This window comes from Copadichromis virginalis, linkage group LG6 (assembly GCF_057382275.1).
Source record: "Copadichromis virginalis isolate Kocher_CV1m ecotype Utaka linkage group LG6, C_Virginalis_male_GT1.1, whole genome shotgun sequence".
NCBI lineage: Eukaryota > Metazoa > Chordata > Actinopteri > Cichliformes > Cichlidae > Copadichromis > Copadichromis virginalis.
In genome coordinates, this window is record NC_140623.1 from 23,690,270 (window position 1) to 23,978,627 (window position 288,358).

The 288,358-nt window shown below is 41.9% G+C and overlaps 10 protein-coding genes across 32 annotated transcripts; 4 read left to right on the plus strand and 6 right to left on the minus strand.

Annotated features, from left to right (window-relative positions):
* Nucleotides 1-17,027: 17,027 nt before the first annotated feature.
* On the minus strand, nucleotides 17,028-22,885 carry LOC146707806 (uncharacterized). Its single transcript, XM_085459325.1, has 3 exons — nucleotides 22,330-22,885; nucleotides 19,574-19,882; nucleotides 17,028-19,491 (listed from the first exon to the last, which is right to left on the minus strand). The coding sequence occupies exons 1-3, from the start codon at nucleotides 22,447-22,449 to the stop codon at nucleotides 19,318-19,320; spliced, it is 603 nt and encodes a 200-aa protein (XP_085315451.1). The 5' UTR covers nucleotides 22,450-22,885; the 3' UTR covers nucleotides 17,028-19,317.
* A 19-nt stretch (nucleotides 22,886-22,904) lies between these two features.
* Nucleotides 22,905-25,922, plus strand: LOC146707807 (uncharacterized). 2 transcript variants are annotated; one of them, XM_085459324.1, is made up of 3 exons: nucleotides 22,905-23,050; nucleotides 24,405-24,542; nucleotides 24,635-25,922. In XM_085459324.1, the coding sequence occupies exons 2-3, from the start codon at nucleotides 24,460-24,462 to the stop codon at nucleotides 25,272-25,274; spliced, it is 723 nt and encodes a 240-aa protein (XP_085315450.1). In that variant the 5' UTR covers nucleotides 22,905-23,050; nucleotides 24,405-24,459; the 3' UTR covers nucleotides 25,275-25,922. The 2 variants fall into 2 exon arrangements, with proteins under 2 accessions (XP_085315450.1, XP_085315449.1); XM_085459323.1 differs by lacking the exon at nucleotides 22,905-23,050 and adding an exon at nucleotides 23,085-24,235.
* On the minus strand, nucleotides 25,502-34,665 carry zfp91 (ZFP91 zinc finger protein, atypical E3 ubiquitin ligase). 3 transcript variants are annotated; one of them, XM_085459321.1, is made up of 13 exons: nucleotides 34,422-34,665; nucleotides 33,741-34,201; nucleotides 33,381-33,418; nucleotides 33,071-33,187; nucleotides 32,677-32,716; nucleotides 31,704-31,814; nucleotides 31,522-31,614; nucleotides 31,248-31,433; nucleotides 29,952-30,002; nucleotides 29,767-29,845; nucleotides 29,578-29,692; nucleotides 27,513-27,612; nucleotides 25,502-27,423 (listed from the first exon to the last, which is right to left on the minus strand). In XM_085459321.1, the coding sequence occupies exons 2-13, from the start codon at nucleotides 34,136-34,138 to the stop codon at nucleotides 26,427-26,429; spliced, it is 2,325 nt and encodes a 774-aa protein (XP_085315447.1). In that variant the 5' UTR covers nucleotides 34,139-34,201; nucleotides 34,422-34,665; the 3' UTR covers nucleotides 25,502-26,426. The 3 variants fall into 3 exon arrangements, with proteins under 3 accessions (XP_085315447.1, XP_085315448.1, XP_085315446.1); XM_085459322.1 differs by having other exon boundaries at nucleotides 31,522-31,611; nucleotides 33,741-34,665; XM_085459320.1 differs by having other exon boundaries at nucleotides 33,741-34,665.
* Nucleotides 34,666-40,380: 5,715 nt separating this feature from the next.
* Nucleotides 40,381-96,668, minus strand: rbm47 (RNA binding motif protein 47). Of its 11 annotated transcripts, XM_085459328.1 has the most exons (9): nucleotides 96,548-96,668; nucleotides 84,476-84,637; nucleotides 82,787-82,941; nucleotides 55,520-56,374; nucleotides 55,107-55,437; nucleotides 53,992-54,015; nucleotides 53,349-53,558; nucleotides 50,667-50,875; nucleotides 40,381-43,324 (listed from the first exon to the last, which is right to left on the minus strand). In XM_085459328.1, the coding sequence occupies exons 4-9, from the start codon at nucleotides 56,342-56,344 to the stop codon at nucleotides 43,073-43,075; spliced, it is 1,851 nt and encodes a 616-aa protein (XP_085315454.1). In that variant the 5' UTR covers nucleotides 56,345-56,374; nucleotides 82,787-82,941; nucleotides 84,476-84,637; nucleotides 96,548-96,668; the 3' UTR covers nucleotides 40,381-43,072. The 11 variants fall into 11 exon arrangements, with proteins under 11 accessions (XP_085315454.1, XP_085315459.1, XP_085315455.1 ...); XM_085459333.1 differs by lacking the exons at nucleotides 84,476-84,637; nucleotides 96,548-96,668 and adding an exon at nucleotides 83,499-83,695 and having other exon boundaries at nucleotides 53,349-53,555; XM_085459329.1 differs by lacking the exons at nucleotides 84,476-84,637; nucleotides 96,548-96,668 and adding an exon at nucleotides 83,499-83,694 and having other exon boundaries at nucleotides 82,787-82,937.
* A 3,800-nt stretch (nucleotides 96,669-100,468) lies between these two features.
* On the plus strand, nucleotides 100,469-119,445 carry LOC146707810 (protein NSUN7-like). Its single transcript, XM_085460779.1, has 12 exons — nucleotides 100,469-100,493; nucleotides 100,809-100,994; nucleotides 105,068-105,126; nucleotides 106,280-106,416; nucleotides 106,532-106,684; nucleotides 106,883-107,066; nucleotides 108,837-109,050; nucleotides 109,231-109,374; nucleotides 109,521-109,622; nucleotides 109,734-109,851; nucleotides 113,182-113,305; nucleotides 117,358-119,445. Exons 1-12 carry the CDS (start codon nucleotides 100,469-100,471, stop codon nucleotides 118,231-118,233), a joined length of 2,322 nt encoding a protein of 773 aa, XP_085316905.1. The 3' UTR covers nucleotides 118,234-119,445.
* On the minus strand, nucleotides 118,899-176,159 carry apbb2b (amyloid beta (A4) precursor protein-binding, family B, member 2b). 4 transcript variants are annotated; one of them, XM_085459338.1, is made up of 18 exons: nucleotides 176,015-176,159; nucleotides 157,023-157,141; nucleotides 155,992-156,049; nucleotides 151,054-152,094; nucleotides 142,956-143,200; nucleotides 141,834-141,965; nucleotides 141,247-141,315; nucleotides 140,377-140,427; nucleotides 139,299-139,384; nucleotides 138,937-138,997; nucleotides 135,030-135,176; nucleotides 134,467-134,594; nucleotides 130,739-130,853; nucleotides 127,329-127,416; nucleotides 125,885-125,968; nucleotides 125,672-125,787; nucleotides 124,541-124,720; nucleotides 118,899-122,960 (listed from the first exon to the last, which is right to left on the minus strand). In XM_085459338.1, the coding sequence occupies exons 3-18, from the start codon at nucleotides 156,005-156,007 to the stop codon at nucleotides 122,790-122,792; spliced, it is 2,730 nt and encodes a 909-aa protein (XP_085315464.1). In that variant the 5' UTR covers nucleotides 156,008-156,049; nucleotides 157,023-157,141; nucleotides 176,015-176,159; the 3' UTR covers nucleotides 118,899-122,789. The 4 variants fall into 4 exon arrangements, with proteins under 4 accessions (XP_085315464.1, XP_085315466.1, XP_085315465.1 ...); XM_085459340.1 differs by having other exon boundaries at nucleotides 125,885-125,965; nucleotides 176,015-176,158; XM_085459339.1 differs by lacking the exon at nucleotides 176,015-176,159 and adding an exon at nucleotides 175,492-175,818.
* A 3,106-nt stretch (nucleotides 176,160-179,265) lies between these two features.
* Nucleotides 179,266-190,465, plus strand: haspin (histone H3 associated protein kinase). The gene is made up of 16 exons (XM_085459342.1): nucleotides 179,266-179,756; nucleotides 180,179-180,337; nucleotides 180,501-180,656; nucleotides 181,313-181,450; nucleotides 181,546-183,247; nucleotides 184,593-184,737; nucleotides 184,843-184,994; nucleotides 185,132-185,317; nucleotides 185,730-185,815; nucleotides 185,995-186,057; nucleotides 186,146-186,237; nucleotides 187,413-187,492; nucleotides 188,317-188,405; nucleotides 188,583-188,725; nucleotides 188,830-188,932; nucleotides 190,068-190,465. Exons 1-16 carry the CDS (start codon nucleotides 179,599-179,601, stop codon nucleotides 190,267-190,269), a joined length of 3,654 nt encoding a protein of 1,217 aa, XP_085315468.1. The 5' UTR covers nucleotides 179,266-179,598; the 3' UTR covers nucleotides 190,270-190,465.
* A 1,560-nt stretch (nucleotides 190,466-192,025) lies between these two features.
* fam184b (family with sequence similarity 184 member B) lies at nucleotides 192,026-225,053 on the minus strand. Of its 4 annotated transcripts, none has more exons than XM_085459344.1 (18): nucleotides 224,416-225,052; nucleotides 218,483-218,671; nucleotides 215,611-216,285; nucleotides 214,868-215,003; nucleotides 214,368-214,519; nucleotides 213,727-214,272; nucleotides 212,539-212,646; nucleotides 212,148-212,446; nucleotides 211,259-211,409; nucleotides 208,817-208,936; nucleotides 208,458-208,590; nucleotides 207,956-208,086; nucleotides 207,684-207,799; nucleotides 203,701-204,057; nucleotides 203,447-203,561; nucleotides 198,495-198,602; nucleotides 195,393-195,793; nucleotides 192,026-192,682 (listed from the first exon to the last, which is right to left on the minus strand). In XM_085459344.1, the coding sequence occupies exons 1-18, from the start codon at nucleotides 224,680-224,682 to the stop codon at nucleotides 192,610-192,612; spliced, it is 4,077 nt and encodes a 1,358-aa protein (XP_085315470.1). In that variant the 5' UTR covers nucleotides 224,683-225,052; the 3' UTR covers nucleotides 192,026-192,609. The 4 variants fall into 4 exon arrangements, with proteins under 4 accessions (XP_085315470.1, XP_085315469.1, XP_085315471.1 ...); XM_085459343.1 differs by having other exon boundaries at nucleotides 218,471-218,671; XM_085459345.1 differs by lacking the exon at nucleotides 198,495-198,602 and having other exon boundaries at nucleotides 218,471-218,671.
* Nucleotides 225,054-228,597: 3,544 nt separating this feature from the next.
* Nucleotides 228,598-245,684, plus strand: ncapg (non-SMC condensin I complex, subunit G). Of its 3 annotated transcripts, none has more exons than XM_085459347.1 (22): nucleotides 228,598-228,660; nucleotides 228,951-229,080; nucleotides 229,555-229,800; nucleotides 230,237-230,465; nucleotides 230,669-230,814; nucleotides 230,906-230,990; nucleotides 231,729-231,921; nucleotides 232,003-232,152; nucleotides 233,856-233,996; nucleotides 234,819-234,942; nucleotides 235,237-235,326; nucleotides 236,170-236,358; nucleotides 237,428-237,538; nucleotides 241,293-241,412; nucleotides 242,152-242,394; nucleotides 242,483-242,664; nucleotides 242,764-242,929; nucleotides 243,235-243,402; nucleotides 244,770-244,893; nucleotides 245,171-245,218; nucleotides 245,356-245,425; nucleotides 245,531-245,684. In XM_085459347.1, exons 2-22 carry the CDS (start codon nucleotides 228,973-228,975, stop codon nucleotides 245,655-245,657), a joined length of 3,060 nt encoding a protein of 1,019 aa, XP_085315473.1. In that variant the 5' UTR covers nucleotides 228,598-228,660; nucleotides 228,951-228,972; the 3' UTR covers nucleotides 245,658-245,684. The 3 variants fall into 3 exon arrangements, with proteins under 3 accessions (XP_085315473.1, XP_085315474.1, XP_085315476.1); XM_085459348.1 differs by having other exon boundaries at nucleotides 228,603-228,660; nucleotides 228,956-229,080; XM_085459350.1 differs by lacking the exon at nucleotides 228,598-228,660 and adding an exon at nucleotides 228,667-228,817 and having other exon boundaries at nucleotides 228,956-229,080.
* A 2,637-nt stretch (nucleotides 245,685-248,321) lies between these two features.
* lcorl (ligand dependent nuclear receptor corepressor-like) lies at nucleotides 248,322-271,219 on the minus strand. 2 transcript variants are annotated; one of them, XM_085459351.1, is made up of 8 exons: nucleotides 271,032-271,219; nucleotides 269,671-269,733; nucleotides 263,500-263,588; nucleotides 263,234-263,360; nucleotides 262,537-262,758; nucleotides 262,337-262,415; nucleotides 251,281-255,980; nucleotides 248,322-251,182 (listed from the first exon to the last, which is right to left on the minus strand). In XM_085459351.1, exons 1-8 carry the CDS (start codon nucleotides 271,120-271,122, stop codon nucleotides 251,175-251,177), a joined length of 5,379 nt encoding a protein of 1,792 aa, XP_085315477.1. In that variant the 5' UTR covers nucleotides 271,123-271,219; the 3' UTR covers nucleotides 248,322-251,174. The 2 variants fall into 2 exon arrangements, with proteins under 2 accessions (XP_085315477.1, XP_085315478.1); XM_085459352.1 differs by lacking the exons at nucleotides 248,322-251,182; nucleotides 251,281-255,980 and adding an exon at nucleotides 260,131-261,456.
* Nucleotides 271,220-288,358: the final 17,139 nt, after the last annotated feature.

The following is a 288,358-nucleotide window of genomic DNA, read 5'->3' on the forward strand; positions in this document are numbered from 1 at the left end:
ACCATGTATACGTCCTGTGTAAAATAATTAATAATTATATATTTAGTATATTTGGGGGAAAGTAATATAAATCTAATATATATAGATAGATGTTTGGATACTTCCTTTACTCTGATTTCTGTTGGACGGCCTTCACATCATAATAAAACAATACATTGTCCACAAAGTTCATAAATAATGGAAACACAATGCTGCGAGTCAGTCATAATTAGGTAAATAATTGAAGAAGGAGTCATCCATTTTAATTTAACATGATTTCTTTCAAAATAACAACCAAATAGCATATATTTGAACTGAGTTATTACAACACTGATAATTACGTGGACATTGCATAGCTATTGCAACACAGAGACACATTACTGTGTGAGACTCATAGCTTGATTAGCAGATAGCACTTTAAGTACTGCTAAAATGTGTGTTGTTATATTAACATAATCTGTATTCCACTGTAAATGAACCATCTGAAAACTAAATAAACAACATTTTTATTGGTTCTCAGTTTTCTTGAGCTTCTTTTATTAATATTTTATATTAATATTTTGGACAAATTTGATCAAAGATGCAATTTTTGTCCTGTGTGACATTCATTTAAAGTATTAGTGCTGTCTCAATAACAGATGAAGAGACAAGATGTAGACAAAGACAGCTTTCATTTCTGTGCAAACTAAATAAAAACATAATGCAGCACATTTTAAATCACTTTTAAAAATGTCAAACCTTTACAGGATTCAAGACCTCTCCGAGATGTGTCCTGCTTTACTCCCTATGATATCTGAGAGAATCCCTCCTTTCTCCGTGCCCAATGGTTAAACATTAACAAAAATGTATGGATGGATCCATGATGCTAGAAACTCATTTTTAAAAGTTTGAACAGTGGCATGTTGTGTTGCATCAACTCTTTTAGCAACAAATTCCAAGCGTTTGATTTATATTTATCTTAGTTGTTTAATAGCTGTGGGACTAACTTCTCTTTTCCATGTTATAACATTCCAGATGTTTTCACTGGGTGACCCATCTGGACTGCAGACCATTTTACCAAACTTTTAATAGATGACAGCATATGTTGCTCAAAAAATTGTATGCACTATTTATAATTAATGGTACACCACACCCTCACTGTGTCCACTGATGCAAACTTTCATAGTCTCAGTATCAACACCTTATTTAATGTTTTTCCATTTAAAAACAGCTTTTGGTTGATTTGTTTATTATTTACATTTTACAAAATGTCTTCTTTTTTTCAGAAACAGAGCTGTAGCTATTGAAACAATTTATTAATGTGCCAAATAGTAAGTAAGTAAAATGGAAGAAAAAGGTTTTATAACATTCATACATGTTGCTCAATAAGATCAATAATATGGATTATGTTATTATCTTAAGTCTTTATGAGGATCGTTGTATTCTGATGCCAGATCACCCGTTACTTCCTTTCAAGCATACATGGGGGAGGGATTGCCTGATAGATGGAAACGGCATGGTGATAGTAAACTCAGAGGTCCATTCAACTGAGCCCAATCAAACAAAATAAGTGTAAAACTATTCCTCATTATTTTTGTCTTTGTAACATACTGTGCATATGATGCTCGTTGACAACAAGGTAGCTTTTCTTTGCTTTCTTGTCGACTTTTTAAAAATTATGATTATTTGCTTGTTTTACCATTTATGAGCTTATTGTGTTGTCAGTATTTTACAGGCTAATCTCTGTGCTTCAGTGTCCCACAGCAGTCTTTACTGGTTGACCCACCCTTAATCATACAGATAATAACAAATTAAATATTAAAACCTCTGATTTCATATTATTATAGAGAATAATTCAATATTCTAGCTCATTTTAATAGTTAATTAATTGGCATTTAGACCCATGTGGTGGACCAAAGTATTAATGTGGATTATTTTTGCCTGCCATAAGCACTAGCAAAGTTCACAGGGTGAGCAGCAATCATTATTTTGGAGCTGTGAAGATATTTTCCAAAACTGCACAACGAACTGTCAGTGTGATTTGCATCAGTTGTGGGTATGCAAAAATATCAGCACATCTGGTAGATGAAATAAAAAGGGACAAAGAGAAAGCTTGTAAGTTTTAAAAAGAGTTTTGTGACCTGATTTTTGACTAATACGATGCTGTTTTTCTATTCTCAATGATTTAAAGCAATATAAATAGGTTTTTGTACAACATTTCCTAACATAGGCCTATCTCAGTCCATTGAGGTTAGCTGTTAAGCCTTTTTTAATTTATTGCTCTTCATCATATGTCTCATCAATTCAATCAAGACAGACATAAAAACACAATTTTTCCCTTCTAACTACCACAATGAGCTATCATCACCTACTGAAACCACTCACTGGGTACATGAAATGAAACGTGTGCCACCTCATGTCTTGTTCCAAGTAAATTTGTGAGCGATAACAGTTAGAGAGGAATTTGGAGAACATTTGGAGAATATTTTTCTCAGAAAATAAAGCCAAAGCAAAAGCAAATGCTTTTTGTCCTGTGATTGAAAACTCAGCATGAAAATGGAGGAGGGAACTGTGAAAAATCTGTGGGAAAACCTACCTGGCACTGCCACACCCCAGGAGGAAAAGAGGATGTGCTCAAATTATTTCACGTAAGCCATTCTTCGTATTCGCATTTGTTCATCTTCTTCCGCAGCAGATCGCAAAAAGGCATCTTGCGTGACATGACGTTACTATTAACCTTTGTTATGGACAGGTTTGTCTTTAAGCAGCTCCTGACACCTAACCTCACCTGGAGGACACAGAGCTGAGAGGCAAAGAGCTGCTTGTGATGAAGGCTTTGAACACGAAGCCGGTGTTGATTCAGTCTAACTGCTTCAATGGCAGATTAGATGGTTGTGCTTTCGCTCTGCAACTCTGAGTTTGTGTGTCTGTGTATGTGTCATCGCTCCAAACTGTGGTCCTGGGATTACATACTCTAGCAGAGACTGCCACAAAGGCTGTTTTGAGTACTTTGGCGGGTGTTTAGATTTTTGTCTGTCTGTAGACAGATTTTATTATGATTGCGTCACAGTTGTGCAAGATGCAGTCATGAGCCTTGGCAAGTGCATAACTGAGACTGACGTGTGTCTGTAAAACAAACTACAGCAATGTTTATTTATCCAAGAATTTCTATGTTAAGAAAACTGAAGATATTAAATAAACAACTCTTCAATGGGAATGTACCTTTAAAACTAGCAGCTTCTCCTACTTTGAAGCTCTCTCTGCGATATATAGCAGTAATCAATTAGCAAACCGATACAGTTTATCTCATGTGCTTGGCCATTTAATAGGTCCAATTAGACCAGAGTACTTAAACGAGATGTGATGAGTGTATGAATTCACAAATAATTATTTTTATTCTCTAATATAGAAGAAAGATCTGCATGCATCATCTGGACTCTACAATAAGGCAGGTATTTTAACCAACCTCTTCACCACCACCAACACATAATGGTCAATGTTAAAAAAGTTCAAAAGCTATGCTATTTAGCACCTATTTGAGCGTTTCTCTGAGGAAATTAAATAGAACTATAAAAGGCAGCCGCAATTATGCAATAAAAATTAGAGTTCTACTACTAATTACCCACTCAGAAAACTAAAGTGAGACAAACCACTGTAAAATAACAACACCCTCAGGTTTATGGGTATCCCTTAAAGACAACAGGTCAGACTGTTTGTAATGCAACACACCCAAAAAGCCATCACTAAATTTGGGAGAGAAAACATACAACATACAAAAGAAAAGCTGGATATCTAACATATAACACAATAAATGCTGTCACAAAAACAGACTCCAGACCCACCAGATGGCATTACAGCTCTACCACAGAGATGTGCACATCATAACAAAATCGAAAAACAATATACACAGGAACAACACAACCCACTGACCTTAATCACAAACAACAGTCAAAACTATATCCAGGATAACCTCAGGATTTAAAACAATCCAGACTTCCTTAAAAATAGTTAGGATAGGTGTAGATGAAGCCTATCAGTCACCTCAGTCAGGCTGAGATCTGAATTTTGACTGCATCACTTGCCTCAATGCTTTGCTGCTATGTTTGGGATCATTGTCCTGTGTCATGATCCAGTTTGGACCAAGCTTTAGCTGTGGGACAGATGGCCTCTCATCTGACTCTAGAATGTTTTAGTATACAGAGGAATTTATGGTTGACTCAGTGACCGCAAGGTGCCTAAAACAAGCCCAAATTATCATCCTTCCACCACTTTACGGTTGATATGAGATGTATATGGTGATATGACGTTTTTAGTTTTCTCCAAACGTGGTGCTGTGCATTCTGACCAAACATCTCCACCTTGGTCTGGTCTGTCCAAAGCACATTGTTCCAGAAGTCTTGACGTTATTTGTTCAGATGCATCTTTGCAAGCCCAAGCTGTACTGACACAGCCTTTTTCTAATGTACTGCCATTAACTTTAACATGCTAACTATAGAATCTGAGCATACAGGGAGTGCAGAATTATTAGGCAAATGAGTATTTTGTCCACATCATCCTCTTCATGCATGTTGTCTTACTCCAAGCTGTATAGGCTCGAAAGCCTACTACCAATTAAGCATATTAGGTGATGTGCATCTCTGTAATGAGAAGGGGTGTGGTCTAATGACATCAACACCCTATATCAGGTATGCATAATTATTAGGCAACGTCCTTTCCTTTGGCAAAATGGGTCAAAAGAAGGACTTGACAGGCTCAGAAAAGTCAAAAATAGTGAGATATCTTGCAGAGGGATGCAGCAGTCTCAAAATTGCAAAGCTTCTGAAGCGTGATCATCGAACAATCAAGCGTTTCATTCAAAATAGTCAACAGGGTCGCAAGAAGCGTGTGGAAAAACCAAGGCGCAAAATAACTGCCCATGAACTGAGAAAAGTCAAGCGTGCAGCTGCCAAGATGCCACTTGCCACCAGTTTGGCCATATTTCAGAGCTGCAACATCACTGGAGTGCCCAAAAGCACAAGGTGTGCAATACTCAGAGACATGGCCAAGGTAAGAAAGGCTGAAAAACGACCACCACTGAACAAGACACACAAGCTGAAACGTCAAGACTGGGCCAAGAAATATCTCAAGACTGGTTTTTCTAAGGTTTTATGGACTGATGAAATGAGAGTGAGTCTTGATGGGCCAGATGGATGGGCCCGTGGCTGGATTGGTAAAGAGCAGAGAGCTCCAGTCCGACTCAGACGCCAGCAAGGTGGAGGTGGAGTACTGGTTTGGGCTGGTATCATCAAAGATGAACTTGTGGGGCCTTTTCGGCTTGAGGATGGAGTCAAGCTCAACTCCCAGTCCTACTGCCAGTTTCTGGAAGACACCTTCTTCAAGCAGTGGTACAGGAAGAAGTCTGCATCCTTCAAGAAAAACATGATTTTCATGCAGGACAATGCTCCATCACACGCGTCCAAGTACTCCACAGCGTGGCTGGCAAGAAAGGGTATAAAAGAAGAAAAACTAATGACATGGCCACCTTGTTCACCTGATCTGAACCCCATTGAGAACCTGTGGTCCATCATCAAATGTGAGATTTACAAGGAGGGAAAACAGTACACCTCTCTGAACAGTGTCTGGGAGGCTGTGGTTGCTGCTGCACGCAATGTTGATGGTGAACAGATCAAAACACTGACAGAATCCATGGATGGCAGGCTTTTGAGTGTCCTTGCAAAGAAAGGTGGCTATATTGGTCGCTGATTTGTTTTTGTTTTGTTTTTGAATGTCAGAAATGTATATTTGTGAATGTGGAGATGTTATATTGGTGTCACTGGTAAAAATAAATAATTGAAATGGGTATATATTTGTTTTTTGTTAAGTTGCCTAATAATTATGCACAGTAATAGTCACCTGCACACACAGATATCCCCCTAAAATAGCTAAAACTAAAAACTACTTCCAAAAACATTCAGCTTTGATATTAATGAGTTTTTTGGGTTCATTGAGAACATGGTTGTTGTTCAATAATAAAATTATTCCTCAAAAATACAACTTGCCTAATAATTCTGCACTCCCTGTAGAGTCTGAGAGGTTTTTTGTTTGGGTTTTTTTTGCAGTTTTTGCAGTTTCTCTGAACATTGTACACTTTGTACTTGGGGTGAATTTATTGGGATATTCGTTCCTGGGAAGACTGGCAACTGTCTTAAGTGTTTTTTCAACTTTTAGATAATCATTCCTACTGCAAAATGTTGAACTTTAAATTGTTTACAAATGGATTTATAACCCTTTGTATACTAATGGACATCAACACTTAATTCTCTATGATCATAAGATCATGCTATGCGCACACTCTTAATTCTTGTAAAAGCAGTAATCATGTACTTAGTTTTTCACGCATTTCTTCTGCATTTTGGATTTTTGTTAACATGTCATATTTATTGTTGTATTTACCTAAAAAGATCTGCTAAGGAATGTATGTCAATTTCTTTGGATACGAGAATGTGTAAAGTAAAATTTTAAGTCTTGTAATTGTCTTTTTAACTCAGCAATAGAAAAACATTGAGGAAGACTTTGTGGATGATCCTCCATTTTTGCCAAACACCAGCTTAAACATGTAAAAAGGAAGTAGATCAGACCTAGCTCTTAAATTATGTTTTCATTAAATATATGAAAATTTAATGGAATATTAATGATGCTGATTTATGCATTTGAGCCAAGTCTAGTCGGGCTTCCTGCACTGCTCACTACGGAAGTCTTTTCCCTTGTGACACACAAGACACACAGGTGAAATGTACACATCCTGGTGGGAGCAGGACACTGCAAATAACTGCTCCGTCTGTATTTAAAAGTGGCAGTATACTAAAGTAACATCGCTTTAAAATGTGGCTCTGAAACAAGGATGTTTCATATTTTGACATGTCTGCTACCAGAAATCCTCATGGTTCTTCTTGTAGTATTGTAGGTGGGAGGGATGGTGACACAAGGAGGGGAGCTGAGGAAAGGGTTCAAGCTTCTGGCTTAGTTCAACAAAAAGAGGTCAGCTAGATGTAAAGAGATAACTGCAAATCTCAGAAGCACAAATCAAGCAAATGCAGTTTTAGTGAAAAGAATAATGTGCAGATGCTTGGCAGTAAAAGTGTAAATGGGGACACTTGGAGGTAGAGACAAGCCAAATGAGAAAGCTGTATATATAAAGCTTTGTTATTTGATATTTTATTTCATATGGTTCATGAAAGCTGTAGAGTCATGCATATGTGGTGTAAACTTATATGAGTGAAAGATCCATCCATCCATCCATTCGCTTCCGCTTATCCTTTTCAGGGTCGCGGGGGGCGCTGGAGCCTATCCCAGCTGTCATAGGGCGAGAGGCGGGGTACACCCTGGACAGGTCGCCAGTCTGTCGCAGGGCCAACACACAGGGACAGACAACCATTCACACTCACATTCATTCGCACATTCACACAGATGTCTTATAATTTTAATTCAATTAAAAAAACATATTTTGCATACCTTTTAGGTGCTGTCTGGGTTTATCTTGATTTGTATCTGTTAAACTGGTGTTTGATTTAACCTCCAGGACCTCATTTAGATCAAAATACTCAATTTTGCTCTACAAGGGCCTGATTTCCACTTATGAGGACATTATGCTGCTACTGTTCTATCAAAATTTTAAATGAATATTCTCATATGTGGCTCTTATTTTTCTTAAAAACAAAAATAAGGTTAAAAAAAATCTGGTAATTCTTTGTTTTTACATTCATCCGGCCCCAATACGCCCAAATATCAAAGAGAAATTAAAAATGCATGCCGTGGAAGAGTTCGGGTCTTAGGAGGTTAAAGAAAACGTAGATCACTGAATCAACAGAGAAGACACTTGAAGAATTCATGATAGTGTTTAACAAGGTACTGGAAACATTCCTCATAGATTTTTTCGTGTGAATTGTAGCCTCAGTTTCCTGTTCTTAATTCAGTTCAATTTAGCTCCCCTTAAGGTGCTTTATATTGTAAGATAAAGGCCCTACAGTAAAACAGAAATGTTGACAAGAGTTGCACCTGGTGTGATCTTCTGCTGCTGTAGAACATCATCTTCAAAGTTTGATATGAAGTGCATTCTCTGATATTCTTCAGGATATTTTGGTTGTCATGAGAGGTTAGTTGAATTACTGTTGCCATGCTATCAACTTGAAGCAGTCTGGCCATTCTCTTCTGACCACTGACAAAAAATAAATAAAAATAAAATCACCCAGAGGACTGCCACTCACTGGATATTTTCTCTTTTTCAGACCATTCTCTGTAAACCCAAGAGATGGTTGTGTGGGAAAATCCCAGGGGATCAGCAGTTTCTGAGATACTCAGACCAGCCCGTCTGGCACCACTTAAATGACCTCTCCGCCTCATTCTGATGCTCAGTCCAGCAGGTCGTCTTGACCATCTCTACATGACTAAATGCATTAAGCTGCTGCCATGTGCACACACACAAACACTTAGATTTTTGCGTTAAGGTGCAGGTGAAGAGGTGTACCTAATAAAGTGGTCAGTCATCTCTGAATCTGTTTCAGCCACATGGTCGATTGTGTAACAGGTTTTTTGTTTTTAATTTGTGAGTTTATTAAACTGATGTTACGTTACAGTGCAGCAGTTGCTACTGGAGACGGTGCGGTTATGGCCTTCTATCCATCATCATGCTAAGTAACCATGACTTACTTCAACACCTGTGAAGACAAACTGAAAGTTCCAAAGTAAACTACCCCCTAACTCAGAGTGCTAAACTAGTCGTTAGCCGTATGCATGGTGATTTGCATAGTGCCTGATGAGGAAGATTGCCTGTTTTAAGCTGAGACAGTTAACAGTTCATTTCTATAAACCCCGCTGAGCTTTGGTGGTTTGTGTTAGATGGGATTTGCATTCAGCTGTTATTTTTATAATTTAATATTATATTTGCATCTAAAAGATAATCAATACTGATTAAACTCCGTACCGACATGGGCTTTCATGCTGATGATACAAATATAATATCCTCTATGAGTGCACCTGTGCCATGGGATGCATTGTTTTTAATCACTTAATTTATCCGCTTAATAAGCCCCCTTCAATATATTACATGTGTGAACGGGAGCTTGTCTGCTTCTTTGCCTTGTTGTTGGTGTTTTGGGTCTCTTGCCAATCATAGAGCTGACTGTATGTGGTCTGCGTCGGCACTATTACTGCCATATCGCCCCTTTCTTGTGGAAAACATATCATGTTAGCCTAGCTAAATAGGAGGGGAAAAGTTAGTCCTGCATACAAATTCCCCAGTGGTCTGAGCCAAGTAGCTTAATTTTTGAATACTTAAAATGCCCGTTTGTAAGTTGTACAAGCACACTGGCAATTTATTACCCCCATGCTGTGTGAAGATCCTTGGTTGCTTGTAAAATGAAAACTCGTCTCTGCTAGAGACTGAAAACTCTGTTGTTTTGATGTCCAGTGCTTTGATTGTTTTGTTTTTGAGGTTTCATGTGACTGAAATTCAAAAGCCCACCACTTTGTTTAAGTTCAAGGTTCAAACACATTGTGGCAGGGAATAAGCAAAAATCATGCCAAAAATTCAGGCACAAAAAAAGATCAAATTAGAGTACAGACATTATCAACTCAGAACTGGGGACATAACCTCCAGTAGGAAATCACTGGGAAAAAAACAAGGAATGGCTGGATGTTTGCACTGTCTATAAACACAAAAGGAAGCTGATTCCTGTTTTATAGAGCACGATTTGGGAATATCCATGTAACTTCACTCTTAACTTGGGGTTAAAGCTAAAGGCTGTTCACTTCTTACATATGCCAAACATCACCATGGTAACTTACCCTGTAGACCTAACCTACTCTGGAGCAGATTGCTTGAGATTAGAGATCAAAAGGTATGACATCACCTCCTAAACAAGCAATTTTCCAGAAAATAGCATCATCATTTCTGGAGGGCCCCTCGGATTCATTGAGCAGGCAGCAGGGGGTTCCACCTTTTTATTGTTCTATAAGCATTAATATATGATCCTAAATCCATGTTTATATCAAGTTTTCATGTAGAATAAGCCTCTTTTCTCTCACTCTGCCAAGACTGCAGCTCAGAGAACAAAACCTGAAACATCTACAGCACATCTAAACATTTGACTTAATGGAATAATTCTCCTGAGCACTGATATTCTGTTAACTTGCACAGTTAGCGTTTTCAACAACTCTCTTTGTTAGCTTCAGATTTTTTGCAATTTATTAATAAAGCGGCTCTTTTGCAGTCTTACTGAGCAAAGCACTTAAAGCACTCACACATTCATATAGCACTCTTAATACTATACTACTGCACAGTGCTTTTCCTGTTACAGGCATTCATACCATTGGTTTGTTTGTTTGCAGCAGCTGTGTTGCTTTCAATCTGTATTATGTGTGTAACCTCATCATGTTTTTCTAAGAAAATGGCGGATGGATTTAAAATCAGATGTGTTGCTCCCAGTGACTGGCCACATACTGCCAAAACCACCCGTTATTGAACATGCTCGAAGCTAGGTGGATGAACCCTGGGTTGCTTTATCAAGGTCAAAACCACCTTCATGTGACCGCTTAGCCTGGTGCTAACATTAGCGAATTCAGTTGATTGAGAACATGTGAACCTGACGAGGGACAAGGAAGGAAAAGCATTAAATATGGGAAGTAAAAATGTAAGGAATGTACAGGAATTGATGATTTCAAAATGAATTTTCCCTTTGCATAGTTTATTGAAAAGCATGATTTAATCTGAAATAGTTGGTACTGTCATCAGCTACAGCTGTTTAACAAGAAGCCTAATCCAAGGGTGTCAAACACAAAGCCCGTGGCCCTGAACCAGCCCATCAACCGGTCCAATCTGGCCCAGTTGATGTCTTTAGAAAATGTGAAAATTTCAAAGACTAATTTCTGATCTTTACCTCTTTTTTTCTCACTTTTACTCTCTTATTTTTCACAAAGACCTAATCCATGACCTGTCATATGACAAAGTAAGAAGGTAAGAGCAAAATCTTTTTTTATTGTTAGTATTAGTTTCCTTTTCCCCCCAATATTTAAAATAGAATTTAACTTTTTTACACAGTAAAGAACAGAGACACTGTCTGTGAATTCACAGATATTTTTTTTTTTTTGTAATTACAGGATAAAATACTTCATGTCCTTGAATAGATAAGCCCAATGAAACATGCTGCGCCGTTTCTTCGATTTACTTTCTTTACAGTGTGTGAAAATTAAGAGGTATTTTAAAATGTATGGTTTCTGGGGTCATACTGGATGTGATACAACCACCGGTTGCTAGGGAAGCATGTATTCCCTGGCTGGTTGGAGTGGTTGATGGAGGTGGGGGGAAATTGTTTGAAAGGTGCTGCATTAGAAACCACCTAGTGTTGGCATTGGTTGCTACCAGATTTCAACTGCCTTTTTTATGTTTGTCTGCGAGTACTAGCTAACTTTTAGCCGACTGGTAGTAAACTTTGAAATGAATGCAACGTCAATTGGAAATGGAAAGGACTATGTCCAAGTGCTGCAGCTAATGTGTTTGAAAAAGTGCAACTTTTACTTTAAAGGCAAACGGTTTCCATTCCCAGCTTGTGTCACACTTTTCACAGTTTCACTACAGCTCAGAGAGTAGCTGGTGAGGGGCTGTAGACAACACCATCACTTTCATTTAAACTGCAACATGCTGACAACCAAAGCAATCACAAGGAGCATTTTGCCAAACAGTTGGAGGACACACGTTTTTTCTAGCAACAGGTGGTTGCAAGAGGGTTGCTGACCAGTCTGCAGGCCTGTGTGACTGACTGAGGCCCAAAATGAGTTAATGTCATGTTTTTAATGGTCACATGTCTGCAAAAGCTCAGCAACTGTGCTCGCCGCCTTTATCGGCGACATGCGGTTGCATCTCTAGGGAAGTTCAGGTGTAGGGTTTCAGGAGGGTTCACAGTGTCAACATACCCACAGTGTAGATTTAACACAGAAGTAAAAATCCAGTGTTACCAGTCAGTCTACATTCCCACTCTCACCTATCCTCATGAGCTCATGGATACAAGCAACAGAAATGAGGTTCCTCCAAAGGGTGGCTGGGCTCCCACTCCACATCAAAAGGAGGCAGTTAAGGTAGTCTGAGTTTGATCAAGATATGTCATATGCACCTCCTAGTTAAGGTGTTTTCACTTGGATAAGCAGCAGAAGATGAATGGATGGATGGATGGATGGATGAGTGGACATGTCAGGAATTGGGTGTGTAGTTAAACGTCTTTTCGCAAAAAAAATAAAATGTTATTAGCCAATAGCTTTAGTTGAGATGAAATTAGGCTGTATGTGCTCCACGAGTTGGCACTGTGGGCTAATCAGCTGATAATACATGATCCCTTATCCACAATTGCCGTACAGAACCAAAGCTGACATCACAAACAAATTTAACAAATATGAGAAGTTAACACAAACAAGCCAGCTGCGCCTCTGCACCTGTTAACCTGCACGAGCACCTCCGGTGAACACTGATGAAAACATTTTTTTAAAGCAGACTTACTATAAAAGTTTGTTCTAGAAAAAATGAAAAGTGCCACTTCACAGTATTTACAGACAGTGATGAAGATCCCGCACAGTTAGAGTATAATTCCTGAGACACACGGGAGGATTTAACAGTCATCAAGAGGCTAGAAGATGATGCAGAGCTGAGATAAGATAAGAAGAAGAAGAAGGATGTGAGAGGAAATGTATGGAGATCTGGGAGCTGCTGAATGAGTTGGGTTTAATTGTAATTCTGCTCTGTTTGCGTGTGCACACTATCATGAACACTTCATCACCCGCACCAATACCTCCAATAAGTGTGCGTGTGTTCACGTACACACAAACATGCGAGCACACACATATGTACTCACGCTGACACACACAGCTACACAATCCTTACTAAAGACAAACATTCACAACCACGTGCAAGCTGTGCACATGTACAGCAACACACAGTTATACAGCCCTTATAAACTACACACACACACACACACACACACACACACACACACACACACACACACACACACAGAGCTCCAATAAAGGACACACACCCTCTTCCACAGCACACACACTGCATTCATTTCCCTTTCATTCAGCACAGGCACATATTGTGCTGCTGTAACACACACACACACACACACACACACTCACATGCAGACACACACAGACACACAAACACCATTTGCAGAGCTTGCTCCTAGCTCTCCCCGCACACACCCCTCCCCCTCCGTCTCTGTCAGACACACACACATACACATGCACACACACATCACACACAAGCATGCACACACACAATCACACAAACACACACAAGTGCACGCACATTCCCTCCTACGCAGCCGTACTCTCACACACACACACACACACATTCCCTCTTTCCTTTCACACAAACACACACATGTACACGTCTCCCTTATACACCCCTCCCCCATTCTTTCTGTCACACACACACACACACACACACACACACACACACACACATGCACGCACACGTACATATCCACACTCACTCACTCGCTCACTCACTCACTCAGTCACTCACTCACTCTCTCACATAAACACACACACATTCCCTCTCTTGCTCTGCTTCTCTCACTCACACATAGCCACACACACATACACAACTGCACACACAGGCATACACACACTACTGCACACACATTCACAAGCACACACCCATACACACATTCTGTCTCTCCCCTCCCTCTCTGTCTCTCTGTCTGTCTCCCTGTCTGTGTCTCTTGCTCTCTCTCTCTCTCACACACACACACACACACACACACTTGCTCTCTCTCTCTCTCTCCTGCCCTCTCCTCTTCTCTTTTTTCATCACACTGTCTCTCTCAGACACACATACACCCAAATGCACACGGATGTGCAAGTACACACAGACATGCGCACAAGTACAGACACACACACACACACACACACACACACACATTTTCCTATCTCAGACTCATTCTATCTCTCCCTGTAACACACACACACTCTAACACACACTCTAACACACACAGACACGCACACACACTAACACACACACACATACTCTAACACTGGCACATACTTTCTCCCTTGCTTTCTGCACACACACACATATGCATATGCACACACGCACACGCACGCACACACACGCACACACCCCTTCCACAGGCATCCTGGCTGCCACTCCTTCCCTAACAACCACACACACACAAACGAGCAGATGAACACATACACACACATGCACATATGCATAAACACATATAAACAAAAACACACCCTTTTGCTCAAACGCACGTCCTGTTTTTTCTCACAGTCAAACATCGACACACACACGCACCGAAAATCTCGCTAATAATGTTCACATTCAAAATGCAAAATAGCAGACATTTTCTTCGTTGTCTTCTTGCACACACACACACACACACACACACACACACACACACACACACACTGCTCATCACCAACATTTGTGCACCAATCTGTTGTTAAGTAGCACGAATAAAAGAAATAACTGAAATTTTAGCCAAGATCAATTTACTGCAGCCCACACACACACCCTCACAAATCCGATCAGTAACTTAAAAAAAAAATGTAGTTTTTACACCAAACTATAAACAAAATGATGCAACTGCTGTAAAGCAGTCATGGCGGCCCTAACTGGGAGCTAAACAGTACTGAGTTTGTCAAATTAGAGTTCCTGTTGTCCGACTGGTACTGTAAATTTTCATTCAAACTCCCACTGTGAGGAGGTCTGGTTTCTATTAAGCTGTTTAAAGCCCCTTTTAGACATAAAATTGTGTAAATGATGTGAGTTTACTGTAGCTCAAATTGAAATAAATGGTATGGAAAATGTATTTTATGCATCATTTCATTCTATGTAAACTCAGTGTAAAAAGAAAAAAAGACATCCATCCATCCACACTCCTGACCACCTATCCAGTTAGGGTTGTGGGAGGGCGTTGCTGGAGCCCACAGCATGTGACACCATCTTGGAAAGGCTGCCAGTCCAATACAGGGCTAACACACTGAGAAGCAACTGTTCATGCTTACGCACGACCAATTTAGAATCACTAATTAACCGAGCACTGGCAAACTCCAGATTATAGTGTTCTTACACATAATCCTGGGTTGTTATGTTTGACATACTCAGGCACAAGGCTCGGCAGAGACTTCTGGAGGCTGCTTTTGGCAAACTTGTAAGACATTGGTGCAAACCTGAAAGAGATCATGGTAACAAACCTGGTGAGGCAAACTTTGACTCATCTGTCAGATGGTTCCTCCCCTGGGATTTCACTTCGGGCTTATTGAGACTTACTGTTTAGATGATGTACAGTCAGCATCCATTTCATCAAACCCTGCTAGTACCAGGCGGGATGCCCTTTTTGCCTTCAGAACCACCCTAACTCGTCACAGTATAGATTAAACAAGATGCTGGACATTCAGAGTCCTCAGAGTTTTTGGTCCATGTTAACATGATAGCATCACTCAATTTCTGCAGATTTTTCAGCTGCGTATCAATAACGAGAACCTTCTGTTCCACCAAAGCTGCTATTTGATTGAGATCTGATCTGACAGTGGGGGCCTTTTGAATACAGTGAACTCACTGTCATGTTCAGGAAACCAGTCCGAGATGATCTGAGCTTTCTGACAGGGTGTGTTATCCTGTAGAAATAGCAATGAGAAGATGAGTACACGCTGTCCATAAAAGGACAGACGTGGTCAGCAATAATAGACCACCAGCCTGGACCATTGATATGAGGCAGGATGGATGCATGCTTTCATGTTGTTGTTTACTCCAAATTCTGACCAGACCATCCAAGAGAAACTGAGAGTCAAAGAATAATCTCTATAATCTCTGATGCACTTTTGGTGCGCCTGTGTGAAGTTTCCTGTTAGTACCTGATAGAAGTGGCACCAAATTCATACTCATCTTCTTCTTCTTCCTGCTCCTTTTAGGGGTCGCCACAGCGGATCATCTGCTTCTATCTCACCATATCCCCAACATCCTCTCCCGTCACGCCAACCCTCTGCGACTCCTTGTTCACTAAATATTTTTCAAGGTCATCCTCGTTTTCTCCTACCTGGTAACTCCATCTTCAACATCCTTTGTCAATGTCCAAACATCCCTGGATTATTTCTTTAACTTATCCCTCGACCTAAACTGACCCTGCGATGTACTCACTTCTAATCCAGTCGATTCTGTTCAATCCCCAGGAAAATCTTAGCATCTGGAAATCTGGTCTTTTTTTTTTTTTTTTTTTTCAAGAAATTTTTTTTTTTTAAATGTTCTAAATAGTTGAAAAAGTAGGCCTGTGAATATATGCAGCACTCTAAGATAGAGCACTGGATTTTGGAATAAAAGAATCATTAATAAAAGATGAAGAAAGTATCCCTTAACTACAGCCCTCCCTATCATCCTTTAATATGTCACTTTCTGTTTACAGTGTGTTCAAACTAACTTGTTTCCCAGCTGCTGTTGGCTGACCAGAAATGTAAATGTCAATAACATTAAAGAAAGTGATGAGTACGGTACATCAATTCATTTCATAGACCATCAGAGATAAAGGAAGTTGCTCATGCATTGTTTAAATGCATGCGCATTAATCCAGCTAATGAAATCCCAGGAAGTTTTTCAGTGTGAAAAAACGTTTCATCACTCATCCAGGTGACTTCTTCCAACCACATAAACAGTACAGCTGCATTAATGATTAAAAGCTGTCCCACTACATGACACATACACAGACTCTCATGACCACTGATCAGCGTCCATGTGAACCCTTCACAAAGAGTCGGGGAATGGCTCCCTGCAGGATGGTTTTATAGAAACGGCCTCCTTGACTCCCCACTCAAACAGCGGTGCTTGTTTTGACCATTATGCAACTGAACAGAGTCAACTTTCTGGAATTAATCATACATTCTTTATTACTACAATCTTTACAGCATGCACTATAGCTACAGTGTGTTTGCTGTGTATGAAGCCGTGATGGTAACCCGATCCTCCCTTTGTGTTTTAACCCATTTGTCTGTAGCTCAGTTGGTCTCCCCCAGAGGTTAAAAAAAAAAAGAAGAAAGACAGCGCCTTGTGGTGTGACAAACTGTATTTGTAAAGATCAAACACTGATAAAAGTGTAAAACCGAAAATCAGTCAATCTTAAGAATACACAAAAACAAAATAATTGGTGTGCAAGGAATGTAACCACGGTGCTTTCCATGAAAATGTTAGCAAAGGAAAGACTAAATGTAGTGGTACGTCAGTCCATATCAGACAGATTATTAGGAACGGCACAGACAGAATAAAAGTTTTAAATATGAAGCCATTGAATCTTGAAGTCAGTGTAATACTTTCTAAAATGTGCTGCCTAAACTGACTATTTCCCTTTCAGATATCAAGGCACAGGGCACACAGTCATTGCCACCAACCTTAACTAGAGCCTTCTTTCACTGTGAAAAGCCAGCAGTCAGCTTTTGCAATTACTCAGTTTCTTATACTGGATTATAAAGAATTATTCGCAAGGACTGCGTTATTTAAACTGGACTCTAACTTTTAAATTACATCCCGTTCTTTAGTTTTTGGCCAAATTTGATATACCTCTTCTAACCTCTAATAGCTCTTGGTCTACTTCAAACCAAACCTCTAAAATTTAAAGAACTGAGAACGGAAGACAAGAGAATAAATGAAAAGAAAAGTCAGCCTTGTGAGCTCCAGCAGCAGTAATGACAGAGTAATGAGCAAGAGGAAACATAAACTACATCTCCAACCCATACAGTGTACACAGCAGCCATATTTCATTAACAGTGAATCACATAAAAACACTGCTGAAACTCCAAAGCAGATAATCAGAATGATTTTGTGCTGTGTGGTGTGCGGGTAACAGATGAAGCCAATAGGTTGAGTAAGTCTCATTTTCTCAGGGCCAACATTTCATCTCCGAAATTAATCAGATTTCAAATGACCAAATGCATTTAGGTCTCCTTCCGGTGCAAAAATGTAGTTGGAAAAAAAGCCCGTGAACAGTCGAGGTGCCCCGAACATCACACGGTCTTGTTTACTCCCAGTGCACCTGCCGTCAGTTAACCAGCCCACAGATGCTAAACACAGCAAGCACAGAGCCAAGCGAAGAAAACCTTTATAAAAAGTTGAAATATAAATGGTGCCCTTGTCGTTAGAATAAAAAGAGTGCTTTTGTAAAATACCTGCTAAAACTCTTCCATCAGCCTTTCTGTCTAATTTATCCTCCACATCATTATGGATAAGTGCCTATCTAGGCAAGACTTCCCTATAAAGGATCCCATTTACTTTATCTTCTCTGTTTCTTACCCCGAGCCTTCATACATCTTTAAAGACAATCTGAGTCTTCGGCTAATTTAATTAGCAGCCTCATCCAGGTTAGGCAGACAGGTAAGGTAGGATTTGGGCATCGCTTCTGACTCTGATACTATCTGATACGTGATCAATTTAACCAGTTACTGTGTATGTGACTGCAGACGCAGTCATAAAGAGCCATGTGCCTGTTGTAAAGTACAACTGATGCATGTAGATCATGTAAAACAGCTACTTTTGCATTAAAACAAATAAAAGTTGCACCTCAAATGATCTGTATTAAGGTTTTAAGGCCTTGTTTCTTTTTATAGCACGAGTTTGCAAACTTTTGGCTTTTAGGAGTATAGAACATTTATGCTATACTCCTGCTTTAGAGCCCGAGTCATTGATGACGTTAGACTGATTTATTTCATTGCTAATAAAGTGCTAAAAAAAAAAAAAAAACACAAACGTAATATTAAATTAAGATACTTAACATCAGAGGAAATTAAGAAAGAAAAGGAGGACTCCAAGCAGTTGCACTATGTAAACACTAGAGGGTGCTGCTAACATATTTTTTCTTTCATGCACTCAACATCTCCAAGAAATGATCTGCATGTTATGATAGCCCCAGTGTTTACAGCTAATATAAATTAAATGTGCCCATTGCTGATCACATGTTTCGTGTGCTGCAGGGCATCCAAAGGAAATCGTTTCAGTTGTATCAAAGGAGACATGTAAGCAAGAAAGAAAGAAAGAAAGAAAGAAAGAAAGAAAGAAAGAATAGAGATGTGCTACACTCTGCCATAAATGTCACAGCATGGTGTTTTCCTCTCTCTCATTCATATACATATATGAATGAACAGTAACCCAGTTTTCTCATCTCCCTGTCAGTAGTAATCGGTCTCTTGCAGCTGGCTGTTTCTATTTCTGTTCCCCGTCTTTTACTTTGTTCCTGACGTTGACTGGACCCCTTGCTCTGCAACTACCTTCTCAATACCTTCACCAATCTCCGCCATTTATCTCCCTAATCTTTTTCCTTCCTCATCGACCCTTCCCACATCTCCATCTCATCTCCGAGTGCTTCTCCTGTTCCTGGCCTGCGTGGTCCTTGCTCCTTCCTTGACGATGACCGAGGGCAGTTCTTTCAAGGTGTTGGCAGCCGTCTTGCTCCAGTAGTTGACCTCTTTGTAGACCCGGTACACCCAAAGCTTCAGGTCAAGCAGACCGGTTGGGACATTTACCTGCCAATGACAAGAGGAGACAACCGTAAACCATGCTTTAGTTTCAGTCCAACACTTTCACCTTTACCACCTCAGGACCTACCTCCAAGCCCTCCACACTAGGAGTCAGGGAAGTCGTGCCTTCAGCAGCTTTGAGGAGTTCTCCAGTGCTAAGTATGAGCAGCGGCAACCTTTCTTTCACCAGCTTCCTCTTGTTCTCATACTTGCCCTTCTTCCCACCACCCAGCTCCTCCTCCTCTTTGGCAACAGCTTTCTCTAGCAACTTTTGGCATTGTAGCAACGCCGAGTGGATGCGCCAGAGTTTGTCTCTGGTATCCAGCTGGGAAGAAGGAGGAGGGACAGACACCAGACGACGGTCAGTCACATCCTCGGTGAAGTTCTCCTTCTTTCTCTTGGGGAAGAAAAAGAGAAACGCAAGACAAACGTGTCAGACTTTGTAACAAAAGTGAGGTTTTTTTTGAAAGAATATCAATCAGAGAGAGAGAGATAGAAATAGAAGAAGGGGAAACTGGATAGTATAAGTGGAGGTCTGTTTTCAGCAAGTCATTACATTACTTTCAACTGCAATTTGGCCTTTACAGAGGACCACTGACAATGAGGCAACAGGGACTTCCTCCTAATGCAAAAGGAATTTGCTTGGGATCATTTACTAAAGGCTGTCACATTATAGTGGAATTTTCACTTAGTAAGTCTTTACTGGAACTGGACTAAGTAAACAAGTAAAAGGTTCAAATAACAGACGCACCATAGAAGCAATGGCAAGGTCTTGAATAATCAGGCCCCATATTATCTCACTGACATGGTATCACCCCATTAAAGCACTTCACTCTCAGACTGCAGGCTTCTTTGTGGTTCCTGTTACTTTTCTTCATTCATAATTCTATTGACTTTGACAACATCTCCGACACCACTGGTTGATATGCGGCCCCGAACCATAACAGAGCCTCTACCATGATTTGCAGATGGCTGTAGACACTTGGCCATCTGTAAAACACACAAATGGCCGAGTTGTGCCCCTTTCCCCAATTACCTTTAATACAATACTGACAGTTTTACCAAAAATTTCAAATTCAGATTCATCACTTCATGAGACCTGTTGTCACTAATTTTAAGTCAAGTTCTTGCATAATTTTCCATTGAGAACATTTCAGAGGAGGCTTTGACAAATGGCACGTGGATCAGCTGAAGAGCTAGGTGCATCTCTCAGGTCCTGCGCCAGGTCTTTGCTGAGCTGTTTTGTATTTCATAAGGACATGACTTTCAGTTACTGTTCATCTACTGTAGACAGTCTTTTAGGCCTGATACCTCTTCTTTTCTCCCCCACTTGTCCAGTCAAATTGTGAGGATACACTGCACGCTGTGCAAAAATGTACCGAGTGTTCAGCCAATAGCTCTTTGGGAATCACCTTTTGTGACAGGCTAGTAGTAACAAAATGCCTAGACATGCAATGCAAGTTATCTGCTTAAGACTGCCTTTAAAATAAAAAAAAATAAAAAAATTACAAGAAGGTTTGGCTCCTTGAAAAGAAAATTGGAAAAATCTTTCTGCCATTCTGCTGAGGCATTAATGTGTAACCCTGCAAGTCAGAACTAGCCTGACACAGCGGCCTGAATGTGGCCTGTGTGCTTCGAAAGTCAGCAAAGGAAATTTATATTTACTCCTGGCGTGAGTCAGGCAGTTATGGATACACCAAGAATTGTTTTCAAAGCCAGAAACAGTGCACTTATGGAGTATTAGGAGTTCTGATAAGCTCTGGAAATGGCTTAAGTGGTTTTCAAGAGGAAATTGATGTTGCAAACCTGGGTTTTCCCACCCAGTATGCAAAAGAGTGGGGCAGCGTGCCTGGAGACAATAACACGATAAAAAATAATCTTCAATAGTGTGCATTTGATTCACTGACACTTGCGTGCCAAAGATTTGGAAGAAGATCTGTTTCAGTGTCAGTGCTTTCCAGGTGTGGTATAAAACAAAAATGCAGATGAATACACACAAATTTCTGTGTGACAAGCTAAGACAAGTCCAACTCGTACATAACATGTTCACTGGAAGGTAACCTGCAAACCGTGAGGGGGGGGAGAAAAAAGGAGAAAAGGGGGTAAATTTGGATATTGGTGATAAAGGGAGTCACATGGATGGAAGTGAAGCAGTGTGCCCGGCCACTCCCTTGCTCCTAGCAAGGCCACATGAAAGGAAGGATGGATAAGGCAAACTGGCAGGAAACCAAGAAGTTGTAATAAACAGTCGCTCTCACACCTTTTGGCAAAGTGAGGCAAGCTGGTGGAAAAGAGATGAAGGCTTTGTGCCCAAGCATTGATGACTGTGTGCCAAAAACACCCACCTATGTCATTCCAAACACTTCACCCCCTCTCTGCTCTGCATTCCTACCCCCTGCTGTCCTAGACATAATTTCCTTCTATTTCAAACACACACACACACACACACACACACACACACACACACACTCTCTCTCTCTCTCTCTCTCCCTTCTTATCTTGCACTTGCACACATCCCTTTCATCATCCTTTTGTACTCTCTCTTACATACATACATACACACACTTTGACAGTGTAGCTCCTTGGAAACACACACACACACACACACACACACACACACACACACACACACACACACACACACACAGACAGAATATCTATTAATTTTCCTTTTAACCTTGGCCCATTTCTCTCTGTCACGCACACACTCTTCCTCAGACTTTCTCTCTCTCGCTCACTCTAAAAGCAAACTGTGACCTGCTGGCAGGCTGCAGCCAGTGTGTGTGTGTGTGTGTGTGGGGGGGGGGGGGGGGGGGGGGGGGGGGGATAAGTTCTTATACTCACAAAGAGTTCCAGTAAGGTGGAGCACTCATAGTGCAGCAGATCGGCTAGAGCAGCGGCCCTTGCCGGCGCGGTTCTGCTCCCATTCGAGCCGTTTATGCCTCTGGTCGACCTCCCTGCCATTGAACCTCAACTTGAAGACGCGCTCACTTGTGGTAGCAGCAGAGCAGACCAGCCCCTAATATACTCCCGGTTACGCCTGCTTCATCCCGATATCATCGGATTCCCGGCTCGTTTCAGCCTGCCCATCAGCTCCCACTCAGCGCTGCGTTAATTAGAGCCACAGAGTCAGTCTTGTCTGAGGTTTCCGTAAAACCACTTCGGTTTGTCCGACCTCCTCTGCTTACAGTTCGGTACTTGTATTACAGAGTTTAAGGCCAAATCTCCGCCCTTTCCCCGGGGAACTTGATGCCTGACTGGAGGAATTTAACTGGACAAGCGGGGGCGGAGGAGAGGAGTGAGGAGGAGCTCATCAACTTATTCATGAGCAGCTTATCCGATTTACTGGTAGTGACCGAGCCGAGATAGTCTAAATTTAAGTAGTGTGTGTGTGTGTGTGTGTTCCCCAATGATAACAAATAAGAGACCAAAAAAAAAAAAAAAAAAATCAACAGCTGAAACTAGAAGTTGCCATCATCGCTATGGAGACTGACCTCCTAACCACAGCGCTCGAGGACAGGAGCTCACTCCAAATTAGGCCACTTCCGGCTCGTCACATCATCAGGTGGAACTTTAATGATGTAATCACTTGTGTCTAACAGGAGGATTACCTAATTACGCAAGAAATATAGCGTCGTCTTTGTTAGCGCAGTCATAGAAAGCAAATCATATTTTTAAAGGAAAAACAAATCAGAGAAAATATTTTTTCCACAACCTAAATATTAAATTCTAAGAGCAAAAATAAGTGGAATAGTTTTCAGGAGAACTTCCACAGAAAGGGCAGGTCACAGCTAAAGATTTAAATGTGATCTGCCCTGGGATCTAACTTTCTATATAGAATGGACACTTTATCAGGTATGCCTTACTAATGCCGGATTGACACCGAAAATCATACCACGTTAAAAGTTTAAATCACCTTTTTCCCCCTCCATTCTAATGCTCTTCAGCAGGTTTTCTTGACCGTGCTAAAATGCCTAAATGGACTGGGTTGCTACCTTGTGATTGGCTGATTAGATAGTGGTGTTGAAACCTAGTTAAACAAGTGTACCTAACAAAGTGTGCATAGGCCTAACATTGACATTTTCTCAAACTGGTGCCTTGTTTTGCGAGGAATGTAACTACAGTTATTATTCTCCACAAGAAAATGAAATGAAAATGGACAGTCAAGTGGATTTTTAACTACTAAAAAGAAAATGATAACCAAATTATTTATACAGCACATTTAATGCAAGTAGTCAACAATGAACACTGAATGATAAACAATAAAAAGCGTATATACACTTTAAAAACGGAACTAAGAGAGAATTACAAAATAAGATAACCACTCTAACGTGATTAAAAAAAGGATACATTTTAGAATGATTTTAGGTGATTTGTGACAGTGCAAGGGAAGGTTTACAAGATGGTAGTGATACTTGCTATGATGTATGATTTCGAGACGGAGGCACTGACAAAAAGACAGGAGGCAGAGGTGAAGAGAGACAGCAGTTAGAAGATAAAGTTATAGAGCAAAGTCTGAAGTTGTTTGGACATGTGCAGAGGAGGGATAGTACATTGGACAAATGGTGCTGAAGATGGACCTAGCAGGCAAAGGAAAAGAAGATAATCCACAAAGGGCTGGTGTAATAGAGGAGCATGCCAGAAACAGAGTGACATGAAAGCAGATGATCCGCTGTGACGACCCCCAAAGAGAGCAGCTGGAAGAAGAAAAAGAAGCAGCTTATCTGTGTTGGTCAACTGTCATTTGTGGGTTAGTGGCGTCACAGTTGCAGTACCACTCCTGTCCTGCAGGTGGCAGTGCAGTCTAAACGGGAACGCTGAGCGACGGCTAATGACAGCAGCTAACCTTACAGCAATTTCCCTTGTTTTGTTTATTAAAGAAGGAAAATGGACAACTCTCTTGCCTCTTATATTCACAGGTACACCGTTATCGCTTTTTAATCGGGAGGCAGAGCTCTAGCTCCGGTTACAGGTATGAACTCTCTGGTTGGATACGGAGTGTCCTCCGACTCCGACAGCGATGGCGCTGCAGAGGATGTAAACAGTGGCAAAGCTGGGTGAGTAAAAATAAAAATGTATCGCAAACACCACTCGGCTAGCCTGGAATAATAATAACATCTCTTCGTTCTGTTATTGTGTCGTTTTGAAGCTGTGGGAAAACTTGTGAAGAGGAAGCGCCTTTTAAAAAGACCCGCAACTTTTTGCTGGAGTCTGGTTCCGCTTCCAGTGAATCGGAGGCAGAGGACGAGGATCCAGAGCCCTCACCACCACCTACGTCGGCAGCCCGCCCTTCCAAACTGCCTACTCCTTCACTGGACTCCATCACCTCTAAAAAACTGCCCTCTCCAGCGCTAAATGCGTCATCTGACAGCAGCGTGTTTGCCAACCCATTTAAGGCTCAAGCAGACCAGAAGCTCAGCGCCCTGCAGAAGCACGTCCCCCTCACCATGCAGGCCAAACCCTCCCAGATAGGAGGTAAAAGGATATGCATGTCCTACAGGAAAGATGGAAGGTGCAGGTTTGGGATCAAATGTAAATTTGCTCATGACAGTGACCTCCAGAAGCCAGTCATCTCCACTGACTGTCATCCACCTGAGAGTGAAGAGACACCAGAAACTGGAGGCGGTTCATCTGGCGGAAGGTCCCAGAGGGAAACAAAGGAGGAAGAGCCAGAAGGGCAGCATGTGAAGAAGAAGAGGGTCGGACTGAGTGACAGCTTGATTCCTCCTAAAAGAGCTATGAAGCAATATACGATGCAAAGGAACAGAGAGCGAGCCAATATGTCCTGACTCACTTCTAGTTACATTATGTCTTCCAGACACTTTGATTCAATACTACTTATATCCCACATACAGAGTAGGAGCCTGCCTAATAAAATTTAAACACTCTGATGCAAAGAGTTGGGGTTTGAACCACCAACCACACTGCTAATGGCTCTAACAACTGGACTGCTGCTCCTGTTGAAAAGAGGAAACTGGAGGGCTTTCAGAGCACATTCAATAAAAAACACTTTGGATAAATGTTAAGATGTTTATTTACAACTTTTAAGTGGACTGTTTGCTCTAACACAAATCTAATGTGAGAGATCAGAGAGATGCCGCTGACACATAAAGTTTCTACATAGCTTTGCTTATCAAATTACATTAAACAAATCTTATTGACAAATCAGTGCTTGCTGTTATTTGATAGGCTTACATTTGAGTCGCAGTGTTCAAGGGTACATTTCAGCTCCTAAAAGTCTTGTAGAGTTAAACTATAGGGGTTATCATTTCCTTCAAAGCTGCACTAATGTCATTAAAAAAAGAGACAAAATCTGGAATATGCACAATCTGTAAATTTTGGTGTCTTTTCCAAGTTTTGAAATGTCTTTTTTTGTAGATTTAGCTGATTTCTAACCTTGTTAAATAAAAAGTGTCACAGGAAAGCTGGACAATAAATGAGTGTTTCCACACACACACACACACACACACACACACACACACACACACACACACACACACACACACACACTGAGGGAGTTTATAACTTTCTCATGTGTTTCATGATATAAATTAAACCGATTTATTCCAGTAGGAACTTTGATGCTGCACATTACACATTAGATGTGCTGTATATTACTAAGAGGTATGCTATGTTATTGCATAATAGCAACAGCTGTGCAACAAGACCTCATCAATATATACACACACACACACACACACACACACACACTCATAAGTGGCTAGTTACAGGACTGTTAGGTACAAAGGCAACAACATACACATACAAACGCATATCTTTCCCTGATACGAAGTCTAAAAATCTACCAAATGTGACGATGAGTGAGCATTACATAATATACCAGTGAGCCTACATTTACCTCAAACGTGGTGAAACAGTATGTCAGGTCACTGGTAACATAAACTGCCTCTAGATTACGTTCTGTTGGCATCCTTTTTGTTTTACATGAGGGTCTGCTGCATGTGTCTCCCAGTGCCATCAGCTAGGACCTCCCCCTGCCCGGCCTGCTCCCAGATTACACCATCCTCCCCCACCACTTCTGTCTGCTGAAGAGAGGTGGCTGAGGGAGAGGAGGAAGAGAGCACTGGATTGTCCAACATAAAGCTGTCCCCGCTGGTGGAGACGGGAACCTGGCTCTGGGTTTGCGAAGTGGACATTAGAGGAGGGCTCGGGGATGCTGTCTGCAGAGGCTGGAGCTGCTGAGAGGCTGCTAGAATGGGGATCTGCTGGATGTGGGTCTGGGACTGGCTGACAGGCTGGAAGGTCATCTGCAGGATTTGTGTCTGGCCCTGGCTCTGCTGCTGGGAAGTGTATGACTGAAGAGGCTGGAGCTGCGGTTGATGCTGGGTCACCACTGAGTTGGAATGGAGGGTCAGCTGTTGGATTTGGGGCTGCTGGGGCTGCTGGGCAGTCTGCACAAACTGGACGGGCATCTGAAGCTGGAGCTGGGTCTGCTGCTGGTTCTCGGCCGGTGATGGGGGGTCGATAGGGGACAGAGCAATTGTCACAGGCACCTGCATGGTGTGGAGGCTCTGATCTTGTCCCAGCAAAACCACCTGGTGACTCACCTGCTGGGTCACATGACCCATCTGGGAGACCTGAGGCACATGCTGCCCATCCTGGCCCAGCTGGTCCACCTGGCCATCTTGCCCAACTTGGTTCGCATCCAAGCCAGTGACCTCTGCTTGCGCAGGATTTCCCGGGAGCTCCAAGAGAGAGGCAGGGGTTGTGATGAGAGCGCCGGCATTTGCTGCCAGCGCCTCAGCAATTAGCACCTCCGGGTGGCTCTTGGCCTTGTGTGCCACCACGCAGTCCTTCTTCTCAAACTTCTTTCCACAAATAGAGCAGGAGAACTGATAGGTAGCATCAGCATCGTGCTTCTTCATGTGCCAGTTGAGAGATGCCTTCTGGCGACAAGTGAAGCCACAGATCTCACACCTATTCACACCAGGAAGCAAGAAATTTAATGAACCACTGAGCTGAAAATAAACTGAGAAAACAAAACGTGTGAACAGAGAAGTACTGACTGTAGGGGCTTTTCTCCAGTGTGTATCATGCGGTGCACGGCCAGATTGTGGGAACTCTTGAAGGCGCGAGCACAAAACTCACAGATGTAGTCCCTCTGGTCTAGTTCCCAAAAAAAGACTCAATTACAGATGGATTATCCATGTAATTTCATTGATTAGAACTAAAAATAAGCACAGAAACTAATGCATTGTTTTATACCATCATGAGCAGACGTTTACATGCACTCATCATGGACATGAATATTCTGGTAATTTGAGCTTTTTAATGATTTTTCCTTGAACTGTTCTTTTTCCAGGGTGGAATGATTGTACAGCACACATCTTTAATTACTTTAAAAAAACAAGACTTGGGTGCACAAGTTTGAATTTATTTTGGATTTTCTCAAATTCACACAGGGTCAAATATATACATACACCCTGACTAACATTTTGTTAAATGTCCCTTAACAAGTTAAACACATTTGGTAGCCACCAACAAGCCTAATAGCTGGTTATTTGATATATTTCTTAGAAGAATTAGCAGAGGTCATTTAAATAGCTGGTTTCCTGGTACAGACCCAGTTTAGTCCACAAATATTTGGGTTAAAGTTGGGGCTTAGAGAAGACCATTCCAGAAGCTTAATGTTAGCCTGCTTTATCGATCCCAAAACCAGTTTTGATGTGGGTTTCACATCATTGTCCTGTTGGAACACCCAACTGTGTCCAAGTTTCATCTGTTTAGCTGATGACTTAAAGTGGAAGAATGTGGCAGTAGTCCTCCTTCATTATTACATCCATTTTGTGCAACGTACCAGTACCACTGACAGCAAAACAGCCACAGAGCATGCTGCTACCACCACCATGCTTGACAGTTGGTACAGTATTCTCAGGTTTCAAAGCCTCAACTTCACTCCTCCAAATGTCTAACTATAAAACATTTCTCCTGAAGCCATTTGGCTTGCCCATGTAGGCAGCTGCAAATTTCAGCCACATTTCAAGGTGTCAAATTTGGAGCAGGGGCTGCTTCTTTTCTTGGTCAGCGGCACCCTCTTGCCAGCATAAAAAGTATATCTGTTGTACTCAATTAGAATAACCAATGAAACGATAATAGGCCTTGGACTTGTCAAGTTGAAATACACTGTAGAACCTTCAGCAACACTTATTAAAAGATTTGAGTGTTGTGATGGCATCAGCCACACAGGGGTACATTAGTCCATTTTTCACTCGATTAGTTTTCTTTGCAGTTTTCTTCATTAATATAATTCATTAATCATTTGGTTAAACCTAACACTGGTATTATGAGGCGCGCACATAGTAACATTGTGTGGTTTTTCTAAAATGTTTTGTTATATTAATTATGTTTCTCTTTCTTTGAGTTACCTGGGTTTGGGCGGTGGCTGTTTCCTGTCTGGGCAAAAGGCGTGGCTGAGGACTCTGGGGACAAAATGCCTGCTCAGCAGGACCAACCATGGGCTTACCAGGAGCAGGGGTGTTTTAGGTTTAGTTAGGTTATTCTGTGCTTAGTTAATATTAGTGTGTGTTTTTGTTTCCCCCCCCTATTGTGTTCAAATGGTTTGGCCAAATCATTATAAAAGCTACCCTCATGTGTCTTTGTAATTAGGTCAGTTTGTGAGTCAAGTTGTGTCTCACTTTGTTTTGTTTAAGTTTCTGGAAATTACTTTTTGTAGAGTTATATTTAGTTGACCTGTTTTATGGGCCTGCTAAGTATGGTTTTGAATTTTGTTAATTTTGGACTTTTTGAGGGTTAAAATAAAGAAAACCCTTTTTGAAGATTTTTTTTGCCTGTGTCCTCTTTGCTTTGGCTGCTTGGTCCCTCACAGTGTATGCTTATATTTGAGCCTGTTTTTTTAACCTGTGTGGATCAAAGAAAATCCAAAATAAAGTCAAACTTTCGCAGTCAGTTTTTGTTTTTTTAAAGTCATTAAAGTTGTATGCTGTACAATCACTCCACCCTGGAAAAAAATAGAAAAAAGTTCAAAGAAATCATCAAAAGCCCAAAATTATAATGACACCCGTGCCCATGATAAGTGGATGTAAACCTCTGAAAACAAATGTACATGCGTACCTGTGTGGTGCTTTGCATGACGCAGCAGCTGCTTCTGTAGGCGGAAAAGCCTCCCACAAGAAGGATGAGGACAAACATACTTCTTCTTGAGTAAGTGCTGGTACTTTATATGGTGCTGGAGTTTAAAGCAAAGAACAGATTAGTTACTGCTGCTTTGTGTTTGTGTGTGTGCGTGTGTGTGCGGCAAACCTGTAAGTAGCGAGGATGAGCCAGCACTGTCCCACATCCTTCCATTTCGCAGCGCACATACTGAACTGGGGGCTTCTTCCTGTGTGAGCGAAGCCAGTTACTATCTTATACTTAACCATCTATGTCTATACAAAGTTCATGACTGATTTCAGATAACGAAGCACCAACACAGACATCAACTTCACCTTCTCTTTGGCAGCCGTGGGGTTTTGTCGTCTTTTTTCCGCCGACCTCTCCTAACACAGCCAAGACAAAAAAAAATGTAAGAAATGACATAATTGTGTATACCGGGAAATCAAAGCCATGCTCTGCTATATGTGAACACAAAGCCATTGTGAAGTGAGGTACGTTTAAATAAGCACATGTTAAATTTAGAAGGAGGAGCAGCTGGTTAGTATTTTAAAACAGGCAGACTGAATGACTCCGTGTCTTATTGATGACATTTCCAATCACATATGTTTTCGTTCTATATTGAGTACACAATGCAGCTGCACTTACAAAGCATGTATTGTTTGCTGATGCAGTATGCATACAAATGGACCACACTACTTGAAAATCACTGCACTTTGTATTTTGACCCTTGTCATCACTCAGGCTGTAGTGCAACAAAGCAAACAAAAAAACAAAGTCTGAAATTTTTAAATGGTAGCATCAGTACTGAAAGCATTTGACTATGCTTTCTTGTGCACTGCGCCAAGCACTGTGGGTCAAAAGGGCTTGAGAAGCATGTTTACCCTTCTTTCAGAATGTAAACAGATGCTCTCCCTGTGTGCTAAGTCATTACTTTTTGCCTACTCTCTGCCATAGTTTGTTTTGATCCTGTCTCTCTATACTCCCCCTCCTCAGTAGCAGCAGATGGCTGCCTCTGCCTGAGCCTGGTTCTGCTGGAAGTTTCCTTCTGTTAAAAGGGAGTTTTTTCTTCCCAGTGTTGCCAAGTGCTTGCTCATAGGAATTTGCCTGATCTGATTGTTGGGGGTTTCTCTCCAATATTGTCACTGGTATTGTTGGCATACCATATTTCTACACTATGTACCTAATCCTTTTTCTGGGATACTAAATGCTGCAGCTTGCCTTAGTCCAGACCTTTGAATCCATCCACTTGAATGAGTTTACAGATTCATCTAGCATCAGATCAATGAACACTGCAGGAGGACTTAAAAAAAAATAAAAAAATAGCGACTACTGCTAATGTCAAGCGGTGCTCCATGATGGCGATATTCTATGAGGCGAGCGCTCCTTTGTTTTTTGCACCCAAAATCCAAAACTCCTCCAATGACAAACAGATGAGCATGTCTGGCAAAACCAGTATGTTGCCATGGCTACACATTAGCATTAACTTAAAACAGTGTTGGGTTTAATTGGATAAATTGGACTTCAGTGATTGGTTAACAAAAGCTGATTAGGAATGGAGGATGTGTAGATGCGTTTGCAGTTCTGTCTGGTTTCAGCTCATGGCACTCACAGTCTGGTACTGCACTTACTTCCTGGGTCCATCCGGATCTTCCACTACTTCCTCTTCAAGCTTTACTTCCTCCTGCATGCTCTCTACATTGTCTGAACCTTCCACTTTTATCTCAGCAACCTCCTTCTCTTTCTTCAGTGGTTTCTCCTTTTCTTTCTTCTCCTTGGGTCTAGGAGGAACTCTGCGCTTTGGTTTAGGAGCATCCCTAAAAAATAAAACAGGAGAAAAAATTCCAATCAAAAAACAGTAATTACATATGAACAACCCAATCCCTCTCATACAAAACCACAAACCTTTCAACCTTCGGGTCGTAGCTTTGATCATTTAAGTCGTCTCTAAAGGGAACATCTTCCTCGCTGCTAAGGACCTCTTCTTCTTCTACACTGCTGAAAGCGAAACAATAAATTGCAAACTGTTTTTTTTTTTCTAAAAACGTTCTGCACTGGGTCAAATGATGCATTTGACATAAGCGCACCTCTGACTCTGTGGCTGGTAGTTGAGATTGTCTGGGTCATCCTGAAAAGAAGGATCTTCATCATCCAAGCCTGGTTCAGCAGCGCCGGTGTTTTCCTCCTCTTTCTTTTCACTGTAATTAAAAACACAGACCAAACTCTCCTTAGTTACACATTTGACTCTTTTTTTTTTTTATATACATTTTAAACTGAGGGAACAAACCCAGAGTCAAGCTGAGTAAATACGGCGTGTCAGGCTGATTTCTTCTGTTGCTGCTTTTATACTTAGCCTCAGACTGCAAATGTACCAGTAGCAAAACAACATAATCATTAGAAAAACATATTTTCCTACATAAAGAACCTGAGATCATGTGCACAACGAGATACGAGCAATAAATGTGACTTTTTAAAAACTCAAATACAAACGCTATTCTACACAGTAATTCATGACCCATGGAAAGCTAATTCGCCCTTTCAACCTGTTCTCCGTGGAAGTCCCTTTCTGATGACTTGCACACCTGCACTGAGAGCTGGACCCATTCAACCTCAGTTTAATTCTGGAGGAAGAGGACAAAGTAACAGGGAGCAAGATGTGGTGTGGTCACAGTTTGGCTTCTTTATTCTCTCTCTGACAGGACAAGGAGTTACAGTGCAACTATAATTTGACAATATGACCCCAGGTGGTCACTTCAAAGTGCACAGCCTCCCAAATGTTCAAAGGTTGCCCCTTCACTGCAGGCTCTTCCTCTGAAGACTGTCATTTGGTTTGGAGCCAGACACTCCGCTTTTATCATTAGTGATTTTCCTTGATATGAAAGACAGTTCAGCTTGTCACTGAATTTCACAGTTTACTCTCTGCTCAAGTTTTAAGCCCACAATTAAGTGGTCAGAACAGGACTTCCAGGGAGCAAGAAGGCAGTATTAAGAGGAAGTGGCCAAAATTAAGCCATTAAAGCCTGCAAGAATCACATCGTGGGTCACCAAAAGTATACTTACATTTCATACTTGTCTTTATCATCTACAGCTCCTTCCACAGCTGCATGACAGAGAGAGACACCAAAAGCGCTTTCAGCCACTAGCAACGTCATACAAACAACATTTATAAAACAGTAATTTAACTGCAAAAAAAAAAAAAAAAAAAAAAATTGCATTCTAGATCAATTATTTGGAAGCATTATAATGAGCCAGAAACGACAGAATCCAGATGTTTCCCCCCACAAGGAATCAATAACCAGAGATACATGTTCCCAGATGTTTTTGCAAGTTCTATACAAAACAAACAGCGATTGCCCAGATGTTTTTGGTTCTTGTGTGTCTGCATGATTTGGTCTCCGAGTTAAAAAGGCCCCCACGCTAAAGCAGAGCAGCTCACTGTCAACAGGTTGCTCACCAGCTGGATTCTCCATTCCAGGTTCAGTCTTACACATGGGCTTGGCAGAGCTGTGGACAGCCCTGCCAGATGGGGTCGTGGCATGAGTCTGGGCTGAGGGGCGTCTGGAGGGAAGGGCTGGAGTGAGAGAGAGCAGTAGCATGCAGTGAGAGTGTAGAAAAGTGTCATAAAGTGTGACACGGGCCTGACATTAGTGAACACATCAGCGCTATCTGAATCAAAGACATAACTACAGGTAAATAGCATGTGCTTATACTTAAATGTAAAGTGAACAAGGAGGATATAAAGCGGCTTTTATGCAGTTGATTACCTTGGGCATCTGTGGCAGGTTTCTTGGCGTCCTCTTGTCTGCAGAAAGAAGGAAAAACATTGACTTGACGCATTTTCCTGCACAGCACCACAACATCAACATGTTTAACAAGATAATGCATTTCTGTGTTGTAGCACTTTGTAAAATATAGCCCCCTTTAAAATCAGGTAAGTTTTACTCCACCCTTCCCATACAGACAGCAGAAAGGGGACGAGCCACGATGAAGGCGTGCTTTTGACAGGAACCGACTTCACCGACACAATGTGCAAGTAAGGCGGGCTCCTTATAATCAAATGTGGTGGCCAAGTTGAAATAGGGATACTCGTTAAAGAAACAAACAAAGAAAAAACAAAAACGTACTCTGTGCCTTGAAGGCTGTATCCCTCAGCCGAACCTGCAGTATCTGAATTTTTCTTCCGCCTGGAGTTGGAAACTTTCCTCCGCTTGGTCGCACCGGCGTCCGAGCTAGGTTCGTCCTCGTCGTCGTCGCTGCTTTTGGTGTCTTTCAGCCAGGCTGGTACTGCCCTCGTTGACCTATCTCTTAAAACCCGTCCCGAAGTCTGCGGGCTCGACGTACCGCCGTTAACGTCCGCTACAGAAGCGGTGACGCCAGACCTAGGGCGGCCCGCTCCCCGGTCCCTCAGCGCCCTCCGTGGCGTACCAGCTGTACTGGTGCCCGGGGTCTCTTCTGCGGCCTTGTCCTCCGTCGGATCTTCACCTTTATTTACATTCCCGGTTCGGTCACCGGCTGGTTCCATCACCGTGAGGACACTTAGGACCACCTCAGATTCCACTTAAAGTCAGGCAGGTTTACTTGCAAACTGAGGAAAAACGGACCACATCTGCTTTAAAGCCGTTTTGATTGCAGGCGGCCTTTATCCAACAGTAGTGCATTTTCAGTTGGTTTCGTCGCAAATTAAATACATATATATATTGATTAGAAACTACAAAGTTTTCTTAATTATCTATTCAGCAATAAACCAATATAATTTTAAAGAAGCAGACACTATTTTCTTCTTCTTAAAGCTATAGTAAACCTACTTATTCGCCCGGGCCTTGAGCACAACCATTTTGTGCGCTTTGTTGCGTCTCCTTTAAGCCAAATATAAACCGAGGCTACGTTCAAGAGCGGCAGCGCTTTTCAGCAGCTGCCACAACCATCTGGATGGGCTTAACCGCCCGTTACAGATCAACTGAGCGTAACTGCTGTGTTTACAAATCTGCGAAAGCAGCCGCAGCAGCCGCGCGACAGCAGCGTGAGGACGTAGGCTGCCACTGCATCCTGGGAACTGTAGTAAAAAGAAAATAAACGCAGTTTGGATGCTATTTAAGTGTGCTCCTTTTTTTTTTTGACGCGATTTTTATCGGTTTTGGCTTAAATATTGACATAAGTATAAGACATAATTAATTTGAAACGACACATACTATAAAATTAATAGAAAATTGGCATAATATTTATTCCCGTCCTTCCACCTAAAATGACAATACAATTTGAAATAGGCCTAGCCTGGGGTATTTTGTGTAACATTCTCAATTAAGTAATAAATTGCCTGTTTGAGCTAAATTATTACAATTTATTTATATTTGTGTATAATGTTTCTTTGTTTTCTTCATTGCTAATGTCCACAATAATCTGCGTTAATAATAACTAAAGCTAACATGGCTGCCACTGAAAACCTGCACTGACTGGTCTGAACAGAAAATGATGGAGAGCAGTTACCACCAGATGGCAACATCATAACACACAAGCTTGACTTTCTTTTGCCTTTATCTACAACGATAAAGCAGGTGACGCTGTCATGTGCTTGCTAAAGTGGTGTGCTGGAGATATTATTATTGGGAAATAATAAGTCACTTAAACTTTTATTGATACACTAGCCTTGAATGCAAGCTACAGTGTGGGGCTGGAGCTGGTGGGAAAACTGTATTTCTTTTCAGTACCAAATCAATAATTTGGTACACTAAAAGTGTCATTATTTATTAAACTGGTGCAGGAAGCTGCTACTGCATGTATTATTAATGCCAGTGTAAAGTCATGATAAAGACTGCAAAGGTTTGTAAATGGCAGTCATAGTAATTAAAATAAGATTGTCTTAAATTTAGGTAATGTAACTTTAGACAAACTATAAAACATAGCATATTACACTGCGAGTGAACAGTGCACCCTTAGCGCTTACAGAGAAATTAAAAGGATAAGTAGCAGCCAAGTGCTACTAATCAAATTCACTGTACTGACTGATCATCAGCAAGTGTGAGCACCATCATTAAAGCAGAGGTTTTGGCAGTTTGCTGGTCTGGAGCATTAAGGTGTGTGTCATCATAATGCCACAACCCTCACAAGAGTTAAGTGCCTCGGTTAGCATGTTAAATGTTAAAGTTCATGATGTTACAATTACAAAAAGACTAAACAAGTAGCCCTTTTTTTAAGTGCCGCCAGAAGAAAGCCTCTTCACTCTAAAAAGTACATGGCAGCAAAGCTTATGTTTGCAAAGTTGCATCTGAACAAACATCTAATACCAGCTGTCAAGCACGGCGGTGGAGGGGTGATGATTTGGGTTTCTTACAGCCACAGGACCTGGGACCTGCACTCCGAAGTGACATGAAGAGTGTGGTGCTGGCAGCAAAGCAGCTAATTTTACAAAGAAATTACACTATTGAAAAATATAAAGAGGTTAAACATAATACAGACAGCAATGAATACAGCAGTGTGTGAGCAAACACTGCAGCATGATGTAGTTTTAAAAATGTGCTCCTTAAGTGATTTGGTCATTAAGAGTGTTAATAAAGTTCAGCCTTTATGAAGTCTGGAATTAAAGCTGGTGAAAAGTTAACATACATTAATATCACAACTGATTGACAACAATCAAGTATTTTATTGAGTTAATGTTTAAAATACAGTTAAATTTTGTATTCTTTCAGCTGCAGCCTCAGGCGTTTTTAAGAGTGGGAATAAATATAAAATTATAATTCAATCAAAGGCTTTGTCTACATGCAAGTTTGATACAGTGTTAGCAAGTACAACTAGGCGTCCGGCTTAAGGATCATATATTAATGCTTCCAGAACAATAAAACTGTTGTAAAACTGTTTGCAGCCTACAGAAAAAAAGAATAAAGTTGTGTCTAAGAATCTCCATATTATATTACTGAAGTTTGTAAGGGAAAGGCAAAGACATTAGACACTATTAAAAAAGTTTAAATGATGACACAGTGTAAGATATCGTGTTTTTGTTTGAGGTTGTAATCATCTAATTTTAAGACTTGCTAAAAACCAAATGATTAATTTCTATGTCCTGATAGTAAACCTTATATTGTTTTTCAGATGATATGCTGTGTGTCACTGGAAAGAAAGAAATAAGTGAATTAGGTTCACATTGATCTATACTTATCGGAATTATTTTTAAGGAAGTGTGGGTTATTTTAAAATGCTGGGTTTGAGATAGTATTTTGGATAGAGTTCAATGAGTTTTGACTGCTGTTTGGGATTAAGGTGAGCGGTTTGTGTTGTTTATGTGTAAATTGTTTATTTGAGTTGTGCAGATCTCTGTGGTAGAGCTGTAATACCATCTGGTGGGTCTGGAGCCTGTTTTTGTGACAGCTTACATTTTAGAAGTCAAACTTCCTTTTTAGGATGTAAAAGTGTTTCCTCTCCAAGACTCAGTGATAGATATATATAGTTTTCTGTTTTGTTAATTTAGTGGTAGATCATTAAAAAGCTCTTATTTTTATCACATCTTTAAAATGGCCTCTAATTGTGGTTAGTTAATAAATGATTCAAGTTAATATCCTTGGAGTAAAATAAATACAAAATAGTGCAACTTCAACTTGTTGGGCATTGATCGTTATGGTGTTGATGTAATGGTGTTGAAGACGTTAGTCAAAAGTGAAAATGATCCAAATTAGGGCTGCCACGATTAGTCGACTAGTCACGATTACGTCGACTATCAAAATCGTCGACGACTGATTTAATAGTCGACGGCTCGTTTGAAGCTTAGATCACAAAAGACGCAGGAATAAGTAGTAGAATTTAAGATTGTTATAACGGACTGAAACAGAAGATGGCAGCACTGCATGTACAAGAATGCCAGCTGCCGTTAAACCCCAAAGAAGAAGTAGCTCTGTCCAGTGTTGCCAACTTAGCGTCTTTGTAACTCTCAACAAGCAGCGGGTGCTGTAACGCAGTCAGTTCTTCTTTTACTCTTTTACTCTTATGCTGTTTTGTGGATCACAAGGTTTAAAACTACTTATAAACACACACACACAAAGTAACTCCACCAGAGTGCCTATTTCGGGTCACTTTTGCCGGTCCAAGCCCGGGTAAAGGAGCAGGGTTGGAATTGTGACATTAAAAAAAACAATAATTGCTAAAAGAAATTTATTTTGTAGTTCTAAATAAACTCTAAATGCATTTAGGACGTTTTTTACTCACTTTATGTCTCTTCCATGATGTTATTTCTCTCTCCAACAACATAGGTTACAATTACATTAGCATGACCAATTATGCTAATTGGTGATGACGTCATTTAGCGACTTCTAGCGACTTTTAGGACAACCAATAGCGATTTTCCTTACTGAGGAGTTGGCAACACTGGCTCTGTCCCAGAATTCATAGCGCAGCCCAGCTCAGTTTCCAACAATGGCGGCAGCTAGTTAGTTTTAATATTACTCTTATTATTCTTTCTGGGTCATAAAACAAACGTTTAACATATTTTCAGGCGAGAATGTAGCTGTGTAAACCTCAAATATTTGCTCAGTTTATCAAGACCACATATTTTCAAAAGCGCTCCGACGTTTTCGGAGACATCTGTTACCCACCAGCTCGATAACTAGTCGGGGGCAAGGCTCACTAGAGCCGTGAGAACACCGGACTCCCGGCAAATCGTTTTCAAACCCACCGCCGTCTTTCGCTACTCAGGTTAAACATATATAAGTCACTTAGATAACTTAAAAATGTTAATGTTTGGCTTTTTTTTAGTATTTTATTTGTTCCTGAGTAAATCGGTTTGGCTGAGATTAAAGTTATAGTTTTTACACAGCTGAATAAACGTCAAGCAGACAGCTGATTATCAGAAGTGTGAGATGCTCGAGAATATACTCCGGTGTCCTGTTATATTTTAGATAGCAAGGAGTTTATTAAACTTCACCGAAACAATCTGCAAATTTCATTAAAATTTAATAAACTAGCATCTTGTCCTTATTTTTAGTTAGCACAGACCTTAAACACTTAAAGCTTAAACACTAATGATAGTTATATAAGAGCAGATGCAGGCTGGTGCAATAAGCTGTACTTTTACGTCCAAATGGATGCACGATCTGATAATCGGTGACTAGTCGACTATCAAAATAATCGTTTGTGGCAGCCCTAATCCAAATACAACTGAAACGCTGCAGTGGGACCTTAAGAGAGCTGTGAATGTGAATGCCCTCAAACCTCAGTGAACTGAAGCAACACTTGTCATGCAAATCAGTTCAGTTTTGTTTATACAGCGCCAAATCTAAACAGCAGGTGCTTCAAGGCGCTTTATAATGTAAGGTAAAGATCCTACAATAATAGAGATAAAACTCAAATATAATCAAATAACCCCCTTTAAGCAATCACTAGGAGACTGTGGGAGGGAAAAACTCCCCTTTAACAGGAAGAAACCTCCAGCAGAACCAGGCTCAGGGAGGTGCAGCCATCTGCTGCGCCCGGTTGGGGGAAGACGGGGCAGAAAACACACTCCTTTAACTTATTGCTGCTAAACGTGGTTCTGAATTGCTCAGGATTTTCTACGAGTCTGTTGTGGCCAGTGCGATCCTCTATGCTGTTGCATGCTGGGGGAGCAGGCTGAGGGTCGCAGATGCCAACAGACTTAATAAACTGATCCGTAAGGCCAGCAATGTTGTGGGGATGGAACTGGACTCCCTCAAGGTGATGTCGGACAGGCGGATGTTGTCCAAGATAAAGACAATGTTGGATAACACCTCCCACCCACTCCATGACATGCTGGTCAGTCACAGGAGCACGTTCAGTGAAAGACAGAGTACCGAAAAGCACCACTGAACGACACAGGAAATCATTCCTGCCTGTGGCCATCTCCCTGTACAACTCATCCACTTAACACACTGTTTACTGCAACAGCTACACCCTTTTTGCACATGTTCTTTTTCAGCTATTTATTAATAAGTGACTTTTATGTATATATATATATGCCTGTATCAATAAAGTATTCTGATTCTGAATCATGGGGTCTACTTCTGCTTCTGCATTTTAGCTCAGTTTGTTGTCAAATAAACAATGACACACTGTAATATGTCAAGTGCTGTTTGTATTTACTTAATTTTAAGATCTGATGAAAAAAATCTGACAAAGGCTTCATTCACTGTTTTTACTGTGTCTCCATGATCTGCCTGACATTAAGCATTTCTTCACTCTGCTTTTTCTTGGTTACTTTAACAGATATGAGCTAAAATAAACCCTCTTTAGCAGTGTTAAATAAATGTGTAAATCCTCTCCAGTGAGAAGTTGTGCTTGTGTGCGTAACAGCAGCTGGTGAGAGTTCACAGGCCATGTTCATGTGTCCAGGGCGTGATCTTGCTTGAAATGGATTCACTGCTGGCGTTGCTGCCGTCCGACACAGGCCCGATACTCAGGCGTTTTTACGCTTTATTCAATTTTAGTAGTTAAACATGTGACCATTTGGCTGAAATCTGAGCCTGCTGAAAAAAAACTTACCTTTTCCTGAGCATACTGTACCACACCACGTGATCTAAATCCTCCTGCTGGGGTACAGCGTGTTTCTAGATTAAAGTTGAGGTGCCACAGAGGAGTTTATGAAACACTGTGCTCCTCCTGTGACATTGCTTAATAATAGTTGATGTATGAGGTCAGACATGGGTTTCCATTCACAGAAGTCGGCGCTGAAGTCCCCTTTTCAGCACTTGCAACCTTTGCCAACTTTAATCCAAGGCTAATGTTTAACAAAGAAAACCAAGTAGACAAAACGATGGACGGCAAGAGTGCATCCTTTCAAAAATGCTTTATTTATCTACTATATCACTATAAATATACCAATGCTGAACAAGGAAACGGGGCCTTCTGATAGAAAAGAGTCTGCATAGGTCTACAAAGGGCACATGTTGGCAATAAAGGCACACACTACGAAGAGTTAAAGATGCTAAACCCGAACATCTAAGTTAAACCAGGCACGCGCAGCTCCATACTGACACAGGAAGATCGTCCTGCTGCCGCTGCTGCATTGTGGGTGAAATGCAGGTGATGGAAAGTAAAGCAGGTGCTGTGAGTGGAAGGGAGAATGCAGTTTTCTGTTGTTAAAACCACGTGAAATTTTGGTGAAGGTTAAATCATTGCCCCATCCACCCATCATTAGATCTTTTAATTATTTAGCCAAAAAAAGTTGCAACACATTGAGCCGGAGGCGCCAATGGGTCGTAACGCCTCGGCGGGCCAGGTTTAACCTTTGATATCGATAACGGGGAGAACTTGGTGTTCCCACTCTAAACACCGCGTCCAGTTCCAAATAGCAAACACAACGTTACACCTAACAAAAGCACAATAACCTCCAATGTTTAACAAACTATTGGACACTTTGGGGGAAAAAAAGAATCTACTTTTGTTAGTCTGACTTTTATACCTAAACAAGGTGTAAATAAAGAAAACAAATAGGTTTTACAATATATTATGCCTTTTCTTCTCACTTCATAAACAACACACGTAATGCATATATTAAATATATCCCGACTTATTGTCATCGTACAAGATCATAATAAGAGCCGTTAACAGCAGTTTGTTTTCTACATTAAATCCAGTTTCAAAGGAGAGAGAGAAGCAGTAAAATGCAGAATACAGAGTGAGATTACACAACTATGGACTAGTTAAGCAGTCTTTTCACTCACACTCTTGGGCCTAAACTTAAAAGCCAGGGAGCCCTCATATTAGCAAATAAAATACCATCGAATGCGGTGAAGGAGAATAATAATAATACAAAAGAAAAAAGAGCTGGTTTACAAATAAAAGGACACTCAAATGTTTGGCATTTTTCATAAAGGATGGCTCTTGTGGAGTGTGACTTCATGATCAGCAGCTGTTTGAATTCGAGTGTTACAATACTTGCATATTCCAGTGGGATGTATTGCTCCCAGTTATTCCCAGTCCACAAGTACACTTGTGTAGATGCACTGCAGAGTTTTCAAAGCGCCCGCTGAGCATTGAGGAGCTGCAGGCTTTATATGAGAAGAAGCACAAACTTTGCTCCAGTTCACACGTTTGATATCTCTTCATCTGAAAGTGGCAACTTCTCGCCTTTTATAAATACATTTACGTGCACCTCGGAAGAGGATGGAGGCAACCTTGGCACATCTGGCTACAAAAGCTGAAACCTCAATACAGTAATACCACAAATCTGCATCATGGGATATACAAATTCTTCTTTGTGCCAAAACACGCGGGCTTGGTTTTCTTACAAAAAGGCACAGTGAAAAGCAGGCAGTTGCATAAACAGCGTGTAGGTGTAAGGCACTGTAGTCAGGAGTCTTTCTAAAGTCCTCAGACTGAAGTGGATGTTAAGGTTTTTGGTCAGCACTGGCAAAAAGTACGAGCTGTTCAAGTGATAGAGTGCTCCAGTCCAGATAGAAAAATGTCTCTCATTTCTGTCCGTAGTTGTTCACAATTAAAAACATCAGAAAAAAACATACATAACTGAGTAAGAACAAAAAACAGCTAACATCTATTCAGTCTTAATCCCCTATTACCGCCGTTTCTTTAAATGTGGAACATTTTCCATGTCAGCTGAACATCATTCAAAAAGCTTTCCAGTTTTCTTTCTTAATTATTTGTTCCCAACAGGAATCTGTCAAAATAACAAATATTTAGCAGGCAACATTTCTTCAAAGAAAACCAACAAATGTGTTTCAATGTATCAAAGAGGAGACAGAGAAACAACCTTGCAAAGCAAAAAAAAGAGCAAAAATGAGCTAATTATAGGTAAATAAATGCAACCTAGAAAACCTAGAACCTTCATGTAAAACAACCAAAAACACAATAAAAACTACAATAACCAAAAAGTACCAAACAGGCGTGTTCAAAGCATTCAACCAGCATGGACGGACAGCATCACCTACAGCATGTAAAATTGGCTAAAATACTATATAATGATGGGGGGAAAAAAAGGCATTAGTATATCTGAAGACAGCAGTCTTCAGCGGTATTTATCAGTAGTTCCTGTTGTAGTTTTTCTTCCTTACGATTAACTCGTCTCTCTTTTTTATTGTTACTCTGAAAATAGTTTCAAATCTAGAACAAATACCACGGCAACATGGAAAGAGAGAGCGACAAAGAATAGACACCTTAAATATATATCTTCTCTTCATAAATACTTGAACGTACCTTCGGTGTTCCCGTGGTGGGATTCGGAGAGAAACAAAAAAGGCAGAGGGGTGTTATTGGGAGTTGTCGTTTGTTACATTTGTTACATTATTCAGTAGAAAACAGTGATGCTGCCTAATTAGAAACACTATGTTCACCTTGGGTTGAGGACATACCGAGGCCGATAGGAGGCGTCAGGCTGTTTGTCACTGTGTGTGCTTTTAATATTTGCTACAAATTCCTTTCGAGCTCAAGTTTGAGATGTTTCTACGTGATGGGACAGACAATGGTGAGATGTAGTTCAGTCACAGGCAGGATCTGAGCCTCTTAATCAGTATGTCTGGTAGACATCATGGATGGGCAGCTGGAAGGCTGTGGCGGGGAAGGCCTGGGGCACCGCGTAGCCGGCGTAACCTCCGTATGCTGCAGCCGCCACGGCTGCGTTTTTCTGCAGAGCTGCCAGAGCTGCTGTGTTGGCAGTGTAGTTTGTGATGGGGACATACCCAGGTCCATACAGACCACCAGCTGCTGGGATGCGCTGTACGTTGTGGGCCATGGCATAGACTGGAGTGATTGGACGGCCCTGCGTAGGGAAAGAAAGTGAATTAGAAAAAGGAGATTTTTAAAGCGTGCCCACAATGCCTGTATTTAATTTACATAAGAAGGGTGGCCATAGCTTCCTTTTACATAGAATTTAAGCCAGTGTGACTTAAACCTGAATTCCTTCTATTGACCAGAAGGGGGAAGCAACTCTGCACAAAGAAATGCAAAAGTTTATGGAAACATGACCCCAATACTCACTTGATCCATGACCTCAGTAAACACTTTGCTGATAGGTTTATGGTCTTAATGACTACTTTCAAGTCTTACTGAATGCAGCATGATGTTTATTTTGTTAAGTATGGTCCCCATTAGAGCCGTAAAGAATAATAAAGCACAGTTTTGTTTTGTTTTTTTGGGGGGGGGGGGGGCTTATGTAGCAATGGGGCAGGCTGCTACTGTCATGGTCTCCGTGCCTGCCCGGTCGGCCCCACAAGGCTACAATTGCTGTTGCTGTTTTCTCCCTCTCTGCCTGGGCGGAGCTCACTGTGGGCTCCCGCCCTTGGCCCACACACACACCTGACAACACTCACCCATCATCACCGGGAGCACTATTTGAGGCTGGAACACAGATCCTCTCGTCGCTGGATGATTGTACCCCTAACGTTAGTTTTCTCACAGCTCTTGTGCTTCATATCCGTGATTTGTGATTAGTTGGTGACCTGCCTTCTCGTCTGCTTCAGATTCCCCCCCGGACCTGCGACCTCCCTGCTGCGGGAAAGTGTGTGAGTGTGAGAGAAGAAGACGTGAGCGAGTTACCCTGTGATTTCCCCCCCCCGGAGTTTTGGATCCCTTCACTGTACATATATTGCACTGCACTGTAAATAAACCACACCTTGGAGATACCTTACCGCTCTGCGCTTGAATCCCTGTACCAGATCGTGACAGAATCATCCAGCCACGGAAATGGATTCAGCAGACCCAGCGGTCTCGACTCCCACCCTCGCCACTTTGGCCGCGATGCTGGCACGCCACGAGCAGATGTTCATTCACCTTCGAGCAGAGCTCGCGAACCTCACACAGGCCGTGGCTCGGCTAACACCGCTACCGGCCGCTCCTCTGGTCACCGCTCCTCCGTTGGAGGCGCCAGTTCCAGCTGTAAGTGTCGCGCCACCTGTTCACGTTGACAGATTCCTCCCTACTCCCAGGGCTTTCACGGGAGAGATTGATAAATGTGCTGGTTTTCTCACTCAGTGTGCCCTTCAGTTTCGCCAGCAACCGCAAACCTTTTCTACCGATGGTGCGAAAATCGCTTATATCGTCCAGTTACTCCAGGACCGTGCTCTAACCTGGGCTCAAGCTGCGCTTCAGGCGGAGCCGGACATCACCTTTTCTGACTTTCTTACTAAGTTTAAAGGTGTGTTTGACAGGAAAGCCACAACTGCCACCGCCGGCCAGCGCTTGCTTGCGCTTAAACAAGGTAAACGCAGCATGGCTGATTTTTCTATTGACTTTTCTACCTTGGCTGAACAGGCGAAATGGGGGGAAGAGGCCCTTAAAAGTGCATTGCTCACTAATATTAATGAGGAAATAAAGAATGAACTAATGCTCCGTGAACTGCCTTCCTCCCTGGATGCGCTTCTGGTTTTGTGTATGCGGGTGGACGATCAGGTGCGCGCACATCGGAGCGCACGCGCGCGTTCGGGGCATGCCCCGCTGGACTTTTGTGGGACCCCTACTGCAGCCCATGGGTCGTGTGACGCCGACACCGGGGATGGGGAAGAGCCCATGCAGCTTGGGCGCTCACGGCTGTCGCCCGCGGAGCGCCAGCGCCGTCTTGCCTCCGGTGAGTGCGTTTATTGCAGCCGTAAAGGCCACTCTGTCTCCTCCTGCCCAACGCTGGCAAAAGGGCGCGCTCACCAGTGATCGTGAGGGTGCTGGTGGGCGATCTGTCGAGTGAAAGCCCTCTCCCCAGGCTTCTTTTGCCGGCTACTCTGCGTGTTCGGACTGTTTCTCATTCTCTCTCCGTTCTCATTGACTCTGGGGCTGAGCAGAACTTTATTGACACCTCACTCGCCGCCAAACTGAACATCGCCTTGGAGCCTCTGTCACGCCCCCTCCGCGTTCACGCACTGTCGGGCCAGCGCCTGCCTGACATCACTCATGTTTCTGAATTCCTTTCATTATCTCTCTCTGGCAATCACGCAGAAAGGATTTGTTTTTTTTCGTTTAAGGCTCCTCTCACTCCGCTGGTTCTGGGTCACCCCTGGCTTGTCCTCCACAACCCGCATATCGACTGGGAGAAGGGTGCCGTACTAGGTTGGAGTGTGGCCTGCCATATGAACTGCCTCCGGGCTGCGGCTTCCCCCGTTTCGCTCCCACCCACGGCCTCGCCGTCGGATGCCCCGGACCTCTCGATGGTTCCGCGGGTTTATCATGATCTGCGGGATGTTTTTTGTAAGGATCGGGCGCGGTCCCTTCCCCCGCACCGCCCGTACGATTGTGCCGTCGATCTTCTTCCTGGAGCTCCGCTGCCGTCTAGCCGCCTGTACAGCCTCTCCCGGCCTGAGAGGGATGCTATGGAGCGCTACATCTCGGAGTCGCTGGCGGCAGGGTTGATTCGCCCCTCCTCTTCCCCTGTCGCGGCTGGGTTTTTTTTCGTGGATAAGAAGGATGGTTCGCTGCGGCCGTGTATTGACTTTCGGGGCCTTAATCAAATCACTGTTAAGAACAAATACCCTTTGCCGTTGCTTTCCTCCGCCTTTGAACTGCTTCAAGGCATGACCGTCTTTACCAAGCTGGATCTGCGCAACGCTTACCACCTGGTGCGCATCAGGGAGGGGGATGAGTGGAAGACCGCGTTCAATACGCATCGGGGCCACTTTGAGTATCTTGTGATGCCGTTTGGGCTGACTAACGCCCCCGCAGTGTTTCAGGCGATGGTTAATGATGTCCTTCGTGATTTTGTTAACCGTTGTGTATTTGTGTACTTGGATGACATCTTGATCTTTTCTAAGACTCTCGAGGAGCACAAGGTCCATGTCCGGCAGGTCCTGCTACGCCTTCTGGAGAACCGGCTCTTTGTGAAGGGGGAGAAGTGCGATTTCCACGTGGCGTCAGTGAGTTTTCTGGGCCACATTATCGAGAAGGGGGACTTGCGGACTGATCCGGAGAAAGTGCGGGCTGTGGTGGAATGGCCTACTCCTCCTGATCGCCGCCAAGTGCAACGTTTTTTGGGATTCGCCAACTTTTACAGACGGTTCATTCGTGATTTCAGCAGAATCGCTCTCCCTCTCACTAAACTCACCTCTCCCAAGGTTCCCTTCCAGTGGGATTCTGCCGCTCAGCGAGCCTTCGCCCTGCTCAAGGACAGGTTCACCACCGCTCCCATACTCCGGCAACCGGACCTTACACGGCAGTTCGTTGTGGAAGTGGACGCGTCGGACTCCGGGGTTGGGGCAGTTCTGTCTCAACAGATGGACGGTAAGCTGCACCCGTGTGCCTTTTATTCTCGCCGTCTCTCCCCAGCAGAGTGTAACTATGACATCGGGGACCGGGAGCTTCTGGCCGTCAAGCTGGCCCTGGAGGAGTGGAGACATTGGTTGGAGGGAGCAGCACAACCATTCATCGTCTGGACGGATCACAAGAATCTGGAGTACCTGCGCTCGGCTAGACGTCTCAATTCCCGGCAAGCCAGGTGGGCACTGTTTTTCGCTCGTTTTGACTTCACTATCACCTACAGGCCAGGAACACGGAACGTGAAGCCAGACGCCCTGTCCAGGCAATTCTCCATCACTGGGGAGGACTCGGACCCTGAGCCTGTCCTCCCGGCCGCCTGCGTAATTGGAGCCATCTCCTGGGAGATCGAGGGGCTCATCCAAGAGGCGCAGGAGACCGAACCGGATCCTGGCACTGGTCCACCTGGTCGCCTCTTCGTTCCTTCAGCCGTCCGCTCTCAGGTTCTCCAGTGGGCTCACACCGCCCGCTTTTCATGCCATCCTGGGGTCCTCCGCACCTGCTCGTTCCTCCGACGTTACTTCTGGTGGCCTGCTATGGCTAGGGATGCCAAGGAGTATGTAGCCGCCTGTTCGACCTGCGCCCGGAATAAGCTTTCGAACCGCCCTCCACCGGGTCTTCTGCAGCCTCTCCCTACACCAGCTCGACCATGGTCCCATGTTTCTTTGGACTTTGTCACGGGCCTGCCGCCCTCCGCTGGTAACACCGCCATACTTACCATTATCGATCGTTTCTCCAAAGCTGCACACTTCGTCGCCCTCCCGAAGCTCCCCTCGGCCTTGGAGACGGCCCGGCTCCTCACCTCCCATGTGTTCCGTCTTCACGGGATCCCCGAGGACATCGTCTCGGATAGGGGGCCGCAATTCACGTCCCGTGTTTGGAGGGAGTTCTGCTCCGCACTGGGGGCCAAGGTCAGTCTGTCTTCCGGTTTCCATCCACAGAGTAACGGGCAATCGGAGCGGGCCAACCAGGAGCTGGAAGCTGCCCTCCGCTGTGTCACTTCGCACAACCAATCGACCTGGAGTGAACAGCTTCCATGGATCGAATACGCCCACAACAGCCACACATCCTCCGCCACGGGCAAGTCTCCCTTCGAAGCGTCCCTGGGCTATCAACCACCTTTGCTCCCGGCCATCGAAGGTGAGCACTCCGTTCCTTCTGTACAGGCTCACCTCCGCGGGTGCCGTCGTGCCTGGCGGGCGACTCAGGCTGCCCTGCTCCGTACTAAGGAGCGGAACAAGACCCTCGCTGACCGTCACCGGACACCGGCCCCCGTGTACACCATCGGTCAACGAGTATGGCTGGCTACCCGTTTTGTGCCGCTACGGACTGAGTCGAAGAAGCTGTCTCCTCAGTTTATTGGCCCTTTTCCTGTTGAGGCCATTGTGAACCCTGTGTCTGTCCGCCTCAAGCTGCCGCGCAACATGCGCATTCACAATGTCTTTCATGTGTCTCAGGTCAAGCCGGTGCTCTCCAGCCCGTTGTGCCCTCCCTCCAGGGCCCCGCCGCCCCCCCGGCTCGTGGATGGTCAGCTGGTCTACGATATCACCCGCATCATGGACTCCCGGCGCCGGGGTCGGGGTTTTCAGTACCTGGTTGACTGGGAGGGCTACGGGATAGAGGAACGCTCCTGGGTGCCTCGAGCTGCTGTCCTGGATGGTGCCATGCTCCGGGACTTCCACCGCAGGCATCCAGGTAAGCCTGGTGGGTCACCGGGAGGCTCCCGTTGAGGGGGGGGTACTGTCATGGTCTCCGTGCCTGCCCGGTCGGCCCCACAAGGCTACAATTGCTGTTGCTGTTTTCTCCCTCTCTGCCTGGGCGGAGCTCACTGTGGGCTCCCGCCCTTGGCCCACACACACACCTGACAACACTCACCCATCATCACCGGGAGCACTATTTGAGGCTGGAACACAGATCCTCTCGTCGCTGGATGATTGTACCCCTAACGTTAGTTTTCTCACAGCTCTTGTGCTTCATATCCGTGATTTGTGATTAGTTGGTGACCTGCCTTCTCGTCTGCTTCAGATTCCCCCCCGGACCTGCGACCTCCCTGCTGCGGGAAAGTGTGTGAGTGTGAGAGAAGAAGACGTGAGCGAGTTACCCTGTGATTTCCCCCCCCCGGAGTTTTGGATCCCTTCACTGTACATATATTGCACTGCACTGTAAATAAACCACACCTTGGAGATACCTTACCGCTCTGCGCTTGAATCCCTGTACCAGATCGTGACAGCTACAGAATGAGTGCGGACCATCTCTTTCTCAGTCAGACCAGCCCATCCCTAATCACAACTGGTTTCAAAACAGCCAGATAGAGCCGTAAAAATCTCAAGTCACGGCTTCACAGTCGCTAAGTTAATCTTTTCTTTAAGGTCTGAATCACACATGGGCTAAGTATGGGCCCTGGGCTTCAACCTGGGCCCCAGCGTCCTTAAAGGGAAACTAAAGACTCCCCAGCCTCCTGTCAATAAATGAAATAAAAGCATTGCTATTGGTGCTTAACGTGAATGATTATAATAAGTCTCTACTGCACCTTCCCTCTACAGCTCCACAGGATAATAGCTCACACATCTGGATGCCCAGTGAAAGATCTCCAGTTCGATTCCAGGGAGAGACATAAATCCTTTTGGGGTTGCAATAGAGGGCATCCGTTATAACAATCTGTCTAACACAGTGTGTTTTGGCAGGTGAGGGAACCTTGAGACGTGGTTATAGAGGTGCAGCGTGGGGAAAAGAACTCCTTAAGAAATAATCCACATAATAACTTGCTTTGCAAGGCTGCGATCAGCTGACCTGTGCTGTTACTCTATTGTTCACTGCTCTTTGTGGATTTGGCCAGCCAAATTCAGCAAGATATAATGAGATGTTTCATGAGCTGTATGGTTCATTTTCAAACCCCCAGACACCATAAAATGAGTAAAAAGAGAGTGAATCTAGTCAGCATCATCACGTTAAGTATCAGTTGATGTGTGATGTAACTTAACGTCACAAAACTGCAAACTCACCAGTTTAGCCTGAACTAACGTCTACCAACCAGCTCAGTAGACCTAAAGTATTTTCATGCAAAGTTTGAATAAGGGAATTTGTATACTTCAAGTATGAGTTCAGATCATGCATCGATCTCAAAAATGATTGAAAAACTTTGGAAAATAATCTCTCATCGTCTTTCTTACATCTTTCTCCGTTTCCCAGTCCTGCACATTAACGTTTGCTTCTCTTCCTCTCTCTCTCTTAGCTCACACACACATTTAGGAACAAACTGTGCAGAAACAGCTGTTCTGTTCTGAGATATTTGTCAAGCTGCTTGAAAAGTTGACCATGAAGTTACCCTCCTATTTAAAAAAACATCACTCAGTTTATGCTTGCGCTTCTTTTGTAGTGGTATGCAGGTGCTGAATTACAGCCACTGCAACTTTACATGGTAAATGGCCTGTATTTGTATATAGCACTTTACTAGTCCCTAAGGACCCCAAAGCGCTTTACACATCCAGTCATCCACCCATTCACACACTGGTGATGGCAAGCTACATTGTAGCCACAGCCAGCCGGGGCTCGAACCGGCAACCTTCCGATTACAAGGCGACCTCTCAACTCTTGAGCCACGATCGCCCCTGCCATCTGCACCATGAACGCATCACAGGGATGAGAAGAAAAAAAAGGATATGATGAGGGTGTAAGTGGGCTGTTGGATGTCATAGCTTTCTTATTACTGAGAAAGTATATCCGTAGTGTTACCAGGAGCAACGGCAGCCACACAAATCTAAAAAATTGAATTAATATAACCGTAATATGCACTGACCTGCCAATCCCACTAAATTGCTCATTATCTGAATGTCATTCCGACTCCCTTTGACCCCGTGAATAATACCCACCTGGAAGGGTGGAGGGGTAGAGACCGCAGGTAGGACGGTGGCAGCAGCAGCAGCAGTAGCAGCAGCAGCAGCGGGGGAGTGTTCGGGGTGCTGCATGGCCAGAGGGTTGATAAGATGCTCCACTGTGTGCACCTTCCCCTCCTCCATCAGCTTGGCTGCAGGAGTGGCGCTGAACACTGGGTACTGCCCACCCAGAGTCTGTAATGCCACTGCACATAGAGAGACACACAAATGAGAGCTTGGATAACAGACTGGAGACAACAGAGCATCATCCAAATATTAACACTACTCAGGAAATAACAGATAAGCGCACACATGCATCCAATCATTTATAGAGATAAAACACTACAGAGGCGAAGAGAGAACAGCACAAACAGGGTGAAGGGTTCAATTTCAGCAAGAAGTGGAAATAAATAAGTTACACAAATTGGCGTTGTGGTGTGATTCAGCTTATGATGGTGCTCAGCTGGGGATTAACCCTAGCACTTCAACACACACACACACAGAGCAAACACAACATCAGTCATTGTTTCAGATCCACAAAAGTCTTTTCAATCCTGTGATTCCACACAGACCGGCACCGACACTGAGCTGCAGATTGAGGTCAAATCCTTAAACAAGGAAACATCAGTAACGTCGACTCTACTGAACGGATCTCTGATCACCAAACACACGACACTGACACACACATGCAGTAAATGGTTAGTAAGGTTTAATCAATATGTTGATAAAACAATTAGGCTTAGTAGCTTTAGTCGAAGAATTTGAAGGCTGAAGAATAATTCCAGTGTTTTAAATTTTCCATATCAACATCTTTAAAAAAAAAAAAATCACTTCAGTTTCTATCTTTCATTCTTGAAAAAAGAAACGTACAGGATTTAGATGATCCACCAACATTAAAATAAACTCAGTTTCATTCCCCCCTGCCTGCTTTCAGGAAATAAGGCAGAATGAAAGAAATTGAATTTTTCCACCAGGAAAATGATCCTTTGAAAACAAGACACTTACAACGTTTCTCTCTTAGCTGGGAGAGCAGTTGCTGTAGATGTAGATGTGCTACAACTCTTCATAACACTGGAATCATCCTTCAAGTGATCAGAATAGAGTGGACACAACAGTCTTTAGTTTGTGCTTTTACATTTGCATTTCAGCTCCGATTATGGCTTAAACTGTCATAACGCTCACAAAGCTACAGATAAGACTCAGTGTGACTAGAGAAAAAGCTACCTTCGTTATGTTCGAGCACTTATTAAAATAGAAAGACAAAAAAAGATCATCCATCTGTCAAGTCAAAGTTGGAGACGACTGCATATAAACTGCCTCGAAAAAACTACAACCGTATAAAAAGCTATGTATGATATGGCTGCTGACTAAACCTCTGCACTCCAGAGATTTGGTAACACTTTATTATTCTTATTGATGATTATTATAAAGAAGTGTAGCTATGGTTAATTGATTTTTAGTTAGCTAATAGTTACTGCTAAAGAAATACATAGCAATGTTAAACAGTGGTTCTACAGTGTAGGGTTTATATTTTGACCTAACAAGTGACTGATCCCTGCTTCGATTCTGGGATGTGATGCAAATCTCTAGAATTGCATCAAGACGGGCATCTGGCTTAAAAATGTACAGAATCTAAACCTGGGGAGCTACCCGCTGTGGTGACACCCTACCAAAAAGAAAGCACCCAAAAGCAGGATTGACAGGTTTACAATAACCCTGCAGATAATGTTCACAGATTATGGATAGGTAGGTATTTTTACTGTATATAGTACCATTTGTACATAACACAAAATACTCTTTTTGTAGGGATTTATTAATTCTGCTTTTTTTAGTGCTTTTGAGTTTTTGTTTACTTTCTAATATTTCTCCACTTCACGTTTTCTTTTTCACTCTTGTGCTGCTGTAACAAGTGAATTTCCCCAGTGTGTGTTTAATAAAGTCGATCTCTATCTGAAGGAGGGGCGGTGGCGTAATTCACGAGCTCGTGAAATCTTGTCCGGTTTCTCTCACTGCCTAGTTTGTCTTTAATTTGTAGTTTTTTAAATTGTTTCTATTATAAAAACTGCATAAATTGTAATTTTAGGCCTATTAATATTTTGGAAACATTAATGCTTCTTATTTTATTGCTTGTTAGCAGGGGGTTGCATGTTTTCTCATGTTTCTCATGTTCATGGAGACACACCATTGGTGTGAACCATTTCTCGTAAATATCAGCTTAAATGGGCTCCAACTGTCAGCATAAAGTGTTACCTGAAGAAGCTCGTAACGGTGTTTTAAAATCACCCTGTGGTGTGTCTGAAACAACCCTTACAGTCATGGCTTTTGTGTTTTAGGTTTCAGTTCACCGCTCATTTAAACAAGCACTGATCAGCACAGTTTGAACCTGAATAACCAGAAAGACAAATTTCTGTTGTGTAAGGAAAAGGAAAGAATGAGGAATGAAGTATAGCCGTTACCTTCTGGTCATGTTGGAAAGGACTGACTACAATGTTGTTATTCTTTACTGTAAATGAAAGAAAGGCCGTCCTTTTGCGCATGACCGTCCAGAAATGACTAGAAAGCTGATTCACAAAAAATGCTCCTCAAATCACACAGGAGAAAAAACTGCGGGCTGGAAGATTTAGTAAAAGCCTTTTTGAGATGGGCAAGAATAGGTCGGGGTTTGTCTATCTCACTGACTTGTGCCATGTTTGATGCCAACTGGGTTGACGGAAGCAGCGAGCTCCAGACTGGGCATCAGCTCATAGGACTTTTCAGGCTGCTTGGTCTTGCCCTCGTGGTAGCGGCTGTAGATGCCACGACCGGCAGAGTAACCTCCGAGGTACGACCCCCGTGGCCCAGGGGTACGATTACCTGCAGTAGCACGACCACGACCTCTCACAGTACCTGCTTAAAATACAATTAAGGGGATATGATGACAGGGGTTGTGGTTTAGGGCAGCAGGGGCAATTTTGGCAAGATGAGTTTTGAAAGTTTCTCAAGACATCAGAACTTGCACACGACTAATTTAACTCATATTTTAGCTAATATTCTGCACATAGAGAAATATTGCTACTGAATTTTTGCTCCGACTTGGAGGTGTTTGGGTTTAGTGTGGCCTCTGTCTCTTATATTAGGTCTATTATGTAACTCCATAATGTTGTCGACTTGTATTCCAAGAGTTTTGCCACTTGGTGGTGAGCTCTCTAATAACCCAGCATGAAATGGGAGGTGACAGCACAGCAGGAAAAAGATGGTGTTAGAAAATGTATAGTTTGTCACATGGCAAGAAGGCTCATTGTTCATCAGAGTAACAAGTAGGAATAAGGATGTGAGAGATTACCATTGTTCTGTATCATTGGGGATCCTTTGGAGAGAAAACCAAAACACAATGATTGCTCAAAGTTAGATTTTCCTGTTATCACCCAAGACCATATTTAAAATCAATCATTAAAGGTGATGGGATTAGCATTCATTGATCCATCAGCTGGTTTTGTATTTCCCTTTTACAACACCAGTTCCAAAAGAAAGTTGGGACGCTGTGTGAAATGTAAATTAAAACAGAAGGCAAAGATATGCAAATCTCACAAACACATGTTTTATTCAAAGCTTAGAACAAAGAAAATGTACGAAAACTTCAAACTAAGGAAATGTATTTAAAGAAAGAATCTGATCACGTTGAATTTAATGGCAGCATCGCTTCTCAAAAAGTTGTGACAGGCCCATGTTCACCACTGTAGTATCCATTACGCTCTGAACAACACTCCGTAAACTTCTGGGAACTGAAAAAGACCTGAGAATTTCGATTCCCCTAACCACAGAACAGTTTTCTGTTCTGTCTCAATCCATTTTTAAATGAGTCTTAATCCAACAACAATTCACATAAGGCTTTAACCTGAATTTGTAGATGGTGCATTGAACTGTGTTCACAGACTGTGATTTCTGGAAGTCTTCCTGAGCACATGCAGTGATTTCCATGACAGAATAACGCCTGTAGCGCCGCCGGAGGGCCCAAAGATCACGCCTTCATTCAAAATGAGCTAATTTTTGTCTTTAAAGAAAAAGGTCTTAGTTAAACATTTGATATGCTTCTTCCGATGTCTTCCATTGTGACTAAAATATGGGTTTGTCAGATTTGTAAATCATTGCGTTCTTTTTTTTTTTATTCACATTTTACACAGTGTCCCAACTTGTTTGGAATTATGGTTGTAACATAAAAGTGATTTTAAGCCACAAACCCTCATCAAGTTAAAGATTTCTTTAAAATTTCTCATCAAATGAATCTTTAAATGATCATATTGTCCTTTTGAACGTCTGAAAATTTCTTACAGTAAATACTGTTTTCATATCACGAGATCCTAAAATGTTTTGGAGCTTTGGCTCCAACCAAGAGGGTTTTTCATGAAACACTGAATTTTGCAACAGATTATTACTGATTGAAAAAAAAATCATTCTAACCTTTGACGAAGTACTCTCTGTTGGGTCCAATGAGGGTGTTGTAAGGATAACCATAGTATGCCAATGTGTAGGGATCACACTGATAAACGTAGTTCTGCTGAGTAGCCTCTGAAGTGGCAGGAGCTCCCCCCTTTGAAGCCTTCTGGCGTGAGTACTGCTCTTTATCGACAGGTTTGGCGAGTGTCACCTCGATGCAGGACCCTTCTACCTCTGTGCCATTGAGGTTGTCCATAGCCAACACAGCATCATCCCGGGAGGTAAAGTGGACAAAGGCGTAGTCACGGATTTTCTTTACACGCTCTACACATCCAGGGTTAAACTGGCTGAAAATCTAAAGACAAAGGATGGGAGAAATTAAAATCGTGTCAGAAATGTTTTGCATGCTCGAACCCAAATAGCCAGTCGGTCCTCACCTGTCTGATCGTCTCTTCGCTGGTTTCCATCATTAGATTCCTGACATACAAGATCTTCACTGTTTCCATCACGTCTTCGTCTACATCAATCTCTGGCTCTGCCCAGTCCACTGCAATCTGGTGGCCCCACAGCTGAATGCGTCCAGGCATCAGCTTCCTACGAGCCATGGCTGCTGCACGATGTGACTCATACTCTACGAAGGCAAAGCCACGGTTCTTCATCTTGTCTGCAGCGCTGGCATAAACTATCACATCTAATACGCCTTCTGTCACCTTGGAGACCTCTTCCAGGATCTCCTCACGTTTCTTGGTCTTGGGAATGCCACCAATGAAAAGACGGCAGTTGTCCACTGAGGAGCAGACACCCAGCAGCCGCCCAGGCCGCACTTCATAGTTATTCAGCTCCCGCACGGCTCTCTTGGCCTCGTGTTTCTCTGTGTACATTACAAAAGCGTACCCTCGATTTTTCCCATCAAAGTCCATCATCAGGCGCATCTCATAGATGCGTCCTACGGACTCAAACACTGGGACCAACTCATCTTCATAAACATCCCGCGGAATCTTTCCGACAAAGATCTCACAGCCTCGAGGAGGAGATGCACCATTCCAACCGGGAGGGGGACCGTACTTTCGCTGACCATTTTCCTGGACCATACTGTAGCCAGTACGCTCCATCAGGGCCACCAGTGAGGCCTCATTAGGTGCACCAGCAACACCCTCAGGGATGTTGAGCTGTCCATGGTGAGAGTGATGGGCACCAGAGGATTTGGAGGGGGCAACGTTGTTACTCATGGTCGAAGAAGAAGCAGGATCTTCAGCTGTCATTCTGACAAAACCATCCAATCAGATCAGGGCCTGAAGGAGGATAAGAGAGAGATCTGTCAAATTATACTGAATTAAATGGCTGCTGTAAAGACAGAGAAAAAAAATACAGCGGGAAGAAAATAGGCTGATGATCAGAAGACATCATTTAAACAACAGTGACTGATTGCTGACTTTGAGCACAATTTGCATGCATGCAAGATTACCTGACTAAAACAAACCAGCACACATTACGAGGCCTGAACACCACAGTGGAAATACAGCATCCATAAATCCTCAGGGCGCCTTCCCCTATCAGTGGTTTTACAACCTTGTTTTGTTGAGTAACTCAGATCGCTTGCTGACCTCTGACCCCTATCAGACAGATTGAAGGGCTGTAAACCCTGAAACCTCCAGCTCAAGGTTCACCAAGTATGACTAGGTCACATGCTCAGTGCATGTGTGTTTGTGGTGCGCTTGTGTGTAAAAAGTCAGCGAGGACTTAAGCTATATAAGGAATTTTGTGTAACATAAACCCTGTTATGTGACAAAAGGCTGCACACATTCATCTTTGCTACACACAAGCCTCCTGTGTGCACGCTCACCACGTGGCGGTGTTGGATTTTCCATCTCCTTATCAATATGAATGCCATACAGAGTGTGGGTGCAGCTATTAGTGTGTGCACATGTGTGTTTCAGTGTGTCCTCATTAAGTAGTGCAGCCCTAAAAAAGGAACAGAGAACAATCAGAAATCGGCTTCCCGAACATAAACCTCTTACTCTGTTATTTTCCAACACAGCCGGCATTCAGAATGGAAAAATCCACAGGTTTTTAAATCCCCCAAATCATGCTGCATAAAATAGTAAGCAACCAATCAGAACAGACTATAACACTAATTTGATGTGACTCGGTATCACGTAAAAACATATAGGCCAAAAAAACAAATACTCGCTACTTAGGCTTTGCTTGGGTTTCTTTGTGCAGCACAAGATTGTCTGGACTAGGATGGAGATAGGTGAGGCAGTCAACAAAGGCAAAACACTAAAAAGCCAAGCAACCATGGTAACCTGCACACTGATCTGACCTGACCCAACATCCCACTCTCCTACAAACAAACCTGTTCACATGTCACTTTGTCCAAGGCTGAATGAGGGGCTTAGAATGACTAGTTCAAACATGGATGATAGTACAAAAAAGGAAGGAAGCTTTAAATGTCTTTTTTAAACAAAGCACAAACTCCCAAACGGTTAGGAAAAGGAAAAGGAAATCACCAAGTGTGGGGAAAAAAAAAAAAAATTTCCTCCTTTATCTTTTGCCAGTAGTTCACCACTGGTTGCTGAATCCCGACGAAGGTCAAGATGACATTCATTTATATCTGCTTTTCCAAAATAGTTTTCCAAGAATGGGTCATGGACCTGTTCTTGGGTAAAACTAAGGACAATGTGTGTATTCTAGCTCAGGAAGCAAAACCTTTGAGCATTTAACTGGCCTGCCTATCAGCACACGGGTCTTACTAAGAAATCATGCCGAAGCCTTCCGGGTTGTATCCACAGGTTCAAATTTTTCTGCGGTGCGTGGATTGTCTGAGGTTAATGTTAGAATTCGTATGTCGTGCAAATTCAATGGAAGGTTTCTAGGAGCTGTTGTTGTTGGGAGGTGCTTTTTAAACTAGGCTGCCAAACAGACACTGTCACCTTCAAACTAACTCATACTTGGAAGTATGTCTCTGCTTCCAGTTTGAGACACACTTTTTCAAGTTTTCCTACCACTCAGCTAGCAGCTCTTTGGGGTTGGGGTCCTCTATGCAAAAACTACAAGTAGCTGCAATCTGCTAAAGACCAAAGCAATCACAACTAGGTTTTTTGGTGCAGCACCATGTTTTTGACCAGTATGACTTACTGACAGCTAACAGCCACTCACCGTGTGGGGAATACACATTTTTCCAAGTTTGACCAAGTTGTAACACATCAAATGTGGCGAACAACTGTCCAGCAATGTATGTGTGACCTCAGTAAGACCCCTCTATAGGCTAATGTTAGTCTATAGAAGACAACTTTTTTGTTTAAATATATTTTTTCCTGTGAAGATCAACAGGAAAGCAGAGGGAAAAAGGGCCACGGGTCAGACCCGAACTCCAGCCAGCCGCTTTCAGTATTGTGGCATATGGTTGCCTGCTCATCCAACTGAGCTAAACTGGCACCCGTATCAAAAGCAACCCTAACCCTTCACCTTAAGAAATAAAGTCTTCTGCCAGTTGTAGACAAATTATTTTTTTAAGAAAAAAGGGGGATATAAAAATTAATCAGAAAGATGCCTTGTGGGTACATTACACCTGTGTTAATGTACGAAAAATAAAAGTGTCCTAAAATAGTTGCACATATCAGTACATATTTTATGAGGTGGTGAAAACTTGTGATAGTGTATTTTATATGCTTGGACACACTAACCACTACCTTACAGCTTCCTTTGCATGTAGTCTTGTGTTTTTAATCAGTGCAAAGTAATTATAAGGAGACGACAGACGTAAAATCACCCTCGGTAAATATGATTATTGATGGAATGTTCCTTTATGACAAAAAACCCCTAAATGTCTTACATGGTTTGTTGCACTTTATCAGTATTTTTTGTCACTTCACGTCCCTTTTTAGGGCTGCCACTGAAAACATTTATGAAAGTAGTTTGTTTTGGCATGCAAACAAACTATGCAGCGTATTCGTCATCTCTGCAGCTCATGACATTTTAATCTCTTCTATTTTTTTGCTTCAGTGTGGTTTTCTTTGTCTGCCCTCCCTCTGTTCCTTCTACCGTGTGAAGTGCTAACATGACTCGACCTCATATCAGCCTTATCTTACCAGGCTGATGACAAAAGGAGGACAATATTCACACTGGGAGTTCTGCTGGATGATAAAATGAAGCTTTGTAACACAGTGAGCTTGACACTTTGTGCACTGAAGCAGTTAGTATTAAAAAAACAACAAATTTAAATCATTCTTCCTGCTTTTCACCACTTCCTAGACATTCCTAACTTCCTCAGTGCTGACCGTGTCAGGAGTGAAGTGAAACTCTGTTGTAAAAATATGAGAATAATTTGCATGAATTTGAGATCCTTTGTGTAGCACATGTACAACACAGCATATTAAATGACAAAAAGCAGCTTGGGGAACATCTTCAGCATTCAATCCTGCATGTGTATAAGTGACAGAGAAAGGCAGAGTGGGGAGGAGGAGGAAACCTGAGGCTGAAACAGGTAGATAATTAACCAAGGTGAACACAAATCACAGCCTTTATTCACAGAGAGCATAAAGATTTACAGATGGTGTCTCATCCAGTAAAGACAAGGAGTTTGAAAAGTTATGACCACTTAGGTGTGGCTCACGTCTTCAGATTTGAGCCTCTTTGTTGGGGCATAACAGGAACAGCTAGTTAAAAATAATCTACCTTGACATTAAGAGCTCAGAGTTCGCCTGGTCAAAGGTTACGAACTCAGAGCGGCGCAAGATAGAACGACTGGCAAGCGAACAAGCGAAGGAAGTTCAAGAGCGGGAATTTGTTTAGTTAACAGAGCCGAGCTATTCCCGTGAGATTGCTTGCTACGTTACGTTTATGATTGATAGAAGCACCTGATTCTCTGCATATTAACAGCGTGTTACTGGGGACTGAGTTGTTTTATGAGCGGACAGAGAGGCTTTTACAGAGTTCTTCAGGTCGTCATAAACACAGATTGACTTGCAAAATCCATCTTTTCTCTCAAAAGAGCAAGTGAGCATATAACATTATGAATCTGTAGTCAGCTATGAAAAGGAAGGATATTGTATTATTTATGACTTTAGGATTTCTCTTATCAGAGGAATATGCATGTACAGAGGTCTGTACAGCGATCCAGAGCACTGATGAAATAGGCCTAAGAAGGCTGCCATCTTTAGCCACACACTCATGTAGACACGTGGAGGAAATTGATTCACAGTCCCCCCAGCAGCCCCCTAACAACAGCGTCGCAAGGCAGCAGAACAGGATCGTGGAAGCACCAACGTTTAAATAAGCCTGAGTCCTGCTGCTTTATACATGCAACACAAACACCAGCCAGATAACAACAGATGTGGTCTGTTAAGGTAAGTTTGAGGTAAGTCCTAAATAACTCAAATACTATTTAAACCATCCTTCAAAGACAGGTCCGTAGAGATAACTGCAACAACAATAATCAACGCATAGTCTCAAGTCACAAAAAGTTGTCATTCAAGGACAGCGAGCGCCTATCCAATCAAAGGGAGCTAGAGATACGGGGAAGTGAGAGTAAAACAGAGTAGAAATCTTGAGAAAGATCGTAGCAGAGGGATGGTGGTGGAAAAGAGAAGAGGAAGTAGAAGCAGAGAGTGGTCAGAGAGGAGGATATCTACCCCTGTTGCTTCACAGCGCTCCGCTGCTTGGCCGCCTGCTCTGGGAGTGTTAGTCCACCTCCATGAGAGACAGGTACAGCAGGGCACTGAGCACAGAGTCCAGCCTCCTCTACACTAACACACACACACACACACACACACACACACACACACACACACACACACACACTGACCCAAAGCTGCAAGCATGAGAGCTGATGAGGGTGGAGCTAAAACAGGTACTTGAGTTTGTGTGTATCTGTGTGTACATGTGGATGAATCTCATCTTTACTTTTACTGTTATTTCATACACACACAAGCACGTTAACAAAATTTACTCATACATAGAGCAGTATTTATATTTCACACACATATACTGACACTGTGGAAAATATAATTGATGCTGTAATCTCCTTTTCAGACTTTCCGTGTACAAATGACATGATTGAACCAGTAATTTTAATTTATCTGCTTACTTAAAGACAAATAAACTGTCAGTGTTCACCAGCCAAGAGAAGCATGCCACTAAGTGACATTACAACCAAGGCCTCGGTCACCCAGACCTAGAGACCTGTTTGCAACCACCTGGCAACCATTGGTCACTAGGGAAAAATATATTGCCAAACCGGTTGGCAAGTGGTTGCTGCCAATCGTCAGGTGAAAGTGGTCACAAAGAGGTGCACAGTCCTGCTCCAAAGCCTCTTTGTGATTGCTCTGGTTACTAGCAGATGGCATGAAAAATGCCAACTTCTCTGCAAACAGTCGCTGACTGTGGCAAAACTGAAAGGTGCTGATGGTTTCACTACCACTCACTGAGTACTTGGCTGGTGTTTACTTGGAAGGCGCCGGCTTGTTTGAAAAATCTGCTAGTGATCACCAAAGCAATCACAAGGAGCTTTTAGGTGGAGCTCCCTCTGCACGATCAAGCTTTCCAGCATCCATTCACCCAGCTGTCCGGGAATATGCAACCCATTTTCTAGCACTTCCTTTAGTGAAAGATAGTGGTTTAGTTCAACAGAAAGAAAAACATTCTTACATATATCCAAGCAGACCTAACAGAGTACTTCTGCACTACTTTTACCTTTATAGTACTTTTACTGCATTTAGGAATACAGCTATATGTTTTCACTGATCCAACGCAGCTGTAGAAAAAAAAACACAAGTCAACAAGTCTTTGTTCCCTGACAAGTGAAAGCAGGTAATGCAGAGAGGAGTATGATGGGAAATTGAGTTTTAATGGGTTTTGAGGGTTTTCTGCTTAGATTTGCAGAAAAGGGAAAAATGTTCAGGAAACGTTCAAACTGGGGTTTGAATACTTCCTCATGTTTGTGCTGCAGTGAAGGGACATCTGAAAATTCTGACTGGAAGCTACCGCTGGAGTGATTTCTGTCATATCAGCACAAAACTGTGACTGTATACAAGTGTGTGCGTGTGCATTCAGGCATTCACGTGTGTTTTTTTTTGTACATAACAACGGTGAACGTGTTCCTAGCACAGCTTAACCTAAGCAAACAGCACACACCTACCTGGGCAGTCAAAAGAGCAGATCAAGATATGAGAGAGAGGACGGAGAAAAAAAGTCACACGCTTTCAGATTTTGTTCAAAACAAAGAAAAAAAACGTTCCCTGTGTCTTCTGAAAGGAGCGAGAAAAGAGAGTGTTTGGGGAGACATGAGAGTTACAGTCTGGTGAAAAGCACACTAAGTTTTAGTTGCTAGTGAAACCGACCTCACTCTTTAACGACTGAGTAAACAGGCAAGAAGACAGGGTGTGAAGTATAAAGGCCAAAGAATAATGGACGGACAAAGACTAAAGATTAAATGATAGTGAGATACAAACGGGCTTTTCTGTCTATGAATTTACTTTACAATCACATCAGAAAGAGCTCGCTCAGTACAAATGACACCAAAACAGTGTCTGTAAAGATACCCAGGTCAAAGTATGAATGTAAAGGTGTGTGTGTACATAAAGAAAAGAAGAAGTAGAAGGTGCGGGGGGCTGAGTGTAAAGTAAAACCGGGGTTTCTTCTAAGCCGAGGGGGGTCGGTCTAAATTAAATCATTAACTGTGACTCATTAGTGGGAGCCAATCAGAGCTCAGGCACGCCTCAGAGATTTCAGGTGTTCTGGTGACTGCACAGTTAATCGTTTAGGAGGTCAAGTCAACAGTTTATCGTTTAACTCCACGGGAAGAACTGAGAGACGGCCGAAAAACGCTGACTGTCTCCTCAATGATTGGACACGCTCACTAAATCATTATTCAGGCACCGTTCACACCACGCAGTCATTCGTGTGAGACGACATGTTTTGGAGCGCAGAAAACAATGATTTACAAAGAATTATGAAATAAAGCTGCGATCCTGCATATTTTATGATAGTCAACGATTCCCGCGAAAAGCCAAATGACAGAATCATCCATCACATTTGTTTAGCTGCAGCTGATTTGGGAAAACAAATCTTTTGAAATTTGGATATTGCGACTTTGACTAAGAGAAAATTAAGTGAAAATAAATTCTTATGAGCGAAGAACGATCATTGCTGGACTTTCATGTTCATCTGCTGAGAGGACGTATGATCAGTTAAATACATGCATTCACTGATTGGTTTTTGATGTCAGACTAAACTGCTTTTTAAACGTAACACTGCATGGCTGAAACTGACGTTGTGTTTAAGTAAAGCAATTACTTAGAACTAAATCAATCACAGTAATCAGTGGAGAGAAAGAACTTATAGAGCTGTCTTAGACTTTGTAGGATATTTATGATAAGCTGGCTCCCTATTAAGGCCAGGATTAAAAGACACACACACACACAGGAATCTGTTACATAGGCAAAACAATGAATAAGCTGAAATAAAAATCAGCCATAAAACAGTCCTGGTAATCAGTATCTCAGCTAGAAAGGCTGACTGATTATTACATGCGCCGTCTATATAAGTAAATGAGTAGCGTGTCACAAGACCAGAGGTCCCGCTGTTCATTTCTGCGGAGTGATACGACCTGTAGGAGTGCACCACACTGTTTTCTTCCAGGAAAACAGTGTGGCCTGTCAGCCACAGAAACTGCTGTAGAAATACATTAAAAAAAAACGTTTCCTGGTGTGATTTTCATCACGTCAAACTGCTTCCAAGTTTCAGGTGGCTCTCACAACTCAACTCTCTCACAGATTTCAGCACACATATTGTTTTTAACTTTGACAAGGCCGAGCGGGATGGTGTCTTTTGATTAGAATGGCACCAAATACAAAGGAGGCATCGTGGTGTCTCTGGCCGCTGTACGGTGCATTATCTGAGCCACAGCACAGCACAGGGAAACAATCAACTTGACAAAAGAGAAGTGAGCACTGCGGCTGACCTCTTAAGACACATGATGTTCTCATGTTGACGCAGCTCAGCTGTCAACATGCTGACGCCAACAGGACGACAGAGAAACGAAGGAAAAAAAAAAACAGTCGTGAGGCTGAGACAAAGAAATCTGCATTATCTTAAAATGTTTATATTACATTAGCTAAACTCCTGAGAGGCTTTGCTTCTGTCCCTGCGTCCGCTCCCTTATGCCTCCTTCTCCTCCTTCTCTGCACTTTTCCTTCCTCCCATCCATGTACCTGTCACCCTCATTCCTCTGGTTCACCCAAGCTCAAAGACGAGCAGCAGGGAGGGGGAGGAAGGAATGAAAGAGAGGAGGCAAGGAGATGCAGGAAAAAGGGGAAGATTAGAAGAAAAGGGAAGAGAGTCTGAGTGGGGATCTGAGGAGGAATAGACCAGATGGAGAGGAGCGAGGGAGGTTAACGAAAAAAGAGGGGGGGGGGGGGGGGGGCGCGAATGTGCAGGCCTCCCTCAGTGCTAGAAAGCCCTTCAAAGTGAAACTGGCCTGAAGAATTTCAGGTCAGACGGAGTGCGTAAGTGACCACCTCCAGCTCGGAGTAACTCCACTACAGAGGAAAGATTCCAGCTCATTTACTCCGAGAGCCCCCCTCCACCTCCAGGACCTTCACATTTGTCTCAAATGTCACTCAAAACAGCACGATTTGCGTCCAGCATGAGAATCTAACCCAACATAACAAAGATCCTCAAAGAAAAGCTAAGTCTTGTTATGAAGTATCACAATATACAGATCCTTCATACAGCAACAAAGTCATTACTAATCAGAAGAGCTGCTTTAGCACTCGCAGAAAGGAGCTTTGCCTCTTCAGACAAACACATTCCTCCGGCTAATCAGCTAGCCCGCTCAAGGCCATAGCAGACATTGTTTCAAGCAATTACTACTGATGCTGGCGGTGTCACACTCGTGACACGGGCTCCTTCAGAGTGTGTGTGAGTGTGTGTTTGAGGTTTAGCACAGGTATTTGGTCATGCTTGACACCGAGCAACATGACTTTATTTTGGGATTTTGTTTTTTTTCCCCAGTGTTTTTCCCATTCACACATACTTCACACACTTAAAAATGAGCTAATCTTCACGTACTCTTGGGCCTACCCAAACACACCGAGAGAGTCAATTCTCCCACAACAGCACGCTTACAGAAGACGGAAACAACAGCGATGTCATTACAAACAGCTGTTTTTTTAGCTTTTCCATCACAAAGTGAACCCATTCATCAACCAAACTTCTGTTATTGTCATTTCTGGTAGTACTTTTAGCACAGAGTATACCCTCAGTGAATGAATGAAGCAGCATGTCTCTCTCTTATGCACACACACACACAAAGCAAACACCTCACCTCACTGGGGTAAAAGTCCACGCATTATATGATGAAGAACCCGGAAGTCTATGGGTAATAATACCAGCTTCTCTGTGTAGCCACTGAAGCATTTTTATCCCCCACCCTGAACACACACACACACACACAGTGGTGTGCCATGCCACTCCACTGGTTCCACTGGTTCCACTGTAGGGATACCTTGATCTCCATTCCAACCTCTGATTGGAATAAAGACAGCAAAGGCACTTAAACCAATCAGTTTGACTGTGATAAAGTGGTGAAACAGGCCCCTCTGGTAAAATGATCAAGCAAAACTTGACGGATTTCTATTTAAATCGAAACGCAAACAGCTGTCTAACCAGAAACGTCTCCATCAGAAGCTGTCCTGTTAGGAACGTCTTTGAGGCAAAGGCTTCTAGAAATTATTGAGGTCGTCTTTCATGAAGATACCCGTCTGTAACGAGCATGCTTTAAGGAGACTCAAGCAAATTAGATTTTTAAAACAGACAGAAACAACCTTCGGGGTCAGTTTTAAGATGTTACCTGTTTTCCAGACTCAGATGTTGTTGATCAGGCCGAGGAGATGCAGTCTGTGTTGACGGGGTATCTTTTCACACCTATCTAAAACTCTCTCCCTGCGTCCATTCACACTCCTTTGGTGTTGACAGGCTGCAGGAGTTTAGCCAGTCTCCTTGAGTGCCTGAGTCTGTGTGTTTGAGTGCCGAGGTAGGCAAAGGTGGTTTAGTGTTTACTCATTCTCAATGGCCAGAGGAGAGAGGTGGGGCCACTTAGGGCAGGTAACCCCCTCCCTCACCCACCTTTTCTCCCTCCTTCAATCTCTCGCTCTCTCTCTTGCTAAGCAGATAAGGAGTCAGAGGAAAGGGAATGCAAGGGATGAAAGGGCAAAGGGTGTGACTGACATCAGAGAAAAGTCATGAGCTTGCGTGGGATTCAGAACAATACACTCCTGATTACATTAAATGAATAAAACCAAAAAAACCTGACGTGGAGTAGAATGATGATCGAGGAAGTAATTACTGGAATTTGCAGGAAAATTTTCCAAATGCCAGCCTTTTTGTCTAAGAGGACAACAAACTTTCACAGTCCCAAAACAAAGCAATCAGCGAATGTTTATTCTACCTACAGACCTTTGTGAAACAGATAAACACACTCTAGCACTCACACAATAAAAGCTCTTCTTTCTTCTTGTTAGGCAACAAAAAACCAACAAAAGATCTCGCTGATCACATCAGCTCGTTCCAAAACCACAGATAGAAAATAAATATGTGAAATATATCAAAATCAGATGATGTTTAAACACCAGTTTTTAATAAATGTAACAGACTGGCAGAGCTAGAAACAACTAAAAAGTGAGGGAACGCCTCTCATTAAAAATAAAAACGTGAGGCTAGAGGCCTTTCTGTGGCTTTGTGAGCTAAATTTCTTTCACACGCTAACATATACTTTAGTGATTGACAGGTTTATTTTATTTTTAATTATCATTGCTAATTAAATGTTTACATTAAATGTAAATGTAATTAAATATCTCAACAAGCTAACTTTCAAGTAGGGTTGCCAACTCCCTGAAAAATAAATAAGGGACACCTCGTGGCCAGGGCCGGGCGACCCAGTTGTCTTCACCCTTCCCAGTGTGGTGAATTTTCTAGCTCTTTTTTTGTGTGTGAAATTATTTTTTTAACCATTTGACTTGAAGTTGATTTAAGTAGATGCATATTCTATTCTTTGTGATATGAACACATGTGAAACAAATGATCATTTAGCCATTTATTTTTAGCTCAAAATGACAACATTAACACAGTAAAACAGGTCTCCTTCTTAAACAGAAGCCTGTCATGCTTAACTTTTGAGAATATAAGTAAATCTTTCTTTAAAAGCACTCTGTCCTGCTTAACTTAAAATTATATAAATTAATAGAAAGCAATAGAACGAAAAATATTCTTGTAACAGTGCACATTTAGTGCATTTAGTACAATTGGCTTCAGTTGAGGTATTATTTCAGCTTTTCTAATGCTAATCAGCTGCTCCTGTTTGTAAACCCGCTTGTTCCCATGATTAAGCATCTTAACTCATCATCATTATTCATCTATGTATTACTTTTATGTATTAGTGATCTATTTGTTGTAATCATCTATCCTTGCAGTTGTTTATTACACAAAATAAATTATATTATCACACTTCTGGCCACATAGCGCTGATTTTCACTGCACATGCCCATATTAACTTTTTCCAGCCAGGTGTTTTCCTTTTCCCATTCTTCCCTTTCTCTGAGCGAACAAACATTGCTGCTCTAATGCTGGGCTTACACTGTGCGGTTTTAGGCCCATTTTGAGACGATTTCTGAGTCGTGCGACTGATTTGGTGATCGGCCCGATTTTGGCCTTCATCATGCATCGTGTAGTATACGTGGGGTAACGAGAAGCGATTAACACCTCACGACCAGCTCCCGATCATCAATCGCTCGTGACGTGTCACCGCAGCCGCTCACACTGCTCACTCGCAAACACGTAAACGTCGGTGAAAAAGACTGAGCAGCACGGCTGTGCAGCGTGTGATCTGGACACAAGCAATGGAGGCACAACTTGTAGAACTTTGGAAAGCTCATCCGAGCCTTTTCGATGTGGCATCACAAAATGATCACGACCACAACAACCTGAAAATAGTTGGATTTACATTGCTGTTCAATCACAGCTGCCTGATCAATGTTTTTCATTAGCAATTTAGCAAAGTTGATGGTGGTGGTGTGTGTGTCTGTGTGAGTGAAAGACAGAGAGAGCGAGCGACAGATTTTCTGTTATAACCTTCATTTTATGGAGGCACAGTGTGAGCACTCAGGTCGCATCAGAGCATCGGGCGGTATAGTGTGAGACCCTGCATCGTGACCTATGAACGTCTAACCCCTGTGAGTCAATCGTGCAGTTTGAAAATCGCACAGTGTCTGTCCAGCTTTAGGTGTACTGTCGTCCGAGACTTGCACCGCAGTGTCGGCGTTTGTTTCCCTGTTGGCCATGCTTCTTGTTGTGGTCATCTGTTGTCTTCCGGTATTTTCTCCGCAAGCGACCTTTCCTCGACCAATGAGATGAGCGGTAATCTGAATTGTCATACTCGAATTGTCATAAGTGTGGTGTCAGCTCATTGGTCACAAAGCAGGAGAGGGTCTGGGAATTATGTTTTCAAACAAAGCGTTAATTCCATTAACATTTATAGACTACTTTTGATTCTCACTGTATTACGGGACAAAGTGCGTCCCTTATTAGCTCAATACGGGACGTGTACTTTTGTTTCGAAATACAGGACGATTCCGTATTTTAAGGGACGGTTGGCAACCCTACTTTCAAGTTAAGCCAAGTTAAGCTATCAGAAGTTAAGCTAAATCATTTAAGCTAAGCTCAGCATGTTAGCTTGGACAAACAAGCTAACTTTGTTTATTTTAATCAGTCCTCACTATTGGGAGCAGTTAGCAGCAGTCACGGAGCTTCAGTCCAGTCTCAAGGCGGTTTGTGGAAAATTCACCAAAAAATGTTTTTTGTGTGTGTGTTTTTGCGCCGGTAAAAACAAGTTTGCCATATTTTTCACCAGCTAGTAGAGCTATGTTTGTAATTTGTTGGACAAAGATACAGTTTCTGTGCACCTGACAGCTACTTCAGTCAATCAAGCTGTGAGTGGCATGCAGACCTTTAGCTAAGGGGTTTAACAGTGTTCCCTTTTTCTATATCTTCAGGCGTATTTCAGTCAAAGGTCTGTACAGATTATTAACCTAGTGCGGTACTGTAAATCAGAAGAGATTACTTTAGGCTGGAGGCATTTTCAGTTGTATTGAAAGACACAAACCCTTTGTCAAAGTGATATATCCTTGATTTATAGCTCAGGTTCAATCAAGTCAGTATTACAAAAAGTCTGTTAGATATTTATGGTTTTGCCACAGTGTGTGCACAATGACATTTTTCTGGCCACTCCCAGCGAGTATCATGATTAAGTTTCACCTGACTCTTTTGTTCATGTTGAATTAAATATGAACTGAAAGTCACTTTGGTGGTAACATATTAAAGACAAAGTAAATGGAAATCAAAGCAAAGCAGTCACATTCCAGTCATATTTACCAAAAACACGAGGAAGGTGACAGAGAATAAGAACTGACAATTTACATAACTACATAACACGTAAAGAGAACAGTGCCCTATAATCTTATCAGATGGGATACAGTTACTACAGGGGGAGGTTTGTGCATGTGTGTGTGTGTGTTAGTGCCATTGTACAAGTGACACATTAACCAGTGGCTCTGTTAATGAAGGACAGGCAATCACTGGTTCTTTTGGCAGTACACACTCTCATTATATGCAGATACCCAGTTCAAAGTTTAAAATGGAGAAATCTATTCTCTCTCCAGTGGGGTGTAAAAGGGTTGCTGTGATGGCTATACAGAGTCATAAATTTATTTTAAAGTAGGAGAGCGCGTGACTCAAACACCAAGATGACTTTATGGCTCACGCACTGCCTCTCAAACTTTAAGTAAGCATCTCTAAGGTGCCTTCCTGATCTCACATCAACGATTCATGACCCAGGTGATATTTATACTATGATAATATTATCTCTAATAACTCAAATACACAAATAATCTTTTAAAAATTTAAATAAGAACAAAACATAAGTAGGTTTAGAGATCATTAATTAAGGTTGTATATTTTTTTCAACTATCTCTACAAGAGGAGCTATAGTTAATAGATATATGAATTTGAAAAATCATGGCCGGCGCCAATTGTCCCTAAGTAAGAATCACTTCCTCCAAAAGCTAAAGTGGGAAGCTACTACGGTTTAAACCAACAGCAAGAACAGGGTCTCTCAAATAAAAGTGCAAAACAGCGTGAATGAAATGCAATACAAGCAAAGAGTCACAGCCGAATGAAGAGGAGACACAAACAGAGAGAAAGAGATATGGGACCGGCCCTGCAGGTCTGACATGAACCATTGGAAGCAGTACACAAACGACTTTTCCAACGGACAGTGTGATGTTCAAGTCTGTAGAAAAGCCAGATGTCTTGTTTCTAAATCAAAGTGAGAGCAGCAGATACCAAAAATTCAACACCCCAAAAGACCAACATCAGCTGATATCACTGAGCTGGAAGTTTACTGTGTAAATGTGGTTACACACAGAAAACAAGAATTTAAACAGTTTTATTGGCAGTTTTATTTTAATGTACATCTGACTTTTCTCAGCTCAAGGTTAACCGGTCTGTGCGTTCTGTAACGTTTTTTTCAAATAAAGTCAGTGTTAATTGAGCATGACGTTCGTTCAGGCAGGACAATGCCAGCCCTCATGAGCTGATGGCTCAGGTGATACCTGTGCAAACATCCAAACTGAAAATCTCATACAGTCAGTGCACATATACACACCACTTTGCAACCCTGACTGAATCTGACTGAATCAGTGCTATATCCATTATCATTGACACCTGCGCTGCTCTTTCTGCTTCTGTCCGCACCTCCAGCTTTCAATAACTTGCACATGAAACTAAGTCATACCACCAGATATTTAAATGTTAAGGTTTAGATACTGGCATTGACTTCAGACCAGTGCAAACACTCCAGATGCTCAAACATATGCTGATATGATACAGCCTGTGCACATTTCCATTTGCCTTTGCTAACCTTTAAGAACAATTATTCCGTTTAATGAATCGATCATAAAAACTTCTGCAAAATCATTTAAAAGTATCTGCTGCATTCAATTTGAGAAGTATGATCAGCGCTGCATTTTAGAGCGTTTGAAATTCACGTATAAAGTCAAACATCATCAGCGGGTTTGCAACGAGATCTCGTTGGGGTGGCGTTTAGGTTTTGTGTTGAATGTAAACTTCAGTGTCTTTACTACAGTTAATGCATAAACATTACAGAAATGCCCTGACATGTGTCTCAGCACCGCAAGGTGTCCGTTTCTCATGAAAAGATTTCCACCAGGCAGCAGATCACCCCACTGTCAGAGGCAGCAACTCAACCCGCTTTAAAAATAAAAAAATAAAAATAAAGACAGACTCTGGGGTTTCAGTGTGATGTTATCCATGTTTATCTGTCAGCATGTACCAGTCAGCTCTGACCTAATAACTGTAAAATATAAAATGTTTAGTAGTAGTAAAAAGTACCAGTAAAACTATCCAGTATTGCTTCACATACAGTAGATAAGATCTACTAAAAATCTAAAACCAAAACAGAAACAAAAATATACACAAAAATGCAAAAAACAAAAACAGCATCTCCAGTCCTCCTTCTCCTTTATCACATACAGTTTTGCAACATGCTCTATTTTAGGGTCAGTATCACACCATTAAGTATTTTGTATTACTAAGTATTTTGTCACCCATGCCTTTTGTAGGACACAAGTGTCCTTGTGAAATGTAGCGAATCATAACTGGATGGGAACGGTTTCACTTCAGCATTCTCGTCATCATCACCCCAACAGAGGGAGCAAACAGCACAGGGTGTCAAACACTTGCATATATGTGATTGCACAAAGCTTGTAGCGTGCACGGAGAGAGAAAGATTAAACCTGTCCAGCATAAAGAGGGGGGAAAAATGCTGTTCAGCTTAAAAATGCTCAGATAATAAGACTGCACTGAAGCCAAACAGGAAAAGTCTGGTTCTACTCAGTCTAACACTTCCTCATTCAAAGGGTCACCTCGCATCCTGTAACTGCTGTCAGCCAATCTGCATGTCCCACTTATCGTGAACAAAAATGACTCAGCACAAAAAGAAAGCCTTTTTGGCCTCCTACCGCACAACCGCGCGCTCACAGGACGTTAAAGTCCTGATCTTTTTTTTTTCTTCCATTGTGATGAAAGAAGTTTTCCCTTTTGCCTAGAATTTGTCAGCTGACACGTTGGTCATGTGGCTTATCGCTAACCAGTGAAAGAGCAGCAGCAGTGTGTGTGTGTTTGTGTGCTTAGCTGCTACAATCACTGCCAAGGTCAAGGAGACCATGAAAGAAGGATAAAGAACTATGAGTAAAAGACCTGAAGGAGCTCAAAAACATGCGGACACCACAGAAATAAAGAAATAGTCATCCTTATGACTGTTAACCGCACTGTAGCCACCTATTATCTGGCCAACAACCAGCAACCGCTGTAACGTCAATGTGGATGAGTGTCCTCCACCAACACGAGAAACAAAACTAACAATCATGTGACGGAGCATGAGCAGCAAGGGCGTGAAATAAGAGACAGACCAGAGGAGATGGGCCAGTTGTACAGGATTAAAGCTGCGCTTGTTAAATCACCACTTCAGCTAAAATTCACGCAGTATTGTGCAAAAGTTTTAAGCCACCCCTCATTTCCGTTCATTTTGCCTCTAAGGAGCCAGACTTTCTTGGAACATTTCAAAGCAGTCTTGAGCAAGGCCTTAAGATCTTTCAGTGATTTTCTTTGGACATTGGCTCCTTTTCCCACTCATTTCCAGTCCTGTCCCTGTCCCCAGTACCTGACCATCTTCAGAGGAATGTTTTTTCTGTTTGTTGAGCCACTCAGCCCTGACACATTACTCATTCATAAATAAATAAGGCACCTGACTCAAGGGATGAACCAGTGTTGCGTCTACAGACTACTTAGCTTTACCAGCATTGGTACAAAACCACATCATTTGTTCCCATTTCTTTTGTTGAATCTATGAACTATGCCACATATATCACAGCCTGACAGACACAAAATCGTATATTTGCACTACCAAGATGATTCTCAAAGCTGTTAGCTGGAAACTTGGCATATCTCAGCATGCTGCAGAGCGTGTCCTTAAAAATTTGAGGAAACAAAGACAAAGGGAAGACGAAAGAAGAAGTGGCAGGCCTAAAAGCTATCCACAACAGATGAACAGTATCTAAAAGTCATGTCCTTATGAAGAAGGAAAAAAAATCCAATCCTGACAAAGGACCCGAGTGATGTGTCTGGCCCTACACATCTACTGTGCGGGATCATCCAGACAGCAAGAACAAAGAGAGCTTTGAATGTCCTTCAAGAAGCCTGGAGAACTGCTCCTAAAGAAATGACAAGAAAGCTTCCCTAAGAGATTTCAGTCTGTGTTGTAGACTGAAGAAGAATTGTCATTCTGAATGTCTTCTTACCCATTTTGTAGTGTAAAGAAATGAGAGGAGGCTCAAGACTTTTAAATTAAACCACAATAAAGGACACACAGCACTTACTGCAAATAATTCTAACTGATAAAAGAAATCTTGCGAAACTAGATGCACTTTCCTAAAAAGAAAAAAAGAAAAAGAAGTCCAGTAAGGACAACCGGCCAGTGTTTGTGAAGGACACTGAGCGCACAGACATTCAATGTCAAGGATGTCAGCAAACCTTTTATTCTGGAACCGTTTTCCAAACGTGACGCAGCGTTTTTAATGGCTGCTCAAACAGCAGTTCAGCGTCAAAATGTTTGCCCTGGTAATCGTCAGCAGTCACCAGTTAACTTTGTGAATATTTGCATTAACAGGGCAGCAATTTTGATATGTTCACTGTAGTACAAACGCGTGGTTAACAGTCAGAGCCTCTGATTGGTTGTCTTATCATATACCAGCAGTAGTAAGCATCACATGTCTTTATGAATGGAGCATCACCTATAATCAGTCCACTTCCATAAATGTACTGTATGTCATGCTTTAGCATACAAGTAATGCATCTTTTGTCTTTTGGCATCATCCCTTACTTCCTGGAAAGACTGAACAATCTCTAGCTAGCACACCTAAAGAAATGAAAACACACACACACACTCGGTAAAGTGAGAAGGGAAGGTAGGCAGATAAGAACAGAATGAACAGAATGAAAAGCGGATGGAATTCATCGCTGTTCTCGACAGCTAACGCACAATAGCTGTTCTGCTAAACAGTGTCATGCACACCGCCCCGAAACAGAGGCTTAATGACGTGAAAAATACAAAGACATCACCCTGAGAAACTAAAGCAGTGTGAATTCCACCTGTTCACCTGCTCCCGTACTGAAACCCCTAATACAACAAAGGGGAGGGAAGAAGGGGGGGTGTGGGAACATAAGAGAGAGGGAAGATCAGAGAGAGAAAGAGCCCGACTGTCTGCATATAAAGAGTGTGTGTGTGTGTGTGTGTGTGTGTGTGTGTGTGTGTGTGTGTGTGAGTGCTTCAGTGTGGATACTTTGTCAGTTTTGTGCATCAGTTCAGATTCAACCTACGGAACATTCCATTCTGGCACAGTGTGAGTCTGCGTGTGCACATGTTTGTGGTCGTGGTTTAGATTTGAAGAATACCGGAAAGTAGTGGTTAAATTATCTGTTCTTAACATATATGTAAATGACTTTACTGTCCTCTTAAGTGATGGAAATTCAGCCCTGTGTGTCTGCGTTTGGCCTTATCAGGAGATCCAGTGCAGAGCCGTGTGTAGCTTCTTTCCCTGCAACAGACTCACTTACACACAAAACACACCCCTCAACAACATCCACATTTACTCGCCCTCCCTGCCAGTATCAAACCACCCTCTGCACACACACACACCTTGCCTCTTGGCCTGCTGTCCAGACAACTAACCCATTGTGTGTAGCAACAGGTATGCAGAGAAGAGTCTGTTTGAGTACATGCAACAAGAAACTTGGTGTGTGTGTGTATGTGTGTGTGTGTCTGTGAACAAGCTAAAAGGATACCTTGGCATTTTTTCCCCAAGTCTGTTTCATAATGATTCCAACATGAGCTTATGCACTTTACTTTTGTTTTGTAATCTCTGCAGCTCCTCTACGAAAGCACCTGAAGTTTAACTGTCTGTTGGGACAAACGTAGGGTTTGTCCTACGTCCCTTACATTAGAAACCGGTTATGCCACTGCTAATATGGACAAATACAGAAGACAAAGCATCATACATACGTTTGTGAACCTGTCTTATAACATGTCTCCGACCTCACTCGTTTAACCCGAAAGGGCGCAAGAGGAGGATTTAGGAAACAAGCAGTGAAATGAAGCACGATAACAGCATTAGTGTACGAGCAGGTTTGGGGGACAGAAGAGGGAAGGGAGGGAGGCGAGCAGGATAGGAGGAGAGGATGGAGGGTTCAGCGGTGTCACCGCACTGGGGGGGTGGAGGGGTTACTCGTGGGTCAAAGGTTGAACAGCACAAAGGCAGAGGGAGAGAGGGGAAAGGGGGGAAGAGGAGTGTTGATCCAGCCTTCGCAGTGAGTGGAAGTCACCTGTTTACACACTCGACAGTTCCGCCACGCTCACAGAAGGAAGGCAGTTGCACAATATCACATCTCAAAGGCACAGTCTAATTACAAAGAGGGGAAAAAAAGACTTTTTCACATTTAAATGTTGTGAAATCAGTCTACACAGACAGATAATCCGAGTTTTGAAATAACTGTCTCCTTATCGTGGTTGACAGCGTTCATGTGGTCAAAGAATGAAATATAAATGATCCCTTTGAACACTAATCTTCAGTGCTGTTCAGTGGAAGCACTACATATTATTAACTATATCTAGGAGGTGAACACAAGAGTACACAGTGTAAGAAGCTAAGTGGTGGTGGCTGGGGTAGATAGTGGAATTAAGAGTTTGGACAGTCTGACACTACGATTTATATTTGAAGTCCTACTTGCATGTTGATTTAGGCAAAAAAAAAAGTATGGTTAATTAAAGTGGCAATAAAATCAATGCAGATATCTTTCAATTATAAAAAGTGTACCAATGCTTTAGTTGAGTTGAGAGTAAATAAACTGTCAGCAACCAGTGAACAGGTGACCTATCTAACTGTATTTTGGAGAAAGAATTTTTTTAATTTAATGAAGACACAACTTGCATATTCTGCTACGTATCTACAGAGCAGATTTAACACATATGTATAATCCTGCTACTAGACTTCAGAGGTTTCAACTCCTGATAATGTGGTTTTTTCACACACAGCACAGCATTTTCCTCAAAATCTACTTCCGCAAACAGGATTAGTCCGTTAACTGTTCTGGACAGACATGTTGGTGCTGAATTTCTTAAGTAAAATAATCACCACAAACTGGTTGTTTGTGCTGTCTTTGCAGCACAGCAGGTTTCACCAGTACAAAACCACTCAGAAATAACTGAATGCGGAATCATTACATGGTAATAGTTGTCCAAGCTTTCATAAATATGTTTCAAGGAAATGATTTTATCCTCAAAAGTTCCTGCTTGAGAACATTTCAGATCTACAAAAGGGTTTGATTCACAGCTGAACATTTCTGATTGGTTTAGTAATTGAGGGATAACTTTTGTAGTAGCACAACAAGAGCTGCTCGCTTTTACCAAAAGAGAGACAATCTAGAGAATTTGTCGATCCTTTAGTTATTGATAAACAAGGCTGGAAAGAGCATGTTCATCATGATAAATGTCAGAGGACACCTTGCAGAGTAGGTAGTTTAGCAGCGACTTGCTTTGTTGCTTGTAAAGTTGGCTGGCAGACTTTGCGTTATATCTGTCCATGCAGAATACATTTTTTTAGCTTTCTCTGGGTACTTAGCAAAAAAGAGCACACACAGAAGGCTTATTTTTGCATCTCGCACCACTCTTTCAAGAAACAGTTGCCTTTGAGCTGACTGAACTGTGGTGATGATCTCTGCCTGGAGGTCAGAGAGCCATCAGAGGAAAGAAGGTAAAAGAAGAAGAGTGAGAACAATACAGAGACCTGGGGTTTTCTTGACCTGGTCATGGGCGTAGCCATCCTTGGATAAAGCTAAAGTTACAGGAAGTGCTTGGATGAAATATCCGATTTACATAATGGTTCATCTTTCACAGCAAAAATTCACTTTAAATCACCCAGTGATTATCTGTGAAGTTTCAGTTGTACAAACAGACCCTTTGACCATAGCATTTCACTCAATGCGTAATCTATAACTGAAGAGTACATTTGTCGGCTTATCCACGTTTGTAACATCTGAACAGTTTGTTAAGCAACTGGACATCTGCTGACGTTACTTTTTATCCTGGCTGTGCGAAAACAGCCGTCATGTTACCGAAGATAAAATATAGATAAACAACAACGTGTCTGTGTCGTGTTTGTTGTCTGACAGTATGGTGATGTCCTAATCTCTGGATAAGGACAATCTCTGCGAGGTCCTGTGCTTGTGATGTTACTAAGTGCAACCCTGGTTTTCATCCAAGTGTAACTTTAAAGTGTGAAGGAGGTGTCTATCCAATCAGAATCCAGGATGGCTGGATTATAGATTTTGCTCCTGATTACAGCTAGCACCCATCGTCCTCTCAGTACAGATGCCGTTAGTTATGAAAATAATGTCCTGAGCTCTCGAGCATCACTGCCCAGGGTTGTAACGCTTTAGTGACTGTTGTCACTGTCTCATTATGGCTATGGCTAACGCCACACTGGTAAGAGCTGGTGTGGTTATCTACAAAGTTCACTTGTGGGTCATATAGTTTCTCTACTCCTTCCACTGCATAAATACAGAGTTGGTGAACCTGACAGTTAAGCTCAGTGTCTCTGTGCAGCTTTTGCTGTGTTTTGAAGGTGATCGTCTGTGGTCATGAAGCTATTTAATGCTTCAGTTTTGAAGCTAGCGGTCCTACGTTTCAGTGCCGACTTGAGTCGGGGGTTCCAGATTGTGTGAGTGAGGGGTTACTTTGATGCCCCCTAAGAGCCACATGAATGCTTGACTCATAGGTGTTACTTTCTCCAGTCGTCTCAATCAAAATATTCGACGGCCTTAGCTAAAAGCTCAAACACTTCAAAACAGTAACTCTAAAGTCCTTTCTGGTAAAAATGAGACTACTTTAGCATTACTAAGGATCTGTGCATGACACGCTACAGTTCTCTCAGATTAAGAGGCAGGAACTAAACAGCTGTTATCACTGTTTTAGCTTGGACGGGAGGCTGAAGGGTTTAACCCCTCATACCCCTTATTTGGAGGGATGAGCACAGATGAATGTGTTGTGCATCTCAGACTGAGAAGAGCCTGTAGCAGAACATTTTGCAGATAATAAATGGCTCATAGCAGAGAGATGGCAAGTCAGAGTTGTTACCGCTCTCCCTCAGTGGAGGATGAGGGGCTGATGTCATTGCTGCAGACAGAATTGGTCGGGAACTGTTCTCATCTTCTGAGGGGGGGAGCGGGTTTAAACCTTTTGCTAAGGAAAGAGTAACAGGAGCAACAATAGCTGAAGGAGTTTGATGGGAGAAAACAGAACTAATGACACTCCATAGGGCTTTTCCAATATCCTACGTACACTTAACTGAAACAGAGCCGTAAGAAGAGTACGCTGTGGAGGACACCTCTGCCCAGAGGTTAAAAAAAATAAAAGTTAAGAGCAGAAGAGGGAGGACAATAAGGGAGCTGGGGTTTTCTTGACCTGGTCAGAGGTTTAGTCCCAGTGATATCAAATCACAGCTACGGTTACAGGAAGTGATTAGAGGAGGGATCCAACCATTTACCTGGGTCGTGTTTCAAAGTAGTTTTTATTTTTTAAATCAGCTAATTAGTTCAAGATTGATCTTCAGACTACATTTATGAGATTCAATGCTTTATGGAAAAATACACGCTCACTCTTACACCCTACAGCCAATTCAGAATCGGTGATTAACCCAACAGGCATGTGTTTGAACTGTGGGAGGAAGCCATGCAGGTGCAAGGTGCAGGGAGAACGTGCAGACTCCACACAGAAAGACTCCCGGTGGATTCAAATCCAGGATTTTATTATATAATATTATATAATAATAATTATATTTCATTAAATCTCAACAAGCCGTTTGCTAAAGCAGGGATGTTAAAGTCATTTTACATAAAGGGCCACATAAAGTTTAAGTGGGCCAAACGAGTGAAGCTCTCTCTTTCTGTCAGTGTAAAGAAGTTTAACATTAAATCCCTCAGATAAGAAAAAGTTTCAAGTTGCAGTTTCAACAGCTCATCTCACTTTTTCTACACAATAAAGAAATGTGCCTGTAGTAAATCAAAGACATCTGTCAGCCTGATTCATTCAGCTTAAATTGTAAAAACCAGAAAAAGATCTGGTAGCTCATCGCCCAGACCATCCTGTAATTATGAAACAGGACGTTTATTTTAATTCACAAAAAATCTTTCTTTTTCTTTCATGTTTCTTACTGTGGAATCATTGCAAAACAACACAAAACAGGAATTTCTATTGTAGAAAATGAAAACAGAAACTAGCTTTTACATAATTACTTGGGTGTAGTGTGAATGGCCACGGGGGAGGGCTTTTTTTGGTAGCAAATACTGTAAAACTTGTGAAAATACAGATGCAAGCCCATGATTTAAGTCCTCCTTCACATTTTTCCAAAACCATCAGTGGGCCAGATTGGAGTCCTCGCCAGGCCGATTCTGGCCCTCGGGCTTTATATTTCACATCGCTGCTCTAAAGTGAAACAAACCCTAACCAAAGCGCTTGAGGCGTGTATTATAAAACTAATTCTTTCAACAAATGTTTTTTTCAATGGTTTTTAAAAACACCATCACTTTTGTTCTGTTTGATAGACTTTCAGAAAATCTGATTTCATGAATTGAGGAACTGGCCCTTTAAAACTCCTGATGACTACTGTTCCTCCAAATTTATTTGTCATCCTCTCTGACAATCTTCTAACATTTCTTTTCCGCCACGTTTCTCATTCTCAACCCTTATTTTCCATCTTTGTTACAAGAGGAAGAGACAAGCACATTATAAATCATATGTTCCTCTCCCTTTTTTTCCACCTGTACTTGTTACCCTATTTTTTTAAGCTCGGTTCAACTTCCCTTCAGCTCACTGCTGTTCGGTGTTTGGCCCGATCAGAGGGGAGCTGAAGAGGGAGGTGGGGGGTTGATAAAGGGGAAGAATGTGGCCATTGTGCTTTCCCGGTATGTGTGTATTTGCGACAAACAGAAAGAAAGAAAGGGAGAGAGAGGAGAGCAAGGCTGATCAGATCTTGTTACAGGTGTTTCATAAACAACACAATAGCACTAACAGGTTTCCTTCTGCCTCTCCGCTGCACTCGTTACTCTGCAGCTCTAGATCTCTGCCTATGTGCTGGTGGATTAGGCTTACGGTTTTGTCGCGTACACACCACACTGAATCTGTGCTTCCCCATCATGAGCATAAGATGATCATGTGACAGACATGTGACATGATCATGGTGCACGCTTGTGTCTGTGTGAGTGTGCAGTTTATGCTGTTTCTCTTCCTTATGCTTGAGGTTTGCTGAATAATAAAGTCCAATCGGTTTCTTGCTTTAAAAAAACTGATATGTTAATTAAATAAAAGATCTCTTCCTGTTGCCTTCTGGTTTAAGAAATCTGTCTTTTCTTCCTGAAACTAGACAGGGCCAAAACACAGCAAAAATAAATTCAAACTAGGACAAACATCGAGATATAAATGTATGTCTTAGATGACGTCTGCTTCTGTGCTTTCCACTTGTGGAATGTGATACAGCGAGTTGAGAGATAAGCGCCACTCGGAAAAATGGTTCACCTATTGAACTTGGTTACACAATCAGTAACGAAGCCACAGCTACTGTCCGAGACGGCAACACAGACAAACGCAAAGCCCCGATTGAATAACCCCTTCCATATGCTAACCATTCAACTGGTTTCTATTTTTGGCTTCGGTTTTTACATCAGAATGTCTAAAGAAGCCACGTGTCACCACTTCATCAGGTCTGACCAGCACTTCAACACACACACACACCTTTGAAACACCTTACAGGTCCAGGTATTTACAGTATTCACACGGAAGCTGGCCATCTGTACACAAACATTTCGTCTTGTTTCCATCACTTCAGAAGGCAGCAAACTGACTTATGCTTATTTCCTGAAGACATACCCTCATGCTAACCTTAAACTGGCTCTAACCTGAACCCAAACCTGAACTGAGGTCACTGAAGTTAACTGAAACTAAGCTAAAGAGTAAACTAGTGAGAAAAAGAACAATTCAATTAACTGAGATAAAATAAACTTCTGACAAATAAAACAAACGTACATGGTAGTTGTCTTTAGTTTTTGTCAGTTTGGTCAAATTTGCTCAGATAGTAAACGCGAGGTCTGTGCAAATGTTTACCGAGACTGGATGTCTACAAGGCTGTGAGTGACAGTGGTGTGTTTGTATTGTAGAAGCTAATCTGATCTAATCCCTGACAACGACCTCCAATATTATAGAGAAAAATAATACTGAAAAAAGCAAAAACCAGACGCTCTCATTGGATCTCAGAGAGTGAGCAGAGTCTAGCCTGGTTAGTACTTTGGCTGTAAGCTTCGTGTGGGACTATGGTGCAGTGGTTAGCACTGTTCCAGGTTTGAACCCCAGCTTATCTACCCCACATGGACGTGAAGTAGATGTAGACAAGTGTAGACAAGTAGATAAGTGTATAGAATAAAGTACAGTATGGATGTATGGTTAAAATGTGACTTCTAGTCTAAAAGCACTTTAATAATCTAACTTAAAATTTTCCACCCCAAAAAAATGATGAAGGAATAACTTGGTCAACCGGCCCCATACTGCATGCCAAACTGGTTACCAGGAAACAGAAACTAAAGTTAACTTCAATGCAAGTACAACTTAAATTACTGTAAACTGGCATATGACTTACTGTCATTTTTACACTCTGATTTCCTTTCAACTGACATTTAAAAGTCACACATAGTATATTATTGTACTTTGAATGCTTGCTTGAATGAGCTTTAGCATAAATAAGATTTGAGGCATCACTTACTGCATTTCCTTATGTGGAGAAACACGTGAATATTTCCAGAAACTACAGCTGGACAAATGACAGCTTGGCAAATTTGAGCGGATACCCTCTGTGTCAGTGAGACAGTTGTTCTTGAAAAGATCAGCTGGATGTAAACTGTCACACACACACAAAAACACACAGACACACGGGTACACACACGCACAAACTACTCTGCTTTCATATGCACACATATATACTCGAGCAGCTAAGTCTCGTTTGCACAACAACAGGACACCCAAGGCTAACTGGCGCCCTGCTCGACCAGTTTCTGAAACCCACACACACACAGAAGATGACAAGACAAGAACACATAGAACACACACACACACACACACACACACACACACACACACACACACACACACACACACACACACACACACACACACACAAATAAACATTCAGTACTCGCTCCGTAACCTTGCAGTGAAGGTTACAGCAGTCAGTTGGGTCAATGTGAACACTGGACCAGCTGAAGAAATGTCCTTCCAGATTACCCACTGTGTGAGTGTGTGTGCATGTGTGTGTCTGTGTGTGAGTGTGTGCTGTTAAACCTCCAGGTGAGAAAACACACCATTGCTCTCAGCTACATTTACAACATAACTGTTCAGACTGAAATGAGAGAGAATTTCTGAAAAAGAAAAAAAAAGGGGGGGGGGGGGGTGCACACACGATGAGTTCCCAGCCAACCTGTAGGATGATGGGACGTGTAGTCACGGCGTCGGCGTCAAAAGGCAACGATCCGGCTTGTCACTTTCTCATCTTCCCCTCCTGCCTTCTATCTTCCTTTGTACAGACAGTCAGGTTCTCTCCGGCTCCGTGTTCGCTGTCAGGGCACTTCCTGTCTTCAATGACAAGTCCCCCAAAGCACAATGAGAAGAGATCTCAGACACTTCTGTCAAACACACTGCACACACACACACTGCACACACACACACACACACACAGAGGAGAGGACGACTCAAAGTTTCTCTTCTCCTTTTGGTGTTTTTTTGGATTCTGACTCAGATCCTCTCTGTTTGTCCTCTCCTCTGCTCCAGTCACGACAGCGCTCGTAGACGTAACAGCGGGAGACGGGAGAAGGAGGCCGGTGCACAAGGTCTCGAAGTGGAGGAGAGAACAGGAGGTGACAGAGTTGAAGGAAAGCATTAGAGAGAGAGAGGGAGGGAAAGAGGGAGGGAGCGAGGGAGGCCACTGGTAATTAGTGAGTCTGTACCTGACTCTCACTGACATAAGCCCCACATTCCTCAGAAGCGAGAAGGGGGGAGAGATGAGGAGGGAGAGAGGAAAAGGGGAAAAAGTTTGGAACACACACTAATCATCCCAGGACACACATCAGAGAGGACCCTCTTCATCCCAACATACACACAACCACACACACACACAAATCTGTCTTCCTTACAGCACAGCATAACTGTCACGGCGCTCAAGTCAAGCCTGCATGATGTTCAGCGAAGGTGCTGCCGCTCCTGAAGCTTCGCCGTCTGTCACCTAAACGCTCCACACACCTGCTTTTAGTCCCCTTTCTTTCTTCTACCTCTCTCTCAGCTCGTCTTTCCCTTTCTATTTCTCTCTTTCGCTATGTGTATGGTGTACACACTGCCAGCTCCTAAAACTCACCAAACCAGAATCTGACTGCCCATACCCCCAGCACACCTCCTCCCTGCCTCCTCCTTCCTATCATTCCGGATAGGAAACGCTATCCTCCTGTGGCCCTGTCCAATCCAAGTGTGTGTGTGTGTGTGTTTGAGTGAGTTAGTGCGATCAGCCAGACCTGAGAGAGGAGATTCAGCAGCAATCCTCTAAAGGAGTTTCCTGCACACCTACCACATGATCGCTCTCATCCACCGCTTGCTTATTAGTGATGATCACACACGCTCATTCACAAATACACACATACACCCCTGAGGTCACGATGACATGCTGTCTTTACACTGTAGTGTTCACCTCTCTGACGTGCGTGCTGCAGATCCCTCTGTAATGACACCTTTGTGTAATAACAACCCACTCGGGCACTCTCTCAGGTTTCTTGTGTTTGAATTGTCAGCATGAGCGTGACAAAAAGCATGACTGACAGCTGAAAGGGAAATCCAAACCTTTAAATGTCCAATATAAACAGTTTCTCACTTCTGTTAAGGAGGGTTATGCCGTAAAGCTGAACAGAAAGTAAAAACTGTTTTTTCTTTCTACTCCTTCACACAGTCCTTCCTCGTCTCATGCACTTTATCCTCTTTTCTGATCTTTTCAGAAAATGTCATACTTGTTTGATCACGTTATTGAGGTTCAGCAACCCTCAGTCACAGTATAACACTTCTCATTCAAGACTGCGTAAAGTGTATTCCTGTATCTCTCTGTGTGTGTGTGTGTTGGTTACCCTACCTGAATTCCTTGGAGAGTTTGGCGTAGGCGGGACCAAGCGCTTCCTTCTTCCTGATCTCAGGTACGTGGCGAGTGCGACGTCTTTGTGACAGCCAGTTGTCATGGAGACAAGGAGAGAGCGCTGTGCTGAACAGGAGTGTCCGCGGTCAGCCAACCAGCAGACTGAGAACAGAAGAGAGAAGTGAGGACGCTGGATTTCTGTTTAGTGTAACAACACACACACACAGAAACACACACACACAAACAGTAGGGAACTTGCGAGCATGTGTGTGTGTGTGTGAGTGTGTATAGGAAACTGAGATTGAGTCAGATGTGCTCACACAGAGAAATAACGTTTCAACACAGCGGCTGAACTCTAGCAGGGAGGCGGCCGGGCCGTTGATTAAGTTGCTCAATACTTTTTGACTTTAATGCTTACTTAACAGATTTCACACAATCCTTAAAAAAACTGCAAATACAAAAGCATATACACGGCAATAAGTCAGGCTTCTGTAACTGCAGCAGGCTGTGCAGTTCACCCCAAGTAATCTAAATACATCACGATACAGGTTTCACGGCTGATTGTTTCCTACTCTACTAACATAAGAGGAAGCGGTGAAGAAGCACAGATTAAACAAGTTTTAGCCACCATTGCCCGATTCTAGAGTAAAAGTAGATAAAACCCACCTACACCCTGGAACAGGGTTGCACCAGCCAAGCGTAAGCCTAGTCTTAACTACACCCAGTCCCAGTGATTCACATTAATTGCTGGGGTGGATTTTTAATGATTTTCTGGTGTCTCACTAACTTATAATTTTGGCTTTTGCAAGCAAATAAAATGGAATAAAAGAAGAGGTGATTTCACCACTTCAACACTGGAAAAGCAAAATTACTAAAGCTGTGCAAGAACGCACAGGTGCAGAGTCTAGTTTGGTAAGAAGAAGAAACAACTCGGAAATCTGTTCAGAAAACAGTGGAAGGAAAAAGTGGAAAGATGTTCAGCTGCCGTGTTGAGGTCCAGTCGCAGCTCTTCAGTAGCTCTTTCCTTAGAGAATCGAAACAGCTCCCCAGTGCTGTATCTGTCCATCCCTCACAGCTCTCTACTCTCTAAAAGTCTTATTGTGGAGTCGGTGTCATAAAAAAGCTGATATTTTAACTTCACGTGTGCTCCTCTGCAGGTTCACGATTCACACCACGCCCAGAAGAACGCATAATCCTATATTGCACAACAGTTAAAACTCTTATGTCAGACTTAAGATGCTAAGATAAAACTGATTACGCTTAAGACCTGTTGTAAGCTCTGCTGTTACGACCAGCCCGCTGTGCCTGAAGTTTGGTGGTTTAAAAAAAGTAAAATAAATGGGCAGACGCAAGTTCATCGTAATGCTTTGTGGAAAAGGCACCCACACACGAGCGCACATTTTGTATATTCTTTGCATCTTTCTGCCTTTGGTCCGGTCCTTATTTATTCTCAGTCAGAATGTGATCAGGTGACTGACTCTGCCATTTTAGGATCTTTCACCTATTTATTCTTTAAAGCTTTAGTAATGTGCTGGGCGTCTGCCAGTAGAGAATCAATCGAACAATCAATGCCAGAGTACCTGTTCGACTGGTGACCTGCTTGTGTTTTTTCTCTGCATATTTGGATAAAGGCTGATCTTTGTTTCGTCGTTCCACAGACATTTGCCCCACATCTTTACCCGTTTCTTGTTTTGCAAATTCCAACCTGCCTAATAACCTGCTTATAGGGCTTACCTGGGGTTTGTGTCTCGTGATGAATCATCTGACCTTTCTTGCCTACGTACCAGGAAGCATTCTTGACTTATTTTGCTGTCTCAATATATTTAGAGGGTTTTTTTCCCCACCATCACGTAAAATTATTTTTCCAGTCATCCACACTGACTGGAGTTCCTCAGGCTTTAATATAATATGACTTTGATAAAGCTTAGAATTTAAGGTAGCATCTGTAATTTCACATGCGAAGACCAAAAAAAGCCCAAATATTTATGGTCTGTGTCATATAAGGCATGCATATCCGGGGAGTGGGGTGGGGGGGGAATTTCCATAATTTTATTATCCAGCAAATCGCTTTTACTCGTTTCCTAAATAAACCTGTGTTTTTTCCAACCACAACCATTTTCTTTACAGGGTGAACATCCGCCTGCATAGACTTGCTTTAGTTAAGTGTTACGTCACAGTGAGTGGAAGATCATAGCTGCTTTTGAGTACCATTATTGATGTGTGTTGATACAGGACAGGCTTTTGAAAGTTATAAATCCCCACTGACAATATAATAACTCTGACACGAGATGAACGAGTTTATGGTTTAAAGACCATCAGCTTTTGAAAGACCAGACTTTATGAGGTGGATAAAGTTTCACCGGCATGGTCTGTGCACGTGAGGTGAAAATTAAAACATTAAAATATATTTGTTGCATGTAGTTTGTTCTGTAAAAATCAGTCTGGTATGTAGGACTACAATAATTATTCATTTCAGATAAATATGTAAAATGTGTTTTGTTTATGGCTTGTGCACACTCTGTCAGTCAATTTTCATACACAAATCATGCTGTTTACGCCAGAAATAGATCAAAGTGCTCCAACAGAAGTTTTAAAAAGTCATTATGAGGACTGAAGTCTTACTGCGTGACACTGATCCGGCCTCCTATAGCAATGCTTTCTGTGACGGGGAGGAAATCATTACCGATGGATGTCATTTTCACAGATAAAGGCAGTTCTATTGAGTGCAAGGGTTGGCATTGTTTAAAAGTTTACAGTGCTCATATCATGTTTAACGGTTGGAGGCTTCCAATAAAGAGTAGTCGTTCATAGGTCACGGGGAGATAAAAGTGTGATCATATACAGTTCACTGTGTCAAAGGAGGGAGGGCGGCTTAAACTGAGAAAGCTCCATTTGGCTTTTTCCCATTTAAAATGGCATAAAACACAACATGAAGCTGATTACAGTATAAGTTAAGCTGAAAAATCTGTTAAACATACATTTTCTATTTTACAAAAGGAAAGAAAAGGAAATCCTTTAAGTGGCATCTGTAAACAAACCAGAGTTGAAGGATAATCGAGGTTAATTACCACCTGAACTATTTCCGTATTTAAGGTTATGCTTTATAGCTTCTCCTCACTTAACAAGACAGATTACGACAAAAAAAAATAGGAAAACAAATGAGAAGAGTCGTTATTTTAACGAAGTCTCACACTCACTGGTCACTTTATTAGGTACACCTTACTAGTGCTTGGTTGGACCCCCGTTTTTGCCTTCAGAGCTTCCTTAACTCTTCATGGCACAGACTCGACATTCCTCAAATTTTAGTCCATACTGACATGATAGCATCACAGTTACTGCAGATTTTTTGGCTGCACATCCATCATGTGAATCACTCATGTCATCACAGCCCAAATGTGCACTGTTGATTTGGGATCTGGTGACTATGAAGGCCATCTGAGTACAATGAACTCACTGTCGCGTCCAAGAAACCACGTTAATGATCTGCGCTTTGTGACATGGAGTGTTCATGGTCAGCAACAATACTCAGGCAGGGTGTGGTGTTTAAATGGGGCACAGAATACCCCCCCCCCACACACACACACACAGACACACACACAGACACTATTACACTAACACCAGACCCCTGAACCATTCACAGAAGGTTGGACGGACCCATGGTTTAATGCTGTTTACGCAAATTTCTAACCGTGCTATTCAAATGTTGCAGCAGAAATCGACACTCATCATACTAGGCAATGTTTTTGCAATCTTCTATTGTCCAGTTTCAGTGAGCCTGTGTGATTTGTAGCCTCAGTTTTCTGTTCAGTATTCTGCTGTTGTATCCCATCGTCTGTCTTCAGAGATGACCATCTGCCTTAGCTGTAACGAGTTTAATCGTTTAAACAAATTTAAACAATGCCAACTCTTGCACTCAATAGAACTGCCTTTATCTGTGAAAATGACATCCATCGGTAATGATTTCCTCCCCGTCACAGAAAGCATTGATATAGGAGGCCAAAGTCAGGAGGCCAAATGTTAAATCTCCCCACTCTCCTCCAACATTTGACATCAATAAAGCATTTTCACCCATAGACTGCCGCTTGACCAGCCCGAACGTCTCTGTAAACACTAGAGATGCTTGTGTGGGAAAATCCCAGCAGGTCAGCAGTTCCTGAAATACTCAGAACGGCTTGTCAGGCAACAACCAAAGTCAACAACCAAAGTCACCTGAATCACCTTTCTTCCCCATTCTGATGTCCAGTTTGAACTTCAGCGAGTCCTCTCGGCCATGTCTACATGCATTTAGTTTCTGCAATGTGATTGGCTGATTAGATATTTGTGTTAACAAGCAGCTGAACAGGTGCACCTAACAAACTGGCTGGCGAGTAGTCATTTCAGCAGATTATTTTTGGCACTTTAAGTTATTTAAGAAAACTAGAAAAAGAGAACACCTCAAAATCCTGCACCCTTCATTAAACTTGTAATTTACAGGCACAGAGACTTGCACATGTGCACACAAGAAAGCACACACTCCCCATAATAAAAACCTCAGACCATGCCCTCGTTCCTACTTAATAGAAAGAGAGATCTGAGACACTGAGAGGAAGCTTCCAGCTCTCCTGATACTCTTATGACGCCTCACAATGGCGCACAAAGGGATGAGGCAGTTTAGTTATTCACCCCCAACAAAGTGGGTCCAATCAAGTTGTCACGCACACAACAAGGAGAACGGAGAAAGGTGGAAAACTTGGATCATGTTACTAATGTGAACTGGATTTACGAAGTCTATCAAAAGACCGTAAGTGCTGCGACTGCAGTTCGCGTCTCTCTTCAAGACCATAATTCTAGTTAACAGATTTTGACGCAAAGACTTTGTTTTAAAGTCAGGTAAGTGCGATAAGAGTTAGATTTGAACAAGCTTCCAGGAAATTAATCTAAGCCAGTGTAATGTTGCCTGAAGCTATATAAACACTAATATGCACAAATATCCTTGAAAAATGTGTCAAGTGTTTAGCAGTGGGTAAAACTAAAAAGCTCTCCTTCAAATATTACCGCCTGCATCGTGGGGTAGTTAAACAAGAACTAACAAGGAAGCATTATGATGGGAAGCAACAGCATCAGACCTGGAACCACTTGTGTGCACATTTTATTTACACAATGTGTGAATGTGTGCGCAGCTACAAAGCGTATCTCTGACGTCTCATAAGTATGTGAAAGCCAATAAATGCATAATGGTAGGTATTGTGTGTGCAGGGAGATATTAGAGATCGGGTAAAAACAACTTGCTCTCCCTTATTGTGTTTGATGCTGAAGAACAGTGAATGAGACAAGCAGCCGTCACAACTGTACACCAGGCGTGGGCAGCATTGTTTCTGAGGCTGACACGGGCTCAGCAGAGTTCATCGTGAACTGAAGCTGCTAAATGTGGTTCATGTTTCTGCAAGAAGCTGAAACAAGAGCTGGACTCGACACATGAAGAGACAGCTGAAATGTCTTCCATTGTTTGTCTCATAGTATAACTACCAAGCTCTACAGCTTTTATATTTTTTCAGAGGTTTAGTTTTTCTTTTATGACATCGGAGCCATAACTTGTGTGCTACAGACTGTATATAAAATATTGACATAAACACAGAGATGTGCAGTCCGGTTTTGGTGTCTTGGAGGCCGATTTAATGAACCAGCCGTAGAACAGATTGAGATACCAAAGGACCGTTTCAGATGATCACAGCTTAAAGTGCAACCTTCCTTTTAATTCTTTTTAAGCCTGATGTGGAGGATCGTTTTTAAAAAATGAACATCATGTTGTCTTCAATAAGACTTGAACTCGGCAGTTGAGTCCATTAGCATATCAGTGAAATGTCTGCTGCCGCATTAGTGCGAAATGTGTCTTTTTCTAAGCTTTTATACAGTTTGACTTCTTTTTCCAACCAGAAGAGTTACCTCAAACTGATTCTGTCTGGCCTCTATTTTCAGACCCTGAAGCCATGCTCATCCTTTTTATATTTAAAAAAAATAATAAAACAAGAAACAGAATAACTTGAAAAAGCTACTTTTTTCAGAACTTAATCCAGAAAGGTAAACTTTCGTGGTTATGGCTTACAGCTCGTGAAAAATCAGCTATAATTCTGAAGATCAATCAAAAAGGTTTCAACAGAAATGACAGAATAATGAAAATTCAGTACAAGGTTCGAGCTCCTTTCTGTAAGTGTCTCCATCGATGCAGCGTGGCAGCGTGGCACTTCGGCTGAGGCGTTACTGAAGTCCAGGTTGTTTCATAGTGGCCTTCAGCTGGTCTGTGATTATTCGGTCAGGTGTTTCTCATCTCTCTCTTGACAATACCTCGTAGATTCTCTGAGTTCCGATCAGGAGAGTTGGCACAGCATCAGCATGTTCAGCAAATCATTTGTAGTAGGTTTTGGCTCAGTGGGCAGGTACTAAGTCCTCTTGGAAAAGGAAGTCTGCATCTCCATAAACCCAGTCATCAGAGGGAAGCATGAAGTGCTCTTAAATCTGTGTTGACTTTGGACTTGATACAGTGGACATACCACCAACAACAGCAGCAGATGACATGGAAACCCAAACCATCACAGAGAACGCAAACTTCACCCTGGTCTTCTAAAACCTTGTATTTTGTGCCTCTGCACTCTTCCTCCAGGATCTAGATTTAATTTCTATTCATGGTAAATGGTAAATGGCCTGCATTTGTATAGCGCTTTACTCAGTCCCTAAGGACCCCAAAGCGCTTTACACTACATTCACACACACATTCACACACTGGCAATGGCAAGCTACATTGTAGCCACAGCTGCCCTGGGGCGCACTGACAGAGGCTCATAGTTTTATTTTTCACAGTTTAACAGGACTTTGGAGCAAACAGCCCAGTTCTTTCTCTCCTTAGCTCTTGTAAGATGTTTCTGACACTGTCTCTGGCTCAAGAGTGGCTTGGTATTAGCTGCTCCTGTACTGAAGATGCCTGCGCGTGGTGGCGCTTACTGCACTGACACCAGCATTAGTGCACTCCTTGTGAAGCTCTCCAAAGTTACTGACGTCATGTTTTTAACGTGCAGTCATCCGTGTTGCTTGTGCACCTTTTCCAACCACACCTTTCCCTTCTATTAATATCCTGTGTTGCAGCATTCTGTGAACAGCCAGCTTTTTCAGCAATGACCTGCGTTTTCCCCTCATTGTGGAGGATGTCAAAGATCATCATCAGGACAACTTTCAAATCAGCAGTTTTCCCACTGACTGTGCACTTTATGTGTAATAACTATAGAATATGAACGTCCAACTTATTAAAATTGAATTAGGAAAAAATAAACTTTCTCAATGATGATCTAAGATTTTCTAAAGTTGTTTTTGATTGTTTTGATTTCTTTAGTACGCTCCGCGGTTATGATTCTGCTGGGGTTTCATGACAGACGAGGGCATTCTTCAGCCCTGAGCTGACTCACCTTTAAACTGAGCTATGACAGCATTAAATTGTCTTGAACACGATCTCTAAATAAATAGAAGACACAGCCGTCTTCTATCAGGATGGAATCTGCCACAGCCAGCCCTACCGGCTTAAAAGGAAGTTTCATTTGAATTCCTTGGTCATCCCCGCTCGACTAATGCCACGAGACTTACGAGAAGTCTTTGATTTTGTCAGGAAACAATTACAGCTATTTAACTGATTACACAGCCCTGTGTCGTCTTCTCACCCGGCAGGTGCTCTGACATATCTAGGAACTCGCTGTTGTTGGCTCCTCGGCACAAAGTTGCCTATGTTCACGAGCTTTGCCGGTTGCGCTACAACATGACGAGGCATGTGTGTGCACATGTGAGTTAAACTTGTTTAACAGCAGAGCAGTGTGGCGGGTCTCTAGGAAAATGATAAGCATTGCGTGTGAGTGTGTAGCGCTAACAGTTTCTAATTGTGTCTTGATGAGTGACAGAGATCAAGCCCAGCCTAATTAGCACCACTGAAATTCTCTCTCACACACACACACACTCTCATATACACAATGAATACACTGTGTAGCCAAAAGTATGTAGACAGCCTTGTACAGGAGAACACAGGAATCCTGGATATGTGTAAATGAAATACATTGTGCCTTCCTCCCCCTCTAAAGACCACAGATAAAGTATTTGCCATAAAACGTGTCAAAATGTTTAACAATGAGATGTCAGACTTGTTTTTCATGATAACCAGGAGCCACCTGCCTGGTTGCAACCTCACAGTGAGGACACACGTTGAGGAAGTCATCCTTCAGCAAATAATAGTCCCACGTAATGTGGTAAGGACATTTCTTGCTAAAAAATAGAAAATATTTAAACAAAAATTTGAGACGTTCAAGTGACGTTAGAACCAGGCCAGCTGTTTATCTCCCGTTGTCCACCACCTGCCTCGAGCTCCAAAACGAACGCTTAGATAAAAAGCACCACTTGTCTTCTCGTAAATCTCAGCATCTAAAAATGCCAAACCACTTGTTTAAGAAAAACGTAGCTATATTTAGAGACTGGTCTGATTCAACAAGGCCATGAATCAGGGGTTAAACCGCAGCCTTCACCTTTCAGACAAAGCTCATATCCTATAGAAAGCACTCTCCAAGGAGTGACTGCTTGTGTATTCATGCCCACAGTCCCAAAACAAGAGATTCCAAAATAATATGTGAGTAATGTTTATATGTCCACAAAAATGGGCCATAGAGAGAGAAACCTACAAGGCTGTCGCTCGCTGTAGATCAACTCAAGGTCACTGAATTCAACCACACAAAAGAGCGTGAATGCTAGATCTGAGTGAATAACACCGGTGAGCGTGCGGTTACGTTGATTAAAAAGGGGGAAAAAACAACAACCATGGGGGAAAGAAACTCCTCCGGCACTGTACAGCTTCCTGTAAAGATTAGACCTTTATTGAGAAAATTCCAGGTCGGCTTATGGCCGCACAACCCGCCGTCTCCAACTGGGCCGATTATTGAATTTAATACACACACAAACATCCTCGCGCGCACGCACACACAAAACATACAATGTAACTAGAGCCCTGTTGTGAGGCGACATCGATGACGCGTGTTGGATGGGATTATCCCTCCAGCTGTACTCTCACCCGCAGAGAAGTGAGGCTCATTTGGCCCCACAAAGCTCACTGTGGTTTTTCCACACACTGATAAATCCCACCCCTGCTTTTTTCCAGCATCTTCTCCGGCTTACAAGGTTAGCCTCAATGATTTATCATGTGTCATCTTGGTTTATCTCTGCTTGCATCGGGGCTGACTAGCCCGATTTATTTTTTGAAAATAAAAAATATGACTTTGATTCATAACTTGTCAAGGGCCAGAAGCCAAAAAGTGGCTTTGAAATAAATCACTCACTCCAGCAGTAATTGTGCACCGTGGCTCAATAATCCAAGAAAATGTCTCCCTCTGTTGGTCTGACACAAATATTACAATCATGGCGAGATAAATGACTTTTTATGACTGTTAGCAACTTGCTTATAATAAGGTGTCATTTAAACATTTAGAATGCAAACTGCAAGAGTAAAAATAAAATTCATCGTCAGAAGACAATGCTATGGATAGGGTGGAGGCACGTAATTCACTGTGGTCACCCTTAAAGCGAGCAGCTGAAGGAGGAAGGCAGAGAAGAAGAATCTCTACTGATTTTTATGCTAATCTTTGGATTCTCTTGTTTAATTTAAAGTACATCTTTGATTCAGCTGAAAATTTACATTAATTGTGTGAAAAAAAACCGAGTCCAGTGTTATTTTAGCTAACACTAGTACAAGCCCTTCAGTATTTGGTTTCTTTGGTCTGCTGGTGCTGTTCGCCATGAAATCACAGACACACAATCCTTTTTAAAGTTGTTGTAGATGCATAGCTATATATTCAAAGGAAAGGGGAGCATTTCGGTCACTTGCTAGGTGGTTATTAGGCAACATGATGACACAATATATCGAATTCAACTCTTGGTAATCTAAATAAGATTTTGCCATCACGATTAAAATGATGTGATCCTTGTATTAGGTGCTGCGGAGCCATAAAAGGGAAAAAAAAACAGGTAATTTAAGCCTGTTGCTAGGTGGTTGCCAGGCAATATGATGACATCACAATATCTGACATCGATGGCAATCATAGACCATGAAAAGTCAATGACACATTGTGACTGCAAGGGACTACAGGGCAAAACAAAAGTGGGTGAAGTGAGCGGGATAAACTTTTCTCACCTTAGAGGTGACTGAAATGAACACTGATGAGACTACAGCGTGGTTACTACTGGACACTCCACGTTGCAGTTGCCTAGGTAACCCTCCAATGTATTTACGCAGGTGTAGCAATGGATGTATGGGAAAAAAAAAAAAAGAAGGGCCAGTAAGTACACGGGGCGTAGGTTTTTGTGCTTTAACACGCAGCATATTTTGCAGCCATGGCAGTTTTACTTATATAGTAAACTCGCTGTGCTTGTAAATAGCTTTAGTGTGGTAAATATACCTGTTTGACCTTTATGGCTGACAACACTGTGCTTGTGATGAATTACAGAACAAAGAACATGTGGCATAACTAGACTTCCTAGCCTCCCAGCATGAAAAGACATGCTGAGGTGTGAAGGGTTTAGTGAAATCTCCAAGACACTGAGACTGAGTGAAACCTGTCAGGCCCTTTGAATACTCATTCTCAATACGTGACTCACCATTTAAAGCACCGTGTCTGTTTGGTTTTGTGCGTTTCTTGGTTGTTTTTGCATAATCCATCAATTAAAAATTATAAAAAGAAAAGCCTTACCTGCTGACATGTGCTTGATGACTTGGGGACGAGGATTTTATAATAACACATGGCAGGAGTAAAGGTTATTTCAATAAGAGCGTGTTTCCTCATGCAACACTTGGCTGATGTAAAATACTTTGTGAGGGAAAGAAAATGAGGAACATGGTAGAAGTCAGTTTCATTTAAACTCTGTGAAGTTCCACAAACCTGCTTTTTTTTTTTCAATAGGAGTGACACCTCTGAAGTCTGATTGTATAGAAGCCAATGTGAAAACAACTCATAGCTTCCTTAATCTGTAACTTTAGTAAACACTTCCCTGATGAGTTAATGGCCTGAGATTTACGTTTTAATTAATTGATTTATGGGCTTTGGGCTTTTAATTGTTTCTTTGAGATGAAATTGACAGAGAAAGAAGCCCCTGCTCCAAAATCAACAACTTCAAGTTCCACTGAAATCTGCAGCTGTCTACATAAACAAGCCAAATGCCTTCTGGAGAAAGGATTTATGGATAGACGAGACAAAGATAGAGCTATCTGACCACCATGACAAGATGTATGTTTGAAGGAGTAAAGATGAGGTTTTCAAACCTAAGAACATTGTATTGGTGGTCACGCATGGTGGTGGTAGCCTCATGCTCTGGGGCTGTTTAGCTCTCAGTGGTCTTGAACACAGTTGGGTGTTACATCAGGTCAAAGATGAGAAACACTTTTAAAAAAACGATCTTGGGTAAAACAGGCTAACATGAAGTCTCTGGAATGATGTTCCCAAACCCTACTGAAAACTTGAACTATGCTTAAAAGCTGGGTCCATGCCAGGAAACCAACAAATTTAGATAAACTTTACCAGTTCTGCCATGAAGACTGGTGAAATATCTAGCCAGAACTATAGCAGAAGCTTGCTGATGGCTACCAAAAGCATCTGGTTGAGGTGCATCTAATTATATATTAATAGGGTATGCATGCATATATTTCAGCTTGTATTTACAATTTTGAACCTGTGTAGATTAGAAAAAAATCCAGTAAATCCAACCCTGATGCTGTCCATCCAACAGATGCATGCTGTATAATCATGTCACTCTGCAAAAATACCAAACCAAAGAAATCATTAAAAACCCAAAATTACGAGGACATTCATATCCATAATGAGTGTATGCAAACTTATGACCACAACTGTATGCAAAGGTATCGACTGTGAGGTCACCAGGTGGTTGACATTGGCATTTTGGAGCTTACCATCAGCTAACATTATTGAGCTGCACTGCAGTCATAAAATGCAAAGACACATATCGGCTAGTTGATGCTAAGCAAACACAAAAAACAAAAACAAACAAAACTATAATTTCACTCACGACAGCTGAAGTAGAAACTTCTCAGATCGTCCATACCTCACAGAAATTCATGGCACTAATTAAATAATCCATTATAAAGAGTCTCCGACAGCAGGCATAGGGTGCTTCCACTGGATTAGCCTAGCAGTCGGCTCGGGTCAATTAACATGGCCACGCCCCTAACACGTTTAGCCAGGCAGATGAGTGAACAAAAAAAAGCAAAAAAACAGTCGTTATGAAAGGGGAAGCTAAAGAACGTTTCTGCTTCCAGGACTTAACAAGTTTAAAATAGCATCCTTATATGTTCTCTTTTCGCTCTGAAATATTGGAACAAAAGCTCATTAGCCTGCTCTCTGCGGGGTCTGCATACTGCTGAGTTCCTTATTAACAAATCACTCAAATTCAGCACTGTTGGAAATGACACGTTCGTGTACTTAAATGAACCTGCAAAAGTCTGACCTAGTGTTGAATTTACAATCCCGATTGTTTAAATACATTCTTCGTAAATCTGTGAAGATAAGACGTGCTTATACATCTTATCTCTGCTTTTGCTAACCTTGAAGTTCAGAAAGCAAGCACGTCCGTACAACACAGATATACTCGGCAGGCTATACGTGCACTGAATGACACAGGAACCCAACACTGACTGCAAACGCAGGTGGACATTGTCACTATGCTGTGACATCAACCCCTGCAATGTGTTTTAGACATGGAATAAATTAATGAATATGTTGGGTTATGGAGCCTCAGATGAACATATCTGACCTAGAGAGTGGAGACTGATGAAGTGCAACACAGACACACATTTCAGCTAATTAAATAATAAAATATCACCAATCAAAAAATGAAGTTCTCCGATGGTCTGTAATACACAGCAAGCTGTAATATTTGTCAGATGATTCTATTACCCGATTTCAATTCTGATACCCAATTTTGCTGTGCAAGAAACTGCACAATGACAATAAAAAGCTCTAAGTCTATTAAAAATGCTTTAACAGCAGCACATACCTGTCAGTCAAAGCAGCCACATGTTAACATGCTTTTTAATGCTGTGAGGTTGGACATTTAACAGGTGAGTCTGTGGGGATTTACTCAGTTCTGAGCCCAGCCCTAAAGAGCCATTAGAGAAACTGGCGTTTTTAGCACTTCTGCATTTAGCTTCAATTTTTCAGCCCCACAGACTGCAGCCCGGCGCCCTTTTGCATCCTGTTTAAAGCATCTCTAAGCTGCCTTCAAGCACCTATGTGAGCTTCAACCATGAAACCTAGTAAAACGTTACAGCTTGCAAATCAAAAGGTAAATGGAATATACTTCTTTTTTTTTTTTACTTAACTTGAGACTTAAAGGTGTTTTCTTACTACAAGCCTCAGTCACCTATTCACTCAAATACTTTTTCTATGCCTAAGCATATAAAATTCACAGACACACACTGATGGGTGCATCAGGGGCAACTCGGGGTTCAGCATCTTTCCCAAGGAAGCTTAGCCACAGGCTCAATAATACCAATCAGAGGGAATTCCAAGTGTCTATTAATGTGCATGAAAATATATCCAAGGATTATGTCCATCCTTTATATACAGTCTATGGCATTAGCATCACATCCTGTTTTATTACCAAATGAAAAAATATTGTACTAGTATGTTGTAAGTCACAAACAGCTTCCCCAGCTTTGCCTTATGCTGCACTGCACTTCTGTGCTCAGTAGGGGGCAGTGACATCAGATACCTGTGAAGCCCCCCCCCCCCCCCCAACGCTGTCACTTATTAACAGGTAGTACAGTATGAAGGAAGTGTCCAGCTGCCCTGGACACATTCCTGTGTGTAATGGTATCCAAGATAGTTTCTCATATTTGCCAGCAAACACAGACACTCAGCTTTGTGGTCTGTGGTTCACTTTGATCATTTTTTAAAATATATTTAACATGATTTAATAAATGTGTGACTAATGTAACAGTGAAAATCCAGGATGATAAAGTATTTTATGTTTTGTATGTTATACAAAGTATGTTATGTATTATACTGTATAGCTATCTCAGAGGGGGGTCAGGCCTCCTTCATTATCATATTGTTGCCATGGCATTTCAAACTCTCTCCAGAGGGAAGCCGTGGATGACAAAGAGGTGATGAGAGGAGTGAAGTTCTCCAATTCACTGGGACAGCATATAATAGCCGGGGAAGAGTAAAGAGCACACAGGCAGATCCAGGATACTCGCTCAGAAGATGAGCGTTGTTCCCATGAGGAGAGTCCTGAATGACAACGGTAAGACCTGCTATGCAATTTTAAACAGCCCATCATCCTGTATGCAGATTACACTAAGCCGCTGTAGCCTTTTCTTCCAGTGCTGCTCTTCTTAAGTGGACTTAGGGTTTTTCTTCTGCAGGAAACTGCTTGACACTCATTAAATCACTGCTGTTTGATATTCATTAATTTATTCCATTTGCACTGACATGGCCTTATTGGACACGTTTCTGGTCAATTCCGGCTCTGTGTTTAAACATTCATGAGTGCCGTAAAAGCCGATTACACTGTGTCTGTGTTTCTCTCTATTAATCCAGTTTAATTAGAGCCAAGTGGTCCCTGAACTTTTGGATGTTAAGTCTCAAAGAAAGTGATGTCACCCAACACTAAACACTGATTAAAACTATTGGGTTAGCTAATGTGTGCCTCTTTTCTATCATTTCATTACATTTTAGACAGAAGAATCTAGGTTTAAGGTCAGAGTAAAGGTTAGAGGTCATTCAAGTAGTTGTTAAAGTTAGAATAACTCTGCAGGAAAATAGATGGAGGTCAATGTAATGTCCCCTGAAGCGATGGAAACACAACTGAGTGCATGTGTGTTGGTGAAGCAGCTGCACACAGATGGTTTTAGAGGGTCAGTCAGAGGTGGACCTTTGTGCAGGGTCAGGCAGCGGTCCATTATTTATTCATGCCGACGTATCCGAAAGGCCGCCTAATTGCACCAGGAGGAGCCCAATTACGCACAGGGGCCTGCGGCCGCTCTGTCTCACATTCACAGGAAAGTGGGAGGTGGATCACATGTCAGCTATGACCGATGCTGTGCGTCTTATTTACATTTGCAGAGCTCGGGTTCAGCTCTGTAAACACACAGTGTTTGTGTGTGTTTATATGCTCGCTGGAACAGCAGATGCTGGCAGGAGTGCCAAACAAGAAAAGACAAATGTTGTCAGATAGACTGGAAATTGCTTACAGAACCTCTTGACAAGTGTTTGTTTTTTCTCTGATCATGACAGGCAAAGGTAAGGTGTTTACGGTGCTGCTGGTTGTGTATTTGTGTAACATGAGCACACATATATAGTCTTTGTGTTACAGTGGGCTCCGGCGAGGATGTGAATACGAGCTCTGGGACGGAGAAGGTGATCAGCAAGGAGCCTTTCTGCTCCCTGCTCCCTCGACTGCATTCATCTTCTCAGTCTACAGGTGATATCCAGTCTTAAAACTTGCACTACTTATCTCATATTGTATTTACCAAACTGCAAGTTGCAAGAGAAAACTACAATTTTTGCAGAACTTTCATCTTGTGAAAAATTAAGCATACAGCATTTTTGCTTTCATGGTAATTTAGAGGGTAAGTGGCAGGAAAATGCTGCTAATTAAATACTCAATTAACTGACTGGTCATCAGTGAGTGACAGCGCCTATATAAAAACAGAGGTTTTGGCAGTTTGCAGGTCAGTATTAACACATGCCAAGGAGAAAAAACATTTGCAATGATTTTAAAGAAGCAATTGTTCCTGCCATCAGTCTGGGAAACCCAACATTGTACAGTGAGATTATTCACAAGTGGAAAACATTCAAGACAGTCATCAGTCTTCCCAGGACTGGACATCCCAGCAAATTCACCCAAGGTCAGACCGGGCAAAGCACAGAGAAGCTCCAAAAGACCCCCAAAGCAACATCTCAGGCTCTAAAGGCCACAGTTAGCATGTTAAACATCAGTGTTGATAACAGTACAATAAGAAAACGCCTGAACAAGTAAGGCTTGTTTTGAAGAGTTGCAAGGAGAAAGCCTCTTCTCCCTGAAAAAGAACACGAAAGCAGATGCAACTTTGTAAAGTTACATTTTTACATGTTTGAATACAGAGCAAAGGAAATCTTTAATGTTATTATTAATACCTGCTTTTAAAAAACAGCTGCCAACAGAAACTAACAATATCTAACAAACCCGACACTTTTCTCTCTATTCAGATAATCAGCACCGTTCTTGTATCGTCTCTCCAACTTCCTCCCTCCACCTCTCTCGTGCCGCCTTTGTTTTTCCTCAGCCTATCATCTATCTGATCAGGTTTACCTACAGGCTGCAGATATTTTCCAGCAGCTGTGTAGAGACAAGCCAGCCAGCCAACATCAGCGTCTACATTATGGAAAAAAGACGGAAACATCGCTGCTCAAGAGCGGGGACAAAACCATGGAGAAGCATGTGTTCCAGCTTGCCTTTAACACACTTAAATGTAAGATTACAGTGAACTTCTACAGTGAACGATTTAGAATAGCGCACCATACTTTAACCATATTTAGTTTTATGAATGCAGATGAACTGTACTGTATATCCAGCATGGCGGGAGCCCACTGGTGGTTAAACATAAAGTCAGGGGGAAATTAATTTGATCCCCTCTACTGCCACCTCTGAGGACTTTACCCAACTCCTAGGGATAAGGTAGCCTTATCTCTATAATGAATAACAGAGGAGAGCAGCATATGTCAGCTCCAATATTCACTTTCTGAATAGCATCTTCAACTGCAGGCAGCAGATTAAATAATATATAGTCATACATTTCATTTCTCCACGTGACTGCAAATTGCTTGAGTGGAAGTGCAGTAGATGTCTGTTTGGGAGGTGATAAGAGAGTGCATGTCATGGGCAGACACACACGCACACACATATAAATTCACTTTAAAAAGCCACAAGTGCGCATATAGTGAAAAACACAACGTTTTACATACATTATTTGACCATTTAGGTGGCAGCAAGTTTTTCCAGATACCTGTCTTTTCTTTTTGGTTGTCCACAGCCACCTACAATGTAGGTAAACAGAATTTCTTCTGAATACTAAAGCGCAGCATTTTCTATTTTTGCAATAAACAGTTTGTAAAACACGCATCATTGATTCTCTATGACAAAACAAGAAATAATCATCCTGATTTTGAACATAAGACAGCATAGTGACTAAGTGTCACTACCTATTTAAATGTTCTGTAAAGTTCCTTATATAGGTTCATCCTTCACTTTAACTCGTGATATATCTAGAGACCAACATTGTGCAGTCGTTTGATACTATGTGAATCTGTTCCCATGTCACCATTTCCAGTCACGAGGTGTGTCAGTGTCACTATGACAGAACCAGCTAACCTTAAAAGGCTTGTTTCTTATGGGTAAAACATGGTTACATTTGACTGGCAACTTGTTTGGTTATAGAATGATTCTGGGTAGACATCCGCATCTAAATGATAAATCTCCTATACTGTGTAGCATTTAGGCTACTTTAGCCTTCCCACTATTGGTGCACATCTGCAAGCCACTTTACACCCCACCTCCACTCCTAGATCCCCCTTTTCTTCCAGACTTTATCAGTCACATCTGTTGTCATCTCTGTACCACTGGCAATATCATGACTACAGCAGCCTCGACTGAAACACATTTATGACATTCATATGTATCTGCATGTAAAGGGAATTCCTGTTTTAGTGTGTATTGCATAGTGAACTTGCACAGGTCTCTGGACCGCTACAGAGCATAGCAAACACCCCCCTTCAGTTCTTGCCCAGCAACACGAGTAAAGGAAGGGAAGGGGCAAACAGATAGGGTTGGCGAGCTGCTTTTGAAGTGTTGCTGCATGTTGCATTTTTCATTCACTGGATAGAATTCTTTGTCATGAAAATTGCATGAATATCTATGAATGGAATATAATATTTAAAAAAAAAAAAGGTTTTTCAATATAAAAAAAAATGAATACTGAAATCCTACAGAAACCAGTTCCAGATGCCACACACACACACACACACACACACACACACACACACACACACACACACACACACACACCAACATGCAACATACTCACTCTAAATTTGGGTATTGGCCTGGTTGTTGCCACACAGAGCTGGTAACCATAACAGAGCATTTGGCAGCTAATGAGGCAGATATTCTCTCAGGAGGAGGTAGAGACAAAATTAGAATTAAAAGAGGTGAATTTGGACTTACATTTGTCAGCTTATCAGAGGCACGACAACAGCTGAACACTAAACTTTCTGCATTCATTTTTTTAACCACCTGGTACCGTCTTGCTGACAGAGCTCAACAGTGACTGAACACTGTTTTAATGGCTCCAGTTCCAAAAGTGATTTTCTGGAATAAGCATTTACTCCACTGACAATGTCTAAAGTCCTTATAGAAAGACTTTTAAGCCTTGAACCAACCAGTTATGACTCATGGCAGTGAAAGAGATAATTTAGATCAAAAAATAAAATGAGGCAAAAGTTACAAGACATGTCTACATAATTACTGTCTGCATAATTGTCTAGATAACTACCCAACCTATAAGCAAAACTATGCCAGATTTCACAGGAAATGAATTCCAGCCTTGTCAGATTTAATCCTTTTTGTGTTGTTTAATAGCTTTTGTTGTTTGTGTGCACTGAAGTGTACACAGACTTACACATTTCCATGGTAACAGCAATCACAAATGTCACTGTTTCAGTTCAGTACTTCTTTCATGTGAAAGCGCAAATAAAATGCAAACACAGGCTTGTGGTTTCCACAGGAGCTCGCAGTAAGTCTACTTTGGATGCTCACAAAATTATGGCTCATAAACAGGTTTTTTTCCTTCGTTTTACCACCGGAACCTTTCTGTTGAGCTCTCATTGAGTTCCATTTGCCATAACCTCATGATACTTTAGCACTATTGTGTTTTCTGCTGAACAGGAACACTCGTTTCCAGAAATAATTTTCTCGTTACTCTGAGTAATTTCTTGGCAGCAGGGACAGACTGACAAGATAATTCAGGCTGGTTATTTTGACTCCATCCCAGGCCACTTAAACTGACACTATGTGTTATTTAATACTGCCTCCATATCATAATTTCTGCTGCGTCTGTTATCCCTGTATTGTTGTTGTTGTTCCTGCATCATCGTATGTAGCAATGTTGCAACTGACCAATCACATTGCTGTGATGTCATAGCTTTGCAATGTGGTCGGGGGAGTGAACAGCATTTCTTTTTTTAGAAAATTAGTTTCAAGTGTTTTATATATATATCTATATGTATATTTCAATAATAACTATATTATTAATGAAATGAAGCTGCACCAATCAGATGTTCTAACATCTCCATCACCACTGGTTGAAATGCAACCACAAACAATAACAGAGGCTGTTATCGTTCTGTTTTTAAATATTACTTCAACTGGATATATGGGAATGATTCCTGTTATTGCAGCATTCTGCTAGAAACAAAGTGCCTTGAGACACAAGTTAAAATCAGTGCAGTGCTGGCTTCTTGGAAGCAAAATTAAAAGAAGTGAGGGGTGGCTCCACATGTGATTAAAGTGTTTTCAGTAAACTGTTTTTCCATGTTTAGCAACAAAATTGTGTCCAAAATAAAAGTGAATACGTGTGTAGACAGTTGTCTGCATCCATAAGTGTACAAAAGGAATAACTGAACAGTTTTTAGGTTATTATACATGTTATTATATGTGTTATTACTCCCCTCAGGCTCAAATTCATGTTGGTCTGAAAGTTATTTGGATTAAAAATGCAAAGCTTTGGGACAAAGAGCCTCTGAACCTGAGTTTTAAAGGTTCTGGCTGCAGGTGAACCCTCAAAAACCCTCTAGGAATACACTAATCAATGCACATACTAATTTATAAAGGGACCCAGTGACTAACAAAACAAATAGCCTCCCTGTTTTAAACAGAGATACGCAGTAAGCTCAAGGATTTTTGTTTAGCTCTTTTCATTTTTAATTAACTCTGATGGGCACTTTAGCATTTCTTCTTCATTCTTCCCCCCTCTTGCTCTCTCCCTCCTGGAACTTTTTATTCCCAAATTCATTATACCAAAAGTTTTTTTTTACTTTATGTGTAAAGTAGCAAGTAGAGATTGAATGACTCATACTGAGTCTTTTTAGAGGTCCTTCTACTCATTCCTGCGCTCTACTAATGCTGCTCAAATTCACCGTCAGGGCACAGGGAAATATCCCAGCGTCCAACATTGACTGGCAGCGACTTTGCAGGCTCTGGCATCTGTAGTTCTGACTCTGAATCAGAAATGATTGTGTATTAACTAGAATAATAACCAAAACACAGTTGCTGTTAGCATATCAAAAAGACACATGACCTTGGTTCAGCTGAAGACAGAGCTTCAAGATATCAGCAAATAGAGCCAAACTGTCTATATGACTAAACAAGTGACAGAGTATGATTATCCTCCGCTTTGATGGACACTACGATTCAAATTTCTCTTAATTCATTAAAATTCAGCCGATGTTTTTTTCCCTTTGTTCATTAACAACTTTGTTTTCCTCCTAGATCAAGATTTACTTGAGGACATCATCTCCGACAGCTGCTTCCATACTTCGCAGCATATTGTGAGTCCCACCAGATTTGACATTTGGGTGTTTACAGACTCAAATCCAATGTTTTTTTTTAAAAAGAAAAAAAGAAATACGCTCACACACTGAGTGTGTGAAACAGTCTGGGAGTTATCTGTCTTCAAATGAAGTGTTTGTGGCCGTATGAGCGCAATTCATCCGAATATTGCGGAATGATAGTGAGGGAGGCAGGGACGCAGTTAAAGGCCATTTGTATTCAGACGTGTACATGGTCTGGCTGGTTATAGGTGGCAAGTGATACACACAAGGGAGAGGCAGACACACTCTCTCTGACTGGGAACCGTAAATTATGCTGTGAAACACTGCGCTATGACACATACATGGATAAGAGACTCGCTCCGCTCGTGCGTGGCTCTGTGTGGGAATGATAAGTCGAGGGAAACGCAGAGAATGGGCTGAGGCCGTTAGTCTGCGAGTGCGACTATAAAACCACCACACAGCTCTTTATAATTCAACACACATCCTTACTGCAACATACATATTCTGCCTCCCGCACACACACACACACACACACACAAACACACACACACACGCACAACCTGACAAAAAGAGTGCATGTACACAGCCATAAGGAAGAGTGCAGACGGACGTGCTCATCATTTTTACTTTACTCTTTGGTGATCATATATTCCTGTTTTGAAGAATGAAGGGAACCCTTAACTTCAGCTTTTGTGAACATTTCACTGCCTTCTAACTCCTTTGTTTGGTTTTCTGGTTTGAAACGTCACCGTTTTGACTCAGTGTGACACAGCGTTTGGATTAAAGGGAGGCTCAGACCTCTCAGTAGAGAGCTGAGCTTCCCCTCAAGCTACAACATTTTGAGTCAAAGGGCTAAAACAAGAGAAACAAATAGCCCAGAATGTTTTTAAAAGAGGGCAGGATGTTACACAGTGGTGAACAAGGCCCTGTCCAATTTTTTTGAGATGCATTGCTGCCAGTAATTCAAAATGTGCTGATATTTTTCTTAAAATAGCACATTTTCTCAGTTTACTCATTCTAAAATATATTTTTAAAATATAAAATACGGTTTTATAACATTTGCCCAGGTTTTTTTTTTTTGCCCATTTTTGCACAGCAGTCCAATTGTTTCAGGACTCAGTCAGTAATAAAGCCCTGCAATGTTTTTCAGTCTGACGACTTGCTGCCTTTGGCGATGGTGATGCTGTTCGACTTTCAGGACAAAAAGTTTTCTCCGTGTGAACGTCCAACGATAGAAGGGCAAGAACCCATCCAGGAAGTCAGGAACCTGGAGAAAAGTCTGCACAGGTGTGTGTGCGAGTGTAAAAGTCACATGCGAACAACAGAAGTTTATTTATGCATAACCAAATAACCAAAACTGAATCAAAGAAACATGAAAATGGGCTCTGCTGTGTTTTTACAGATGTAAGACCAAGCTGGCTGCCTCTCTAGCTCGCTGCAGAGTGAAGCAGAATCTGCAGAGTGTTTCCTGCTTCCTGTCCGACAGCGTCAGGACCAAACAGCACCGAGCAAGAGGTCTGCCACTGTGCGCATGGATCGACACTCTCAAGATCAGGTGGTTTCAGCATGATTTTTTTTTTTTGGCTTAATGCAGCATGTGTTTAATGCCTGGTAAAGTTTACTGGTGGTTAAAGCAGAATACTGACATGCAGCTAATCGGAGGGCACTGGTGTCTCTGTATTACAATCTAGTCTCCTGTATCTGTACCTGGTGATGTGTGTCTCTGACAGCATGTTTTGTCCTCTCCCTGTAGTCTTGACGAGATGTGTGAAGCGTTACAAAGCGCCGGTTTGTGTCAAGCGGAGAACGAGACTGAACTCGCGGAGTTCACGTTCTGCAGGGACCCCCTCTGTCCCGACACACTCATCTTCTCGCAGCATCTTCAAGCTTGGCTCCAGCACAGCAGCCTCACCGCCACACGTGTGCTGAACATACAGGTAGAAATCTGGGTGTGCCTATATTTGAGTCTTAAGAGCTTGAAAAGAAGGTGAGAAGACTTCGTCAGAGGTTTTCGGAAGACATGTCACCTTTCATCCAAGAGTTTTCTTCAGTATTAAAAATTAAAGGTGGAGAGTCTCAGGTATTAGTCCCTTAGGAGGTGGCTGTTGACTCGCCGTTAATGTGTAGCTGAGTCTCCAGAGTGTACTTGCACTTAAAGGTCAAAGGTCACTCTTTCAGGGATGGCAAAATGGCTTGAAAGAGGAATATAAGTGACCATCATCGAACAGAGGTGGTGGCTTAGGACACCTGCTGTCACCCACCTACAATTTATGTCTTGAGATCCCTTACCAGACCTCAACCCCCACTCACACTACGCGTCAGGTGACATAAATAGCTCACATGATTGGGTAGGGCATGGTCTGACAGTGCTTTCCCCCAAAACCTCTGGTGATAATGCCCCCTGCCTTTTTTCACCCCTTGTGGGGTGGGTTTCCTTCCTTTCAAGCTCTTAAGGCCACCATGACCAGGATAACTGAGAACCTGTTTTCTCTGGGGTGAGCACTTGAACATAACCTTAGCAAACTAGAGCAAAGAGCGGGGAAGAGTGCTGGACTCATGAGGTGTTCTCACACGTAAACTCAAGACAACATCAGGAGAGTCAGGTCAGAACAAAGTAGCACACAGCAGGCGATCTTTGGGATTGGGCACATTCTCACCACTGGAAGTCTTTAGTTTAGGTGAAGATGCTGCCTGAGACGTGGGAGGTGTGGATGCCACAAATCAGACAGTTTGTAGTAGAGAGCTGGTAGATTAAAGCCCCTCAAGTGACTCGACCAGGATTTATGTTTTCAAGCAGTGGTGCTTATTGGAAAATGCATACAGACTAAATCAAGAGGAGTGAAGCCATTGCAGATGTCCTTTAAATCTGCATTCTTTCTAATGATCAGCAGCGGGAACTTGCTCTGGAAGCAGAAGTATGTCAGATTGCATAAAAGTCTATGAGATTAAAGCTATCCCTTACTTGATTTACCTGGGTAAATGCTTTCTTGATGGATGTACGGTCTCAGAAAAACCTTCTGGTATTATTTATTACTGCCTGATGGGAGTCCTTAGTTTCTCAGTCAGTTCTAGTCATAACTGTGAAGTCTGGTTTCAAAGAACAAGATGGTGATCACCAACAGCTGACGTCATTCTTAGAGGGGACTAGAGATCTGCTTGTAAATCTGAAAGATTTAAAGTGAAAGCTGAAGGTAAGAGTTAAAAGTGAAAAAGGATTCAGCGAGAGATAAAAATCACTGCATATATTCAGTTTAAAGAACAGCAACAGTGGAAATCCAGCTCACTCACTGTTTTTGTCAGCTTTTCTACTGACGGTCATTTTAGGTCCAGATTTTTCAGATCATTAGCAACACGTGCATTTAGCGTGAGCGCTGCGTGCTCCTCTATAAAATACTTAAATTAAGAAGGAAAAGGTTACAGGAATCGAAATCAGCAGAAAGAAACACACTCAGTCTGTATGAAGGCTGCCTAATAGTCTTTTTCTAGGTGGAAAGCATTTCACCGCTGTGCGATAAAGTGCAAGTTTTGGCCTTTGATCCAGGCTGACTTCCTGTTGTGATGTGAAGTCTGAAGTCTTGAGTTGAATGACTTGAATTCGATTAGCTGCACAGCGGTCCGTAAGTCCGGAGGGGCCAGCTTCTTTAAGGAGAAAGTAGTCCACCGATCTTGTGTGAATAGCAGACACACCTGTCTGTCTGTCTTTGTAGGACAGGAGCGTGTGCGTGGCAACAAGTGTGTTACGCCCCCTGCTGTTTGATAAAAACAACGTCCTGCTAGTGGGGGCCTTCTCGGCCATGACCGTGGCACACGTGGCTGTTGTGGCTGCTGCCCGCTCGGTCCGAGTGCTGGTGTGTGGCGCTGATCACAACCCCTCACACAAAGAGGAGATCCAGGAACTGCTCACACAGATGGACTTAAAAAGTGAGTCACAAACACTTCAGATTTACTGATCTGTCCCTGTTGCTGCTGATGTCGCTGTATTTGTCCTTTAAGCTTTAACATTCATGAACCCTAACCCTGAGTTTTGAATATTACATATGATGGCAGCACAGTGCCAACACTAATCCGATCACTCACATGTTGCTCTACATCCTGATGTAGACGTTCGTGTCCTGTCACAAGCGTTTTACGGTCTGGATGACGTAGATGCCACCGTCCAGCGAGTAAAGGTCATCATGGTGCTGCCTCAGTGCTCGTCTTCTGCCCTCAATGACCCGGTGCCCGCTATCCACAGTGAACATGGAGGTAGGGAAATATAAGAGACCCCAACCTCCTGTTTCAATGAGTAAACATAATATATGTCGTTTTGTTTAACATTTGAATATTATGCAGTCATGTCCAAGTAGAGTTAAACAATGGCAGACGTTAAACAGGTTCTCCTCTGCTGACAGACTGGGGTCTGCTGCCAGATTTGTCCCATGGTTCTGTTTCCAAGAGAAAAATAAACTCTCTGACCGCCCAGCAGGCGAAACTGCTGGCACACGCTCTCACCTGTGAGTAAATACCAAGCACACACACTTTTCACCAACCGAGCTACAACTTAAACACGTTATGTATTTTTGTTCCTGTTGGTAAAAAATTCATTTATTTCCTTCATTCATCAGTCCCAAAGGTTCAGACTGTGGTCTACTGCACACGCTCAGTGTATCCCGAGGAAAACGAACAGCTGGTGAAGAGAGTGTTAGAGAAAACACACACTCACCCCAAACTGCTGCCCTACAGGTACAACAAACACACTCGGCTGCATCTTTATACAGTTGTCTGCTTAATAGGCATTTAATCCTTTTAGTCATATATAAATATAAAGTACTTTTTTAATCCACAGGCTTAAACAAACACAAGCGTAATGAGGAACCTACAGGGCAGTGTAACAGGAAACAGGAGGCACTTAAACCATCTCAGATACTTTCTGTTTAATTTGATGGTCCTTTTTTTTCGTTTTATCTTTTGGCATCATTCGTTAATTTCCACAGCAAATAGAAATGGGAGCAACGAGCAGCCCATCTTCTTTTCTAGGGCTCAGCTCACCGTGCAATAACCACAGAAACCAAATGTCATTTTAGCTTTTTTAAAGCTAAACTGTTCGTTTTCTCTTATTGCAGCTGGATTATTATCTCTGAGTCCAAACACAGATGGTAGGACAAACCCTTGCATGGGGCTCATGTGAGCAAAAACTCACAAAAGCTATCAGATAAAGCATGCTGACATTGATAAATTCACTTTATAAGCTTGGAAAGCATGTGATTCCAGCGGATACGGCGGTTTGGGTCACCATTCCCGTGCACGGATTTCTAAATAACCTATTATTTTTACCTTTCTATAAGAGAGTGTGTGTGTAAGAGAGAGAGAGTCTGTCAGCAGGCTGATGACAGTGTAAAGGATCAGCTGCTGTTACTGGTGGGCCTGAGATTAATCCCGCAGTCGGGGTAAACGGGGCGGAGAAGATTTCAGAGTCTGTTTCATGCCTGCTGCTCCACAAAAGTCATTTCCTGCCATCCGTCCGCTTAAAGGAATCCAAATGTTATTAAATCAGCTCACATAAGCTCTTTTATCAACTTGCGTTAGGATTTTAGGCACATGTTTGATCTCTGTGTTTCCAGTATCTGTTCTGTGAAGACACAGATGTTTCAGTTGTTTTTACAAGGGATGACAGTGCACTGCAAACACCACTGCACTTCAGCGAAGTTTGGAGGAAGGAAGTAGCGATCAGTACATAGCCAGGTTTTTGACACAGTTTTTGTATGTTTGCCTCCACAGTGGATTTGAAATCAAATGGTAAATGTGTGATTGAAGCACTGACTTTCAGCAACTTGCATTAACTGTTTAGGAATGACCGGCACATTTATACACAGTCCACAGAGGCTCGAATGTACTTAGACAAGGGACGAGCAGTTTCATTGCCAGGTGATGTCTGTTCCCCTGGTATTTCATGACAGTGTTGAACTTTGTATTTTATATGAGGCCCAAAGAGATGTCAGTGCAAGTGGGGGAAGCCGTCATTAGGCTGAAAAGCCATAATAAATCTATCACAGAGAGCAAAAACATCAACAGAGGCCACAACCTGGTATGTTCTTAAAAACAAGGAAATTCCTTTAGCCGGCTCAGCAACACCAAAAATTCCTGAAAGACCACAGAAGTCAAACAAAGTGGGATGATGACAGAATTACAAACAACTCAAGAACACTGAGGGAGGCAGGTGAGTCCTTGTCAGGATCTACAATCAAGAGATGTCTCCATACAGACGGTTTATGACAAAGTGCAAATCACTGGTTACACTGAAGGACTGGACGACCTGATTAGACTTCAGCAGAAAACATCTAAAAGAGCCCACACAGTTCTAGGAAAACAGATTATTTGGACAGATGAAACCAAGATGAACTAGAAGAGAAATATAGAAAAGGAGGGGAACTGCTTTTTTCCCCAGATAATGATCAGATTATCAGCATATTGACATGTGCATGTATGGCTGCCAGTGAAACTGGGTCATTAGTGTTTATTGATGCTGTGACTGCTGTGATAGAAGTAGCAGGATTTATTCAGGGCAGCATGGTGGCGCGGTGGTTAGCGCCGTTGCCTCATAGCATCACGGCCCTGGGTGTTTGCCATAGGTGCGAATGGTTGTCTGTCTCTGTGTTAGCACTGCAGGAAACTGGCGATCTGTCCAGGGTGCACCCTGCCTCCTGCCCTATGGTAGCTTGGATAGGCTCTGCCCTTCTCATTTAAAATTAAATTTGTCCAGTTAATGCAATACTTTTGTTAAACCCTCCAAATTAAAGCTAAAAGTCTGCACTTCAGTCACATCTTTACTGTTAGATTTAAAAATCCTCTGTGTTGGTGCACGGAGGCAAAACTGAAAAAACCTGGATCAATATCAGCCGAACTGTACATTCTGCTTCCACACATGTGACTCCAGTCATGTAACTTAACATGTGAGCTCACAACCCATTATAAAAGCACGAGCGTAGTTTTATCTTAATAGCTTTTAGTGGAGATGAAAAGTTGCCCCACCAAAAATCTGACTGTGTGTGTAAACACTCGACATAAAGAGCACCCTGCTTTCACAATCAGCATTGCATTGAGAATTTTAATGCGAACGAAGGTCACATCTGCACATCGTCTCCATATTTCAGCAAGATTTAGACAGCGCTTGGTCCGCTGAGATTTCTCATTCAACATTTCCTAAAATATTGAATCCTGAAGGGAACTTGGACCAGAAGTATGGCCTGACAGCAACAGCTGCGAGGCCCATAAACAAGACTGTCCTTAGGCTGTGAACAGGACAATCTGTCAAGAGACACCACGAGAAGCACCTGATGAGCCACCCACTCCCATCCACTTACATACAGGAAACCTTTGTGCCTGGAAACTACTGCACTGACACTGAACTGCAGGATGCCCACGTACTGTTTCATGTGACTGCTGTTGCTTGTATATCAAGTAAAACTGCTAGCAACATTGTTTTTCAAGAACTCCGCCACGGCGCTAGAAAGTTTGAAGAAAAGCTGAGGCCGATTAAACAAATCCTGTTTTCTTTATTTGGTTGTCAAAATAATTTATTTCTCTTTGGTTCAATTTCCAGAAGCGGGCAGTTCTTGTGCGCGTTACACAACCATTTACTCACAGCAGGGGAGCTCCGAGATCTGACGACCAAGTGCCAATTTAGGAAATTTGTTTGTGACTGAGGGCCGCACAGGAAAAATACATCAAAACCATTTAGCATTCGTACAGTCTCTGTTCAGAGAACTTATGTTGGTATTTTTTACTATGGTTTACAGCCTTGGTGGTATTTTTATGACCCCTGCTTTGTCAGTAGCTCTTAGGAGGTTTTAGTTGGCATCATGGCTGAAACAGAAGAAAAACACCCCTATGGTTTCATATTTGATGAACTGTGTAGTGATCATCTTTCACTGGCTCATGAGCCACACACACTGTTCCCAAGGACCACAACTATGCATCCTGAGCTTACAGTAATCCTCTTCTAAATGCATGTGATGATGACGAATCAGTGTGAAAATGCTTTCTTTTTCTTCCCGTTCTGTACCGCTCCCTCAGGGTGAATGGTCCAATTTTCCCGGACGACTCCTCATCAGGAGGCGAAACGGACTCGCACAAGTTTTTCAGGCTCGAACCATCGAAGGTCACCAACGGCTGCTTCGTCGCCAGACTGTCCCGACAGGTGAGACGCATGGGAGGAGAAAGCGTAAGATGAAAGTAAGAAGAGAATAAAGGACAAGGCTGCTTTTAAAGGACTGAGATTTTGTGATGTGTGTAGAGTATTTACACGTGTGCGCGCATGCAATTGCTTTGCAACAAGACCTTCTAGTAGTGCTGAGGCTGCACTTCTTTGCTGTCTGACTGCAGGGAGGTCAGTCAGCTCTGTGAGCCTGCGCACGCACGCACACACAGTAGGTAGATGTGTGTGTGTGTGTGTGTGTGTGTGTGTGTGTGTGTGTGTGTGTGTGTGTGTGTGTGTACCATTGCTCTGTAAAAACACTGCAGCAATATTCCATAAAAATGAGACAAGCTAAAGATGAAATGCCTGTGAGCCAGTGAAACATTTCAGTACTCCAGAGCCAAGATGAATGGATAATTCTCTGTGTCGCTCTTTCAGCCTTTCCTCCAAGCCCTCAAGCCTTGTTGCATCACCTCATTTGCCCCCTCCCCTTTCTTGCCTCTTGCTGCACTCATAAAAAGAGGGAAAAATACAACAGAAGGAGCTGCTGCTCCTTCGATCACCTGCAGCTCGAAAAATGCTGCAGTGAGGTCCGTACAGCCACAACAAAAACTATTCAATCACGTTGGGTTTATAATGGTTTACTCATGTATAAAAATGCATTTATAGGAGTTGAAAGTAATATTTAGTAAGTCCCTAGTAACGCTGATCCTTTAAATCTATTGTCATAAAAGAATGTTGCAAAAGACAAAGAAGCTTTAAAAAATTTGCTTCTGCAGTGATGCAGATCTACATGCTAAATGTTCACATCTGGAAGTAAACATGGAAAAGATAAAGTAGCATCTTGAAAGCTGAAGGATGAAACGAGTTTAAAACTCCTCGACACCTTTGAGTGCTGAAGAAAAAACAAGAAAGTGCCTTTAAGTGAAATCAGACATTTGACAAGAAGAAAAATGACTCTTTATGGAGGCAGAAACGTAAATTGACATGCATGTACAAGTACACAACAAACCTGTTTGTGCAGACAGTAAACTCAAACGCTGGATGCTGTAGGACAAATGAGAGTGAGAAGCAGAGCAAACACCACCCGTGTAGTCTGCTTGTAGGTACTTGTCAGTGTGAACAAGCCAATTCCTTCAGCAGAGAAGCACTGATTTGAGACATGGCTGAAGGATCGGTTAATAGAATAACAGTTGAAATATAGCACATCCTGCACTCTGTGAACAAAGAGGACATAAAAGTTACCAGGAATCATTCTTAAATTGGTCTTTCTTCCTGGATTTGTCCCACAGACACACACACAGAGTGTAGCAAGAGGCACAAATAAGATATTTGTAAGATATTTGTGTGTGTACATATATATATACACACATACATAATAAAGACCAGGTGATTGATGTGCAGGAAAGGGTTTCATTTAAACGTTCTCATGCAGAATGTGCTGCTGGTTAAAGAATCATTTCTAATGCAAATCGTATCTTTCTAACACAAATGGGCACGCTGCTGCAGACACCTCTGTCCTGTCCAGCTCGCTGCGGTAATTTAAAATCTAATGATCACGTCTAATTGGATTGACGACCACTACAGCGACTACAATGAACACAGAGCTGGGGCTGCAGATTTTGTTACACTGAAGAGATACCTCATCGATGCGTGCAGATACACAGAAATTAAGAAATGAGAACCCGTCCTCATAGACGAGGGGACAAACTGCACCTGTTCCACATCTGGGAGGTTGTTGAGCTCTATTCCCCTCTCAAGTATCTCCAGTATTTCCTCACAAATTGTAGATTTAGCATTTTAATTTAAAAATGTAAGGGTGTACACACGACTCAAGGAGCCGAGCTGGAAGCTCTGTGTGGTTATCAGTGCTGCTTTGAGCTAATAGCTGAATAACAATGAAGCTTTTGAAGTGGTCACATTTTCCTGATCAATCAATCAACCGGATAGGTGAGATATTTCGGCCTGGACCAAAGTGGTAGACCAATGATCTTGTCACTGAGACTTAAAGTAGACATTTTAATTAGAAAATGATTCATCAGCCTGAAACCTGAAATATTTTATCTGTTAAACACGTGTGACGGGCTGCAATCAGTCATACCGCTCTCCAGTAAACTGTAGTCTTCTGCATTTTACCACCACATTGGCAGCGCAATTAAAGTTCTGAGGCTTATAAATGACTCAAAGCGTACAATGCTGTCAAAGTAAGAAAAATGGAAAACTGCAGAGACAGATTAAACTCTCAGGGGTGAATAGAAAATGCATTTGTAATATTTTTAAGCAGCTTTCATAAAAGAAGAGAAAGTAAATGATGATTCAGAGAGACTGTGACAGAAAACAGACAGACCGAAGGTTCGGGAAAATTTAATGGGATTTCTTGTTTCTGCACTGCCGATGACAACCTTTCACTTCTATCCATATAACACTCAGGCTGTAACGTACAAAGTTCATTTGCAGTCCTGTGAAACACTGAGCACGTCCTTTTAGCAGCCAGGTGCTGATAATCAAATGCATTTGATTGAGTGATCATCAGTGATTGTGAGCGCCTCTGTAAAAGCAGAAGTTTGCATAATGTGCTGGTTTTGAGCATTCAGGTGTGTGTTTATGTGGATTTACTTTGAAGCCACAGGACCTGGGCACCTTGCAGTCATGGATTTTACCATGAGCTCCTCTGCACACTGACGTATTCTAGAGTCAAAAGTGAGACCATCTGTCCAACAGCTAAAAGATGGCCTAAATCGGGCCACGCAACAGGGCAGTGACCTCAAACACAGCAGCAAAGCTACACCAGCATGACCGAATGCCCGCAAATCTCAGTGAACTGAAGCAGCGTTGTAAATAAGAGTGGACTAGAATTCCCCCACAATGGCACGAGAGAGAAAACCTTTACTTAATCATTACTTTGGTTATTGCTGCTAAAGGTGGTTCAGTACATGACTGAATCGTGGAGTGTACTTAGATTCGCACGAGACTGCAGAGTCTCTGTGCAAACTTTCTTTTCCACAGGGTTATTTGTGTTTCAGTGTGATGGGGAGTTATACATTAAAATGAATGTTGCCAAGGTGACTTCATGAAGTAGTTTTGATTACATCATTTTTAGACAAGAGTTATTAACTAACACCAACAAGCTTGGTTAGCAAGCTGCACAGAGTATAAATACACACAGAGATAAATACGATCTAATTTGCACAAAGTAACAAGAACTGAGCACAGACTTCTTCAGACCGCAAGACAAATTTACAAAACTTACAACATGATAAAGATGCCCCCGAACTCAGAGTTGGTTGCCCATTTGTTTTATACTGAGCTTCTAATCTGTGCATTTCCTCTGTAACATGAGTCTGTGGCACTAACACACCTTCTAAAGCCAGTCTGGAGTGGCAGTGTGGGAAGCTACACTATGACAATTTTCAGCCCGAGGGCTTGTCAACAAAATTCATCTACCCCGAATTTATCGCTTATCTTCCCTCACCTTTTATTTATGTATTTGACTGGATTAATGGCCCTGAAGCTTTAACGCTGGATGATTTTTCGATTGGTCCTGTGTTTTCTGTCCAGATTAAAAATAGTTTCTCTACTATCCACACGGGATAATCTGTAATTAATTTGGCAATGCTCGTACATCTGATAGGATAAACCGAGATAAATTTCAGAGAACTTCTGAGTGCAGGTTGGTTATTCAGTACTTAAAGAAGAAAAACTGAAGTTTTACTTTGAGGGCTGGCAAACATTACAAACACATTAGCATTTTTGTTGTAAGCAGGGTATCATTGTGATGATAGCATTCAGTCCAAAACCAGCTGTTTTCTCACATGGGCATAGAGAGGAAACAAAAGTGGTTGTAGACTGTGATCATCCTGGTGCCTTTCAGATGATATTCTTTATTTGCTGCCATGATGCGGTGTAAAAGCCTCCTCCCCCTCCTCTGCAAGTTCGCCTTATGGCTGTAGCTCATTTCCACACCATTGTGTTTTTATTATGTAGATGTCCCCTGTGCTACATTTTAATGCATTGTGGCTTCACATTAAATCTTCAAACTGCTCTTTCTTCTTCAGGCAGATCCTACTAAGGTGGAAACAGTCCAAGATGTGCTGGCAAGGGCGGCGGCAAAGGGCCTCCTGGGCGGAATGATTCCCGAACAATCAAAAGCTGCTAAAAAGGGGAAAAGCAAGAAGAATCGAGCAGCATCAGCCAGCAGCAAACCTTCATCCTCCTCCAGCCTTGAGAGGGAGACGGGAGGAGAGCTGCCAAATGGACGAGATCCAGTCACACCTTCAGGAGATGAAGAGGAGAAAGGCGAGGGAGATGATGAGGAGGAAAAAGTGGGCGAGACAGAGAAAGAGGGGGAAAAGAAGAGGAGGGGGCATAAAGGGCGTAAGCGAAAAGGCCATTCAAAGCAAAGCAAGAACACTACTGTCTCCACGCATGAACCTAAAGGCCACAAGAAGAAACAGACAAAGAAAAAAGTCAACCAATCACATCACAAGAGGCGTCGGACGAAAAGCAAACCGAGACGAATACCTCGCCTTACACTAGCTTTAATGTCCTCTGCAAAACCCTCCAACCACTTGTCTCCAATCACAGCTCTGGCACAGAGGATGAGCATCAATCCAGCGTTTAAATCACAGCAGACATTACTCAGCACGCCTTCCCCCGCTGGAAAGCATCCTTCAACCGCTCTTCCTGCCATACCCGCTCCCCACACCGCCTCCACGGGACTAAACACACAGCCTGAAAGAGCACAGGAAACATCGAACGACGCTGCTAAACCAGCAAAAGAGGCGGTCAGAGCTGACAATGTGGGGCTGCCACCAATCTCTCTGCGCAGCAGGAGTGGCAGTTCTGGCTACAGGCCTCTGTCTGGGACCCTCAACTCCCAGCAAGGCAACATGTCTACGTCTTCATCCTCAATCTCTCTGCCTGATGTATAAAAAAAAAGTATTCTCACGGATGTACTAACTGGAATGTACTAACGCCACATCAAGTGCTTTTTAATTATTACAATATTTAAATTATTTTGTAGCCATTTCTGCTGCTTAGATTTGTTTTTTAAATATATGTTGCTCACTCATAAACTAGATCTTCTAGTAATTTATGTTGACTAATACACAAATAAATTACTAATTGGGCCACAGTGAAGTTCAGTGAAGAGCAGGTTGCAGTATTTGTCAGGCACAAAGTGTAACTACTGACCTGATTGGTACCCATCTATCAGTCAAGGTGGCCACACAACTGAAAAATGCAGAACTTGACATGATTTAGATGGTTTATCATGTCAAAATTAAGTGCTTGGTATAGCTGTCATGGAGGCCTGGCTTAAAGGTGACATATGCTCATTTCAGGCCCATATTTTCCTTTGTGGGATCTCACGGTTGTTTTACATTCACAGTTTAGAACCGTTACATCACTACATTTTCATTTTTGCTTTTTTCCTCCAGTAAAATGATGCACATCTCTTTAATCTTCAGTGATACAAAAACAAAAAGTTTCATGGGAATAAATAACTCTTAATGACTCACGAGCTGCAGACAGCTGAACTCTGATTAAGCAAGAGACCGATCACAAAAATAGCTGCAAACACACACGCGCACGCACAGGTTTTATAATGCTGTTTATTCTCACAATTGGTTACATTGATAAAGTGTACAAATCAGTGAGCAGCAAACGGAAGCAGACACATCCATCAGTGGGAAATGGATAGTGTATATATATGTGTGTGTGTGTGTGTGTGTGTGTGTGTGTGTGTGTGTGTGTGTGTGTGTGTGGGCGTTGTTTATGTGCAAGACTGACAAGAGATGCAAGGAGTCCACTGCTGCTACAATCCTCCTCCTCACCCTCCGGTCAGCGGTTCAGACGGAGCAGTGGACTCCCAGCTCTCGGTACACTGTACAAGGTGAAGATATAATCCATAACCTGCTGTGTTCTGCAAAGCGGAGCTTGTTGTAGCGTTGTGACTAAACCGGGGACTGAGACGATGACAGTCATGAGACTTTACTTGCCCCAACTAATAAAAATCAGTATATACCTTTTATAAAATAGAATAAATAAAATAAAAAATATTTCTGTTCAATACATACAGTCTCTCTCTCTCTCTCTCTCTCACAACCGTCCCAGAGCGTGCGAGGCTTTTCATGACTTTCCGTTTCTCCAGATCAAAAGAATGCATAGATAATTGCTAAGTTAAATTCAGCATCAACTTAACTGCCAACTGTGAGCGCTTCCGATCGCCTCCGTGTTCATTATCTCGTATTTTTCTTTATCTACAATGTATATCAGTATTTTACACTTTGGCCATTTGGTGAATTTTCAAAAAATAGAAAAGAAAAAAAAAAGGCATTTCATTAGAGGAAAATAACAGGCAAAGAAACACATTAAAGAAAAACATAGCTTATAACGATGATTAATGCCAAATGTTACATGAAATCAGTATTATGTACAGAAAGTTTTTGTCATCTCGTTCACATTTCAGCATCCTTGTGACAAAAGAAGAAATCATCTCCGTTACTAAAATAGTTTCTTTAGGTTCCCCCGTGGAGCCAACAGACGAAGTGCAAGACAACATGCTGACCGTTAGCTAAGCCCCCCCCCTCAAGTTACTGCCTCAGCCCCTGTCAAGCATTTCTTTGTTTTTTTAGGCCACTTATTTATCACAGAAATGTGACGCAGCACAAACAAAAACAGGCAAAGACGAAGACCGGGAATCTCACAAGTCAAGGAAAATACCCGTGACTTCAACTCAGCCTCCTAGTAGATGTGCCTAGTTTGAAACTCCTATGTCGCCTCGTTCTCAAGTTTCTGAAAACTTGACCTCTGACCTTGACGTCAAAGTGACTGATATTCAAACTTGTCCAAGACTTTTAGTAGATGCAGCTATGGCATCAAATCCTACGTCACCTTGTTCTCGAGTTATCGCCCTCACAAACTTAGGTGTCCAGGCCTCACAGCTACGAGGGGAAACCCTCCGCTCTGCACAGCTGCACCCACCCGGAGGACTGACCTGGACGGTCAACCAGAAAAGTTTGGTGACTTCTGCATTGGGTCTCCATAAGGTAAACTTTTTTACGAATGTGCTACAATTGTTACTGCTCCCTTATTCACAGCAGGTAGCTTCATGTGTTTGATTTGGAAGATTTGTTTGTTTTTATCTTTTCCAACTATGGGATGTCATTCCAGACACGAAGGCATCTCGTCCTGGGAACTTGCGCATAGTTACTGAACCACAAACAATTCAAGGGACGGCTGCAGCTCGACATCTTCAAAATCTTCATCTTAAAAAAAGAAATCATGGAATTGTGCAGTATTAATCTGGAAGTTTTGAAATTTTAGTTAAAGCAAAAATAATGAATTTTGGACTTTAGATTTTTAAATGCTGCGTCACATATCTGCAGTAACTCTTGAAAGCGTATTACGCGCAGACTAGCATCTCCTGCTAACAGCAAATGTTCAATTTTGGACCCTAACAATGATGAACGTCTTGAACAGACTTTATATGTTTTATGAAGAGTTGGACCATATTTTTTTAATCCGGCTGTTGTTTTAACATTAGGCAGTCATTTTGAACCAGCTGCTAGCAATATGATGCTAAATGTCAGAGGCCAGGCTACTCCTTCTGGCATAAAAGTTGGTGTCCTCAGTAGAAGGTGAGCCATGATCCATTCTGCACCGACCTTCTTAGTCCCAGGATAACCAATCAGGTACACACAGTGAAAAATGTACCACCATACTGCAGCAGGTTGAAATACAAACACAGATTACAATTATGCTTTAGTGTTTCCATTTCTTTAAAAGGAGCCTATAAAGAGAGGACAGAGCTCTGATGTAGCAGCATCGTCTGGAAAAGAAGCCGAGAGTGAACCCAAAGCTTGACAGGCTCTAATCAGGGGGTTTAGCAAAGGGTCGCCTAACAGAGTATTAATCTGCTGCCCCACACCCAGGAGGGAGATGCGTTGTTGTGAGGATCTTATGTGATTTTTAGGTGACATAAAGGACTTCATTAGTTATTACCATACATCCAAGCTTGTCAGATATGTGATAATAAGGAGCTAGCAGGTGAAACTGGAACTCTGCACAACACAGACACAGAGCGAGCGGTTTCATTACACTGATGAAATCAGACGTACAGTGAGTAAGGAAACACAAGGCGCGTTCAGCTGAACACAATCCTGGAGACAGACCGATATAGAGTCCATTAAAGTCCGTCAGTCTGGGTCAACACGTCTCTCTGCTGGCTTTCCTCTAGAAAACATCCACAGCTAAAGAGAAAATTGTCCTCTCTCTTTCTCAAATCACAGTTCACATCAGCTGTGGACTAAAAATCATCACAACCACACCCAGGTATAAAAACGCATTCCTCAAGTGTTCCTCCAGGCTTGTTTGTGTTTTTTAATGCCACCCATGATCTTTATTAGTTTAAATGAAGTCTGATGACCGATACTGAGGTGGGATTTAAAGGAATAATCCGTCAAACTTCCTCCAACATGTGTATTAAAGAGCAGCAGCATGCTGAAGGTCTCCTGTGTTTGGAGCAGCACTGTACTAGAGAGAGAGAGGGTCAGCGCCACCCGCCCCCATCTCGTCCTCCGTTATGGCTATCTTCTGTCATTTCCTAGAGGGATGAGAAAAGAATAACAACGTAAACAAGGAAATGCGCGAAGTATGTTTCGGGTGAAAGGTCACCACTCGTTCAGACGCGGGGCTGACTCTCGCACAGCTGATGAGAAAGAACGAATAAGACAGGATAAACGAACCGTGCGACTTCTGATTTCTCACCCTCGAGTCTCTGAAAGCAGCAGCAGTGTATTGATATTGTATAGAATGATTCACATTTAGATAAAAAGCTCATGCAGGGTCAAGTGGTTGGAGGGTGTAGACTGAAACAAATCTCTTTATCTTCCAATGATCATCCGCTGATATGAAACTTTTCATCTCCTTACGGTTACAGTCTACTGAAGATGATGAGCAAGAGAGCTCGGGGGGGAGGACAACCCGGTGGATGAGGTTGGAGGAGGAGTGTGGCCAGGTGTGAAAGGTCATGCTGTCAGCACAGGCACAGACACAAATGCACAAAGAGCACGGAGAGATCAGCAGCAGCAGCACACAGGATCACTTCCTGCCCTCTTCTCCTCTGCTGCTGTGAGCTGAGGGGAATGAGACCTACTTCTATGTACACCATCGCCTGCATGGCCGGCACTCAGGTGGTCCTCTTCAGACGTGGGGTTGGTGCCTTTTTAATTCTCACTTATTTGGAAGAAACAGACTTGAATTGCGGCTCAAGAGCCAGTTAACTCTTGAGGTGAAATTCCAATTTGCTTCCAAACCAGTGAAGGAGTTGTGACAGGTTAAACCCCCCACCCCCAAAAAACCCAAGGGTTTTACTGCGTTTCCATGGCTACTGGGGTCTGTGGTGGTGACGGGTTTTGGCAGCGATGCGTCGAGTTACTATGGTGACTTGGGGCCGTGGTCGAAAGCCGGTAGTGTTTCACCACGGTTACTGTGGCAACTCTGTGACAGGTCTCTTCTGTTTGAGGGTGTCGATGAGAGACAGGACGCCTCGCTTCACACTGGTCGACACCCGGCGGGACACCGAGTCGCCGGGAGGCAACGAACCGCAGGCCTTCTGGGAGGGCGGTCGAGCCACCAAACACTTCTGATACCGCAGCTGTAAGAGAGCGAGGGAGAGAGAGAGAGAGCATAAATTATGGAGAGTTACAACTGCTGAGGATACGACTGTGGAAGGGGCAAGTGTGTGTGTGTGTGTGTGTGTGTGTGTGTGTGTGTCCGTCCTTGTGGGGATCAACAGCCCTTTTAGGGAGCGGTCCCCAATACCTGGGCCTCGGACCGGTACCGGTCCGTGAGTCGTTTGGTAGCGGGCCGCGACGAGAGTTGAGGCTCGGGTGTGAAATGTATAGTTTTCAGGGTTTTTATCAGTTTTCAGCGTTATTTTGTTATCGTTTTTATCGTTAACTCGGTTTTCCTCAGTCTTTTCACGTGTGTTATAAATAAATCTTCTTTTTTTCGGTACCGGTACTAGTTTTATTTTGTTGTATTTATCCGCGACACCTTAAAGGCCGGTCCGTGAAAATATTGTCGGGCATAAACCGGTCCGTGGCACAAAAAAAAAAAAAAAAAAAAAAAAAAAAAAAAAAGTTTGGGGACCGCTGGTTTAGGGGAACAAAATCCCAGTCCCCACAAGTTTGAAGGCATTTTTGAGACTTAAAATGTGGTTTTAGTGTCAGGCTTATAATTGGTTTATGGTTAGGTATAGGGTAAGGGTTGGGTAATCATTAAAAAAAAAAAAAAAAAAGCATTATGTCAATTAGATGTCCCCACAAGATATGACCCAATGTGTGTGTGTGCATTTGGAGGGTTGACTGCACCAGTCAGACTGCACCTCTGCTAGCTGTGATCAATAGTAATGACTAATGATTCTTGTCACCATCAATCTGTGTGTGTGTGTGTGTGTGTGTGTGTGTGTGTGTGTGTGTGTGTGTGTGTGTGTGTCTCCATATATCCAAAGTTCTGATGTGTGATCAATAGTGCAGTCAGCAGTCGACCACAGCAGAGGAGGGCGAGTAACCTCCACTAATGGGATGCATCGCAGCATAAACAGCGCAGATGGGACTCTGGGTTTGTGATCACATTATACTGATGAAATGGAAACACTGTGAAGGTATTACGGCTTTAACACAACTGTTATTACTTCAAATCCATATACAGTACATCCTGTTTGAGAAGTTTTCAGCAGAGCAGGAAACACCGCTGTGTGCAATCTAAAGCATTTACCATTTAAACAGAAAATCTATAGCGGATAACCTGCAAGGGCATCCACTGCAATTTAACTGCTTTATCCTGATCTAAATGCATGTTTCAAACCAGCAACGCTTTGACATGGGGTCCCACTGCAACTTGAGCAAATCGTACTGGTTAGAGCATCTGTCAAGACTGAACAATCAAACCCCAACTACACTACCGCCAAGGACATCCACCTTCAGAGAGAGGGAGGCTCTAAAGATCTTCCCGTCTGTAAAACCTCTGCATCAGCAGCATTAACATCAGCTGGTAAATAACTTAACAAGCTCTTTGTTAAGTGCAATCAAGAGTTCAGAGATTTAATTAAGCTACAGAAAAAAATGCAAACGGCTCAAAGTTTCTCTTCTTTTACCCATTTAAAGTTCTTTTACATCTAACTCTTAATCCATGTACGGACCACAGAGCTGAATTTCAGCTTGTGTGACTCACCATACAAGCTGCCTGTACGGCCTCAGACACGCTCCCAGCATTGGGCTCACACCAGAAGATGTGACAGTCGAAACGATGGCCGCCAGCGTCCATGATGAAGGCAAACGTGTGCACGTCACGCCCAACGCCCATGAAGGACAGGAAGCGAACACGACACTCTACCAGCACATCCTCTTCATCCTGCGGACAGAAAGTCTGAACTCTTTAGGCATTAGGTATTAAAGAGCTCACTCTCATCAGTAATTTATTTAAACAGCTACAAACAGCAGCTGGGCTGTTCAAGCTGAACGCCGTGACTTCTTCACACACACGGGAGTGGAGTTTCTGTGTGAGCTGCGATTCATCGCTCGGGTCAGCGGCTTATTTTCTCTCGCTCCAGAATGCAAGGTTTGTGTTTTTTCAGCATTTTTCTAGAGTAACACATTGAAATAAACAGTAATCTTTCTGATGAGGTCTGAAAAGGTTGTGCTCATTGGAGCCCTTCCTGGAGAGCAGTCTCTTCTATATGTGTCTCCAGAGGTCAGGAGACCAGTCGGGGCTCTTTTATAGGATCAAATAATAATAATAATGAAACCAAATGTAAAGCAAAGTTTCACACAGTGTGATTACAAACTGCTGCTTGTGCAACGAGGCGCGGTATATCAGCCTTGGCCAACACCGACAGAGGCAAATCCAGGTTTGCATGAGTTAAAATATTTCGACTTTGGTGGCAGCTTAGCTTCATGCTGCTGTTGGTTCTTCAGTCAATCCTGGAGAAAAGCAAAGTGAAGTCAAGTGTGAAAAGTGTCCACCATTATGGGGTTTTTCTGTTTCTCACGTAAGTCATGAATGCAAAAGACGCCTTTTCCTGTTCCGACCAGCAACCAATCAGCAGTCCACATACACACACACCGTCACTCATTTTGATCTGTGTTGGTTTGTGGAGGATGGTGTATGTGTAGGTTGCACACCCCGTTTGCATATGCTCTACATAATCAAATATGCACGCAAACACGATACTATAAATCAAACATTAGGGGGGAATATTCGCGAGTTTCCAACCGACTTCACGCGAGTAAAACGAGGCAAAACTTTGCTTGGTGTTTGGTGTGACTGCATCATAAGAGCTCAACAACATCAGACCTGTCTGACCTCGTCTTTGCTGATGGTGACCGTAGCGTCGGCTACATTGAGGGCCACCGGAGTCCAGTCGTCTCTGCTGGAAGAACCGATCAGACTGTCTATAGCTCCATTCAGTATATCCATGCCTGATGTAGAAGGTGATAAAACAAAACATTTGAATTAAATAAACATTCAGAATCAACATTAACATTTCATCACTCTGTGTGTATGTGTCACACCAACCTATCGGTCTGGCCACAGGCATCATCCCAAGATAGAGCACCTGAAACTTCTGAACCAGCTCCGTCTTTGGTGTGGGGAACTCTGCTGAGGAGAATTCAACACACATTTGAATTGGTGCTCATAAGAACACATAACATAAAGTACACTGAACTGCACCACGATTTTACAATAGAGGGTGTATTAAAATTAAAAAAAAAAAAAAAAAAAATCATTTTAAAAGGCTATTTTTTAAATTTTAAATATACATTGCCTAAATTATACATTTTACATATGAATCTTCATCCAGATGTACGGCATGTGTCCATATGATGGTCGGACTTGCCTCATGCGAGCATGTTGTTATGCTACATACCAGCAACAATGTGAAACTCACGAATCGCCTCTTTCTCACAGTACATGTTTCGATCGTTACCGGTGAACGACTGTGGAATTAAAGAGTGCTCGCGCTTTAATATTTGAACTGGTATCTTTGAGTGTTTGCTGCCATCATAAATAAATAATCTCCAAATGTAGTGTTAAATATTTTAAACAAGACTTCTGTTGAAATATGTCACAGTAGACTAGAAACACATGTTTTCTTACATCGTAAAAGTTATTGTCAGTAATCACAGCGGTTCTATTTGAGAAGCTGACATGAGCAGACCAGTCAGAGAGTGTGTGTGTGTGTGTGTGTGTGTGTGTGTGTGTGTGTGTGTGTGTGTGTGTGTGTGTGTGTGTGTGTGTGTGTGTGTGTGTGTGTACACACAGTGATTAGTTCAGCACAGCTAACGTCGTCTCTCTTAGAAAGACTGACAGGTGACAGGAAATAACAGAGTTATGACAGGAAGCAGATGCTCGTCGTCACATCTCTCATTAAACTGACTGAAAAACAGAGGCACAGAGTCTATTTTTACCATCTGTCGGACATTTAAAAAATTTTTTTTAAACTTCCTCCTTTTTTGTAAATCTAAAGGTGAGATGATGAACTGCACTGGACCACAAACCTCTAAATCTGTCAAGTGGAAAGAACTGCTAGGCAACCTGTGGCGTTTTTGATCGTTACTATCACACTTGGTGCAGGTTTCTCTCTAGTGCACTGATTGAAAGTTGGTAGGCGTGAAGCATGAGGAGCAGTAGCAGCACTGGTCGAATGATGGAGAAGGAGGCAGCAAATTTTATGAAAAAGAAAACGCATTAAACCCCTGTCAAAATTCAAGGCTGCAATAATAAATCTCTCCTAAATCATCTTGTTATAAATTCTCATTAACTAAAAAGGACATTACGATAAAAAGCCAGCTATTTTCTGACACATTCAGTCTCCCAAATGGCCAGTTTGGACGCATCTTCAGTGCCACAGAAATGATAACTCCCCGTGCGTCTATTGACGCAAGACAGTTGTCACATTTACTCCCTCTTACACACACAGACAGACAAGGAGTTGCTTTGTGTAATGTATGAAGCCTACCTTGTAAAGGGAGATCGAGTCCTGCCTGCATCCTGTCATGGAGGGAGCCTCCTGCCATCGCTTTGGCATTCTTTCTCTCTGTCATTATCTGGAGGAGAGGCAGGGAGGGTTAGAGAGGGAAGCAAAAAGAAGATACAGAAGTATGAGGAAATGGCATGTAAAAGAAAAAAAAGCCAAAGTGATATGCCGTGACAGAGACACAGGGGAGGAGAGCGAAGAGACAAAGCCGAAAAACAACAGAACGTGTGAGAGTGCAGGAGGATGGGTGAGAGAGGGAGATGAAAGCATAAACACGAAACCCTGGAAATGCTTCACCCTTGATACTGTCATGCCGTCTTCTCATTTCACCTGAAGAGCACAGAAGTGCACTCACACAGACACACACAAATTAAGCAGGTCACACTCCTCTCTCCAACACAGTGATAGCCTTTTCTCCCGAGCAACACACACGACGCTCACGAAGCAAGTAAACTGCTTCACCCATTGCTTTCACAAACCCCACTTAAAAACATCAAACGTATGTTGTCGTTTTTTTTTTTTATGCTGGATTAACAGGGTTCTTACACATTTTTCAGGTACTTTTTAAGCACTTTCAAAGTCCATTTTTAAGCTTTTCCAGCACATTACCAAAAATAATAAAAAAATAAAATAAAATAATGCATGTTTCACTTTGCATCACCTCAGTAAGACCATGTAAAAATTTAAACAAATAATCTCAGGTCGACTTAAATGTCCTTTGTTCCCCTTTTGTAAAAACAGAAAAATGCACCACACAAAAATACTGAATAAGGAAATGGTTGCCTTATATGCGTATAGTGCAGAAACTCAAAAAAGACATCAAGTTGTTAGAGATATTCATCTCCACTTGAAAAAAAACAACCTCACAAAACAAGAAAACTGCACCAAACGTCACAATAATACACAGCAATTGTAATTGCAGAGAAATACTGCATTTATTTTGGTCATTTCATTTTCAAGCAAGAAGCTCACCCTTTTTGAACGGAAAGACAAAACAAGTGAACTGGAAGGGGAAAAGGAGAAAAGGAAAAACGATGCTGACAGATGCAGAAAAGGATCGATCAAATGGCGAGAAACAACTCAGAGCTCATTAAGGGAATGTTGTTGGAATTCAATAACTTTAAGCGTAAAAACACTGAAATGCAGGCACAAAAGCAACAAGACAAAATACATGAAGACCTGCAGCTCCAAGAAATCCAGAGTAGAAATACGCAGTTAGAAGACAAGCACAAAGAAGTACAACAGAGAAATGCAGACATGCACAAGGACAAGCTGATACACGAGGCAGCATCCAAACAACTCAAAGACAAGCTTGAAGAAAAACAAGCAACATTAGAACAGGTGGAACAAAGATGCAACAAACTTGAGAAGCAAAGCACCGAAACAATCGATGAGTTGAGAACCCTCATCCTGGAGAAAAAAAGCGCTCGTGGAAAAGTGCATGGAAAAGAAGAAAAAAAATGCTTCGGCTTGTTCCGGAGGAAGGACGCTACTGCTTCCTCACCTGATGCAGCCTCGTCTTGCTCCACCTCTGTTCACCCCCCCAACCAGTCCCGGCAGTTGACTGCCCCCTCCTGAGCCTGGTGCTGCCGGAGGTTTCTGCCCGTTTAAAGGCAGTTTTTCCTCCCCACTGTCACCTAGTGCGTGCTCAGAGGGGATTGTTGGGGTTTTCTCTCCTCTACCTTGTTTCCTGATTTACTTGTTAACTTTTCGTTCTTACCTCGTTTTAGCTTGTTTCTTTATTTACTTGTTTAACTTTTTCTTTATTGACTTGCTTGTTTAACTTTTTTTAAACTTGTGTAACAAAATAATAAACCAATTGCATTAATCCTTCGAGTATTTTTCATCTAATCTTGACAGAATTTTTCCAAAACATTTTCAAACATTCAGATCTGTCTTTTATTTTCTTCTAAATGGTGAACTAAAAACTCTGGAACAAGGTTTGAAACACTGAAACTGTTTCAGCTGAAACCGGCAAAGTCATGCGTGTGTGTGTGTGAGACTCACAGAGGACACTGTGTCACTAGTTAGGTCATCATGTTTGGGCTCAATCACTCCAAAATTATTTAGGCCAAATCTTTAAAACGGTGTCATTGCATACACATTTGCAATTCATTCAATCGCACAAATGCAGAAATTATTATTTGCAGTATCTCATCTGATTTATTGTGAGAATGTCATGCCCAAAAATGGGGACAAAAGCGTTCAATCGTTTATAAGAAGAGGTCAGAAATATAAGTGCTGACATCAGTAGTGTCCACAGGAACCTCTCAATCTCAGCTAAAAGCTCATGTAAACCATTTCTGCAACCACCAAACAAAGCAAAGACACCAAACAGTTAAAAGAGCAGTTACCTCACCATGAAAGGTAAGGTATGATCCATCTTTTGATTTTTGATTTTCTGGAATTAAATGTGAACTGAAAATTTTTTTTTTTAAAGGTGTTATATGCTATAAAATACTTTTAAATAAATTAGGTGAGGAAAATTAAAGACCCAATTTTTCTATGTTTGAGTCACAGTAACTTAGAGTTACTACAGTTTCAAGCACCACATCTGACATTCAAGCACTTTTCAAACCTTGAAAGGACAATATTACAATTCAAGCGTATTCAAGGATTTCAAGCACCCGTACGAACCCTGGATTAAAGACTTCAATCAAAATAAATCTTTATTAGCAACCAATTCTTCTTTTCTTATCAGTTTTCTATAAAACAGACCGACTAGGGGGAAAATAAAATGTTGTTGTTAGATGTTGTTAGATCGGGTGTGATGAATATGGAGGGGGAGGAATGGCTCCTCTACATTTTCAGCTAAAAACACTTCAGAGGCGAGCATTAGTTAAACCTTCTGAAAAATAAAATATTTTCATCTCGACTGCATATAAATGAAGAAATCATTCGAAGGTCTTTTCAGACGCTGAATATAAAGTTCGCCTTTTAATGAGGACAGTCCATTAACTAAACGTTCAAAGCAGACAACAAACACGCAGTCTGAATACTGCCCTTTCAGCCCTGTTTGAATTCACCTGTATTCATCAAACACAGCAGAGAAAGCTTGCTGGTAACTGTGTTTGGGAGTGTGCTTTGACTGTGTGATGGATGTTAAATAAGATAAAGCACTGCAGCATTTCTTCAGCACCATGACTACAGATAAATTTTTTTGCTTTATGGGTTTTAAGATGAGCTTGCGTGCTGAATAATTTTGTGCTTTTAAAAACATAATAAAAAAAATTAAAATCCATCAACACTACATTTTCTTCTCTGTGAGCCTTTATGTTGAGTGGGAGGGAAAACATTTGTCCAACTACTTGGCTAGCTTCATCACATCCGTCTGCCAAAATCCCAAAGTTAGCCTCCTGTGTCTGGAACCTCCTCCGGCCTGAACAACTCACCCGGGAGCAGATCTCGTGCAGGCTGGTGGCGATGGCTTTGGCTGGTGTGTCACAGCGGAACACATGACATTTCAGGATCCTGGTGTTTTTATCCCTCGCCACATATGCAAAATCCCTGAGAAGAGGAAAACACAGAGTTGCTTTACAAAAAAAACAAACACACAGTCACAAATGGAGATGCGGTTTGCTGGACGAGTTTGGTGCTACTTGGAGAAATTTTAAAACAAAAATGTGTGTGTCTACTTTTGAGACTGACAGGTCTTTGAGACAGATGAGAGATGAAGTGACCTTTTGTAGCGGGATGAATATAGGACGGACACATGCACACACACGCAGAGACGACAATGGACCCCAAAGATCAATAGAGCAGCGTGATGCAAGAGGGAGTTGAATAGAGTAACAGCAGGAAAGAACTTTCCCCTGGGCCCACTGGAGCCGAAAACAATTTAACTCAGCTGAACAGAAGGAACGGAGAATAAAAAGGAGGAGGGAAAGAGATGGGATGGAGAGAGGGATGAAGACACAGGATACTTTAAAAAGAAATGTAGCTGCAGCAAATTAAACCAGAGCATCACACACACACAGACACACACAAAGACATAAGCCAATGTAAATAACTCCCTTCAGGCTGTGTTTCAATATGAGATGTAATAGTCAAACAAGGCCTGAGGGCTAACAGGATTCCTGGACGCAGATTCTCAGGGACGTTCTCCACGAGACATTCCTATTTACGTACGTGTGTGTGTGTGTGTGTGTGTGTGTGTGTGTGTGTGTGTGTGTGTGTGTGTGTGTGTGTGTGTGTGTGTGTGTAACAAAGTTAAAAAAAAAAAAATACTTGTAGACAGACAAGGACAGGGGATGTGACCTTCATTTCCTCCATGTCTGAATGCATGCACGCAGTGGTACAGAGTACATCAAGAGCCACTTTCAAGATGAAAGAAAATGAGACGGAGAGAGGAAATTAAACAATAAAATGATGTAGAGGTACTCTACAGGAGGAGCATTGCAGACTGAAAAGGAAGGAATGCGTTTACCTCTCTCTGTATCCAAGGAAGCAAAGAAGGAAAGGAAGACAGGTTAGTGGGAGGGAAAAAAAAAGGGGGAGAGAAAAAAAATCCATCGCACCAGTGAGCGTTATTGCCGGGTGACAAAAGGTTGCAAAGAGATGCACTTTCACATAGAAAATTAACCTTGAGTGACATATTCACTTCTCCTGCCGTCTCCTTCTCTAACAGAGTTTTAGTGGCGGTACGGTAAAATGCACGTATATATGCACACAGATCTCAGCAGCACTGCAGGTGATCTTAAATGCAGAGTTACTCTGAGCTAAAATTATATATGGAATATAAAGGAAAAGAGAGAAAATGGATGAAGAGAGGGACTCGGGGTGACGGAGAAGTCAGGTTGTGAACAGTTAGCCTGCTGAAGGCTTGCATATCCTTAAAAGACATAACGAAAGAAGCTTTTTTTAAGCCACATACAAAAATTAATTAAAAAATTAAAAAAAAACAAAAACCTAGAGCAAGAGAGTGGGTGACTCGAAAAAGGAAGGAGAGAAAATTGGAAGTGAATTGTAACAATGTACAAGATAAAGATAAAAGCCTAAAGACGAGAGCAGAATAAAAGACCCCGAGATGAGAAGAACATAAAAGTCAAAGGAGGATTGGAGAGAGAGGGGGCGGGAGAGAGAGTGGGAATGATGTCTCATTTCTAATATAATCTTATCATCATGCCAACGCCCCTGAAAATGTCAAGGTTGCTGTGAGGATGTGTAATCGGTGGTGATAATGAGTTTCGCAGCACATGAAGAGAGGGCTCTGGGGGCTACGGTTCCAGTGCTGACACAACCACTTCACAGGGGTGTGTGACACAGAGAGAGGCAGAGAGAGGGGAAAATCCCAGCTCTGTGCAGGTTTCAATACAATCCACATGCTCACAGACCGTGACTCGTACAAACAAAAGAAAAACTGGGCTAAAAAACAACAACAACAAAAAACAACTTGCATAAACTTACACCAGCATGTAGTCGTTAATTTAAAATCTAAACTGGAGTTCATTTTTGCTGACACACTGAAAAAATTCTTATCTTGCATTTTTAATCAAACACGAATTACACTGTTTGGAGCTTCTCGCTGTTTTTTAAAAATCCATTTTAACACGAAATAAAAGCTTCTTAATTAAACTTCTGCACCTAAACAGACCCTTAACAAGACGAGCCTCACCTGTAATCACCTCCATTACATGTCAGAAGGGCTCTTTTGAAAGAGCGTGAGAGTAAACAAGTATTTTTCCTTAAAAAAAAAAACAAAAAAACAAACTGTAGTGATAAGCACCTCCAATTACACACATCTCACAAAAAAGAAAAAAGAAAAAAAACACCCTCCAAAAGGCCTCTCATCTGTGGTTTCTCCTCCTTTTCTTTGTACTTTAAACATAAGAGCAGGAGTGATGCTTCCAAAAGTGAGGATGAGGTGTTTAAATGTACTTACAGGGTCTGTCGTCCTATCCTGGCAGGTAATCCTGTGACCGGCAGGCGTATTTACAGACTCACACCATCAATTTCTGGTGATACCGAACTGCAATGCACGCGCGCTCTCCTCAACCTGTCTGCTCCACACCCTGTGAGCACTAACCATGCCTCCCCCTCTGGCAGCCTCATTCCCCTCTCCCTCTCTCCTGCCAGATCCCCCTCCCTCTGACCACCTCCTCTTCTCCTCCTCCCTTTGCTGCAGCCCACTGTTCAGACTATCCAGCCATATGTGACAGATCCCAATAAAGTATTTGGAGAGGGGGAAAAATTGCTTGTGGTCCATGTGGTGGAGGGATTTTCAGCTTCATTATACGGAATAACATCGACACCTGCGCGATTACGACTGCGTGGTTGTGAATGAAAGAAGAGAGACGCACCCTCAAGGCAACAGGATTGTGAGGTTCTGCATATTCCAAAAAGCTTTTAGCCTCATCCCGTCTCCTGAGTACACTCGTCATCGCGCGCACGTGTGTGCCAGCTCTTATTATACAGTAAGCACCAACTGTTTCAGTCCCCAGTCACCCGGCTGTGCCTCATAACCTACATTCTGCAGTGTGCATGCTGCAGCAGTGCACAGCGTCCTCTGCTGGTTGCCCATGGCTTAATTTTAACCTTCATATGCCCAGAAAAAGGCTCCTTTTCTTTTAATATTTATCTCATTCTTACTTCGGGAAGCTCAAACCAAGAAGCTGCCGGGTACAGTGACAGCATGATGTCAGTGAAGCCCAGCCAAGCTGCGGTGAAAGCGAGGGACAGACAGTCAGGTGGGGATTTGTGGTGAAAGAGAATAAAGGCCACTCTCTGTGTCATCCTCGACTTTGTAGTGATGAATTAATCTGACATTAGCTCCCCTTCATCAATCACCAACTCCCCCTCTTCTCCACGTTAACTCTGCCACCTGTCTGCTTGCCCTCATTTGTTCCCATGACCTTTCACTGAGCGAGTGTTTTAAATTCGCCATCGACTTATAAGCCGAAGCGTTGAAACGCTAAACAACAAAAGGATGCTGACATCAATGAGTCAGGACCCAGATTACCGCTAAATATACAGAAATCTCTCTGAACATTTACAATCCAGGGAATTGATTTTGAGCACAGTGTGAGACGTGCTTTTATACACACTGTAAATTATTCACGGAGACGAGAAAAAGAAAGTCAAATTTAAGGGAAAAATAAAAACAAACAAAAAACCCACTAACCTGCCATTGTCCCGGCCAACGCCCCAAACTCGGATGCTCGCGATTGGCTGAGAATGAAGCACGCTGCGGTCCATGGGGTCGACTAGGTTCAACATATTATTCTCCAGCATGAGGTACATGTCCTTCCCCTGGGCACACAAACACACACAAATCCTTCAGAGCTCATCATAAAAATATGCAATCCTTATTTCCTGCAGCGAGAGTCACAGCAAAAATATAAAAAAAACTAAACAACAGTCCTTTAAATGCCAGCGGCTTTCAGTACAACTGTTGCATATATTTATTTATCCATGTGTACATGTGTGTCCCTGTGAGCTCTCTAGCTTTGAAGGTCTCTAAAGAAATTATAAAACCCTAGAAAGAGGGTGCTGGGAGATGAAAGGTTATTAAAAGAGGGATCGAGCCCTCTCTGTCCATTCTGTCGCTTCATATTAAATAAAAGCGCACCGCAGAGAATTGATAGCACTGCTCTACTTCCCCATATTTCAGGAGGCATTTATCCACGCTAACTGATGCTGCGCCTTTCTTTCTTTTACGCTTTTAAACAGGAGAGTCTTCATCACCTCTCCCCAGATGCCAACGGTGTCCCGGATGTCGTTCTTGCAGTAGGACAGCTGTCGGATGCAGTTGTTAACAGCGACGCTGCTCTTTCCAGGAGCCAAGTCCTCCTCGGCCATCTCCACCCAACCCAGAGAGCGCACGGCGAAACACTGAAAGAAATGCACACAACAGATGATCACACCATCATACACAACAAATACAAAGAAAACAAGGAAGTGGAAGAGCATCCAAGATTTGAAGGACTAAAAAGTTGAAATTTCTTTTAGGAATCACGGATCCCTTGGCAGCTCCGAACCGTGACGCTCACACGTGTTGGGTATATTCTCCTTCCAGCAATGTCATTCCTTATTAATGCCGTTTTGTCACTATGGGGCATAAGGTTTACAAAGTTTTAGAGCTACCAGCAGCTGGTTTGCTGTTACTTTTTTTTTTCTTACCTCCTCTCAACACTAGTGCTGAATGTCCTGTATTTGTACAGGACACAGTTTGTTCTACATCTTGCATCACTTTAATATATTTTCTAAGCTCCTCTAAGCTTGCTGTAATGGACAATGAATGGTTCAGGTGTATGGATCATTCTCAAGAGCAGGCTCTGTTGGTAAATACGCTGCGCTTGCCTTTAGCAGTTGTGGCTTGTGTGGAAGAGTGAGCCATGCAGGGTTAGTCTCAGGGTCAGTCTTCTGCCTGTCCACATGTTGATGCAATCTGCTGCTACTCTGTCTTACCAGTTGATTTTGAATCAGAGAAAAGAGGGAAAAAAGCACTCTGAAGAACAACTGAGACTAAAAGCTATTAAGTGAAGAGCATTAATTTAATAGCAAAAAAGTAAAGTAACTTTTTTGTACACAGACAGCAAGTTTAAAGGTCATATGTCCCTGTTACCTTTAACGGTAGCGTCACTTTGTTTAAAACGACACATGAGATTGGAAACTTGTAACCTCTTAAAGATGAAACCAAACAAACAAACAACAGAAAAGATGAAGAAAACAGAAGAAAGTTAAAGACAAAGAGAGGAGTGAGACCAGTCCCTCTGCTCTCATAAAGTATTCATTTGATTTCTGCAGTCCGTTCAGAAAGCACTCTGCACTCTATATAGGTCAGGGAGGGAGACGGAGACCGTCACAGTTAAACTGACTCGTGGCAAGTTTGTTCTAATGCAGTCATGTTTCCACTCATGCTAGGCTGAAACTGCTTTAGAGTGAGATCTAATACGTAATTAACTTCTTCTTTTGTAGGCAGAAAAATGATCACTCCAATCTTAAAAGAGCAATGGCTGATTTGCTTCTCTGTAACATGTGAGTGTGCGAGCGTGTTGCCATATCAAAAGCCTGAGCTGCAGGCATGTGTTTGTGTCTGGTCTTCATCACAGTGTCACTGCTGCCTAAGGACTGAAGGCTGGGACACCAACCAACCCACTGAGTTTTAACTCTGATGAGCCAAACACATCTCGAACCTTTTTCAGAACTTTAACAATTAATAATAATATTACTACTACTATTAATAATAATAGTAATAATACCACCACCATCAGGGGAATCAGAAGCAACAGTGGGTACAAAAAAAAGACCAAATGAGGAAAAAAGTTGGGAACTAAAACAAAATTGAAATCCTCCTACATCTTAGTCTGCTGACGGTTCTCATCTATGACCGGTTTCATGATGTCACCAAGATGCCTAGCAAAGCTAAAATGACCCATTTGTTGTATTTATGCACATGTAACACTTTGTAAAAGTATCGTATCATTTTCATTTCACTACTGTAAAATCTAATTTAGCAAATCTTTTGATATATCCAATTTATATTGATATTTGTAGGTTCAATATTACATTACAACACATCACTTCACACATGACCTTAAGAAGGGACTATATCAAAAGTTCAATGATAAATAACTCCATAAATGTACATAAGGCAATGTATCTTGGGCATGTATCAGTGTGTTTAATTCATGGCAAATTATTAAACAACCAATCACCTGCAAGAAAAGTGCTCATAAAATTAAATGAAATTTTCTTCTCTCAATCTATCAAAATAAGGGATGATATGTAAAAACTGTCATATGTCTTATAAATACCTCACGAAACTGGGTGGGAAATGAAAAAAACAAAAAAAAAACAAAAAAAAACTTATACAGTATATATATATGATAGTGTGCAAATACCAACATGCATAGGTACATGCATAAATGTAATGAATGTGTACAAGTTTTTGTGCTTTGTTGTCCGTACATTTTGTGGTTGTTGTGGATTGTGTTCATTTATTTTAGTCTCACTGGAATTTGCTGCAGCTTATGACAGAATGCAGTGGGTGTGAGTAACACTGCAATTTAAAATTTAACTTATGGCCCAAGGTGACCTTTTGCAAATGAATGCCACCCTCCACAGTAGTAAGTTTTACTGAGCCTGAGACTCCTTAAAGGCTTAAATGTCTCATTTGAATTTCTGGTTTGGATGCTTAATAACACTTAGACCCCTGGGAAACCCACAGATAATTGGAATTATGGCACGAAACCGCTTCCAAAACATCATGCAACACCTACGCTTTGATGACAAGTCCACCCGCTGTGATCGAGCAAAGACTGACAAGTTTGCTGCAATTTCCAGTGTGTGGGGATCATTTGTCACCAACTGCATCACGTGCTACAACCCTGGTCTACATATCACCATTGATGAACAGCTTTTCCCCTTGCAATATACTGTTTCCTGCAGTATATTGCAAGTAAACCTGACAAGTTTGGGATCAAGTTTTGGGTGGCTTGCGACCTAAAATCCAAGTACATTTGCAATGTCTTCCCATATCTTGGCAAGGACCCCAATCGTCCCACTGGGGAGAGACTTTCTGAAAATGTAGTAATGAGGCTGATGGAACCATTCCTAGACAAGGGCAGAAATGTTACCACGGACAATTTCTTCACATCGCTTTCACTTGCGCAAAAACTTCTTGGACGGAAAACCACCATCCTCGGCACAGTCAACAAGATTCGCAGGGAAATTCCTCAATCCACTAGACAGACAGATCGCAATGAATTCACCACTCAGGTATGCCACTCTACACCGAGCCCTGGAAAAAGGGCCACGTGTCAGGTCAAACACAGATGCAAAAAAAATCAGGCCACTGTGCGATGTGTTCACTGCTACAGGTACACATGTGGTAAATGCAGACGACAGATACCGTGGCAGTGCCAGGATTGTGAGTGATTGCTGAAAATGTTGAAATGTACTCACTCACTTTTTATCATTATTTGTAAATATGTGTACAAATGGTTGGTTTTTTGTACTGTTTTCATCAATAAATGTCAGCAACAAAGGACATACAAAGGACATGTGTTGATTTCTCCCTAAGATGGCAAACTGAAACACTCCACTCCCCCACCCCCTCAATCACTCACCCCCACTCCCCTCCCTCCAGAATTCCTAGGTAACGACCTAATATACATATGAATGACTAGCCAATTTAGCTTCCACTTCCACCATTTGACTGCTCTCCGGGTTTTATAGGTAGAAAGGTAGAAGCCTGGGGATGCTAGTGTAGAGGGTCCACCACTGCACACTTGTATTTTCCTCTTCCACCACTGGGGGGCAAGCTTTCTCTTCTTTCAACAACAGCAGCAGATCATGAGTGCTGGAAAGCCGAGTGTAACTTTAACCATTTAAAGGAACTTTAGACACTGAAAAAATTGAAGTACTTTTATAAAAAAAGTAGCATGTTTGGCACTTAAATTCTAAAATGATCTTTTAACCTACTTCATACCATTTTTTATTTTTTTTTTAAATATAGAGGCAACAGCTACATAACAACCTCACCTGATTCAGCCTGTCCTGTGTCTAAGACCACACATTATAAAGACATTCGAAGGCCAGTGCGTAATGCTGACCTTCATGTATATAAAGTTTAGAAAAAGGGTTTTACCTTTGCCTCGGGGTCACTGTTAATACTGCTGGATTCTTCTTCTTCTGCTGCTGGACGGCTCCTGAAAATAGTTTAAACATAAGAGAACTATTAGCTGCTTTGTTAGCAAGGTTTCTGTCTGATGTGTGAATTTACAGAAGCTACAAGCAGGCGATACACTAGCAGAACATGGACCCTTTTCCTGAAGAGAGGATCTAACTGGCTGCTTTGGCTGAACCTGTTACACTTTAATTAAATACAATCTCCAAGAAACAAAGAAGAGATTAAAATACAGGACAATCTGTTTAATAACTGCAGCTCTGGAGGCTTTCAGAGATTCATGCACAGAAGCTGGATGGATTTGTGTGTCTTCTGTATTTTACCTTAGCTTGAGTGACGCGTAGCGAAGCGTAGCACCCTCAAACTCTTTCAGACTGGGGTCCGGGTTCACTGTGGCTGCCTGCAGGTCCTGATGCACATATGTGAAAATCATAGCAAAATAAGCCTCTGTATCCAGCAGGGGTTCCACCCTAGAGCATCTTTTACACATGCAACCTGGAATACTGTATGAGAATATAAACCGATTGTGTCTTCTGTCACTGAAACACTCTCCTGAATTAAAAAAACAAAACAAAACTGAATGATCCAACAGGAGTAAGTGCAGCCAGATAAGATCCTGATGAAGACATCCAGATTTAACAACAAGAAGATGAGCTGGCATTATCCTTTTAATGTTAATATGGATGTTCCTTATGGATTCCTACTGTTTTAAAAAAAAAAAAAAAAAAAAAAAATATTACTCTATCTTCTCGTGTGGTTGTATTTCTTCCTCAGTCCTCCTAAAAAAAAGATCATTTTCACAGGCTTGCTGGTCATTTTGCTCCAGCGAGATATGTGGCAATGTCCAAAAATATTACCGCTATAAACTGAAACACCTATGTGTACCCGTCATAAAATTCATGGGGTACAAGCTCCTGTGGTAGAGGCGCTACAAGACACGAAATAGATGTAAATTCTGACCCTTCAGCGTGAATGCCAGCATGCATCCAAGTGTGGAGCGAATGCTGCTGCCGGATGGATAAATGGCATTGGTGTGTTATGTGTAATGGGGCATGCTGCATTCAGAAAGAAAAAGGTTTATGTGGTATGTACACACACTGGTGTGTGTGACTACGCAGTCAGATCTGTGCCACCAGAACAGAAAGATGAAATTACTGGCGTATGTAAAGAAAGAAACAACCTAATGTGTCGCTGGAGTGGAGTAAACAGACATGTTCTTACACATCAGGCATGATCAGAGGCTGCGGTTTGTGCAGATATTTTTATGTTAAAGCATCAGCCACGCATGCTTTTTGCCCAGGCAGTGAACTTTAGCACAGGATGTATAAATGCACACACTCAAATAGCTGGTGAGGTTAGACCAAGAACAAGACTCACTGACACCGAGTGCATTATACTTGCCTTCCACATTTCACTATCAATTTTTCCGCCAAATTCACTCCACACCTGTTTCTATATTTGGCGTTAAGACACAAACACACACACACACAGTGGCGGGTCAAGGATTGAGAGTCAAAGGTTGGGTGGAGAGGGGGGCAAGGGGATAAAGACAGAACAATGTTGTTAGCTAACCAGCTTACTCTACACTCAGACGGTGTTGCAATAACGAGCAAAGCAGCAAAACGTTTCCTAAATAAAAGTAAACGGGCCAAGAAGAGTCCAACGGGACTTTCCGGGTTTTCCCCGATTTGTTTTGCTCCCATTGAACATTCACCTCGCTACTGAGAATCTGTCGATTCTTGATTAGTAGAATGTAAGCGACACAAACATACAGGACCCATCAGCAAGTGTTTAGACCGTGACACCATTTCTGTTGTTTTCAAGCTTTACTACAGCACAAAGATACAGTAATTACACTGAAAGTGTGCAAAGAGATGACAAAAAGTAGAAAAAGACATCAATATAACTAGAAAATCATTATAAAAGTCACACTACTAAAAGCTATAATACTAGATGTTATAGTGACTGCAGCTGATGTCCAATGACCATTACACTTGTTCCCAGTCTTTGCCCCTTGAAAGCTTACTAGGAGCTCTCTTCTGAACTGAGGGGTGAGTCTCTGGTTGTCAAATGTTGTCTTTATGGGGGAAAGCATGCTGAAGTACAAGGTTAAATCAGTGTCAGAGTCCAAACACTTATTGACTGCTCTATATATGATACAAGGAGTCAAATACAGTAATATACACGTACGGGTGCAGAGGAATTATTTACAGAACTAAGAAAAAAGTGAAAAAAGATGCTACAAGTCTGAGGGCAGATTGGGACTCCTACCTTTTCCTCATCTTCGTGACGCTGAGAGCGACACTCTTGATCCACACCCTGCAGAGACGCGGAGCGCGGCTAAAGAGACATCAGAGAGAGAAATGATGAGACTCTGTTTAGTGACATCCTGCTGCACCATGTTGGTCCGTCTGCCATTTTAGCTTTTGTGCAGCTGGGTGATACTCGAGCAGTCTGGAGGTCGATCGCATCAGATGGATGTGCCAGAATCAGATTGAGGCACATCCATCTGTCAACATCAGTCCATTCTCACTGGATCGATATTTTATCTACATGGGGCCGCTCTCTATCCATCTCCTTTCCTCTCTACATTTCCACCTATCATTCTACATGATTGACTGATTGATCGGCTCAGTGTTCTTGTATTCGGCTACCAGACTGGAGTGTTAACAGTGCTCTCCCTCTCACTCCCTTTGCCCAGCTGCCTACATTTAAATAAAACTATATTGAAACCCAGACAAATGCACTGCGCCGTTTAAAACTGGCACATGGAAGCGTGAAAATAACTCTTGCAAACCGCGATGAACACCACAGACTCCTGTGAAGTACAATGTAACACAAAAACGACGGTGGCTTACAAAGTAACAGCTGTTCACAAATCCACATGTGGGGAGTGTGGGCTCGTGAGTGGACAGAGGCTCCACTGAGCTGTCAGAGGTGGTGCTGCCCGAGCGAGTCGACCCCCTGAAGAAGATCTCGGCCTGGCATGACTGTAAGCGCATGGAAACACAGAGGTATTAAAAAAATAAAGACACACTGTTTAATCCATATTTATTGGAGTCAACAATGATTAATGGATTCAAGAAATCCATTTTTTCCCATCTTGTTTAGGGAAATGCTCGTCATTTGCACTTGACAGAATTACTGTCGGCAGCACCGACTGGTCCTCATGTCAGTTGCATAAATACAAATTGTAAAAATACCTGTTCATGAAAACTCACAGCAGCATTAAGTACAAGTCATGTACATATTATTCTGAGAACAGCAGCACAGAGTGCTTAATTCACTTCCAACACAGGTGTTATTACAGTTTTCCTCATAATTATTCTGTGCTGTGTGCGCTTTTGTTGATTTATGCTAATCCAAAGCTCAAAATAAACATTTTCATTTTAACCGCTGTGACATTTCCAGTTTTATTAATGCTTAGCTGTTATTAAGAGTCGAGGAGTTTCATTATCAACTAAATTGCATTGTAGCCAGTAATGGATACACTACCTTCACTGCATTAAAGTTTGACTTTATTACTTTGTTTTTAAATCAAATTGTTTGACTGCATTACTTTCCCTTCATCTCTTCATGTATGCTGTGAGCTGATTGCCTTCGTCAGAATCTATTCTCAACTACAAAAAGAAAGGTGTGCTGTGGTATCTGGCACCAAGATGTTAGCAACACATCCTTTAAGTCCTGTAAGTTGTGTGAGGTGGGGCATCTGTGGATCGGACTCATTTCTCAAGCAAATCCTACAGATGCTAAATTAGATTGAAATCTGGGGAATTTGAAGGCGGGGTCAACACTTTAGACTCGTTGTTGTGCTTCTCAAACCATTCCTGAATCATTTTTGCTGAAAGAGGCCATAGCCATCAGGAAAGACCGTTTCCATGAGAGTGTGCACATGGTCTGCAGTAACGATTAGGTAGGTGGTACATGTCAAATTAACATCCACAGTGGTCATAATGTGAAGTCTGATGCATGTCCCTCACCTCGTGGTCTGGAGTGGGTGAGGGGCTGAGTGAGCCCAGGGAAGGTTTACGTGGTGTTGAGGCTGAGTGATCACCCAGGGCCGTGGACTCCATCTGTCCAGGGGGTTGTGGATGAGTGGCGGGCCGTTCCCACTGAGTGGTGCCTGTAGGAATGTGCCAGTAGTAGATACCAGCCATGTCTGTAATCTTTTTCCATCCTGGAGGCAGGTCGGGGTCTGTCTGGAATGACTGCTCGCTCCAAATATCTGGTGGAAGAAAATTGTGAATGGATGGATGTAGGGCCATCATTCTCCTGCTCCGTTTCCCCCAAAACTTCCCGTCTCTGTGGCTGTTTTTGCACCATACAGTTAATTCAAAGTGAACCCACATTGAGCTACGTCAACAGCTGAGCTGGATTACCGGCATCTGCTGCACCTGTCCCTTTTAACCAACCATATCTCCATGTGCACAAGAACGCCTGTAAAGCACTTCTGTAGCATTTGTTAAACAAAGCCCTACACACTTTTTAAATGAAAGATATCACACGGGCAAAAAAAAAAAAAAAGAAAAAAATATCAAACACAGATATCAGGATTTCTCTTACATCTAAAGCAGCTGAGACACTTTCTCAATGAGCGACCCACTCAGTACTTAAAACATATTACAGTTTATTCAGCGTGACACAAATGAGGAATTGTTCTTCACTGGCCCTGGTAATTGTGTTAGCTTCTTCACTGAACCCTGTTTTAGAGAAATGTGCCGCTTGATTTCCATGGGTGTGTGATCCGTTGTTCTTCAATTTAACCTTAAACTCCTTGTAGTACCAAATTATCCTACCTATGGTATCTTGGAGCTTCTAACAGTAGAATGGGAGGCAGAGCCTTCCGTTATCAGGCTTGTGGACCATCTACCAGTCTAAATTCAGAGACATCCTCTTTTCAACTCAAAACTTTCAGGTGACCCCGATCTCTCAGTTATGCTGTTATAGGCTCCCAAAGCTATAGGACTTCCTGCGAGCATTTCCTCTCCACCCACCATTAAATTGTGTCTCATCTCTCCCATAGTGGTGACGTTTTCCCCTTCACATTTTTATACATTGGAAAGCTATAGGTTAAATATGATCAAAGCAACATAGTAGTTAAACTTCATACACAAAGCTGTTCATTGTTCGATATACAGCCTAATGAAGTGGAAAGAAGAGGGGCAATACTCAGTAACAGTAAAGTGCATAGAATTAAATACTCATGAAACCCTGTGGAGAAGGCAGGATTAGGACCCAGACGCAGGACTCATGAGACAAGAAATGACCTCAAAACAGCTTTAATGGTTGAGTCTTCCTTAAATACCCCAAAAAAAACCCAAAACCCCTAAACAGGAGCCAAGAATACAAATCCAGGACTATAAGGAAGCACACAAAAAAAAAAAGAGAGAGCACACAGTATAGGGGACGACAATAAATACACACATGGTAATGAGAGAAAAGGAAACAGGTGGGAAATACAGCAGCAACAAATCAAGAATAACGAGACAGGGGAAGTAAAACTAGAGACAAGAGACAAAAGACTACCAAAGTAAGACAAGGACTAACAGATGGCAGACTCACACATGTGAAAATGACATAGAAACACCAGAAATATGGACAGAAGACTGAAGAAACAGAATGAGAACAGAAACAGGGATTAACAAACTAGTGAAGGAACTAAAGACACAGATAACAAGAATTTCATGAGAACCTAAAAAAAAAGCAGAATTACCATCATAAACAGAAGGCTACAGAGCTTGACGGCTACAGAGCTTAAGGACTTGAACTGGAACAAAGAAGTAACACGAAAGGGAACTCGTATCAGCAATAAGGAAAAAAAAGAACCATAAACCTTTAGAAATACCAGAAAGCCAGATTATCAACAATACAGAATAAAGAACTCTAATACACAGAAAACCTTAACATCAAAATCCCAGGTCCCAGACATAAGATAACACAGACTCCATATTGACTGATCATGGTTATGCGTGCACCATCACCACAAATGTCTCTTTGTCTAATTTCAACCAGAAATAAACTTTTCTGAGTGCTGTACGGGCTTAGTAAAGTTAATTTGTTTTTTAAATGAGCTTATAAATAAAGTGCTGTACTAATAAAATGAATAAATCAGAGCAAGAAAATACAGAAAAAAGTAAGACAAGGAAAAAAAAAAAGTTAAAAAAAGTGTCAAAAGCTCAAAGGATGTGTTTTACAGGGGGCTTTAAACATGTCAAGTGTTGGTGAGGTCCTAATGGTGAAGAGGCGACTGTTCCAAAGTTGAGATGCAACTACAGCAAACGTCTCATCTGTGCTTTAGTCTGCTTCTCAGAATGTATGCATGTGCAGATTTATGTGAAAATTAAACTTTCCTCCACCAACAGAACACAACATCAGCAAACAGAGCAGATGTCTGTTAGCATAATTTATTGGGCAGTGATATATTTAGAGGAGCTACAGCTGTTACCTTGAAAACACATGTGCGCACACAAACACACACTCTGTGGAGATGGAGTACTTAAATTAATTTTTCTTCACTCTTGGACTAAAAGTCATCTCATGTGAAGGTTGCAGTTTCCTGGCAGCATGCACATGCACGTGCACACGCACGCACGCACGCACACACACACACACACACACACACAGTGAAGTATTGATGGGATCTTTGTGTTCCTGTGTGGAGATGATGTCGTGGCAGACGTAGTAAAGACGATCCCAAACTCTGTTGGGGGTGTAGCAACTCATAAAAGTGATATAAGCTCCAAGGGGCCGGTCAGCTGGTGCTGCATGTATTTATGTACGTTTGTGTGATTGCAAGGCGTTCTTGAACTGCTGACCATGCTGATGAAACGCAGCGAGTGGGCCCGTTGCCACGACAGCAGGCCATATGTCATTGTGACAACGGGGTCGGGCCAGACTGTGATGGCACTCAGACACACATGCGTGCACACACAAGTTATTAAGACTCTCAAAGAGCATAAATCATAGAAAATATAGAAAAACGCACTCGCTGGGAGATAAGGACATCCTTTAGGGTGGTGCACTGACTGCTGGGAGTTGGAGTCTTTTGAGAATGAAAAATAGGTCAGAGCAAATAAAACTACAAGAGAGAGAATCTGAGCGTCTCCATCTGCTTTGAGCGAGAGGAAAGATGGTGACTTAGAATGGGTGCCAGCATGAGATGACTACTGGATGTGGATTAATGCATCTGCATAAACAAAATTAGAGAGAAACACTGAAAGAGAAAAGAGAGGAGATCTCTGGCTGGAAAGGTCTGAGGGCTACACAATGACTCAAAGTTATCAGTGTCACTCTCGGCAACAGATGTGGCAAGTAAGGAAACGGCATTAGGAGACTTGGTGTGCTTGCACAGATACTGTTAAAGTGCACCTACGCAGCTGGTGGAAATGGGGACCTACGTAGCAGTTAGCCTGTGATAGCCTCGGTTAGCATGCAGCTGCATGCCAGAGTACAGTTGAGCAGGGGGAGGGGGAGAGCTGCAAGCTTCTGGAGCAAAACACATACAGACACACACTTTCTCAGCAGATAACACCACACATGCACACCAGCATTGACATATTAACACAGCATGAACCAACCAGACTGTTTCTGCAGATGATGTCATTACAGAAATAAACTTCATCCCCATGTAGGAAGACACAGACACATGCATGCTCAGACAGCATTGAAACTCAAAGACAACAGTCCAGCTTCCGGCCAACTCTGTAAAAATGCACCTACCCTCGTAATTGACAATCACAATGGCCAGCATGTAGTCTTTTCCCAGCATCATAGTTAGCTAGCTGCCTCTCATACAGCAAAACCCAATGCTGTAACCAAAGAGAGAAGCCCAGACAGAGATGGAAAGAGAGAGAAGGAAGCAGAGATCAGAGTGAGGGGGACACCGCAGCAGAGGGGGTGAGGAGACCAAGAAGGGAGGGAGAGAGAGAGGAAGGGAAAGAGAGAGAAAGAGAAAGAGAGAGAGAGGAGGGGGGACAAATCAAGGCAGAGAGGTAGAGAAAACATGACGTGACGAGAGAGGCAGTAGGAAAAAAAATGGGGAGAAAGAGTGAATGAGAGGAGGAGCAAAAAAAAAAAAAAAAAGGATGGAGAGCCTGCGACTGAGGAAAACAGGAGTGAAAGACAAACATTTATACGGGGGGGGGGGGGGGGGGGGGGGGGGGCTGTTTCCCCCTGCAGGCGAGCTGTGTTTGCTGCTTGTCTCTCCCCTCTCTATCTAGAGCATCAGCCACATCAACAAGAAGACAAAACAAAAAAAGCTCTACCCTCCCTTTCCTGTTCAAAACCAAACATGCAGCCGGGGCACATGGAAGGAGGCTAAAATGTGGCACAGTCATCCTTATCGAATTTCTAGGTTTATTATTTTCTCCCTCTTTTTCAGCCTCTCTTGGTTGTCCTGGCAACCTCCAAATCGGCTTTTATTCAGCATCTCATCCAGTGGAGGTGCGAGGACGAGGTGGGTCAGAGAGGTAGAAAGACATGTAACTGTCTCAAACACACTTTGAGCATCACGCGTTGCTTTTTGGCACTAATCACCATTCAGTTATACTGTGCTTGAGTTAAGGGACCAACCTGGCCGAACACTGGTGTACATGTAGTTGTCCCCTGTCACCACAGCCAGTAACTGTTTCCTACAATGGTTGGGCAATGGTTGTTGGTCCTTTAGCTTAGCTACTAGCTTGAGTCAGAACAGAGCAGGAACTTTAATTTTGTTTGCTCTTTGTGGTGAACTCCACTGTTCTCCACTGCTGCTCTAATCAGCATTGGTTTTTGGACAGACTACACAGTTGCATGTCCCAAAATACTTCAACTACCTACACAAACTATCATGAATGCTGTACCATGAAATCTGTTTTACAGCACAGGATGTTATGTGATAATGTTAGACTTCTATAAATAGGGCTTGAAGGACCCTCTTAGACTCTGTATGCAGAGTGTGTGTGTGTTTTGACACCTTTGTGGGAAAACAGGGTCATACCAACCCTCTAGCCCACAATCCCCACAGAGGAATCTATCACACTGCTGGGAAAACAACACAGATTTGTCAACGTGAGTTTGACAAAAGCAGATAGGGGGCACTACAGTATGGGCAACTAGGAGTTGGATAGATACACTATACTGCCAAAAGTACTCTCTCATCTGCCTTCACACGCACATGAACTTGAGTGAAATCCCATTCTTAAATCATAGGGTTTAATATGACGTCAGCTCACTCTTTGCAGCTATAACAGCTTCAACTCTTCTGGGAAGGCTTTCCGGAGGTTTAGGAGTGTATTTCCGGGAATCTTTTCACTATTCTTCCAGAAGCACATTTGTGACACTGAGAAGGCCTGGCTCGCAGTCTCTATTCTAATTCATCCCAAAGGTGTTCTATCAGGTTGAGGTCAGGTCTCTTTGCAGGGCAGTCAGACTCGCTCATCCATGTATTTATGGACCTTGCTTTGTGCACTGGTGTGCAGTCATGTTGGAACAGGAAGGGATCATCATCAAACTGTTCCCACAAATTTTGGAGCATGAAATTGTCCTAATGCAGTCAGGGAAGTACCGTTTTCCTGGAAATAGCTAAACCCAGAGTCATGCGTCAGATTGTCAGACAGAGAAGCATGATTCGTCAGTCTAGCAAACACGTCTCCATTGCTCTACAGTGCAGTGGTCGCATGCTTTACACCACTGCTTGGTGATGTAAGGCTCGGATGCAGCTGCTCATTCATGGAAACTCATTCAATGAAGCTGTCTAGTCACTGTATTTCAGCCAAGCTGAAGCCCACATGAAGTTTAGTGGTCCTGCGACCTCTGCACACTATATGCTTCAGCATCCGCTGACTCCAGTCTGGGATTTTACGTGGCCTACCCCTCGTGGCCGAGTTGCTGTCGTTCCTAATCGCTTTCACTTTGTTATAATACCACTAACAGCTGACAGTGGAATATTTAGTAGCAAGGAAATGTCACAACCAGACTTGTTGCACAGGTGGCATCCTGTCATGATACCATCCTGGAATTCATGTAGCGCCTGAGACCGACCCATTCTTTCACAATGTTTGTATAAGCAGTCTGCATGCCAAGGTGCTTGATTATATAGGCCTGCGGGGATGAAAGTGACATATACAATTTAACTAGTCATTTGCTTCCTTACTGAGCTCCTCACTACACACATCATGGTCCTGGTTCTCTTTTTTAAATGACATTGCAAATAAGCAAAGATGGATCTGAAAGACTGTTACTTTCGTTTATTAATTTTCTGTATAGAAACAGGTATGTAATATGAACAGTGCCATACACGCCAGCATTTATAGCCTTAGCTAATTTGCGATGCACATCCCTAGATGGGCTTTTATACACAATGAAATCCTGGACAAATGAACACATGAAAATGTAATCCTGAAATCCAGACAACACGACAGTAAAACTGTAAAAATGCAAGCTGCTGGTATTCCAACTTGTAGAGAAATGAGTTACACAGATGCTCAGAGCTTTCAACTTGAGACTGTGAGTCATCAGAAAGCCAAAAAAAAAAAAAAAAAGCAGCAGTACAACTCACAGACTCAGAAAGACTGCACTGTTTACAGCCGAGACCACAGCCTCTTCTTTCTGTTAATCTGGAGGCTTTGTTTATATGACAAGCTATGAGGAACACTAAAGTGCCCATATGGTTATGTTGCAGGACCGGCTGCTGTTCTGCAGGAGCACGGATGTGTTTTGCTCGTCTTACACTAAACCACAAGTTTTAAGTGCCCAGAGAAAAACTCCATACCCAGATTTTAACATAACGCTGGCAAAGAACAACAGTGAACTGAAGAGACCTGCAGACGTAGCCAACATGCAAATACAAGAAAGCAAGAGACCCGCAACAGATGGAGACTCTCAAACTCTAAATATCACGCAAAAGTTTATCCTCACAGCTTTGTAACAATGAATAATAACAATATTAATAATAGTTCATTAGATGGCAAAACTGAGTAGCTGTTTGCAATCTAAACAATACCATTTTTCCCAGATATTTTATATCTAAAGGTTTAAACAGAGAAATTATCTACAAAGTAACCAAAGACAGAGAAGAAACATACAGATGTAAAGTAGGGCTACATCTGATTTCTTTTCTATGTCTATATATTAAATATTAGTCAGCGTCATCATTATGCCCATCATTACAGGATGAGAGGAACAGAAATTGAACAACTAAGAATATCTCAGTCACTCTGTGTCTCAGGGATATTACTTTTTCTGTATTTTAATTAGTTTTTAAGTCAACTTCTAGAGTTGCGCTTCTTTCAGTTACATTTTTATTTAAAATTGTTCAGTATTAGTCTTAATTAGTTTTCATTTTTAAAGTTCAGGATTTGCACACATAGGGAAGGTAATTATTGTAGTTGTTAAAACTAAAACTATGTTAGACTAACAGCAGACTACAGCTTTTCTCTTGACCCAGCTTACAGGTTCTTATGGAAAGGTTATCCATTATCTAATATTTGCAGAGACCAGATGCTCGTATTCACAGATATATAATAGAGATGAAGCTCAAGGTAGCTGATCAATACAGACGAATACAAGTGCAACAGGGGAGAGGAAAGCAGCTCCATTCTGTGGAGCTTTAAGATGAGGGGGGAAAAAAAACATCTAACACACCAAGATATTGGCAGCTAGTTTATGCATTAAGTTAAGCCTGGTTCACACACATATGATCAGGATGAAGCTGGAAACAGGACACAGCTGATCTGGCACACCAACCCCCATGAGGTTACAAGGGCACTTCCTGTGCCTGAGGGATTCTGGGAGATTTACTGGAGGCTGGAGTTTTTGTTATTCTTTTTAAGCAATGCTTGAGCTCTGCATATCCATGAATGGACACACACACTCTCAGATGTGCACGCACACACACTCTGGGTAAATGGAAAAATGTCATCAGTAGAGAGGACGGTGAAACCGCTAAACAGCAGGAGGGGGAAAACCCCCCAAAACAAAACATACCACAGTAGCTGACATAAGACTCACATAAAAACTACACTGAATATTTGTAAATATCAGTAACGTTTGCTGCATTAAGGCTTCATGGGCTCTGTGTGTGTCTGTCCGTGTGCGTACCTGTCTCCTCTGGCGAGTTGCTCTCCTGGGACAAGGTAGTCCAGCTCAACTCTTCGTCACTGGGGTTCAGATTCTGGATGCGGTTCAAAGCACAGTCTGTCTTTGCGCCAGTTCTTCTGTCCTTCTTCGTCTCTGGAGAGGAGGATGAGGAGGAAGAGGAGGGGCAGGAGACCATGGAGAGCAGGGGAGTGTCTTCTGGACTGGCTTGCTTGGGTGGGGAAGGAGGAGGGGGTACTGGAGAGTTCTTGCCAGATTTGAGGAGCTTGAGGTTGGAGTGGAGGTCAGAGATGAGCTCCAGGCCTGGAGAAACTTTGTGGTTCTTCACAGGGGGTTCACTGTCTACTGTCAGTAAAGGCTTCGTCTCCTCATCTTCCTCTCCCCCCACCATCTCATCTTCCTCGATCTTCATCTTTAACATCATTTCCTTCTCAGACAAGATGCTGATGTCATTGGTGTCCTCTGAGTCAAAGTCCAAATCAGCCGTGCTGCTGCTCAGTTTGAGCTCCACAGTAGTGTTTATGTTACAGTCCAAGTCAGGCTCTGTCGTCTGCTCAGCCTCTACATCACTGTGAGTATCTGGGTGAAGGTTGGCATCTTCCTCTCGATCATTATTAGTAAGAGTGCGACTGTCTTGTTCCTCTGCCACGTTGACATTAAGGTCATCTGCTATTATTTCTGAATCCATCAAATCAGGGTCAGTTGTGTTTTTGTTGTGGTCCTGGCCAGCTTTACGAAGCTGGTTCACCCCATTCTTTGCTAGTTTGGGATTGTTGGGAGTGGAGGACTGTGACGGGGATGACGATGGAGATGATGATGCCGATGAGGGCGGCACCACTTCACCGAGGCCCATGGCGGCCTGGATGCTGGTAAGCGCATACTTCTTCCGACATTTGGGAGGAGTGGCGGAGCCTTGTTTGATGACATCGCTGGTGAGGAGCTGGTTGTGTGAAGAGCGAAGGCTGAGTGAGGTGGGGGGCGTGGCGGCAGGGCCGTTACGATTGGTCACGTCTACTGACATCATCGTTGCACCAGACAGATCACCTGAAGCAGAAAAAAATAAATAGTGAATTTAAAAACCTAAATATCCACGTGTTAATACACAGACAACACACAGGTGAGACATCACTGTCAATAACATCTATATGTTTGTTTAAAAAAAAAAAAATTACTATTTCATTTTCTTACATATTATGTTAATTTATTCATGCTGCTGCCAATATCGACTGTTAGGTTCTCCATTTGCATTCGCTGCGTGTGTCAGACTCATAGTACGTCGCCTAAACTTTTTCGAATTTTGTTCAACTAACCACCAAATACAGAATGAACAATTTGAGAAAGCACTGCAGGTCCCTAGTTGTGTTATGTAATTTTATTACGTGCCATCCTAAGATGTTATGGCGCCATTCGCCACTAGCCTAGGGCGCTGCAAGGAAGAAGGTTCCTGTTACTAGCAATGCTAATGTTAGCACTTGTGGGAATAACGTGTGGCACTGCATGTGTGTCTTCAACCTCATCCATTAGCGTGGACTTAATTTTGCCAATATTTTTACTTGTTTTTATCCCAGAAACTAGCAAAACCAGGAACATTGCTGCTGTACATCCACACAATGGATTTGAAATGGAAAAAATCAAGACGTGAATGAGCAGGTGGACTTTCAGCTGAAATTCAAGCTTTTTAAACAGGCACGCTTAGTTGAGCTAAGGTCGGACCCATGGGTTGCTTTTGTAGTGCGTTTTGAGTTATTATTGATCTGTAATATAGATAACCATAGCTTTTGTGGGATCTGGGCAGATACTTCAAGCAGCAGTCATATCACGATAGACTCAGATGCATAACATGCCCGCGCCATAACACCACCTTACCACGATGGACAGATGTGGTACGCCTCCAGTCTTCTAAATACTGTTCTGTTGCCACCGTTTTCATACACATTCCAGTTGATTTAATCCTTTCAAACAGTATTTTGATCTTTTCTCTGATCTAAACTCTGATCTCATGTTTCTATTTAAGCGTCAGTGGTTTGCATCTTGAGGTAAACTCTCCGTATTTACATTCATGAAGACGACTGTTGATTGCAGACTTTGGACTATGACACCTTATCGCCTACAAGAATGCTCTTGGCTTGGCCAAATGGTGCAAAGGGATTTTGTTTACTCCACTTTAATTATCTTCTGTCGTCTTTGAGGTCTTTTGCTGTTGCTGAGCTGGCCAGTGCATTCCTTCTTTTTGAGAATGCTCCAAGAGTGGTGGTTAAATCAACAATTAAGTTTCTGCTATCTCTCTGATAGGACTGTTTTGTTTCAAGTCTAATGAAGCCCTCCATCGCTTGCATCAACACCTCTTTGACAGTTCTCATTAAGAGTTATCAAATACAAATTAAACACTTTGATCGTGCTGAATAATGAGGAAACAAAAGACAAGTGGCTATAAAAAGGCTTATCAAACAACTAGCTGATTTTTTTTTTTAGCCTGTAAAAAAAAATGGACATATGGTTTAAAAAAAAAAAAAAAAAAAAAAAGTGGAAAAAGATCAACAACAATTGTGATTCTTAAACTGGCAATGCAATAGTTTTTCGCGCATCTTAAATTTAAGCCAAAAGTATATCCTTTGATTACAGTCTCATTTCAAATCAATTGTGCTGGTGAGAAGAAATAACATTTTAAAAATGGTTTAAAGTCAGGTCCATAATAATAAGTGATGTGCATGTAACAAATTATTAAAAATATATGTCATTTAAAGATTAATAAGAAAAAGGTCAGCCATCTTCAGCAGTGAATAAAGTCCAGTGACTTTAAGAAAAATACATTCTGTTCTGTTAACTTTTACAGTTTGAGCTGCTACAACATGTCTTTTATTTTTACTCATTAATGCATAAACGCGCTGCTACCAGCAGCTTTTAAAGTGGAATGTGGAGTCACATAAATCCACAGAAGTAAGTAGAAAGTTCTGCAGGTGACCTAATAATACCAAAGCACTAATTTATAAGCACAAAGATGGCGGTTTACTTCATTCTACCGACAACAGCACAAATAATAGCAGGTCAACAACGAGCAGCCTTTTTGAAGAGTCGAGTAATCCACCAAATATTAAAGCCTAAGCGCAGGTTTTACGGGTGTTCGAGAGGCAGCTGAAGGAGAACTGATGTGTTTTGATATAAGGGTGAACTCATCTGTTGAAAATTGATGGGGGCCGTTTAGTCTTGTTGAGACAGCTGTTCATGAGAGATAGTTGAAGTGCAGGATTTATCAGGGGAAAGGCTGCTTTATTAGAAAGACGTTTGCTGTATAAACCTGAGATTTGAATACTGAAATCTGGAAAATTTGGATTTCTGAACACTTGGATACAGGAGAACACAAAACATCTATGCCAGCGGTCCCCAACCTTTTTTGCGCCACGGACCGGTTTATGCCCGACAATATTTTCATGGACCGGACTTTAAGGTGTCGCGGATAAATACAACAAAATAAAACTAGTACCGGTACCGTAAAAAAGAAAATTTATTCATAACACACGTGAAAAGACCCAGGAAAACTGAGTAAACGATAAAAACGATAACAAAATAATGCTGAAAACCGATAAAAACCCTGAAAACTATACATTTCACACCTGAGCCTCAACTCTCGTGGCCCGGTACCAAACGACTCACGGACCGGTACCGGTCCGAGGCCCAGGGATTGGGGACCGCTGATCTATGCACAATTACGAGCATAAATATGCACATTTCTATTGTCTCTGCATGCCAATGTGATCTTGCAGAATTTGTTAATGTACAGAGGTGCACTCCTGCTACATGGTCGACTCTGGATCTACTGTAGACTCAGAATCTCTGACTGGAAGTGTGACTAAAACCCTGAAACACTGCAAACGCACCAGAGCTCACTGTAAAAATGACTTTGCTCCTTATCTTATCCTTGCGATTCTCCTCCTCCCTCCAGCACCCCACACCCAGCTCTGCTTCATTAAAATACCAGCATTACTTAGAACCCAGGATTTGTGGGTCTCTGCTCTAAAACAGAGACTCGGCAAAGAGTCAGAGGTCAGAGCTGAAGCTTTGGTACCCTGCTCACAGCTTTGAGCCATCCAGCCATGCCAAGTACACTCTGATAACATCCTACCCTCTAATCTCAAATAAATGAATACTCCTAACAGCAAGTATCACAGCCACATCTGTCTGTGATACCGTCAGTGTTAAATTCAGAAGAAATTTGCAGTAAACTGCATGCTTCAAACCTTAGTAAGACATGACTGCATGAGTCATTGAAATACTTCACTCCAGAAATGCCTAAAAATACATAAGAACAACCTCTAGATTTCAATTTGACCACAACTCTCGTTTATGACGTTTGAATTGTCACCAGATTAGGTGAATGTGGTCACTTTATTTCTTCACTTTGACAAAAAAAAAAAAAAAAAAGCGGGGTTGCTCGGTTGCACCCCAGAACATGTATAGTAACATATTTTAATATTAAAATATGAGGCCATCTGTCTAAAGCTCTGTCTGAAGCTTAAATGAAACTGGGTCGTTTAACAGGACAATGATCCCGAGCACGTCAGCAAATCTACAAAAGAATGGCTGAAAGAGAAAATAATGAAAGTGTTGCAATGACTCGCAGTACAGACCTCAACCTGATTGAAATGCTGCGGTGGGAACTGGGAGAGGTGTGCAAAAATGACTGCTTCAGTTTATCGAGGTTTGCAGGCAATAAGTAAAGATGACCAGACCAAAATTCCTCCATAATAAATGTGAGAGACTGATAAAGTTGCTCAGAATACAAGTTACAGTCGCTGTAGGTGGTTCAACAAGCTACTGAATCATGTGCTTAGTTTTTCACAGGACTGAATGACTGTACTGTATCAAGAGAATGTTTTTAAGTACTCCAAATTATTTGTTTTTGTGACCCAATAATAAACAGACTGAGGGTGTGTGTGTACGTACCTGACAGGTCTGTCATACACTGGCTGTGGTCACTGTTCAGAGTTATGTGGACTCAGATCTGAGGGGGGGAAAAAAAGAACAAAATGATCAGAAGAAGAATGAAAAGAATTACGAGAAGTTGTTGGATTGCCCACAGAGACCGCATTCATCCATGTGAAACCCACTGACAGCTGGTTTCTATGGAGACAACACAACACTGTGATAAAGCAAGGATGCTGGCCACAGAAATCAAAATGATTAAACGGAGACTATGAATCAAACATGGAGGAATCAAAGAAGAAATCAGTCGATAGGGATCTCAGACGTCTTCCATACTGTGTCCCTCACACACACGGACCTGAGTACGTCTGATTCTGCATGTATAATACAGTAATAAGGGAGACGGAAGAGGTTTCTGAGACAGCAGAAACTAAAGTGGATATCCAAAGCATTTCTGAATAATTAAACAAAACACACATAATGATAGAGCTGCGGTCAGGGGTATAGAAGTTATGTTAGCAATGCTAATCTACTGTTGCTGTAAACACTAAGATAATCCAACAATGCTTCCTTCCTATCATAAAGCTAAGGTGGTATCTTAAAGGTGGGAGGAACCTGGAAATGATCGTTTTCTTATCAGGTTTGAAGTCAATCCAAACACTGAAGCAGTCCACCTGAGTCACTCCAAGGAAAATCTGTCAGTGCATTTTTGATGAAGACTAGCACAATTATATATTTCAGCGGCCTACCCAATTTTGACCTACCATAACGGAACTTTTGAGGTCGTCTTATCACTAAAAGTTATTTAGACAATAATTCTGATACAGGAATCACAGCTCTAAGGCAAGCCTGAAAACGTAGGTTAAAGGTGAGACATGTGCTATCCAGTAAAAAGAATCTCTATATAATATTATTCCTACATTATTTCAGTTCAACAGCTGCATCACATGCAAGACTTTAAAAAAAATAAAAAACAGAAACAGGCCTTTATTTTCAGTCACTACTACAAGAAAAACAGAAAAGCACTTAAAAAAAAAATAGCTGTTGCATACCTGAGAGCTAAGGATGGTGGAAAACTCCAGGATGGAGCAGGTCCATACTGGTAGTCAATGGTTCTTTCTTCATCCAATCATGGCTTTACTGAAGCAGCAGCAGCAGCAGCAGCAGCGTCCTGAGGGAGAGAAACATGAAATAGGATTAATGAGAGAGACTGAGGGACGGGTGAGCAGAAAGAGCGAGAGGTCTGAAGGGCACAAGAGGGACAAATAATAAAGACATCAATTATTCACAACCTCAATCAAACAGGAATACACAAGATGGGTGTGTATGTTTGGATATATATATGTGCATGTGTGTGAGAGAACATAAGGTTCATTTTGTAGAGAGCTCATATTTCTCTCTTTGGTGCAGTCGGGCCAAACCTTTGCTGACTGGAACCATCATAAACTTAATGCCGCCGGAGGCTTGTAAACTCTCCTCTGCTTTCCAACACACACGCGCACGCACACACAGCAGACTTTTGGACAGTTCTTATTAACACACAACTATGAGAAGCAGAGAGAAAGATAATGAGTATAGTTAGAATGGACCATAAAAAATCCCACTTACATCTGGCTGAAGGGCTGGGAAGACCCTTGGACTGATTTTAGGGTAGGGCTGTTCGATATAACGATATATATCGGATGACGATATAAAAACGTCTATAGTTTCATTTTAGGCTATCGTTTGTTTCGTGGTGTCGCAAAATAAAGTGTTTACGGCAATATTTTTTCATCGTTTTGATGGTCACTGTAGTGGCTATATTAATTTCTTAAAGTTCTCTCTTTCTCTTATATTTAATATAACCACACTACAGACGGACAAGCGCCTGTTTTTATGCGTTGTTGTTAGCAACAACAACGGTAACAGCATCGCGTGTTCGCTTGTTTATTTTCCACATAAACCTTTCACAATAAAGCTCAAGATCCTGTTGAGACTTCAAAATAAACTGAATCATGTGAAAGAGTATGCAGAGTATTTATGGATGAAAAGCAAAAAAGAGCTGTCAGGTGCTAAAAAATAAACCTTAGACTCAAACGTTAGAACAGGCTTTTCCCCGCAGCACGCTGTGTAATAAATACTCAAAGAAAACTGCGGCCTGTCTAAAAATGTATCGTTTCATGCATCAGTTAAAACACTCGTCTCCAGGTACACGACGCACAGCTGGAAACACTTCACGCAAGTCGAGCAGCCTGAGATTCACAGAATTTACAGAAAATGTAAAATTTGTGATTTATATCGTTATCGGACGATAGATGTCTTATATCGGGATATGAGATTTTGGTCATATCGCACAGCCCTATTTTAGGGTGTAAAAATTGTAATAACTTCAGAAACTGTTTACCTCATAGCACAGTTATGTTTAAAAATCATCAAAGTGGCTTACGGCAAAAGATAACTTGGAAATCAGCCCACCTAAAAGATGTTATTGCATCATTGGATAAACAAAAAATCAATTTTTTAATGGTTGCTAATTTCAGAACAAGAATAAGGGATTCAGGACCAAAATGAGGGTCCCAGCCCTGTGATGGGTCATGAAAGTACTACAATTTGGCCACGATAAACCATATATAGTATTAATGTATTCAAAAAAAAGTCTTTTGTAAATTATCTTTAAATTTGAGTTAAAGATTTAAATCTTCAAAAAAAAAAAATACATAAGAGAACTAAAAATCACCTTCAACAAGTAAATCGCCAGAAGATCAAAATCTACTTGATGAAAACACAGATTAAATATTTCATTTTAGGCTTCTGTAACGTTATCATTAAAGATTTGAGTGGTACACCAAAGATTTTTGGATTTCCAAATTAGAGATTTGTCTCTAATAATGGTAACAAACTGCTGTTCTGTGGATTAATCTGTTGGGTTCGGCGTCGTTCTGCGTTTGCTGCCACGAGGCAGAAGCAGCTATTGGGAGAGCTAATGTAGCATTTCACACCTACAATGCCAGCAGCTTTACTTTGCAAGTTTCTTACTTGACTGCAAAACTGTAGGCGAGTGAGTTCACGCAACACTCGCAACACAAAGATGTTTTGGCTTCTTTCTTGTGCTCCTCATTCGTCTTACCGAACCACTCGGAGGGAGGCTGGTTCAGAAAAACCTGTTGGAAAGCTTTTATAAACACTCATGGCAACATAACCCTGTGTTGTGAGTGTGATTAATATCATGTCACGTCATTTGTCTCCTATTAGCAACACATGCAATGCGTGTCTGAGTGTGCAAAAGAACAAAAATCTAACTAGCCTAAAGCTTCACTTTGAGCTGAAATGTGACCAGTGAAAATAAATTAGATTAATGTTGCCAATAAATGCAATACAAATTCAGTGAATTCTTCTTCTTCTATGTATCAGATAAAGTTGCATTGTTGGTTCATGTTCAAAACGAGCCACGGCTAAATGCCAATTTCAGGACATGTGCTAAAGTGGAAATAAAGGAACCAAAGCAACAGAGCTGCAAAACATCCCATAAACAACAAAAGGTCTCCAAGCTCACATCATTTTTCTACAGGTTTACATAACTGAGCAGTGTTATGAAGTTCACATACATCCATGAATGTGATTGTCAATATTATTTAAAACTTGAAACATTGACACCAATCTGAGTATCAACTTACATAACAGTCAAACATCTGGTTTGTCTAAGTGTTACAGCAACTGTGATAAAACACTCACACATCTGAGGAGAAGCTGTATAATTTTCACCAGCTGCACATACTCTAATGCTTTTTTCATTTTAATGGTTTATGTTGGGACACGCAAGATCGAATGGACTACACTATCTGCCATATCAGGTGTAAGGGTTTAAAAACTCCTGGGAACAGCAACACTTTAGGAATCACACCGTGAGCAGGCACAGATGCGTTTTGAAGGCAACTCAATTTTCATGCATAATCTGAAAATAGAAAAAGAAAAGTTCAGACAAAGAAAGAGGGTTGGTGTTTAAAAAAAATTGAAATGTTGCATTCTGGGATTAAAATTACAAGGCATGCTTGGTTACTTGGATCCTGCTGCAACAAGTCTGCATACCAGAGAATATATGTGACTTTGTGGGTATTTGCACAAAAGGGTGTCCACACTGAAAACAAATGGATAGCTTGCTGCAGAGTCTGGCAGTTTGGATATTTGCCTTAAACCTAAGCAGCATTTGCAGTTCATCCTTACGCCTATGATTTGGGAGAAGGCTTGAGGAGAAAGGAGGCCATAGCAGTCTAATCTCAATTTTTCTTAGTTTGTTAATACACACAACCAGATCTATTATTATTATTATTATTATTATTATTATTATTATTATTATTATTATTATTATTATTATTATTATTATTATTATTATTAATAATAACAATAATAATGATGATAAAGTAATCTGCACCAACCACCACCTCACTGGAAATCAAGTCTGCACTTCCTCTAATGGCCTTTTGAGCCAGGCTTCACAATCGAGTCAATGCACACAGACTCTAATGTCAAAATGCCCAGCTCTTACAACACCTGGAACCCTCCCGTGTCCTCCTAATGTACTCTTGTTTTCACACATCACTATATATCAATAAAAATGTGGTTTGACAACTAATAGAAAGGGTAGGCAGAGACCACCCTCATTAACTTCTGATGCATGCCCAGTCCTTTTGTCCTAAAAGCAGGCCTGAAATATGACAGAAACTATTCAGTTCAGAAGAGATCATGAAATGCTTATTCCTAGAAGGCTTTAAAGGGGTAAATAGAGTACAAAAAAAATAACCCTTTTTAATATTATGGGGGAAATAAAAGAACTTCTGGTCCTATGAATGTCTATGGGGAAAACAGTCCTCAGCTTTGACCTCTGTAAGCCCTTTCCCAATGAGTTTATGGGCTCAGGCACTCATTATGGATCATAGAGAATAAAACACCAAATCCATTTTGTGAATTTGGATTATTCTAATATTTAAATAAAAGAAAAAAAAAAAAAAAAGGATTACCCAGGATATGTTCATATAGGCATGCAGTTTCAAGAGTCAGATCCACCCCACGGTTGGGGTATCTGGTTTCAAACCCTGAAAATGCTCATTTCATTAAAAAGAAAGCAGTAGGCGACTTCATGATGGCTACATCCATCTTTTGTGCTCACTACGATCCAGACACAGGGCTCCACCTCTACCAACTGGAGTCACTTAACTCGACTGCGCTGAAAAAAACAAAAAACAAATACAGGCTGCTGTTTGGTGCAGACCATTTAAATTTGGTCTAAACACTTTGATGCATAAAACTGGAGGAGTTTGCCTTTAAAGTTTCAAGTTAGCACTTAAAAATCGGTCTTTTCATTTTAAGTCCAGCGAGCTAAAGTAGTAAAAGACAACAAAAAAACATCACTGTCCAAACACTAAATACAGACTGCACCGAAGATGCCATATCATTATGATGTTTAAAAAAAAAAAAAAAAAAAAAAAAGAGGAGCTGGAGCTACAGTTCAGGAATGCACTAAAACGATAAGTCTGAATACCAACTACATCTGGATCTGGGCTGCATCGGAGCGTCAGCACCTTTGAAGCACTCCTTGCAGTCCTCTGTTGTGGATGGTGGTGGTGGGGGGGCTATACATAATTAGAGGGCCTATCTGCAGGCAGGGCAGCAGTGGTACTGATACATATAGGGACAGACGTTCAAGCTGAGACACAGACATTTAGACAAAACACTCACCGGGAGGGAGGGGAGGGGTTGGTAATAAGATCTAGGATGTGTCACAGTCTGGCACTGACCTTTAACTTCTGACCTACAGGCCAGCCCACTGAGTGTGTGCTGTTTTTTGTGTGTGTGCATGCACTTAGTGTCGTCTGTATGTCGGAGTGTCCAGATCCTAAAAGAATGAAGGAAGCAGCTGCAAACACTCCATCACTCTCCGTGTCTCTGTTTCTTTTTACGTGCGTGCTGTTTCCAACCACCGACACTCTGGACTGAGATTGCTTTTAAATTCATACGCCAGATGGAAGCCTGCCAGCAGTTTGATGGGCTTCATCCCTCCTTCCTGCACCTCCCTCTCAAAGTTTCTCACCATTCTAGTTCCCCTGCTAATCCCACTTGACTTTTACCTTTCCCCCCCTCTATCCTATTTTCTTGTCCAATTCCCTCTCTTTTCCGGGCTTCCACCTCATTCATCCTCTACCTTTCAATCCCTCACTCTTCTCTTTGTCAAGAAGAGAAATGCTGTCTTTTCCTCAATAAAAGTGAAGGGGGTCTGTAAACTCACATAAAACCACCCATTTCTCGCTATAACGCTGATTTACAGCCCCCTCCCCTCTCTTCTCCCCCACGGCTCGTGAGAAATCCCATCTGTTACCGAAAAAGACTCACAAGAAAGCAAAACTGTCGCAGTCAGAGGCCAGGCCGCCGGAAACAAAACGGATGGGTTCAAGCCAGCAAGACAAGCCGAGCTATGCAGAAACAGAAAATGCAGCGGGGTGTTTTTCTGACTTTTTGGATTAGGACGTGAAACTGTAAGGCAGCTGCACAATAGCAGGCAAACTTCCCAGATCTTTCTTGGCTTTGTTTTCATTGGCTGCAGAAAAGCCCAGGCCTTCAACACGTAGCTGCAAACTACTTCCACGACAAGCTGACAACACTACTGCCCAAAAAACATGCTGTCAAAGGTGCAGAGCTCCTCACGGCCCAACCACCCGTGTCCCATTTAATGTTGCCTACTACATAGCCTACATCTAAACTACAATGATGCACTGTTGAGCTGTTCTACTTTTTCAAGAGGCTGAGGAGAAACAAAATGAGGAAGAAAATGTAATAATAATAATAACAACAACAATATGCAGATGATGACGACTTAGACGAAGAAGAGGAAAAAAAGCAGGTGGAAGAGGAGAAGTAGTAGTCGAAGAAGAAAAAGGAGGAAACTGACAACTGCTAGATGAAGGAGTAAAGGGAGATGAAGTAAAAGAAAAGAGGGAGATCAGAAGAAGAAGATTAAGAAGGAGGGAGAGGAGATGAGGAAACGGGGGGGGAAAATGAGAGGAAAACAAGCTGTAGTAGCAGAAGACCTGAAGAGGAGGAGAAAAGAAAGAAGTGGACGAGGATAGGTAGAAGATGAAGGAGGAGAAGGAAGAGTGGAAGTAATGCATGCAGATGAAGATAGAAGGAGAAAGAGAAGAAGCAGTAGATGAAGAAAAGGAAAGACGAGGACGATAACACGAAGAAGAGCTAACTTGGTTAGTTTTTGCTAGATGTATTTTACGCTTCTTCCTTAGAGATCATTATTTATGATTTATTGAAGATGCTCTTTGTAATCTCATTTGGAAAGCATCGTCATGATGTGTGTGTGTGTGTGTGTGTGTATAAAAACAATAAAGAAAACATTAACCATTTACAAAATCTGGTTCCACAGCTGCAATCGAAGCTAGACGTCACTGTGCGTGTGTGTGTGTGTGTGTGTGTGTGTGTGTGTGTGTGTGTGTATCCTTGAATTGTCAAAGCGGGAAATAACAGAGACAAAGTAACACTTTGAATGGTACTGCAGCCTAAACAAACAACCTTATGTACACACAAACACACACATACACACACAAACAAAGCTTGCAAACAGAGCTCCAAGTTGTGAGCATGCTCACACGGCCGTGCTTCGTCTAAGCAGCAGTGATGTATAGAGAGTGAAGGACGGACACAAATAGCTCGATGTTTAAGGCACAATTAAAGACTTACAGCATCTGTGTGTGTGTGTGTGTGTGTGTGTAGCTATATCATTTTCCGTGTGTAGCTATATCATTTTCCGTCCGGTGTGGTTTCCATGGGCGGGACGGTGAGAGGGGGGGAAAAAAAAAAAAATTTACCACAAAAGAAAGGGAAGGAGGGGGGAATTTTCAGGGTGTGCCAAAGAATCTAAGGCATGTGAGGGTGGGTGGGCCAGGGCCACTGTGAGGTGGGGGGCAAAAAAAAAAAAAAAAAAAAAGACTAATTAGTCAACAGGAGGAGCAGACAAAACACAAAAGCTACATGCCTCAAGAATGAAGGTAAGTAATGAGCATTTGTGAGCACGTGTGTACACATCCCCCTCACTGACCCAGAGCAAACTGAGCTCTTCAACACTGCCGGTGACAGTGAATGCCCTCTGTATGTATACTTGAAAGTAAATGGGTCAGCTGTGACAGAAAACACATATAGAGTTACTTATTTAACCATAACTCTCTCAACACGTCAGCCAGTCAAAGGCGCAGGACTCCAGAGATACACACACACACACTGCTCCTGATGAAACGAGCCCAGATAAAGTCAGGAAGCAGCTGGGGGTGACAGGGGGTTAAAGAATTATATAACACACTTAGAAAATGAGCCCAGAAAACATTCTGCAGGGTTTGAAATCTTTTGATGTAGGAGTGAAAAAAACCGTTTCAGAAACAAAGCCAAGAGACCATTTCCTGGATTTGGGAAACTTGGGACCGAGTGTGCACCAACCCCTCCCCCATTACCAGACCCCTCTTTCCTGTGGGTGAGCACGGAGGTCGAGGGAGGGGGAGAAAGGGTGCACCACGAATACAGTGACACTGAGCGAAACGCAGTAACGCAGATGAGCCGGTCCTGCAGCCAGAAAGACTTTGACGTAATGAGACCACAGCTCTTTCCTGGACCCAGCGCTGACGGCAACAAGTAGTGCCAGGAGTGTGACAACAACACGTTTATAGTGCAGCCTGTCATGTGCCTGCAGCTCGGGGTAATCGTTTTCCATTTCATGGTTACAGGATTATATTACAATATCACTTTTTTCCTCATTTTCAAATACCTTTTCTTGTTTTTTTATGTTAAGTACTCTGTATTATTAGTGATCATAACATCTGTTGAATGCCTAAAGTACTATTCACTCAAAGAGTCAGTGTTACGTTACTCAACCAAAGTCTGATATGATGACACCCCACTTTAAAAATGGGTTAAAGAGGAGACACTCTGGTGTGATTCTGAATCCAGCCCTCAAAGTGTTGGTATTGTTGGTTTCCACTGGCCATTGTCATCTCCTTCTCTTCTCAGCAAATTTTACAATCTATATAAGTAAACTTGAATAAGCTTGAATACTTAAATCCTGAAGAGTCGATGTGTGATTTAAACCTCGTTGTGAATTTTTCTGAGCTGTATATTTTAACAACAGAAGATTCTCCTCTGGGTGAAGGCCAAAACGTAACATTTGAGAGCAAGTGCCTACTGCTTTTTTTTATATGCCTGAAGACCTCAGACAGTGTCCTTGCAATAATAATGTGGTTAGAAAGTTTTTAAAATCCCAGCAGAGCATCCTCTTTGCTGTCCTCCTTGTTTAGGGCTGTTGTTAATAACCAGTATGGAACTGGCACTGGTAGCTAGGTATTGATAAGCAGCTAGATAAGCAACGCTGTTATGAATACAGTGGGGCAAAAAAGTATTTAGTCAGCCACCGATTGTGCAAGTTCCCCCACCTAAAATGATGACAGAGGTCAGTAATTTGCACCAGAGGTACACTTCAACTGTGAGACACAGAATGTGAAAAAAAAAAATCCATGAATCCACATGGTAGGATTTGTAAAGAATTTATTCGTAAATCAGGGTGGCAAATAAGTATTTGGTCAATAACAAAAATACAACTCAATACTTTGTAACATAACCTTTGTTGGCAATAACAGAGGTCAAACGTTTACTATAGGTCTTTACCAGGTTTGCACACACAGTAGCTGGTATTTTGGCCCATTCCTCCATGCAGATCTTCTCGAGAGCAGTGATGTTTTGGGGCTGTCACCGAGCAACACGGACTTTCAACTCCCGCCACAGATTTTCTATGGGGTTGAGGTCTGGAGACTGGCTAGGCCACTCCAGGACTTTCAAATGCTTCTTACGGAGCCACTCCTTTGTTGCCCGGGCGGTGTGTTTTGGATCATTGTCATGTTGGAAGACCCAGCCTCGTTTCATCTTCAAAGTTCTCAATGATGGAAGGAGGTTTTGGCTCAAAATCTCACGATACATGGCCCCATTCGTTCTGTCCTTAACACGGATCAGTCGTCCTGTCCCCTTGGCAGAAAAACAGCCCCATAGCATGATGTTTCCACCCCCATGCTTCACAGTAGGTATGGTGTTCTTGGGATGCAACTCAGTATTCTTCTTCCTCCAAATACGACGAGTTGAGTTTATACCAAAAAGTTCTACTTTGGTTTCATCTGACCACATGACATTCTCCCAATCCTCTGCTGTATCATCCATGTGCTCTCTGGCAAACTTCAGACGGGCCTGGACATGCACTGGCTTCAGCAGCGGAACACGTCTGGCACTGCGGGATTTGATTCCCTGCCGTTGTAGTGTGTTACTGATGGTGACCTTTGTTACTTTGGTCCCAGCTCTCTGCAGGTCATTCACCAGGTCCCCCCGTGTGGTTCTGGGATCTTTGCTCACCGTTCTCATGATCATTTTGACCCCACGGGATGAGATCTTGCGTGGAGCCCCAGATCGAGGGAGATTATCAGTGGTCTTGTATGTCTTCCATTTTCTGATGATTGCTCCCACAGTTGATTTTTTCACACCAAGCTGCTTGCCTATTGTAGATTCACTCTTCCCAGTCTGGTGCAGGTCTACAATACTTTTCCTGGTGTCCTTCGAAAGCTCTTTGGTCTTGGCCATGGCGGAGTTTGGAGTCTGACTGTTTGAGGCTGTGGACAGGTGTCTTTTATACAGATGATGAGTTCAAACAGGTGCCATTCATACAGGTAACGAGTGGGGGACAGAAAAGCTTCTTACAGAAGACGTTACAGGTCTGTGAGAGCCAGAGATTTTCCTTGTTTGAGGTGACCAAATACTTATTTTCCACCCTGATTTACGAATAAATTCTTTACAAATCCTACCATGTGAATTCATGGATTTTTTTTCACATTCTGTCTCTCACAGTTGAAGTGTACCTCTGGTGCAAATTACTGACCTCTGTCATCATTTTAAGTGGGGGAACTTGCACAATCGGTGGCTGACTAAATACTTTTTTGCCCCACTGTAGTTATGCAAAATGGGCAGTCCTGCACATTCAAGAGTCGTCTCACTTTACTACACTTAATATAACTAGAGAAATGGTCTGCATCACTGAACTTTCTTTCTTTTTTAATGCTCCACTACCACGGTTTGTCAACTACCACTAAACAACAGAAATAGAAGAACATGCTAAGGTCCATCCAGTACTTTCATTACAGTCATTTGAGAGCAGTGTGGGGTGGGGGTCATCTTTGGTCATCAAATAGTTCACAATTAAAACTGAATACTCGTTTGACTCCCGTTGCTAGGCACCCAAACCAAAGAGTTCATCACTCAAAGTCACCACGGGAACAGCATCTATAGCTCAAATATCAAGACTGAATCTGAGGCTACAGCAGCAGGAAAAGGTGCTGCGAGTCACTTACTGGCACGATGAGCTGTGTCATGAATCCACAGGAGTTACTTTGCAAAAAAGGCAATCTGCTCTCAAATTTAACTGGTGGATTAACAGGTGCTGTTTGGTATTCACCAGCTGTCAACCGTATGAGCTCGATCACTAACGAGCCTATGGCCACTCATCTACCTGAACATCATGATGCAGTTCCCAATACCGCAGAGAACATCGCAGATAAACATTAAAAAGACAGAGTTCACCTCCCCATTGTATTAAACAATCACACTCTGTACCTTTTACCACATTTCTTACACTTTACACATAGTGCAAATTCAACACTGTCTGACACACTCATTGAATTAACATCCGTTAGTTACAGCTGAGTAAATCTGTTGGCGTCATGTGTCAGCAAGCGTCTCAACATCCACCTGGCCAGGACACCCCATCTAATGTTTTGGTTAAGTTTTGTTTCAGCTACATACTTAAAATGAGGGAAAATGTGCAGAAAATAGAGAGGTTCCATTTCAACCAAAGTCTCATACATTAATTTGTTCAAACACTAACATCCACCAGATCATTGGAGACCTGCTTAAGCAGCGATCACACCCTGCTATGGACATAGACAGCTGTAGATATCATGGACCATTAAGTCCACTAGAACAGGAATGACTAAAGTCCACTTTAACTAAAGGGTGCACAGTTGGTGCACTGTATGTCTCCATAGATAAGGCTGTTTTGATCCAAAAAGCTGTCCAGCATGCAGATGTCCTCCCATGTATATAACTATAACATGCCTCTTAGGGGTAGTGTTAGGTTCTACTTTAGCCATGTGCTAAACAAAAGCCTGAAGATTACACCTTTCCAATCAAGTCCTGTTAATCCATTTTGGCTTTACAAGTCATCTGCTATAATATTTCCATTTGGGTGTGCCAAATGGAAGGAAATGCCATTAAAAAGGAGCAGATGCGAAGCCAACTCTAGCCCAAACCAGGTCACTGGTCACCTGGTGGAAACTAACCCAGAGAGGTTAACCCAGTAAAAATCACAGGTTACCAAATATAAAATATAATAATGTATATAATATAAAAGTTCCAGGTAAAAATGGGACGCTGAACTCTTAAAATTCTGACTCGCTCATTCACTCTTTCATCTCACTAAATACCGAAAATATCTCTTTGCAGACCAAAAGGAGAATAAATAAAGTGTCCTCCATATTTTTATTTCTGACTCAGGTTATATTTATACTATCAAACCTCATGCTCCTGTCATTTCTTTTATCAATATGAGTCAGCAAAAAGCAAGCACTTCGATCATTAGAGCTTCTTACTACTTCTCACTTGACTGCAAACATTACAGCTGCTTCATATTCTTTTGTTTGGTAGAAAGAGAGGATATTGGCTATTGGAAAGCCACACCTTTCCCCTCTGAAGAAACACATAGAGGGGCGGACAGACATGGCTGTGCACAAAAGGCCTGTCAGATCCAAGGCCAGGGCAGAAGCAGTGGAGAGACTGCATATCCTATATATAGCCGAAATGTGACAGGACATCCGAGAGGACAGGGAAGTCTAGACACAAATGGCACAGCACTTAATCAAACTGTGTGTGTGTGTCTTCAGCACAGTCTTGTTATATCACCTTTCATTAGACAGCCTGTGTCAAGCTGTTGCATGATAATGCCACAAGATTGTATTAATATCACAGCCTTGTGTGATCAAATTGGCTGGAGGCTCGGCCTTTATTTGCCAAATTAAAGGGGGGGGAAAGGAAGGAAGGGAGACAGAAAGACTCAGAAAATGAGAGAGAAAGCAACGGGGTACTAGCGTCAAAGATGTGAGGAGAGTTGGTGGATCAGAGCGAGTGACTCATCAGAAAAGGAATGTCCCATCACTGCCAACGAAACTACAGACACCGTTGCAATGATTGCTCCGTCGCCAATACTTTAAATCACCCCATCTCTGGCTCTTGTCACCTCTTCCTCCTACACAAAGCCTGTCTCTTTCTCCCTCTGTCTCTGTACTGCTTATCGTTGTCGTTTCCCAGCTTAAGCAGGCCATTCTTCTCCTGCTAGATATTGCTTTTGGATGGGGATGACAAAGCTAGCTAAACCACAACTAGTGGACCAGCTCTGCACCACCCCTGTTAGGAGCAAACAGAGGTCAAGGCCGCCAATTCGTTTATTCTAACGAGTGAGTGCAAAGCCAATAAGCAAATTCCAGCACTGTGTGGTTAATCAAAGCGACACTAGTCAATTAATTTAAATTTTAATCCCCAATACAAAGTTGTTTTAAATGCAACTGCGGTTTTATGAATCACAGTAAAGATATGGAGATGAGGCTGGCACCGCATCACATCCTTACCACAGATGTTCGGTTATTTATACTCCCACCACAGGATATGATGTAGGCATAAAAAACAAAAAGAACACCACCACAATGACTGCACACATGATTCACCTTTTAGATCACCTGTCATCCTGTGCATTCACCACACAGGAATTTACAGGCTCTGCCCTTCCACATCAAGATGGAAGAAAGGGTTCGTGGCAGTTTTACCATTTCTTCTGTGGGATTTTAAACCAGCCGAAAAACCCCTACAGATAAAAAATAAACAAAAAACAAAATCAGTGTTGCCTTCTGCTGCTGATCTTGGCACACAGCTGATGTAGAAAAGACCTAATATTTGGCTAAAACTAGTTTTCTCATACACTTTCAGGGATCAAGTGACCTGCATTATCGAGTGGCATCAGAGAAATAGTTTTCAATTAAAGCATCAGTGGGAAGGTGATGAAGCAGGCCTCGACTATGATCTACGATAAGTCAATTTTTTCAAGAGGCATCCTGTGTCTATTTTACATTTACTATTATGTTATACATTCACTGTGCATATCAGTGTCACTACTGAACACTGAAAACAGCAGCGTCAAACATACACTGCCTGGTCCAAAAAAAAAAAAAAAAAAAAAGTCACACTAATATTTTGTTGGACTGTGTTAGCTTTGATGACAGCACACATCCACTGTTCCATTATAAGCTTATGCAATGTTACAACACTTATTTCCATCTAGACTTGCACTTTTTCACCAACATCTTGCACTGATGATGAGAGTTAGACCGATACATTAAGTCTTCTTCAGCAAATCCCGGTTCTTCAATGAGATTAAGGTCTGGACTCATTGGTGGCCAATCCATGTGTGAAAATGCTCTCTGAACCACTCTTTGACAGTTAGAGCCCAACGAATCCTGGCGCTGTCAAATATAATTAAAATATCCCTGTGCCACAAATGGATGGAAAAAGCTGGGCTCTCAGTATATTCAGGTAGTCAGCTGACCTTGTTTTCTGAACACAGACCACCTAAAAATTACAATGAAAATTGCAACCACAGGCTTGCATGGTAGGTACTAGGGATGGTCGATGCACCACCACTCTGGAACAGGGCAAATCTGGACTCATAAGACCACGTGATCCTTTTTTCATTCCTCCACAGTCCAATCTTTATGCTCCTTGGCAAACTGAAACCTGTTTTCCCAGTTAGCCTCATTGATAAGTGTTTTCTTCTGGCTACAGAGCTGTTTGTTCTATCGTTAAATTTTTACAATTTGATTTCACCAAACATATAAATGATCTCCAATCATTTTCAAGATTTGTGCCAATTTGCAAGGGAAACAGTAAGGGCTTAACATATTTTTGCACAAATGTTGTTCTTTATATGTGAATGTTTGGTTCTTTATCGTATCTCCTGGCTAAATGCTTAAAGCACTAATTTCAGCTCTGCTTGCTATTATTAGTGCACTGCAAATATTTTGCTTGGCAAGCCCTTCAGGTTTTTCCCCCACCCCTAAAAATTCTTTATGAAATCCAATTACCTGCTAACAGAGGAACACCTGTCCATTTACCCAAGTGGTCCTTGAGACATGGAGTCCAGACTCTCACTTCTATCACTTCTTAATCCTTGTTTAGAGACAGCCCAAATCCTTGAACTTTTTTTAAGTAGGCCAATTTACAGTAGCACCTGGGGCTCTGGCCTTTATAGCCACTTTCATATCATATGACTGTGTGTGTGCACGTGTGTTTGTTTAAAAGCCAAAAGGAGGCGAGAGGAGGGAGAAGGGAACGCCAGACCAAAAGCCAGAAGAAGAAAAAACCCTTATGCAGCTGAACTGAAACTGATGGGTGTATACAGGGGAAAGTGCAGCCATGTGGAAAAGACAACATCAGAAACAGAAACATATAAACAGGAGAGTCGCAGAAAAAGCCCCCCCCCCCTTTCAAAAGTAGAAATCCTGTCCATCCTCGCCTCATCCTCAGGTAATTTGGAGGCAGAATAACGTGCATACTGATGACCCGATCCCAGAGCGCTCTGACAGCAAGGAGACAGTCCATCGGCGAGGCTGCCAGGAGCCGACACGCTACACAAACAGGAAAACACACAAAAAAAAGAGAAAAGAAAACAAAGCGGAAAAAAGTGGAGGGGGGAAAAGGCGGCGATGAGGAGCAAGCATGCGGGCGAAAAGCTGTCAAAAAACAGGCGAGACAGACGGACAGATGGAAAGATGAGAAAAAAAAAAAGGGGCCCTATCATCTGGCTTCACACCCCGCAGGATGAACAGGGCCTCTGTGCTCCTTCCCTGTTCAAACACACCTCACGGCTGTCTGCTCCCTGCAACAACAATGCGCGCACACACACACGCATGCACGCACACACACACTGCAGCCTGCCTAACAGTGGGCACAATAACCCTATTGAGAGGCATCGATAGGGGGCTGAAAGTGAAGAGAATGAGATGCTGAAAAAAGATTGACAACTCACACATACAGTCTCCCGGACCCAGCAGCACACATAAATCCACACAAACAAATCGTAGCGTGGTTATCCTGCCAGCATGACAGCCTGGGATGAATCTACTCTCTGCTGTCCTTAATTCATCATTCATCTGTCCAATCTGGTCACACACACCACACACACACACGACTAAAAATCACACACACAAACAGTTGTTTGGTCAGGGGCGGACCAGAAGTATTGTTACACAAGGGAAGAAGGGTGGTGGTAGCGGATCTCCGAACTCTTTATCTGATTGCTCACACACACCCACGCAGAAACGCTCAGTCACACAAGCATGTACACACACGCACACTTTCACCACGCTTTCTCGTCAGCTGCTGTGCATGACCCCGACCACACACAGACTAACGAGTTGGTGCTGCAAGGCAAGAAAGTCCCGGGATCGTTCACATGCAGGTTTATCGTCTTTCCAACAACTGCACCCATTCTGCTGAGGACTGTGGCTAGCGCAGCTATTGAAACATATTTTAGGCTGTGCTCAAAGCTTTGCAAGGTGACAGCCTGGATTAGGGTCAATCAACCAAATGTGACAAAAATGCCCACCTGAGCCCCTCCATCACACGATTCAAGTATTTTTAATGAAGGCATGCAAAACTTTATCTACATACTAGGTCCTCAAATTTTGCTCTTTTTAAAAATCTTTTTTTTTTTTGCATTTTTAGCCCTTATAATCCCAAAAGTACAACAACTAGCCACATAAAGGGCTAAAAACAAACAGACCGTCTCTGATGTCCATGCATGTTCACTTTATGAGGATTCTGAAAATCTTCTTCAGCACCTAAAGCCATTTGATCAGCTATTATATGGAATATCTGAACACTCTTTCACAGATACCAGTCATTAACAAAAAAAAAATGACTATCTCAGAAATCATTTTCACACAGCTTAAGGATGAGCCTGGTATTAAAATACAGGTTAAAATTGAGACCTTTGGGAGGTGGTTTAGCTCCCTGGGTTGAGTGGGATACCAATATGCCGCAAGGCCACCACAGATCATTTCCTGCATGCTTTTCACCTTACTCCATCTTCCCGTCCTTTCCTATCTGCCTCACAGAAAAGCAGAACTTCCACAGGCTAAAGCTTAATTTGACCCAAGTGCAACTTTGCCAGTGCAACAATGATATATGCTGCAGAACTGATGCTCGAATCAAAAAATACAAAATAAAAATAAATTTGCCTTCAGAATATAACGCTAAGATTTTACCTCACCCTTACACTGCAGTAAAACTGATTTGAAACCAACATTTCATGAAATTATTAAGGGTCAGAAATGCTGAAAAGGTTTTGACATTCATCTCATGTTCTTTGACTGTAAAACTGCTAAACTTCTAAAATCCTGATTCTTCAGGGGTCAGGTGCCATGTGTTGATTCATTTCATATAAAAACGAGACATTACCGACTTGCGCTTGCATTCTGTGCATGTGTCCAAATCGTGCAGCAGCACGCCTTCCTTTGAGGATGAGTTGGCATCTTGAAAGCGAGGAGCTCATACCAAATATTACCAGAGCTAAAACAAAGACGCACTCAGGAACAGTCTGCAGTGCTTGGCCCAAAACTCGACCCATAAATGTCCGAGTCACTTTTTCCACACTCAGCAACTCCTGATTGCTGTATAGAAATGCTACAAGAGGGAGGGAGGGAGGGCAAAGGAGCGAGAGAGAGAAAATGACGAGGGAAAAGAAGGATGAAGCGACGACAGAGGCTGGCAACACAGAGAGGAGCAGAATATAAACCAACTTAACCCAAACCCAAAAGCCCTGAGCAATTAGCAATGACATCATGTACACGCACGCACGCACGCACACACACACACACACACACACTGCAGAGAAGGGCTAGGTTTGAATGAAAAGCAAGACAGCAGGGTATAGAGGCTGCAAGGATAGCGAGGGAGGCGAGGCAGAGGATGACAGTGCACCATTTCTACTATGGTGGTACAGCCAGTGACACATTCAGTTTTGCAATTGCACAAATGAACTCACCAAACCGACACCGCCACAACCACAGCTTAAAATAGAGAGCACAAGCTGTTTACCAACAAAGTGCTTATAAAAAATAAAAAAAGGAAGCAAAGGCAGGAAAAGGGAGAACTGGGAAGATATTTAGATCAGACTCAAAGCATGCTTTACTCATGAGGCTTTTTAACATGACTGCACCTTTGAAACAGATACACCAGTAAGTAAGTACCAGTGCAAATGTGATGCAAAACAAATACAGCAGAGCCAGGAGAGAAAGGCTGGCAGTGAAACCTCAGTGGTGCACTCTAAAAGAAGAAATCGGGTCCTCTGACAATTGGTGTTATTGTCAACAACTTCAGCACTCCTTCTCCTCATAGGCTGCAATATATTACATGAACTGTGTCCCGAGCGTTTACAGTCTTACCACAAGAGTCAACAGTGACGCTCCCTCTAGGTGTTTATGCACAATCATTACATACCCCAAACTCTCACTCTCTCCCCTCTCTCTTTCTCCTCCCTACCTCTAAGAAAATTAAAACAGGAAAGCTATTCACGTCCTCCTCTAGATTCTTTATATCGCAAAAACATAAACATGCAATTAAGTGGCTCCATGTTTGCATAAAACAAACAGCCGTATCTTCTCAGGGAGCTCTGGCAGAAACAACCAGAGGAAGGCTGGAAATGATTAGCTAGCCACAACCAACCAGGACCAAGCACCACTGCAAGTCCCTGACTGGGCTCCCAGGGGTTTCTGATGGCCTACAGCCCCACACACTATTCAATGTAATATGCCTAAGTGAAGAGAATACCCCCTTTATGCCTGTTTGTTTCACAATGAGCCTTTTTATTACTTAAATTGTTGCTGTAAACAGAGCACGACATGGGAATGTTTCCAACCTCTGGATGGAAACCACAGGACAGAAAACTGGAGCAGGCTGAATTAATCTGTCAGCTAATTAGTTCCAAACAGAAAATTAATAATTGATTAAAGGTTTAAGCCACTGTTGGAGTGACAGACTGATACTTGTTGGATCAATCATCTTAAATTTAAATGATTTACTATACAACTGAAGATGTGAGGAAGGTCACATTGTTGCCTGATCCACGAATAACTGATAAAAACACCAATCTAGGCTTTACTCAAAATTTTCTGATTTTTTTTTATTTTTATTTTGGTCACTTGCCGAAATGAATATTATATCTTACTGACTTAGCTTAATGCACCAAACTGGCTAGTTGCCTCATATGAAGGTATTTAGGGGTGTGAAGCATAAAAAAAAGCCTTGTTTTTGTCTTGAGGTTGGCCAAGTTTGGATGATTGGACAGTTTCCCCCGTCTCTTACCTGAGCCTAGGCCCTCTGCATGAAGACGACACACGTTTAAGAGCCGTTAGGTGCCACAAAGGTTATTTTACACGTATGTTGTGTCCACCGTCGGACGGTTCTCCTGTTTTTCGGTCCCCTCGACACAGCGGCTGAGTTAAAAAGTCAAGCTGGAGTCAGCGGCAGCTGCCTTGCCCGCGACCGTGCTCCGTTTACGGCTGCGCATTGAACGTGTGACTCCCTGAACGCTGTGTGAGAGCTCGTCCACGGACACCGGGAAAATACGTGACAATAAAGTGAAAGAAGCATACCCTGGGTCCCGTAAATGCCCCCTCCCCTCATCTGCCGCCCCAGCCTATCCTCCTATACCACCACCACCTTCGCCAACCGTGTGTAACACAGCGGGCCCCTCAGATGCCAATCACTGCGTCGCCCGGGGAAGATTACGGGAAAAGTTAACTCCCGTTTTTCATTTGAACGAGACGTAAAACGACCGCAAGTCCCTGCGTTGAAGCGAAATTTATCGGCATACCACATCACTCACCTCTTCTCCTGCGGGTTCACGTACTCCTCGCAGAGCTCCTGTCTTTTTTTTCTCTCTCCACCCCTCCGTTCTCGGATTGTTTCCCTTTTCTCCTCCCTCCCAGATGCCGCTGGTCTCCGGCAGGGGGAACCGGGGGACGCTGCTCCGGAAGCAAACGCTCCTCTGTTTTTACTGCCTACGCAGAGAGCGGCTCAATATTAGCGCTTTAATCTGTGATGCCTGCTGGCAGCTTTAAATCAAGAGGTTTCAGTAGCAAAGATGAACTGTTGGTTAGGAAAGCATTGTCCAAAAAAAAAGTGACAATGAAAATGTCGACAGAAAGCATGATTATTCCTAACACACGAGATGGGAAGGAATAACTGCAGAGAATAGGTTAAAATGTATAATATAATAATAAGCAAGCATAATGTGGAAATTACTGTATAAGCAGTACTGTGCAAAAGTCTCGAGACATCTTAATTTCTTTCTGAAGATCTTCCAGAGTTTTCCTTTGGACATAGGTTGCTTTTTCACTATTTTTTCAGTTCAGATCTTGCACCTCAAATTTTTCAGAGTTTGTTTGTTTGTTTGTTAAGACACTTAACACATCTTTAGGTACACACAATTTGTTCTCATATCTTTAGTTGAAGTCATATAAAATGCCAATTGGGGCTTTATATAGCTTTATTTTTCAGCACGAGAAGCATCCCAAATACACCGCGAATGCAATAAAAGCACACTCGGATAGAAAAACACATCCAATGAAACTATCAGTCAAGGTTTGGCCTCCCCAGAGCAAAGACCTAAACACTATTAAAGTGTTGTGGGATCATGTTGACAGAGAACAGAACAAAAGGCAGACAACATCCAAAGACAAGCTTTGAATGTCCTTCAAGAAGCCTGGAGAACTAAGACTACCTAAAGAAATGACAAGAAAGCTGCCTGAAAGAGTTGAGGCTGTGCTGAAGAATAAAGGTGTCATACCAATTATTGACTATTGACAAGCTTATTTAAATTGTTCAAACTCTGTTTTTGCCATATATACTGAATTTTTATGTACGTTTGCACATGTTGGCATCAGAAGCTGGTTTTCCTTACATGCACAAACAACCAGCACTTCAACGGCATCTAAGTCTGGACCTTTGCTTTCGACTATACCATTTTATAACATCAGTTTCTTCTATGTGGAAATGATAATTGTTTGAATGAAGCTATCAGCAATTTCCCTTGGACATCTGCAAGCACTGTTAGATATGATCCGCGCTTAATAGTAGGTATTAGAGTCTTCTCTTTATAAAGCTCAAAAATGTCTACTGCTGCTGTGGCCTCCCTCTTTGATTTGTCTGTCTGTTTTCACTAGCAAACTACAGATTTGCTCTAATGCTCTGTGAACAGTGAAGACTTTCTCCTTGCAGGTCAAATTAGTGGCAAATCCATGTTATTGTAGATTCTTTTCATTTTTACTAGATACAAACACTTTTAAGCCTCAAGCAGTCTGCTCTTGGGCTGAATTTTATAGGTGTTTGAAATCCTCAGCTCTTGGAAATTTTTGTTTGTTTATATTTTAAATCCTTTCCCAGATTCACACACTAGCTTTATGGTTTTAAGGTATGATAAAGTTAGGGGTGTACTTACCTTTTCTATGTGACTAAACTGTTATTTCATTCTTTTCAACTGTGAAAATAGTACAAAATGTCTATGTGTCTTTGATCCCCTTATCCAAGCACTGGTGCAGAAAAAAAATCTAATATTTGCTTGTTCAAGTATGTTCAAAAGGTTAACTATTACTGCAAGTACAGTGTAAATAAACCTGTTTTTGTAGCCGTTTGTACTGATAATAAGCAAAACTGTGCAACAGTTGAGCCACAAACAAAAACTGACTGTGTGAAATGAACATACTTATACGTAGGCTATACCATTTTGGTTTTGGCAAATTTTAAGATACATTTCATAATATACACAAATGAATGCCATATAAGATCTGGCAACAGTGCATATTTAGTTAAGGCTGAAAAATATAATACATAAGCACATACACAAATTTAAAAAGAAAAATCAGTTCAATTCAATAAAAGTTAAGTGGGCATAATCCAGTTTAGGCTGGAGCCACGCTGGGTCTATTAAATGTGGAGTTTAATGTATGCTGGAGTTTATCTTTGAGTCAACACGTGAAGTGAAACATTTCTGTATTTAGAGGATTTAACAGGTTGCTTTTGACTTTTCCTCTGCTGCTATCCATTGGTCATGATAACATTTACAAATTAAACATTTCTATGAGTTGTAGTTTGCAGTGAGCGCTTTATGTTGCCCCCTTAATATGAATAATACAAATAAAGACAAAACTTTATTTTATTTATTGAATCATTAAATTAATATGGTGTCATTCAGCATAGACCAAATTTGGGGAATATTCTTTTAAAATTATGACACCTGGTGGTGAAATCTACTTACTACACTGTGTGACGTGGTACTTAGGCATTTTGAATTAGTCCAAACTAAATCACATAAATGGGTCTTTATTCTAAAGTTATTTTGTGACACACTGTGTCAAGTATTTATAACTGATCATTTGATTTCACAAAGAAAGTAACGCTTACATGGTTAACAATAAAATAAAGTAATGTTGGCGATTTTACTAAAAAAAAAATCTAAACAAACAAACAAACAAACATCAAAGTGGAAAAACGGAAATATTATTTATTTACTTTAGCAAATATTTATGCTAAAAAAAATCTACTGTCAGCTTTGAGGATTAATAAACAGAGGCAATACGTTTTCCAACTACCTGTTGTTGGAGCAGTAACTAACTACCCAACAGCAACATTTAACTATTTGGGTGCAAATGATGATATATATATATATATTTTTTTCTTTAATTAAAAACCCCAGTTGGAACTGCTGGCATGGGCTCCAAATCTCCAGTAGCCTCCATTACATGAAATGTAGTAAGTGTATTTAAGTAATGTAAATCTAACTAATCTAAGGAAAATGTTTACTTTCAAGATGAAACACGGGTGAATCTGTGAATCATATCTTACACATATCTCTCATGAGTGATATCACATCATTCCTGTCACAAGATAGAAGCTACATTCAGTTTTTGCAAAGTTTTTTTTATATATACTATATTTATATATTTAAGTTTCACTGAAATTAAAATGTTTTTTTCCACCGGAAACCTGGCCAAGAGGACAGCAAAAAGGAAAAATTGCAACTAATATAAACGCCTGCTGCTATTACTCCAATCCTCCAGGGGGCGCTGTGATAAAGCCACCGAACAGTTGCAGACCAATCACCGTTTTCCAGCAGTTTGAACAAGAAGCGGGTTGGATTATTCCGATTTCTAGCAAGACAAGAAAAAGATAAAGCTAGCAACCATGGATACAGGCTAAAACTGTTATTACGCTTGAGTTAGTTGAGAATTAGTTCTTCGGTTACGCTTTATTAAAATCATTGTAGTGGTTTGGTGGTTTTGCACAGTCAACGGTCGATATATAAACCTGTCAGACTGTGGCTTACTCCTGTGTGCTCCAGCCGCGGTAAATCTCCAGTTGTAGTTTATAAAAGTTTTACCTTTTGGCACGGTTGTTGCTGGGAAGTCAAACATGAAGCCAGTAAAGCCGCTATATCTGAAGACGTACGGGAAACAGAGGCGGAAGGTGTCCGCCTGGATCTCACCTGAAGACCGCAAGCAGGCCTTCGACAGCACCCCGTCCTCCTCGGATGTCTCCGTCTTTGAGCCGTCCAAACCTCAGAGGATAAGGTATGTTTATAATTTTCTTTACTAAACCGTCTTTTCAGTATTTTCTCTACATTATGGATCACAAAAACTGTGCAGCTACTTTTTAGTTTTAGCTTATAAGAAATATATTATTGGTGTGTATGGAAGCCACAGAAATGCCAGTCCATACAGTCACATATCTGAAGTCTTTAGTTATTAATATATTTATAAAGGATTCGTTTTATTATATTTTTACTATATGAAAATATAGTTAAATATCTTAAATACACCAAACTGTAGCTAATTAAAACAGTGGCAAAAATGTAGAGTAAATCAACAGTTTGTACATACATAACAACCCCCTGTGGACGTGTGCAAAGTACAGTTTAGTTGTCAATCAGAGTTTCCTGCTCTGATTGTGAGCCTGACTATCTTCTTTGCTTCATCTGCTTTTCATTTAACAGGGAGAAGAGCACCAATGCCTTGACTGGAAGAACCGTTCGTCCTGCCAAGAAGAAAGCAATGCTTTGTCTGACTGAGAAGAGTGTGGATGAAGAGGACATGAGCAATGAGGAGAAGGCACCTCCTCTCCCTCCACCTGCTCAGCAGAGCAGGACAGCCAGGTCTGTGAATATTGTAATAAATGGTAAATAGCATTGCAGTCAGTATTACTGCATTTGAATTATTAGATTATTTTAGGCTAGAAAAATATCCTTGAAGTAGTTTGCTTTTTTTTTGTTGTATTGTATGTGTGAGTGGTGCACACCATTTCTTTCCCTTCCTTAGAAAGAAGAAGAGTAGTGTGGCCAGTCGTAGAGCAGTGCGTCCTGCCAAAAGAAAGACCATACGTTGTATAACGGAGACTAGCAGCGATGAGGAGAACAGCAGGATGCTCGCTCCACCTCCTCCTTCTGTATTAACTCAGCAGAGCAAAACAACCAGGTCTGGGCATTTAAAAACAACAAAGCAACAACACATTACTAAAATGACAACGCATGTTGAGAGTTTTGGGGTTCTATTAAATATAACCACAACTGTGAATGTAAGCAGAGGTTTGACATTTCTGGCAAACTGAAGGCTGATCAAACAGTTTTCAGCAGTTTCTGTGAAATGTATTCCAAAAGCTGCAGTTTGCAGAGTCAGCTCTTGAGCTGCTTGTCTAAATCAATATCAAATGTAAAAAAATATACTGACAATTGCACTTTGGCTGCTCTCAGAGTTTAAACAGATGTCTCAAGTGAAACTTACTTTTGCCAGAGCAGTCCCAAAACAAACTCAAATTTATAATCATGCAGAGAAAAACATCTTTACATTTGAGATGCTGGAACTACTTTTTAAATGATTAAAAATGAGTTGTGAGTTTTCTATCAGCAGGCTTTTTGATACAAAATGTTTTGCATTACTTTGACTTGTTTCTGCCTAACTTCTCTCTTTTTACTCTCTTTACTCTCTCTCTCTCTATTTTACTCTCTACCTCAGCACTTTCAGCGTTTGGTTTGCAGTGAGTGACTATTGTTAGCCATTCACAACTTTTAAAGCATCTCTTTTGCATTTATTTGTCTGTTTGTGAAATGATTTGTGTCTTTTCCCGTTATCAGGACGAGCCGGCTTGTGTCTGGACACAGAGTTTTGATGAAGCGGAGGGGCCAGCAGGTTCCTGTCACCACGGAGAGTGAGGAAGAAACGTCTGCACTAAAAGGCCACAGAAATTCAGATAAAATGAGGACAAACTCAAAGTGAGCATTCATGTCTTTAAGAGCTCTGTTAACAGAAATGTCATCATTATTTGCAGTAACCTTTAGCTCTCATCCTCTCTTCTCCTGCTTTCTAGTGTTTATCCATCTTCTGCAGGCCGCTTTGTAACCCAACGTAGACGAGCCGCTGTGATTAAACCCAAAGTCCCCAAAGCATCTGTCAGTATACTCAGCTCCTCAGATGACTTCACTTCTACAGCCTTTCCTTACAGCAGGTCTTCCAGGAAAAGAAAACTGCCTCCGGCATTGGGGCCGTCAAGTGCAGAGAACTCTATGAGCGCTCCCTTCCGAGAGATATCTCTCAACGAGTTGGCAGATTGCAGTCTTGGACCCTGCCCCAGGAAACCCATCTTCTGCTCTACACCGTCAGCAGGATCCTTCAGCAAACGCGGGAAGCTTAAACCATTTTCAGTCAACAATCTGTCCTGCACTCCTCCATCCATGTCAGTAGACGGCATAGTCTCCCCACCAGATTGTTCGCTTCACTGCCAGCAGACAGACACAGACCTACCTGACCACATAGAACCATCTATTGATTTATTTTCAGAGCCCAAGAGAAGAAGTGAATCAAAGTCTAAAAATGAAGGCAAATTACAGAGTGCAAATCTGCTGTCTGCAGACAGTGGCAGCAGCAGTCAGTTTGTATCTGTAGCAGCAGGAGGGTTAGATTGGCTGATCGAGACGCTGAAGGAGAAATGTTTGTCCACACGCTGCACCGTGCCGCTGGAGAGATTAGACTTGTTCGCTGAGCTGAGCTGTGAAACAACCTACTCATCCTGTCTGGGACATTCAAACTCACTGCACAGCCGACAAACAAACAAACAGCCTGTGGACAGCAGTGAAGCGGTCGATCTGTCAGAGTCTTTAAAAGCATCGTTTTGTCTTCATTCATCAGGTACAGTCAATGATATCCGTAATAGTTTTGACCAAGAAGCTTCAGTGAGTCAGAGTTGCAACACTAACATTTCTCCATTAGTTAACTCTAAGCAGTCAGCCGAACACTCGGCCGCATCACCTATGGAGCAGTCAGAATCGGTATTTTATGTTCAGTCTATTCATCACACAGACAGCAGCTCTGAGATTATAATGAGCACACATTTGGAGTCCAGCAGCACCGTGCAGACAGTGGAAGGCGAGGCTATAGTGGCAAAGAGTAAAAGTCTTACTAAGAGGTGTTCAGTCCAGATGAAGAACCTGGTTTTGTCACAAGAGCAACTAAAAGGCTTCTCAAAGCAGACAGAGGAAGATTTGGGTAAGACACAATCAGCCAAGACAGAATGTGCAGCAGATCTCACAGCAGGGCTGAAGGAGAAATGTCTAACAGATAACATTATTGTTGGGATAAAGAGAGTCAATTTGTCACTGTTGAAAGAAATTATGAGTCCCAAAGGTGCTCTGCTAAAACCAGCCGGAGATGTGCCCGACTCAGCTAGTGACGACCAGACAAAGACGGACCACTTGTCGGAGAGCGATGACAGTAAAGAGACGACTGCCTCGAAAGCCAGCGTGAAGAACGGACGTTTGACTACTTCTGAGGATGAGAACGCCTCAGACAGAGAAGTTGTAAAGAAGAGAAAAAAGATGCCCGTGGTTCAGAAGGAAAAGAAACAGCGGAGCGCATCCACAGACCGCCCTGGGACGACGAGGAAGGCGTGCGTAAGCGGCATGAGCGTGAGCCGCTGGAAAAACAAAGGCAACGCCAGCACGCACATGATCAGGAGCAGGGCTGTGGACTGTAGCATCAATGAGATGATCCCCTCACAGCACAAGCAACCAAAGGTAAGAATCAAATTCAGAGTGACAGCTGAAACAGTAGGCTCGCATGTTCAGCAGCGCTGGATGGATAATGAAGGTGATGGTTAATGGGTTCATTGTTGAAGTTACCATTTAAGTTGATGCTTTTGCTTTTCTGTAAATCCCTCCAGTCAACAAATGATGCTGACTATTAGAGTATTAATCAGATGCAGCTGCACTAATTAACCTGCACATTTGGTTTCCCGATGTCTTGATGGTAACAAGTATTTGTTACTGAGCCACAAGAGTTGAGGCTCGGGTGTGAAATTTATGGTTTTTAGGGTTATTTTTTTAGCCATATTTTTTTTATCATTAACTCGGTTTCCCTGGGTCTTTTCCTGTGTGTTATGAAAAATCTTGTTTTTTTTGGTACCAGCACTGGTTTTATTATGTTGTATTTATCCAGAGTAATAGTGGATGTACTGGACAAAGGATGTTTAATATGGAGCTTCCAGGTAGGAGGAAAAGAGGAAGACCTCAGTGAAGGTTAATGGATGTAGTGAAAGAGGACATGCAGAGGGTTAGTGTGACTGAGGAGTGGAGATGGAATGAGATGGAAGCAGGTGATCGACTGTGGGAGAAGAAGCCAACTCTGACTGAGTTTAGAGGGGGACTTTTTGACCCCATCTTATTTTACACACACACACACACACACACACACACACACACACACACACACACACAGACACCACTCAATACCACTACAAGAGATAGAGGGGGTGTCTGCTCTCTCAGCCTGTACCAGAGTTGAGTTAAAACATGCCAACGAAGCTAGTGACCAGATAATTATTCTTGATGTTGAACATGTGGTGTGACAAAAGATTCTAATTGGCTTCCAAGTTTTCCAGCTTACCAGTATCTCCTATTTTTGCACTCATTGCTGCATTTATAAAGAAATCCTGCATCTCACCAACATCACATTTCTGGTGATGGGTAAGCATATAATGTTTAGGTGCTCTCACACTGTAGCGAGCACAAGCTTCCATGTAGCTGCAATGTAGTTTGGTTGTATTCAAAGGAAGGCAAATGTCCATGCAGCCAAAATCTCCAAAACTGGGCAAATTAGCATGAAAATAATCTATCTATATACAATTTGTGGATGAATTGTCCCTTTAGTGCCACAAATGATTACTTCATTTGATCTCCAAACCTCATAAAAACTATTAAGCTATTGACTCTTCCCGTAAGTGAAGAAGCAGAATATTTCTGATCACAGAGCAGATCTGTGTTAACTCTTAAGTTTTTCTGTCACGATCCACCGAGCACTAATCAAACATTTAAAGGCTTTTAAGTCATTTAACCTAAAGCCTGTTGTATGTGCTATATGTAGGAGTTTTTGGGCTCTACCATGAATTTCTCCACCCCGGTGAAAGCAATTCGGCTCAACCTCTCATCCCTGCTGGCTGATTTCACACCAAACACAAAAACCTGGAGCCGGATCAAAGCCGCCCTCTCTGTTCATCGCAAAGGCTTGGGTAATGATGTACACTCTGGTGTTTGGATTTTAAGCTTTTAGTTTGACTTTGAGAGTCCTTACACTCTCTCTCTCTGCCCCCCACCCCCTCATTCCCTCTCCTTAGTGCTGCTCACTCCGAGGAGTTTACGTCTATCAGCGTCGGGCTCTCCTGGGAGGACGGACACTGCTGATCTCAGTCGGGATCTCTTTACCACACCCTTACGGACGCCACTCCCCAAGCGGCTCCGGTCACAGCTGCTGGGCCAGCATTCCCTGGTATTAAACGCACATAAGTTATATATTCAGACTTTCTGTTGGTTTCTCTGCACTTTGCATTTGGGTCGTTAGACCTGATGGCGTGACATCCAGGCTGTGGATGCACGTAACCTCCTCCCACTTGTCTGTTGTTGAAGGTTTGTGAAGACGCAGACCTGTCAGACGCAGAGAAGGTGTATGCTGAATGTGGCCAGCAGCGGCCTCTGCCCTGGGAAGAGTGCATTCTCCCCCAGCGTATGAAGCAGTGTCTGAAGATTGGAGAGGGCACCTTTGGGGAAGTCTTCTCCACCAACAACGAATCAGGAGACACCGTCGCCCTCAAAGTAAGCACATTTGAGTGTATGTGAACAACATGTTTTAGAAGTGTAGCGTTGACTGAGCTCTGTTAGAGAGTTACAGATGTGAGTTGTATCAAAGAAGGTAAATATTGTGCATTGTTTTTCCTTTTCTGGCCCTTTTCTGATCCTGAGCTGGTCTTATAGTTTTTAAGTAGTAGAAAAGAACGAAAAGGGAGCAAAGATACTTCAACATGAAGCTCAGGAGGCCAAAATGAATCAATGAAAACACAAAGGGGGCATTGATGATGGCTCAGAACTAAAAGGGCAGGGAACAGGCCTGTAATTTGTAGTATAAACCAATTGAGTTATAATGTGCTTCAAAAATAAAACCACTAATGTTACTGAAAAAACTGCAAACGTTCAACACAAGAAGTCCCACCCTGGATTGTATTTTCAGATCATTCCAGTAGAGGGGAGTGAGAAGGTGAACGGAGAGGACCAGAAGACCTTTGGAGAGATTCTCCATGAAATTATTATCTCTAAGTAAGTAACCGCAGGTACACACTGCTCACTATATGCAGTCCATTTGCTGTAATGCTAGAGCTTATAAGGTCTGTATGTTTCAGTACAGTGATACCTAATGGTGAACCACATCAAAGTACTCCAGCTGAACAGCTCTAATGAGCAGTGTTTGTGTGTTTTGTTTTGTTTTCTTCTACCAGGGAGCTGAGCAGCCTCAAAGAGAAGCAGCACAACCAGACCCATGGTTTTATTGGACTCAAAGAGTAAGTATTTTCTTTGGTCTTTTTTTCTGTTAGTGCCTCAGTAGTTTTGAGTCTTAATGTGACTTTGTGTCTATTTTTCTCCCCATAGTCTTCACTGTGTTCAAGGCTGCTACCCTGCAGATTTCCTGAAAGCGTGGGACACATTTGACCAACAGAAAGGCTCAGAGAACGACAGACCAGGTCAGTGAGACAGAGCTCATTATAATTTATTCACAAGAACATGTTTTGTGTATTTCTTAGGGTTAGGGGTTAACTTACTCTCTAACTAAGATTCAACTTAATTTAATTATTAATGTTAAAAAAGTTCTTGCCCAACTTGCTGTGTTTTTTTGTTTTGTTTGTTTTTGTTGTTGTTGTTGTTTTTGTTTGTTTGTTTGTTTTCTTTATGACCAGCTGTACATTTATAGATTTTAATTTTTTTTTAGTCACACCTTAATTGTGGCACAGATTCACCAAAATGCTGGAAACTTTCCTCAGAGATTTTGGCCGTATCCACATGCCATCATTGCATGGATGCTGGAGATTTATCAACTGCACATCCATGATGGGAATCTGGTTTTACCCCATCCCAAACATCATCTATTAAATTCAAATACGGTGACTTTAGAGGCTGTTTCAGTTCAGTGAACTCATTGTTGTGTTTAAAAAAAGAAAACAAAAAACAGTTTGAGATGATTTGAGCTTTGTGACATAGTGTGTATCCTACTGGAAGCAGCCATCAAAGATGGGTACACTGGTCAAAAAGGGATGGATGTGGTCAGTGGTGTTTAAATGATGCTTGGTAGATATTAAGTGGCCCAAAGTGGCCCTAAAAAAATGCCCCCCACATCATTAGATCAGTGCTCCCCAAATCACACAACACACCACCAAATAAAAATGTCACAAAAAGCATATTGATAATTTCCCCCCTGCACACCAGTCATAGTGGAATTGGGTCAGTTTTTCCCCAGTGTACTTTTTTTTTTTTTTTTTGCTTTTTTCTGACCACTACTCGTGCTAGGGCCTTCATCAGGGTTGGGTTTTTCTGCAGGACCCAGGTCAGATCGACTTGGCTGTTAATTAATTTCTTCTTTGTCTTCTTCTGTTTTCCTGGCAGTTGGTACCCATTTAATTACAGCAGGTAGTTGTACTGCCCTCTAGTGTAAGAGGATGTAATTGTTCTGCCTGTTGTTAAAAATCTATTTGTCATAGATTTTTAACAAAACAAAAACAAATTTTTGATTAAGAAAATAATATAAAGCCATTAAAAAATATTTTAGACTTTCTTTCTAAAATGGGGTCATAAATGAACCCACTCGGTCCCTAAAATACGCAAATCATGTGATTTGGGTTTCTCTTTTTGTGTCTTTGCTCAGATTTCTTTGAAAATGACCAAATGTTCCTAATCCTGGAGTTTGAGTTTGGCGGCATCGACTTGGAGAACAGCAACGGAACGGTAGGGATCAAAGCTTTCCCCGTGTCTTTGTGGAAATGTTGAGCTTTTATCTGCCACCTCAGTGACTGTTCAGAGATACAGAAGGTAAAGCTGGTAGCTTGGAGATAAAACTACTTTTACATTGGCTGAATGTAGAAAGTACACAAGCTGAAAGTGTGTGTGGTCAGTTAAAGCGCTTTGTATTCAAATTGTCATTACTGAAGATTAAGCTAAAAAGAAGCCTTTGCTTATTTCACGTTCACACTCTCAGTAAAAATGTTTTTAAATTTTAATGACGAGAGCGGCTGCATAAAAATAGCAAGTTCTTGAGTCGAGTCATTACAGCTTAATGTCAGCCAGACCATAAATTACTGCACGCTGGAGGTAATGAGAGAAGATGATGAACATCTTAAAGAAATTATTTGCTTCTGAAAATTCTTGCGGACTAGTGTTATCTTTGGCACGGCTGGACTTTTTCTGGCTTCTAGAAACTTAAATTGCTGTTACACAACATTCACATCTCATCTCCCTGCAAGGTTTTATGAATATTTTCTGACTTGAGGTCTTACACACGCTGAGCACCTTCTTCCTGACTCTGACGTCTGAATGTGTCGACATGAAGACGACACATTCAGACGACACATTCAGGAAGAAGGTGCTCAGTGTGTGTGGCACAGGTGCTCGGACCTCATGACCTGTTTTGTTTTTTGCACTTTTTCTCACTGCACTGATTATCGGGTGAATTTGCAGGGATGTTTACTCGTGGGGAAATTGGATGCCTTGAATGTTGCACTTAAATAGTCTAAAAGACTTTGTCTAATTTATGCTCTTGTTGTGTTTTCAAGTTGGCATCTTTAGCGGTGGCGAAGAGCATCCTTCACCAGGTTACTGCTGCCTTGGCTGTTGCTGAGCAGGAGCTTCACTTTGAACACAGGTACTGACACACATTGATAAATTACAGCACCGACTGACAGTTTCCCAAGAAGACGCGTACAGATGCAGTTTGTTCCCCGCTAACAAAACAAAACCCTCTAGTGTTTAGAAGGAAACTAACAAATGTTCAGCTGGAACTCTACTCTAACAGTTTAACCCTACACACTGTTTATTGCAGGGACCTGCACTGGGGAAATGTGCTGGTCAAAACAACCAAGCAGAAGACGGGGAGCTTCCTCATCAATGGAACCACCCACTCTCTGGAAACCAGAGGGGTGCTGGTCCGCATCATTGACTATTCTCTCTCCAGACTAGAAATCGGTCAGATATTTTTCTACTTGCTTACTGTCATACTTTGAATGGATTGTGTTATACACATAGTGAATATTACGTAGTGGTTCTAAAATGTTGCTTTTGTGTTGTAGATGATTTGACTGTGTCCTGTGACATCTCAAATGATGAAGAGCTCTTCATGGGACAGGGAGACTACCAGTTTGAGATCTACAGACTCATGAGACAGGAAAACGGGTCAGTCCATTAAGTGATCAAGCATCTATGGTGCCATATAACAGGAGTCTCTGTGTAGTAAAGGCTTAAAGTCTTTATCTCACTCTATGTCTCTGTATCTTTCTATAGCTGTATCTCTATACATCTATCACTGTGCACCTACTAAACAAAACAAACTAGAATAAAAATATACAGTAAATATTTTTAGTTTTTGTCCAGGTCAGTTTCATCATACTTTTCAATTAAACCAGAAAGAACGAGTGATTTGTTCATTTGTCTGAGACTGAGATGATGACATGGAGTCAGTTCTTTGTGTCCTGAAATGACGAATACCACCAACATTATAAATAAACTTAACTGAAATGAGGAAACAAACCTGGAAACAAAATGAAACCAGTGATACTGTTAAACTTGAACTGGTTACGTTCTAGTAAATTATAATTTTTCTTTGCTATTATGTAGGATTTCTTTTTCTTTGATACGCTCATAAAAACATGTTTGTAATTATGTCAAATTTAAAAAGAAGGAAAAAAAGCAGTGAGGCGAGGTTGCATAATTCCCTGTGAATCAGGAGGTCAGGACATTCCCTGCCGTTGGCCTTTTCTCCAGAGCACAAATGTCAACCTGATTTTACGTCGTGGGCCACAGACAGCCCACTTTAATCCTAAGTGGGTCAGACTGCCCTGTCTGTCACTGTACAGAAGTTTAACTGCACATTTAATCTCAGAGTGATCTCAATATAAGGGAAATGATGAGAATATTCTGTTTTTGAGTTTCTTTAGACTCAAATTGTGAGAAATGCTTAAAGTTACAACAAAAAACCAAACAATTCTGGTAGCTCATTGCCCACACAGTCCTGTAATTATAAGACTAAAAGTTTTTGTTAATTCACAGAAAAGCTGTGGAGAAAAAAAAATCCCTCACATTTTATAAAGCAGTGCAGCGGGCCAGACTATTAGGTCGGACTGGCCCCTGTGCCCCATGTTTGACAGCACTGCTTTAGAGTGTGGGTTCACACTGATGATGTAGCCGTCTCAGAAATTCACGTGTCAAATATGACCCTCTTGGCATTGTTAAAGTTCATGACAGCACAGTGAGAAATGCAGCATTGTTGTTGATTTATTGATCCTCTCATGCTGTTTGTGTCTTTTATCAGGAATAACTGGGCTGCTTACCACCCTCATACCAACATACTGTGGCTCCACTACCTTTGCTCCAAGCTGCTTTCTATGAAGTACCGCGGCTCAGGGGGGAGGACTGCCAAGGACATGCGAGAGGAGCTGACTGGTTTCTATGACAATGTCCTCCAGTACAGTTCAGCCACAGAGGCGTTGCAGAGCTGCCCCATGTTCCAGTAGCACGAGGATTCAACGCAAAGTGTGAGGAAACTCACACAGACCATTTTTAGCACGAAGGGGGTGCACTGTTTCTTCCCGTTCGTCCTCTGTTAAGACAGTGTTCCCAGTGGACGCGCCGGCACAGGAGAGTTACTTAGAGTGTAATGCAGACAATGCTGTCATAAAACAAGGCTCATTAAAATGACTGAAGATTATATATTGGTGGTCAGTGGCGCTTCTTTATGTTGTTATTCTAATAAATCCATTCACTTGTTTTTTTTTTGCATCCTAAGTATAAAATTTGAAAAAGATTATCATGATAAATTTTTCTTTCTTAATCTTGTAGCAATGTGGTTCAGTGTTTGCAGTCTGCATTGCTTCTTAATCTGTTACTTGGTGTAAATTAATCACTACCTTCTACATGGCCAGGTTTCAGCTTTTCTTTCATTTTTTTTTCTCTGGTTAATGATGAAACGGTTCACAAACATGTGATGTGATTTCATTTGAAAAGCAGAAGGGTAACAAGGGGAAATAGAAGATTAGATCTCAAAACTATGCTATGTAAATGTAGTGTAAACGGGACATTTAACAGGTAAATCTGGCAGAGGATTCACTTCTGTGTGAAGCATTATAATCAATAAATGCTCATTTTAAGAGTTCTGAATGTTTTTATATAAAATAAAAGTCTGTAAGAAGATGTAAGAAAAAAATGAAGCATGTTAAGTTGTTATTACTGTGTACCAGGGTATTTAGATTTATAATTGTTTTAGTATGGTCGTATATAATAGTAATCAGAACTGTCACCTCACAGCAAGACGGTTCTGGGTCTGTCAGCGTTTGTACGTACTCCCTGTGTTAGTTTTCTCCAGGTGTTCCTTCCATAGTCCAAAAACATCCATCTTAGCTTAACTGATTATCCTAAATTGGCCGTGAGTGTGAATGTTAGTCAATGGTCATCTGTCTCTGTGAATGTCCTGTGATATTCTGGGGACCTGCCCAGGTCCCGCGTCCTCCTGTGTACCCCCTCCTCTCCCTCTAAAAGAGCTGGGATAGGCTCTGCACTCCCGTGACTCTGAATTTGATAAGCAGTTAGACAAAGGAATGGGCTGAAGAAGGGCTCCCTTTATTAAACTGATAGGGAATGTATTGTACTGCATTAAAATGCCAGCAGAAGGAAATCTAGTGGATTATTCGGAGCCCAGTAAGCTGTGAAACATGTCTCCAAGTAGTAAACAAAGTATAACTAAACTGCCTTGAAGTAGTTTGGGTTTATTCCTGTGGATAACCATCAAGAAGAAAGCTTGGTACACTATTTCCCTCCAGAAAGGTGAGATGTCTCCAAAACAAAAATGTATATTATCTTTGAGTTAATAACTTTTAAGTCCTGAGATGACAAAAATAAGTCAGTGGTCAGATTAACAGCAGTCTATAAATCATTTTAACTAATACCTGAAAGGTGATTATGGTCGTCTTTGGAACAGCGAGTTAAAATCGTTTGATATGTCGACTATTTAATTTGATAAATTGGTCAGTAACAGATTTTTCTGGGTAATTTATCAACAGAACTTACAACTAATTATAAATCATCCTGGTAAAGAATTTCAGCTACTTCAACATTATAAATCCACCTACTGTGCAGTACTTGCAGCGGGTGGAGTACACTGCACGTTGTCATACAAACGACACATGATGTGAATCTTTTTAGTGATACCCTGAACCACGGAGAAGCATCTGAGCTTAAGCTCAAAGAATGTGATACACAGAAAAAAGACGCACATACAAAAACAAAATAGTTTATTCAATTTCATCATTAAGATTATTATACATTTTTGCATTGAAACAAGCTTCATTTTGGTATGGTGAGTCGTGTGTGTCCATTTTGATGTGGATCTTGATTGAATATGTTCAATGCTTCCATACGCAAAGAGACACTTGGTTGCTGTTTTTTTTTTTTTTTTCTTAATGAACACCTGCCTGGAATCGTTACACGATGGGATTAGGGCAACAGTTGCATTAAAAAAGGAAGACGTCCTTTAAAAAAAACAACATATGGCGACATTCCAAACTATACAAACAAGATCCGGCAGGCCAATGTCTGAGAAGAGGTCAGGCATGTGTTTGAGAAGCACTTTTTGGTTGAGCTTTGAGGCAATGTTTGAAATGGCCTTGCTGGTGATGAGCCCATATGTCTGTTGATGTGTTTGTCTGTTTTCAAGGTTCTCTGTTTGTGTGTGTGTGTGTGTGTGTGCTTGAGTCTGGGAAGCAAACAGATGTGTATAAGAAGCAATGAAGTGGATATGAAATGTACCTGCAGCTGTTGTATGTGTATGTGTGTGTCTGTATGCTTGTATGCATTTGTGCTCAGAAGGAGAAGTATTTGGTGAACCACTCCTGCTTCAGCCCTTCTGTCCCCCTCTGCTCCAGGTATGGCCCCCTGCACCACACAAGACGCAGACAGGTTTAGTGTTTTAATCACAACTAATTCAGAAACATGACAGGAAGAAAAACATTCGTAACATTTTATAACACGTCCCACGACTAAGGGCATAATTCCCCTGTAATTAAAACAAATCTCAAAGGATTTTATTTGAAATTAAAATGTTATTATATCCGCATACTACTACTTTAAGGTAGGTACACTAGAATAAAGTTGGTAAGAAGTCAGAGGTTTTTACAGGGATTTAAACTACAGCGTAAGCAAAAAGGTAAATAATAGAATATCCATCATGTACATCTACTTAATGAATATTGAATAAAAAAAGTAAAAAGACAAAATTAAGGCAATTTGTGCCCTGAAAAGTACAGTGTGCGATGTAAGATGGGAACACATTGTTTTTATTCCAAATTAGTTACCTCATACTTAAAATTACTTATGGAGTCCTAAATTTACATAGTAATAATGCTAATAATAATAAGTAATTACAGTATAATTACTTCCTTGTTCCTGTAAAAACTCGACTTACCCCCTTATGGTAGTGTGTCTACGTTTAAGTACTTGTATGCAAATATAATTACATTACAATTTTGAATTAAATGACATTTATTACAGGTTAATTACACCTTTAGTTGTTATGCTAAGGTGTTCAATTGCAGTCAGAAAAGAGAGAAAGGAAAGCAGCAGGACCATGACTGTTTCAGCTTATAAAGACTGACATTTACTGAATACCTTCTTTAGGACAAGACGTCACCTCACTGGTATTTACACTATATTACAGCTGTTAGACCTTTGGTACATCTGTGGTTCATGAGGAAGAGTGGGCTGTGTACCAATTGGAAGGTCTGTGGCTCAAGCTCCAGCATGTTCAGGTGTTTTTAAAGAATAAAGTGTTGCATGAGTGAAAATGATCAGCCGATAAAATGGCAGCAACTCAATGCCTTTAGGTATGTAGACATGGTCAAGACCACCTCCTGAAGTTCAAATTGAGCATCAGAATGGGGAAGAAAGGTGATTTAAGTTACTTTAAATTTGGTATGGTAGTTGGTGCTTGAAAGGCTGAAGCGTCTGATCTGCTGGGACTCTCCTTTTATTTTACAGAGAATGGTTTGAAAAAGAGACAATATCCAGTGAGCGGCAGCTCTCTGTTAGAAAATGTCTCGTTGATGACAAAGGTCAGAGGAGAAAACTACAGTAACAGGAGGCGTGCTACAGCAGCTAAGAACAAGAAACTGAGGCTACAGTTGGGGAAGGCTCATCAAAACTGGACAATAAAATATTGTACTGAACATGACTTTGAGTTCACTGAACTCAAATGGCCTCCACAGTCACCAACAGAGAACCACTTGGATGTGTTAATAGGGGCGAGTCACGTTATGGATGTGCAGCCGACAAATCTGACAGTTCTGAAGACAAGACGGGATCAAACCTGGCATTAGCAAGGTGAACCTTGGATCGTTTTATTTAATGTCGTCACTAAGAATTATTGTTGTATTTGTATGCATAAATCCTCAGTAGTCATAAACTGATTATTACATGATCACACAGCAATGAGTACACAAGGTCAGGATAACATCCCTCTTCAAAATGTCTGTCTTAATTAGACTTTTTGTGACTGCATTGTTTCATCTGTCTTGATCCACGACCTCCGTAAACCCTGTTCTGATTAATTCATGGACTCATGGACCATGAAAGGTTTGTCTGTAAATTATGATCCACATTAGAGTCACAAACCGCTGAGCTAACAAAAACACAAAGCCGACAGACCAACATGTGACATCACAGAGTCTATGTGCTATCTTTTATATACAGTCTATGTTTGCAGCAATGGTTTGCACTGTTGCCTCATTTGCATGTTCGCCACGTGTTTGCGTGAGTTCTCTTCGGGTACTGTGACTTCCTCCCACAGTCCTAAGACATGCAGTTAGTGGGGTTAGGTTAATTGGTGATTCTAAATTGCCCATGAGTGTGAATAGTTGTTTGTCTCTCTGTGTGTTAGCCCTGTGAGAGACTGGCCATCTGTCCTGGATGTACCCTGCCTCTCGCCCTATGGTAACTGGGATAGGCTCCAGCCCCCATGTGACACTGATTAAGGTTGGCAGTAAATGTCAAAGTAAGATCCACATGAATAGGAAGGTTGTAAAACATGATTCTGTAGCGGGATGATCGGCGTTATTTATTAATCATGATGTAGTTAATTACTTATTCAGTACTTAAAGTTGCATTTGTAGTAGTACTTGCAAGAATGAGACCAAATTTTGCCACCATGACAGACACAAAGAGTCACAAATGTGGAAACATCACCAGCCACGCTGTCATGGAAAGTGATGACTGCTGGTAGGGCAGGTTTCCATCAAGAGATCTGCAGCGGACAGCTACAGCTGGCTCATCTTGAACTAAGCGCTGAGATTAACACAGACTGACAGCTGATTAATCCCGACATCCAGTTCATGCCAGCGATCTGAGTCCTTGTTGTAACAGTTTGATTAATGTCATCACTAAGAATTATTGTTGTATTGCTCCCTCTACTTTTTATCATATTTTCATATCTTTATATAAAGTTCAAAAGGTTGTTAATACAACTTGCTGAACATGTGATATCCCTGGTAAGGATTAAGTCGAAAAGTAAAAAAATATTAAAAATAAGTTTGATTTTTGGTTTCTTATCTCACCCTGAGGAAGTCAGCTGGCTGAATCAAAACATTCATACCTGATTGAGTGGGCCTGCAGGTGTACGTGTGGGTCCAGGCAGGAGGGGGACACGTATCGGATGCCCGTCTGAGGCGAGGGGCAGACGGGGAGAGGTGCCGTCGGCGCCGGCGTCGGTGGGATGCAGGAGGTCCGGGTTCTGGCGGAGCGAGAGAGGGAGGGCGAGGAATGCTGGGTGAGGGGGAGGGACGTGTGTTTGTGTGGGAGAGAGGAGGTGGAGTAGTGGGGCGAGGTTTGAGGGTGGGAGGAGGACTGGTGGGGGAGGGTTGAGGAGGAGTGCTGATGGACGGAGGGGGAGGAGGAAGACGAGGAGGAGGAGGAGTGGGGCACAAAGATGCTCCTGTTGTAAGTGCCGGCCGTGGAGATGCTGGTGACACGAGGAGGCGACTCGGCACGTTTCCTCTGTGGAAAAAATAAATAAATAAAAATTGACACATAGGTTAGAGTTTTAAAAAAAAAAAGGATCAGTTTTTCAGAGCGCTCAGTATAACCAGCAGAAATCTGGACCCACTGGTTGCGATTTATGACTAATGGGGCAAAATCAGTCTCTCTTTTGTTGCTCAAACAAATGATTGGTTAGTTGCACTCAGACTACAAGTGGCCTGTAAGCTAGAAAATCTCCTACTTGCAAATTGTGCATATTTACAAGCACATATCTGTTTAAAGGAGGCTTCGCTCTCACATCCAGGCCCACATATTTTATTCTTGGACAGCTTTGCATGACTGACAGTTCAAAACAGTGCTTATATTTAGCTTTTACTGGGTGTTGGTGCAGAGCCTTGGTTCATCTTCTGTCTGAAACAAGCTGTTGAAGCTCCTCTCTCTTTAAGGTCAGCCAACTTTCTTCTGATTGGCTGCTACTCAAAAGCAAAAGATCCAAACAGCAGGTGGCCAAGGTGTCTGTGCTCACAGCCAGAGCTGCCTCGCAGATCCAAGAGGAGAAAAAAGCAAAACTGAGAATTTAGAGCAGTCTGAAGCTTGAGCTTCTGGCTTGAATTTGGCTGTTTAGACAACCAACCTATATTTAAAAAAATGTACAATGTTGTGTAAATGTCGTGAGTGGCCCTTCATTTCTTTATTTTTTGCAAGAAAAATGGGAAATAGGTGCATTGATTTATAGAAACGCGCAAACAAGAATAGAGATAACAGAGGTTGCAGAAGTCTAATAAGCTTGAAAGTCAATATTTGGTTTGACCACCTTTATTCTTCAACACAGCTGAACTCTATTAGACAAGCGTTCTTGTTATTCCTTTAAGTGGTCCTCAAGAATAGTTTAGGACATTCAAAGCTCTTCTTTGGATGTTGGCTGCCTTTTCCTTCATTCTCTGTCATGATGAAAAATGAAACTGTTGCCAGTCTGATTCTTTCCAGATGGTGGATCAAAATCTCACGGCACTTTTTTGCATTCATAATCAATTTTGACAAGCTCTCCAAAACCACCGGCCAACTATGACAGACCCTCCATCATGTTTTCTAGATGTCTGTAGAGACTCACTGTTGCGCCTCTCTCCTGACCTCATGCATACATACTGACAAAACTTTGAAGCAAAATGTTTAAATTTGGAGTAATTATTTGATGAGATATGTTGCCACAGATTTTCAGTCCATTTCTTGTTTCATTTGGCATAACTCAGCCTTTTCAACCTATTTCCCTTCCTTAAGAATGGCTTCTTGACAGCCACCCTTCAACTGGGACCACTTGTGATGAGGATTCAGTGAAACATAGACGGATCTACTGAAGGGCCAGGAGCATCTTTCAGGTGCCGTATCAAGTCTTTGCTGTATTTTTTTCCCTATTTCTTAAAGATATAACTTTCAGATAATGTTCGTCTGCTGTAGATGGGTTTACTGAGATATAGGCTTTTGGCTTACTGTGGTATCTTTGGTAGTTTTCATAGACTCAAATAAAGAACTTGAATAAATGTTTTTGCAAAAGTCTCCTAAATTTAAAACGAGTTCTTTGTGTAGTCAGGACACTGGTTCATCCAATGCCATTTGAACAAACAACAAACAAAGAAAAACAAACATCCATCTGAGCGTGAAAACTCGGGTACATTGGACTGAAAAATGAAAATGAAAAAAAGCTGCAAATGTTCAAAGAAAGACTAAGAGACCTTCAGAAAACCTGGAGAACTACTACGCAAGACCACTCTTAAAATTAGTTTATGTTAGTGTTATGTTGGTAAGTTTATGTTGCAAAGCAAGTGCCCACTAGTCAATTTAGTGAAATGAGTGAAATTAGTAAAGCCACACGTGTTCAGTTATTATGAAGGCCACCATAGTTCATTTTCAGCCACATATTCTGTCCTGTAAATACTACACATGTATTAAATCATACTCTGAAAATAGTCCCCAGCTAAATGCACATTTTATCTTTAAGTAGTAAGTTTGATTAAATCGGCAGTTAAGGAAAATGTTTTATGTCCTTTATGATTTATATTAAAACGAAACAGCAGAGTCTGAAGTGTTCAGTGTTTAGGCGTTACAGGAGAAGAAGACACATCCCGAAATAAGTGTAGTTTTACTGAAACTTCTCAGTAACAAATGCATGGACATAAATACAAAAGTTGGTGGCCCGCAGCCATCATAGGAGCCTGTCGACAGGCTGCAGGTGATGATGCGTGTCAGCATTTTTAAATGTACCACGCCAGATGGTCGGTAAGCACAAATCCACGACTGACACCAAACAAGTGCAAGTGAAGGCACACAGAATCCTGCACTTTACAGCAGCCTCGATTTATTAGTCACACTCCTGAGAAGCTTTGATTAAAGACGCGAACGCCTCAAAATCGATTTCATCATGTTTGCACGTCAGCTGATAACAGGTCAAACTAAAAAAAAAAAAAAAAAAGAGCTGCATAATATAAGTTCCCACATCTTTCACACATCTGCGTCTTTAGTTGCCAAATGCAATGTTAGTAAAAGCCGAGTGATGATGGAGTTATTGCAGGGAGGGCAGGCACACTGGTGACGTGGTGAGTGGGCGAACTTCTGCGTTTCACTGTTTCGTGCCCCAGAAACCGAAGCCGGCTTCGGCCCAGCGAGCCCTTCTGGTTGGATGGAGGCTCACTCTCACGCGCGTGAGCCGAACACACAAACTCACCATCGTGGTTGGCGTGATGCTCCCGGGGCGGGACTTGCTGTCACGGAGCCCGAGGCTACTGTTGTCCCCGGCAACAGGAGGGTAGAGCTGCAGCTGATGCCTCTCTTCCTGGAGGCAAGGAGGACGAGGAAGGACTTTCACTGGCCTTATTCACAATTGTTTCTGTTGTTGTTCTTGTTGTAGGGTTGGAGTTGTGTCTGGAGGGTGTAAATGTTTGCTAAGCTGCCTCACGTCACACAGATGGTAGATGCAGCACTCAGTCAGAGGACACTGAAAAATGTAGTTTTCTCCTACGCACACATGACCGCTGATGATTAATGAAGGCACTGTTCCACTGGGTTTAGTCTGAGTCATTTAAATATTTATGGTTTGGGAAAAATGCTCATTTATGCAGCCAGATTTTTAACTCCCAGTCTCAACACACTGTGTGATTTTGATTTTTAGCTTGCTACTGTTAGAGTTTGGATCAGAGCAGCTGCTATAATCAGTCTGTCTGTGTTTAAAAGATTATTTTTTTGGTATATTTTTTTCTTTAGAGAGTGAGTTTTAGCAACTAAACACTTTGAAGGAAATCAAACCAGGGATGCTGCAGTCAGATGGGACCTTGGACCACCTCAGTCTCCAGAGAAAAACAAAGCAACTGCTAAGAAATCAATACAAGGCAACATTATGCTAAAGATACGTCAAGAGGAATCACTGCAGTGAGTCTGTGCTACACCGCGTGTTTTAATGCTGACCCATACAGTTGTGTATATCAGACAACGGGCAAGATGTAAGTTAATTTAAGTGTTCATGTAACTTTTTTAACACATCTTTTATGTTGGTTATACTTTTACTGTAGCCAGTTAATCAAGTTATCCAACACGTGGACCTTTGCTCATTTTGTTCAAGTCCTCTGCTAAAGAAAAATGGAAGGTCATGGAAGCCATGAAGTTCCTGGTGCTCGGGCCAAACCTCAGCGCAGATTCTGCAAGGGTGTCATCAGGTTTTAGTGCAGTAACTAAAGCACTACTGTAGTGCTTCCAAAATCAATGATTGATCAATGCAATGATTACCTTTTTAACCAAAAAGAAAATGATGAAAGAAAAGTAGTAATGCACATGGGCAGGTTGTAGGGCACAGGCTCATCTAAGCAAATCTTATCTTTAACTAGGGCTGCTCGATTATGGCAAAAATGATAATCACGATTATTTTCACTGAAATTGAGATCACGATTATTTGACGATATTTATTTAACCCTTTAAGACCTACTATAGAACCAAGTCCACCAGAGCTTATATTATTTTTTTACATGCTGTAGTGCCATTTGTGGGAGCATTTCAAGTTGCTATACATCAATACAACTGTTATAGCCCATATTTTAATAATATGTATGCATTAAGTCCATAGTAATTACATAAATTGCAAAAAAGTGCAATAAACTACAAAAAAAATTGAAAATCGCTTTTGTTTTGTTTACATATATTTCTACTTGGAGAAATTTAAGAGGTTTATCCCTCAAAACTTTAAATACAATAAAGTTGCAAAAAATAGTTTACAACAACAGGAAATTTATTTTGAGTGTCTTCATAGTTTTATTTTGGAGATACAGCAATTTTTATATACTGCAGGAAAAACAAAAAACAATCCTATGATGCAAATTTGCAAAGAAAACAGCATGTGCATCATTTCACTGTGGGAAGTGTTACGAACAGCTGATAGGAACGGCAAAACGTGTTTCTGGAATATTATGTTTTTGTTCCTGCAAGCGCTTTTTATGCAATTTTTGCAAAGCTATATGTGGAACGAAACCGTGACCAAGGACAAGCTGATGGCATCAGATGTAAGTACAACTCCTCCGGTTTCATATGCAAAACAAATTATTGCGCTAGCTTACACGGTTCAGATTCTACAGGGATTTAAAAATAGTTACGCAAAACGGAGCGTGCTGCTCTGACCGGCTTTAAAGGGTTAACAATGACTTTAAAAAAATAATATAAAATAGTGTGCAACACCACTGAAGTTTTTTTTTTTAAACTCTCTTTTCAACCAACGGCAGTCACTCTCCAAATAACTTCTGCTTAGCTTTCCGAGCTTCCCTCGGGTCCTCTTAATCAGCGGTCTCCAACCTTTTTTGCGCCACGGACCGGTTTATGCCCGACAATATTTTCACGGACCGGCCTTTAAGGTGTCGCGGATAAATGAGGGAGGGGCTAATAATCGGCTCAGTCATTTTTAATGATCGTTGAAAGCCCAGATCGTAATCGTGATTAAAATTCGATTAATTGAGCAGCCCTATAACCTCCAGAAAACTTGCTTATATTTTTTTCCATTGTGGTGTTCCCAAAGATGAAGAAAAGCCCATCAGCGGATCAGTAAGATAAGATAAAAGTAATGTACATCACCACCTATACATTCCACTTACAGGTGGAGCTTGGCCATGGAAGCCCATATCAAGAAGCTCCTGGCGCACAATGTTTGTGCCGATTTTAATGACAGAGCAAGTTTGGAGCGCTGCAGTTATTCAGTCAGCAGAGCATTGGTGGCTTTTACGCCTCGGTGGCAATGGGGCCGAAAACACAGGGGTGGTCCAATATATTTGTCAATGTAGTGTATTAATACTTAGCTATATTAGCTGTATTGCTTTGGGGGGAAAAAGTTTACACACATACTTCTTTTAGCTGCATCTGTCTCTCATCTAAAGAGACAATACAAACATTTAAAGATTCATTTTGTTAGCAAATCCATTAAAAAGCCTCAACTAGCCAACTTTGACAGGCCAGCTGTGGCAGTCAGCACTATTTTTAAAAAAAGGCCACAATTATAAAGTCTTATTGTTTAAAAGACTGACTCATTTCCTAAAACTAATGGGCACTGTAGTTTTCAGCAATCATTATTCAAACAGGAGTAAATAGGGTAATTAATGAGGACTATTTTCAGCCGAGTATTTATACATATTTGCTACAGTAGTGAGTAATTTTGGCAAGACTGTGTGTGTGTGTGCGTGTGTGTGTGTGTGTGTGTGTGTGTGTGTGTGTGTGTGTGTGTGTCTGCAAGTGCAACAATGGAGTTCTATGGCACAGATGATGAATAAATAATAAACATCAGACTCTTTTACTTTTTTCCTTTTGCGAGTCACACTGTGTCTCTGTTAGTTTTACTTCCTGTCTCTGTCTTCTTCGCTCCACTGTGATTTTCTTCTTCACTCTTATTGGTTTTACATGTGCTTAATCAGTCATTTAGTTCTCCGTTTCGCAGTCCTCGCCTTCTCCCGGTTGTATTTCAGTCTGTCTATTTCCAGCCCGTGTTTCTCGGCTGTGATCCTGACAGGTTACCATTTCCTGTTTGTGCTCGGTTTAGTTTCTGCTCTCTTTGTAGTATTTTTGGATTCTTTTGAAAACCAGTAGAGCTTTAGTCTTCTGTCTTGGATTTATTTTTTATTATTTTTTGTAGCATCTTTTTGTTATTTGGTTCCTTTTGCCCCTTTTTTTCTCCTTTATTTAAACTACTGTTGTGATGTTTCGTGAGTTTGTCGACTTCTACTTCTCCTGAAACTTTTCATATTATTTTATTTCTAACACAAATTGGCCCATTGGCATGGCAAGAGCAACGGAAAGTTGTGTGTAGTTTTTTACAAACCAGTAAATAAATTAGATGTATGTTGTTAAGCATTATGGGTGAAATGGTTGTAATTTTCCAACACTAACTATCACATTTAGGTTAGAAGGACAAACCCCAAAATTGCGCAAAAAATGTTTTTTATATTCTCTGAGGTCTCTCATACAGGAAAGAAAATTCTTTTTACTATAAAAGCGGTTAAATTACTAAATATTGTAGTAAATGAAAATAAAAAGGTACAAAATAAAGCAGAGTTTTACTTATGTGATTTCATAATGAAAGCTCTGATTCTAGGTGTGACACTGCACAGCGTGTTCCTCTACATGTCTGAAAAAACTGAATGTGTTTGATCATCCCAAATCGGATATTTTCAGATGTATGCAAACTCATTCCCATTCTTTTGCAACAAACCACCAAAACTGATCACAGATACTTCATTTTTTTGTCTGATGTCACCTGTTTTTTCTGGCACCATTTGGGTTTAGGGTGGCAACCTTAGAATTGTGAAATAATCGGTATATATTGGTTCAGTTTGTGCTCTTGCTGCTGATACAAAGACTTTTTCTGTTGAATTGAAAGCAAAACAAACCACCGACCCAGCTAACCCTGCTGAGAGATGTAACTAACCACTTACAGCTGGAAAAGGGAAAATTGGGACTTATTCTTTGGGATATCACAACCCTTTATTGACAACTTTAACAAATCCAAGGCATGAAAAATCTGTCTGTATTATGTTCTTTAACATCCTTTTTCTCCTACTGTTGTTGTTGTTTGATCTTCTGTAATATCTATGCTCATATCGTCAATAAAGAAAGTTCAAAAACCAAAAAACCTAAACTAAATCTGACTGTCTCGATGCAATTAGGGAATACAGCCCTAAAGACAGGCACGATGGGCGGAAATTTTAGATTTGAAGTTTTTTGATGAATGGATTCATATACTTTTTAACAGTTCTTGTCAGGGTTAGTTGGAACAGTCAGACTGTGCTGAAATCAACAACATATCTTGTGGGACTGTATCAGGTATACTCACTGTTTTACATTAAAAAGTGTCTGATGTTGTCCAAGTAAAATCTATCTATAAGTATTTTTGCAGTGAAGCATGCCTAACATATCCAGAGTACAGGGATGCACTGCTGCAGAAGCCCTGATGCTAACCATAGAAAACTATACTTATAATATCTGCCACAGATAAATATAAGTAGATAAAAAACAAGTTGAACTATTCAAAAAAAAAAGTGCTTCTGTTTAAATAACAGGATCATAAACCACCCCACTCGGTCATTTTTGGATCTTTGAGGGTTAAAAAAGTCATAGGTTTTGCGTTAATGTGATGGTTTTTGTGTGTGCTCTCACCACTAATCGTTTGATGAGCTGGTCTCTCTCCGTCAGCCTCTCCTGGAGTCTCCCCAGCTGCAGGTCGTCACATCGAGGCTCCCTCCGCCTGCAGCGTTCCTCCCGCTCTCGCAGCCTGCAGTTAAATCATATACAGAAACACACACCTTTCTCACATACCTGCACACCTTTTCACCCCCATACATGCACACACACACCCCCGACCCCTCCAGCCCTCCGGGTGTCTTATCTCCTCGGGTCTCTCCTCTACTCACTCATTCTCCAAGGCCACGATTCGCGCCTGCAGGTGACTCTGCGCGTTGCTGTATTCGGACACCAAACTCTGCATCTCCCGCTTGTGCTCCCTCCTGATCTCCTCCACCTCCTCTCGCCTCTTCTCCTCCTCCCGCTCCTTTCTCTTTTCCTCGTCCAGCTCCTCCTCTTTGATGTCGTCCTCTTTTCTCTCGTCCCAGTGCTTCTGCGACTCCTCGAGTTTCTCCATTTCCACTCTCAGCTTCTCCACCTCCTCCTTCAGACGTTGTGCTTCTTCCTCCAGCTGGGCGTCCCTGTTCTTCCTTATTTCTGCGCTTTCCTCTTCTTTCTCTTCGGCCTCTGAATTCTTTTGCACTGAGCTAAGAAGGACACAGCAGAGGAAAAAAGTGGAAACAATGGCGCATGTGGCATCTTTAATACAAAATAAGAGGTGTTTGCTGGTTGCTAAAAATCTACACAAAAAGAAGACGTACACGATACCTCTGCACTATTTTGCCATATACTACAGTACATTTTCAGTAATGTTGTCTACCAGCCAAATAACTGCATAACTATAGTCTAATATAATCCATTTGCATCAGCTAACTAAACTTTGAATGATGTGCTGTAAAGACAGATGTGTCTCCAGTAACAGATGTTGCTTAGATAGTTTTGCCAAGCTTAGCTTCACAACTGATATCTGGAGCTATGAAGTGTGTCCAGACAAATGTATTATTCACAGCTTAGCTGTTGAAGCGAGGGAAAAGACAGCATCAGATTGGTATCAGTGGATACTCATGGTTGTGATGTCAGTGTCAAAGTATTTATCCGAGAGGTGAGGGTGCATACAACGTGCCCTGAACACCAAATTCTCAGGTTTATCCAGACCAAAGGTGTCAATTTTTCTTTTCTGTCTATATCAGAGGGACAGTATGGAGACACAGTAAAAGAGACGAAGCTGAGATGGTTTGTGCAGAGGAGGGATAGAGAATATTTTGGACAAAGGATGCTGAAGACGGAGCTGTCAACAGGAGGAAGAGCTCAGATAAGATTTGTGGATGAGTGAAGGGTCAGTGTCACAGACGAGGATGCTAGGGATACAGTGAGATGGAGACAGATGATCAACCGCGGCAACTCCAAAAGGGATCAGCCGAAAGGAGGAGAAGAATAAGAAGAGGACTGAAGTAAAAGGATATCCACACAGGAAGTTACCAGCGACAATCCGAGACCACAGAAAGTCTGTGACGTTCAGCAACTGCAGGAATAATGAACGAAATAACTGGTGATGCAAACTGGGTGGGTCCTGAGTTAAACCTTTCTCAAAATCTTTGATTAATGTATGACAGAGTAGTAGATACATTAGAGAGTTACGTAGGCAACCAAGCACCAGCTACAAAGCGATGTGTGAAGAGTGAAACGTTTCCTGTGTGGACAACCCTTAAGATATGTACTGGTCAGAGTCTGAAAGAGGGACTTCTCTTTTTTTAATAACTGTAACGTTCTGTTTGTTAAACTACAGGACAAAGTCTGAGTGATGAGCTGCCGGTTCATTTCTCAAATTTATGTCTTAGAAAGTGGTTAAGCCGACGGAGCAGGGCTGACAGATTTCTTTAATAATGTGGAAAAACTCAGAGGTGCTGTTTAAATTGCACTCATTTTTCTTGAGACATCCCAGGCTTTTCATCATCACTTTCATAAAAGGATGGCTCATTAAATGTGAATGTATTTAAAATGCATTTACACTAAAGGAAAGGGGAAAAGATTTGGAGGTCTTCCTTGGGCAACATTTTTTTAATGGACCAGCCCGCTTAAGATTATACCAGCTGTATGCGGCCAACAAACTAAAATGGGTTTGACACCGCTCTTCTAGATCATGTGCTGGATGTCATGGCAGATGGCTGCCCCTCCCTGAGCCTGACTCTGGTTCTGCTGGAGATTTCTTCCTGTTAAAGGGGAGTTTTTCTTTCCCACTGTCGCCAAGTGCTTGCTCACAGGTTGTCGTCTAATTTGGGGTTTTTCTCTGTTTTACTGTAGGGGCCTTCCTGCTTTTCACCCCTCAACTTCATTGTGGTGAATGGTAAAGTGAGGCCTTGCGAAACAAACACTGAAACATTCGAGGCAACGCTGTCTGAACTGTATCGAAGTTTGGAAGCAATCACCTCTTTCCACAGCAACAGCTACATCCTAGTTTTTTCTATCATATATTGTGAAAGAATGTCACAGGAAAGCTACATATTACACCAGACTCTCAATAATTATGATAAATAATTATGATCACCATGTGTTTTGGAGAAATCCGCAAACAAGCGAAAAAAAATTAAAAACTGGGATCATTGACGATAGCGAGCTGTGTCGCTAATGAAGTGTTTCAGCAAATATTAATGTAACCCTGTTGTTTTGACACACGTGAGGCTGCTTCAGCTGCTTATTAAATCAGTGTGGTGCAGGAAAAAACATGTTATAAGATAAAAGTCTGCTGTGCTTCTTGTGGTAGCCACACAGGAGATACTTGTGGGAGATGTTTCGTCCACAGTGGAATGAAGTGTTAAACAATGTAGCTCACGATGCTTACAGAAGATGAATATTATTGTTACACTATCACATGACTAATGTTATTATTTAACTCTTTTGTTACTATTTATAGTAACAAATATTTTTTACTTTTTCCAAGTCCAAATGCAGCACCAAGACCTTTTGGGTCTCAATTTGCTGTGGTCATGTGACTTGAGTGTTTAGAAACATTTGTAAGACTGGTGGGTTTTTGGGTTTTTTGGGGGATTTTGACTTTATTCTGTCTCCTTCGTCCTCTTCCTCTGCAGCTGTCACAGGTTTGGGTTCGGGTGTGGGACTTCATTTCCAACATCCTGGTCTGTGTTCAGAGCTCCAAGGAAAAGTTTAGCAAACTTCCTCCAAACTTGGATGAGATGACGGGTAAACGCGAAGCTCCAGGGAGGAGCTTTGGCTGGCTTAACATAGAGACTGTGAGAAGCTGGGAACAGCTAGTGCAGTTAAAAATATACAAGCTCACCAGTTTGTTCGCTCTTGGTGTTATCTTCCTCCCCTGTCTCTGTCATCATGTTTGGTTTTAGTCTTCATGTCTTTTAGTTGTTTTCTCTTTTACTTTGAACATTAGTTTGCTCAAGCAATTTGTTGCAGTTTTGCTTCATTTTTCATGTTTTCCTTTCTTTTTTGCCCTCCTTTGTTACTGTCTGCCCGCCCTCATTAGCTCCGTGTCTGGATCGAACCGCAGTCTCATCCTCAGTCAGCTCTCTGTGTGTAGGTTTGTGTGTGTCTTGTCTGTTGTGTTTTGGTATCCGTTCACCTTCAGTTCCTACCTGCTTGTTAACACAGTAATCAGCTTTTTAAAATAAAGTTTGTTTGATTTTTGTTCCATTTGCTCAGTTTTTTATGAACTCATTTTAAGTCTAGAGGTGATAGATCTTTTAGAGCGGTGGCCCCCAGGTTGTGGAATGCTCTCCCTCCATCATTACGTTGCCTTGATTGTATTTATTCTTTTAAAAAGCAGCTTAAGACTCTTTTATTTAGATTGGCTTTTAATTAGATTTGTGCTGTGTGTTTTATTATTAATGTATTTGATGTATTTCTGTTTTATATTACTGTGAAGCACTTTGTGGTTTTTATCCTGTGAAAAGTGTTATATAAATAAATTGATTTGATGTTGATTTGATTTAATCTGCATTTGGGTCCATGTCTGATTCTGGCACAATTAACACATTCGATTTACTTTAGCTGCCATGTTTTTGCTTGGTTCGCTAAGCTAAGTCATTCATGATTTCTTATTTTACGTTGCTGCTTCCAGTGTGCCATTCACTGCAAATTCATTTAGTTGTCACTTTGGTCCCAGTTGCAAAACAATTCCATCAAACTATTTAAACTGACAAGAAATTAGGTGGAAAGTATTTTTGTGAATGCCAAACATTCATAGTTTCTCTGTAAAATCGATGGCTTTCGCCTTGACTGATGGACTCAGTGTTACCGTCCCTACCTTTCCTTTAACTGCTTCTTCAGTGCTGCGTTTTCTCTCTGCAGCTCCAGCATGGCGCAGCGACTCTCGTCCAGCTGCCGCTCAAACACCTGATACTGGTTCTGCTGCTTCAAATCCTTCACACACACACACACACACACACACACACACACACACACACACGAATAAAGTAGTAGACAACAGAAGTTGACTTGCTGGAGTTACAGGCAATGAATCACAGGTATTGAGGCCAAGAGGTGTGTGTTTGTGCGCACACGGTGTGGGTGATTTACCTGTTGCAGAGCCATCATTTGTGTGTGCGCCTGTAGTTGAGCCTGTAGGTCTTCTATCTGCTGCATGTGTCTCTGGGTCATCTGTCTGCTCCACTCCGTGTGCTGCTGGGTCAGCTCTGCTCGCTGCTTATCTGCACACACACACACACACACACACACACACACACACACACACACACACACACACAAAACCACATACAAAACCACATACCGAAAACAAAATCAATGGGCCCCACTGTTACAGGTACCCTTCTGCTGTTGCCATGGTGAAGTGTATCCATGGCAATGGCAACTTCACTGTTGAATTTATAATCTCAATGCAATGTGTATATCGTTGTGCATGTGTGTGTGTGTGTGTGCTTGCTTATTTTGCTCATGTAGCTGTGTACATGCTATCCAGAGTGTGTTAATGCCTGCATGTGCTTATGCTAATGCTAATGGGTGTGTGTGTGTGTGTGTGTGTGTGTGTGTGTGTGTGTGTGTGTGTGTGTGTGTGTGTTACCCAGCTCCAGGTGGTGCATTGTCTGAAGTCTGTTCCTCTCAGACAGCAGCTCTTCTTTTGCCCGTCTCTCTAACGCCTGCAGCGCCATGGCATGACTGTGTCTCTCTTCGGCTAGCGACTGCGTTTGGGGCTCCTCCAACAAATGAACACATTTTTTTTTTAGAACCACAGCAGCAATTCTTCTTAAGCTCACAAAAACCCATTGTTGCAGTAAACGCGCACACACACTCACAGACCAACATAATGTTGCCTATTCACTGCGGCACTTTCATCAAAGCTGCTAAATTATTCATCACAGAGAAAATCTATGAACGGGCGCGCGTAGGATTTTTAAAAATGACTGTGCATCATGTGCGTACCTGCAGCAGCTCCCTCAGTTTCTTGTTTATCTCCTTTGTGTCTTGGACCTCCTTCCTCAGCTTGTCAATTTCAGGATTCACGTGGCAATCATCTCCCTGGCCTGCCTTCTTTTTCTCTGCCTGCATTGGTGACAAATTGGGAGCAAAGGATTTTTAAGGCTCTCCATGCTGTCAAAGTAATCCTGAGATAATGAGTCTGCAGCAAGAATTAAATGGAGATGCCACTTTTGTTTTAGGATGTGCATACTCAAACAGAATAAATAAGCAGGCTTATGGAACAAATTAGAAGAGCCCTCCAACAATTTAGCATCGCACGCCCAAAAAGTTGAACGGATTACATGAAACATCCCGACTTTAACTTTCTAGAGCGCATCCAGAGCTGTTGTTTCCTACACTTAAAATACAATAAGAGAGACTCTTTTTGCCTCGTAAACACCCACATCTTTTAAAGTCCTCATTCAAGTTTGAAATGCAGGATTTCTGCCATACAGAAAGCTACAAGACAAAGCAAAGGCGTGATGGACACAAAGTCAGGGTCGTGTTCTCAGACTTGGCAAAGATTAGAGTTTACACAACTGTTTTTAGAGGCTACAAAGCACTTAACACAGCTAATAAACTGACCTGGATATGTATCAGGTAAATTTGTATTATGTAAATTTAAAATTTAGCATGTGTGTGACTTTTTACCCAGGCCATCTAACCTCTTCTGGAAGCCAACAACTCCGACATACCCCTTGTGCCAAGGGAAGAGAAGCATGGCCTAAGCTTGGCAAAGGGCTGCTGTCCCTGATGCATCCATCTGAGTGAGTGTGTGTGTGATGGTTAAAAAGCGCTTTAAGGCACAGAAGAATAATGTGGCCTGAAGTAAAAATTGCTTTGAGCGCTCCGTTAGAGTAAATAAATACCATGGCAGAGCGTGTACAAACCATCGCTTGGATTATGTGTCACATTTATTAAAGCAGGAAAATCTACAAATGCCTCCTAGGAACAGCACGTTAGTGGGAGATAAAAATGGGCTTGGGAAACCGAGTCAAATTTCCTAAAAACATTGCAGAGACCACTCTGGAACCTGGAAGGACTGGATGGGCCAGTGATAGGAAAAAGGGGGAAATACAAACTGGTGAAGAAGCAAGTGTTCAAATTGGGAGATTAATGTGAATTGCTTTGCAAAGCCTACAGCTTCTGGGTTATCACGTAAAAAGAAAAGCCATCAACAGAGTGTGAGCAGCAGTGAAGAAATCCTCAAATGACTTCAGATCACTACAGACAAGCCAGAACCAATATAGGACTAATATCTCATGGATACAGGCTCAGAGAACAGGATGTAAAACAAGGGTCCCCAATCCCAGTCCCAGTTTAGATGTGTCCTTGATCCATCACAGCTGATTTAAATGGATAAATTACCTTCTCAACGTGTCTTGAAGTTCTCCAGAGGCCTGGTAATGAACTAATCATGTGATTCAGGTGTGTTGACCAAGGGTGAGATCTAAAACCTGCAGGGACACCGGCCCTCGTGGACTGGGATTGGGGACCCCTGATGTAAAAGACCCAAAACAACCGATGACCCTGCTGAGGATGCAAGTGATGCTTTTCTCCATCATTTAGGATGGAAAGCTGAATATTTTTTTGGGTCATTGGTCTGTCAAAACAGGATGATGACATCATCTTTGCCTCAGGAGGGGAAAAAAATATTCAACTCAACTATGAACATTGCAGCAGTTCCATTAAGAGTTAGTCTAGGGCTGTCAAACCGATTTAACTCATGCACAACATTCAGCCCAATTTGATCCCAAGAGGGCTCGACCACTAAAATCATTACATAATAATAACCTAAAAGAAAAGTCATGAAAATTACACTGTCCATATTTACAAAACAGAGATTTACAAAGGGGAAAATATGTATGTATGTTTCAACAACATGTCTCCCTTTGTCTCAGTTTGCTGTCGTTACAAAGACACCAATTCATCATCAATTGAACAAACGCGTCAGCACGCCTCTTCAGCCAAGCTGGTGTGGCAGGTCGTGGGTTTTCAGCAAGAGCTTCAAAGCTGACAATGATTCAGACCTCTGGCTCAGATGAAAAGAACAGTTTGGACAGCCACTCCCATGATCCCCAGCTTCCATAACGGCACTTCCAGCGGCCGAAATCCCACCGTATTTATTTTAACGCTGGATCCCAGCGCTGCTCTGAGAACATGAGTCACGCAGCTCTTTTGCAGTGAATGAACCTTAATTGCACGTCTCTGTTTTTAAATAAATATGCCTGATTCAAGATATCAGCTATGCTGCCAACCCGCCTGATTATTTTTCATCTGTTCAGGCAAAATTTGAATAATGAAGCCAAAGCAGAATGGCAAAACAGCCTGATTACGTTTCTAAAGAGACAATCAGGGCCAAGCATCACAAATGGGTTTCTATAATTCGATTTGCAGAGGGCTCACCTGCGACTCTAGCTCGGTGAGCTGACCCTGCAGCTCAGAGATCTGAGCCTGCAGCTCCTCCTCCCGGCTCTGCCATCTCTGTTCGCTCTCGGCGACGGCGGCGTTCATCTCTATCCTGAACTCTGCTCTGAGACGATCCTCGCACTCCGCCCTGGAGGCATGCATCAGAACAAAGAGTGAGACACAGCTAACCTACATGCAAAATGACTTGTTAAAATGTCTTCTGGTTATATGCCATCTAACATTGCAAAGCAGTTCCTATTTATTTTTTGCAGCAAACATGCAGAGGAGCATCCAATTCCATAAAGCACATAAATATAAAATCTGAGTTTTATATTAATGCATTGCCATATTAAGATAATAAGATAACCTGTTATACCGTCAGCTGACAGGTCGGTTTTTAATGGGTGTGTTTGAATGAGGGGGAAAAAAAGGACATGTATTGAAGGGGGAACTGCGTGTAAACTGATAGTTTCGAGTGATCAAACACATTTTAAAATAAATGCAGAGGGCTGGTTTTTGTTTGCGCATATGCTCTAATTGCTGTCGGCACATGGTGAAAAACAGGCTAATAAAATACATCTGTCGGGGAGGGCAGACTAATTGGTGATATTGATTTAATTTTCATTAATGTGCCGACACCGTTTGCCAGCTCACACAGAATTTTTTCTGCTGCTACATCTAATTCCTTGGCGTGCGTTAGCTCTGTTACAACACGGTCCAAGTCAATAAAGTTTATTCAAACTTGAAACGAGCTTCAATTCGAGTGATTTCCTTCCTGACTCTGATGTTTCCCAAAGATCATTTAGGTGAGCGGGGGGGCTGATTACAAGCAGACTTTGTAATGGAAGCCTGAGCAGCTTTGGAAGGTCTGTGTTTGATCTGCTACCTGATCCGGTCCTCTGTGTGCTTCTGGTTTTGCTCTAGAAGACTCCTCTCCGTGTTCATCCGGCTCTGCTCCAGGACTTTTTCCTCCAGCCGATGCCTGTCAGCTTTCAGGGATGCGATCTCTCTCTGGTGCCTGTCCCGCTGCCTCTCGGCCTCGTCCTGAATGCGAGCCAGTCGACTCCGAGCCTGATGGAGCTCTTCCTCCAGACGGGAGCACTGCGGTCCACCCGAGGATGGAGCATCGGGGGTCGCCTTGTCTTTCTTGTCTTTATGGTGGATCAGTGACTCCAACCTACAGATCTGAGATCACAGGAACATATCTCTTTCTCTTCACATGTCACAGGAACTACAGCTGATGTTTTACTCTCAGTTAGCGTAACCTGACTTCTAACCTCACTGGTGGCATCTTTCAGTTTCGTCCTCAGCTCCTCTCTTTCCTTCTCCATCCTGCTGCGTAGCTCCTCAGCAGCTCTCCTCTCCTCTTCCAAACGCACGCACACCTTCATAAAAACATTCATCCTCATCAAAACTATTATTACATTAGCAAAGAATCTCCTTTTTAACACTCGACCCTACCCTTCTGTCATCTTCTTACAAGTGAGCCTAATTAATAATTAGTAATAATGAAGTGAACATGATAAGAGGGCTCAAAGGGTAGGCAATTATATGATAAAATCTTTAAATTTCTACTTTTACTGGGAGCAAAAAACATCTATTAAATTTCTCTTTTGGTTCAATCTGGGGGCGAGAACTCTCCCTAGGGGGGTCACAAGAGAATTAACTGGATCAAAGGAAAGCATTTTTGCTACACAAACATAATCGTTCACAGATTTTTTCCCACAATCCCTTTCTTTCAAATTACTCTGAAGATATTCAGGTTAAAAAAAGAGGAAACTTTTGTTCAACATCGTCAGTTGCTGACAAGCGACGCAAGCCCAAAATATTTAGAAGCTCTGTTTTAATTAGGCAGTACCCCCGCTGAGGCTCGACTGTGCAACTCAGGCGCTGCGTTTCTGTGAACTTCAGTAACCTGGTTACTGTCGACGCTCCTCGGTGGCCCGAGCCGCGCAAACTTTTTCTCAGGTTTGTGGATTAAATGGGTGAACTTTTGCCTCGACCCTCATGGCTTACGGTATGTGGTTGACTTCAGGCAGGGAGATTTTTACTGTGTTGGCAACGGTTTGTGCTCATATCAAAAATAATTACATCCAAAGAGTGACTGAAACTAAAAATAATGAAGGCTGTGTTTTTCGGATTCCACAGCAGGACGTTTTTAAATTTGAGATGCAAGCAGTGCACATTATAAAGAATCTGTGTCTGGTCCTAATACAGAGCCAGTCTCCTCTTACTTCTTAGCACCATCTCACTGGGTTCCAGTGCAAAATTACTAATGCTCATTTATGATATATAGCCTCAGTTTTTAAATATAGTAGCCAAACAGGTCAGGTCACTAAGTGGTATCAAAAATGCAGCTTCTTTCTCCAGTTTTCCTCTCTAACCTGATTTCTCCTGTTATGATCACTGATGATGTCTGTTAAAGTTAAATGCAGAGAACTCTTTGTGTGCCGACACATGCTGACCTCTTGGTTGGTTTTCTTCTCAGAGCTCAGAGCTTCTTGGACGCCGTTTAATTCAGCCGCGTGTCTCCTCATCACCTCCTCTATCGCCTTCCGCACCTGCTCCTTCAGTCGCTTCCTGTCCTCCTCGGCCTTCTCCGCCAGCCTCTTCTTCTCCTCCTCCAGCTTCAGCTGCACGCCGGCTCTCTCCGCCTCGACCTGTTCGATGTTCTTGTCGAGCTGGGAACGAATGCGGACCCTCTCCACTTCCAGCTCTTTGCGCAGGCGGTCCACCTCTTCCTCCTTCTCTCTCCTCACACGATCCTTGACCTCTTCCAGCTGTCTGTGGTGCGCTTCCTTTTCCTCGTCTCTTTCTCGCCGTATTCGGTTCCTTTCCTTCTCGAACTGATCCCTCTCCTGCTCCCGCTCCCTCCGCAGGCTCTCTCGTTCTTTTTCGATCTCCTTCTGCAGTTTGTCCCGCTCGTCGTCCGCGTGCTTCTGAATGCGACGCAGCTCTTCTGTCTGGGCTCTCACCATCTCTGAGCGCAAACTGGACAGTGCTTCAGCGTGCTATAAACACACAACACAGCACACTCATTCATGCTGTGCTTATATTTTTGTCCACATTGCAGTTTTACCATATGTGCATGTGTATGCGTGCTTACCTGGCGTATCTGCCTGGCGTGGTCGCTGTTGCGGCCGCTGCTCTGCAGCTCCAGCTCTCTGTTCCTACTCTGCAGACGACTCACCTGGCTCCTCAGCTCCTCCATTTCAGTGCACACACACACCTCACAGCCTCCTCGATTCAGCAGCTCCTCTAACACACAAAAGTGATTGATTGATCGTCTATAGCAGAAGCAGAATGGATCATCTGACCAGTTCTGACTGAGGAAGGGTTTGAATTAAAACCCATTACTGTGCAATAAATAAAACTCAGAGTTTTGTGCTGACGGGGTGAGATGCCAGTTTGATGAAACTGTTTGCCTTTGAGCAGGAATGAATAATTTGTTACATTTTCTCTACATATTATGGCAGCGTGAGTGGAAAACTTAATTAACGGCGGGTTTGAATGAGGAATGGGGACGTGCACCTGGCACAGCTTCAGTTTTTGCAAGCTCGCTTCGAGCAGGGCAGGTAAGATTGACAGGTGCGAGAGGCAGACTACCTGCTCTGCTCTGCAGCTCGTCTTCCTGCAGCAGCAGCCGCTCCTTGGCTACAGCGAGCTCCTCTTCAGCCCGCTTGGCCACGCCCTCGGCCTCAGACACACGCCTGCGATCCAGCTCCAGCTCTTCCTCCAAGTCCTGCAAGGGAGGGATAAAGGCCAGGAAGGAGTTTAGCATGAGGGCAATTAAGGTCAGGCGATGCGGAATAGTACTGCATGTTGACAAAAGGCCACGAGGGAATAGAAAAGGAAAAAGAAACAGACGAGAAAGAGAGAGAGAGAGGCTGACAGCAAATTTGACACAGATGAGGGAGGAGGGAGTGAACACAATCAGACAAACAGAAAAAAAAATGAGGGATGAAATGTGGTGAGTCAGGGTGCTGTCTTGCCCAGCTGCGAGCCTTTAATGGTCTGCTGTGAGGACTTACTGCATGTCAGCTCCATGCCAGCTCTCACAGGGCTTCTTAATGCTCATGCGTGAGGTGGTGCAGCGAATCTATCCTGCTCCTCATTAGCAGCTAGTTGGCAGTGGGAATAACACTCAGGGAAGGCAGCTTGTGGTTAGACAAGCAAGATGCCTCCCCCACCCCCGCTCACCCTCCACCCCCCAGCTCTGCTTCTACTTCAGTCCCTTCTTTCCCATCAACACTATTAGCTGGGCGCATCAGAGACAGGAAGCTGCAACATTTCAATTTCCCTTCCCAGCGTTGGATTATGCACGCAGGGACGAGAGAAAAGGCGCGTACCTGTATTCGCTCTTGCAGCTTCACTGTGTTTCTCTTGCTCTCGGCTAGCCTCTCCAGGTGACTCTCCACCTCTGCCTCGGCCCTCTTCACCCTCTCCCGCAGAGCGCTGTGCATCCCTTTCTTCTCCTCCTCTTCCCTCTCCTCCCACCTCTGCCGCTCTTCCCTCCACTCCGCCTCTATCTTCTTCCTCATTTCCTCTCCCTCCTCGTTTAGATCGTTCACCTTTCGCTCCCATTGCTCCCTCTCCTCCTTCACGGCTCGCCTCTTCTCCTCCTCCGCTCGACCCCTCTCCTCCTTTAGTGCCTTTAGCTCCTCCAGGAGGGCTTTAATCCTTTCCTCACACTGCTCCATTTTCCTCTCCTCCTCCTCCTTCTTCTTTTCCTCCTCATCTTCTCTTTGCCTATCCTCCTCCTTCCTGTTTTTCTCCTCATCAACGACTGTTTTCTGGAGCTCCTCGCACTTGGCATCCAGTTGCTGGATCTGCTCCTCAGCATTCTCCAGTTCTTTGCTCAGTCTCAGGTTTTCCTCCTGGGCAACACTGATCTGGGCCTTGGCCTCCTGCAGGTTTTCCTGCGCACCCTGGAGCTTTTCCTCAAACTCTTTTCTTAGCTCTGCTTCCGTTTCACGCTCCCTCTCCTCCGCCTGGATGCGGAAGAACTCAAAGTCCGCCTGCACCTGGAGCCACAGAGGACGAGAGAATAACTCACACATATAAACCTTTGGTAGTGACAACTTTCCCTAAAAAGCACCTAATTTTTCTCCAACAACTCTCGGAAAAGCCTTTCACACTTTGTTCCATGCTACAATGACACTTATGCAATAACAAATGCATGCTTGTTCAAAGGTGTTTCACTGTGCTGAGATCTGGGAACTGTACAGACGGCTGGAGCGAACAGTGTGGACACAGACTATACAAAACATTTGTAAAAGGCCAGACTGGCCAATTAGTAGTAACGCTGTGACATTCACACAATACTCAGTATGTGGCAACACATCATTACCAGCCTGCAATGTCGAGCTCAGGCAACTCAGAGCCGCAAAAAACTTCTTCAAAAGTCACAAAACCAGAAATCAGAAAGAAGCCTCAACATGCAGCAAGCTGCAAACATTATAAACCAAGGGGGGAGACACTGTGTGGGTTTCTTTGACATAGCTCCATATTAGTTATATTAGCTATACAGTTATATAACTATGACTTCTTTTTTTTTTTTGCAAAATAAGCCTTATTTGAACCCAAAGATTTGCCGTTTTCTGGCATTTATGGAACCCTTATTCTTAATAGTTAGATCTGCAGTAATGTGTGTTGACACTGTTCGATACTGTGATAACAAATAAACAAATACTATATGCTTATTAGCTATCCATTCACTGCTAACATAGACTCCAGGCACCACTGCTTTTACTGAAAAAATGTTCACATGCTAGGAGTTTATAAGGAATAAAATTATTATTTTCCAGAGGTGAATTTCAGGAATTCTTCTGTAACATTGTAATATTTATGCAAAAACAAATATACACTGCAACACTGCTCACTCAGCAGCCACTTTGTTAGCTGTACCTAAAGAGTGCTGTGAAAATATCCCAAACAACATTACACCATCAGCAGCCTGAACCGCTTATACACGGCAGAAGGGAGCCATGCTTTCATGTTTTCGATGCCAAATTTGGACACTATCGCCTCAATGTCACGGCAGAAATCGAGACTCATTAGATCAGGCAACATTTTTCTAATCTTCTGTTGTGCAGTTTTGGGGAGCTCATGCAAACCATAGCCTCAGTTTCCTGTTCTTATCTGACAGTAGTTGCACCTAATGTGGTCTTCTGTTGCTGTCGTCCTTTGTGTGTGTTCAGAGATGCTCTTCTGCATAGCACCTTCTTAACAAGTGGACATTTAAGAAGTTACTGTTGCCTTTCTATTAGCTTGCAGCAGTCCTGCCATTCATTTCTGACCACTGACATCATGAACAAGGCATTTTAACTTCACCTCACTGGATATTTTCTGTTTTTTGGCCCATTTTGTGTAAGGCTTAGAGGCGGTTGTGCGGAAGATCTCAGCAGCAGTAGTCTGATTTAAAAAGTGCCAAAACAAGATAATACTACGAAACTAAAGATGTTAGAGACAAATTTTACTAGCATAAGTGTTATGTTTGTGATTATATAGATGTTATGTCATTTATGCTCATAGGTACCTGTGAGAGATATCATGCAGTGTTTTGACACACTCACATTCTCATAGTTTTTGCACCAGTGGCGCTACGACACTCGTCTGCTCTAAAGGCGATAAGGCTTTCTTTTACTGGCGCATTAATCCTGTTCCAGGTTGTTTGATGTGTGCCACTTATCGTTGTCTGTAGCCTGTTTCACTTAAAAACACATCCCTGTGGTTCATACGTTGAAAGCCTGTCTACGTGAGTCTGGTAGGTTTGTACAGGTGTTTTCTTGTATCAGACCCGCGCTGATCTACATGCTTTGACTCGAGAAAATGACAGTAGGACATGAAAAAACATGACAGATGCCAGACATGCCAGACAGATAACAAGGAAAAACATTTCAAAATAAAAGTTTTAGGTCCCTGTGTGCATTTTTTATGTATTTAGTTGTTAAGACGCTTTTTTGTTTCCCCCCGCGGACTCGATAGGAAAGCCATGTGGGTGTTTACGATTCATGTTGATGTTTTATTGTGGTGCACAGCATATAAATTATGAAGACTGGGTAAAGTAACGGGCTTTCTGAGCGAGGCTGGCTGCCGTAGGTCATGTTAGGGCCAGGTTTGATTTGCTGCCCTCACTGGGAGGTTAGACATTAAATTACAGAGACACAACAAGGACCCCGACCCCCAACCCCATAAACAAGGACTCACACATGCACACACCTGGGCCCCGACTCGCTGCTGCTGATCCAGAGATTCCTGCAGCTCCAGGAGGCGTGTCCTCAGGGCTGACCCCTCCCCTTCGTGGCACGTCTCCATCAGGATCCGGTGCAGCTCGTCGTGGTGGGCGTTGCTCAACGCCTGCAGGGCCGCCTCCTGCTCCTCATTCTTCATGTTCAGAGAATAAATCACCTGGAGCATCAGCAACAAGAGGGCAAAGATTCAAGAGCTGTGCACATTTAAGCCTTCAAGACACAAACACTAAAAATTAGAAAGATATTAATCTATGTTTGCTTGTTTGTGTCTTCTTGCCTCCCTGCATTATTTTTCCACTTGAGTGTTGTGTATATAAGGTGGAGGAAGAAGGGCATCTTCTAAAAAGTGATGTGAAAAACATTTTTTTTTAAATGTTCAACTGTTTTGTTTTGTTTCACTGTATTTTTTCCTCTATTAAATGTGCGAGCCATTGTTAAATAAGCATTTTGACTACAGATTATAAAAAAACATTCACTAAAGCTCGTGTCCATTAAAAGCAGCAGCTTATCCTCTCTTTAAGGGATACATGACACTTTATCTTTGCAGATAAATGCAAACTAATCACCACTCATGGACGTTTTTAATGTTAATGCATTGCTTATGCTCATCACAGTGTGTTGAGTTCATGCTTCAAACTGCATGCCTTTGACTCCCTCAGTCTTGGAAAGTTAATACCAGACTTCTTTGTGATTATTTTGAGGTGTCTTTTTTTCACTTGCTGAATGGTGCTTGAAAAGTCCACATTTGTATCCACTCTACAGATACGTGATATTAGATCACTTACCTCCATAAATAAACCACCAAGTCTAATATTTTTTGACTTGCTTGGTTAACTCCCCTTTTTTTAATCCACCAAAATCTGATGACTTCAGAATCCATCAAGCAACGCAGCAGAGATCCCAAAGGTCAAGAGACTGAAAAAAATGCCCTTTTGTGTAGCACTTTTATTAGTTTTGCAACCAAATGCAGAATATTTGAAACCTGAATGGTGAGTCATTGTTGAGAGATATGGAGCAAATAATGAATTTCCACAATTTGATATGAAAAGATTAAAAATGACCTTGGCCACCTTGTTAAAAATATGCACGTATTGAGAGTAAAACTTCAATATTTTATGAGGGTTTTCAGTCTCATATGAGCAAACCTGGTTATATCCTTATGGCAGCTTTATGCTAACAAATATTACAGCAATACAGTGTTTTATCATGTATATCCTGTTACAGTGATAGAGTCACATATTAAACAGGGGCTGTAATGAGGGCAGGATGTGTATAAACAATCACCTGTGAGCTAAAAGCTAATGTTTCAGTCTGCTTTCAGAAACTATTTCTTCTCCTGGATCTCATCAATATGATGCGGCACCATTGTGATGCCTCACAGCTGGGTTTGAATCCTCTGACCGGCTAGGACCTTTCTGTGTGGAGTGTCGCATGTTCTCTTTCTCCCAGACTCCAAAGGCATGCATGTTAATTTCTAATATAGTGCCATGGCTGTAGCCTGCCTCTCATTCTATGACAGCTATAAGAAATATAAGAATATAAGAAAATTGATGGATGGAAAGTTTTAATAATGTCAGAGGGAGAATATATCCTGATCATCTTGGGCACACAAGGTTGCACAAACCCTCTGTTTGTGAAAGACAGCCAATCAAAAGAGAGTTGGATTAAAGAGAGAGGAGTTCAAACTGGCTGCACCAAGAACCAGCTAAAAAAAATAACAATTTTGTACTGTGAATTATGCAAATGTACCATAGCGGAGACCAAAACTAAAACTATAGAAAAGATGGGAAGGGGAGACAGATCTCCAGCCGTTGCTAACACAAAGACCCAGACAGCCATTTACACCTAGATTTGCTAATTAGCCTAAACATGGATGTCTTTGGACTTTTGGTGGAAGCTGGAGCGCTCAGAGAGAACATGCCAACTCCTCACAGAAAGCCCAGAGGATTCAACCCCAGGACCTCCTCGCTGTAAGGCAACAGCGCTCTCCACCAGTCGAAATAATATTCGACTTTAAATAGTAACACTGACAAACTGTGTGTCTGAGCCACGGACAGTCAGGCTTTATGCAGCGATGCCTGTCAGCATGTATGGAGCCTCCCTTCAACCTCTCCATATAGAGCGCTACTAACCTATGAAATACGGCCTGTTTCTCCCCACTATTCACTTTACCCCCTGCGCCATGTCATCATCTCCTCCTGGTGACCCTGACGTCTCACTTATCCACTTGCAGAGGTGTGTGCGTGTGTGTTTGTGTGGACTCACACGCATGCGCGTACTGTATCCGGGAGACACATGGGCTCATATTTTACTCAGACGCCTCTCTGTCTGCAGCTGGTACAGGCCTGCCGGACATTCCCTGTGTCCCTGTCTCTGCCCAATGTGTGTGTGTGTGTGTGTGTGTGTGTGTGTGTGTGTGTGTGTGTGTGTGTGTGTGTGTGTGCATGTCATTAATCCTCTCTCACACACATTTACATTACCTCGACACTGTCAGTCTCCAGTAATCTGTTATGTATTTATTGTAAAGCAGGTTTTGGTATTGGTGTCAAATGTGAGATTTCTCTATCTCCTGTCCATCAGACGCTGGTGGAGTATGTCACACCGATGTGCAAACTTTAGCAAACAGTGACTCATGACAGGGAGGAATGAAGAGGACTCTGAAACGGGGACAGGCTCTAAGGGGGAGGACGTTCTTTGCTGTCCTCTTTGGCTGGTTTGAAAGTGAGAGCATAGAGAAAAAAAGAGATTTAATGAAGGTTATTAGATAATACCTATTAATAATGCAGACCAGTGGTTCCCATCCTTGGGTTTGGACCCCTGAGGGGTTACAAAGTACACCTGCAGACACCTGAACTTTACACCCAACTCTGTTCGTTAACATGCTGTCGAAATAGCCTGCACTCTTCTGGGAAAAGTTTCCAAATCAGAATCAGAATTTCCACAACATTTTGGGGTCTGACTGCCGGGATTTGCTCCCATTGAACTAAAACAGCACACGTGAGGTCATCTACAAATGGTACATGATACAGCCTAGCCTGCAGTCTGCATGGCAATTTATCCCAGAGGTGCTGGATGGTGTCGAGGTCGAGGCTCTGGAATTTTTCAGCACCAAGCTCATAAGCTAAAAGATGTGAAGACTGATGTCTTGGAAACAGGATCTAAAATGGTTACCACACATTCAGATAGATTTAAGAGGGACCTATTAGTAACTTTGCATATTTGCCATATCGAGTACATCTGAAGTATTGACCTACGAGAGTCACCTTTTCATTCCTCTGAAAATTAATCACATGACCTAATCTAAGAAGGAAAAGTGATCAGCCCAAGCTCACTCAGCGATGTATTAAGCAGCTATCGCTGCTTTATCTTTAGAGTTACAGGACAGGTAGGAAACCGCTGATCTAAATCTGTATGACATGTTTTATCTTTATCATAAAAGCAGTGACATCTATGCACTTGAAAAATCCACTCTTGTTCTATTTCATGCACTCGGGTGGGGGTTGGAGGAGGCTTGCTGCTACTCTAGAAGTTTGCTGCCTTACCTATTTAAAGTATAGGTAGGATATTTATATGTCACTAGCATGAATGAGTCACTTAAGCGGCTCCGTTTGTCTGCTACCGCTGCGCTTACCATTATCTGTTCATTTTTATTCACGCAGACAGTGGCTGCTGTTTAGCGTCAGCTCACTTTAAGGTCAGATTTAAGGAAACCCGCTTTCACACAGTTAAGTAAAACTGCTACATGCCATCACGAACAGTATTTATCGGATTTATTTTAGGAGGTGGGATTAAAGACAGCTTCACACTTTGATTCAGCTCTCTGGGTTTAAATCTTTGGCAGTTTGGCCAGAGAGCGGCGAGAGCCCGCCACTGCAAATTCTGCCTCGAGATCCCCTTATCGATCCTGCCGGTCGATAATGTTATTCATGTGGCCTCACAAGCCAGTGCCCGTGCTCATTGACAGTAACTTCATAGTCAGCAAAGCATGAAATTAATATTCTGTCTACAGTGTAAAGGAGAGCAAGAGACAAGGCAGCTGAAACTGGAGTGAGACGTAGACTTGACTCGCTCGGTGCACAGAGGAGAGGTTAGGCAAAGAGACAAAGCAAGCGTGCACACAAACACACACTCTCTTACATCAGCCGCCCTCTCCCACTCTCACACATACCTCCACACATATCAAAGAGGGTACTGGGTGTGCTGGATTACAAAGCAGGGAACACAGCGCCTAGTGTACACTCGATAGGGTAAGTGCAGGAAATCCAAAGACAGAATTAGAGCCACCAGTCTGACGTGTAGGTGTGCACATAAGCACACACTTTAATATGCTACTGTTGATCTCCGTGAGTCATGCAGAGACACTACTCCTCTCTCTGTAGTCGCGTTTGTGTGTGTGTGTGTGTGTGTGTGTGTGTGTGTGCATGCAACCTTATGTGAACATTCACAACAGCTGGCCTGACACGGTCAGCTCTCAATTCCTTCCCATTGGCTTCTTTTGCCATGTAAACACACTCCGACGTGCTGCTGTTTTATCTTTAGCAGCACCCATTCAGCCAGGGCAGACTGCTCTCACTGATGGGGGGAGAGGTGTGTGTGTGTGGGGGGAATCGTGCAAGTCGGGATGGGTGAGTGGAAGAGAGAGGCAGACGTGAGGAGGTGTGTTAAGTAGAAGCCCATATGTGCGGGTGTGTTTGTGCGTGTGTGCCTCCATGCACACAGAATATGGGTTATTAAATATATAAGGTTACCACAGCTGACCCATTTCCTACTTCCTCTCCTCTGCTCTCCACCCCCCAAACAACTCAAATAAACCATGTGCCACATGCCCAGCATCCCAAAGCTCAGGGGAAACCAAACACACCAAATATGTGTATCGATGATTCTTATATTTCAGCCGCGCTCCGGGTTTCATTTACTGTGGTCGCCCCAGAGCTAAAGCGGGGCTGGCATGGCATGCCATGAAGTTTCAGAGGAGACAAAAACAAGTCCTGGCTTCTGTGGAGGGAGATCAGGGTGGAAAGGAACAGAGGGGCCACAAGAGGCTGAAGGACGGGGCTGGCGAATTCTCCTAACAAGCACAGACACAAGTGCTGACCCCTCATCTGTGTCATCTTTGTTTGCCTGGGCCTGTGTGCATGATAGGAAGTCCTTTTTTTAAAGACACAGAGGTGCATCCACAAGGGAAGATGAGAAGTGCACAGTCATCAGTAACTGTCATAGCTCAACAAGCCATGGGTCATGCCCTGCTTCTGTGAGCATTATTGTGAAGATACAGAGAGGGTGAATCCTCACATGCAGCTGCTGCAGCTGTTAAACTCCCTGATAAACACAGAGAAATGCCATGTTGGTGTACCAAGCTGTTAATTAACTGTGGGGATTCATCTGTTTCACACCACAGTTAATTGATAGCACACCTTTGGAGTCGTTTTTCTCTCTGTTGGTCAGACAAAGAAGCATCACCCTGGGCTCTGGCCCAGCGAGCTGTGGAATTGTTTTAATATCCTAAACGCCCAGATTATAAATTGATGCACGGTGAAGGTAATCCATAAATCTACTGATTGATTAAAATTGCATCAGTTCTAATTGCTGCCTGATGTCTGGTGCTCGGGATCTGCAGCTGTCAGTCACGAAGCTGATCCAAGTTTTCCCGTCGTTATCCCGAGAATGTAAAACGTGTAGACCTATGTACCGACTTTATAGCTTCTATTACCAGCCTGCTCCTTTTTAATTACTATTTATTTATTTATTTTAAACTACGGATTTCATGTGTATTTTCATTTATTTTGACGCGCCGTCCGTGTCTGAGTGTGAGGCAGCCAGCGGATCATCAGTCAGCCTGACAGGAGTGACATCCGGGCGGCGCGCCTCCCTCCCTCTCTCGGTGTCACCGGCGGGTCTTACCTTGGTGAGCTGAGCGATCTTCTTGCACATCTTGCTGTGCATTTGATAGTCGTACAGCTCCTGCTCGATGTTGGAGAACTCTGCCGCAGTCCCGTTAACGGCGGAGCCCGGCCCGGGGGGCTGTGCAGCCTTACCGGCGCCTGAAGCCATAACGAAGCCCCCCAGGGGAACTTCCCAGCCCGGAGGATAGTCAGAAATGATCCCGCCGCCTCGCAGATGAAAATCCCCACCAGAAATCGTGTCAACTTTTTTACTTGCGCATCTCATTCCCCCGTCGGCACACCCTCTCCCGCGAACGGCATCTCGAGTAATCCGCTGCAAAACATTTGGGAGTAAATCGCCGGGGCTCTCCTCGTGCGTTCCCGTTGTTGCCCCCCTCTCCTGCTGCCCGCCCGGTGATCGCCGAGGTCACACGCTGGAAGTCCATCGGGGACGCGCTCGCGCCGACCGACCCTTTCCCTGTTGTCAACGGATTTTTTCCCCTCCTTCTTAGTCTACAGGGAGCGCTGGAGGATGAAGGCGTACAGTCCGACCACCTGTCTCGCGGCAGGGGCGGAGCGGGGCGTGCGTATCCTATGGAACATTACCGGAGACAGCTCGAGAGGCGCACTGCTGCAGTGCTGCCCCGCCCCTACCGGAGCTGCTGTATCAATGCCGATCAGCGCGCGGATGGGAGGTGGAGGAGGAGGAGGGGGTCTCTGGGGTCCAGTCGTGTGATTTTACTCCATCAGTCAGATAAAAGGGAAGCACTGAGGGCAGTGTCAGTTGCTGTGGACTACGAGCACACGATAAACCACATGCTTTGACTGTGGACTGATTTCATTGAAAAAAAAGAACAACTACTAGCACTCACTATAAAGGGTGGATTAGCACAGATGAAGGAACTTCCCACACAGTCATTTGTTTCTTAAACACACTACTTTCCAAGTACACACGCACACCTCGTTGTCTCAAAGAAAACCCTTGCAAGCAAATGAGAGCGCAGTGACTCACTATACGAGTGGACTCCATTTACTAAATATTCATTTCTCCACCTTAAAGGTGTAGCCTGCTCCAGAAATGTGTTGCTGCGGTTTTTCATAGCGTTTGGTGGACTGACAGAGACAGGTTAAAAAAAAAAAATGCAGCAGAGTGTCAGGATGTAATGAGAGGATCCAAATGCAGGGACATTAACATGATTTTTTTTTTCAAGGGTTATAACCGACCAGAGGGAGCTCATGGGAAATCAGAATATGCTTTCAGAACTAAAAATCACTTGAAACTGGCTGAAAATCTAGTGAATTGTAATGATTTTAATGTGCACAAAGGTAACTACTGACAAAAATACAGTGGACTCTTCTTTTTTTAAAGAAATTAAGGAAAGGTACGTGAGAGGATGTCCATCGTTCAAAACCAGGCTTTTAAACCAATAGATTTTACTGCATGTAATATTATTTAACATTATGCAGATATACATTTTCAGTGATGTGTTGACGGGGAGAAAACAGTTTTTCCGGTTGTAATTTATCTGCAATTTTTGTCTGTTATTGCATGGATATAATAGCACAATATGTTTGGAGGTGGGGATCAAATTTCAATGTGGTGGGTGCCTCACCCCTTCCCAAAGTGGGCAGGGCTATATATACACACAGAAGACAGAATGAATGACAAAACACAAGGGTCCAAGGTGGAAAGGACGTGGAGAGGGCAGGCAGTCACAACGTAGGATAAATGTGATAATCTGAAGTGTCTAGTTTTTGTAATTGTGTTTAAGGATAGATCATTTTTGGTCCTTGCATCCTTTTTATAAATGCAATGAATTTACAGATAAAGTTGAGCCTGTGAGGCACGTTATCTGTTAAAGTGCTTGAGTTAATTATTGAACACTGTCTTTTAAGTTCAAATCTTCAATTTCTAATGCAAGATTTTCTTGGCCTTTAAGCTGATGCTGAAGTAAACCCTGATATGATAGGATCAACTCAAATGTGTGTGGTTATTCTGGAGAAGGGTGAGATATGATACCGGAGATAATATGGCACTTTTTCAGATCGGCAGAAAACCTTTGGCTTTAGCTGTTTGCATAAAAAGTGTCACAAATAAGCAACAATAAAAATGAGAAAAATATACAATTCAATTAAACTATCCCTTCACAAAAAAAGCAGTTTTCTCAAGGCGTTTTATATTGTGAGGTAAAGACTACAATATTAGACAAACTTAACAAGCAGATGGTCCTCCTATGAGCACACCCTCGACAATGATGAGAAGAACATCTCCTTAATTAGAGGAGACCTCCAGCAAAACCAAGTTCAGGAAGAGGCAGAAATTGACCATTGCTAGTTTGTGGGTGAGCATGGAAAATCTCATTTTTGTTCCCTATTTCCACAGTGCCAGTGAATTATGGCACAAAGTGTACATGATATCAGAAATATACAAAACCAACTTAACCATTATAACATCCTCCTTGTTTAGGCTGCTTGCATCAACCCTTTCACATCCGAGTGTTATTCAAGCACAGACATATACAAACATTTATGACAGAGCAGTTTGGCAGGATAATACCTGCTTTGGCCAGACCTTCTGTGCCACTTACGTTTTTCTGATAATTTTGTTGGACACAGTTGACTCGCACCGTCTTGGGCCTAAATCTCTCAGTTTCTGAAACATTCCTCTTAAACATTTTTCTAAATGTTCCCCAGGAGAGTGTGTGTGTTGCTGTGCCACCTTTATAAATCCAGTTTTGATCTAATGACAGCCCAGTTTATTTGAAACAAACTGATTATTGGGCCACATTCTTTGGTGGTTCACATTATGTAACAAACAGGAGAAACTAGGAGCAGCTAACCAAGCCTTTAAATATGTAGACCTAAATGATAAGTCATTGTGTTTATTACCTTACAGTTAATTCAGAGTTTGAATCTCAAACAATTTCTTGTCACCTTTGCAGGATTTACAGACATACACAGGGGTATTTTTCATCCCTCTGGCTTCTGATGCTGTAGCTATGTGGTCTAATGCAGGGATAGTTTGTCCCCGTATTGTATAAATATTTAATAAGATAATACACCTTCATGATAATCCCCAGCCTACATGCACACAGGTCTAAAGCAAACAGTCTGACAGAGTGCCATCTATATTAAATTAATTTCCAAAAATAGATGCCATAAAATAAGGAGCCCTCTCTGCCTGTGCAGAAGCATGTTTCTGCCCTCCTTATGGGTGAGCTGTCCCCTCCACAGCTGTCCAGCAGCTGTGGCCCTGGACACTGGCTGCATGATAATGACAAATATATTACACATATGGGTTAAATTATAAACATCAGTACAACAGAAATTCATCCACATGATTACCTAATGTATTTATATAGTTTTAAGGAGAATAAGTTTTCAGTTGTTATAAAGTAAAAGAGATGCTTTCATAAAAGTGGTTAGTCACCTCAGTTAGTTCCTTGCAGGAAACCAAGCTAAATAAAGTTTTAAAAAAGGTAAGGGTTAGCAAAACAAACAAACACAAGAACTCAACTAATAATTATTAGTCTAATGCCATTTTGAAGTATAAACATAATGCAGAGGAAATCAAAAAATACCCTTAAATTACATTTTTGCATATCTACAAAATCTGTTAAATATTTCAAAACCGTGAAAAAAACCATCAGTGTTTTCTCAGTGGGTTTGATCTATAGAATAAAACCTCCAAATATCTTAATCACACTATCTTTTAATATTTCCCCAGTAAAACATTAATATGACATCCAGCATCATTCAGTAGCCATCTTATTTGACAATGGGTTGATTGAATTCAACAAACTGATAATGATATTTGACTAATATATTAGGCATATATACATTCTGGCATCCATAAGTCAAACTTTTGGGCTAGTATTTCAAAATTTAAATTTATTTACTCAGAATTTTGAGTTAGAAAGCCGGATTGCATTTTAAATTTTTTTTAAATTAATTATTATTATTTTTAGTGGCAGAAACAAGCTCTTTTTAATTAAAACATTTGAGAAGCTTTTATTATGTTGTTTTCTCATTAAAACAATTATTGTAATATGGCAGCGACAAGAGGTCAAATATCCATTGTTCGATTATCAGATTAAATAAATAAATAAAAATAAATAAATAAAATTTTTTGTCGCTTACCCGCTTGGCATACACAGGGATAAACCATACACGTGACGCACGTACGTACGCAAACATCTCAGTTCTCGCGAGAGTAAAATTCAAAAACAGGCGGTTGTTCGTTGAGAAGAAAACTAACCAAGAGGTACGTTTTAAAGCTCACGCGTTAAGCTTTTGGCTTTAATACTACTTTTCATGTCTGATAATTATAAAACGCCTCTCTAGGGACTTCGTCGTGCGTGACTTAATTACGTTGCGTTGTGTTTTTTTTCTCGGCTCGTTTCACTGGTAATTCTCTCGAGGTGGGTTTAGGAAGCTAATGAGACACCAGAGACCATCAGGCGGCTTCCTTTACTGCTAGCTAATAGAGACATTTCTGACAGAGTTTACTCTAGGTAAGCCTGCTTCGGCTCATTGTATCGCTGTCTGTATTAGTTTAGGTTTCTGCGAAGGAAAGATGACGGCGGACAACGAAATAGACATCAAGGAGGCGTTTCAGCGAGCTCAGAAGGGCCACAATAACAAGGCAAAGCTGGTGGCGAGCCTCAAGAGCCGCTATAACAAGGTACGAGATGATGCTTTCTTATCAGTCTCTTCCTAAATGTCTTTCACATTATCCTGGATTAATGAGTGCATCGTTTAATATGATAAAATAACTCGGTTTATACGAGAATGTATAAATGCGCTTTCTTCTTAGAAGAAATACAGTAAAGTGAAATTAAAGCTTGTACACAGGTTTTCATTCTCCGTCACATCTATCGGTACTCTCTGTATATCCTCTTTTACTACGTGCTTGAATCTTCTCTGTGGTCTTCCTCTTTTTCTCCTGTCTGGCAGCTCCATCTTTCTTCTTTCTTGCTTAAGTTTCTGGAAGTTTGAAGTGCTTGTAAGGTGTTTGTATTAAACTGTTTGACAGAAAGCATACTAATCTCAGATTAACTGAGATGTCTGGATTGTTAAATAAGTCTTTCAGATGACCTGGGTTCTTATTATTGATCTCATAAGCATGGACCCTTCTTTCCTCTGTCTCTTCCTTCAGCTTGAGGATAAATCACTGTTCCATGAGGAGTTTGCGCACTACCTGAAGTATGCAATGATTGTCTACAAGCGTGAACCTGCAGTTGAAAACGTCATCGAGTTCGTTGCAAGGTTTGCTTCAAGTTTCCAGTCTCCACCTAAAACAAACGAGGAGGGGGAGCAGCAACAAGAGGAGGAAGAAGAAGAAGATGATGATGCTGAGGACGATCATCCATTTCTGAGTTTCATCTTCAACTTTCTGTTGGAGGTATGAACATTATAATGCTAGTTTATGCCTGTGAGCACTGTTTTCTGGTGTTGTTAATGAACTGACCAGCAAATTCTTGACCTATTGATGATGATTTGTTAAAAATGTATCATTTTTTTTCTTTTTTAAACAAATCTGTTAACCACAAAAATTAAAACTTGTTCATTTCTGATTTTGCTCTGACTTTTTGAACACAAAGGCTTTGATGTGATTCTTGTCTATACTGCCTCTCAATTTTATTTTGTGGTTTCCCATATGACTTCTTTCTATTCCTTATGTATTCACATCTGTTTTTCCTCATACACTTATCCTGATCCAATCCATGTTCACAACTACTCTTGTATCTCTGCCTTTTCCCTCCCAATCTGAGTTTTGTGCGTTTCGCTCTTATTCTAATGACCGTCTCATCTCGTTTCCTGCCTTTCTTTCTTCTCAGTCCCACAAAGCCAATAGTCACGCAGTACGTTTCAGAGCGTGTCAGCTGATCAACAAATTGCTGGGCAGTATGGCTGAGAATGCACAGATTGACGATGATCTCTTTGATCGCATCCACCAAGCCATGCTGGTCCGTGTCACTGACAAATTCCCCAATGTGAGGATTCAGGCTGCTTTGGCCATGACCCGCCTTCAGCAGCCAACAGATCCAGACTGTCCGACCATCAATGGTTTGTTTTTTTAAATGCTGAAATCTGTGACTTATTATCTAAAATTATGTGTTGAATCCCCATCCTCTACATGGTCTTAAATTCTTAATCTTCTCTTGAATCTCACTTCTTAGAAAGTAATTATTGTCACGTGGTTGTTTGTTTTTGTGTTTGTGTATCTTTGTTACTGTCACTCTAACTGCGGAATTATTTTCTATTTCTAGCGTTTATGTTGATTCTGGAAAACGATACTAATGCCGAGGTGCGACGTGCCGTTCTGTCCTGTATTGCAATGTCCCCTCGGACCCTCCTCAAAGTACTCAAGCGCACTCGAGACATCAAAGAAAATGTTCGCAAATTGGCGTATCAGGTACCTATGAATGTAAAAATATGTATCCACTGCAAGGGCTGGTTGATTACGGAGATTTGCACTAAAACTTCCATGTGTGTTTCTATTTAAGGTTCTGGCTGACAAAGTTCACATTAAAGCCCTTAGCATTGCACAGAGAGTAAGCCTACTGCAGCAAGGCCTCCATGACACCTCAGGTAACACTGATTTTTGTGGTTAAATAATACTACTTTTATAAAGATGCATTTTTAACTTCAAAATTTGCACTTAAAGTAACGCAAAACCCTAATCAAAGCTGCTTCTTATTGTTTTAATTATTAATACACCAGTTATTTTTTCTTCATTGTCAAAAATGTTTGTTTATACAGCAAAAAGCTCTTTGGAATAATGAGTGATCTAAAATTTAAAGAGATTTCTTTACCAAATATAAAATGAAAAACACACTGGAGAAGTTGAGCCCTTTTTTACCCCTCGGCTTTTAAAGGCTGATGGGGTATTGAACTTTGACATCCAAGTTTGTGAATTCGATAACTCGACATCAAAGCAACGTGGGGCTTTCAAAATGATACCAGAAGTGTATCTACCTCACAATTTGAATCTGTGACCTTGACCTCGAGGTCAGGTTTTCTGAGAATCTTGTGAAGGCAATAACTCGAGAAGGAAGTTGCCTTGGATTTTGAAATTGGTAACATAAGTGAATTTACTAAAAATCTCGGACGAGTTTAAATCTCAGTGATCTTGACCAGAAGGTCAGAGGTCAAGTTTTCCGAAAATCTTGTAAATGTGATAACTTGAGAATAAAGTGACGTAAGAGTTTCAAATTGATACCGTCGGTGTATCAACTAGTGTGCTGAACTGGGCACCGCTAGTATTTTTGTTCGATTGATAGGAATGGTCCTGCTGTATATGTGTCTGATAGCCTGTGTGCTTTTCAGAAGCGGTAAGGGAGGTGGTTTGTTCTCGTTTGTTACCGGCCTGGCTGCTTCGGCTGGATGGGAACATCATTGAACTGCTCCATAGGCTGGATGTGGAAAACTGCGCAGAAACGGCTCTGGAGACCCTGAAAGCGATCTTCAAAAACATCCCGACTGAAGAGCTGCTGCAGAACCAAGTAGAGCTCGACAACAGGTACTCCCACTTCTCCCTCTGTCTAACAAATAATAAATAAAATGTCTGAAGTTAGAGATCATCGTGTGTGTTTTTTAACAGGAGGCTGATCCCAAAGGACAGTCTGACCTGTGAAAATGTGCTTTACTGGAGAGCCCTGTGTGAGTTCATCAGGAGTAAAGGAGATGATGGTGATGAAATGCTGGAGCAAGTATTGCCAGATGCAGCCACTTATGCCGACTACCTCTGTGGGTAAGAAGAGCCACTGTTATTGGATTATAAATTGTGGTTTTCTTGCTTATTGCTGTGCTGTGTAAATTCTGGACCAAGTAACTTTTCATATTGGTGGAATTTATGGAATATTTTATTGGGCACTTAATGTGCTTTTAGTTACTTTGTGGTGCTTTATTTGGGAAAAAAAATACAGTTGCCATAATGATTGTGTTGTAACTCTAGGTATCTGAAGGCAGGTCCGGTGTTCTCAGAGGAGCTCGTTCTGTATGTAACTGTGTGGCTAACTCAAAGCTTATATAACAGCGAGGCTAACTGACTGCTTTTTGTTAAACTTCACCTGGCTATTATAAAATATAGTTTTACATCCAGACAAGTTAACCTGCTTTGCTCATGGTCAGTGCACATAAAAATGGGTGTGTTACAAGAGTAAAACGTGATACTTTAAAAACAGTAGTAATCAGTTTAACACGCCCTTAGTGTGCAGCAGGTCAAGTACAATCCAATCCAGGTATATACCAATCCAACTTTTTCCAGTTGTGAGAAAGAGTTCATTAGGACTTTTTAGTCATAGCAGCTGAAATGTCCACAATTTGCAGTTAAATTAAATTAAACAAATCACAAATAAAAGTAGTTAGTGTAGCTTGAGTGAAACACCTCCATGCTGTTGTTGCGTTGCCATTAGCTCTCCCACTCTCCACAGATTGTCACGTTGTCACCGACATCCGACCAAATATCGGATCGATATCTGGAGCTCATGTTTAGAGCAGCCTGAAGCCTGAGCTTGCATGGACTTCAAAACACTCACACTGAACCCATTAGTTGAAACTTTTGCCATGTTTAATTTGAACATGCACCAGTGGAACAATAAAGAAAAGCACGACATATCCACCTTCATGTTTATTTTTTTAAATAATGTTATTTGCTTTTGATGGGTACCATTATCCTTCGCAGTCCTTGTTAAATTGACGTTTTCTGTGTCTTTTGTTTATTAACAAGTTAATTATACAGATAAGTTATCTCATTTGCAGCAGCAGGTTTCTTTTTGTAATCCTCTAGACTTTTATCTTTTATAGTAACAGTTGTGGTTTTCAGCAAATATGAAAACCAGACAATTATTGCACCGCATTATTTTTGTAATGATGTTGTTGTTTGGTTTTGTTGCCTAAATTGGTATCGTGGTGCTTTATGCCCCTAACTCTCTGCCAAGCTGTGTAAGCCAAAGCTTTTTATTTCTTTTTTTTATTTGAGTGATATCTATAGTCCAAAGAAATCCACTTTATAAAGTTCTATTTTTTCCAAAGTCTGTGGGTAATCACGATCTCAGTAGTGATCCAAGTGATCATAGCTGATTTTTGCCATACTCAAGCAGACTGACAGCTCATCTGCTACCCTTGCTGTGCACTGACAGAGCTGTTTTATCACCAGTCTAGTGCTTGTGTATGTAAGTGTGTGAAATACTGACGTGTGATATGCTCTGCAAATGAATTTGATTTAACTAATTGGCAAATCTAACATTTGTCTGCTCGTAAAATGGGTTTATTAATTTGAGTGAGGTGACAAGTAGCTGGTTGGTTAAAAGTCACTCCACCGCTGACTGATAACTGGCTCTGCTGCGTGACATTTGGGAGAAGCGTTAATTTTGTTTATGCTGTCAGGGTAGCGGAATTATTCTAAATGAATGGGCTCTGAGAGCTGCTGTTGTCTGACTCTGACTGTTGTAGATATCTGAAGGCCGTGCCTGTGCTGTCCGAGGAGCAGAGGGCCGACTTTAACCAAGTGGAGCTTGTCATGACCAAAGAGTTCATCTCGCAACATCTCATCCATCTCATCGGTTGTCTGGACACCAACGAGGAGGGTGGCAGGTAAGATGAGAACAAGGTTGAGGAATGTGAATCGGATGCAAAATACCTTAAAATGCATGTGGAAATCAGCTGGGAAAGAGGAAGGATGTTTTTGGAGGGTGATGCAAACAGTCTGGTATTTCATTAATCAGCATGTCCTAACAAATATGGCCCAAAATGGTATATAAGTCTTTTAGAGCCCCCTTCTGATGTTTCCTACCCAAACAGCAGGTCAGAAATAAGAAACAAGTGTATGAGATCTTCATATTGACAAAACTCATACAAGAAAGTATTGTCTTTTCTTTGTTTGAGAAATGACTGCAAGTAAAGATTATTTTCTGACAGGCAGCTAATAGATAAATTAATGAATAAATTTCAGACCCAGATTAGCTGCTGTGACAGGTTAGACAGTGAGCTGACTGTTTGGTTAAATATTAAATTAAATATTGTTTTGATTTGTTTGCCTGTCTGTTTATCTGGATAGCTCAGGAGGCTTTGGTCAGATTTGCGTGAAATTTTACTTTTGGGTTTCATCCCTCGGAAGTAATAAACCTGTGCAGTCAGTCTAGCTTTGGAACTAGATTCTGGTTCGTAGTGGCAGCTTGAGGCTTAGGGTGTAGAGCGGGTCATCTAATAATGTGAAGGTCACTGGCTTTATCTTCGACTCCTCCATTCTGTGTGAATGGTGTGAGTGTGTCTGTGAACGCTAGTAGTTTTTAGGCTTGTGACTCTGAGACTGCTCTTGTTTATATATAAGACTTAATTAATTTGGTAGGAGATTCATAATGTTAGTTTTTTGAAGTCTGTTTATTCATTTAACGGTTGAGCTGTGCATGTTCGTAGGAAGCGTGTACTGGCTGTCCTGCAGGACATGTTGGCTCTTCCTCAGACTCCCTCCTCTCTGGTCTTCCTCCTCACTGAGAAGCTCCTCAACCTCATCTCCGATGACCACAGACGCATCCAAACTGTAAGTTAGGCTTAAACATGAACTTCACTGTATAGTCAGTTGTCATGTTATCTAAACTCCCCTTTTGCACACGAGGGGAAATATAAATGTCACTGCCCTTTATGAATCCAGCTGACAGACCAATTAGTCAGAAATGAAATGATAAAGGCTGTAGTTATTTATCAGTGGTTCCAGATGGACACACACCGGGGTCTTTTTGTTTGACGTGTCAGAAAATATAGCAGGTTTCCTCTCAGCTGTGGCATCATTGACCCTCAGATTGATGTTTAAATGAGCTGGCTTTGTGTCGCACAGGTGGCAGAAATCATCTCCGACGTGAGGGAGCCCATCACAGGGGCCAGTCAGCCAGTGGATGAGAACGAGAGACGCCGGCAGCAGGTCCAGGTGGGTGACACTCTGCCAAATGAAAACGCCCAGAAGCAATTTGATTCTGGAAACCCGTCCAGTTGTCTCACTGTGATTAAATAGAAGAGCTAAACAGCGTCTTTGCACAATTCTACTTTATAGAAGTTAAAAGTGAGAAGGTGACAAAAAAAAAATCCCTTTCCATTAAAGGACACCATGTAGACTGACGACCAGATTACAGTCTAATAATTTCTTAATTAGTTGGATTTTTGCCTTTTTTTTTTTTTTTGCTCTCTGCTCCATTTATATTCCTTCCCTTTCTGTTTCTTTGTCCTGCTCTACATCCAGCTGGCAGATGGTTTATATTTAAGGCCAAGCCCACTTAAACTAGCGGGGTGGATGGTGAATGTCATGTACGCTAAACGTATCTTTGCCTGGTAAATCCTGGTTCATTAGCTCTCCCTTCTTTGCTTCATTCCCTTTGCTTAAGCTCCATGCACACGTACGCTCTGAGGGAATTACTCTCAGTTGTGACTGTACCTTAGTTTCCTCACTAAATACTGAAATCTGTTGGATTCAAAATGGCTGTTGAGAAAGTTAATCCTAGCCCAGGTGTTCACTTACTCTGTCCGCTCTGTGCACCTGGTCTCTCCCATCTTTTTATTCTTCAGTGAGTAAAGGCAAAGAAGGCTCCAGAGGGCTGTAGCCTCTCCAGAGCATCAGCTGTTGTTTTTCCTGTTTGCGGAGGTGCAGTTTTCCATCTCAACAGTCCTCTCTTGAGCGTGCTTCAGCTGAAGAATGACCCTCCCCTCTTATTTTTATTGTCTGACCTGTTTGTGTTTTTTTTTTTTTTTTTTTTTCTTTCCCTCTTTTCGCTCCCAGCTTGCAGAAGTGAAGGTGCGTATCTTAGAGGCTAAACAAACTCTGGAGGACTGCATCTCCGCCCAGGAGTTCAGCCAGGCGGCAGAGCTGAAGAACTCCATCACAGATCTGGAAAATCGCAGGAACCAGATTCTCCAGGACATTGCTGAAAGCAACCAAGTGGCTGACAAGGAGGTCCGCACAGAGAAGGTATTAAGCTACACAGAAACATCACCTCTGCATTTAAATGTACAGTTTTTGCTCAGCTCTAGCTCCATTCATGGACCTCTCCTTTTAAGGCAACCCCCTGTTTATGCCAGCTCTGATTTGTTACCCCTTGTAAGCTGAAGGTTTCCCAAGCAGACAGGAGGTATGGGGGCTTGCTTCTGCCACTGGAGGGAAAAATGCCAACCCTAAGTCAAGATTTCTGGATATTATCTCAATATTTTGACACAATCACTCAAACTTCTGAGAAAATAACTTAAAATGGAGAAAATGGCTTGAAGTTTTGATTCATGAAGTCGCGATAAAAACCAAATATTTCTACATATTGGTGCCAAGTTTCCATGGGGTGGAGTTAGTGAGCTCAGGGCCAGAGCTGCATGATGGCTACCCCAAATCGCTGTCAGCGTGAATCTCATTGAAATGACATTAATGCCATAACCGCATTAACTTGGTAAATCTCCGTTAGCGAGCTAGTGCCGATTGCCCCGTGCGTGGGGCTGCACGGTGCTAACGTTTTAAAGAGCTAACGCGTTGACACCGTGCAGCCCCACGCACAGGGCGAGCCGCGCTAACTTGCTGATGAAGATTTGCAGCGTTAGCGTCATTTTAACGAGATTAAAGCTTACAGCACTAGTTACACAGTTTATAATAATTTCAGTATTTTTAGATCCCAACAAGCTGAGTCATAAAGACAACTTTTGTCCTCGTTGTTTTGTTTTTTTAATAAACCGTCATACAGGCTTCACATGTGGAGATTTTGGCTTTTCATTGAATTTGTCCCTGTTTTTATACATCATAGGGTGTGATGCAATAGTTTTACTAGTGCATCCCCGTGGAGATCAGATCTGTCTGTATGTGACCCATGAACTGAAATTACTATGACCTGACCTGGTTTAGAGAAGCTTGAGCTTTTTGCTCACTCACCTCATTATTTGAAACCTTGTTCATATGACCATCCATCTCCATATGAGCCAAACGCATCCATATGACAGAAAATAAATGCGTTTTAATAAAATGAAATGGTGAATATGGTATGTGTTTGTTTGCTTTGCAGAATGATCCAGATACTCTTTTGAGGTGTCTAACGATGTGTGCTGAGCTGCTGAAGCAAATGAACATCAAGACCCGGATTGGTCCAACCACAAGCGCCTTAATGTCTTCACTGGTAAAAACAAAACAAGCACTTGAGTTTGTGTCGTAACTAAACATGCAGATCTATAGTAAAGGCAGCAGGATCGCCTTTTCAGATCTGAGTTTGTACATCTGTTTTTCCAGAAACCTTCAGTTTCTTTCATGCTAGTGTTGAGCCGACGCCACCCTGTAGAAAACAAGCATTTAAAAATATCCCTTTTTTAGGACACGAGCATGAGCTGTATATGAAAGTTTATTGAGGTCACAGATGAAGGGAGCCAGAGGGTGGTTTTCCCAAAGACTTCAATGCACATAACCAAACAGCTGATGATGGTTCAGAGCTGGCAGATTCTCTGAGTCTTCAAACTTTGCTTCAGTTAGATGCTCATTCAGACGATTTATACTTGGTGGGTGTTGAAACAAACTGATAGCTGCAAAGCAGAGGCGGGCTATGACGAGATACCACCGTAGTTCCAGATTGAAATTTCAGCCGTTAAAAATGTGATGCAGAAAAAGCAATTAAGGGGAACTGAGGGCGCCAGAAAAAGATCTGTGAGACCAAGATAAGTTAGTGTTGAATAAAGAGCTTCATGACTGGCGGGCAGGAAGGCAAAATAAATGTCAGCTATCACAGATGATATGTGGCACAGGATACTCTGCACAGATAGAAGAAGAAGAAGAAGAATGGATTACCCGACCTATCATCAAATGCCCTCTTTGAGGAGAACTTAAACATCCTGTTTGTACAAAACTGCCTGAAGACATTTCAGAACTGCATCTCTCCAAACAAGGGACACTAAATCCACAGAGGGGGCGTAACAATATGACCACTGATGGCTGAAGTGAGTAGCACTGATTATCTCTTCATCATGGCACCTGTTAGTCGGTGGGATATATTAGGGAGTGAGTAAACATTTTGTTCTCAAAGTTGATGTGTTAGAAGCAGGAGAAATGGGCAAGTGTAAGGATTTGAGTGAGTCTGGCGAAGGCCAAATATTGATGGCCAGACGACTGGGGCAGAGCATCTCCAAAACTGCAGCTGTTGTCGGGGTATTCCCGATCTGCAGTGGTGAACCAGCAACAGGGTCAGGGGCAGCCAAGGCTCACTGATGCATGTTGGGAGTGAAGGCTGAACCAACAGACAAGCTACTCTAGCTCAAATTGCTGAAAAGGTTCATGCTTGTTCTGATAGAAAGGTGTCTGAATACACTGAGGATCGCAGGTTATTGCTGTTTGGGCAGCAAAAGGGGGAACAGTATTAGGCCATTATGTTATGTCTGATCGGTGCATACAGACTGGCCAAACATTTTCATTTTTCTTAATATTTATCACATAAAAAGTATCAGGGGATTTCACAAGAAAAATAACAGACTGTTTTTGCTGCTGATAAAACTCAAGACCACAAAGTCCAAAAGCTGAAGATTTTCATATCAAGTTGTTTACAAAAAAAACGAAGAAAGAAACAGTCATCTGTCACCAATCAACAAATAAATAATTCTGTATTCGATACTGAGGTTAGATGGAAGTTTTTGACCAATGAATTCATGTGTTATTTCTTCTGTTTTACAAATGTGTTTTTCTCATAGACCCTATTTGTTTTATTCTCAGAAGTGTGTCACGTACCATTTCTCAGCTTTTAAAATTTCATACAGTCATAACTTATTTTGATGAGGGGAATAAAACACAGACTTTTTAGGTACTGACACGCTGGCTCGCACTCTCAGAAATGCCCATAGTAGTGACAATATTTTCATATCACGTTTAAATGTACACTGTACTATGGATGTCATGATGAGGCACATCTGCAGTATTTGTTCTAATAGCGGTTAACAGAGGTTAAAGTGGTTTGAATCGGGTCATGCTGTTTCACTCACTCGGTTCTCCTGAATTCGCAGCTTTCTTTGTTAGTGATGCTGAACTGTTGGTGGTTCAGTCGATAAAACCGGCCCCTGCTGGTACCGTCCATGAATCAGTTGGGCAAGAACTGTCCGAAGTTTAAGGTGTGGAGCGAAACATCGTACATGTGCTGACAAGTCAGGTAGTCTGTGAGCTTGTGCAGAATATTGTGTGTGAATCCTGATGACTTGGAGCACTATTTGCTGTTGCTCCCGTAGGGAAGTTGAAATGTCAAAAAATGTCATTTAACCCTTTGCCTTGGTTAAATGGGTTATAAAGGAACTGTGGTCAGTATTAGGACCCTACATTCTGTTTCTTTTAAATACTTCATTGACGACTGGAGTCTTTCCTGAATGTTTTAAATCAGCTGTGGTAGTGCCGATCTTGAAAAAGCCTGGACTGGATGTTGACATGGTTGCAAACTATAGACCCATCTCACATCTGTCTTTTTTGTCTAAGGTCTTTGAAAAAGTGGTTTTTAAGCAGCTCACTGAGCATTTGTCAACAAGCAATCTGTTTGAACCATTTCAGTCTGCTTTTAGACCAAATCACTCCACAGAAACAGCTTTAGTAAAAGTGGTAAATGATCTACTGGTAAATGCAGACAATGATCGCACTTCAGTTTTATTACTGCTGGATCTAAGTGCTGCGTTTGACACTGTGGATCACTGCATTTTATTGGATAGGCTTGAACATTTTATTGGAATTACAGGAAATGTTTTATCATGGCTGAGATCTTACCTGTCTGGGAGGTCTCAGACTGTTAGTTTTAAAAATGATCTGTCCGAGACCTGTGCAGTGAGGCATGGGGTCCCTCAGGGCTCCGTACTTGGACCATTGCTGTTTTCTATGTACCTGCTACCTCTTGGTGTTCTTTTACGTTCTTGTAACCTTTCATTGTTACGCTGATGACCTGCAGCTTTATGTTCCTTTAACCATTGGAACTGTGCTGAAGTCTCTAAACTAGAATGTTGTTTATCTGCAATTAAGGGCTGGTTATCGGATAATTTCTTGCTTCTTTTCTTGAAAAGAAAGAGTTGATGGTCATTGGGCCACACAAATTTCAGCACTTGTCCCAAAATTTCATCTTGAAAATTGATGACAGTGCCATAAATTGCAGGAACAAGGTAAAAAACTTGGGTGTGTGGTTCAACATGGTGCTCTCCTTTGAATCTCATGTGAAAGAGATAACAAAGACTGCCTTTTATCATTTGAGGAACATGAGCCAGAATCAGACAAGTTTTGTCAAGCGACACTGCAGAGGTTCTTGTCCATGCATTTGTGTCTTCCCGTATTGACTATTGCAATGCTCTTCTTTCTGGCCTACCAAAGAAAAGTTTTAGAGGTCTACAGATGGTGCAAAATGCAGCTGACCTTTTACACCTTTATGCTCCATCTCGTGCTCTCCGATCTCAGGACTCTGGCCTTCTAAAAGTTCCTAAAAAAGACAATTGGAGAGCGTGTTTTTTCTTTTCGTGCCCCGTTTCTGTGGAACAACCTCCCTCAAGATATTCGGCAGGCATGCTCTGTGGAGGTTTTTAAAACTAAGTTGAAGACACATTTGTTCACCTTATCCTATATGTCTTAATTCTATGGCTTTTAGTTTTTAAATTTTTATTGTTTTTAACTTTATTGTGTCTCTTACCTGTATCGCTTTTATTTTATTTATCCCTTTAGTTGTACAGCACTTTGTTTGAAAGCGCTTTATAAATAAAATTATTATTATTATTTCACACCCATTCATCAGTAATAAGCCTATATTACAAAACGTATGTAAATAAATAACAGCTGTTATCATTTATTCTTATCTGTTACTAACAATGCACAGTTTATTAACAATGGTTAAGTGTTAACCTTATTGATTGCTTTCACTGTTTTTTCCTGCATCTCAGATCCTGCCCAGCATAGCAAGCGCACACCCTGCTGTCCGCAACATGGCTGTGGTGTGTTTAGGAACATGTGCTCTGCACAGCAAGGAGCTAGCCAAAACCCACATGGTCCTGCTGCTACAGGTAACTTCTTATAGATGTGTTTCAGATACCTGAAACACTTTGTTTATATGTGTAAGGATGCTACACGATGAACAGAAAGTTAAGCCTTAATATCATTTCCACACTTAAATTGCTGCTTCCCTTCTAATCGGATTAAATGATTATTAACCTCGTAAGTCCCAAACTCTTTCATGGCATGCATTTTTAATTTCTCTTTGCTATTTGGGCTGATTGGAACCTGATGAATGTAAAAACAAAGAATTACATGATTTTTTTTTTTTTTTCACCTGATTTTTGTTTCTGAGAAAAATGAGATTTACATATGAGGGCATTCGTTTTAACTTTCGATAGAACAGTGACAGTATAATGTCCTCGTAAGTGGATATCAGAGCAAAATTTAGTATTTTGGTCTAGAGAACCCAAATGATGTCCACATATGTGAACGCCAGGTCCTAAGAGGTTAATGACATTAATAATTCAGTTACTGTCAGTCTTTCTGCAAATAAAATAATTGCTAATTAATCTCTTAAAAAAAAAAACATGTAATAAACTAAACATGACGCCTTTAGCTTAAGAGCTGTGCTCAAACTAATCCTCAGTTATTTTGTAAATGTAGCTAATTGCAAAATAAACAACATTATGCAGGCTGGAGGGGAGTCGGGGGGGTGATTCTAGTCATTTTTGTTCACTGACAGAAAACGCACATGTATTAAAGGCTTTCTTGATTCAAAGTGCTCTGTGTGTATCTGCGTGTTTCCAGATAGCTCAGCTGGATGAGGTAAAGATCCGTATCAGTGCTCTGCGGGACATCATCGACCTGCTGCTGCTGTTTGGCTTCCAGCTTCTCTCTGAAACAGCTGCCACTGAAGCGGCCCCGCCCTCCCAATCCTCACCAGAGAACCAGGACGATGACATGGCGGTTGCAACTGATGAGAAGGCGGACGTACCAGAGGACACCGCACAGAGTATCCTTGTGATGCTGTCAGAGTTCCTGGACAGTGAGGTGAGGCTGAGATATTTTACTCCAGAAACTACAGTATGCATGTGGGTGTTTATAGATGTCTGATACATGTGCTGGGAACATCCTTCAGGTGTCCGACCTGCGGACAGAGACAGCGGAGGGCCTGGCCAAACTCATGTACACGGGCCGCATCTCCAGCGCCAAGATGCTGTCCCGTCTGGTGCTGTTGTGGTACAATCCCGTCACAGAGGACGACATACGCCTGCGACACTGCCTCGGCGTCTTCTTCCAGCTCTACGCCCGCGAGAGCAGGTCACTAATGTGCATGTTGAGTGATGTGGTCACTTTTATTTGGCATGGAATCTCCCCCAGCTGATCATGTGACATGAAAATGGTGTTTTTATGCTTCAGGGCTCACCAGGAAGTCGTGGAGGAGAGTTTCTTGCTGACCGTTCGGACTCTGATGAACGCTCCGGCGACGTCTCCGCTCGCTGAGGTGGACATCAACAATGTAGTCGAGCTTTTTGTTGAGCTGACTCGCCCGGGAGCTCTCATTAAACCTTCAACTAACACTGAGGTGAGAAAGACTGAGGAAGAGACTCAGGAAGATTTTAAATTAAACCCAAATTCCAACAAGCTATTTATAATCTTATTATATTAGGAGTGTGGATTTACTGTTGGGTCTGTGGCTCTGTTCAAGGAAAACACCAAGGATGTTTTTATTGCCTCACTGAGCTTTTCGTTATACATCTTCCCTGAAATACCAGCTAACAGTCTGCAAAATGTTTCACACGATTACTGCAGGTCAAGTAAGCGTGAGCAGAACAGAGTGTTATTATTAATCTCTGAATAATTGTATTTGTATACCTGTGTATGTCTCAGGAGGTGTGTGTCCATGACTACATGGCTGTGCGTATCTGTGGCGAGATGCTGAAGGACCCCACAGCCCCCGAGGTGCGCCTCTATGCAAAGACTCTGAGCAACCTAGAGCTCAGCAGAGACGAGACCGTCAGGGAGGACCTGCAGACGCTGCTGCAGCAGCTTGTACAAGTGAGCCTACTGCTATCGCACCACTGTAACGTAGTCCACGTGATATTGGCAACAAGTTCACCATATCAACAAAAAACGAAATGAAGGCCTGGAAGAAACAAAAGGTGGAAGGAGACTGAGGGAGCCACACAATGGGCTGGAGGACAACCCTTAACGAGGTTGTATAAATAAAAAGCTAAACTAAGGTACTGCCAAAAAACAGCAGACTGCTAAAACTTGACAAAGAAAAGGAAAAAGAACATAAAGGAGGGACCTATAGATGCTCAGGAGCTGCTTGGTCTGGGAGAGACCGCAAAAGCTTTCTCTGAGCTAACTTTAAACAGAGGTAGAAATTCGTTAGTTACTCCACCCAAAAAGAGAAGATGCAAACACGAGTGAGAACTAATCACAAATTATAGCTAAAGCTGTGAAAATTGCAATTAAAAAAGCTCTTTGGGTTTTTTGTTGTTGTTGTGTTTGTTTGTTTGTTTTCAACCAAAAAAACAAAATCAAAGTATTGAACATGTTCTGTTCATTTCAAGCTCCATATTTTATATCCTGGGACTGATTCACAGTTTAAAATAATCCTTATTTACCTTATACTAAGACTTTGTGCAGCTACTCGGTTTATCTGAAATAAGCTCTTTTAGCTCTTCTTCCTTTAAGCCAACTTCTGCTGATTTGTTTTGTCCTTGCAAACAGAACGTTTAAACAGCAAGTGGGTGGAGCTGTTGTGGTCACATTTAGAGTGCGACTGTGAGCACCACTGTCTCAAATGAAGATATTAAAGCAGTGTGATGCCTTTGACTTTGATTGTGAACATAGCATTAGCCACTGTAACGGGACACATGAACGACATCATAGGTCCATGTTGTGTTTTTAAAAACAGTTGAAAAATTTCCAGAATTAACTACACCTCTCATTAGAATAAAGTGGAGAAAACAGCAGCTCCGACTTTATGAACAAAATGTGTTTTCTGTGGAGTTGAAGGTCAGCTAAACTGGGCTGTATTATAATGTAATACCAGCTTGTACCACAAGGTGGATTGAGTCAGTTTAATCTTCATTTAAACAAAGTCAACGAGAACGTATTCCTCTTTACCTTTTGCCAGGACACCGTTGTAAAGTTTCTTGAGGAATAGTTAAAAGGACGGGAGGAAAATGGCACTATAAGTCCAAAAACATTTTAACATGCTTCCCCCCCTAGTGGTGAAAGTGTCACGTGTGTGAATGTCAAAAGACAGAAATCATCAAGATATATAGAAAAACCTTCACAGCAGTCCATCAAACCGAGCTCATGTAGTGTGGAGCACAGAGCTGTACCTGCATATCTGTCTGTTAAAAGGCCCATTGTTTAAGTTCACCCCTTTCCCTCCTCCTTTCTTTCAGGTGGTGAAGGATCGTGTCTGTCTCCGTGCTCTGGAGAAGATGATTTATCAGCTGGCGGACTCAAAAGAACAGGCTGAGCTCCTCAGCACCACTGCGTTACAACCCCTGGATGTCAATGCAGATGGTACGTATGCAAACACAGACTTTAAATAGGAATGGCCATCTGATATCCCACGGAGCATCTCCAACTTATGTTACCTCCTGAGTGTGTGTCTAAATAGATTTAAAATGCTAATTTGTGACAAGCGCTCCTGCAAAAGGATTACATGACTTTACCAGCATGTTGCTAAGTAGATTAAAAATGACTCGCTCCGTCCCATTTGGTGTTTGTTTAGATAAAAATGCAGCAGGCTGAGGGCGGAAATGCAGAAAAATGAGTTCTCTGTTTGCTGTTTCCACAGAGGCTGCGGCAGATGATCCATCAAAATCTGCCAAGAGACCCAAAAGAGGTAATGCAGGGGTTTTTATATGCTCGTCTAAAACCGCAGTCCTTCAGTGCCACTATATTTTTAGAGCTCCTCCTCTCCTGCCCGAGGCAAGAAGTTGAGTCAGCACTGGGAGGTAACCCGAGTCTTTGTTTTCACAGGTCAGAGGAAAGCGTGCACAGCCAAAGGTGGCAGAAAGCCGAACAGGAGGGCAGAGTCGTCAGAGGAGAGGCGAGTTTGCTGATTTTAGCAAAATAGAAAACACCCATTCAGTAACATATTCATCACAAGTGCATTTACTCATTTTCTCGTCTCACCGTCTCTCTTTGGCTACAGCGATGGAGAAAATGTCCCAGAGTCGGCCTCCATGGTGCGTCCGTCACGGAGGGCCAAGACTGCAGCTCTGGAGAAGACGAAGCTGGACCTCAACCCTCTTATCAACCAGGAGGCCAATGTGTCCTGAATAAAGAGATTTACCTTTCTGTATCGACTCAAGTGTTCAGGCAATGAGTCATATTTACCCTTAAGTTACAATTTTGTTGTTTAAAGTTTTGTCATTTTAATCATTAAATAAATGTATCAAAGTTAACAAAGCTTGTTCTCTTTTTAAAAATTTAGTGCAAACATATCCTGATAACTTTTAACAGGGAAAAAAGCAAATCACCATTTCACACAAGAAGCAAAGACAAAATGTTTCTTTTGTGTTCATGTTTTAATGCCCTGAATAACCATGTGACCTTTCTAGATTCCCTTACCAGTTCCCTCTCTACCAGTACATAATTAAACCATGTTAATCACCACGAATGTGAAGAATTCAGAGAGGTCTGATCTCAATCATTGAAATCTTACAGAATAAAAATGGAAATGGTATTTCAGTTTTGCTTGAAGTTACATACATTTTCTATAAATTCTTAAAGGGAGAGTAACAAGTCAGGTTTTTACGGTAAACAAATAATTATACTGTAAGTAAAGTGTAAGCAATTTTAAGTATTTCATGGTAATTTTATGGTATTAGAATAATGTTTTCCCAGCACGTTGTAAGTATGCTGTACTTTTGGACTGGATTAATCTTGCATTTTTATATATTTATTTACTTTTACATTTTAATTTAATATTCATATTCATGATGGGTTTTTTTTTTTTCCCCACCCCCCCTCCCCCCACTCTATAGTAATCATATAGTAGGGATTTAGAACAGTTTATTGTTAATGTATTTCTAAATTGTGTTTGAACTGTAAAAGGAAAAGTAATGAGTTGGACTTAATCACAACAAACTGATAGCCTTTATTGTGGGCCACGAGTGTCAAAATGAATTAAATACCAAATTAAATAATTGTGTTTTAAATGAAATTACATGTAATTAAGTTTAAACAGTTTTAATTTAACAAATTTAATGATGTATTAAATCATTTTGGCACTCAAGGCCCTCCACACCGCGAGTATGTTAAATGTGTGGTGTATAGTTATTTGTGGGAACTTTATTTTTGTTTTTTTTCACTTTGTTTTCTATTTACATTAATACATGTAGACACCCTGTAGGGTGTTGCGGGTTCAAATATTGAGGGTGAGCACAAAAACAACAATGGTCCAGGAGTCGGTCAAACAATGATTTTTAATGAACACACGCGTGGGGAGATGAACACTGCGCACAGACAGCATCGATCTCCGGCCAGTGATACACAAGTAGTTGTTTTTATAACATCAGGGTATTATTTATGACGCCCCCTCATGCGCCAAAGCAGATACAATACAATAAATGTTGACGACTTTTGACACATTTAAAAGGACATCTTCTCCGTCTCGAGGCCAGGCGCTTCCTGTTAATCTTCTGACTCTCACTTATCTCCTGGAGCAAACTGTCCCTTAGGCAGACACAATTTTGCAGTCACAAGCTTTTGCAAACTATTATTTGAACTCTTACCTAAACATGAGTCTAACTACTGTTTGTGTGTGTGTGTATGTGTGTGTCTCGACCTCCAACGCACTCAGCCTCACCCCGCCCGTTGACGCTTCTGGCCTTTTACCAGACAGAAGCTCTCTGTGATAGGTGTAATAATCTTAACTAAGAACATGTGTAATCTATTGAATAAATGCTTTGATGAAATGATAATTAATGTAATGGTAATGATGGTTATGAATAGTAGCAGTAAAATATTGCCCTGATCTCCACAACGGTGTTTACAGTGACTGCAAGGATAACCACACTACTGGTTGAAGAACTTATTTACTATGACCCTGGGGTCCGTTCTTCGTACCTCGCTAAGTAAGTTAGCTGGATTTGATTGTTGACGATTTCGCGTGATCCTGGATCGTTCGGTTCCCCGAAGCTCATCCGGGACTTGCTGTCATAGCAACAGATCCGTAAGCGTAAACCTGCTCGGGAGCAGGCTTACTTTATGTAAACAGGATTAGATCGCGGCCACTCAGGTATGTCCGCTTCATGTATACGAAAGCAACAGCGATATTTTACCACTGTTTTACCAAAAATAAATATTATCAATGTAACTAAAGATAATGCAGTACTTGATCCTTTTATTGATGTCACACAGATACATACAGGTCATTTCCTAAAAAAGGGAAATGTACTATTAATCATTCTATTTCATGTATTTGATTATTTCAGATGTAATTCATATTCTAGAGTTGTAATTGTAAATTACTTCGTGTAATCAAGATGAGAGACCACGGCTATAAAAGCGAAGGTGGATTTGGGAAGCCTGTCGCAGCCATGTCCTGTCCGTTTACGCGAGCCACCCATTGCGGAAGGTGCAAGATTGATAAGGAGAGTCCTCAGAATTCAGCGTATATTGCGGGACAGACAGGATCCTTTAGCTCAGCGCGACAGTGTGCTCATAGAGAGATATCGATCTTCCCGTGAGGATATTATTTACTTAACCAACTTGTTGACGAGGGGGTGCAGGACCACCACCTGTCTTTTTTTGCTCTGCCCTTTTCTTGGTTGCTGTTATAAACAAACAGATTATTTCAGGGTCTCTTTTCAAGAGACTAAAAGCAATATAAGTGATAAATATTACCATTCTGTAGAATATTCTTATATTTCACTTTTACTTGTTCCCATGTTCTAGTGGCTCCACAACAACAAATGAATGAATAACTCACACCTCTCTCTGGTTATCTCAAAAGACTCTTTATTGGTTCAGTCACAGACACCTGTTTGTTGCATCTGTATTGGACAGTATAAAAACACATGATAAAGAAAATATACAACAGATGTATAGCACCAGGTTCTTCAACAAACAAAGGGCTGATGGTTATTTATCAAATGACAGAGACTTGCCCACCTCCTTTATGTTGAAACGGCAACCATAGTGACATGCATACAACGGTAGTCGGGCACAACACACCCTAAAGGGTGAAGTTTTTGACCTACAGCTGGACACCTTGGATCTGCCGGTCTCTGGACAGATGGCAGAAAAACAATGACATTGATCCAAGATTAGTGTTACCCCATCAACTCTCAGGCCTAGTCCTAGCTGAGCTCCTGTGGAGGTCGGCGTCCCTTGCTGCAACTTAAGAAAATAACAGAAAATCCAGGGAAACAGTGACAACTCAACATTTAAAAAGTAAATAATGCTATTACGTGTAAGAGGAAAAAAAAAATTCTTATATTTTTGTTTCTCTGATGAGACCAACGCAGGTGGGCAAACATAGTTTGTATAGCAGAATCCTTTAAGATCACATTACATGGCTATGGAAACAACTGAAGTAACATCCCAGGCCACTGGTACTCATGTACATCCATTCGTCTGTCAGCAATAAAATAATTACTACATACTGATAAATCATCTGGATTTGTATTGCACCAAACAGATTCTAGTTTTACAGTAAGGGGGGGGGGGGGGGGAGTGGTAGTGGGAGATGGGATGTGCAAAATATGGGAGGAGGAATCTGCGTAGTGGGATTAATCTCAAATATAGAGCCCCTTTCAGACGTGCACTCTTCGCCTTTGATCTGACAGCATGAAAACACGTAGGTTTCATGTGCGAAGGAAGACCCCGGTCACTCTTCTGTGAAAGCCACGACGGCAAAGCTTTTACTAATGTTGAACTTGCAACATTAGTGTATCAACTTCTACACTGCATGCGTCGCATTGCAACTTAAAAGGAACTTGCGAGATTAGGACAGCGACCGTATCGCGTGGACCTGCGAGTTGTTGAGCTCTCAAGTGAAAGACCTGAACAGAAATACCAGGTACACAATGAGATTTTATCTCGCCAACTCTGTTTCGAAACAACAGCAAACATCTCTCTGAGCCTGTGCAGGAGAGGCAGGGTACAGCTCTCTCAGCAGGATACATGCAGTAATGGGTGCGTTCCACTTCCCACGTAGGCAAGTCTGAGTGATGTAAATTGCATCAGCAGATGGTGTGCAAGACATCTGCATGCCTGCCAATTTGCAGTGATGGCATAGACTTGCCCGCTGAGATGCTGCAGTTTACAAACAACATGTGCAGAAAGTAACAGGAAATGCTACTCGTCAGTGGTGTCTGCAGCTACTTATACGTGCAACGCACACGCTTAAGAAAAATACCCTGTTCATAGTGACAACAGCAGAAATTAATAGTTAAACAGCTGGTCAGGGAAAACTCATTTTTCCCCAGTAACTGGTGGTTGCCAACCTGTCTCTAGGATCGTGCCTAAATCTATGAGACAAACGCCCACACCCTCTTCACAGCTCAGTTTTTCAGATGATTTTGTGGTCCCAGTCGTCAGTTTCACATCATACTGAATAAAACGTAAAAATTCTAGTCATTCAAAGTTGGGAGGTCACTGGCTAAATATTTGTGAACAACAAGCGCAAAAAAAAATAAAAAAAATAAAAAAATAAAAAATAAAAAAAATCACAGATTAAATACGAGTAAATTGTGAGAAACAATGTAAAAGCACCCTACGTCTGACTGACAGGATGTCAGCACTTTAACGAAAAGCCAGCGGTGCATATATCACGTCTGAAAGGGGCTCAATAGTGCAAAAAGTCGATCTGACAGCAACATACAGTATATGCTTTGGGTGAAAATAATACGTTCTTAGAAAGATAACTGAATAAAAACAAGAAAGATCCCACAAACCATGAAATTAACCAGAAGCTATGTTCTACAACTGCATAATGCCATTTCTGTCACTTCACAGACACCTCTGCATTTTGTGGGGAATTGACAACTGAAAATGCTCTTGAAAAAGAACTCATGACATCAAATATTTGGTTTTAGTACAGGCCAATTAGTGCATTTCAAGACACACTCTTACAGCTGTGGCCTTTTCACAGATAGCTACTGGAGTTAAGATTGGGTGTTAAGTGAACTGAAAGATTCCTTCATTAAAAGCCTGTTTTGGCTACTTGTTTGCGACAGCAGTAGAGAAAACAAAAGGCTCGGATTAAGAGAAAGTTTCAAATCAAATTCCAATATACTTTAAGCAAACCTAAAATACAAAAGCAAATATTAAATTACAAATTAAACATTCAAAACAGTGCCAAAGTACGAGTCACTATAAATAAAATAAGTGGGGGTTTTAGAGCTGGCATTGTGGCTTAAAGTAGTAAAAATTATGATAAATGTCAGGTTAAGATATACAGTAAGGGCTCATTTCCGAGAAGAAGTGTTGGTCTTAGTATCAGTAAAGGTACATTTTTAGGGAGATGGCAGTCGAGCTTTCATTCCTCTATGACCACTCTGACAGGGTTCACGGTATAAGCACTCTTTCCATTAAAACTCTGAAGTAACTATTATATTGATCTACTATACACCTTCAGAAAGACAAAGGCAAGATGACAAAATGTACATACATATCCATGGATAAAAATAGTGCAACATCAAGCTTTTAAGTTAGACTGCTACATAGCTGCTGATTGTAAGACTGAACCATACTGAGATGGCCAGTCTACGTGGTCAGCACAAAGTCCAAAGGCACCACGTTAAACCACAGTCCCTTTCCCAGGAAGAGGAGGCCTCATGCTTCAGTTAGCTTTCTGTCAGGAAAAGATAAAAGAACAAACGTTTATTGGGTAACTTTTGCATGGGCAAAGTCAATGCCTTCAATTCAAAGAAAAGAAAGAAAAGTAGTTACCAAGGACAAAGTCACGCCATCTCGGCCCAGTCAGGCCCCTCATTCGCGATTGTCTCAAGATTTTCGCTGGTGGTGGTTGTGGTGGTTCAGTAGACGCAACCCTGGGACTCTTGAATTTTCTTTTCTGCCTCCCTGCTGGCTTTGCTTCCTGCTCCTGGACTGATTTTGATGCAGAATCTGCCAACTCTTTCGAGGCAGTCCTCCTATTAATGCTCCTTTTTCTTTCAGTTTTCACAGCTTTAACGAATCTTACCAGTTGCCTGTCCTGTTCTGCAAAGAGGTATGCAGAAGGTGACCCTTCCAGTGTCACAGTACAAGAGTCCCACTCTTCCTCAGCCGATTCGCTATCAGGAGAGTTGATCTTCCTTAGAAACACCCGGCATTCTTTCAGCGTTTCAGGACCCCAGGCTTTGGAGCAAAGGTTCTGCTCTTTGTGTACATCCACGAGTTCCCGAGTTTGGCTAACCGAAGAGGCGGCAGAACCGTTTTCCAAACCAACAGAGTGCCGATCGTTTGTGGATGTGTATAATGCTTTACGTTTAGATTGTAGTCCAGTTACTATACGTTCATTTCTACAACATGATACTGCTTTTATGTTTCTCCTGTCCCTAGCCCCATTTTGCCACCTATCCCTTTCTTTCCGGGTTAGAAAACGTGTCCTTGCTCTAACCAGAGTGGCTTGATATATACTAAATGCTTTGCCTCTCAACGGCTGGACTTGGCGAGTGCGCTTGCTTGCAATGCTTAAAGTAAAAAGTTGTCGTCTGTGTGTTGACACAGCTGCTTTGTTTCTCTTCCTCAGCCATCTCTGAGCCTTCTGATGCTGTAAAGGGCTTTTTGGCACCATTTTGGCAAACTTCTTGATGTGTTTGCGGAGTCGCTCTGCCTGAGGACTGTGGCAAACACTTTTTGCATTAGCAGAACGAGGGAAGTGCATAAGTTCGTAACGATTACGGGAGCTTGCCTTCTTGACAATGGCCAGAGATTGTGTCTCGGTGGTCTCCATAAACCAGGAGCAGATCTGCTGCATGCTACAGGACCTTGGTTTGTTGGGCGAACAGTCAAACAGTGTTCGGACCACAGAGGAATGATTTGAATTCTTGGCAAATAAACTGCTGTCTTTAGTGCCTAGTTTAGAATCGAGGGCCAATTCTTTTTCTTGGTTGTCCACAGCGTCTGAGACCCAAGTGTCAGAGATGACTCTTATTCGTCTGGCGAGCTCCTGGTTCATTGTCTTTTCCTCAGCTGATGCTGCCCACCACCTTAATGTCTCTTTAGACCTAAAGATCGAATCAACAGATACCCCTGCCAATCTGCTTACGTCTAGAGAAACGCCCTTCTTCTGTGGTCCACATGACTTTCTCTTCTCACCTGAAGTTTCGAAACTACTTTGCTGCTCATCCTGTCTCCTTTCACTGTTTGCCTTGTTTAAAAGAAGTTGTTTAGAGCGTCGTACCAGCGCATTGCTGCGGCTGTATGATGTAGAGGTGGCAACAGCATGCAAAAAGTGTATTGATGGCTTTCTCACTCTCTTGGAGTGTCGTACTACAGGCTGATTGGGGAGTTCATCTTTACTACCATCCTCTGTTTCTTTCCCTTCTTCTTTTTGACCCCTTTTGCTCATTAACTGATGACTGATTGTCCTGGGCTCTTTGGCAGACATGAAGTCTTGTAGAAGTACTTTCCTAGGAGCCAGCATTTCAGGAGACTGCCTATTCTCTTTATTGATTTGAATTTTACGTTGACGAGGTGACACTGTGGTCACTGTGACTGAGATTCCAGAGATTTTAACCTTTGCAGGTCTACCTGGTTTCCTTGAGCGAACAGAATCATCATGCTTTTGACATTTGATGTTACTGCCAGATTGAGGAGCAGGCCTTTTCGCTGGTCTGACAAAATCCAACTCCTCTGAGGTTGTTTTAATACTACCTGAGCTGGTCTTAGAGTTGTGCAATAGATTTACGGCTCGCCAAGCGTCATGAAATTCTGTTTGCAGCTGGTCAAAGCCCTCTGACACCAATCGTTTGTTTCTCCTCGAACGGCCATATACGACTGTTATCTTGAGGTTTTTAGTTGTATTCTCCTCAATATTAGGTGCCAACTGACATTTACCATTTACCATTTTAACATTTTTAGGTTCGGAATCCAAAGTCTTCTGCTTACGGGGTCGGCCAATTGGCCTTTTTGCTTTTTGCTCCAGCTGTGGTCCCAGTTTCTTCGGACGCCCAGGACGCCTTTTTGGTGGAGTGGTTTCATGAAAAGAAGTCGAGTTACCTGATAATCCCTGGCTGTCAGCTCCAGCTACGCGCTTAGTTGGAGTACCTTCACCTGATCCTCTGGAAGCATCTTTAGGTGATGAGGAAGGGGACCTGGGCAAAGAAGGAGACTTGCGTGGTGAAGAACCGTACTTGGGTGTTGAGGAACCAGATTTGGCGGGTGACAAAGCACACTTGGGTGTTGAAGAACCAGACTTGGATGGTGAATTAGCAGACCTGCGTGTTAAGGAAGCAGATTTGCTTGGTGAGGAAGAGGACTTCGATACTGAAGAATCAGACTTGTATGGTGAATAAAGAGACTTGGGTGTTGAGGAACCAGATTTGGCAGGTGACAAATCACACTTGGGTGTTGAAGAACCAGACCTGCGTGTTGAGGAAACAGACTTGGCTGGTGATGAAGGAGACTTGGGTGTTGAGGAACCAGATTTGGCAGGTGAAGAAGCAGACCTGCGTGTTGAGGAACCAGACTTGGCTGGTGAAGAAGATGACTTGGTTGGGGAACAAGAAGACCGTATGCATGAGGCAGAAGATTTTAGTGGTGAGACAACTGATTTTACTTGTGATATTGCAGGCTTTTTGCTCTGGATTGTGTGCTTCTGATGTGTCCCTGACCATGAAGACTCTTCACAGGGATCAAAATGTTCTGTTTGTGAGCCAGAACCAGAGCCTGCTGATTTGAGACTGTATTTAACTCCCTCTTTATCCTTTACTGGTGATACAAACATAAGTTTAATTGGACTAGTGTACTGGACTTGGGAATTTTTAAGACTCTCAAGACAAGTATCAGAATTTATAGGGACATCCATATTTGATGAGTCCTGTACTCTTTTTGATGATGCTGATCGTAACCGTCCTAAGAGAGGGACAACACTGTCACTACTATTGTTCTCTTTGCCTGAGCGATGTTTTTTAGGACTTTGGTCTTTCGCAGTCACAATCTGTGGAGTGACCTGGCTTTGACTTTTCACTTCCATGTGAGATAGTTCATGTCCTTTTTCTGCTGACTGAAAGGCAAGCTTCCCTGTGTTCACACATGAGGACAAAGAAACGTCATTTCTGGATTCTACGTTGGCATCCTTAGCATCTGGATCTTTTGATGACATATGATTGGTGCTAGATGAAGCCTTGTCCTTTTGTGCTTTCTGATTGAAGATAGGTTCAGAGAAACACGCAACAAAGAACATACGTCTGGGCTCTGTGACATAGGAGGAGAACCGCGGTGGAGGGACTATATTTCTCCTTGATCTTCTTGCACCCTCAGAAATGTTAAGCAGATGACACACTCTCCCTTTAATAGCACAAGCTTTCCTTTTACCTGATCTTTCAGCCTCAGTGGTTTCACTTGATGGGGATCCCTTGTGGCTTTTGTCATTTGTAGAACTGCAACCCTCACCACCTTCTTTGCAGGACAAAACACACTGTTTAGCTGAGCTTGTAGCCACTGTATTCACCTGTTTTTGTACACTTGAACTTTGTTGGTCATTGTTGTTCTGTATCTCAGGGGTGCATTTAGGTTTTTCAACATTCTGGCGATGACGGGATCTAGTAACGGGTGACTTGGATTCTTTGTCTTGGCGACTAAACAGCTCACTCAAGCTGTAATCACTGGGACTGCTTGTGCGAAGCACTGTGGTGATGATCTCAGTGACATGGGCATCAGCACGAAAAGGCAGGTTGTAGCTGGTTGAGGGAGATAACGGCTGCTCCTTTTCAGAAACATAGATAGCCGTAGAAACCAGAGTAGGGTCCTTGTCTAGAGGTGTTATTGTCTCCAGTTTCTCACTAAAACGATCCATGACATCCTGCAGTGAAGTCCCACTTGGATTCTTATCAGCCTGACTTCTTTCAGCGATCTTACTTTCAGCATCTTCTGTAGTTGCATTGACATCTGAGGCTTCGTAGCTTGCAGTTACAAAACTCTGTACCATGAGATTAACATCCTCCTCTTGGTGAAGCAGAGAGGGTGGGTTTTCATCACATTTCTTACCGAAATCTGATGGGATTGGGGAAAGAGGGGGAGGAGAGGGACTCTGCTCTCTCTTCAGAACAGGACAAGGAGGGTCTCCATCTCCTACCTCTCCATCTGTTGTTTTCTTGATTTGGAAGCTGCGTTTCTCACAACATATGGAAGAGGACAAGCATAAATTAGAAGAGGGTGTGCAAGGCGAATGGAACGATGCAGGAGAGGCTGCAACAAGACTCTGACACGAAGTGCAATGCAGCTTCTTGGAACATAAAACAGTGTCCCTTTCGTTCCTGAGCATCTCTTTTTCATGGCAAGCATACTTGAGGATTTGGTAGATTAAGGATTGGTGAGCTGGGCAGAGAGAACTCAGAACATCATCCAATGTGGAACATTGACCAAACTTAGTCCCTCGCTGTTGCTGACCTGCCTTGTCTTCTGTGAAAGATGGCACCGGGGAGCTAGAGGTAAAAGGTAAAAACTGGAGTTAGAATGTTTTACTCACAAAGTTTCAAATGAGAAAAAAAAAAAAAAAAAAAGAGCATGCACACAAAATAATGAAGACTAAAAATTTCAGCAGCAAGCACATTTAAGTTGCATTTGTTCCATAACAGCACTGCCTGAAAGTTTGTCATTTCTGACTTCCATATATTTTATAGATGAGACTGGAGTTCGTGCTGGTTGCAAGACTGCACCCGCATTATTAGAGTTAATGTAAAAATGTGATATGCAGCTTAAGATGTAGGCAACATATTGTGATGAAATGATGGTAATGTATCCTTACAGAAATCAATGTTTGAAATAAGCTTAAGAAGAAAAAAAGTTACACAGTAAATTTTTTTGGCAGTAGACTTGCTAGCCATCAATAATGAAATAAAATGAACTCTGAATGGTACAAAACTTTCAGCTTAAATAATAACATTTGGAAAAAAAAAAAAGTGGAATGTAGCTTGTAGTGCAAGATGTTTTTGTGGTTTATTACACCAGGAAAACGATATTGTAAATGCAGCCTATTTAGCAGCGTTTGCCGTGTAGTTTTTCCCCCAAATGCACTTTCATTTTTGGAGTGCCACTATAATGTTGATGTATTGCAGAAGGAAGTGACATGATGCATTGCTCTACATTGTGTGAATGTGTGTGTGAATGGGTGGATGACAGGTTGTGTAAAGCACTTTGGGGTCCTTAGGAACTAGAAAAGTGCTATACAAATACAGGCCATTTACCATTTTACCATTTACTGGATTCTAGCCCTTGTAAAAAGTTGTAAAACCTTTGATCTGCAGTACAACTCTCTGATAACTGTAAAGCAAACCATTATTCTAGAAAAAAAATAACAACAGGCGATTGATTAAAGAACTGTTTTATTGATTAGTTGCTGAAGGCAAATGATAACATTCTGCTAACAGCAGAAGGAATGATTGAAGAAACGCTCAACTTAACTTTTTTTTTTTTTTTTAAACCAACAGCACTTTCATCAACAAACCAACAGTTCAAAAAGCCCTCTAATTTTCATAACAGCCAGCAGGTCCAAGAAGTAAGATATTTAATTATAGAATCAAGTAACTGATTTAATATCAACCTATTTTCAAGTTTTTACTTTTTCTCTCCAGCAATTTAAGTACTGTTTGCGGCCAAACCATGTCAGGTTTCAAGAGGCCAGGTTTAAGTGTTACATTCTGTAGTGTTGAGTCAAGTTTCCACTGCAGGAACTTTTCACTGAAGGAACCAGGGTACAATTACAATTCTGGGGTGTACCTCCAAGAGAGTCCTTGCTCAGGAGGTAGAACAGCAACTTTGGTGGTGGGGTTCAAGCTAAACTTTTCTGACCGACTTGTTAAATAATTTCTTCCAACTACTGGGCAGTTTGCTGTATTGTTGTGTTTAATTTAAAAGCGGTGGTGGTGGGTCTCGAACAGCCATTGCTGTTTCATACATGAGCAGTTTACAGCAATTTCATGTTCTTTGTCTTGTTTGACAGGTTGCTAATTTTCAAAAATAGTGCTTATTCAACATTTAACCTAACAGCATTGAGCCCCACTTGAAGCTTTTCTGGGCAGGAATATCTACCCTCACAAATTAGTCCTACAACTGGAACATATACAAAGGTGTATATGTTGCAAAACCACCTGCCCATCTCCGCCTAGTTTCTGCGGTGGAAACTTTCCAAGTACTTTAGGTGTTACAGAGGCTATATTGTTGAGTTTGTTATGACAAATTATTCTTTAAAATCATTAAAATAATTTAATAGTAACAAAATCACTAAACAATCACAATAGTCAGCAGTATAATTTCTGGACTAAATAAATTATATGAGCTAACATTTAAAAGCATTCATGCAATTGTAGCAATACACATTTCACAATGCATCAAAGTGCCCCGTTACAAATCAAGAACTACCACAATATTTAAAAAAATAAAAAAATAAATCACAGTTCTGAAGCGCAATCAATAAATAAATATGCCATAACAACACAAAACAAGTTTCTAGAAAAAAACAATTTTGTTTTATAAATCATAGTGCAATAATTGATTTATGCATAAATAGCAGAATTACGTTGCCTCAAAGATTTGCCAGCAGTTCAATCAAAAATTAAAAAGCCCTAATCTCAAAGCCCAAGTGTGTTCCCAGAATTAGCTGCAATTAAACAAATACAATGATGTCCTTTTTCAATTTCTCAGGGCGTGTTCGGAGTCATTTTGATATAAATAGTAGATAACTCCCAAAATAGAGACATGCTGTGCTGAGCTGTCGCCATAGAGTACCATGTACCGCAATAAGAACAGACATTCAGAAGTGGAGACAACATTTGCACAGCTGGAGGAATTACAAAGGTTGAAATGCCACAATTTTGTGACTGAAGAACTTTTAAAAACCGACATTAATAACAAAAAAATAAATAAAAAATAAAAATCTGTAAATGCCGCAAGACAGAATTTCAACCTTAAAGGAAAAAAAAAAAGAAAAAAAAAAAAAGATTTTACACGCCACATGGCTAGTTTTTTTTTAAAGTTTAAGTGTTGTTGATAGCAGTGAATTTACATTTCGCTGTTTCTTGAGAGATAAAGAACTCATACAGATTTTAAGCTTGATTTGAAACCTAACACTGGGCTATAGGCAGAGAATGTTCAGAGGTATATATGGCAACAGGTTAAAGACGGTGAGAGGGGGGGGGGGCAGGCTGACATTGCAGCAAATCCAAAGTAAAGCAGCTTTGTGTGGGTAACCCTGAAATGCTGCTTTGGTAGTAGCACTGTTAATGGAAAAAAGCCCATTCTAGAGGGAGACATGAGTGTAGACGAAACTTTTAGCATTTTTACAGACGCAGACAAAGAAGCCTTAAAAGCCTGACACTGAATAGCCGCGTGGTCGCCGTTTAAACATTTCACTAAAAACCTAAACTACCGAAACCTCCAGTAGCTGACACAGTCGACCATCTATAACATTAAGACTACCCATAAAACAAATATTAATATTAGGCTTAACGGTATTACTGTTAAAACGTTAACTGAAATGAGTTTTTCTTGTAGCTACGCATCCATGTGCCAGGAAAACAGTCCCGTAAAAGTTAAGCAGCGGTCATGGTATGAGGTTTGCAGTAATACAGCTACAGTAGCAGAATTAGTAAATATCTGTGATAATAAAAGAACATCTTTCACAAACGGTACAAATACACAATAATATACAGTTCCCAAGCTTATCAGTGCACATTTAAAACATGCTGCACGTTTGCATTCCAACTACACTCAATACAGTGTTTAGATTAGCTTGTACAGAATGAAAGGAAATATGTGGACACAAAATGGCTTTTTTAAGCTAATCTCTTGTACAAAAACTCATAATCAAGATGTAGCCACCACAGCATATATACTGTACAAGCTCCCTGTTTGTAGAGGTCTCTAACAATAGAAATGAGTTTTTAAATAGTTTTAATGGCTCTAAGTCACTTGAAAAGCCTAGGTATACATACCCAGAGAGATAGAAAGCTGCAAATCACAATCATCAATGCTCCATTACCAAGGAGCTTTAAGAATTGAATTAAACCTGAATAACCTAATAACCTAACAGCTAACAAATATGACAGTCACACTTTATTTTTCAGCCTTAAAAGGTCTGCAACTGTGTTTCTCATACTTGAGTCTTGAGCAATCTTTTTGGGCAGCCATCATTGTTTGTTTTTCCTCCTTGAGAAAAGGATGTACAACACAGTACAACTACCCTGAAGGTAAAATAATTTGATTCTATATCACCAACAGATTCTCGTTTTAAAAAAGCCTTTGTTTTTAATTCTGTTGATCAATCGTGGTAGTAAAAATTACTAAGTGATCTAATGTTAAACTATGAATACGTTACATTTTGTTGAACATTAACTTATCGATGATTTAATTAGATGTAATCACATACTGGTATCTTAATAACCAAGCCACGAAACTCCACAGCAGTCCCAAACGGAAAAAAACAAACAAACAAAAAATAGAAAAACAGTATTCTGACAATAGTACAGTGAAACGAAAGGAGATGGTGAATTAAGAGGTTCAGTACCTCAGGCTCTGATCCGAATTCATTTACCACGTTGGTCTATCCATAAACAAAGTAAACGATCTAAATCGTCTAGATCAAGATGAGCAGGACTTCTACCTGAATAAAACAGTACTGTTTATGGCTGCTTTAACCAAAGGACTCAGAACGAAGCAGGAGAAATACAGCTTTAAGTATGACTATCACATCACAGACAGAGTTAAAAGACCTGAATATTAATATCAGTGTAGTTTGTAAAGGCATGTGTTGTGTTTTAACAAGTGTCTCCAGAAAACATTTATCTTGTAGGAGGTGATGTGTTCAAGTGTTGAGGTGTTTTTGAGGCGTTTGTGGTCTAGAACCTCTTTGCGTCAGCAGCTGAGGCAAGACTCCCTGAGTTAGTGGAACTGGTCGTGCTACCAGAACCAGACGAGTGAGAACTGGACAAACAGAAGTTGGCAGATTTCTTCTTAGGTGGGTTCTTCAGTGTTCCAGTACGCTCTTTCACTTTGTATTCTAGTGTGCTATGGGGCACCCCATAAACCCCCTGGGCTTTAGACACACTCATGCGACCAGCCATCACCATGGTGATGGCCTCCTCCATCAGTTCGTGGTCATACTGGCGGTACCTCCCACGCTTCTTTCTAGGTTGCTTGTCTTTATCCCGGCAACCTGCCCCATCTTCTGACTCATCCAGTGAGGATCCACGTGGTCCCAGGCGATGAGGTGACTGGCTGGCACTGCCTGGACATCCTTGTGCCAAGAGTGGAGGTCTGAGTTTGAAGAGAGATGAAGGTCTGGCAGCTGCTGTTGATGAACTGGCAGTACCTTCGCTTGATGAGGTACGTTGATGTAGGTTTTCAGCTATGCTGCAATTCTCAGCTGACACTGACCTTTTGTGGTCAGACGCACAACGAACCTGAGGAATACGCAGGGGTGTGGGTGGCTCCAGACTGGGGGTGGGGCTTGGAGGGGGCTGGAGAGCATCCCTGAGCTGGGGAAAACAGTGAGGGAGGGTCTTCTGTAAACTACCCGGCTGATAAAAGGCAAGAACAGATGAAGGGAAACTAAAGTCCCCATGCTCCTCGACAGCACCTCCAATTTCTGCTCGCTCTGCCCATGCTGCCACTTTCTGCAAAACAAGGCGTGCTTCGCCACCCAGCATTGTTGACATCACATTGCATGATGTCACTTCATCCCTGATATCTCTGCTTCCTGCTTTAAGCTGATGCAGCACTCCCAGCCTCCCTTCAGCCCAGCCATCCAGACCCTGTCTCAGGGTTTGAAGGGGTATTCCATAAAGCAACGCAGCCCGCTGCTCCTGCAGCCTTCCTGATCGTATATCCTTCAAGGCCTTGGACAGCAATCCCTCAGACAGCTCCCAGCTCCTCTCAGTGTATTCCTTCTGCCTGCACTGCCTCCTAGGGATGTGAGGACCAAACAGCAGGGTCAGGATGGAGGTGATGGAGGTGGTTTGATTTGTGGCATAGGGGACAAGGGGGTGCAGAGCGAGGGGTCCACTCCTTTATGCCTTGTGTTGGTAACATCACTGCGACTGTTAGTTTGTCTGTATGTTCTCAGTCTGTTTGTGGGCCCTCACACGCACGCACACACACTGCTGCTGTGTGTCTCTCACACACAGCAGCAAAGCCTCTTCACGTCCAGGTGGGACAGTCTGTGAATGGCTGGGGTTACTTTGGTGCTCACATAAAACCCCTGTAGTTTTGGGATATCCAGTGAAAGTCCTACATGCTTGAAGATTGGATAATCAAACTCATCATTAATGTATTAGTAAAAACGGACGTAAAATGGTTGTGAAGTACTGAAATGCTCTCCTCATTATACAATCCTGAGCTGCTGGCAAATGTTATAATACGGCCATTGCTGTGACGTTACCGCTCAAGAGATAAAAGAGTAAACCCCATAGAACCACAACACCAAACACAAGCTAGCTCCTCACAATTTATTACAATTACTTGAACCAAAGCACTGCTAAAACAGGAATGTGTGTATTTCAGGCTGAACAGGTGCTATTTAGCTGAGCAGTGAGCATGACAGTAATAAACACAGTGCTCATGCTAACCTCTTAATCTTTGGCATGCTATATAGCTGTTGTTGTACCACACTCTGAAATGTGGATTTGCTGCAAACCAAAGTGATTTTTCTAGTCATAGGATATGGGCCATAGTTATGTAAACGGCATTCTTGTTTTTGTGAAGAAGACCCAGATTTAACTAAGAGTAGGGATAAGTCAATAGGCCAGACACATTAAAATGCAGTCAGAGAACTACAAAAACTTACCCTGATCCCCTGTGATTCTCTGATGATGACGAAGTTGTTGAGCAGGCAGAGTTCCGGTTGGAGAGGTCCAGCACACCATCTGTTACAAGACAAGTGGTCAGAGTCTGAGTGCCAGTTGTTTGGTTCCTTCAGGAGGATGCCCATGTTACAGTCAGACATAACATTTAATTTTATATGCGTGCACTAAATGCGTTCTCTACCTTCGATCGTGTTCTCCTCCTGAGTTCGGTTCACTGTGAGGTCCAGAGGGGCGTCAGATGCTTCGGACGCGTCAGACAAGGGTGATGAGGTCCTTGTGACACCATTTGTATTGGTGTGGAGCAGGCACTTGGATGCATACTCCTTAGCAAATGTGGTTATCATCTTCTTCATCAGCTCCTGAGCAATCTGAGGTATGTTGGAATCACTGCTCAGGTGCACATCTAACAGGAGGAGAAAGAAAAAAAAATACAATTAAAATCACTGGTTTCAATTTTAACATGCATTATTTAAAGGACTAGAAAACTGATCTGAAAAACTGATCTAGAAAACAGTGTTTAAACAGCGTTTTTAATGAGATATTGAAATTAAATCCACTGTAACAAAAAATGTCTTCTGATGTTACCACACTAGAAACAAGTCTCAAAAGCATCCTAAATCTTTGGGAACACTTAGTGGGTCATGAATAGCAGAGATTTGACATGCCAATTACACCACAGTAACCGCAATGTGTATTAGGTCAATAATGTAATTCAGTTCATTGTGTACATCAGTAGACAGGAACTGTGAGATACTCCTCTCTGGTTATTCCCCACATTAATATTTATGTCAACTTTGGCAGCTGTTTTCAGTATAGGAGCTCTTAGTATATTAACAGTTCTACATAACAACGAGGTTGTCCAAATCCACCTGACTCACCTTTCTTGTGGAACACAGCTTGGAGGAACTTGTGTGCTGATTGGGTGCTCTCAGAGATGGTTGGGGCCTGACAAGGTGAGTAATCAGAGGGGGAGGAGAGGGGCGACGTGGCTGCAGGTGCTTGATCCTAGAGAGGATGATAAAGAGGAAAAAGAAGAAGATACAGAGACAGAAAGGTGATTACTTATTTAGAATTATTTTTTACTCTAGGGTGCAGAGAAAAGAAAGACAACCTCTCTGAGACTTATCAAAACTAAAGTCCTTACACTAGATTTGTCCAGGAGCACGTTGCAGAAAGAGCACGGAGAGCAGTTTGATTCTGGAGACCAGTCATCTACCTCTTCCGGTTCACAGTCTGAAAGACACAATATCGCATAACCATGTATTACAGTACTGCTGATGGATCAAACCAAAACTGACAACAGGCAGCAGGGGTTTCTATTCTGTTTCCTTATACCAGCCACTTCAAATGCTGCTGACACAATACTAATCTCATTATGAGCCACGCTATCATATATAGACAATACACACGGAAGAATGACTAGAGTTTTTCCATAAGTGGCATCTAAAAATCAATTAGCTGCTAATGTTGATTTCAATAGAATGGTTTTGATTAACAGTTTATCATGCTTGTCTTTTTTATAACCAGTTAAAGTGACCGTCACTCCTGCCTCAATGAACTCTACATAACTGTTTAACACCCCCCTTTTTTAAGGCGACAAAATACACTGAACAAGAACTGCTTTTACAGCTACTCTCAACCAGAACGTTTGTTGCAGTAGCTCATCTATTGCAGATCAGTGCCTGTAAAATGACAAATGTGACCCTGAACACAAACTGTGTGAAGCCCACAATCAGTTTGATTTAATTCCAACTAATACTGTAGAAGGTGTAGTGAATCGTGTGAATGCGGACAGCAGAGGTGGGTAGTAACGAGTTACATTTACTCCGTACCTTTTTTGCACAATACTTTTTACTTTTACTTGAGTACATTTGTGAAGAAGAAACTGTACTTTTACTCCACTACATTTGCAAAATTCGACTCGTTACTTTTTAAAAAAAATACTTAGTTTAACACATTAGATAACATGCCGCCAGTGGAGTTTCCAGTAAATTTTTTACCAATCAGATGTGGCCATGCAGTCACATGACCAGTTTGAAACTGTGGCGGGCAGAGCGGCCCGAGCGTTTCAAAGTAGCGGACACACGGAAAGAAGAAACACATGAAAACATGGCAGAGCCAACTGTCTACGCTAGAGCTGAAGAGGATGAACACCCTTGGCCTCATATACAAAGAATGTTTTGCTTAAAAGCAATACAATATATATATATATATATATATATATATATATATATATATATATATATATATATAGACAATCCATGTTATGTGCTGGATAGACAATCCAGCACATAACAGCAGGGTGCAAGATGCTAGCAGGCAAGGCATACATGGAACGCCATAACCAAGTGGCCGGCATAGTGTACAGGAACATCTGTGCCGAGTATAACCTGGAAGTCCCGAGGTCAAAATGGGAGATGCCCCCAAGGGTGGTGGAGAATAACCGAGCTAAGATCCTGTGGGACTTCCAGATACAGACGGACAAAATGGTGGTGGCTAACCAACCGGACATAGTGGTGGTAGACAAACAGAAGAAGACGGGCGTAGTGATCGATGTAGCGGTTCCGAATGACAGCAATATCAGGAAGAAGGAACACGAGAAGCTGGAGAAATACCAAGGGCTCAGAGAAGAGCTCGAGAGGATGTGGAGGGTGAAGATAACGGTGGTCCCCGTGGTAATCGGAGCACTAGGTGCGGTGACTCCCAAGCTAGGCGAGTGGCTCCAGCAGATCCCAGGAACAACATCGGAGATCTCTGTCCAGAAGAGCGCAGTCCTGGGAACAGCTAAGATACTGCGCAGGACCCTCAAGCTCCCAGGCCTCTGGTAGAGGACCCGAGCTTGAAGGATAAACCGCCCGCAGGGGCGTGCTGGGTGTTTTTTTTTTTTTTTATATTATATTGCACGAACGTGATAATTATATTGTATGAACATGATAATTATGTATACTGTAATAACGTGATATTATATTGTTCAAACGTGAAAGGTATATTGCACTAACATGAAAAGTATATTGTTAGAACAATAAACTTTTCAGGTTATAACGTGATATAGCTGTATTTTTCTTTTGCCTGGGTGGCAGCTCTACGCTTACGTACTCGGATGAGCTTGCCACAGTTCTACAAGTTGTGCCTCCATCTCGTGTCCATATCAAACGCTGCTCCGCCTTTTCACTTTCATTTCTGTGTTTGTGCATGCGCAGTTTGAGAGGGTGCGTTGAGGGGCAACAGGATTTCAAACAGGTTTGATGTTCTTGCGACCATACGATTGATGATTGGGAGCTGGTCGTGAGATCTTAATTGCTTTTCGTTACCCCATGTATACTACACGATGCACAACACACGGCTTCCATCACTGTCTTTCTCGTCTTTCCCAGAGTAACAGCCAAACAGGAGGATCTAATGGCTAGCACTGCTTAGCCTTGCACGCGTTCTTATTTTAAACTTAATCTGGAATTCATTGCAAAGTGTTTGTGCGGGATATGAATGACAAGATTTTGTTTTTCAACAAGAGTTGGTAAAAAAACATCTCCAGTGTGATCAAATTTTCTTGCCAAACATCCGCAGCTTGGCAGTGTATACAGCACTATAATGACCAGAGCTAATTCTTTTGAAAACCATACATCATACAGGTCTCAACTTCATCAGACATAACCTAGACACAGAGCTGGATGATGCCAGTACAAACAGCGGCCTAACCGACGAAGATGATGGATCCATGGGGGCAGGAAAGCCAGAAGCAGGGGAGCTGGAGAGGTACCTTTCATGTCCATTCACTGGAGGTGTGGATCTATTGCATGGCTTTCCTCACATTAAGAAGCTGTCAATCAAAATCAATACAGCTCTTCCTGCATCTGGAGCTTGTGAAGGACTTCTCAGTCATGCAGGACTCCTGTTCATTGCTTAATAGTTACAGCTTCACAGAAAGAACCTTGAGAGCAAACTGCTGCTGAAGCTTAACCATCACTTCACTGAGTGAAGAAATGGCACATTTTTGCTAAATATCCAGAAAATGCACACCCATACAACTTATGGTAAACTGAGCTGCCTTGTATGTACATATGTTGAAGATGCCTCGTTCTAATGTTTTCTCTGAGGCTGCTGTGCCACTTGGAGCAAAAATGAATATAAAGTTTACAGCATATCTTGTCACTGGAAATTGTTTGCACTGTTTATATATTTATATTATTTACTGTAGGTATTGGTGAAAAAAGCTTTATGTTGTGAAAAACTGAAATCAGAATTGTGCCTTATTTTGTTGATGTTTTTACATATATTCCTTTTGAAAATGTATATTTATTTATTTTTGTTTGTCTGATAACATTTATTTATAAAATAAACCGGACATTTCAAACAGTTACTCACTACTTGAGTAGTCTTTTCACCAAGTACTTTTTTACTCTTACTTGAGTAACTTTTTTGACGACTACTTTTCACTTTTACTTGAGTAATAATATTTTAAAGTAATGCTACTCTTACTTGAGTACAATTTTTGGATACTCTACCCACCTCTGGCAGACAGACACATGATGCCTCATCATGGTATATGCACAACTCACCTCTTGTCTGATTAGATGACATAGCATTAAAAAGAATACTGAAAATATAATTTTCCAACCTTATACATTGAGCTGTAAATGTATAACAGAATAAAATGTCCTATAAATTATATATTTTATATTATCTGCATATGACCCATTACCCCAAATTGTTTTAGATACATTTTAAGTAACCATCTTGCTCTAATCCAAGTGTATATTACATGAATACATCACTGATTGAAGAAGTGATTAAAATCAGACTTTAGATATGATGCTGTATTAAATGTAAATGCCTACAGTTGCCAGTAATTTTACTGTTGCCAATAGTGTGCTGCACGCTTGTATTTAAACAGCGGCATCAGCTGCCACTGCATTTGACTTTTTGAGCTAAAATGTTTCTGAGGTTGGATGTACCTACACCCATCAGCAGTTTACTTCATATCATGGAAAGCCTTGCTATGATTTTCTTAAAGGTACATGTAATATCAGTTTTCCAGAATAATTTTAGACCGATGCCTAAAATACTATGAATTAAAGTGTAAAGGATATTTTGGTACTTTGAAGGCACAATTTATATGAATTAAGTATATTTTAATTTCATATTGTTAGTACCGTATTTTTTTGGACCATAAAGCGCATTAAGCGAAACAAGCATTAGCATTTATCCTCCAGCTTCACTGTTTATGTTATGCTAACATAGCTATGTTGCTAGCGATCACATAGCACAGCATTATATACCAGCTAGTCCAACTTCAGTAACCCTACAAAAGTCACTGCTGTTTACTTTTCTGTCTTCATTTATGTTGGAAGTGATAGCAGAGCTGTATGTTTATATTTTTCACAAATCACTCACTCAAAACGTGGTATACCATGTTTAGGTGGAAACTAGCGAGCTAACTTCCTGCTAACTTCTAACTCCATTAAATTTAAGAAATTCTGTTTTCATGGATACCTGGATGTTAAACTTAATTGTCACACCTGGTAAAGCAGCAACGCTGCTCATTTTATTAAAGATGAAAGAATTTAGACAGTCTGTAACTCTCAGTGATGCCGCAGTGTTCGTTTGACTTTGAGACCTGAAGCAGACGCAGCTTTGGACCCAGATTACTCCGCGAGGCCCTTGACTACGGTACCCGTAATCCTCCGACAATACATCAAGCGGTGCGACTTCGTAGCTAAAGTTGTACTAAAAGATTTTTTGTCAGATTTTTGAGCGTTGTGTACCACATAAAATTGGTTCAAGGTCAGTAAGCACAACCGGAATTAATACTTAAGGCACACTGTGGATTTTTGAGAAAATTAAAGGATTTTAAGTATGCCTTATAGTGTGGAAAATAAATTATTAAGGGTGGCAGTAAAAAAAATGTTGCACAGTGGTGTTGCGCTGTCTTATCATTCATTTAAGATAGATTTTTTTCCCACCCTGATCTTGTCTCAAATGAATGCCTCACTGAACAAATCATCCACCCAGCCAGGAGTCTATCACGTCATCTGACTAGGTTCCAGTGTAGCCTAACTCAAACTCCAGATGACACTGCAGACTTCAATGAGATCCCAGACAGTGTCAAGCAAGCTGTATGTTTTGGCTGCTGGTGTCCACAGAGTGCTAGAGGGATGTGAAGGCATGATCGAAGCTAATAAAGGCATCAGAGAGACAGAAAGTAAGACTTTCTTTAGTTTTTTCAGGGATCTACCAAATTCTGGTGTTTTAGGTTAGATTTATTTGACTTCCAGGTTCGATATTGTGCTCCTTCCTGATATAAGTACAAAGGGTAGTGGCACCATGGGTATGTTTTATGGTGTAACTGCTTGCTTTATATACTGCAAATATTTTGTGAAGACCTTTGTTCTTGTGAGGCTGACATACTGGTGGTGCCTTGGAGCACACCGTAAAGAGTGACGGAAGTTTCCAGGGCGTGGGGGCTTTTGTGACGCTGAGGTTGTTATGTGACTGCAGAATTTTAGCAGGTGAGAAATGGGTCACACATAAACACATGGCAAAGGCAAAGAAGATTAAATTTCAGCTGATACATTACAGTTTACTCAACATGGTTTTGGGAGCTCTGGAGACTCTACTTTTCAGCATACTGTACAGTCATCTGACACAGAAATGGACTCTATCTCCTCAGGGCTCAGTTTTAGGCTTTTGAAAATCTAGTCCCTGATTACTCCTACCACAGCTTTAGGTCTAACAAAATATTGAAATTAGAATACCAGAAAATATTTAGACTTGCCTCTAGGATCAGTGAAACTGTATCATAATTTGTTAACAATGGTTGTTAAATAATCTAATAATGCAATCTGCTGTGCTTTCTCTCGAGGTAGCATAGAGCATATATATGTAAAATTATGAGTTAAAGAGGAAGTGGACTGCTTTTAAATGAGCAGGAAAAGAATCGTTTTTGCTATTTTTGAGTCCTACTTAAAAACAATATACGGTTAAAATTACAGTCAAATGGGAAGTACAAGTATGAATCATACTGAATACGTAGTTTCTGATTCAACTACTTAAATAACGTAATGAATACCAATCAATAGCTAAGTAAATCCCACAACAAATGCTAATCTTTTTTGGTTTAAAAGCCTTAATATTGGTGACACAATTTTGAGGTCTGATATTATAAGAATAGATATGGGACAGCGTTGGGAAGACAAAAGGCATGGCAAGAATAATGATTTGTTTGTTTGGCAATATCATCGCTTATGCTGAAAATAAATGTACAGTCCTCTTATAGTCACAAGCCAATGGTAAAGAGCATATACAACCAACAACCCACCATGAAATAAATTGAGGTCTCTCGGCAGCGGGCCATAAATTCCCTCCAGAATGCTTTCAAACCCTGCAAGACAAAAATGGGAGCAATCCATCAGTGCTGATACGAACAAGTGCATGGTTTAGGGCTCCAAGATCTGAGAAAAATCTGCTCTCAAAACTGTTTACTATGTTGTCATTTTCAGGAAGACAGAACAATTTAGATGTTTACAATGAACTCTTTATAAACCTTGAAAAACACACATACATGATTACATGTAGGATGCCATTGTCACAACAGTTTAGATCAGAGGTGTCAAACATGCAGTGTGAATATTACCGTGAAGTTGTTATTACTCCCATTTAAAATTTCCTGGTGTGGTGTTAACAGCATTATTTCACAGGAATTAAAATGTAACTGTAGATACAGGCAATTTCTTTAAATCACAAAAACAAATGTAAAGGTTTATTTTGTGCCTTTTTAACTGTGATACATACAATACCAGACGATGCAAAGAACATCGAGAAATGCTGAAACTACATCAATCATCATATTTGCAAAATGACCAAAATAATTTGATGTCTGACAAAATTTTACGGGAGGCTTCTATATTTTGGGTGATGTCAGTTTTTTGCTTTGTTTAAAAAAATTTTTTAAAAAAAGATCGAGTTTTTTTGTGACCAAATGGACAGTGGTCTTATAAATCCGGCCGACTTGAGACCGGACTGGACCGTATATGGTTCATTAGCTAAAACGAGTTTGACACCCCTTGTTTAGACGTTATACACAGTAGGAAACTGACTTACGAATAGGTGCGCCAGCCTTATGCTAACATCACCAGCTGCTGTAGCATTAAAAACTACGTTCAAATTAGAAGAGAGCCCGAGAAAAACCGTTACCGGACACCACTGAAATGAATGCTTTCCTGGCATTGCACTGACATTAGCTTACTTAACGTAACAACAACATCCTCCCGAAATAACAACAGCTTTTAGCTAAGCACTGCTATAGCATAGCCATCGAACAATAAACAATTATAACTGTATGTTACTAATATAACTGATTGTGTTATGGTACACCGATAGATAAAATTACATATCTTGGTTGGGCATATGCATTATATCTTATTGGTTACAATCCAATTTAAGACAGAAATGAAACGACCCAAGAAAGCGCTAACGCCGGCGAAGGGCTAGCAAGCGCAGACAAAAGGAGCTAGCTAAGCAGCTGTCTTGGCTTAACTGAACACTAAAAACAGCCACATCAGTAGCTGCTAGTTAGCTAGGAACCAACACAGCTCGGGTAGCGATCCCTCTGTTGCCGGACAAAACCATTCACTACATGTTTTATTTTTTACAAAATACTAAACTGCATATGAACCATACCGACGCAGTGTATCAATTTGTAACGCCAAGAATCAAGTTCCCGCCGAAACAACTTCTTTTCTGCCATGCATCTACACTGCAGCGTCGTCATTCTTCGTCCTCTGCCCCTCTTTCTCCCCTGTTTGCGTTACAGCCGCTGTGTATTGTAACCGCTGCGGTGCATTTGTCGCCGCTACCCGATCCGTACCTGAAACCCAATCCGACCACGCATGCGCGAACCTTACCTCACTTCCTCTCTTTGCCAACATTTCCTGGAGCACGATTAAAAAAACAAAATTTAAAAATGACCGTTGTTGTAACGCAAACAAATTACCAACATGATCAGTGCAAGCAGACTAGATGATTCATAGAATTATGAAATTACTAACGGCAAATTTATATATGAAAGACTCTGTCCCAACCCTTTACGATCCAAGGTTTCCACTGTATCCATGCAGCCTACTGTGGAGGTCACAAAATATGGCGCTCCAGAGCGGCTGCAGCCAGACCCTTCTCAACATTTTCTGAAGAGTTGGTTCCCTTTCTTCTTGAGTATTTTGCAGAAAGCATAGGAAACCAACAACTTCCCAGTACAATGCATCAAGGTTTGACCAGGTTGATTCCAAAGCCTAATAAGGAACTATTAATATTGATAATTGGAGACCAACTAGCTTATTAAATAACGATTATAAAGCATTTGCTCTAATTTTAGCTAGTAGACTTAAGATGGTTCTTGACTCGGTTATTGATGAAACACAATCTGGCTTCCTGCCCAAAAGACACATAACTATATCAGATTGGTTTTAGATATTCTGGATTATTCTGACCTAATAAATAGCAATGGATTCATATTATTTTTAGAATTCCACAAGGCCTTCAATACAGTGGAGCATGAATTTATATTTCAAGCTCGAGATAAATATGGTTTTGGTACTTACTTCTCTTCAGTGATTATACAATAACAGTAACAACAGTATTAAATTAACAAATGGTACTTCACCCAGATTTAACATAGAAAGAGGGATAAGACAAGGCTGTCCCATTTCTCCATACCTTTTTTTGTTAATTGCCCAACTGTTGTCTAGTCATATGAAGTCAAGCAATATAGAAGGTATATGCTAATTGGCAAAGATTTACTCATAACACAGTTAGCAGATGACACCACATTATTCCTAAAAGATGAACATCAAATATCTATTGCTGTTGAAACAATCTCCACGTTTCCCAAAGCTTCTGGACTGTACTTGAATATTCCTAAATGTGAAATTATGGCAATAAAAGAATGTTCGAAAACAGCTTTGTGTAACATTCCAATAAAACAAGAAGTTCGCTATTTAGGTATTCTAATAACCAAAAACCAGGAAAGAAGAATTACTCAAAATTTCTATCCTATTCTAGAGAAACTCAAAAACAGATTTACTCAGTGACTCTTAAGAGATTTATCATTAAAAGGTAGAGTATTAATAACTAAAGTAGAAGGCATCTCTCGTCTTACATACGCAACATTGGCATTGCACCTCGATAATAAACTCATAAAAGAGTATTGATAAGTTACTCTTCAACTTTATTTGGGCGGGTGCATTACCACCACCTATTGGAAGTATGAATGAGGTGTGCGTTGAAGATCCTGTGGACCGGGGCCTCTGCCACTCGTTCACAGCACACCCTCACTATACATTTAGGTGCACCAGGTCTGTCCAGCATCCTCCTCTGCAATCTGATCCAACTCACCAGGATCAGATTGGTGGTGGTGAGTTGAGAGGTCAGCCCCTCTCTTTACCCGAGTCTCCAGAAAATGTGGAGTGGTAGTATGCAGAGGAATGAGAGGTCACAGAGGTCACATATCATTCAACCAGGCAAATGATTGTTTGTTCAATTGAACAAATTGTTTACAGTGGCAAACATATGTAGGCATTTATAGATAGAAACTTTATCGAGAGTCTCTCTTGCATTAAAAAACACTAAGGGACAATCACAATGTGATTACAATATTTCAAACCACTTATTTAAGTGTCATTTACTTTATCATTTACTTAGCTAAACAAAAATGTATTTAAAACTGTGTTTCGCAAATCAGTTAAAAATGCAGACCAGATGATTGTCTACTGACCAATCAGTTCTCTGGAAAATAGAGTCACCATTTTCTGGAAGATCCCTCAGACCTCTGTATGCCGATGCTGCCACTGTCACCCCTTTCCTGTCCAACACGGTGTGGGATTGCGTGACTGCTTATCCCGACGTCCAGTGTTAGGGTAAATTAATCCAGAAATTAATCCAGAACGATACCCTGGATATGCTGAACTTGTGTCATAGTAAAGGCTTCAGGATATAGAGTGACAAAACAAAAAGTGAACTTAATTTAAAGTAAAAAAAAACAAAAGGAGAAAGAATGCAAAGGTTCAACAATGACACAAACAACCCATGCACAGGAATATAGTACACATACACAAGGAGCATTCGAGGAACAACAGAAAACCAACAAAGCAAAGAGGGGGAGAGAGGGCTGACCAAGGAAGTGATAACCGAAAGGGACATAATGTACATAATCAAGACAATCACGAGGGAGAAGTAAAACTCAAGGCACAAGCAGCTGTAAAGATCCAAGTAAAACCAGAAACAACAAGATAAAATACACAGACAAGAAAATCACAGTGATAAATACAAAGGACCATTAAGAAGTCTCAAAACCATGAGGCAGTGATGTCCCAACATGGAAATGCACTACTACAATACTGAAACCACAGCAGTGACAGAAGATAAAACCACACAAAAATCTACACCAAAACACAATAATCGATACCTGACATGTAAGAAGACAGAAACTCCCTAAAAGAATGTGAAACTCAGACACGACAAGTCAGACACAAGCTTAAAAGCATGCCCGATATCAGGCACCACACAATTCTGTTAAGTAAGCAAACACAGACTCCTTGCCTGAACTACATGTGGACCATTTGTGCTTATAAGAATAATCAGCTCACAACAGCCCCACTCTGAGCAGGAAAACCCCTGACATTAAAACATTTGATGTGCCACAGTCAAAGGTCAGATATGTGATTTTTGATTTAGTGAGAGTAAAAAAGGAATACGTGGCATACTCGACTATTTTAAAAGTCTATTTAAACTCCTAAAATTAAACTCAAATCATTGAATTAATAGCTTGTGATTTCATAAATATATTCGCTGTGATGTTTTTTGTTTTTTTAAATATCGGAACAATTCTGCACACAGCATCTGGTGTTTGGCATGACTAAGAAGGATGCGCGACACACCACAGAGTAGTTTTTGTGCAGATTTGACATAAAATGCAGACCAAAGCTGTGTGGTTACTTACTCACAGCACATTTAATGGAGACATTGTTAATGCTAAAATATACCTAACATTGAGTGTTATGCAGCTGTACTGTATAATGCAGCGCTATTGCAAGGGAGTAAATATTACCCTTGAAAGAGGAAGAAAATGAAACTACACACCACCTGTTTTATCCGAGTTACATATCACATATCTGTACAAAATGAGATCGTATATAAGGATTTAACCACTGCCAAACAGCAGCTTGACACTTTCACAGTTTCACTTTAACAGCAGTGAAACTGCAGCAGCGACTGTAGAGTTGCGCACTGTTAAAGTTCACCTCATTGAGCACAGAAGATGCACAGGTCCTGTTGGGGGCCTGGACTCAAGCCCAGGTGGTCTGTGTGTGATTGGATCTATTGCTTAAGCCAATGAAATTTAAAAAAAAAAAAATCAAGCAACTCAACATAAAAGTGCATCATTAGTTATTATTACTTTCTAGCTCTATTTTTCGTCTTGTCTCCCTCCACTCACTCCTATCTGGTTGTGGCAGATGGCTGCCCTCCCTGAGCCTGGTTCTGCTGGAGATTTGTTCCTGCTAAAAAAGAGTTTTTCATTCCCACCATGACCGAGTGCTTGTCATAGGGTGTTGTCTGATTGTTGGGGTTTTCTCTGTTTTATTGTAGGGTCTTAATCTTTCGATAGGGTTAGATAGGGTTAAATCCCTTGAGGTATCTGCTGCTGTAATTTAGTGTTACATGAATAAAACTATACTGAGCTGAATCAAACTGTTTAAAAACTGTAATTTCTCATGCTGTGATCTGGTTGAAGACATTACCAGTTGTATAACAAACACAGCTGGTGGAGAGAGAGAGTCTATAGCTGCCGTGTGAATATGAAGCAGACTTATAACCTTGATTTTGAAGCTAAAGTATAACAACACAGATGGGAAATGCTGAATCATAATTGAATGGAAATTAATGTATATTGCATTGATTACTTATTCTATGAAGCTCGTGATCATTGCTTCTGTTTAATATCCTGTTATAAGGTAGTTTTTTAAAAAATATTCTCTTCCATGAATTTCAATAACATCTGAATGAGAACGGCTTACTTTGTTTTGTGTTTATGTTTTCTGAACATTGATTGCATGTATATGTGCGACCGCAAAGGTAGCTGCTAATGGGGATTGTAATAAAGCAGAAAATCCAAACAAATGCAAATATTCTCACTATCCTCAGTGTCATCACACTCGTCACAGTCAGAGTGACCGCATGAGGGCAGCAGAGCGCTTTCAGGATGTGAGGGTTAGGCGCACTGTACACAGGACATGTTTGGATTAGCAGAGTCGAGTGAATTCACCATTATTATTCATCGTGATTACAGAATTCTATTATCTGACACTTTATAAATATAGTTTATTTATTTACATCCAGCTGCGGCTGTTCTGTCAACAGGGGAATCAAGCTGCGGACGTTAAAGAGGCCCAAAAGCCCCAGTTTCACTGTGTCACTTTTGAAAATTGTAATTAATTGCAAATCTGATGGGATTACATGCCACTAAGGCACATCGTGCTCCTAAATCACTGACTTAAAGGTATATTTGTACAGTCTGAGGGGATGAAGGATGTATTCAATAAAAATAAATAAATAAAGGATTTTGCTTTTTTTCTGTGTGTTTCTCCATCTACACTGTCTTAAGTAATGCGCAAAGAATGCAGGGTCTGCCTTTGCTGAAACCTTTTGCTTCTCTCAGGGTCCCCTGATAGGTTAATCCAAACCAATAATGGGGAACCCCAGAAGGTATGTGAACAACAAGGGCAATCAAATGGGCTCGTGGAAAGAGACTGTGGCGGGGACAGAGCGGGGAGGCCGACTATGAAATAGTTATGAAGAGCGATGGAGGGCTGTAGAGCAAACGGGGAGACGTGATTGAATGGTGAGCGTGGAGGAGGCACAAGTGTCACAAGCCCAGGTGGAATTCGTTGTCACGGTGACTTAGGGCGCTGTTGCTGTGGAGATGGCGATGAAAGACGGCAGTCTGGTGAATGGCATTTCTGGGCCGGAGCGTGACCAACAGCATACAGCCCCGTGTGCCCTGAGGGGGGGCGGCAGAGATGATCGTGTGCAGGGTCACCACATTGCTGTGGCTATGTGCGCTTTACTTTCAAGCACCCATGCATCACAGTGCGTGCACGTGAGTGTGTGTTTTAATGCCGGCGTGTATGTTGTGTGTCAGTGTAGTACACTGTATCTCCAACATGTATTGAGCGATCAGGGAAAGAGCAGCAGCTTCCCACCTCAGTGGTGGGCCCTCTGCTGCCTCTGCAGCCACCCCGAGGACCTTTTAACACCTCAGTTGTCACTATATCTCATTACGACAATGCACACAGCCGTAACTGCGGATAGGCCCTCTCAGAGGTGTGGGCCTGTGAGAATAACTGTGTAAGTGCACACCTGGGTCTTGTTATTAAGTTCAGAAGAGGGGCACAGTAGCACTACATTTTAATTTCCCTCAGTTGAACCAGCTCTCAAAGTCCAAACACAACTACCCGATTAAATATAACCACAGGATGAATAAATCCCAAGAACTCATTACACCCAAGAACAAAGCATATCCTTAAAAATAACCACGGAAAGATGACAACCAAATTATCCATCTTATTTCCCCTAACTCCTTCCTCATTTACACTTTTTCTGCCCAGATCTCATCCTGCTGGTTTCCCTGCTCTAATTCTCTCTGTTCCCTGAAGAGGGCAGTGCGAATGATGCATTTTAGGATGTTTCAAGTGAATTTAATTTACAGGTGCATTTCCATGTGCCCATAGACTTTTTAAGGATGATTAGAACCAGTTCTCCATATGCCGTAAAAGAAACACCTCCCATGTTTAATATAAGCAAGATTTACCTGGTATTAGTAGGGTTTTATTGTTCACACTAACAAATAAATTGGCTCGGCATGTTTGCCTGGTATGAACTCACTCTCTTCGCCCTGTGTGCCCTAGAACTGACTGTGACGCATGTTTTTCCATGCTTTTTTCTTGTTTCATCCTTCTTAATTCTTGGCGTCTTGTTGAGTTTACCAAATTGCAAGTGAAGTCACAGGGGGTGCACAGTTCTGTGACCATTAACCTCCTCCTCCTCCTCCCCACATTCAGACCAGTGGGGGATGCTTAGTTTTAAAAATTTAGATGAATTAGAGAAACACTCAGAAGCTTTGTGTCTGAAAGCACAGGCTTTGTGTCAGTTTAAAGGCTGAGGATGCAATTTGTGCTAATACCTGGATCAAACATATTTAATCCTTTGTGAAAAAATCAAAACAAGCCATTTAGCGGGGTGGTGTCACCCCGCTAAATGGCTTGACTTTTTCATTACATTTTTATTTTAGTTACTTTTGCAAGTACACAAAAGAAGAAGAAAAGGAAGTCGATTTTCAGATAACCATGTTGCTCTTTCTCCCACCTAGCTTGAGCTTTTTGTTAAATTTTAGTTAACCATGACCAAATTCCATTTAAGTTGAGGGAGTCCAGGGATGTGTTTCTGACGTTGCACAGATGCACGCCGTGCTTTTAGGAGAGGCCTTTAAACGAGTTTTCAAAAATCATTCATATAACCTTCGAAAGCTTTGGCATTGTTTTTATGAACGCATATGAAGGAGACAGGAATATAAATGCAAAGAAAACAGGTATGGAAATAATTACCTAGGTGTTTTCTGAGTGCACGTGCTTGTGCAGTGCGTATGGATGTGTGCATGAGTCCTGAGGGAGGGGTAGTATTATGGTTGGAGCATGGCCATTGTGATTATTACAGAGATGCCGTATTCCGTTCCCTACAGAGTCCAGTGTGAACCCTCACATCAGCTTCCCATGTCCAAACAGACAGGCGTACTCACTGTTGAGCAAGTGAATGCATGAAGACATCTGTTTAGAATTCCTGGCTTTAAGTGAGGTACGGTGGTCACTGTATGGGATGGTAATGTTTATTTGTGATAGAGCCTTTCTTTGCATTCCTTCACAAAGGTCCTCGAATACATTTTTGACCACCCAATATATATATATAGCCTACATTTCTGAAGCTATGCTCTTGATTTGGGCAATTGGAAAAAATGGATAAGAAAGGCAAACAGAAAGAGGAAGGAAGGTCAAAGAGTTTGAAAAGAAGTTTTTAATTTGAGTTGGAGATGGTGTGTAGACATGCATGCAGAGACCTGGAGAGCTTTACCGCTGTGCAGGGAGACACCAAACCGCTGTCGATTTCAAGAAGTCTTTCATAACTTCTGTTCGGTCCAACTGGTTTCAACTGACCCCCATCTCTCTCCCTGCCTGTCTGAGCTGTCTGTCTTTTGTGCTTCTGGGCAGCTCTATAGGTAAGACGGGGCTCAGCGAGACGTGTGTTTTTCTGGAGGTAAAAGGTAAAAGGCAGCTCAAGGGGCTTATGCAGCACAGGAGCACTACGAAGGATTATCATTAATTCTGCACACAATGAGGCACTTGACTTTGAAGACAAATGCACACGCACACACATACACACACACACACACGCTAACCATTTGAGCTGGGTAAAGGTGGACTGCGGAGGGGGCAGGAAGGTGGAGGGTCATTTTAAGTGGAGGTGCACAGGGGCAGACCTTGCCCCAGGGATGAGGGTAGAAGGAGGTGGAGGGGAGAGGAAACAGCCAAAGTAAAAACACATGCAAGGTCAAGTGTTCTCCTTCATTTAGCATATAATGGAGGAACAAGCTAAAAAAGAACCACATTGCTGTCAGACTTATCAGTCTAGTTTTTTCCCCCCATCTGCTCCTTCACTTGCCTGAATTATATACGGATTAGGTCTGTTAATCTGTGAAGATTTTTTCTCTTCTAAATTGTGGCCGAGAGAGTTTCGATTTAATTGTGTAGATAAGAACTGGGTCTCTTTTATACAGGTTAGGTATGTGTTGCTTTTTAACCAAAGCTTGACTTTAGACCAGCATGTCGAGTGTTTGATGTGCTTCTTTTCTCTCTCCAATAGCAATGTATCGCCAACTGGTTTTATTCTGGTTATATATGTTAAAGCAAAGCTCCTGATTGTCTGTGCCATTTTGCTGATAAATCACTGTCCAGCAGCAGCTACGTCACTATTAGTGCAGTTTCTTTCTCACATCTTCCAAGTTCTGTTTGGACTCTGAATGCAAGTGGTTATTGTGAATTTCAGTTAATGTAGACGTCAATCGACTTTTGATTTTTTCTTGCCTATTAACCACAGTTAACTGCAATATATACCCCACCGAAAGAAGTTTTATTGCCATCCTGATGCACCTAAAGATAACAGATTTTCTCCCCATCTTCAAAGTAACCATTTCAAAGGCGAGATCACCTATAGGCAATAATTTTGACTAAGCAACGTTCACCAGTGTTTTCAAGCAAGAATGCTGAGTGTTGTTTTTGCAGTTAAATGAATGCTCACACCATTAATATTTGTAATTTGTACATTGTAAAATCTAAACTGACTATACAGACATAAAAATCGGAGTAGTTTGCAGTTTGGAATCACATCTGCACCTTATTCTTAGAATTGGTGATATTTTAAACGATGTCCACTGAATGTAGCTATAACAGGACTGAACACATTGGACAAGCAGCTCGAGGTAGTTTGTTGCTTGTTTAGATTTTGTTTTTCTATTTTAAATGTCATATTGTACACGCTAAAAAGATGTTATTGTAAAACTTGTGACATGAAATCTGGGACTGTGGTAGTGGGACCATATATAAATATATAAACTTGCCTTTTTTTTTATATCAAATGTGTAAGTTCCTGCTTTATTATTTCTCTTATTTGTTTTACGCATCACAGTTTTCTTGTAACCTTTATTTACCAGAAAGTGAATTTTTTTTTAAAGAATATCTTTTGCAACAGTCTTCTGGGTTAAGTTAGCGAGCATTAACTGAGCATGCTTTTAATTTGCCAAGAAGTCAGAATTCCCAGAGAAAACCTTCACAAGCAAACTCAACACAGAAGGGCCCCTCCCAGGTTTTAAACCCAGGACCTTGTTGTTGGTGCTAAATACTGAGCCACCGTGCTGCCAGTTGTTTTGTGGGAGTCAATGATTTGTAAAGCGCTGATTTATGCCTGTATACAACTAACCAGATTCTCAAGCATCAGCTGGCAGTGTTATTTACAATCATTTATGGAAGCAACTATAAACAGCTGTGGCTTAGACCAGATACTGAGCTCTCCTGCGTCAATGGCAGACTCAAAAAAGACTGTTTGTGAGGTCTGAGAGTGATCCAGGCGTGTCTGTGAGACTCGGGATATGAACATGTTATTGTGGAGGAAGATGGGAACAAAAAGAGTCACCTCCATGTGCGATGTTTGCCCTGTTAGGGAAATGAAATAGTTATTTGATATTTGAAGATGTCAGTGCTCATAGACTGCCCATAAATCCAGACAGCTGTGTGTGTGAATCTGTGTGTGTGTGTTTGTGTTTTATGTAATGCAGTTATGAAGATTCTGTTGGACTCATGTTTCTGATAAGAGCTGTGACTTACTGATAAGAGGGAAATACAAGACAGCAATGGGGTTGTTTCTCTCTGCCTCTCTCTGCCCACTAGCTTGTATGCATATCATTCTCTTTAGCTGGCTTTAGGAGCGCTTGGACCTTATTTTAACAAATAATTACCCTTATTGATTCTAAATGTTATCTTTTTAGCTTTATGTAACGTGTTTACTGTGAGCAGCAGTAATATCTTATAACTATTGTTTGTACAGATTCAGACGTCTCCATCCAGTTCTAATCTTTAGTGAGCTATTCCTCATTCATAATCTGGTTTACTCAAATACAGGTTTCATGATGATACTGCTACAAAAAAGCAAAACACCAGTAAAGTCAATCCATTTTCCAGGATACGTCTATCAAGGTTTACAAGAGCCTTCACAGGACGAGTCCTTTTGGTGTCACCAAAAGTAAATATAACAGTCAGTGGATCACCAAAGTCATTTTACTTTATCCTCAGAGCAGCATGGATATACCTGTAATGCATTTAGAAGTTGCTAAAAATAAAATATGTATGGTGATATCCATCACCTTTGTTTGCTTTTACACCCAAAACTCCACACCACACCTGAAACACACTGCACTTCAGTGCAGCGTTATCAAACCCAGTTTGTGCCACGTCTCATATTAATGTTAGACCAGAACATCTATAAACTGACCACAGGCAGTATAAAAGCCCAGATGAAGCTATAGATGGTTGGTCATACATCAAATTATCAGTAAAGGCGACGGTGAGAAATGTCACCATATTTGACACCACTAACAACTCGGCCCACCAATACTAGATCCATAAAACAGATGATAACTATAGACTGCACATAACAGATGTATGTAGCCACCATGATATCATCCATCGATTTATGGACTCCAGAATTTGCAAATTAAAGATTCATCTCATAAGTCATGGCGCACTGATCTTCCCTATATAAGCTGCCTATATAAGTTAAGAGTATCACTGTCTGTATTGGTATCAATAATATAACACTTGGTGCCGGATCAATACAGAAATTTGCAGTATCACACCTGAGTACTCTCTTGTCTTCATTTGTCGGCCCTCATAAGTTACGGTTCTTCAAATGTGTCCTTCTGTGTACAAGCTTCCGTTCGGATGTGGAGGGGATTCCCACGCACAGGCCTGGGCAGTCCTTAAGATCCTGACTGTGCATCCTGGAAGTTGAAGACACTGGCTTCCACTGAACGTTGACTGGTTGACAAGTGGGCCAGAACAGAGAGGGGAGCGACAGCAGAGTTCATCTAGAACAGGAGAACTGTGAAAAGGTGAAAGATTTTAGTGGTTTCACTTAACTCATCTGTGTGGCTGATTGGATAACCAACAACACTTTAGAGATAACAGCTTCCTAAATCCACAACTAGGATTAGTTAGTCAGTTAGTGTGATGATCAGATCTATTCAGCAACCATCATATAACTGATAATAATTACGTGATAATCTGTGAAATGTACCTCAGTTTAGGTGCTTGCAATGATTGTTTGGCTAGTTTAACCATTAAATCTGCAAATGGAGCTTCAGACAGATGTGCATGAGCAAATGCCAGAATGTGCCAACCTTGAACACAGGTTTGATATGATAGTTCTCCACACCAGCAAAATGTTGGAAAGAAGAAGTTATATGGAAATCACCTAGTAGGCAGAAAAAAAGTCTGGTCACACCGTTATCCATGAACACTGATAAGGAGAATCTGGAATGCACACAAACCGATGTCCTCCTTCAGTCTGTGTACACAAGCAACCAGGAGACGCCCTTTGCAGAAGCTGAGGACAGCTTGGACACCATTCAAAAGCCAAGCACAAACATGGCCCTGAAGCATGATTGGCAGCAACACCAGAAGTCACCACTGTAGAGGTCAGTGAATCTAAGCTGCAATCACCAGAGCTCGTCACAGTCGAGAACATTACACATTACAGTGGACACAGTTCACTCTCTGAGCTGATTAAATGCAGTTTTTGTAGATCTAGACTTGGAGTACCTTTAGTACTGAATAACCCTTATCAAAGCAAAAGAGTGGCCAACAGTGGGCACAGATCTGGTACAATGACTCTCTAAGTCATCAAAACGTTAGAAAAAGGCAGTAAAAAGACAAACGTTAGAGCAAAGCTGAACCACGCAGGCAGGATAAAATCCGCTCACCCCTTACCTACAGAAACAGGCAAGGAACATCTGCAATCATCCCAGACTCATCATGCCCTCCTTTAGTATGTGAACCCAGGATGTGCAGGAGACAAACTTAGAGAAGACAAGAGTATCATGGTTGAAAAATGAGAAGCTGAACAGGAGAATAATAGCTAGCATTATCAGTATTTATCATTTTCTATTGCTGCCGGTGCCAGAAACCTGAGTAATGTTTCAGAGAAAGAAGATAAAGTGATAAAGTATAAGATTCTTGTAACAGTAATATCTAAGTAAGCTTCCATGTCATAGTGGGTTTCACTCTCCAAATCACTCCATTTTCATTGCCACCTTTTGTTCTTTCGTGCATGACTCCCAGAATAATAACTCCTCTCAACTTTCATTTATTGGCATCAATCACTGGGTTCAATTAGACAGAGTTATAAATGCCACTTGCAGTTAAAGTGAGTGGACTCATGTGGGGCTTCCTTCTGTTTAATTTACTGATGCTTAGGCGCCCAGGCTGTTGCTGTCATGGTCCTGAGTCTGAGGACTCAGTGTTTTTGTCATGGTCCTGAGTCTGAGGACTCAGTGTTTTGTGTTTCCTTATGCTTTTGTTCATTCCGAGTGTGTATTCTGTTGTGATTTTGCCATTTGTTAGGTTTCTGTTCTTTGCCTGCCTGCTCCCACTTCTCTGTGTTCCCTCTGTCTGTCCATGGTGTTATTGTGTCTGCTCATGAGTCTGCCTGTCAAGTTCAGTGTCCTGTCTGATTCTCTGTGTCTGTTAGTTTCCTGTTTTATTCTGAAAGTTCATGTCTCATGTCAGTGTGTTCAGTTTTACCTCTCCCCTGTCTCGTTAGCCTTATTGCTCCCAGCTGTGTCTCCCTCCTGTGGCCCATTCCCTGATTACTCCCCGTGTATTTAAGCCCTGTGTGTTCCTGTGCTCTCTGTTGCGTCGTCTGTTTAGTTCCATGTCAGTCTGCATTATTCTGTTACCTGGTATTCATTCTGCGTCTCTCTGCCATCTCTCTTTGTGCATTTCGCTCCTCCTCCCATGAGTGTTTGGTTTAAGTTCTGTTCTTTAGTTTTCCCAGTTTAGGTTTGTTTACTCCCCGCTCTGCTCTTCCTGTTTTGTCACCTTCTCACCGCTGTAAATAAACACTCACTCGCACCCCAGCCGGTACCTGCATTTTGGATCCTTTTTTTCAATACACCACACGACTGCTGTGCAGCCGTGACAGTTGCTTCTGGTTGGTTCCTAAAGACTTCGACTTTGCAATGGTGGCATCCTGTTACAGCATCACGCTCAAATTCAGTCGAGCTTAGTGTCTAGCAACAGCTTTGGCTGTTACCAATCAAAACATCTTAACCAACCAAAAACAACAGAGCAGTTATAATATTAAAAAATATAGAGAAAATGCTCCAAGTAGAGTTTTGTGCATGAAAGGTGACTGTCACAAATGACAAATGGTGACTGTAGCAATGTCAGTTAAAGTGTAGCTAAAGTGGGACTGTCTGGCTGATACCAGCAACAGATGTTTAAGTAAACTCAAGTGTCTGTATTCATAACGTTCTGGGGTCAACAGCAAGGATTCAGTGGTGTTTTTTATGTTCTCATGCAGACATTGTGCTGTTGCAGTTCGGCAAGGTGAGCGCATGTTTGCTCCAGTATCACCACAGACCCAGATGGCACTGTCAAGACGCACGCAATGCGATGCAGCAAGGCAGTCACCACGTGTGCTGACGCAGCCGTCACCTCTGACCTCGCAGAACACACAAAAAAGTGCACACACTCCCACACCGCTCACACTCAGAGAGTCCGAGCCTCACACATAAATTTTTAAAGCTGAAAATGATGTCAATCATGACGCGCGTTAATGTCGAGCAAATGGGCGTCAGCTGTGATATATAGCTGGACTGCTGCAGACACAGGCAGCGGCGAGATAAGGGAAGGTGGAGCGGAACGGCAGTGTAACAGTTGCCATTGTACATCATTTACACTTCTAAAGCAGAAAATGTGAGCTGCTTCTGCATATCTGACTTTGTGTGTTTTTGTCTTACAGCCCTTTTTGTGTCTGTGTGTGCTTGCTTTAATGCTTTGTCTCTGTGGTGCAATTCGTTAAAGGGGTGAGTTTCTCACATGCTGCACTTTCACTGATGACCTTCTGTCTCTAGTGTCTTTAGTGGAAACTTTTCAACGCCTCTGTGTCTCAGTTATATTCCTTTCTGTTAGATATATTAGTGAGAACCCTCAAAACCTCCTCCCTTTCTTTCTGTCGCTGTAATAGAAAAAGGTTTATAAGGCTCGGCAGGCCTGGCTAATCTAACCCACATGCCAAAAGTGCGGTGCCCATTCTCTCTCCCGCACTAATGAAGCTAACACAGACCCTGAAATTTACGCTCGTGTGTGTGTGTGTGTGTGTGTATGGGAATGGCAGATCTGGCAAAAGAAGCTCCACCTCAGTGTGGGCCAACAGTGACACAGCAGGGAGGGAAAGTAGGAAAGTAGAAAGTTTCTCACTTTAAATCAATTATGATTTACACCCACCCACACACGTATATGTACACACATGAGCACACGAGTTCATCCACTCGCAGATGTTTCAGTTAATTGATTGCGAATGTGCGGCGCGTAGACTCATTACTAGTGATTGGCTCTAACTGTGTGGTGTGTTTCTGGCTGACGCTAACAGACCACACAGCAGTGCTTGCCTGCTTCCCCGCCCACACAGACATAATTCAATCAAGAATTTATTCTAATGCAACTATGGTGTACTGCTTTATATCGTATCTTTTCTTTGCATGTGTGCCATGCGATGCTGGGAATGTACGTGCGATTGTTATGCGTGCCAGTGTTGCACTGGAGAGCACACGCTGTTGTATAATGCTGGATATGTCTGTCAGTGACTGAGTGTGTGTGTGTGAGAGAGTGTTGACTGATGGAGTGTGTGTGAGAGTGACTAATACCGGCCAAGTCATCTCACACATTCACAATTCCCAGCTTGCCACCATGACATCCAGGAAGGACTTCAGGAAACTAGGATGGGATGTCTTTGTGTAGATGTGTATGTGAGACATTATAAGCGGGACACGTTTTATGGGTTTTTTTTATAGTGGAGGAAGTGAGGAAAAGGGAATTTGTGGAGATTACACCAAGTATGTTGAGTATGTGTGTGTGTGCTCTATGAATGCACATGTGTGAAGAGTGAGGGTGTGACAACTGTTCCATATGTTCGGACCACAGTTGGTGGGACATCCTGTGGAGCTTGGTAACACAGCAGTAGACCGTGTACCCTTTTGACACATGTATGCCTGTGCGTGTGTGAGTATATACTGTGTCTGTGCCCGTGTGTGTGGGTACATGCGTGCGCTGACAGGATTTACTATTCGTCAGTCCATCTCGTCACCACCTCGTAAGTCCTAGGCCGACTGAGATCCTGAAACAGGCTAAAAGATTCACATTCACTGATACTGCAACTGTAGCGGCACTTTGTACAAATGTCTGTTGTGAGTGATCCTTGTCACCAAATAATATAAAGTTGTGGTGAGAAGTTTACGTCCAGTCATCATGAGCATGAATGTTATGGTAATTTTAGGTTTTTAATGATTTCTTTGAACTGTTCTTTTTCCAGGGTTTCCAGGGCTTTAATGACTTGAAGAACTGGGTGCACAGTTTTGAACATAATTTGAATTTTCTGTAATCCACACAGGGCAATCATGAATCACAGGTGTAAAATGACGCTCCAGTCTTCATCAACAGGGACAGATGGGCGCATGTATCAAGACTCAGGTTCATGGGGATGTTCATCTCCATGGACAGCCAACACCACAGTGCTGTTGCAGCAATGCATGTTTTCTTAAGAATGGTAAAAAAAAAAGCTGGCCTTCCCTAATGAGTATTGCTGATCTACTACCGCTGCACCACAGAAAACCTTGTAACCTACTGTATTTGTATGCGCAAATAAACATCTGCAAGAACCCTACACACCCATGCCACAGAATATGTGAACTTCTTTCATCCAGCAAATGTGAAAGATCTTTTCATGCATGAACAACTTCATCCCAAGAATTGTAAATAAGTAAATTAAGTGCCCCTAGTAGAATTGCTTGCAGTCACAATTAAAAATACCTCTCTGCAAACCTTGAATGAGAATTTACATATTAGAAAAGCCGTTCTTTTTTTTTTTTTTACCAGTTTCCCCTCTAATGACAGCTGCTGTATCTACTGTGTGTGAGGGGAGGTATGCACAAATACAGCACACAATCATGTTTGTTTGGCCTTTGGGAGGGAACAAATTTCCCACGTGTGGGACTAATAAAGGTTATCTTATCTTATCTTATCTTAACTAACTAACATTAATACCAATAGAAAGTCTCTTAGCCTCATACCTCTATGATAAATAGCTATTTAGGGGTCATCTGTAAATTAGTAGAAGTGAGAGAGTGAATGGGTGGGTGAAAAGTATGATGCTGGAAATGCTGAATGGGGTTACCCAAACAAAGATGCATTTGTGCAAGGCCCCAGTCACATAGATTGGTTGGCAACTGCCTGGCAACCACTGGTTTCCAGGGAAAAACAAGTACTCCCCAACCAACTGCGAGTGGTTGCTCTGGCAGTTACTGTGAAACTGATTGCTAAAGCCCAAGTCATGCAGACCTACAGACTGGAAATCCTGGAAATCACTGGTGACTAGGGAAAAATCTGTATTTCGCAACTGTTTGGCTAATGACTGAAAAGTTGTGGGCATTTTCTGGCTGCAAAGAGGTATATAGTGCTGCACAGAAAACCTTCTTGCAATAGTTTTGTTGATAGCAGATTGTGATAGTTGTGTGCTGTTTTTAAGGAAGATGCTGACTTATGACCTTATCTGCAAATACTTGCCATTTACTGGCTAAAAGTGTGATGCAAACCAGAAACAATGTTAACCTTCAAAGTAAAAGTTGTGCCTTCTTAAATATGTGTGGTGCAGTGGTAAGGCAAAACTTTTACTATGAAGGTTACGGTTTGTGTCGTACTTTTTCAAGTTTCACCACTACTCGGTAGTTAGTTAGCAACTGTTTGGAGACAAGTTGTCTTCCATGTAAACTACTGTCTGCCTGCTGAGGACCAAAGCAAGGTTTTTGGTGCAGCACCCTCTTTGCAACTTATTCCACCCAGCCCCAGCTCACCAACCGGTCGGGGACTAAACTATTGACATCACATGCTGGATTTGGATATTTTGGATATTTTCCTGTAGCATCCTTTTGTTTATACACATTTTTAAACACTTAAAGGAATGTAAAAATCCATGTTCATCCTTAACATTACAGTGGACAAGCAATGATTTAGAAAGTTCAAAGTTAAATGAATAACCCTTAACAGTTGTCACCAACTGAAGCTCAAAGAAAAGTCTAA

Bases quoted from the DNA above. Each gene is read 5' to 3' on its own strand.
- apbb2b (XM_085459338.1), bottom strand. The intron at 130,854-134,466 runs GTTAGTGGGTTT...TCCTCTTCTCAG, and splicing joins GTTGGCCGGGACAATGGCAG to GGATTTTGCATATGTGGCGA. The intron at 125,969-127,328 runs GTAGGCTTCATA...AATTCTCCTCAG, and splicing joins ACTCGATCTCCCTTTACAAG to CAGAGTTCCCCACACCAAAG.
- rbm47 (XM_085459328.1), bottom strand. From the start codon at position 56,344: ATGACAGCTGAAGATCCTGCTTCTTCTTCGACCATGAGTAACAACGTT. The intron at 54,016-55,106 runs GTTAGAATGATT...TTCTCTCCAAAG, and splicing joins CAGAGAGTACTTCGTCAAAG to GATCCCCAATGATACAGAAC. The intron at 53,559-53,991 runs GTAATCTCTCAC...TTGTATTTTAAG, and splicing joins CCCAATGATACAGAACAATG to CAGGTACTGTGAGAGGTCGT.
- zfp91 (XM_085459321.1), bottom strand. From the start codon at position 34,138: ATGGAACCAGCCGGTGACCGAACCGGGAATGTAAATAAAGGTGAAGAT. The intron at 32,717-33,070 runs GTGAGCAACCTG...TCTGTCATGCAG, and splicing joins TGGAATGGAGAATCCAGCTG to CTGTGGAAGGAGCTGTAGAT. The intron at 30,003-31,247 runs GTAAGTGCAGTA...TGGCTGTGTTAG, and splicing joins GATCCGGATGGACCCAGGAA to GAGAGGTCGGCGGAAAAAAG.
- ncapg (XM_085459347.1), top strand. From the start codon at position 228,973: ATGACGGCGGACAACGAAATAGACATCAAGGAGGCGTTTCAGCGAGCT. The intron at 237,539-241,292 runs GTAAAAACAAAA...CCTGCATCTCAG, and splicing joins GCGCCTTAATGTCTTCACTG to ATCCTGCCCAGCATAGCAAG. The intron at 245,219-245,355 runs GTAATGCAGGGG...TTGTTTTCACAG, and splicing joins TGCCAAGAGACCCAAAAGAG to GTCAGAGGAAAGCGTGCACA.
- fam184b (XM_085459343.1), bottom strand. From the start codon at position 224,682: ATGAGATGCGCAAGTAAAAAAGTTGACACGATTTCTGGTGGGGATTTT. The intron at 203,562-203,700 runs GTGAGTAGAGGA...ATTTAACTGCAG, and splicing joins ATCGTGGCCTTGGAGAATGA to GCTGCGAGAGCGGGAGGAAC. The intron at 195,794-198,494 runs GTGAGTTTGTGT...TTTTTTCCACAG, and splicing joins GCATCACGCCAACCACGATG to AGGAAACGTGCCGAGTCGCC.
- LOC146707806 (XM_085459325.1), bottom strand. From the start codon at position 22,449: ATGGCAGGGAGGTCGACCAGAGGCATAAACGGCTCGAATGGGAGCAGA. The intron at 19,883-22,329 runs GTGAGTATAAGA...TTCTTCCCCAAG, and splicing joins CCACCTTACTGGAACTCTTT to AGAAAGAAGGAGAACTTCAC. The intron at 19,492-19,573 runs GTAGGTCCTGAG...TGTCATTGGCAG, and splicing joins CTAGTGTGGAGGGCTTGGAG to GTAAATGTCCCAACCGGTCT.
- haspin (XM_085459342.1), top strand. From the start codon at position 179,599: ATGAAGCCAGTAAAGCCGCTATATCTGAAGACGTACGGGAAACAGAGG. The intron at 188,406-188,582 runs GTACTGACACAC...TGTTTATTGCAG, and splicing joins GAGCTTCACTTTGAACACAG to GGACCTGCACTGGGGAAATG. The intron at 188,726-188,829 runs GTCAGATATTTT...TTTGTGTTGTAG, and splicing joins TCTCTCCAGACTAGAAATCG to ATGATTTGACTGTGTCCTGT.
- LOC146707807 (XM_085459324.1), top strand. From the start codon at position 24,460: ATGAACTCTCTGGTTGGATACGGAGTGTCCTCCGACTCCGACAGCGAT. The intron at 24,543-24,634 runs GTGAGTAAAAAT...GTCGTTTTGAAG, and splicing joins GTAAACAGTGGCAAAGCTGG to CTGTGGGAAAACTTGTGAAG.
- LOC146707810 (XM_085460779.1), top strand. From the start codon at position 100,469: ATGTTAAACATCAGTGTTGATAACA. The intron at 100,995-105,067 runs GTAAGATTACAG...TTTTCCTCCTAG, and splicing joins TGCCTTTAACACACTTAAAT to ATCAAGATTTACTTGAGGAC. The intron at 113,306-117,357 runs GTGAGACGCATG...TTTCTTCTTCAG, and splicing joins TCGCCAGACTGTCCCGACAG to GCAGATCCTACTAAGGTGGA.
- lcorl (XM_085459351.1), bottom strand. From the start codon at position 271,122: ATGACGACGCTGCAGTGTAGATGCATGGCAGAAAAGAAGTTGTTTCGG. The intron at 263,589-269,670 runs GTGGGTTGTTGG...TGTGTCTTTCAG, and splicing joins AGACCTCAATTTATTTCATG to ACTGTGAACCGGAAGAGGTA. The intron at 255,981-262,336 runs GTAAGTTTTTGT...TTTTACCTCTAG, and splicing joins GAGAATCACAGGGGATCAGG to CTCCCCGGTGCCATCTTTCA.